Raw genomic sequence first — 288,358 nt, forward strand, 5'->3', positions numbered from 1 at the left:
GATCATATTCATAGCTATGTATTCAGTCTCGGTGGTGCTTATAGCAACCAACTTCTGCTTCCTACTCATCCATGATATCGAAGCAGAATCCAAAGAGAACTAGCACTGAGAAGTGCTCTACTGATCCTCCACACTTCCTGCCTAGTCAGCATTCGAATAATCATGCAGTTTCATATTTCTGGCAATGTATCTCAATCTATGAGAGATTGTGCCCTGAAGATATCTCAGAGGATTCTTGGCACCAATCCAGTGAGGCTCAACCAAATATGAGCTCACCCTGCTAACTGAAAAACATATATCTGGATGGAAGTTTACCATGAACATCAATGCGAATGAGTTTATGAAACTTAGAGGCATTTCCCAAATCTAGTCTAACATCACTACGATATAACTTCTGAAAGTTAAGATCGTCGAGGTAGTCACATGCTTGCAGTTTATCATTCCACATCCGGAATCCAACTCCCTCATACTTCTACAAATGAGAGGGTCTGCACTTGTCAGAAATAGGTCGTCCTCATAAGGTGATGGTATGAGAGGTCTATCATCCACGACCTTTAAACAATGGTTTGGATCGACTTCACTCTTAGTGAATCTTAGCTTCATATGACAACTATCAATCCTCTCATACTACGCCTAGGGAGTTTTGCTTCAATCCATAGGGGGCTTTCTTCCACCTACATACGTGAGATTCCTGATCATCAATCTCAAACCCCTCGGGTTGTTCCAAAGATGTGGACCTGCTACATAGGGGAATGGTCCCCTTGTAAGATTTTCCTTCAATACATCTCAGACATGTACTTTCATGCTCTCTTTTAATTCAGGCATCCCTGTCACCATCTGACTCATAGACCTCTGGTGCTATGTGTCAATGGACATGGTCCCCAGTGGACTTCCTGCAACTTGAAACAACCCTGAACTAAAAAACATCTTTGAAAATTCTACTTTCAAACATGTACCTTTCCATCGATGAGTGCCACCTTGTAACGTTTGACTTCCATTACTGAAATGGACACCAGGTTCTTCTTGTGATCAGGTACATAAAAGAGATTCTGTAAATGGATCGAGTTACCCTCATTCAATTAAGGGGTAACATTCCCTACACCCTTTCCAGATAGGTGGCATCGGCTCCAAGTATAATCCCATGATTGTTTCCATCTCTACCAAATTAGAGAGTGCACCCTTATATCCGATGAAGTGCCTTGAAGCACTACAATCAATAAGCCAGATTCCCAAAGAATCTGAAGGAGAGGGCCAATACAAGATAACGCTTCTTTATCTTATCACAAACAACATTTGATTCTTCATACCCGGGGTTCCTTGCTTTCTCTGAAGAGTCAGTCGTTTCCTTGATGACCTGCATTACCTGTCATTCCTCTGATCATTGAAGATGTCCCTAGAATGATTATTATCATCATCAAGTGACGTGTCCCTGCCATTTGAACACTCCTTCGCATAATGGCCAAACTTATTACAACCAAGGCATTTGCCTTTCTTTCCACCCTTAGATCCGGACTTCCCAATGAAGTGATCTTTAGGTAGGCCATCAAAAACTTTTGTTGTGCTATTATGATAATATTCTCTGCTTCTACTTCACCCTCAGTGAATTTGAAGAGGGATGAAGAATCCATTGATCCTTTTGTCCTTTCCCAACTATCTTTGGTGATTGCTCTTTCACTCTTTCTTGGGCATTGTCTTCACCTCAACTCTGATACCATGTTAATTTTAGGTATGTTCTATGCTTAGAGCAATTTATTTCAATTTTCACAGTTAGCTCAATACCTTTTCCAAATTAGCAATCACATCAACATTAAAGTAAACTGCAGATAGAACATAAACATAAATCGTAGAAGACAAGCTAAGACAAGAGGACAGAAGATGCTACGCTAGCCAGGGACAAACCCCAATGTGGGGAAACCCTTGATCAATTCTTCTTATATGTTCTTCAATAGTTCATCAGAGAGAGAGAGAGAGAGTACGTTTACAACAGAAGTCAACACTTTGACTTATCTAGATAAGAGCATAGATCATCTCTAAGAAGATGATACATGAGATTAGTTGAAGACATGCTACTTTAACTGATTCTCCAAGGTGACTCCTTCACCTATCATCGTGTTGCATTTCGTCATCATGTTGCACCTCACCATGCTGCACCATGTTGCACCCATCATCACTATGATGCATCTCATCATGCTTCATTAATAATGATTGTACCCATCATTGTACTGCATTATGTGCCATTGTTTCACCATGTTGCCATACTGACCTATGTGCTGGCTGCATCTTGCTTGCTTGTTGTCCCTAGCTTGCTTGTTGTCCCTAGCATGCTTGTTGTCCTTTGCATGCTTGCTGTTGTATGCTAGTTGTCCCTTGCATGCTAGCTGTAACATTGCATGCTTGGTGTATTTGATACTAAGTACCATACAACTATCCCAATGTTAGTTAGTTGTCCCTTGCATGTTGCTCTCCTTAGGAGACAGAATCTTAGGTTGTTCCGGCAGTTTTGGCAATTTCAGTTGTTCCCGGCAGTTCCAGCTATTCCCAGCAGTTACGGCTTCTGCCCTTTGTGTTAGCTTTCCTGAGTGTTCCGGTAGTTCCGACTGTTCCCAGCAGTTCTAGCTATTCCCGGCAATTCTGAAAGTTCTACCAATTCCAGCTATTCCCGGCAGTTCCCAGCAATTCCGGCAGTTCCGACAATTCTAGCTATTCCCGGCAGTTCCCGACAATTCTGGCTATTCCTAGCAGTTCCAACAGTTCCGACAGTTTCGATAATTCCAGCTATTCCCAGCAGTTCCGGTAGTTCTGACAATTCCGACTATTCCCGGCAGTTCCGACAGTTTCGACAGTTCTGGTTGTTCTCGACAGTTCCGGCAGTTCGGCTATTTCTGGCAGTTCCGGCTTCTACCCTCTGGATTAGGGCAGTGTTATCCCTTAGGATATCTCCTCCTAATAAAAACCAAAGACAAGTAGAGGAAGAGATCCCAAGTGTGTTGAAATGACTTGAAGGCCACCTCTATTTATACTAAAACGTTGAGCACAAGTGGGGTTTATTTGGTTGCTGGCCGACCTTGACGAATTGTCCCATAACACAAATAAATTCATATCTCCATGAATACTTATCAAAATTGGATGATCTTTAGATCAATCCTACACCTCTCGATGAGAGGGATCCAAGACAAATATAAGCTTCCAATAATAAGATGACCCACATGGAGTTTGGCCCTAGTTTCCAATTTTAACACAAGTTCCATGTCACCTAAGTTAACTACCTCCAAGATTTTTGCTGAAATAGAAATTTGAATTTTCTCTAATTTGATCAAGGTAAAGTCAAACTAAGATTTTCTTGTTTCATTTTCAACAACCTTGGCATGTTTTGGGCCAGTGTTAGAAGAGCAAAAACTAGTACAAGGAATACTTTCGGGTTATTTTATTAGTTCATCAATTGGTATGGAAATGGGAGGCCGATTCTGTAAGATATGGTCAATAAGGACATCTTCATCAAGTTTCCCTCCCCCTATGACAGTGTCCAGTGTGTAGACTGGGTAGGGGGATGTCTGATAAAAAATTTCTTCTTCCTCATCCTCTAACCACAAGGGAAAATCATGCTCAATAGAAGGTTGAGTAGGAGGATACAAAAAAAGTTGTTTTGATAGGTGATCATTCTTAATGGTCATGTTTCCAGCCCTGCAACTAATGTAGGCATCAACAATGGCCAACCAATGTCTTCCTAAGATGAGAGGATAGTTATTAAACTTGGTTTTGGGCTGGAGGACAAGGAAATCAGTGAGGTACTCCTAGGAGTCAATGGAAACCATTACATCCTCATTAACTCCCTTAGGAGATACTGTGGATCTATCTACAAGTTGCAATACTATAGTGGTCTTCCTCAAGGCCCCTTGGAGGTTGAGCTTGAGCATGGTTTCCCTGGTCATCACATTGATTGTAGCCCCAAGGTTAATCAAGGTATTAGGGACCATAATGCCATCAATGTGCACATCCACTATTGGGCTACCAGGATCCAAGTACTTTGGGGAGATTACCCTCCCAAGCATTAGGTCAAACAATTGTCCAACAAAATTGATAGTGGGGGTATCTCTTCTTCTTCTCCCAGGTATTTTGAAACACTCTTCCTTGATAAGCTTGTTGTAAATGGGGACATCTTTGATGGCCTGGAGAAGGGGTATTTTGACACACAAGTTCTTCAATTCTCCCAGAAGTTCAGCCTCTTCTAGGGTGTGTTGTTTAGGGTGGACCAACCTTTCAGGATAAGGAGGTGCATTGACTTGAGGGGCACTCTCTTCCTTCTCCTATTCAAGCTCTCCAGGTGGAGAAGGTGGGTGATTATCTAGGAGCACCTTCCCAGACCGAAGGTTGATCTCTTGGATTTCCACAACATAAGTAGGATAAGATGTCTCCCCACTATAAACCTATTGTGCTTGCTTATTGTTCGGGTTCAGATTTGTTTGAGCAAGAATTTGAGGCTGCGTAGGTGGAGTATGGTGATGAATTTTTGGTTGAGGTTGAGGTGGAGGCAGTAAAGTAGAAAGTTGGGTTGTTTGAGGCCTCCACCTTGGGGAGAGGTTGCCCAATTAGGAAGATTGGGGTAGATATGGTTGCAAAGGAGGGTTAATAGGTTGAGGAGTATATTGAGGAGCATAAGGCCAAGGAGGAGGTGTGTGGGCCATGATGGATGAGTGGAAGGGTACCAAGTTTGGAAATGTGCATTCTGATTTGGATTGTAACGAGGATAGTGCGCACCTTGAATGCCCTATTGATATGGACGAGGGCCTTAAGGCATCCTTTGGTTAATGAAGCAAAGTTGCTCTGAACCACCTTCTGCCCCTTGATATACATCCTTTAGACTTGGTAGAGAAGGACATTTTTCTGTTGCATGATTTTCTTCACAAACAAAGTAGGCTTTTATGAAATTCAATGGGCACTCATTCCTAGGGTGTCTCTTAGTGCATCTAGTGCAAAAGATAGCTAGTTCCCTTTCTACTTCCTCTTGCTTCCTTTTAATTTGCATAGTATCCATTTGCAAGGCAAAGCTATGCAATATTTCACTCTTAAAATCCTCCAACATACTTCCTATCTTATGTTTGATGGTTGTTGTAGAGGGAGATGCATTGGCCAAGCCTTGGCTAGACATACCATTTTTCCTAGCAACCCTAGAGTGATTTATGAATACAGTTTTGATGTCATCATAAGGAAATTAGTAGATATCTCCTCTAGACAAAATTTTGAGGGTTTCCATTACATCCTCCCTGATCCCTCAGAGAATAACTAGCTTGAGTGATTTAGGGTCAAGGGTACAGTTAGCCCTCCTATAATTGAGTTGGAACCTTTCCTCATAGTCCTCTAAGGATTCATCTAGTCCTATGGTCACCTTAAATATTTCCTCCTTTATTTCGTTGGACCTACAGTAATCCCTGTACTTTTCATTAAAGGCTTGTTGCATTTGGGCCATGTAGTGATGTTGCCTCCAAGTAAACTCATAAACTAGCACAAACTCATAAACCAACGCAAGGTTGCATCTTTGAGGGTACATGGAAACAATTTCATCTTTTGTTCATTTGAGGCATAGTCGTAGGTCCTGCAGACAACAACAAATTCAAAAATGAAGGTGTCAATATCCTTAAGGTTAGGCCATGGAAATGTGGAAGAGAAACAAGGCGTATATTCTTCATTCTAGCCTCCCCATTAGTTTCTCTGATAGGGAAAATCTCATTTTGACTGTTTTCATCCATGGTTTGAGTAGGTGGTATAGGTTCTTCTTCCCCTATAGGTTCCTCAAAATTTTCAGGTTGCTTTCCTAGAGGGTCTTCTAACTCCCCTGTAGTCAGAGAGGGAAGTTCACAGTCACCAAAAAATAATTAAGGTTGACTGCTTGAAGGGGTGGGGGTTTTTGGTAAGAATTTCCCTTAACTATCCCTACTCTTACAAGGCATGAAAGAACTAGCTTTGTTTTTTTTTAAGATTTCAAATCAATAAGATTGATGCAAAGTAGAAAACAAGTAAATCCTAAGTAGAAACGACACCTACTTGAACACCTCCCCGACAACAACGCCAAAAAGTGACGAGCCCTGGTATTTCACCAAGGATGTTGTAACTCCCAAGGCTCCTCAACTTAAATTATCAACCCGAGGTTTGTACAAACTTAAAGGTGACAATGTTATATGCACAACATGTTAGGTTCTACTCATGCCACCCTTAGTCATTAGATCAGATCAAGGTATTCAGAGAACACTCCTTCAACTAACTACAAAGAGAATTTCTTATGAAAGCATCTCATGATTGCAAGGAGATGAACATGCTTCTAACTACAGAAATAAAAGTTTCATTCATTAAATGTAAATGTTAATTGAAATTGCATGAAAGGGAGAGGCTAGTCTAGTTGCAGAAGTAAACTATGCTACTCTAGTTTCACACTTAATCAAATCATTAGCCTACTTGCATGAATCATTTATCTATTTGCAACTTGCTTACAAATGAGGAATTTAATTTTCAACACAACTATGAAAAAATGCTAAGCCTAATTGTACTTGTTGTATTATGTTTGCAGTGAGGAAAGGATGGGGTTGGAGTGGTCTTAAAATCTTCCTTAATCATGAAATCAAATCTTGGGGGCCATTAATCAACTTCAAAGTGCAAGAGTCAAAGTCTAGAGCAACTTTGGTTGAAGTAAGCAATGCTACAAGAGGCCCTGTTTTGCTACAAGAAGGGGTCTGAGAAATTTTTGAGGAAAAGAATGGTAGCTTGAAGGTGAAGGGAGGTGGATGAAGGTGAATGAAGGGTGTGGGAGCCCCTTAGCCAAGCTTAGTACCCCTTAGAGGCCTATCTTTCACCAAAATTTATGCCTACGGTGTCCTTCATTTGCCCTGGAAGAGTGATTTTGGTGGCAGATTTTAGAAGCAATGTGAATTGTCTAAGAGAGATATGCAATGGTATAGGTGGATGTGGAAGAGTGTGCCCACCCCTAGAAGTCAACAACAATCCCTGCAGACTAATCAAGCACATGCATCAAATGATCAATATCACAACAAAATAAATTAACATGGAAAGGATGAGTTGAATTTTATTAAAATATACTCTACCCTACAACACAACTCTAATTGCCAATTCAATGCTACTAACTTCTAAGTTGCAGAAACCAAGCATGAAGAAGGATTACAATCCAACACTTAAAAATTTCCAAGAAATCATAAACACATATTTTTGGGTTGTTGTTGTAGATCTTCCAACCACTCTTCCCACAAGAGAGGTGATAGGAAAACCTACAACTACAAGTTTTGTGATAAAATTCCTACTTAAACAAGAAAATAATTGCAATGAATTGAACAAAAACAAGGAAAGAATACAAGAGAGAGACTAAAGCCTTTGGGTTGGGGGCCCAAACCCAAGGGTTTCAGCCCTCCAAAACTGACAGCAATGCAAGATGACAATGAACTTCTGGTTGACATAAAATAAGAGTCACATGCATCATATGAAAGATGAAAATAATAGTATCAAGCACGAGGCTCTAGGTAGATATGTCTATCTTCAACAAAAATTTAAATCCTAATGATCCTTTAGGCTTGTTTATTTATACAAAAAGTAGCTTATGACATCTCCCTTGAAAAGAGGATTGATTCCCTTCAAAATCTCAAGATTGGTGGATCTGGTTCCCTTGGATCTTCACATGCACTTGAGATCCTTGGTTGCTAGTGAATTCGAGTTGTTGGTGAGGAATATTTGATCTCAAGCCAAGTTGGGGAGTTAATGCAGTGGAAAAAACCCCTTATATTCTCTCTAGTTGTCTCCAATAAACATTTTCATAGTAAGTATCTCCAAAAATGATTCTTTTTCTTGCATATTAATCACATTAGGTCATGAAATATGACAAGCAACCTTTAGTATTCCTACTAAGCATATTATGGTTTAAAAAATGCAAATTAATGTGAGAATATGAGAGTTTTAAGGGTTGGAGGATAACACAATGGGTCTCAAAATATACCTATTGATGGGACACATCATTCATATTGTATCTCATAAAGGTATCAAAGTGGACTGTGAAAAAATTAAAGTTGCAATGGAATGGCTAATCGTCGAAACCTTGTAGAAAGTTGAGGATTTTGATGATTGATGATCTATTACTTTAAGTTTGTTAAGAATTATGTTCAAATAGTAGCACCTCTAATAGCATAAAGCATGAAGCATTTTCTTGGACTCAAGGAGCAACCGAAACCTTTGGAAAAACTAAGGAGACTACATGTCAATTCCTGTTCTAGCCACAATTGACTTCAAAAAAACCTTTATTATGGAGTGTGGTTCCTCAAACCATGGCAATTGTGCAATTTTGATGCAAGAAAGAAGGCCCTTGTCTTTGAAAATAGCAAACTTAAAGGGAAAAACTTACTCATACCCATTTATGAAAAATAACCATACCATATGTAGTTAAAAATTATCATCCTTACTAGATAGGAATACAATCAAAGTAAAAATAGACGATGATTGTTTGAAGTACTTATTAAAGCGATAATTATTTTTAGGAGAGTAACAAAAATGGTTTACAAAGATGTTAGGTTATGACTTCGAAATTATCTTAAAAAATAGAAAACATAATATGTTGACAGATGCAATTTAAATAAAAGAAGAAGAAATAGAGTGTTTACTATGTGTTATTTTTGTTTCATAATCTAATTGAGTGGAAAAAGTAAGGAAAAAATGAAAGAAAGATCATAATCTATTCAAGATCTTTCAAAAAATATGAGAGAACCTGAGTGCATTAGATTTATTTAAGTGGAAGAATTATTTGTTGTGGTATCAAGAGCATCTATATTTATGTAAGAATTGTTAACTCAAATAAAAGGTCCTTTTGGAATTACACACTTCTCCTATAGGAGGATATTCAGGGTTCTTGAAAGGTTACCGTAAGATCACGAAGGATTTTTTGTGCGAAGGTCTTAAAATTGATGCTCAAAAGTTTGTGGTTGAATATGTTCTTTGCTAATAGAATAAGGAAAATACAATCAAGAACCTAGGTCTCCTACAACCATTAGTTATACCAAGTCAATGTTGGGAAGAAGTTCCAATGGATTTTATTATAGGTTTACCCAAATCTAAAGGAAAGAATGTCATCGTGGTAGTATTGGATCAAAATGATAAAGTATGCCCATTTTTTCTCTCTTTCTCATCCTTTTAAATCTAGTACAATAACAATAGCATTCATGCAAAAGTTCAAAAGCTACAAGGAATCCCAAAGATTATTATAAGTGACAAAGATCCAATTTTCAGTTTTTGGACTGAATTATTTTCTTGTCTGAGAACTCCAGTTGGCTCACAACTCATCTCACCATGCTCAATTTGATGGGTAAACTGAGTTTGTGAATAAATGTTTAGAATAATATATTCATCTTTAAATATGATAAACAAATACAATGGATAAAGTGGTTTCTCCTGGTGAAATGATTGTACAAAATATCCTTCCATACTTCATCAAATATGTCCCCATCTATGGCACTTTATGAATATCATCCTCCATTAATCACATCACCCTTGAAAGGGACTGTAAAGGTTCAATAATGGAGAACCCCATAGGGCATCAACAAGAGGTTCCCAACTATTGAAGGTAAATTGGTTATAACATAAAATAGGATGAAACAACAAATGGATCAACTTTGCAATGAAAGGGAGTTTGAAGTGGGGAATTGAGTATTTTTTAGGCTGTAACCATATAAATAGATGTACCTCAAGCATAAAAAGAAGGAAAATAAATTAGCACTCAAGTATTATGGCCCTTATAAGGTATTACAAAGGATTGAAAATGTGGCTCACAAATTGGAGTTGCCTCCATCTTCACGTGTACATCCAATCTTCGACATTTATTACCTAAATAAGGTAACCAATGACAAGATCCCAAACCAAACTAATTTACCAAAGATTAATGAAGAAGGGAAAACCATACTATAACCATAAATAATCCTTGAAGCGAGGTTTAAGCAGCTACGAAATCAAAAAATTACCAAGTATCACATTAAATGGAAGAACCTATGAGTGGAATAGGTGACATGAAAAGATGAATTGTTCATGAAGAAACACCCATAATCACTCAAGTGATGAGGATATCACTTGTTTGAAGGGTAGGGACATGTTAAGCCTTATACAAAGCCCCACATAAATCTCTCAATAGTGAGTTATATTTGTGTGGTCGGCTAGACCCTTTAATTGTAATTGTACCCTTTGTTTCCATAAATATACTACAAAGGCCTAGTTTTAGAATGATCTCATCTTATCTTGTACATATATTCATTTAGAAGGAGGCTTTCCCCTTGAACTGGATTGTTATTCATTGACTTTTTATCGTTTTTAAGGCATTTGCTTCATTAAAATATGAGATTCCCATGAGAGGCAGTTTGAATTGGTAAGTAGGACCTCATTTGGACTAGCCATATTATATTAGAAATACAAAATAACTCAAAAAGTAGAAATTCATTTTTGAAATAGAGAGAGTGACCCATGTTGTAATGAATGGACAATGGGGTTGTTGAGTTGTAAAGAGTTAAAAGAGTGTCCTCATTCTATCTCTTTGCTTTATAAATTCACATTTATAAATAATTTTCCTTTTATAACTTCCATGAGTGAAAATCATTTTAGAATAAAATTACTTTATAACCCATGTTATATGGAAAAATGATAATATAATAAACTTGAGATGTTAAGTGATTCATGTTATAGTTTAAGTTCGATGCACTTCTATTATTTATACTTTTACAAAAAAAAAAAATTTAAAATAAGACTTGAGCATAAGACTTCTATTGTAATGAAATTATTTCTAACTAAGTGAATATGATTAACAGAACTTCAAATATTGGACAATAGGAAGTTTAAATGAATGTTGTTTTTAAAGTTAAATTTTCATTAATTTAGAAAGATATAACAATCACACAATCCTGCTTGCTAGTGGCCTGGCATCTAGGAAACCAAACCACTAGCAAAATAGAAAGTTATTAGTCCAAAAATATACTTTAAGATGTATCCAACAAACCAAAAACTTAAAGAGTTCAAAGTGTTTCAAGAAGCACCATGAAAGGTACATATACAAAGCAATAGAGTGCTTGTAAACAGAACTAAAAAGACTAGTCAAATGTAGCCTAACAAGACCATCTAACCAGAGAAACAATAAAACTATATGCATTAGAAAACTAAGTAGATGTGGAGACATCCACCTCAATGGGATTTGTGTGCCCCTGATTGCAACCACCTTGGCCTGGATCAGGATCATGCATAAGATAACCTTCAATGTGCTTGAGATATGCATGCATGCCTTGTTGGTGGAGCACCACCTTTTCTAGCATAAATAATATCTACTCTTTAGCCTTATTTCTCTCCATTAACCCTTCCAAGCAACATCTTTGTAACACACCTAAGACTATCCCTAGCCCCAACTAAGGTTAGAAGGAGGCAATTACTATGCTAATTCAACCTCCAAAGTTCTATTATGGAAATGGGGTCTAAATTTTTTGATCTCTTACAACTTATTCAAAACGTAAAATATATGGCATTGTTGTGCTCATCTCATTGAGACCTTTCTAATGATATACAATTTGCTTCGATTTAACATCTAGATCAAATGATATGGCCAATTAAAATTTTGGCCAATCAAATCATGCCATGTCGTCTTAACCTATCACGTGGTACCCATGTGGCTACCCTAGTCATGCACCACATCATGGCCAAATTACAACTTTCAACCCACTCATACCCAGTCACAAATTAATCCCAACTCACATAGGGCAACTATGGAGAGAGAGAGAGAGAGAGAGAGAGAGAGAGAGAGAGAGAGAGAGAATGTAGAAATTAGGTTGAAGATTTACAATTTCTCATGAAGTTTTAATCAAAATCATAAGACACGAACCTACTTTACTGCCTTGCGGACATTAATTCACAATTTAGAACAAAAATCCCATACATGCAAGAAGAAATAACACATATGCAACAAGTATTTTTATCTAGGGAAAGCAATCTGCTAAAAACCCCAATGCTTGCTTACATTAATCAAATGAATAGATATGTATTATAATTGCTTTGCTCAATTAAGCACACCCTGCAAGTGCATAACCTATCTCTTTGCTCACTGAAGGTCTTTGACCCAGACTTAGTCAAATTTTGCCTTGGCTTGAGCTCCTATTTCCTTGCATTGTTCCTTGAGGAATTAGGTCCCTATTATTTAGGAAATTCCTCTAATTGAACTGTGCAATTCCGTAGGCTAATCATCTAACTGCATGCAACACCTATACACTCAAGACTAATCTACAACTGATGTTACATTACCTGGAATCTCCACCTCAAATGGGTAACTCGAATTCTCTGCATGAGCTATTTTGGGTTGATTGATCAGTTAACTGGATGATCACTGAGTTTGACTAGAGTCCCACTTCTTAACTGACCTTACACTAGTTCCTCCAAAATTTGGAACTAGTTTAACTAAAAACAACTTGAGATAACTGACCTTGATTTCTACAAATTAGCAACCACATGTGCATAACTGAACTCTATCTCCTCCAACTCGAATTTGCTGAGTAAACTAGGTGACACAATCCATGTCACACAAGTTAACATCATCCAAGTTGTTTGCTGATGTGGAAATTCGAATTTTATCAATTTAATCAAGGAAAAATCAAATTGAGAATTTCTTGTTGCATTTTACAACAAAGAATATGATTGAAGTATGTTGGTGCAAGCCCTTTATGGCCACATCAACTTCGGAAATAAATCTCGACGGGGATCAACCATGTTCCTCATTGAAACTACCTGGGAACCAACCTTTCGAGCTATGTGGCATATGTACCAACAATAAAGTTTCAATACCTTCCCCTTGACTTATACATGAAATAGTGACAGCATGTATCACATGTTCCCACTGGAAAGGTCCCACACACTAATTTGTCTCGAGAAAGATTTGAATGGGTTCCAATATGCTCTTCGTCTAAATTCTACAGGGTCTAGGGCCCAACATGACATCACTAGTCCTAAGTGTCGAGGTGACGTCATCCTTTGTCACTCCCTCCATATCATGTACCACATGGCTATGGATTCCACTATATCCAACGTCGTGTAATTCACATAAAATCACTTTGAAAAAGGAAACACTAGGATTTGTGTGTTTTTTGTCATTTACAACATGCCCATGTGACATGCTTGATTAGCAGCCCCACGAAGCTACATCCTCTCGGGAATTATATCCCAGGATCTCCCCCTTACACTCTATTCAAAACTTCTGGGGAGAAACCTCTAGGGAAACACCTCTAGGGTCCATCCGATGATGATAACTAACTCCAGTACCAATGGTCTAGAATGACGGGAGCTCACCCTTCATATGGGTCCACCTTGCCACGTTGTCCCAACGTCTGAATCTCGATGGGATTGGGTGTGCCTCCATTTAGAAATGCTAGGGTAAATCTATCAAGGTCCATTCAACGACCCAGGTTACCCCTCTATTTCGCCCTTGGGCATAACGCTCGTTTGCTTGGTCCATGCGACTCGACCCTCCTAGCTCCTCTGGGCCCTGACTCCCAACCCATGACATATGCAATGTATGAAAGGTCTGGGGCTATTCCCCACCCTCAAACTCAGTCACGTTGGTTCTATCCACATGGGCCATTTGTAGCTAAGTGCCCGGGTCCTACGAGTATTATGATTCAACCCCCCCTATGCATAATAGTTGAATCCAATGGTTTTTACAAAGGACTTAGTCCAAGTCTTGGCTACAGTGGTTCTAATAAGAATCTGAGGCCTAAATCTAGATTCAGCCTTATATATATATAGATATATGCTACCCTTCCTGAGTTGCATCAGCCATATAAATGCCAATCATGTAAATTATTAAAAACACAAAGATCATTTCAACATAAGGATTCTTCCCATCTTTCATAGTCATGTAAATAGGTTGATTCTAGGCTCACGCTGACACAGGGTCCACATAACTGCTATATTCAGGCAATTTGAGCTAATTTTAGGTTATTAAAGACAAAGAGAGCACATTTGTTGCATTCAAGCAAGCATACCAACTTCATGCATGTCTATAGGTACAATAATTTAATCACTAAATCCGACATAAACACTCAACCACCCATAAGTGCGATGCAATGAATATAAGGCATATTCCTCATAGTAAGCACACGACATAGGACCATTGATATTATACAATTTAAGCACACATGATTAACTCAAGTGCAAACGTCTACCCACCTCATGCGCCCAACAAATATACTATTGTAAGCTTAGAACACATATCGAGATCAAGAATATAACTATTTCTTTTTAGTCACACAAAACCACCATGTTTTTCCAAATCATGTAGGAACCATTCCACACACTCATAATGTCATATAAACAATTTAGTAAGCAAGGTTATGAGATCTATATGCATACAAAGTCATATGAACACTTGTCTTATAATGGAGAAACCTAGCAATAAAGATTTGGACTGTAACTCTCCACCCAATCTTTCTTGCCACTGTCACCCCCAAGCCAAATTTTAGAGCTTGAGGAAGGGTACTCAAAGGTGATTCTCACGCCTTCATCACCACTGGGAGTACAGGGGTTCTCCTATTCCCATCGAACAATCCAGTAAATAAGAACCCCCAATGCCTCCAAAGTTGTATGTGCTCCTCAAAGCTCTGCATTATCTCCAAGAAGGCTTTTACTTTCCCTTTATTTTGTGTATACTGTCAAGGGGATTTTTTCATCCTCCCTTCTATGCCAAGAGAGATGCTTCTGTCCTCCCCTCTTAGGGAGTTCTCTCTCTTTATTTTCTCGATCCCCTCCTTGTCTGCATGCGCCCCCCCACCCTTTTTTTCTTTGTGCTGGTCTCCCTTCTCCATCATTATGTTTGGTTGTTGGAGATCGTGGGCACATAATCCTACCAACGCAACCCACTCTTTCCTATTGCTTTTCTGTCCTCTTCTTGCTTGTGGACTTTTCCCAACAAGGTATGGGTTTTTCTTGATTTCTGAGCTAATTAATATATGATCAATCCCATTAAAAGCACACCAATTAACCCATGACTGATATTTAATAACCACATCCTGCCCCTTCCCAAGCAACCTCCTCCCAAAGCTCTGAAATCTGTGTCCCAAGCTCAACCTTTTATAGTTTATTACAACAATATTACAATTGTTTGTAAGAGGGGAATTTGCCCAAAGGGATGTCACAATATTCATCCTCCAATAGAGGTCAATTGTGACCAAATATTGTTTTTTCTTGCCCTTGGTGTGCTTAGGGACAGACATCCACTTTGCGATGTCCATTAAAATCTATGAGTCTAAAAGATGGCCCTATTCCACAACTACATTGCCCTAAACTCCCTTAACTCTTATTAAATTATTGTAGGGACCCGTTCTCAAAATAAAGAGCCGATGTCTCTGTCTTAGCACAAACTCGAGCACCTTCCATCCCACTTTGATTGTCACTTCAATGTTGACGATGCGTGCACCACCTAACCATCTTTCCAACCATGATCAAATAGACCAACAAACTAGAATGTGCTATGTGCCATGAGCGTTTTTTTATTATGAATCTTTTAGGCTCCTCAAAATGCAACCCTTGTTTTTTATGTAAACAAATTTTATACACAATTACACCCAAAAATAGGTAAATATTTCCAAAAAGTATTTTCCAATGTTAAATTTTGATTAGTTTATCGAGAAAATACAACATCTTTTTCATTGTTTTTAGTTGTGAAGATTAAGAAAGCGCATTAGTAGATTTGAATGAAAAAATGTTCATTTCTCTCTATTTTTAATTTACCAAAGGTTATATGAGAAGTAGACAAAAGAAAACATATAACCGAAATGATATGTTAAACAATATAAAAGATGTTAAAAAAAACTAAAAACATAATGATATGTTTTTGAATTTGAGATAAATGATATGTAAATCTTTTTTTTGGTTGAAATGAAAATGGTTTCCAATTGGAAACAACCTTGGCATATTGGAGTGATTCATTGCATCTCATATGTCATAGTACAAAATCACAAAACCTTTTATTATCTAAAATATCATAGGTTAGAAATTTTAATAAGATATATTTATACAAGTTTGAACATCTTAATGCAATGGAAAATCTAAAAAAAAGGAAATAATGCATTGCTCCAATCAACATGATCACTTAAGCCAATATATCAATACAATAAATAAATAAGCCAATATATCAATACAATAAATAAATAAATTATATGAACATTTATGACAATAGATTATCAACAAATAAATCTCCATGCTTTTTAAATAGATAGCATGGACCAATTAAGTGTGAAGCAATATATCAAAAAGTGTTCAGTGTAAAACAAAAAATAATTAGTCGAATCAATATATATTTAAAACATAATCATGATGATCAAATTTGTTAATTACAAGAACATATTAAAGAAACCCACAAACACATTTTGCTTTTTAAAAAGATATCATAGACCAATTAAGTGTGAAGAAACATATTAAAAAATGTTCAGTCTAAAGCAAAAAACAATTAGTGAAATCAATATATATTTAAAACATAACCATGACCATCAAATTTGTTAATTACAAGAACATATTAAAGAAACACACAAACACGTTTTTATTTAAAACTTATTATATGAAAAAACAATCTACCTACGATATTCTCACCAAAATTATACCAAACTATAGGTTATCACCAAAATCATACGAAACTATATGGAATTTGATTAACCCTTTAACTAAATTTTTTAATAATTAAATTATATTAGGATTGTAATTATGATATTTCTTTTAAATTTATAAATAATTATTATTAACTTAAATTATGTTTTTAACCTTGTTATCACTAAAATTGTACCAAACTATATAGAATTTGATTAACCCTTTAAAGAGCTTTTTTTAATAAGTAGATTATATTATGATTCTAATTAGAGTGTTTCTTTTAAATTTATAAATGATTATTATTCGCTTAAAATATGTTTTTAACCTAATATAACATTAAGAATTGATGTCAGCTTATATTTTCTTCATTATTAAATTATAAAATATTCTTTCAAATTTAAATAAGTATATATATTTTTTCCAAAACTTCAAACGGATAGATGCGCTGCAACTCACTAATCCAGTGGTTCTTTAAACGTAATAAATATCTGCACAATGATTTAATATATATAAAAGAGAGAAAGTGGATGAACAAAGTGAGGAGTATATTATAAACAATCTCATCATCAAATAGTGGAGATAGAAAGAGGACCAGAAGCACGATGCAGTGCATAGCAATGGTTGCATTGCCTGCTGCTGGAGGTAGTCCTTCAAAATGTCTATGCAGGCCAGTCCTGCAGCAAAAACCAAAAACACCTCTTAAATGGAGGATACTTTCCCCAAACTCTTACAATTTAAATACATATTTGCGTAAAAGAGGAAGGAAAAGAGCAATTTATATACCTGTCAAAGCTGCTGGTTCTGCTGTTTCCCTTGAAAAGCGCGAGGTTGCAGGCAACGACCCAGAACGACGGCTTATAGAAGGCCTGCTCGGCATTCAGGGCAGGGGACGCTCTGCTTCTCCCCAGCAATTGAAGGTTAAATTGAATTGATTTTTCTCTCCGCTACAATTCCTTTTTAGCTGTGGTTTTGGTGTCAGCCGTGTGGGTATCTTTATCTGGGCGAATTTGCAAGCTAACATGTTACAGTGGCGGTTTCTTCCACATTAATAATCCCCTTAACCCGAATAAAATGCTGTGCAGAAATCATTCATTCACAGCCAGCCATGGGTTAAATGAGAATAATTAACGCTTTCTGCTGAAAGTGGCACTTGTTTTTCTGGTTTTTCAAGTCCAAAGATACGCTAATTTTCAAAACAATTATTTTAATTTGTCACTTTGAAAGTGGCATCTGTTTTTGTGGGTATATAAGTCCAAAGAAAAGCTAATTTAAAATTCTTTTTATGATAATTTGTCTTTCGAGTTTATCTTGTTTTATTCTGATTGAGATAATGTGTAATCAAGTGCTGATTTGGCAAACAATTGCTTCCATAAACAGGAGGTTGAGCAAGCAATAACAGAACTTGAATCAGCGGGTGGTGTCTCGGACCCTGTAAGTATCTGTATAAGGATATTCGCTTATTGTTCTTTTCTTGCTCCCATTCCCGTCTTGACATGGCATTTGTCCATTACTGTCACGTTTCTTATCCTCTGATACTCTTTAGCCCCATTTGTCATCCGGTTCTTGTTTTCATACCGTTTACCATTTCCCATTCGTGGTAATGTTAACGGTTTATAGTAATTATCCAGTTAGATTAAGATTTATCTAGACCTATTTATCAGTTTATTAATTTAAGTGTCCTACAATGACTATAATCTAGGATTTTTGAAATTATCTTCCCAGTACACGGATATTTTCAGTTGTTAGTAACTGTCGAAGCGCAGCTGGATTGGTTGGCTTGAATTTGATTCTTTGTTTTAGTCAAGGTATATCTGAAACGTTGATCATGTTCAGATTCATTCCGTTATTTTGTGGCCTGCCATGTTCTCAGTGGTCCATTGTCAGAAGACATCCTCAGGTTCTGCTCTGGTACCTTCACAGTGCTCGATGATGGTTCTGGCTTCTCCTCTCACTCTATTGCGGATTAATGTTTAGCTTCTTTCTCAGGATCAACTTCCACTTTATTGTCTAAGATTTAACTCGTGCGTTTACTCCTTTGTACCTCTTTTTTTTTTAAACTTTATCTTCTGCATCTAGGAGCCTTTGAAACTCGCTCGTTACTACTATCGGTGGTTGTGCTTTCAAGCTCCATTGACCTGTTTTGGTCATTTGTGGACATTAGTATAATTTCTTTCCTTCTTTTGTTGGTTTTGCCAAAACTTGTACACATTGTGTATACTGCTTATCTTCCCCTTTGCTTTTTGACTATGACCATCCCCTTCTCACATGACCATGTTTCAAGTTACCAATGTTTCAATTTTTTTGACTGCGTCCATCATGTGCCATTAATTGTACAACAGGGTTGTCTCGGCAATTTCGGATCACATGCTATGGTTGCATATTAGTAATTACATCACCTGCTTAAGCTTTTGTAGTCAACCATGATTCAATTAATTGAGATAATAAGTTGTTCAGTTCCTTAAACAGATACATTAATCTTTCTAACAGACATGATGTTGTACCCACATGTAGACCAGTTCCTCTCTAATCGAAGGTCGTTGGCAGCTTCTTTTCACTACAAGGCCAGGCACTGCATCTCCCATCCAAGTAAGCTTAACTTTATGGTAAATTGACCTGCCAGAGAAGGCTACATTCACTGCTTAATTCAGCATTTTGTTTAAAATATGACTTTCACAATAGTTATCATGTGCATCAGCCTTTTGCATATTTGACTCCCTTCACTGACACAACTGCTTATTTAGTTTTTGACATAACTATTACTGCGGTTCTGCTTAAGATTCATGTGTTAGACTGCACTGCTTATAATCTACTGATCTCTGTTTCCACTGTTTTTGTTTACTCTTCCCTTTGTCATATTCACTAGCATAGATCCACCTTAACCCTGGCTTATTAATTACCGGGAAGAAGCAAATGAATTGCAGGTGCAAACCTTATGACGCTTAATAGATCTGGGGTTAAGATGGATTTATGCTTGTTTATGTGTGTGTTTATATATTTACATTGTCAACATTTTCTTATGCTGGCCTTTTCTTAGCATTACACATATGAAGACTGAAACCCTCACCAAATAATGAAGGTGCATCCAACCCAGGCTATGAGCAGCTCTCATTTCTTGGTGCAAATATCACTGAATATTTTTATACTAAGCCATTTCTTAAACGATATATATCCAAGCTCTTTGAATTTGTCAACATGATCTGCTCATTGGCATGCTATTGAGTTTTTGCATTAATAACATTGTAACAAGCCAACTAGTATGTACCTAACTTTTTTAAGGACTGTTGCAGCGAACATTTGTTGGAGTAGATGCATTTTCTGTCTTTCAGGAGATCCTTCTGAGGGATACAGATGAGCCTAGAGTATCCAATATTGTTAGATTTTCAGATGCAGTTGGTGAGCTTAAAGTAGAGGTAGGTAAATTTTTTCTATTGCTTTTATTACTCATGTCTCAATTACATTGTTAAAATTGCCCCTGTTGAACTTCACAGTCTTTCCCCAACCTTTAGAAAGAGCTTTCAAAAGAAATATATCTCTAAACTAGAGTTTGATGCTTTGATCATGGCAGAAAAAATAAAATAGAATTCTGTTGCCTTTTGCTGGCATTTTGATTTGTGTTGTTTCAAGTTTTAAATAAAAATTTTGCCATCCACGGTGTAAGACATTAGTTCTGATGTGGAAGGATACCAAGACAAAAAATAGATTCACAAGAGGAAATAGATTACAACCAAATTGTATTATTTCTCTACTTCGAGGGGGCAGCCTCCTAATACAACAATACTTAACATGCTTCCAGTTACATACAATGATATTTATATAAATGGAGTTAGGTAGTGGTAGGCACCATATGCATCCCCCGCCAATGACATGTGGAGAGGGAAAGGCTTATTACTTATGAAAGTGTCAAGGAGAAGAATGCAAGGTGCTAATAAGGGAGTAATCCAAATAGAAGAAAGTAGAGGAAGGTTACACAATATGTCCCACATGTGTACATTTTTAGAAGAAGATAATAAGGAAGGAAGGTGGGGAATTTATCTAATGGTTGGGGACAGAACAAGCTTCCCCCATTCAATCAAAGCTTCAACTTGCGGTTTTGTTGTTTGAGGTGCTCATCTTCCTAGGTCACGTCCATTGTGGGCAAGTTCCTCCACTTGAATGAGGTTCTTATGATTAGATTTCTGGTGCAGGTGGGGGGCTTTGTGATCGATGACTGCTTTTGGTTTGAGAATCAACTTACCTTTCTCATTTAACAGTGGAAGCTTTCTTTTTTGGAAGGCTATTGATTATCTTGTTTCATGCAACGGTCTCTTACATACGTGTCACACCAGCACTACTTCTTCTTTCTTTCTTTCTTTATGTTATTTTCAACATTTTCTAGGAGCTGCGCTTTCACTCCCACATTGTATTCAACTGATTGTACTCTTCTTCAGTCGCATTGACCTACTTTTGTGGTCATTTGTTGAATATTAATAAAATTGTCTTATCTTATCTGCATATGTGGTGGTGTGTTTCCTCAAACATAATATTTAAGATCCAACTTCTGTTTACCTTTTTACTTGAGTGTTGACTATTTGTAAGGTTAAAGACATAAATAAATCCACTCACCTGCTGCATATTACCTTTGATTCCATTGTTGTTCAACATCTTGCTTCATCTTATTTTGTGCTACTTGGGACTCGTCCTTGAGTAAATTGAGTGTTAAGTGTGTTGAAAGTGGTCCTCCATTGCGTGTATCTCTCTTGCGACTTGCAGATTACTCCCAATATCAGGTGGTGGATATCCATAGAGGGCCTCAAAATTGTCATTTTTGTTGATGTGGGATATGTGGTATCATACTATTATCTGGCCAATGAGATCCACTACAACTGTTTATTTGATGCAAATCAACAAAGATATCATTCAAGGCATTTGTTGACAATTTTTGTTTGAGGGTGATATGGAAAGCTTATAGCCAGTGTGGTTCCTTGGAGTCTGAAGAGTTCTTGCTAGGGGTTGCCTATGAAATTGGGATCTCGGTTTTGCTCATGATCACTTTCAAGAGTCAATTGAATCAATGTACTTAACAAATCCTTTGCTACTTGCCAGGCTCGAAAGTTGAACTGGCTGCTGCAGAATTATTTGGTGAGTCTGTCAACTACTAGTAGTATTGCATACTTACCTTTGTGTTTAGGAAGGCTTGCAATGAAACTCATGGAGATCCATTTGGAACCTGTGACCTCCTGGACTATGGAGGAGAAATAAGAGGTCTCACATCTACCTATAACTACTTATTATAACCTTTGAGGTTGCTTCTCTTAGTTTCTTTAACACACTGTATTACAATATTTTCATTGATAACTATGTGACTTTCATGTCGTAATCTTCTCTAATTTGTGAGTTCTTTCTATCTATGGAAGAATTTTGCCAGCTGCATCATTGAACAATTGTATTTTGAATGCTTGAGTTAGGATACTCCTCCTTTGACTAACCTTTTTTGTATCTTAAAGTCTATTTCTCTCAGTTAAAGCATACTAGAAAAATAAGCATACTTGCAAATGTTGAAACTCAAGAAGGATTGAACTAGAATACTACAATCATTAACACAAGAGCTTTAATTTAGAACGCTACAATCATTTTGCTAACAGTTGGGTGGATGCTTGACCTTGATTAGATTGCTAGCATGGTATCCTTATCAAGGGGGTTGCTACCCTAATTGACGTGATGACTAACCTATTGGGTGCACACAATGGGGGAGTCAATTGCTCTATTAGGAGAGGTCCCTACCAAGGAAGAGGAGCACTAGGCACTTGGAGGAGGCCACTTGTCCCTAAGAGCATGGGATCATGTGGAGAGGTCCCTACCAAGGAAGAGGAGCACTAGGCACTTGGAGGAGGCCACTTGTCCCTAAGAGCATGGGATCATGTGGCGTAGACCTTGGAGGTTAGACACTTGAGGATGCTTGGGTTGAGTAGCATACTTCTTGGAGGTTGGTTATGGAGCAGTACACATATGTTGAGGAGGAGGTTTGGAGCATGGTAATAACATTGGCACATGTGGAGAAGCATTGGGTACTATTGTTGACCCAGGTGGGTAACCCCTAGGAGAAAACTTTGCTTCTACTTATACGGCTTGTTGTCGCGCGGATCGGCACGACAACGCTCAGACCGGGGGCTGTCACTTTGATCCCCGGTCCCTCCGTTTAAGCTAGTCTCCCACGGCTAAGGGGGGTAGACCCTGTGAAATGATGAAGGCCAACTGCCAAACAGTTGGGCTGGGAGACGAGATGCACTAGGATGATTCTATTGACTTGATAGACCAGTGCCTTATGATATTGGGCTTAAATGATTACTTGCAAAGTTGCAGGACGATAAAGGAAAATGGACCATAAACAACAATCATTTATCTTTAGATAACGATGACAACGCTTTAAATATCCAGTAAAACACAAAGTTCATCAAATAACGATATCCAGCAAACTAAGAGAAATAAATTGCTTTGCATAACAGTGAAACCAGATATCTATTTTGTATTCAGATCCCAGCATGAAAGATATATAATGATAAACAACTGAAGGCGGTAGAAGTGATTCTCCACAAAAGAAATTTTTTATGCTTTTCAATTTTTTTTTTTTTTTTTTTAAACAAAATCTAAAAAATAAAAATAAAAAAGGGAAAATCTAAGAAAATAAATCTAAAACTAAACTATTTTTTATATATGTATATATATATTTTTTATTTTTAAACCATAGTAAAACAATTTAAAAAAAAAAAAAAAAAAATCTAAAACATTAAATTTAAAATAAAAATATAAACCAAAATTTGACTAGATTTAAATCTAAGAACTAAACATTAAAAAACTATTTTAAATATAGACAAAACTAAAATCTAAAATGAAAACAAAAAAAATACTAACTCTAAACTATTGCTAAACTACGCTTAACCCTTTTTTTTTTTTTGATTTATTTTATTTAAACTACAATTTTTAAAATCTAAATGAACTAAAGTCGAAACTATATTTGTAAATCAAAGCCCTAATCTAATGCAGTAAAATGTAAACGACTGTGACGCAAATTTTTCAATGTCGTGATCAGAAATGCGACAAAATCGTAACCTCCAAAGACACGATGACTAAGGGCGTAAAAAACGACTGATGCACAGACGGCGGCAATAGAAATTGACTTGAAGATTCAACGCAGACGTGTGAAGAACTTACCTGGAGTATGCAGAATAAATTCGACTTGAGATCTGACCCTCTTACTGTAACTGTCGGCGGCTGGATTGAATCGTGATAGTTGCAAGGCTCGATAACTGGTTTGACAGCGCACACAGCAACAGCTTGCGATTTGCTACGTTCTCTGGAACTCCCACGCAGGAAAATACACACTAATATTTTCACTTGAAACGCTGTTTAATTTCTTTGGCCTGGATGTGTTTTGTTTACCCACGATGTCCCCTTCGAAACTCTTCTTTCCACGCGCGGGTGCCTGTAAGCCGACGCTTGATGGAACAGCGGGAAATGGTGAGGGAGTGCAGGCTTCCTAAGAGAAAATGCGCAGATGGGTGCGCAGCTCAGAACCACAATTTTGTGATTGCGGGATTTTGGATACACGGAGGTATTACACAGTGAAGGGCGTAGTTTAACGTATTGCAGTAAACAGATTTTCTTGTGGTAAGTATGCGTGGGTGCAGGTAAAAATGCGAGTGGCTTGGCAGGACGATAAAGCTCAATGCCGTATGCAAGAATTATGAAGGTCACTGCAACCTGCAATGTGCAAGAAAAACCCAGATAAAAAAAACTGCATATAAGGCAAAACTTGAAACCCTAATAAGAACCTTGATGAATCCTTGGAATTTCTCAGAAAAACCTGCAAATCGAAATAGAAAATCGATACAAGAAGAATGTGTGCAGAACCAAAGATTGAAACTTCCGAGATCAGTTAAACAAAATTGCAGATTTTGGCCCCCTTTTAGCCAAATTTAACAATAACAGCAGTAATATTTTCAATATATCAGAAATTTGAACTTTACTGTGAACATAAAGAAAATCTCTCAATGTAAAACACGCAATAAAGTTTAAAAGATTAACCCAGGGCACAAACAGCTGGGCTCTGCACAGAAAAGCCTGTGGGAGTCGGCTGGTTCAGCCCAGAACTTCCCCAAACGCCCACAAATACCTTTCACCTAAATATTTCCTGCACACCTTCAACAAACATCAGTAAAGAGGGCAAGAAATGCTGCTAGATTTCAAGAAATAATGGAGATACCTGCCATTATTCCAGAAACCCTACAACATTCAAACCCTAGCACGTGAGCAAGCTACCTGTACTCACAATACTCTGAAAACCAGCTATTTTTAACTGCTGAAAACTGAAATATGCAGAAAAAAAACGAAAACCTCACAGCGATTCCAGAGAGTAACACTAGCCAGTTTTGAACCCCAAAGTCTTTTTATTAACCAGAAAATCAGATTACAAGAGAGCTTTTTCAGTACAAACTCACAGATCAGATCAACCTGTAAAATGACCCCCTAAGACCCTATATAAAGGAAATGATCCCAACGGCTAGTTTTGAGTGATCCATGTTGAAGCGATCTCGACCGTCGATGAGGGTTAAGACATCTCTTAATCTCATCCGTCGATTTTATTATTAAAAAAAATATTTGCATGCATTCACAAAAATATTATTATTTTATTGCTTAGGGTTTTTGCTTTATGTTTTTTAATTTTTAATTTTTTTAATTTTTAATTCATTTTAAGATGGATCATCAAACTAAGCCGTTGGAAACATCACCTAGGACCTAGGACCTAGGACTCATGAGGGGATTTACAACATTTTCAACTCTCAAGACACATTTCATCATGATTTTTACAATTTACATCTCAAAGGGATGAACCCACTTAATACAGACCCTCATAGAACACCCAGTTCTGCGACACAACTATAATCTAGCAGATTAACATATAAGATTCTCCTAAAGTTTTGATGACGAAATCCATCCCGGCTTTGGGGTCAGGTTTGAAGGAAAACTCTGTCGATCGTAGATCGGTGAGACGAAAAACCTCCCGGGACGCAGATCATCATTAGAAAGTTAGGTCCACCTAGGCAACTTTACACACATGACTCTGATCTGCTTAGATTATTTACAACTTATACATGCAGACTGGGTTTACAACAAAAATGATCAAGCTGTCGATGACTGTAGGCTGGCACGGACATGTCGCTCAGGAGCTACCCCTCTCTGCCAACAGAAAGGAGGTGTACTGCATGGGCAGTTGACCAATAGTGGTCAACACGGCTTGCTAACCAACAACCCTATCATGATCCACAAATAGCTTTATCTCAGAGCTCTCCAGACTTGCTTTGATCAATGCCTTTGAAATCTAGCTTACTTCTTGAAGGAAGGTGTGTCATCTATCATAAGGTACTTTAACCATTTCTATTATCACATGCTTTCATTTAATGCTAAGGAAATTCTAGTATGGATCATCATTTGAGTTGGATGATTGATTGCTCTTGCTTGTATTTTGGTTCCCACACTTCACCTTGGTGGTTATTCGTTGCTCCTAGTCTAGCGTGACCTTCCTTGAGGCCCTTCTTTTCGCTTTCTAGGAGGGGCATGAATAGGAGGCACTCATTGAAATAATGTGTCCATAATAGTCCATACTACCACTTTTCGCTTGTCTCTTAATATCCACCTCCATTCTTTGGGTTGATTGTAATTTGTCATTGGTTTTATTTCCCATTTATCGTCATCTTTAAGCACAAGTCCAAAAACTTTTCCCTTAAGAGGTTGATGCAACTAAAAGAAAGTTAAAAGCCTATATTATCCATAATGTACGAAAATGATAAAAGGAAAAAGATTGTTGGAAATACTGAGAGGGGGGGTGAATTAGTATTTCTTTTTCCCACTATTGTTTTACCAGTTAAAACATATATATTCAGAACACAAGATGAACAGCAAGAATAAATGCTTTTATTAATATAAAGTGTGCAGTAAAATAGATACAATATATAGATGGTTGCAATCAGTTGCCAAGCTCCAACTTGGACTTTGGTGAGGCTCCAACCTCCAGAGCACCAACTCTATTTTGCCAAGACACCAATCTTGGACTTAGGAGCACAAACTCTCAAGGACTTCAATCCTTCCTACTTCTGAGGCTTCAACCCCAAGGACTCCAATCCTACTTACTTCTAAGGCACCAACCCAAGGACTCCAATCCTTCTTGCTCTTGAGGCACCGGCCCCAAGGACTCCAATCCTATCTTGTCAAGGGACTGTTTGATGGTAATCATTTGCTCTCAGAACTCTTCTCTGCTGAGTTCTGTTTATTTACAGCTTCACTGTAGTCTCCAGGCTACAGTATCAATGACAACCAGTCTTCTTAAGAATGAGTCTTTACAACTCTGCACACTGCCCACACATAGTCTCCAATAGCCATTTTTCTCTCTGATAATGTCTTCACACAGCTTTAGTCAATCTTCTGTTAGCTGCACTAAACTCTGTATAAAGAATAATTTTCTATTCAAGCTTATGTTCTCATTGTCACAGTGAATGCTTCAGCATGACTGTTTTTCTACTGGCTGTTTCTCCCCTTCGACTGCCTACTATTCTATTGGTCCTTCATCCCTCTTTATGTTCTGCTGCACCCTGTTTCTGTTCTGTTGGATCCTCACATGGCCTCTATTTCCTCCAGCATATTTCAGCAGCTGTAACGGCCTTCACAACGTATTTCAACAACTTTCAGCGGCTGCAGTAACAGCAACAATCACAACAACTACAGCAACAGCAGCAACAACAGTAATAGCAACAGCAGCTACAACAACAACAGCAACAACAGCAACAGCAACAACAGCTACAACAATAGCAACAACAGCTACAGCAACAGCAACAGCAGCTACAACAACAACAGCAGCAACAACAGCAGCAACAACAGCAACAACAACAGCAGCTACAACAACAGCAACAGCAGCTACAGCAATAGCAACAACAGCTACAACAACAACAACAACAGCTATAGCAACACCAACAGCAGCTACAACAACAACAACACCAACAGCAGCTACAGCAGCAGCAACAACAGCTATAGCAACACCAACAGCAGCTACAGCAACAGCAGCTACAACAACACCAACAGCAGCTACAGCAACAGCAGCAGCAGCAGCAACAGCAGCAACAGCAGCAACAGCAACAGCAACAACAGTTACAGCAACAGCAGCAGCAGCAGCAACAGTAATAGCAACAGCAGCTACAGCAACAGCAGCAGTAGCAACAGCAACAACAGCAGCAACAACAACACCAATAGCAGCTACAGCAACAGCAACAGCAGCTACAGCAACAGCAACAGCAGCTACAACAACACCAACAGCAGTTACAGCAACAGCAACAGCAGCTACAGCAACAACAACAGCAGCTACAGCAACAGCAACAACAGCTACAACAACACCAACAGCAGCTACAGCAATACCAACAACAGCTATAGCAACAGCAGCAGCAGCAGCAACAACAATAGCAGCTACAGCAACAGCAACAGCAGCAACAACAGCAGCAGCAGCAACAGCAATAGCAGCTACAACAACACCAACAACAGCTACAACAACTTCATACAAAGCTTAACCACCTCTGCTGCGTCTGCTAGCATACATTCTGGTTCTTTGCCACAACCACAATAGCTCCAACAACCACAGCTCTCTGTTTTTACTGTTTTATAAATTCTCATACCTTTGTCCATTCGTTTCCGCTTACTCAATGGCTCTTTGGCTTCCTCTTCGCTCGCTTGAGCTTCGGCTTCCTCAACACTCGCTTGACCTTCCGGCTTCCCTCCTCCATTCGCTTTATCTTCCTCATGATTACCTTCGATTGATGTGTTGTCACAAAAATAGAATGTCGTCATGAAGGTGTTTCAGCAATGCCGAAATATAATTTCGTCACGGAGGTGTTTCAGCAACGTCGAAATATAATTTCGTCACGGAGGTGTTTCAGCAACGCCGAAACTGGTGTTTCAACAACAGAGAAATTGATGTTTCAGCAACTTTTCTCCAACTTTTTCAACAGTGTTCAACATCTGTTAAAGCATGCATACATGGGTTTTACAAGCCTGATAATGTAGTCTAAGTCTTCCGCCTCCGATAGCTCTGTTTGTGTTACATGCATTTACAAGTCTTTGCCGCCATATGCATGTTTATGCCGTGGATAGTGTTACAGCATTCTGTGTTCTCCACTTGGCTCCTCTTGTCTCCTCTTGTGTGCTCCTCTTGTCTCCATTGCTCCTCTGATGGCTCCTGATGACTCTGATATGCCTCCTTGCTTTATGGTTCCTCCTGCAGCTCCTCTTAGTCCAATGTGGCTTCTCTGGCTTGGCAGTGTCTTTCAAAGACCTCCTTGCATATATGAATGCCTCTCTTGCTCTGATATCCTGTAATATGCTTTGATATGCCTCCTTAGGTAACTCCTCTTTGCTTATGGCTTGGCTATCCTAATGGGCTTGCTCCTGTCTCTTCATGAATCTGCTCTGCATCCCCTTGGCTTCATGTCATCCTCTAGTATCCAGAATATTGCCATATTGACATCAATGACAACCTAGGTCAACAATCTCCCCCTTTGTTATTGATGGCAATATTCTTCTTCTCTCCCCCTTTGACATCAATGGCAAAGGAGTGCTCTGGGACTCCCCCTATAAAACTGCTTCTGTTCTTCCTGAATGGTAGATCTTCATGGGTCTGTGACTCCCCCTGTCATAGTGCTCTTCTTCGTTTTACTCAAGATAGAGGGATTGATATTTTATCATCAATTTGCACATTATTCCCTCTTCATGTCTCAGAATTGCTTTATCATGGCTTCAACAATACTTAAGGATGCTCTACTTTAATGCTTTCATTTAGATTGCAAACGGTCATACACCAAGTGTCCAAGTCCAGGCTTTTTATACTTCAATCCATATTGCTGTCTCCACAGGTAACATTGAGAAATCTTCATAGTCCAAATCAAGAGAAACTGCCATTGAGATTGTCTTTCTTGCTGTCTTTCTTCAGATTTGAGTTCATTTGTGTCTCTGTGCTTCTTCTTAACTCACTGCCATCCTTTCCTTGTGTTCTTGTACATATCTCTGTAGATTCAGATATCCAATCTGTGATTGTCCTTTAAATTTGTTCTGCTGATTTGCATCTTCATGCAATGCTTCAGTTTTGTTATATGCTCCCGGCTGCTCTTACCTCAAACTCTATTCCAGATGTATCTGTTTGTTTGAAGACTGCCTCTATTAGTGTCTAGAGTTTCTCTGTTCTCATATTAAAATTCCCGAGTCAATACATTCAGCGTTTGTAATATCAACACCATAATTATTTGCCCTATTACAGAATCATGTTCTTCAATGGAGTATTCCTGAGAAATGATCTTTATCAAGGAATGACTGTTAATATAGTTCAGCAAGGATTTCATAGGGACCCTTCCACTAATAGCTTTAGCAATAATGATCAAGAATCACAGGCTCCCCCTAACTGTATGCATCATCTCCTTTTGGCAGAGTCTTCTTATAAGATGCTTAGATTGTCAAAATTTAGGCCAATGACATATGCTGTTGGCTGGAGAGCTCAAGGGACTTTCAGATAGTATTTCCTTCCTTCTCCATACTTGTGTAACTTTCTTCTTTTGCATGGTTCTAGCTTGTGTAAGAGCCCATGGTAAGTTACAATCATGTGCCATATGACCAATGTTATGACACTTGAAGCATTCTACATTGTTCATGAATAAGAATTCATGATTTCTTCCTGCAAAATTCTTTCTTGTAGATTGTTGGGGACTATAATATCTATCTCTATAGAGTGGTTGGGCACCATAACATTTATCTTTATGATATGCTTTACAGTCTTTTGCCATGTGACCAAAGTTTGTACAAGAATAACAATAACCAAAAAATGAACTTTGGTACCTGGGAGATGGGGATTTCCTTGATGTACTTCTGAAGCCTTTCTGCCTTGATATCCTTTGATGATAACCATTTCTTCTTGCATCTTTGTCATCATCTACATTTCTTCTTGGAGCTGGTTTTCTCCTTAGAAGAGGATTTGTTCTATTGCAGCTTTGATTTTTCTCCTTGCCTTTGCTGGAGCTGGGAGCATCATCATTTCTTTCTAGCTTCTTCACATCTCTTTTGTTTGAAGCATTTTCATTCTTGTTTGAGGATTCACCTACATATCCAAGACCTGATTTATCAGATGGACATCTGTGATAGCTGAGCATGTCATCCAAGGCTTGAGAGCTCTTCAAGGTTTTGTTCATCCTTTCAACTTTTGTTCTGAGGAAGATAATCTCTTCTTCCAATATTTCACACTCATTATTCTTCTTAGCAAGTTTTTCCTCAGTTTCTTCCTTGATACGAGTAGCTTCATCTGCTTCTATTTTAAGGGAGATGATATCTGACTTTACTTTGAAGATTTCTTCATTCTTTGCTTGACTGCTCTCCATTTTCTTCTCAGCTCCTTGTGCCTGTTTCCTGGCTTCTTGTAGTTGAGACTTAAGGGAGGAGACCTCTACCTTGTACTGACCAATTTCTTCTTCAAGTTTGTTCAAGCTCTTGTGCCTTTGTTCAAGTTGGCTTGACAAGATATCTTCCTGCTTCTTTGCTTTGTCCAATTGATTTGTCATGGATATGACTTCTTCATGATGCTTTCTTTTGCTTTGATGATATTCCTTCTTAAGCTTGGCAAGCTCTTCATCCCTTTCTTGTACTTGAAGCTTGATGAGGTCAACTTTCTTTCTTGTTTGATCTTGGTTACCAACTAGTGCTCTCTTCTTAAGTTCCTCATTTTCCTCTTTCAAATTGTTAATTTCTTCCATGGCAATCATAAGTTTAGCGAGGAGTTCTTCTACAAAATCTTTTTCATTCTCTTCATCTTCTAAGTCTGTTTTAGCCTTGATGTCATCATTCTCATTTTCAGCTTCTATGACAGGTTCAGGATCTCCTTCTTGATTGATGGTCATGGTCAGTGCTCCTTTTGAGTGAAGGTCATGAAGTTTGTCCCATATATCCTTTGCTGATGAATATTTTCCTAGATTGTTTGTTACAGAATCAGGTAGCCCATTCAAGATTGCCTTTGCTGCTTTTGCATTGTACTCCTTGGATTCTCTATCCATCCTGCTATCTTCAATCACTGATTTCCAGATTTCAATCCCTTGAGTCTGTAAGAAATTCCTCATTCTTGCTTCCCATATATTAAAGTTCCCATTGAGCCTTGGAGCTTCATCAAATTGATTGTCTTCTATTTTAGTAGTAGAGGGAGACACATCCTTAGGAGGATTGGAGACTTTCTTCCTTGACTTCGCCATTTGTGTTCCTAATGTCAACCTTCAAGCTATTAAGCTTTGAATGAAGGTACCTTCTCTGATACCAATTGTTGGAAATACTGAGAGGGGGGGTGAATCCGTATTTCTTTTTCCCACTATTGTTTTACCAGTTAAAACATATATATTCAGAACACAAGATGAACAACAAGAATAAATGCTTTTATTAATATAAATTGTGTAGTAAAATAGATACAATATATAGATGGTTGCAATCAGTTGCCAAGCTCCAACTTGGACTTTGGTGAGGCTCCAACCTCCAGAGCACCAACTCTATTTTGCCAAGACACCAATCTTGGACTTAGGAGCACAAACTCTCAAGGACTTCAATCCTTCCTACTTCTGAGGCTTCAACCCCAAGGACTCCAATCCTACTTACTTCTGAGGCACCAACCCAAGGACTCCAATCCTTCTTGCTCTTGAGGCACCAGCCCCAAGGACTCCAATCCTATCTTGTCAAGGGACTGTTTGATGGTAATCTTTTGCTCTCAGAACTCTTCTCTGCTGAGTTCTGTCTATTTACAGCTTCACTGTAGTCTCCAGGCTACAGTATCAATGACAATCAGTCTTCTTAAGAATGAGTCTTTACAACTCTGCACACTGCCCACACATAGTCTCCAATAGCCATTTTTCTCTCTGATAATGTCTTCACACAACTTTAGTCAATCATCTGTTAGCTGCACTAAACTCTGTATAAAGAACAATTTTCTATTCAAGCTTATGTTCTCATTGTCACAGTGAATGCTTCAGCATGACTGTTTTTCTACTGGCTGTTTCTCCCCTTCGACTGCCTACTATTCTGTTGGTCCTTCATCCCTCTTTATGTTCTGTTGCACCCTGTTTCTGTTCTGTTGGACCCTCACATAGCCTCTATTTCCTCCAACGTATTTCAGCAGCTTTCAGCAGCTGTAACGGCCTTCACAGCGTATTTCAGCAACTTTCAGCAGCTGCAGTAACAGTAGCAATCGCAACAACAACTACAGCAACAACTACAGCAACAACAGTAATAGCAACAGCAGCTACAGCAACAGCAGCAGCAGCAACAACAGCAGCAACAACAACAGCAGCTACAGCAGCAACAACAACAGCTACAGCAACAGCAACAGCAGCTACAACAACAGCAGCAACAACAACAGCAGCAGCAGCAACAACAGCAACAACAGCTACAGCAACAGCAACAGCAGCTACAGCAACAGCAACAACAGCTACAGCAACAACAGCAGCTACAACAACACCAACAACAACTACAACAACAACTACAACAACAACTACAACAACAGCAACAGCAGCTACAGAAACACCAACAGCAGCTACAGAAACACCAACAGCAGCTACAACAACAGCAACAGCAGCTACAGCAACAACAACAACAGCTACAGCAACAGCAACAGCAGCTACAACAACACCAACAACAGCTACAACAACAGCAGCAGCAACAACAGCAGCAGCAGCAGTAACAGCAACAACAGCTACAGCAACAACAGCAGCAACAACAGTAATAGCAACAGCAGCTACAGCAACAGCAGCAGCAGCAACAGCAACAACAACAACACCAACAACAACTATAGCAACACCAACAACAGCTATAGCAACAACAACAGCAGCTACAGCAACAGCAACAGCAGCTACAGCAATAGCAACAGCAGCTACAGCAACACCAACAGCAGCTACAGCAACAGCAGCAGCAGCAACAGCAGCAGCTACAGCAACAGCAACAGCAGCTACAGCAACAGCAGCAGCAGCAACAACAGCTACAGCAACAGCAGCAGCAGCAACAGCAGCAGCAACAGCAGCTACAACAACACCAACAACAGCTACAACAACTTCATACAAAGCTTAACCACCTCTGCTGCGTCTGCTAGCATACATTCTGGTTCTTTGCCACAACCACAATAGCTCCAACAACCAGCTCTCTCTTTTTACTGTTTTATAATTCTCATACCTTTGTCCATTCGTTTCCGCTTACTCAATGGATCTTTGGCTTCCTCTTCGCTCGCTTGAGCTTCGGCTTCCTCAACACTCGCTTGACCTTCCGGCTTCCCTCCTCCATTCGCTTTATCTTCCTCATGATTACCTTCGATTGATGTGTTGTCACAAAAATATAATGTCGTCACGAAGGTGTTTCAGCAACGCCGAAATATAATTTCGTCACGGAGGTGTTTCAGCAACGTCGAAATATAATTTCGTCACGGAGGTGTTTCAGCAACGCCGAAACTGGTGTTTCAGCAACGCCGAAACTGGTGTTTCAGCAACAGAGAAATTGATGTTTCAGCAACTTTTCTCCAACTTTTTCAACAGTGTTCAACAGCTGTTAAAGCATGCATACATGGGTTTTACAAGCCTGATAATGTAGTCTAAGTCTTCCGCCTCCGATAGCTCTGTTTGTGTTACATGCATTTACAAGTCTTTGCCGCCATATGCATGTTTATGCCGTGGATAGTGTTACAACATTCTGTGTTCTCCACTTGGCTCCTCTTGTCTCCTCTTGTGTGCTCCTCTTGTCTCCATTGCTCCTCTGATGGCTCCTGATGACTCTGATATGCCTCCTTGCTTTATGGTTCCTCCTGCAGCTCCTCTTAGTCCAATGTGGCTTCTCTGGCTTGGCAGTATCTTTCAAAGACCTCCTTGCATATATGAATGCCTTTCTTGCTCTGATATCCTATAATATGCTTTGATATGCCTCCTTAGGTAACTCCTCTTTGCTTATGGCTTGGCTATCCTAATGGGCTTGCTCCTGTCTCTTCATGAATCTGCTCTGCATCCCCTTGGCTTCATGTCATCCTCTAGTATCCAGAATATTGCCATTTTGACATCAATGACAACCTAGGTCAACAAAAGATATGTATGAGACAATATTGTTGTAAAAGTAACTTGTTTCGGTCTTCATAATTGTCATTGTACTCATTTCAATATGTATATCTTACGTAACAAACAAAAGAAGAAAGAAAAATTTATTATTTCAAAGCATGGGTTTCATGCTTCTTATTGATGGTCCTCTAGGTAAAAGCATGTTTTTCATGCTTCTAGGGTTTGTTAGGACATAAGATTTATTTTCTTGAGTCAAGAGATTCAACATCATGTTTATAAGACCCTTCTGGGCAAAATGTAACTTGAAAATGAATTTATTTTGAGTCTAGAAGGTCCTAGAAACCTCCAAAGTACAAGTCGGCCCTAGTAGCTTCAAGTTGGCCTAAAGGAGGGAATTCAACCCTTTGAAAAGGCTATATATAGAAGCAGATTCGACCTCATTTGGCACCCACTCACTCACAAGTTTGATCTCTGAAGAAAAGGTTCGATCTAAGGCTAGAAGAGGCAAGGAAGGAAAAGCGAAGGTCTAAAAGGCAAGAGGAATCGAAGAAGTCAAAGAAAAACTTGCTTTTTGGCTCTATCTCTCTCACTAGGGTTTCTACAACTACAAAAGAAGACTGAAATTGCAGGTCCGAATTATAGGAAGATTAAGTTATAGTAAGAAGTTGTTGGAAGGAAGAATACTCTGTCTTGACTTCGTTGACCTCAGGAAGATCTGTCTTTCTCATAGGAGGATCCCTTGAAAAATTGTCTTGTGCCAAAATTAGGGTTTCTGCGGCAGCTACAGGGCCGAAGTTACAGCTAGAAGATGGTTGATGTAGGATTGAGCCTTGTTGATTTGATCCTATTGGAAGGTTTTCTTGAAGGGTTGAGTTGGTACTTGGAGGAGGACTTGGTCTAGGGTTTGGGTCTTGGTTGTCTCATTTGAAGCAACAAAACTTATGGCTTGTTGACTTTTAATGTAAAAATACACAAAGGTATTTGTAATAATAATTTATTATATATAAAATGTACAAGGATGATGAATGTTACAATGAGGCCCTGCTTATATACCTGGGCAGGTGTCTTTTCATGATTGGGCATATCTTTTAGACATGCTTTTTCACTTAACTAATGATTACGTAACATAATCATTACTTGATTATTTAGTATTTATATTTATTTAATTTTATATAATTTATATTCGTAACATTTCCCCTTCCTTCAAAAACTTTGTCCTCAAAGCTTAACGTTGACAATTTTCTTCACCTTAATCTCGAATAATTGTCTTCACTTTTCTCACGTCATTTTTGATAATGTGACTGGTCACATGGTACCTCAACACGTATAATTCGCTGGTGATATTATTTTGGAACTATGGTTTCTTTTTTTTTGGTAATTATTTTTATTTTTCTTCCCTTATCTAATTAAATAATAATATATATATTTTAATTGAATTAATTAATTTATGTAATCAAATTAAATAACTTATATAAATTAATTAATTAATTTGTAACTATATAAAAATTGTATGGTGTATTGTAATTGAACTAATATCTATATCTTAGTGTTAATATCGTGATCCCTTATGATGTTATGTTCACCTATTGGTCAACCATATACATATACCACCACGATGTTATGTTCACCTATTGGTTAACCGTATACATATACCACCACGGATTGTGATTTAAAAAAATTTGACCGTCATAAAAAAAACGTGACGTATGGGAAACCCGGCCGACTGGGTATTTACACAGAATGATGGTGTCCGATGGCAACGTGGTCGATGGATTGATTGTTGTGAACGCATCATTGAACAACAAACCGCTGTAATCGTGTAGTTGAGCGGAAGTGTTTGTGGATTGTGTGTAGTCCGTTCGATGGTCGTGTCGGGTTTGCGGATAGTGGTTATATAGCAGGGTATGTATTTACGCAGAATGATGGTGTCAGATGGCAATGTAGTCGATGGATTGATTGTTGTGAATGCAGCGTTGAACAACAAATCGGGGTTGGGACAACGGACCACTGTAATCGTGTAGTTGAGCGGAAGTGTTTGCAGATTGTGTAGGCACGATAGCGTGCGGATAGGGTGCTGTCAGCCGCAAATTTGGGGGTGCCAAGGAGTGATAAAAACGAAGCAAGTTGATTACTGGTTGAACTTAAGGGATTTCTACTGTGCTTCATATGGCATGTCAGACAAAGAAATGTTTCAAGCAGGTCGCATTGATAAACATAAAAAACATGTCTTTCGAGACTCTGCTCGTTACTGTTATTAACTGTTACCGAATGTTGAAATAATGAAATGCTGCAATTTTCAAAACAGATCGAGTGTAGATCACGCCAAACCAGTGTTGCACGAAGCGCCCCCCCCACGGTTCCAAGCCCCGAAGCGCGTCCCGTACGGAAGCGCCTAGGAAGCTTGGCCAGAAGCGGCGCTTTCGAATTCAGAAGCGCCGCTTCGGCTTTTTTAGCCGCTTCTTGGAAATTTGGAAGCGTTCTACGGAAGCGCCGCTTCCGAAGCGCGCTTTGTACGACGCTTCGGGTGTCAGAAGCGTGGCGCTTCGGAGGAGGAAGCGTGGAGCTTCGGAGGAGGAAGCGTACGCTTCCAGAAAAGCTTCCAGAAAAGCGTTTAGAAAATCGTTTTTTTTCAATTTTTTTTTTTAAATTTTAGGTGAGTTTGGTTGTTGGGGGTGGGTCCACCTTGGGTTAGGGTGACGAATGAAGGCAAAAAAAAATATAAATATAGCAGATGCTCCCTCATGGTAATGTTAAATTCTTAAAGTAAAAGTGACATTCTCCTTTATTTTTCATTTTCATCCTTTTACTTAAATTTTTAACATTACCATGAAATGACTCAGGATGTTTGAGAGTGGTTCCAGCCTCATTGGACTTCATATGGAGAAAATAGAATTTCATATCCTATTCAAAATTCAGCAGACTTAACAGTTTTCAGGAATTCAAGATCAATGGGATTGTGGCATTTCATTAGATTATATCAAGTATGAAGGTATGCGATTAGCATTTAATCAAGAGCACCTAGCCCTATATGTACCGTAGTGTTGGTGGTGTTAATTGTTGAACTCCTTTGTCACGCGGCACGCCCTTAGCAAAAAATTACCTTTCAATCAAGTCAAAATCATCGATCAAACATGTTAAGCTTTTTCTACCATATTTTAAGTTTTGAATTAGGTAGTTTGATCAAAATTGGGCAATGTTGACTAATATCCCTAGACAATCGAGGTAGAGGCAAAGGCTAGACAAGAGGAGAAGAATCTAGATTCTAGATCATTAATGTACAATGGATGTTATATCTATCTTGATTTATGCAAAAATATGCATGTTTTCATGTCTTCTACAATTAATTTGGTATTTGGGATGTTTGTTTTGAGTATAAATGCAAAAAAATATAAAAAATATATATATATAGTAGACGCTTCCGCGGACGCTTTGCTTCCTAGATTTTTGGAAAATGACGCTTCGGCGTCCCCGCTTCCAAAAAACGCTTCTGCTTCGCTTCCGCTTCGTGCAACATTGCGCCAAACTTCTTTTTCATTCAACATCAATATGCGAACATAGTCACGTCCCTTGTGCTCCACTAGCACCACTTGCCCATTGTAATCAACTAAATTTTCACTAGAAGATCTACATCCCTGTGGCAACTGGATTTCTGTCCAAACTCTGTCGGCAATATTGAAGGTTATCATGAAATTTTTGGGATTGGGAGAGACACACACCCTGTGAAATTTTCCCTTAAACTAAATCCCCTTTCCAATAGGCCGAATGTTATGAAACCAGCTCACAAAAAGATAGAAAAGGGAGATCCACGCCTTATAATTCAGCCTCTTCGAGGGGGCAACCTCCTTTACATTACATAAATGAACAATTCTTGGATGATACAAATGAAATACCTCCTTTCTATATATAGGAGTCTAAGTGGTCCCAATACAATCAAAGCCTACATAACAATAATATTGTAGGGCACAACAATAACAATAGTGGGCTTCTATGTGGCACAATAGTAACAATATGGGCACTACATGGGTACATCAATATAAATAAGGGGTATAACTACAATAGTAATGGGGTAATCACTAGTATTATAGGGACCCAACATGCCCCTCTCCTTCAAAAAAAGTGTTGTCCTCAACGCTTGAGTAGTTCAGGATACTTCTGCATAAAATTCTCATCCTCCCATGTGGAATCTTCAGCGGATAAGTTCTTCCACTTGATAAGGTACTCTGAAATCGATCGATTTCGTAGCTGTCGAGTTCTTGTTTCTATAACTGCTTCCGGTTCCAATATAATTTTTCCTTCTTCGTCAAGTTCTGGCAATATTGTTTGAACTGGGAGCTTGTCGCCTATAACCTTCTTTAAGCATGAAACATGGAAAACTGGGTGCAATCGAGAAGCTGCAGGAAGCTCCAATTTGTATGCCATAGTACCAATCTTTTGCAACACCTTGTACGGACCATAATACTTTGGTGATAATTTATTATCCTTCTTAGCTTGCTTGAGGGACATTTGCTTATATGGTTGTAGCCGTAGGAATACCCAATCACCTACATCAAAACTTCTTTCACTGCGATGCTGATCTGCCTGTTGTTTCATTCTATTCTGTGCCAACACAAGGTTATCCTTTAAGAGTTGGAGGACTTGTTGTTGATGTTCGATGTGATGTTCCACTGCCTGAACCTTAGAATTTTCTCTTAAACATGATGTGATGGATGGTGGTTGATACCCATAAAGTGCCATAAATGGGGTCATTTTTGTTGATGTATGGAAGGAAGTGTTATACCACCATTCAGCTAGAGGCAACCATTTGACCCATTGTGTCTGTTTATCAGATACAAAGCAACGAAGATATCCTTCCAAACATTTGTTTACTATCTCAGTTTGCCCATCAGATTGAGGATGATAAGATGAGCTATGAGCTAACTGAGTACCAAGACAAGAAAATAATTCTGTCCAAAAATTTCCAGTGAAAATGGGATCTCTGTCACTTACAATAATCTTTGGGTTTCCATGTAGCTTTTGAACTGTTTCCATAAATGCAGTAGAAACTGTACTGGCTTTAAATGGATGTGATAATGCACAAAAGTGTGCATACTTGGTAAGTCTGTCAACTACCACCATGATGACACTCTTTCCTTCAGACTTGGGTAAACCTGTGATAAAATCCATTGAAACCTCCTCCCAACGTTGGCTTGGAATGGATAAAGGTTGTAATAGACCTGGTGTCTTAATTGTTTCAACTTTATTTTGCTGGCAAACCAAACATTCCGCCACAAACTTTTGAATATCTGATTTAAGGCCATCCCAAAAAAATTCCTTCTTAACCCTGTGGTAAGTTTTTAAAAATCCTGAGTGCCCTCCTAAGGGAGAAGTGTGCAATTCCATAAGAATCTTTTGTTTTAGCTGGGAATTCTTACAGAGGTATAAGCGATCTTTGTACCATAACGAATCATTTTTCCAGCTAAATGTATCAGAAGTACTGGAATCTTGTTGTAGCTTTTGAATAAGTGCCCACACTTCTTCGTCGTTCTTCCATTCCTCCCTTGCTTCGTTTATCCAATCTGGTTGGATAATAGAAATGGCACACAACAATGCTTCCACATCCTCATCCTTTCTTGAGAGTGCATCTGCCACCACATTTTGCTTCCCTTTTTTGTAGATGATTTCAAAGTCATAACCCAACATCTTTGTGACCCACTTTTGTTGCTCTTCAGAGGATAATCTTTGTTCTAAAAAGTATTTAAGGCTATCATGATCCGTTTTTACCTTGAAGTGTCTTCCCATTAGGTAGGGTCGCCATTTCTTAAGTGCATGGAGTATTGCCAACATTTCCTTCTCATAAATAGCTTTGTTTAAAAACTTTCCCTTGATTGGACGACTTTCAAAAGCAATGGGTCTTTCATCTTGCATTAGAACAGCACCAATTCCATTTCCTGAAGCATCACATTCCACAATAAAGGTTTTTGTGAAGTCCGGCGTAGCTAAGACCGGTGCTTGGCACATTGCCTCTTTAAGATGTTCAAAGGCTTTTGTTGCTTGCGAAGTCCATGAAATTGAATCTTTCTTCAATAGTGTTGTTAGAGGTGCTGCTATTCTCCCATAATTCTTAACAAACTTGCGATAATACCCTGTCAACCCAAGAAATCCTCGCAGATGCTTTATGGATGTGGGGATTTTCCATTCCTTAATGGCTTTAATTTTGCTAGGGTCTACCTTAACTCCTTCATGAGATACAATATGACCCAAATATTCCACCTCCTGGACTCCAAAGAAACATTTGGATCTTTTTGCATATAATTGTTTCTCCTCCAATAGTTGTAACACCCTGTCAACATGTTCAACATGATCCTTCCAAGACTTGCTGTAGATTAGTATATCATCAAAAAATACTAACACAAATTTTCTAAGAAATGGTTTGAAAATTGAATTCATCAAACCTTGAAATGTTGAAGGTGCATTGGTAAGGCCAAAAGGCATGACCAAAAATTCATAATGACCCTCATGAGTTCTAAATGCTGTTTTCGGAATGTCTTCAATCTTCATTCTAATTTGATGATATCCCGAACGAAGATCCAACTTGGTGAAGTAAATTGATCCATGCAATTCATCCAGTAATTCATCAATAACAGGAATGGGGAACTTATCTTTAATAGTGAGCTTGTTGAGCTCCCTATAATCTGGACACATGCGCCATGATCCATCCTTCTTGTGCACCAATACTACTGGAGCTGAGAAAGAACTTTGACTCGGTTGAATTATACCAGCCTCTAGCATTTCTGCAACCATACGTTCAATTTCACTTTTTTGGACATATGGATATCTGTACGGCCTGATGTTTGGAGGAACACTTCCTGGAATCAGATGAATAGCATGATCATGATCACGTATAGGTGGGAGACCTTTGGGAGTCTCAAATACCTTGGAATGATTGTCCAGGACTTTTTGGAGATCTGGAGAAATAGATGATTCCAATGTGGAAACATCTAGCGAACATAATTGTGCAATTACACCTCTTTGCTCCTTTTTTAGAAGCTTTGTCATGCCATTAGAGCTGATTATCTTTCCTGGTTTCCCTGCAATACCCCTTAATTCAACTTCCTTTCCTTCCACAGAAAATTTCATGAAAAGTTCTTGAAAATTAAAAGCTATTGTACCCAAGGATTGTAGCCATTGGACTCCTAGTACAACATCAGCACCTCCCATTGGAATGGAAAGCATTGGGCTAGTCAATACATATTCTCCCATGGATAGCTTGATATTATGGCACTTTCCAGAACAATTTATTGTTCCTCCATTTGCAATCATCACTTGACACTCTGGTGCTGGATATAGGAAGCAATTCAATTCTTTTGCTACCCTACAATGAATAAAATTGTGGGTGCTTCCTGAATCAATCAACACTATTACCTTTTTCTTCTTGATTTGTCCTTCTATCTTGATGGTTTGAGGAGTGGTAATTCCCGCCAATGCATTACAAGATATGGTCGGATTTATTTGTTCTTCATCTAGGCTTTGTTCCTGGAATATATCCTCTTCTTTTGACCTTTCTTGCTCATTTTCTTCTTCCTCTTCACAATCTATGTAGAATAATTTCTTCTCAGCACACTTATGACCTTTAGTGTATTTGCTATCACAATTGTAACAAAGCCCTTTTGCTCTTTTTTCTTCCAATTGTTGTGGTGTCAACCTTGTAGGTTGTGGAAGACTATGGGCAACAACACTTCCGTCTTTATAGTTGTGAACGATATGCTTCCTAGTTGCCATAATTTTGCTTTCCATTTTTCTTGCTAACCTGAATGCCTTCTCTAATGAATCAGGTTCCCAAAGGCGCACATCATGTTGGATATTATCCTTTAAAGACCCTATGAACACATCAATCCTATGATCCTCTGGAATATCTTTTACCCTTATGTTCAATTTTTGGAACTCCTCAATGTGCTCCCTTATTGAACCCTTTTGTTTGAGACTTATCAATTGGCTAAAAAAAGTGTTGCTTTTTGTATCCTCATAATGTGCTATCAATTCTTCCGTAAAAATTGCCCAAGTGATAAATTGTTTACGAGAACAAAGCCATTGATACCATACAAACTGATTTGGTTCCAAATATAAAGTTGCCATACGTACCTTTTGTGTGTTTTGCACATTATTGAGATCGAAGAATTGCTCCATCTGTAATATCCATGTGGCGGGATCCTTGCCATCAAACTTCCTCATATCGATTTTTGGAACATGGTGAGTCTTCGATCCAACATTAGAGTCTATGGAATCATGATTAACATTTCTTTTGTTCTCATCATGAGTTTCCTTTACTACCTTTTCACCATTAGTGACCCTTTCTTGTAGCAACTTCTTCAATTCATCCATCTTATCATCCATGCCATCAATTTTAGCGTCCATGCCATTCACCTTAGCTTCCATGCCATCCACCTTAGCTTCCATGCCATCCATCTTAGCTTCCACGCCATTTACCTTAGATTCCATGCCATTTATCTTAGCTTCTGTTAGCTTTTGTGAGCGTGACATTTGTTGCACTTGCTCTTGTAATTTTGATATATCATGTAGCATTTCTTCCTCTTCTTCATGAGTCATGCTAGAGCTTTCAGGTTCCTTACTAGGTGTTTGCATTTTCTTTCCTCGGGGCATTAGTTACCGATAATAATGTTTTACTATGCCCTTTGAATTCCGTTAAACCAAGCTTACACAAAAATTAAAAAAAAAAAACTACACACCTTTTTTCACTTTATAGAAGCCTGATATTGAATCTGATGTATCTCTGTAATTTCGGATCCTCCAATTCTGAAATTGCTACCTGTAGTAGCCTTCTGTGTCCTCTTTCCAATGCCACAAGTCTGAGCCAAATTGGATTCTCCAAGGAAGAGTTATGTGAAATCTCCCACAGTGACTAGCGTTTAGACTGGTTCAGTACAACGAACTTGTACGACTTGCCACGAGTCCCTGTTTCAACCTTTGAATTTGAAACATACATAAAAAAAAACTACAGTCCGTCCTCTTTCTGTACCTTCTTACGAAATTTCAATCCGATCCCCAGAGAGAAAGTTATGACGATTTTCCCCAGGTCACCTGTTTTGAATGTAATTCAGGAGTCTGCAAAAAGACCAACTTCCTCAGATCATATCTCCGCAAATATCGCGCAACAAGATCTGAAATTCGGACCCAAGGTTCAAAGCGATTTCTTCTCAAATGGGTTTTTTTTGCGACTTCTGAAACGTCACAGAAAAAAAGTTATAGCGAAAATTCAACGATGACCTGTTTGGAGCAGCGAAACCCTAGAATCCAAAGCTCTGATACCAAATGTTATGAAACCAGCTCACAAAAAGATAGAAAAGGGAGATCCACGCCTTATAATTCAGCCTCTTCGAGGGGGCAACCTCCTTTACATTACATAAATGAACAATTCTTGGATGATACAAATGAAAATACCTCCTTTCTATATATAGGAGTCTAAGTGGTCCCAATACAATCAAAGCCTACATAACAATAATATTGTAGGGCACAACAATAACAATAGTGGGCTTCTATGTGGCACAATAGTAACAATATGGGCACTACATGGGTACATCAATATAAATAAGGGGTATAACTACAATAGTAATGGGGTAATCACTAGTATTATAGGGACCCAACACCGAATATGGTCGGGGACCCTGGTTGAAACTTGAGTCCAAGCGTTGGATTCTGAATCATAAATACACATCACAATTCTCCTGCGGCTGGAACAATAATTGCTGAGCAGAAGAGTGCAATGCCTTGTGGAAGAATCGAAAGCCAATCCATTGAAAAAGAAAGCAAATATAGGAGGACGAGGAAAATGTCTCCAATTCTTGGTATTGGGAATGCCTATGGAAAGATCCACCTTATCGCCCTTGCGATGACAACAAAAGATACTCTTGCAAGTATCCACAACGAGGTGATTGAGAAAAGGAACTTTGTACATGTCTGAATCTTTTAGTTTAGTACTTTGTTCCATTTGATACCTTACAACATTCTCATCATTTTGATCATGGTTTTCTTCCTTCTCTTTCCCATAATCCACTTTTTCTTTTTCAAATATTTCATCTTCATAATTATCTTCAAAATTGTCTTTTTCTTTTTCTTTTTCCACATTTTTCTCTTCATCATCATCAATGTCATTTTCAACATCTTCCTCATTGTTATGATATTGTTCATCTTCTTGTTTCTCAAAATAGTCCTCATCCACATCATCTTTATCTGGATCTTCATCATGATCTATATCAGCCTTAGCAGAATCATCATCTTGATCATTTTCTTTTTCTCTTGCTTCACCTTGTTTCATTTCACCATTGCTATCATTTTACTTATTATCGATTTCCTTTAGACGTGCTTTAACTTCTGCATACGATTTTTCCCATTGCTGAAGCTTTTCTTGAATTTTACTAGACTACTCAATGCATTCAAGGCGAAAACTTAACGGCATATTGTGCGGCTAACAATGTTCAAGGACTCGCATGGTTATATTGTGTGACGAATAAATTTCAAAGTCTTGCATGACTCTGATACCACTGAAGCAACAAAACTTATGGCTTGTTGAATTTTAATGTAAAAATACACAAAGGTATTTGTAATAATAATTTATTGTATATGAAATGTATAGGGATGATGAATGTTACAATGAGGCCTTGCTTATATACCTAGGCAAGTGTCCTTTCATGATTGGGCATGTATTTTAGACATGCCTTTTCACTTAACTAATGACTACTTAACATAATCATCAATTGATTATTTAGTATTTACATTTATTTAGTTTTACATAATTTATATTCGTAACATCTATAAGAAGAAAAGTTTTTTCTAGGTTTTCCCCTAGCTTGGAGCCTAATATCTGTGTCCATTGTCTTTATTGTTTTGCTCTTGATAATTGTTTGATGAAGAGAACTAATAAAGAAAACATAAGAAGATAAATAAAGTTCACAAGCAATTATTAAGGTTAAGGAAAATCAGGATTAACAACTGCCATACTGTATTTTCCAACATGGTATCAAAGCTAAGGTGAACAAGAAGCCAATTGGAAGGATCATCTTGTGGAAACAAGAAGGGTTCTTTAAGGGGAATGACGTGCAGAAGACTACATCAAGTCCTCATCAAAGGAAAGCCTGAAAAGGAAGGATTACAAGAAAGTTGTTTGGAAGGAAAGCTATCTAGAAAGCGTCTTTGAAGGAAGCATCAAAGGATCTTAGTATCATCATTCTTTGAAGTTGTTGAAGTCTCCTTGAAGATCTTGAAAGCATCAAGATAGTTGGAGACATCATCAAGGAAGAGTCTTGACAAGCAAGTATCATATTGTTACTATATGTCTGAAGCTATAGGTCATATGGGTTCTTTTTGCAAGGAAAGCAATAAGCTCATTGGCTCAGCAAATTTCGTTGCATGGAAAAAAAGGATTGACCTGGAATATGTTCTTGGTGAAGTTACTGAACCAAGCAAAGACAAAACTGAAGAAATAACAAAGTACCAGAAAGGAGAAGTAAGGGCACAAAGTGATCATTGTTGAATCCATTAAGGATACTCTTGTTCCATTTGTTGCAAATTTGAAGGCTTCTAAGGCTATGTATGACAAGCTAGTAAATTTGTACTCTATAAGGACATCAAGTCAAAAGATGTCTTTGAGAAATAAACTATATAAAATAAAGAAGTCGAAGGATGAGGATATGGCATCCTTTCTAATGAATATTTCTAAATAAGATATCAGGTGCAGGGGATTGGGGAAACAATTTCTGATTCGAAAATGACTATATGTGTACTAAATGCATTGCCACTAGAATGGAGAAGTTTTGCAACAAGCATCTACTCTTAGAAAGACTCAACTCCTTATGATGAGCTGTGGGCTCAATACATCTTGGAAGAAACTAGGATCAAGGAAAAATATGATATCGAATCAGATGAATAGTCTCAAGCCTTTATTGCAAGAACCAAGAAGCTGAAGAAGGTAAAGTTTGGGAAGTCCAAGAAGAAGCCAGATATTTCCAAGGTTCAATGCTTTAAATTCAATGAGGCTCACATAGCTAAAGAAATGGGAGAACATAAGAAGAAGCCGAAGAAAAAAGATGTCGAAGATCTTTACTATTAAGGAAGGTGTCCTCTCTGTCAGGTTCTTGGTCTTTCCTTTAGAATAGCATGCATTGTTGCTTACTCTAGAAGAGTCTTGATTTTGTAGGGCATCATCGATAGAAGCATGTGATAGTAGAATATTTAGAGTCTACTTGATCATCTAGCCGTTAAAACTGGACCATTTTGCATATTATTGTTCATCCATGCATTCTATAATATTATGTTAGAGGTAGTCATTTTGCTAAGGTGGATCATCATGATCTTGTAAGAACCATAATTTTGGAAGGTTCTTGGAAGAAGCATTATGACAAAGTTAGTATACATTCCATATAGTATGGAAACAATACTCTTAAGGGATGGAGGAATGCAATTGGTCAAGTTGTAGGCTCATTATAGGGCATATAGCTAGATGATTGAATGAAAGCATAGAAATGCATATTTGAAGTAACTTTTGGGTAGGATTCATGCGTACAAAATCCTGTAAAAGAAGTTGGTCATAAAATATGCTTAGTAAATATTCCATATGGTTATATGATGCATGAAAGAAGAATTTGACTTACTCTAGAATGAATAAAGGATCAAGACTTTCTCACTAGATTATATAGAATAGTGATCAACATCCAGTTTAGTCTCCGGAAGAAAATTATAACTTGGTAATCAAGTTCAATCCTTGGGCACTCTGATGCATGAAGGAAGATTTGTGTGGAGATGGACCATGAGGATGTTGATGCTTGGATGAGAAGGTCATCATGATGAGGTAAGTCTAATATTAATAATTGTTGTTGGTTATCTGGTTAACATATTGTTTTGCTACCTGGAAAGATATTGCAGGAATATATGAAGAATGTTGAGGGCAAGCTCAACATATGATATTTGGCAATTATGAAGTCAAGATGTTTAGAACTTGGGATTGAAAGGTAGCAGTGCAAGAAGATAACTTGAAGGTCTAGGGATCACTTTCATGAGGAAGCTATGATTAGCTTGAAGTTTGGTAAGTATATAATGCCTTAACTATTGATGACAAGATGAAAGTGATGGCTTGGAAAGAGGGAGCCATGCAGCTATATAGAACAGGTAGCTAATACTCTTATGGAGACAAGCTATAAGGCTTGAAGTGTGGACTTTCCAAATTGAAAAGAAGTAAGGAATCTCCTCTAGTTTTGAGAGGGAGTAAAGGAGTCTCCTTGAATAGGAGCAAGGATCTATTCTCCAATCAAAAGGGAATAGGGATATTCTCTTTGGTTGAGAGGGAGTGATTTTGGACATCACATGTGCATTCTCTTCTTCATGTATCATGCACTTGACTAGGTCTAACAATCGTAAGTCTAAGTGAAGGCCATGAAGAAAGAATGGTGGAGGATTGGATAAGCATTTGTGGTCTCCTTGAGGATGAACAATCCAAGAAAGGAAAGGCTCTGACACTCTTTGAGGATTGGATAGGTATCCAAGATGAGGGTGGTCGAAGAGGACTGATATTCTTTGAGGATTGGGAATCCGAGATAAGAATAGTCCTAAAAGGACATACCTTGTGAACATTCAGATGGGGCATGTGCCTTATAGAGGTAGTGCAATATCACACGTAAAGCCTCCCATCATAATGCTCTTGAATAAAGATGAGCTTGTTTAGTTAGGCCTCAAAGACTCTGCTGGTCATAATGTTGATGCTTACAGTTGGCTTATCAATCCGAGTCTTCTTATGAGAATTCTTTAGTTTGAGAAAGATGTTGTACTAGTTGTACAATTATGAATACATCCCTAGTTAAGAGGGAGTGTTGGAAAAGTAACTAGTTTTGGTCTTCATAATTGTTGTACTCATTTTAATAGGTATATCTTATGTAACAAACAAAAGAAAAATAAGACTTATTATTTAAAAGCATGGGTATCATGCTTCTTTTTTTTTTTTCCGGGGAAAAAAGCAACTTTTTATTAAGATAATAAAAGTTTAGATCCAATGGTTCTTAAGCCATGCTGGGCTCATTGATACATTCACAGCTCAACCCGCAGGGAGCTTTTTTTTGTTGATTGAAGCCTGAGGGAGTCTTCCTCCCGAGAGGAGGATGTAGTCCATTAAAACGATAAAACTAGAATTAACCGGAGTCTCCATAATGGAAAACAACTCCAAAACAGTCAAAAAAGTGGCCGCCGGCAGTGTGTATGTTTCAAAAAAATATTAAGAGAGGTCTGAAAGCTGTGATCGGTCAGCCGAAAGGAAGAAACTTCTAAGGAGAAATATATACAATATAAAAACAGTGTATAGAGAAAAACTATATAGGTGCCGACAAAAATGGGGCAGATCAAAATCTGAAATTAATGCTGATGATCATAAGGACGCTGGTCTGATCTGTAAGACTGCCCCTGATGTATCTCTTCTATCGCCCAGCTGTCCGGATCCTGTTGTAGACCAGCCTTAGATAACTGATCTGCTTCTTCATTCCTTTCCCTGTAGATATGGCATAATGTAAACCTGTTAAAGAGAGTCTTCAGATATAAAATCTCTTCAACAATTGTCATCAAAATTTGATTTTGGCAAACAGCTAAACCATTGATGGTATCATGCTTCTTATTGATGGTCTTCTAGGTAAATACATGTTCTTCATACTTCCAGGGTTTGTTAGGTCATAAGATTTATTGTCTTGAGTCAAGAGAGTCAACGTCATGCTTATAAGACCCTTCTGGGCAAAATGTAACTTGAGAATGAATTTATTTTGACTCTAGAAGGTCCTAGAAACCTCCAAAGTACAAGTTGGCCCTGGCAGCTTCAAATTGGCCTAAAGGGGGAATTCGACTCCTTGGAAAGGCTATATATAGAAGCAGATTCGACCTCATTTGGCACTCACTCACTTACAAGTTCGATCTCTCAAGAAAAGGTTTGATCTAAGGCTAGAAGAAGTAAGGAAGGAAGAGTGAAGGTCTAAAAGGTAAAAGGAATCCAAGAAGTCAAAGAAAAACTTGTTTTTGGGCTATATCTCTCTCACACGTGCAAAAACTAGGGTTTCTGCGGTGACAAAAGAAGGTTGAAACTGCAGGTCTGAATTGTAGGAAGATCAAGTTGTAGTAGCAAGTTGCTGGAAGGAAGAATACTCTGTCTTGACTTCGTTGACCTAGGGAAGATCTGTCTTGCTCAAAGGAGGAGGATCCCTTGAAGAATTGTCTTGTGCTAGAGTTAGGTTTTCTGTAGGAGCTAAAGGTTCGTTGTTGCAGGACGAAGTTGCAGGGTTGAAGCTGTGGTCGAAGTTGCAACTAGAAGCTGACTGATGCAGGATTGAGCCTTGATATAATCCTTTTGGAAGGTTTTCTTGAAGGGATGAGTTGGTACTTGGAGGACTTGATCTAGGGTTTGTGTCTTGGTTGTCTCATTTGAAGCAGATTCTATAAGAAGAGAAGAGTTTTCTGGGTTTTCCCCTTGGAGGGGTTTTTCCCTGTCTTGGAGCCTAATATCTATGTCCATTGTCTTTATTGTTTTGCTCTTGATAATTGTTTGATGAAGAAGAACTAATAAAGAAAACACAAGAAGATAAATAAAGTTCACAAGCAATTATTAAGGTTAAGAAAAATCAGAATTAATAGCTCCCATACTGTATTTTCCAACAAATCTTGTAGTACGTGGACAAAAGCCTAGCCTAAGCTCTAACACCGTCATTAGCCCTAACCTAGTTCCTTGGTCATCATGATCTATTGAAATAAAAAGAACTTTGAATGTCCCAAGTCCAATGCGTAATGAATCACTACATCTTTAAAGGGTAATTGATGCATCTATTGAAGCTTGTACCTTAAGCTATGCTATGCAAAGAAAAGAAAATCATTAAAGGAAAAAGGCGCACTAGAGGGGTGGTAAAAAATACTCCAAGAAAAGGGGTAACTTGGGTCGCATGATTCCTCCCTCTCCACATTATTCACTCAAGATGTTGAAACTCCATGAGATGGTACCAAGATTGTGGCATTCTTCCATGAAGTTGTCCCATTCCATGACCACTTTTCACATGCACATATTGATTGATGGGTCAGCCTAGGAACTATTCCTCCCCTTAGGGATGGAAGCACCTAATAGGGCCTTTTGACAACCGTCCCATATCTAAGTGTGGTGACTTGTTTATCATCAACTTGAAAGACATTTGAAGACAATGCTTGTGTGAAGTACTTCTATGCCTTTTGCATTAAATATGGTCCATTATGAAACTTTTATGGTTATTGTATCCATGACAATGAGCTCACTTGATCTTGATTCTTGAGGGTATGTTTTAGATGTTGCTTCTTGGGTACGCTCGATGGTCCCTTTAGGGATGGTTGAAACTAATCTAGCACCTTGATGATGATGTTTGTTGAAGCTTATAAGAGCTTCAAAAGGTCTTCTGCACAGACTTAGTGTCTTGGCATGTAGGAGATGATTTATTGCCTCTTTAGGTGCTTGATTAGTGGAGTAAGTGATTTATGTCTTCTTTCCTAAGTTTGACTTAGAAAAGTACAGTAATTAAACTTAATTAATTATTGTGCACTATTACGTCATTTCCTAAGGATAAGTAAAAAAAAAATTAGGTGGCTTAGAAATGATCTCAACCATTGATCTCCTAGATCTTCTAGAAGGGAGATTAGTGTTAGGGATTGTTACCCATCATTTTGTGGGTGATATCCCCAGGAGATTTTTTTTCTCCAAGATGGTCCTCAACCGACCGCCAACAACCCTTTGCAACCACCAACTAGCTCATTATGCCATTTCTCTGCCACCTGGGCTAGCCATGTGGTCCCTCACCCATCTGCCATGATCGTATGTTTGAAGGTGGGCCTCTCGAACCTAAAGGTATGCCTTGTCATTTGGAAATTAAGTATTGTAGTGTGCTTATCATGGACACTTTTGGGCATGGATTAATGGGGGGATTCAACAGAAAGGATGGGCTAGGTCTGTGTTTTTGTCCCCTAACCCCCTTTTAGGTATTAAATTTGGATTCTAGTCTCGTGGGATCTCTTTTACTGACCATTTGGCTCTAGGGATGGTATTTCATGGGAAACTCCGATTTTGGTTGCGTGGTCTCGCTCCCTTATCCGCTTATATTACCCTCTTTCCATTCATTATTACCCTATTCATCATTTCTCCCACCTGGGTCCACATTCCTCCACTGGGTCCACATAGGGTTAGCATGCCCCTTCCCCTTGCCCACACCTTGGGTCATGGCCTGGAATGAAGCTCAGAGGTTGATGCAGCTAAAAAGAAAGGTAAAACCATATATGGGGACATTCAATAGGAAAATGTAACGCAAAATGCAAAAGATGGCTGGGACAAACACATTTAGCACGTGTGAAAACACCAATACATGAGCTCTACCCCATCATCATGGCCATCACCCTAGTTCCTATAGGTTCTATGAGCCTTCTTCATCATATAGGAACCCATGATTGTCCCAACCCTTGGTGGGCAATGAACCGCCCTGTTAGTTTTTGGTAGCATCGAATGTGCTCTAGCCATGAATATTGGCATGTAGGAGATGATTTATTGCCTCTTTAGGTGCTTGATTAGTGGAGTAAGTGATTTATGTCTTCTTTCCTAAGTTTGACTTAGAAAAGTACAGTAATTAAACTTAATTAATTATTGTGCACTATTATGTCATTTCCTAAGGATAAAGAAAAAAAAATTAAGTGGCTTAGAAATGATCTCAACCATTGATCTCCTAGATCTTCTAGAAGGGAGATTAGTGTTAGGGATTGTTACCCATCATTTTGTGGGTGATATCCCCAGGAGATATTTTTTCTCCAAGATGATCCTCAACTGACCGCCAACAACCCCTTGCAACCACCAACTAGCTCATTATGCCATTTCTCTGCCACCTGGGTAGCCATGTGGTCCCTCACCCATCTGCCATGATCGTATGTTTGAAGGTGGGCCTCTCGAACCTAAATGTATGCCTTGTCATTTGGAAATTAAGTATTGTAGTGTGCTTATCATGGACACTTCTAAGCATGGATTAATGGGGGGATTCAGTAGAAAGGATGGGCTAGGTCTATGTTTTTGTCCCCTAACCCCCTTTTAGGTATTAAATTTGGATTCTAGTCTCATGGGATCTCTTTTACTGACCATTTGGCTCTAGGGATGGTATTTCATGGGAAACCCCGATTTTGGTTGCGTGGTCTCGCTCCCTTATCCGCTTATATTACCTTCTTTCCATTCATTATTACCATATTCATCATTTCCCCCACCTGGGTCCACATTCCTCCACTGGGCCCACATATGGTTAGCATGCCCCTTCCCTTGCCCACACATTGGGTCATGGCCTGGAATGAAGCTTAGAGGTTGATGCAGCTAAAAAGAAAGGTAAAACCATATATGGGGACATTCAACAGGAAAATGTACCGCAAAATGCAAAAGATGGTTGGGACAAACACATTTAACACGTGGGAAAACACCAATACATGAGCTCTACCCTATCATCATGGCCATCACCCTAGTTCCTACCGGTTCTATGAGCCTCCTTCATCATATAGGAACCCATGATTGTCCCAACCCCTAGTGGGCAATGAACTGTCCTGTTAGTTTTTGGTAGGATCGAATGTGCTCTAGCCATGAATATTGGTGGAGAGGCTAAGGGACATGAGTTCTAAAGAACCCAGGAATCGTTTGTTGAAATTCCACACGGATTGTATTTTATGAAAATAATTAATATTTTTAATGGGGTTCCCAAGTCTAAACTTAGGAAAATTAAAATATTAATGGGTATTAATCAAAATATGGGAGAGAATGATCTAGAAGGCAGATCAAGTTATGTTTTAATCCTAGCCGTTGATTAGAGACTTAATCTCGGCCATTGAAGTCTCAATGAGAAAAGTATAAGGAGGCGTGGGGTTCATTTAGAGACACACAGAGAGATTGAGGAAATCGATTTTTTGAGGTGAGAAGTTCCCAGGAGGAAAATCGATTGGGGAAATCTTGCAGCAGAGGGGCAGTGAGAATTCGGGAGAAGAAATTTCCTGAGAGTACAAGGCAGAGAGAGGACAGAAAGACGTCCAAAGGAGGACTGACACTGGCCTACACAGCGCTGATGCAGAGGCAGTGCAGTAAGTGAGGAGAAGTCGAGTTTCTGCTGAAGGAATTCGAAGTTCAGTTGTTGGAAGCCAGGGTGTGAGATTGGGAGGCAGGAAAGTCGATATCTCAGCGAGCAGAGGATCCAGAGCAGAGACGTAGTGTAATACCCAGGAGGGATGATGCAGAAGCTGCCTAGGGTGACATAGTTTGACGCAGAGGGCATGCAGAGCCTCCAAAGCTCTCAGTGACAGGGTAAGATCATTTCACCAATCTTTTGTCCAGTATTTTCTCTGTAAAGGATTGCTAGTTGAGCATCCTAGATTTGTATTCAGATACTGCATAATAGAAAACCCTAAGAGATGCTGCATCGGTTTTCACGCATTAGGTTTTTCTGGGGACTATTTTGTCCAAAAATTATTGTGTCCTATGTATCTTGTTCTTTGCTCAATTTTCTATTTCATGTAATCAAATTTAAAGTAGTGTAGGTTGCAGAAGTAATTTGCTTCAGTGTTATTCAGAAAACAACTTGATAATGTATATTAAATTCAAATAGGTGAAGTAAATTCAGATTTGCTCAAGTAGGGATTCCTTGAGAATTAAGAATTTTCACATGGTATCAGAGCGTTGATTTTGAAACAGGAAAATCAGATCCAACGCTGAGCAGAGAGGCTAATGGCTGCATTTGGCAGCAATTTGAATCCCCTTGAAGGGATTACATAGTCCTTGTCGAGAAGCAGATATTCCGAGGAAATCTCTCTCTGAGAGAGTCGACAGAGGTACAATTTCCAGCTCATGAGTTTGTAAAGGCAAAGGGAGTGACGCAGAGCCTCAACACAGTGCTTGAAGGGTGCAGTTTCTGCTGGGGCAAAAATCCGCGGAAAAGAGCGAAGACTCATAGAAGGGGAATTTTCTCCTCAGAGAACTTTTTGCCAAAAAGTTCAAATTTCTCACTTGCTGAGCAGCTTTGAGCAGTGACTAGAGGAGTCAGTTCCACAGTTGGGTGAGATGGCATCGCATGGGCTCTAAGATCAGGACAGGTTGGAAGGAGCTTCCAACTATGTCATATGGAAGTCCAGAATCTTAGTTGTTCTGAAGGAGTAAGATCTTGAAGCCTATGTCAAGAGTGTTGTGGTTGTTCCTGCTGAAAATGATCAAAGGAAGAAGTACAAGGCTGAGCAAGAGAAGGCGAAGAGGTTCATTCTCGATGGGGTTCGAGATTGTGTGGTCCCACACTTGCAGGGCAAGGATACAACCCGAGAGATGTGGGAAGTTTTGTCTTCACCGTATGAAGGCTCTTTCGAACAACGGAAGATGTACCTAGAACAAAAGTTGCAGGGAACATTGATGCATAAGGGAGAAGGAGTTAACTCCTATCTTAAACGTCTTCAGGACACCAAAGACCAACTTGCTGTAGTGGGGTCCACTCCTCAGTCTACCACGGTGGTAAGGACGACCCTGAATGGAGTCTTGAATGAATGGAAAGTCTTTGTCCAAAGTATATTGGGTAGGGAAAGACTACCTTCTTGGGAGGAGATGTGGGAATCTCTTCAACATGAAGAATTAAGGAGGGACCTAGTTAAGGTCAGTCTCAATGGCAGCAGTGGGAGTGGCACGAAGACCAAGGAGGAGGAGGAGAACGCAGTGTGAAAATTTCTGAATCCATACATCAGAAATCCTACTGCAATTACTAGTTATTCATCTCCTACTTGTTCTTTACCATTAACAAGTTATTTAGTTATCTAAACATCGATGAAAACACTATTGCAGCCTACACATACATATAGATCATGAGCTAAAATACAATGAGACAATCACACAAGGGACACTGTTATTTTTGGACAATCGTCCCTGAAAAAACCCAATTTGGGAAAACCGGTGCAACATATAGAGGGTTTGTATTATTAAGCAGATTTCTGAATACAACTAGGGTGCCAAATTTGTCTCACCCAACAGAGAATAAACCTAGTAGAAGTACCTCTCTCCGGAGATGGATATTTTGGCGAATCCAGCAACTGGATGATCAAACCCCACAAATGACCTTGCTATCCCCAATGCTGGGCAACGATGGTTGCTCCAAGCTATGTGCTGGAACTGCATCACCTCCTTTAGGAGTTGCGTCACCCTCATAGTGAACCTCCCTTGCTCAGAAAGTCGATATGTTGAACTGCTCTATCTCTGCCCCACAAAAAAACTTCGACGCTGCCTCTAAGGACCTACGTCAGGCCCCTTTGGCTTCTACGTCACCCTCTCTGGAGCTGCACTGTCTCTCTTGGTGCTACTCTGCCTCTTTGCTATGTATTCTCGGCCTTGGACTAAAGTCCCTTTGTCGAACTGCCCCTCTCTTTGCAACTCAGATCACTAGCTTGATTTTCTCAGCAAACCTCGCCCCAGAAAAAATCGAACTCTTTGATCTCCTCAGTGTGTCTCCAATTGACCCTCAAGCCTCCTCTTATACTTTTCCTGTTGATGAATCAATGGTTGATATTAAGTCCCTAATCAACAACTAAGATTAAAACAGACTTGATCCTCGTCACTTAGAAGTTTCTCACCCATATTCTTATTAATACACATTAATATTTTTATTTTCCTAAGTTTAGACTTAGGAACCCATTAAAAATATTAATTATTTTAATAACTCCTCATCTGGGTGTCATTTCTCCAAACGATTTCTGGGTCTCGGAGGTCTCATGTTTTCTAGCCCCTCCACAAAACTTCGAAGCTAGAGCACATCCGATGCTACCCAAAATCAACACGCAGATCTAGCATCGAAGGGACAACAGAAGCAGAAGTAGAAGAAGGACATTTCAAAGGTGAAATGTTTCAGATGTGGCGAGGTGGGCCACTTTGCATCCCAGTGTCCTTTGAAGCAAAAGGATAAGGATGAGAAACATGATCCTAAGGCTGCTCAAGGAAAAATTGACGAAGATGAGTTTGCCATGAGTGACCACACATCTCTAGGAGGGAAATGGGGCGATATAGAATTGTAGTCGAGAGGACTACATGTGGGCAGGATCCTTGAGGAGTCCACCTCTTGGATCAAATCCTTGCTACAGGAGCCTGAAATTCAGTAGTAGCGAGATGGACTTAGTGTCAGATGATGCAGTGGATTGTTTGGAGGACAGATTCAGTAGCCGGAGACCAGAGACTGATCAACGCAGAGCAAGGTTGGCAGTAGTGAAGTTGGCACACTGCAAAAATCAGTAGCAGCGCAGAGGATTCAGAGGGTCAGAGACTAGTAGCGGTTAGATTCCAACATTCATGGTATTACGCTGAACACAGTTAAGTTTAGTTAATTTTTGATGTTTTTTCAGTTGCTTCTCTCAGCAACTGAGTTGCAGTACGAATGTAGTGTTAGCAGTGGCAGTGCTAGCAGCATAGCAAATGCAACATTTGAGAGGAAGTTGTAGTACAGTTGCAACAGTGGCAGTGGCAGTGTCATGGGTAGCAGTATAGTTGCAGCAGTAGCATAGTGTTGGTGGCAGCAACAGTGTGAAAAGGAGATGCTTCTGAGGCAGAGCAACATGCAGTTGGACATTGTTGCTAGAGCACTTTCCTCGTTAAGAGGGAGTGTTAGTTTTTGGTAGTATCGGATGTGCTCTAGCCATGAAAATTGCTGGAGAGACCAAGGCACTTGAGTTCTAAAGAACCTAGAAATCGTTTGGTGAAATTCCACCCAGATTGTATTTTATTAATGGGTATTCCACTCGGATTGTAAAATATTAATGCGTATTAATCAAAATATGGGAGAGAATGATCTAGAAGGCGAATCAAGTCATGTTTTAATCTTAGCTGTTGATTAGAGACTTGCTCTCGACCGTTGAAGTCTCAACGAGAAAAGTATAAGAAGGAGGCCTGGGGTTCATTTAGAGACACACATAGAGATTGAGGAAATCGATTTTTTGAGGTAAGAAGTTCTCAGGAGGAAAATCAATTGGGGAGAGCTTGCAGCAGAGGGGTAGTGAGAATCCGGGAGAAGGAATTTCCGGAGAGTACAAGACAGAGAGAGGACAATAACACGTCCAAAGGAGGACTGATGTTGGCCTACACAGAGTTGACGCAGATGCAGTGTAGTCAGTGAGGAGAAGTTGAGTTTCTGCTGAAGGAATTCAAAGTTCAGTTGCCGGAAGCTAGGGTGTGAGACTGGGAGACAGGAAAGTCGATTTTTCAGCCAACAATGGATCCAGAGCAGAGAGTGTTGATTTTTGGGTAGCATCAGATGTGCTCTAGCCATGAATTTTGGTGTAGAGGCTAAGGCACATGAGATCTCCAAGACCCAGAAATCGTTTGGAGAAATTCCACCCGGATGAAGAGATATTAAAATAATTAATATTTTTAATGAGTTCCTAAGTCCAAACTTAGGAAAATTAAAATATTAATGTGTATTAATATAATATGGGTGAGAAAGTTCTAAGTGACGAGGATTTAGCCAGTTCTAATCTTAGCCATTGATTAGGGACTTAATCTCGGCCGTTGAATCGTCAACAAAAAAAGTATAAGAGGAGGCTTGAGGGTCAGTTGGAGATACACCAAGAGAGTTTAGTTAGTTCAATTTTCTGGTGTGAGGTTTACTAAGGAAATCGAGCAAGTGATCAGTTGTAGTGAGGGGCAGTTCGGTAGCTATAGGAGGCCAAAGAATACATAGCAGAGAGGCAACGCAGTGTCGGGAGAGACAGTGCATGCCCTAGAAGGGCTAGCGCAGAGGTCGTAGGAGCCTGCGCAGAGGATGCAGAGGCCTGCAGAGGCTGACGCAGATGTTGGAAATACTAAGAGGGGGGCTGAATCAGTATTCCTTTTCAATTGTTATTTTTACTAGTTAAATAATTTATATTTAGAACACAAAATGAACAATAGGAATAAATGCTTTTATTGATATAATCTTTACAATAAATCAGGTACCATATATATATATATATATATATATAAGGCTCCAACCAATTGCCAAGCACCAACTTGGACTTTTTGTGAGGCTCCAACCTCCAGGGCACCAACCTTGTCTTGTCAAGGCACCAACCTTAGATTTAGGAGCACCAACTCCAAGGACACCAATCCTTCCAATTCTGAGGCACCACCCCAAGTGCTCCAACCCTATCTTGTCAAGGCACCAACCTTGTTTGTTCGAGGCTCCAACCTTCAGGGCACCAACCCTCTGGGCTCCAACCCACTGCTATATTTTGTTTGGATATGTTTGGTAGTAATTCTCTGCTCCCAAAATCTTCTTCACTGAATTCTGTCAATCTACAGCTTCACTGTAGTCTCCATGCTACATCATCAATGACAACATGTCTTCATATGAAGGAGTCTTCACAACTCTTCATATTGTCCACACAGAGTCTGCAAAGTTACCTCATGATGATTTCAAATAGCCATCATGATCTCCAATAATGTCTCCACACAACTTCAATGTGTCTACAATGAACTGCACTAAGCTCTGCACAAAAACCAACTCTCTGTTTCAAGCCTCTGTTCTCACTATCATGGCAAATGCTTCAGGAGTAACTACTTCAAGAATGACTTCTTCAGAGGAGTGACTGTCATAGTTTCATATTGTGCGTTCAAAAACAACCTTGCCCTGTTCTTACTCAGATAATCTTCTTAGATCCGCAGAGCGTTCTTCTGAACTGTTATATGAAAATCACCACTAAAACACAGGTCCGAGCTTTTTAATAAATAACCCAGTCAACAAAGTGTTTGATGTTTTGGTTTCCTTCTTATTCCAATGGACCCTTCGGCTTCCTTCTTCGATCGCTTGATCTTCGGCTTCCTTTGCGCTCACTCGACCTTCTTTGCTCGCTTGATCTTCGGCGTCCTCTGCGCTCACTCGACCTTCTTTGCTCGGTTGATCTTTGGCTTCCTCTGCGCTCACTCGACCTTTTGGCTTCCTTCTTCGCTCGCTTGATCTTTGGCTTCCTTTTTCGCTCGCTTGACCTTCGGCTTCCTTTGTCTCTTCAAGTTCACTAATACTCAAAAGACACGTTCATTTGGAAGAGAGGCCAAATTACAATAGATGTTGCATATTAAAATTATATCAGAGAGGCCCTTTTTTAATATTCATACAATAGACTCATTATTTACGGAGGATTTCATAGGAGAGACCGTACCCAATGAGGTCCCACATCCACGTCATCAATCGCAATCACAACTCTTAACATCACCGATGTAACATGGCCGATATTCATACTGCCGATGAAATGGATGCGATATAATATTAAACAATCGTCAATAGATCCGTCGGGTCCATAGTTCCATCGCAATCGGCGGTCTGTCGGGTCCACAAGTCTTATCACAATCGCAATTTGCAGGACTTCGACTGGCACATGGATTAGAAACGACCTTAACCCCTGCAGTTGACCGTGATCTAAGGGTTGACTTATGAGATCGACGACTAGGATTTAACACGGGCCTTCAGCCACGATCAAAACATCCGTACACTCCTAACCTCCACTCTTCCGACAACTGTTGCTCCTTTGGCTTATCTTCCTATGACCTCTTATAACCTGTTTATTCTCCTCCACCGTTTTCTTGTTTATTCCTCTGTTATCGTTGTTGCTCTTTGTTCTTTCGATAACACTTACCCTTGGGCATATGCGATAACCTGCTTCTCTTGCTCCGATGACTTGCTTCTTTGATGGCTTTCGATAAATGCTTCATCTTACTCTTTGGCTTCACGATGGCTTCTTCTCTTTGGCTTCTTGCTCCTGTTGCTTCACGGATCTACTATGTCATTTGCTGTTCAATTGACCTCCTGCGTCATTTGCTGTTCAATTGACCTCCTGCGTCATTTTCTATTCAATTGCTGTTCAATTGACCTCCTGATGTTCTATCCACCTGGGTCCTCCATCTTATCATATCATCATATATCAAACTTTCATCACTATGAGCATTATGATCAAATGGGCATCTATGGGCAATCATGTATCAAAGAATTTGCCATCACAAACACTGCTATATTGACATCAATGACAACCTAGATTAACAACAGAAGCCGCAGAGGCTGACACAGAAGTCGTAGAGGGATTCAGAGGCAGTACCGGGAGATTCTGTGGGGCAGAATAGGAGCAGATCAGCTGACGCAGAGCTGGGAGAGGGTGACTCAGTTCCTGAAGGGTGACACAGTTCAAGAGCAGTGCTTGGAGCAGCTTTTGGCTGTCTAGCACAAGGAACAACCAGAGTCACTGTGGGATTGATCATATGGTTGTTGATTTACCGGAATATCTGTCTCCAAATAGAGGTACTACTGCCAAGGGTATTCTCTGTTGGGTGAGCCATTTCTGGCACCCTAGTTGTATTCAAAAATTTGCTTAATAATAAAACCCTCTATATGCTGCACTAGTTTTCCCGAATTGGGTTTTTCCGGGGACGATTGCCCAAAATTAACAGTGTCCCTTGTGTTATTGTCTCAGTTTGTTTCAGTGCATGATCTGTATATTTGTGAAGGCTGCAATTGTGTTTACTTCGATATTTATGCAGTTAAATAACTTGTTAATGTAAAGAACAAGTAGGAGATAGTAAATTGGTAATTGCAGTAGGGGTTTCTGATGTGTTAGATTCAGGAATTTTCGCATGGTATCAGAGCAATTGCAGATCATAGACGACAGAAGACACCAACCGAGAAATCTGAGAATTTGTAGTAGAGAAGCAACTGTCCTGAGAGACAGTGTTGTTCCAGAGCTGAAGAGGCAAGAGGAGTGACGCAGTGCAGAGAGTGTGACGCAGAGGCTCACATAGTGCCAACATCAGCATTCTGAGCCGGGAGAGGAAGATGCAGTAGCTGGGAGGAGCCCACACAGTAGCTGCGTCAGACATCAGGGCCAACACAGAGGCAAAGGGAGGTATATCAGGCTCACGCAGAGCCACGTCATCTTTTTGAGCCAGGAAGGATTGACAAAGTTGGCCAGGAGAGCTGATCCAGTCCACGTAGTGATTGCGTAGAGCCTAAAATGCTCAGATTCTTCAGTTGCCGAGGCTAAGGGAGCTGTGCAGAGTTTGATTCGAGGAGCTGGTGGGATGCTGTTACTGTCGGTGCAGAACAGTGTCTAAGGAGACTGAACCAAGGTAGAGGGAATCACTACCTTGACAGATTTCTAGCCAAGAAACCCAGATTTGAGTTGCAGCGGCAAAGGAGAATTGGAGAGGAGTGGTTCGACAGTTGGCCAGAAGATTTCCGAGAGGGAGATCAGGACTCAGAGGGAGTCCAGAGAAGAGGAGCAAGGATGGCAGTGAACGGATTGAGGGATTAGGACAGATTGGATGGGGCTTCCAATTTTGTCATCTGGAAGGCTAGGATCCTAGCAATCTTGGATAAACATCCTATCATGGACTATGCCTTGAGAGTAGTAGCTGTCCTAGTTGACCTTGATGCAAATGAGAAGTATGAGGAAGCTCAAGTGAAGGCGAAATGCATGATCCTAGATAGGGTCAAGGATCATGTCATACCACATATTTCTGAGAAGAACACATCACGAGAGATGTGGGAGACCCTAACCACCTTATACCAGGGCTCTTTCGTGCAGCGGAAGATGTTATTGGAAAATCAACTGAGGTCATATCAGATGCAAAAAGTAGAGGAGATAGATCCATTCCTTCTCAGGTTGCAAGGGATTTGTGACCAACTTACTTCTGTGGGGTCTACGCCGAATCCAAAGTTCATGGTCAGCACCGCCCTAAATGTAGTCTCGAAGGCGTGGGAGACGTTTGTCCAAGGCATTTTGGGCAGAGCAACTCTCCCCAACTTGGAGGAGATGTGGGCAGCTCTTCGGCAGGAAGAGCTCTAGAGATTGACCAAGGCAGGGAGTAGCAGTAAGGGAGTTCGAATCAAGAAGGAGGAGGTGGATGTAGCTTTCGCATCTGCGAGACATCAAGGGCTACAGAAGAGGAAGAAGAAAGACATCTCCAAGGTCAAGTGCTTCAACTGTGGGGAGCTGGGACATTATGCCTCTCAGTGCCCCAGGAAGAAAGGCAAGGGAGAAGCTTCCGACTCAAAGGCAGCTCCAACAATGGCGAAGAAGGATGTCGAGACTGATGACGATTGTGCCATGAGTGTTCATGCACCTCTAGAGAAGAGGTGGGGAGACATAGAGTTTTAGTCGAGAGGACTACAGAAAGGGGGCAGGATCCTTGAGGTACCCAAACTCTTGGATCACATCCGGCTATGGGAGTCCTTAAGGACAGTAGCATGATGACAGGTGTCGGGTGGAGCAAGGTGTGATGGAGCGACAAGGTAGTGCTAAAGTGCAGAAGTTTGTAGCAGTGCAGTGGAGGTTGCAGTAGTGCGAGAGGCACAATAGAGTTTACAGCAACGCAGTGGCAGTAGAGGGAGCATAGGATAGCAGTAGAGGCAGCTTCAGCGTCACGAGGCTTCCAAATTGACAAGGATGTTAGTGTTTGGGACTTACTTCTTGGTAACTAAGTTGCAGTGCAATAGTTAACAGTGGCAGTGCTATGGGTAGCATGAGGCAACATTTTGAGAGAAAGTTGCAGTAGAGATGTAGCAGAGGCAGTGGCAATGTCATGGGCAGCAGTACAGGAAGTAGCAGTCCAGTGGATGTGAGGGAGCAGGCCAAGGATCAACACAGAGGACCGATGCGGAAGATCAGTGGGATGCTTCTATGGTGAAGCATTACTAGAGCACATTCCTCGGTAAGAGGGAGTGTTGATTTTTGGGTAGCATCGGATGTGCTCTAGCCATGAAATTTGGTGGAGAGGCTAAGGCACATGAGATCTCCAAAACCGAAAAATCGTTTGGAGAAATTCCACCTAGATGAAGAGATATTAAAATAATTAATATTTTTAATGAGTTCCTAAGTCCAAACTTAAGAAAATTAAAATATTAGTGTGTATTAATATAATATGGGTGAGAAAGTTCTAAGTGACGAGGATCAAGCTAGTTCTAATCTTAGCTGTTGATTAGGGACTTAATTTTGACCGTTGAATCATCAACAGGAAAAGTATAAGAGGAGGCTTGAGGGTCGGTTGGAGATACACCAAGAGAGATTAGTCAGTTCGATTTTCTAGGGTGAGGTTTGCTGAGGAAATCAAGCAAGTGATCAGTTGCAGTGAAGGGCCCTTTGGCAGGAGTCCGAAGAATACATAGCAGAGAGGCAACGTAGTGCCGTGACAGACATCGTAGACCCTAGAAGGGTTGATGCAGAGGCCGTAGGAGCCAGCGAAAAGGACGCAGAGGGCTGCAGAGGCTGACGCAAAAGCCGCAAAGGCTTACACAAAAGTCGTAGAGGGCTTCAGAGGTAGCGCTGGGAGATTCTGTGGGGCAGCATGGGAGCAGATCAACTGATGCAGAGCCAGGAGAGGATGACACAGTTCCTGAAGGGTGACACGGTTCTAGAGCAGTGCTTGGAGCAGCTTTTGTTGTCCAGCACAAGGAACACCCGAAGTCACTATGGGATTGATCATCCGGTTGTTGATTTGTTGGAATATTTGTCTTCGGATAGAGGTACCACTGCCGAGGGATTCTCTATTCGGTGAGCCATTTTTGACACACCCTAGTTGTATTTAGAAATCTGGTTAATAATAAAACCCTCTATACGCTGCATCGGTTTTCGGGTACGATTGCCCAAAAATAACAGTGTCCCTTGTGTTATTGTCTTAGTTTATTTCAGCGCACGATCTGTATATTTGTGAAGTCTGCAATTGTCTTTACTTCGATATTTATGCATTTAAATAACTTTTAAATGTAAAGAACAAGTAGGAGATAGTAAACCGGTAATTGCAGTAGGGGTTTTTGATGTGTCAGATTCCAAAATTTTCACAGAGAGGTAGTGTAATACCCAGGAGGGGTGACGCAGAAGCTGCCCAGGGTGACGCAGTTTGACGCAGAGGGTGACACAGAGCCTCCAGAGCTGAAGGATCAATTACTTATTCTCCAGTGACAGGGTGAGATCATTTCACCTATCTTTTGTCTAGTATTTTCTCTGTAAAGGATCGCTAGTTGAGCATCCTAGATTTGTATTCAGAATTTTCTCCTACATAATAGAAAACTCTCAGAGCTGCTGCACCAGTTTTTCTGCATTGGGTTTTTCCGGGGATTGTTTTGTCCAAAATAACTATGTCCTATGTATCTTGTTCTTTGCTCAATTTTCTGTTTCATGTAATCAAATTTTAAGTAGTGTAGGCTGTAGAAGTAATTTTCTTCAGTGATTCAAAAAACAACTTGATAATGTATATTAAAATCAAGTAGGTGAAGTAAATTCAAACTTACTGCAGTAGGGGTTCCTTGAGGATTAGGAATTTTCACACGCCCCACCCTAAAAAGGGGGATATTCACTGCTATATCTTATACATCATGCTCTTACCCCTTTGAGCCTCGAGCAACTAATCAAAGAACAAAAGACATATAATGAAGGGTGCTAAAATCAAGGTCGGGGCACCTCATGTACCACGATTTCTCCCTCCTACTCATTATAAACCCAAGTGTGGGCTTCCCTCTTATTAGCTACCCTTGTGCCCCAACATGTGACCCAGGGTTGCCCCTTCTCATGCCCTATTTCATTCACCTATTTGTCACATGCCACCACCTTTTGAAGGATATACCTTGACTATATCATCCCCTTAAGAAGTAGAAACCACCTAAGAGGATTATTGGTTAACCCCTTTTAGAGTTTAGGAGACATTGGCACATCCCGAAGCCTATTATGGAAGGGCAGGCCATTATGAATTCCCCACCTGTGGTCCATGATTGGTAAGCTCATTTACTCGATTTCTCTAATAACTTCTTGTGCTGAAAGGCTAGGGGACGCTTTGGATCTTATGCAAAATTGCAGATGGTCTTCATTTTAGGTTTGGTCTTCCTATACGTGGTCCTAATTTTAGAAGGCTACATTGGTACATGTAGGGTGTGCGTTAAGAGCTATGGGCCTCCATAGCAGTAGACAACACTACATGGATCCCCACAGCAATTCAGAGATCGCTCGCAGTTCACTTATTGGACGAGGAAGATGCACTTGATCCATCATACCTAGTTGGCCCCAGATTTGCACGATACACTTGGCAGATGATCCAAGACTTGCACGATGATGAGGCATCACCTACACCATCATCCTAGCCCTTGTGGGCGATCTATAGGCTTCTTCGATTTGTTTGGAGACCCATGAGGACACTTGTGTGCCCCTAAATGTCATTTGGAGCACCATAGATTATTACAAGAGGCCAACCCCTTGTCCACTTCTTTTGAGGGTCATATTCTTCATTCTGGGACCCATGGACTTCATTAGGCCTCTTAGAGGGCCCTACGACATGCATAGATTATTATTTGACCTCTTGAGAGGCTTATTCTTTCACTTCTGAGCTAGTTTGGTGGGCTTGTCACCAAAAGTTGAATTTTTAGAACATTATTTTATTTTTGGGGCTTATGTAGGCCAAGGAGGCTAATTCGAACTCCCAAGTTGTGTATAAATACAAGTGAGATGAGTTCATTTGCTCATCATCACTTTGGATTAGATCTTTTCTCTCTCTTGAGATTTTCGCACTTTTTCTAGAGGATGAATGGGAGCTTTATGGATGAATTTTGATGTGTGGATATTGGTCTATCTTCTCTTGGAGCTTCTCTGTTGTCAATTGTGAATTGTTGGATATATTTTGTTACATGTAAGTACATGCTTTTAATGTTATTATTGTTTTACTTTGTCATATACATTGGATTGGATTTTCGCTGTTCTAGGGCTAATTGCTGCATGCATTTACTGCTTAAAATTGTGGAATTTTGTCTTTATTATAACATCTAGCAATGTATGGGACATGTAATATGAACGAAATCTCCTACTGGTAATTCTATCAAATAATTTGATCTTGATAAGCCATTCCCTTTGTGTATCGAAGTATAAAAGTTGCAAGATTGCTTCTCCTTGACCTAGAAGGTTATCGAAGTGGTCTTGAGGCCTCCTTGACTAGGACTCAATAAATCCTACTCATATTTATCATAGAATTCATTCTCCCAAAGACTAAGGCACTAATCTACCAAAGGTGGTCACCAAAATTCACATTATTTCACCTCCTTCCACGTCTAGCCAAGTTGGGGTACTTAGGGCATCAATTTCATGACAAGCTAGCCCTCCAAAAAGTCCGATCTCTTAGGGTCTCCTGCGTTGGTCTTTCCTCAAGCTCTCCAATTTTGAAGCCATTCCTATGATGGAGTTGGGAGAAAAGCCAAGCCCTAGCTCCGGGATCAAACCTTGCCTTAGCATCCCCAATGCTAGTACCTCATAGGATCAAATCAACACCTTCAAGAGAAAATTATTTCTTTGATCCTTTCCCCCACCTTGTCTAGGGTAAAAACATCATTGGTTTCCATACTCATTCCCCCTATCCTAAACCAGGTCCAGTTGGTCCCGTGTGGTCCCATTCCTTTGAAAAGATAGTTCTTCAAGAACTGTCCAAGATACCAATTATAATAAGGATTTTAGGGATTGGGAAGTTCCTTCATAAGTCATATCCCAGAAATACATTCACATATGCTTCAATACTGGTGCTGGCTACTGTTCCCTTCAAGTGATATCAAATGAAACTTTATTTATCTTTTCACAAAATTATTCTTCAGGTTGTGTTATGTACCTGATTAATTCATCGCTGGTCTGAGCCTTTCACAGGTTAGCCCGATTAACAGAGTTGCTCGTCCATCGACTTCCTCCTGTCTTGTTGGACCTTCGGCTTCCTCTTGTCCTGCTGGACCTTCGGCCCTTTTCTGTCCTGCTAGACCTACGGCTTCCTCCTTTCTTCCAGTTCGCCAACTTATTCTCTGTTATAGAAGCCTGATACACTTGACTTTTGGCTTCCTCCTTGCTCGCTTGAGCTTCGGCTTCCTCAACGCGTGCTCGACCTTCTGGCTTCCCTCCTCCGGTCACTTTAGTTTCCTTTGTGCTCGTTCGACCATCTACGCTCGCTTAATACTTCAGCTTCCCGATCCATGGCTTCCTCTGTGTATTTGAGTGTTCCAATACTCACAAGACACGTTTATTCGAAAGAGAGGCCGAATTATAATAATGTTACATATTACAAAATATTAGAGAGGCTCTTTTTTTCTTGAATAATATTCATACAATAGACTTCATTATTTACGGAGGATTTCATAGGAGAGGTTGTACCAATAGGGAGGTCCCACATGCCACGTCACTATCTCAATTGCAATCGCAACTTTCTGGAGGTCTTTTATAAGTCGTGCCTTTACCATCGTCGATGGCCGATTGCTCCTATTGGATGGAATATTATATACAACTCTATTGCAATCGAAGGTTTGCATAGAACATGACCAATTCCCCTTTTGCCGATGGGATGGATGCGACATGATATTAAACAGTAGTTAATATAACCGTTGGGTCTGTATGTATATATCACAATTGCAGTTTATAGTGTGCCATCCTTTTAAATCTTGCGATACATACCTTCCGACACAGCGAGCGCGATATAACATTAGGGCGTGTTATAATAGTGGCCCTCGTTTCGCACTGTCAATTTCTTTTGTATTAGATCCGATGATCAACACTCGGTCCGATCAACACAATCCATCGGAAGCTTGCTGCACCGTAAATCTCCTCTCCAAATCTAACAGTAGCGAATTAACCCGATCAACCCAAAACCGTTCGTTGATCTTTCGCCGTCAATCAACCCGCGCTAGATCCAACGGCCTACATGCATTTCGGGTGAGCCACTTGCAAGGGAAATAACCACCCGAAAAAGGTGGTTTTCTCTCTCCACCCGAGTGCTACGTGTCGCTCGGTTAATGGAATCGGGGGAGCTCCTCTAAATACCACTTACTGCCTAGCATCCACCCGATAACCATTGCCACTATTACAAACCCGCTTTTTGGAATATAACCACATGCATTAATCAATCACTTAAATAAAGTGCTTAATCGTTTAACCACGAGATTAACACTTAACACAAGATAATCATGATTTGTGAATAAAAGCGTTAAGCACTGAGATTTATGTTTTTTAGTGGGAATACAAAGAAATACCCGGTTAACTGTTGAACGCGGATACACAGAGTAACGAGAGTCCACACCAGGCACGATAATGATACACACTTGAATCAAATTCATTAATTTAACATCTATTACAGAGTCTTGCCCTCTTGGCTCAATTATAGCAATAAATTGACCTCTGTCTCAAACCCCCTCTAACACTCAACCTCTCGCTTCTCACTGAAAACCTAATCATCTCAGCTCCCTTGACTTTCTGCTCTTCTCTGGTCTGATATGGCTCCTCTGTTAGCTCCTCTAATACTCTGCAATACTCATGGCTTGGCTGGCTTGGCTTTCCTCTGGCTTCTCCTCATGGCTTTGCTCCTTGGCATCTTGCTCCTGTTTATTCACAGATCTGCTCTGCTTCTCCTTGGCTTCATATCATCATTTAGTATCCTAGAATATTGCCATATTGACATACTCCTGTTGCTTCATGGATCTGCTCTACTTGGCTTCACATCATTGTTTACTGTCCAGAAAATTGCCATATTGACATCAATGACAACCTATATTAACAATCTCCCCTTTGTTATTGATGGCAATATTCTTCTTCTCTCCCCCTTTGACATCAATGGCAAAGGAGTGCACAGGGACCCCCCTGTCGAACTGCTACTCTTCTTCATGAATAGTAGATCTTCATGAGTCTGTTACTCCACCTGTCATAGTGCTCTTCTTTTTACTCAAGATAGAAGGATTGTTGCAACTAGCACATTATCCCCTCTTCATGTCTCAGAACTACTTTATCATGGCTTCAACAATGCTTAGAGATTCTTCACTTCAATGCTTCTAAACAGATTGCAAATAGCCACACACCAAATGTTCAAGTCCAAGTTTTTATGCTTCAATCCATATTTTGTTGTCTCCACAGTTAGAATTAAGGGGCCTTCATAGTTCGTTCAAGAGAAAAATTGCCGCTGAAATTGCTATCTTTCTTCAGATCCAAGTTCCTTTGTATCTCTGTGCTTCTCATAACATTCTCCTTTCTATAGTCTTTTAATGAACCATCTTTTCCTTGAGTTCTTGTAAAAGTCTTTGCAAGTTATCTCCACTAGCAGATTTTGATATCCAAACTGTGACTGACTTTCAAATTCTTTTTGCTGATTTGCATCTTTTTGCAATGCTTCAATTTTGTTTTATGTTGCCAGCTGCTCTTACTTCAAGCTTCATTCCCAAATGTATCTGTTTGTTTGAAGGTTGCCTCTATTTGTGTCCATAATTTACCTGTTCTCACATTGAAACCTTGAGTCGAGACATAAACTTCTGTAGTAACAACAACATAGTTATATGCCCTATTTCTCTAGTATTAGATGACCTTCTCTGTTGCTCCAATTTCTACTTAGTGATCAAGTTGAAAACATCTTCAACAACAATCCAAAGAATGGTTACAAGATCATGTTCTTCAGTGGAGTACTCCTGAGAAATGATCATTATCAAAGAATGATTGTTGATATAGATCAACAAGGATTTTATAAGGACCATTTCACGAATAGCTTCTGCAATAATGATCAAGAATCATAGGCTCCCCCTGACTGTATGCATCATCTCTTTTGGCAGAGTCTTCCCATCAAATGCTAAGATTGTTGAACGTCAAGTCAACAACATATGTTGTTGGCTGGAGAGTTCAAGGGACTTTCGGATTGTATTTGCTTCCTTCTCCATACTTGTGTAACTTTCTTCTTTTGCATGGTTCTAGCTTGTGTAAGAGCCCAAGTTAAGTTACAATCATGTGCCATATGACAACATTCTACATTGTTCATGAATAAGAATTCATGATTTCTTCCTGCAAAATTGTTCCTTGGAGATTGTTGGGGACCATAACATCTATCTTTATGATATGCTTTACAATCTTTTGCCATGTGACCAAAGTTTGTACAAGAATAACAATAACCAAGAAATAAACTTTGGTACCTGGGAGATGGAGATTTCCTTGATGTACTTCTGAAGTCTTTCTGTCTTGAGATCCTTTGATGATAACCATTGCTTCTAGAATCCTTGACATTATCTACATTTCTTCTTGGAGCAGGATTTCTTCCATTGTTGCCTTGATTTTTCTCCTTGCCTTTGCTGGAACTGGGAGCATCACCATTTCTTTCTGGCTTCTTCACATCCCTTTTGTTTGAAGCATTATCATTCTTGTTTGAGGATTCACTTGCATACCTAAGACTTGATTTATCAAATGGACATCTTTGATGGCTGAGCATGTCATCCAAGGCTTGAGAGCTCTTCAAGGTTTTGTCCATCCCTTGAAGCTTTTTCCTGAGGAAGACAATATCTTCTTCCAATCTTTCACAATCATTATTCTTCTTAGCAAGTTGTTTTTCAGTTTCTTCCTTGATATGAGTAGCTTCATTTGCTTCTATTTTAACGGAGATGATATCTGACTTCATTTTGAAGATTTCTTCATTTTCCTTTGCTAGACTATGCTCCATTTCTTCCTTGATCCTTGTAGCTTTACATGTTTCGGCCTTGAGAAGTTTGATGTTAGATTTTAATTTGAATATTTCTTCATCCGTTGCTTTTAGTTGACAAGTTGACATATAATGGTGTTTCTCTCCTTTTCTGCTTCATCGACCTGTTCTTCTATGATTGCCAATGTTTCCATTGTCTTCTCAGCTCCTTGTGCTTTCTTCTTAAGTTCCTTGTTTTCCTTTTTCAAATTGATAATCTCTTCCATGGCAGCCGTAAGTTGAGTGAGGAGATCTTCTACAAAATCTTTTTCATTCTCTTCATCTTCTAGGTCTTCTTTAGCCTTGATGTCATCATTCTCATTTTTAGCTTCTATGATGGGTTTTGGATTTTCTTCTTGGTTTCCATCATCTTCTTGACTGATGGTCATGGTCAATGCTCCTTTTGAGTGAAGGTCATGAAGTTTGTCCCATATACCCTTTGCTGACAAACATTTTCTTAAGTTGTTCTTTATAGAATCAGGTAGCCCATTCAAGATTGTCTTCATTGCTTTTGCATTGTACTCCTTGGATTCTCCGTCCATCATGCTATCAACAATCACTGATTTCCAGATTTCAATGCCTTGAGTCTTTAAGAAATTCGTCATTCTTGCTTCCCATATATTAAGGTTCCCATTGAACCATGGAGCCTCCTCAAATTGATTGTCTTCTATTTTAGTGGTAAAGGGAGACACATCCTTAGGAGGATTGGAGACTTTCTTCCTGGACTTCGCCATTTGTGTTCTAAAGATCAACCTTCAAGCTGTTAGGCTTTGAATGAAGGTACTGGCTCTGATACCAATTGTTGGAAATATTGGGGGGGTGAATCAGTGTTTCTTTTCAATTGTTATTTTACCAGTTAAAACATTTATATTCAAAACACAAGATGAACAATGAAAATAAATGCTTTTATTAATATAATCTTTGCAATAAAATAGATACAATATATATATGGTTCCAATCTGTTGCCAAGCACCAACTTGGACTTTTGTGAGGCTCCAACCTATAGAGCACCAACTCTGTTTTGTCAAGGTACCAACCTTGGACTTAGGAGCACCAACTCCCAGGACACCAATCCTTCCAGTTCCGAGGCACCAACCTCAAGGGTTCCAACCCTCTGCTATCAAGGAATGTTTGATAGTGATTCTCTGCTCCCAAAACTCTTATTTACTGAATTTTGTCTGTTTACAGCTTCACTGTAGTCTCCATGCTACAACATCAATAGCAACCAGTCTTCATATGAATAAGTCTTTACAACTCTTCATACTGTCCACACAGAGTCTGCAAAAGTTATCTCATGATGATATCGAACAACCATCATGATCTCTGATAATGTCTCCACACAACGTTAGTGGGTCTACAATTAGCTACACTAAGCTTTGCACAAGAATCAACTCTCTATTTCAAGCCTCTGTTATCACTATCACGGTGAATGCTTCCAGCGTGACTACTATGCACTGTTCTTGCTATTGCAATCTCTTACTTCCCAGAAATACATTCACATATGCTTCAATACTGGTGCTGGCTACTGTTCCCTTCAAGCGATATCAAATGAAACTTTATTTATCTTTTCACAAAATTGTTCTTCAGGTTGTGTTATGTACCTGATTAATTCATCGCTGGTCCGAGCCTTTCATAGGTTAGCTCGATCAACAGAGTTGCTCATCTGTCGGCTTCCTCCTGTCCTGCTGGATCTTCGGCTTCCTCCTATCCTGCTGGACCTTTGGCCCTTTTCTATCCTGCTAGACCTACGACTTGCTCCTTTCTTCCAGTTCGCCAACTTATTTTTTTAACCTTCCTTGTTCTCTGTTATAGAATCCTGATACACCTGACCTTTGGCTTCCTCCTTGCTCTCTTGAGCTTCAACTTCCTCAATGCTTGCTCGACCTTCTGGCTTCCCTCCTCCGGTCGCTTTAGCTTCCTCTGCGCTCGTTTGACCATCTACGCTTACTTGATACTTTAGCTTCCCGATCCATGGCTTCCTCTGTCTATTTGAGTGTTCCAATACTCACAGGACACGTTAATTTGGAAGAGAGGCCGAATTACAATAGTGTTGCATATTAAAAAATATCAGAGAGGCTCTTTTTCTTTAATAATATTCATACAATAGACTTCATTATTTACGGAGGATTTCATAGGAGAGGTTGTACCAACCGGGAGGTCCCACATGCCACGTCACTATCTCAATCGCAATCGCAAATTTTTGGAGGTCTTTTATAAGTCGTGCCTATACCATTGCCGATGGCTGATTGTTCCCACTGGATGCAATATTATATACGACTCTATCGCAATCGGAGGTTTGCACATAACATGGCCAATTCCCCTTCTGCCGACGGGATGGATGCGACATGATATTAAACAGTAGTTAATATACTTGTCGGGTCTGTATGTATATATCGCAATTGCAGTTTATAGTGTGCCATCCTTTTAAATCTTGCGATAGATACCTTCTGACACAGTGGACGCGATATAACATTAGGGCATGTTATAATAGTGGTCCTCATTCCGCATTGTCGATTTCTTCTGTATTAGATCCGACGATCAACACTCGGTCCGATCAACACAATCCATCGGAAGCTTGCTGCGTCGTAGATCTCTTCTCTCCAGATCTAACGGTCTCGACTTAACCCGATCAACCCAAAACCGTCCGTTGATCCTTCGCCGTCGATCAACCCGCGCTAGATCCAACAACCTACATGCATTTTGGGTGAGCCACTTGCAAGGGAAATAACCACTTGAAAAGGTGGTTTTCTCTCTCCACCCGAGTGCTACGTGTCGCTCGGTTAATGGAATCGGGGGAGCTCCTCTAAATACCACTTACTGCCTAGCGTCCACCCGATAACCACTGCCACTATTACAAACCCGCTTTTTGGAATATAACCACATGCATTAATCAATCACTTAAATAAAGCGCTTAATTGTTTAACCATGAGATTAACACTTAACACAAGATAATCATGATTTGTGAATAAAAGCATTAAGCACTGAGATTTATGTTTTTCAGTGGAAATACAAAGAAATACCCGGTTAACTGTTGAATGCGGATACACAGAGTAATGAGAGTCCACACCAGGCACGATAATGATACACACTTGAATCAAATTCGTTAATTTAACATCTGTTACAGAGTCTTGCCCTCTCAGCTCAATTATAACAATAAATTGACCTTTGTCTCAAACCCCCTCTAACACTTAGCCTCTCGCTTCTCACTCAAAACCTAATCATCTCAGCTCCCTTGACTTTCCACTCTTCTATGCTCTGATATGGCTCCTCTGTTAACTTCTTTGATACTCTGCAATACTCATGGCTTGGTTGGCTTGGCTTTCCTCTAGCTTCTCCTCATGGCTTTTCTCCTTGGCTTCTTGCTCCTTATTCTTCACAGATCTGCTCTGCTTCTCCTTGGCTTCATATCATCATTTAGTATCCTAGAATATTGCCATATTGACATACTCCTGTTGCTTCATGGATTTTCTCTACTTGGCTTCACATCATTGTTTACTATCCAGAATATTGCCATATTGACATCAATGACAACCTAGATTAACAGGTTGTTGACATCTCTATATTTTGGCTGCAAGAAAAGATCTCATGGACTAGATTACAGCTTTTTCTTACCTCTTCTCACATAATCATCCATATGTGGGCATCATATTTTCCCACCTCCCGCCCACAACATCCTCCATGTGTTTGGGTTTACATTCGCTTTGGGACATGCCGCATGAGTAATCATATAGGCAGGGATAATTATATTGACTTGATGATATGTTGGTTGCAATGGATTTATGATTACACTTAATAATAGCTTCGTCACATGCATGTTAGGGTAGGATGCATTGCATGCTCATTTCCGCATTAGAATTAACGTCATACGATATTTCTCATGGTAGATAGATGCATATTTGCGTATTTTATTTTCTGTTGATTTTATGGCCTAACATATAGCATGTGCGATCATGAGACGCCGCGAAAGTATGCTGCCCTATGTTTTTCCATCTATTATATGTGTAGGTGACAGGTCTACGATAACCAAGAGATTGCTGAAGTTCTCGTGACCTCCCATTTGAGTAGCTTTGCCCACTTCTTTGAGAGATTACGTCCCAGTTGGAACCAGATGTTACCCACCATTTTGTGGGTGATATCCCTAGGAGGAATTTTTTTCTCCAAGATGGTCCTCAGCCGGTGGTCAACAACCCTTTGTTGCCACTAGCTAGTTCATTATGCCATTTCTCTGCCACCTGAGCTAGCCATGTGGTCCCTCGCCCATTTGCCATGATCGTATGTTTGAAGGTGGGGCTCCCGAACCTAAAGGTATGCCTTGTCATTTGGAAATTAAGTATTGTAGTTTGCTTATCATGGACACTTTTGGGCATGGATTAATGGGGGGATTCGGTGGAAAGAATGGGCTAGGTCCGTGTTTTTGTCCCCTAACCCCCTTTTAGGTATTAACCTTGGATTCTAGTCCCGTGGGATGTCTTTTTACTGACCATTTGACTCTAGGGATGGTATTTCATGGGAAACACCGATTTTGGTTGCGTGGTCCTGCTCCCTTATCCGCTTATATTGCCCTATTCATCATTTCTCCCACCTGGGTCCACATTCCTCCATTGGGTCAGAATAGGGTTAGCATGCCCCTTCCCCTTGCCCACACCTTGGGTCATGGCTTGGAATGAAGCCCGGAGCTTGATGCAGCTAAAAGGAAAGAAAAAAGCATATATGGCCACATTCAACAGGAAAATGTACCACACAATGCAAAAGATGGCTGGGACAAACACATTTAGCACGTCTGGAAAAAGCCAATAAATGAGCTCTACCCCATCATCATGGCCATCACCCTGGTTCCTATAGGTTCTATGAGCCTCCTTCATGATATAGGAACCCATGATTGTCCCAACCCCTGGTGGGCAATGAACCACCCCACCATAAAAAGGGGGATATTCACTGCTATATCTTATACATGATGCTCTTACCCCTTTGAGCCCTGAGCAGTTAATCAAAGAAAATCATAAAAAGGCAAAAGGCATATTAAGAAGGGTGGCAAAATCAAGGTAGTGGCACCTCATGTACCACGATTGCTCCCTCCTACACATTATAAATCCAAGTTTGGGCTTTCCTCTTATTAGCTACCCTTGTGCCATAGCATCTGACCTAGGGCTGCCCCTTCTCATCCCATATTTGTCACATGCCACCACCTTTTGAAGGATGTACCTTGACTATATCATTCCCTTTAGAGGTAGAAACCACCTAATAGGATTATTGGCTAACCCCATTTGGAGTTTAGTAGACATTGGCACATCCCAAAGCCCATTATGGAAGGACAGGCCATTATGAAGTCCCCACCCGTGATCTATTATTGGTAATAACTTGTTGTGCTAGAAGGCTAGGGGACGCATTGGATCTTATGCATGATTGTAAATGGTTTCCATTTTGGGTTTGGTCTCCCTATACGGGGTCTTAATCCTCCAAAGGGCTACATTGGCACAGGTAGGGTGTGCGTTGAGAGCCATGGGTCTCCATATCAGTAGACAACACTCCATGGATTCCTACAGCCATTCAGAGATTGCTCGTGGTGCACTTATTGGATAAGGAAGATGCACCTGATCCATCATGCCAAGCTGGCCTCAGATTTGCACCATACACTTGACAGTGACAGATTACTTGCATGATGATGTGGCATCACCTACACCATCATCCTATCCCTTGTGGGCAATCTACAAAGATCTTCGATTTGTTTGAAGACCCATGAAGACACTTGTGTGCCTCCACATGTCATTTGGAGCACCACAGGTTATTGCAAGGGGCCAACCCTTTGTCCACTGCTTTTGAGGGTCATATTCTTCATTCTGGGATCCATGGACCTCATTGGCCTTTTAGAGGGCCCTACGACATGCATAGATTATTATTTGACTTCTTGAGAGTCTTTTTCTTTCACTTATGAGCTAGTTTGGTGGGCTTGTCACCAAAAGTTGAATTATTAGAACATTATTTTATTTTTGGGGCTTATGTAGGCCAAGGAGGTTAATTCGAACTCCTAAGTTGTGTATAAATACAAATGAGATGAGCTCATTTTCTCATCATTACTTTGGATTGGATCTTTTCTCTCTCTTGAGATTTTCACACTTTTTCTAGAGGATGAATTTGAGCTTTATGGATGAATTTTGATGTGTGGATATTGGTCTATCTTCTCTTGGAGCTTCTATCTTGTCAATTGTGAATGGTTGGATATATTTTGTTACTGTGAGTACATGATTTTAATGTTACTCTTGTTTTAATTTTTCATATACATTGGACTGGGATTTTTGTTGTTCTAGGGCTAATTGCTGCATTCATTTACTACTTAAAATTGTGGAATTTTGTCTCTATTATAACATCTCTTAATGTATGGGCCATGTAATATGATCGAAATCTCCTCGGGGTAATTCTATAAAATAATTGGACCTTGATAAGCCATTCCCTTTGTGCATCGAAGTATAAAGCTGCAAGATTGCTTCTCCTTGACCTAGAAGGCTAGCGAAGCGGTCTTGAGGCCTCCTTGACTAGGAACCAAGAAATCCTACTCATATTCATCATAGAATCCATTCCCCCAAAGGCTAAGGCATTGATCTACCAATGATCGTCACCAAAAACCACATTATTTCACCTCCTTCTAGGTCTAGCCAAGTTTGGATACCTAGGACATCAATTTCCTGACAAGCTAGCCCTCCAAAAAGTTTGATCTCCTAGGGTCTCCTGCACTGGTCTTTTCTCAAGCTCTCCTCCAATTTTGAAGCCATTCCAACAGTGGAGTTGGGAGAAAAGCCAAGCCCTAGCTCCGGGATCAAACATTGCCTTAGCATCCCCATGACTTGTACCTAATAGGATCAAATCAATACCTTCAACTGAAAATTCTTTATTGGATCCTTTCCCCCACCTTGTCTAGGGTAAGAACATCATTGGGTTGCCATACTCATTCCCACTATCCTAGACTCGGTCCACTTGGTCCCGTGTGGTCCCATTCCTTTGAAAAGATAATTCTTCAAGAATCGTTTGGGATATCAATTATAATACGGACTTTTGGGATTGGGAAGTTCCTTCATAAGTCATATCCCATAAACCTAACCCTTGGATCCTCACTTCCTTTCCCTAGAAGACACTGTACCTTGCTTAGAAAGAAAACAAGCCTTATCTTTGTAACTCTTCTAGGAAAGGGATTATTAGGGTCACTCCACATCATTTCATTGACTTATCCTTCATTGGTGACTCCATAATATACCGGGTCTCCACCCATCGGTGAAAGTCTGTAAAAAGAAGGGAGCCTTAGCTGAGGTGATAGTGGGCTAAGTCTCAATTTGTTGCCCTTTAGGTCCCCTGCTAGTTTGAGTGGTAACATGGATCTAGGCTTAATGAAAATTATAAAAAGAAGCCTAAGGAAGAGGTGAAGACATAAGAGAGGAGACACAACACGAGAAAGCAATTTTCTCTAGTGTGAGTAGCTTGGTAGGCAGAAGCACAAAGGAAGAAGAGTACAGGAGGATTCATAGCATATCTAGGAGGCCGAATGTTAAATTGGCAACTAGGGCCAAACTCCATGTGGGTCGGCTTATTTATGGCAGTTGATATTTTTATTGGATCCCTCTCGTCGAGAGGTGTAGGATTGATCCAAAGATCATTCGATTCCGATAAGTATTTATGGAGATATGAATTTATTTTGTTTATGTAATTATTATCAAGCCGGCCAGCCCTTATGTAGGCTCTAGAAGCCCAACCGACGTGTCTATTCATCATCCTCATTTTGGTATAAATAGAAGAGGATTTGAAGTCATTTAGACACTCTTCACGTGATCTCTTCTCCACGTCTGGGTTTTTGGAGAAGGAGAAAACGCCAAGAGGATTTGCTATGATGCCCTAGCCGCAGTAGCATAATGATCTAGAACTAAACACTGCTATGGAAGAAACCCTAGAAGCTGTCACTAAATACGCAGCAACAGGAAGGCTCAAGATCTCATAACGCAGTCCAAGAAGAAACAACATAGAACAACAGGCAGCGTGTAATTTGGGCAGCTGTGGCATTATGGTGAGTGATGAAAATACCGTAGATAGCATGGTAAGACCTATACACTGTATCATATGTATGCAAACACTGTTCTTGTTATATATCAAATGCTGTTCGTATAAGCTGTTCACGTTAATTTATACACAGTCATATGATAATGGAATCATGCTATATGAAACCACGGAACCATGCTATACCCAATCCATACAGCACACAACCTACCACGCAGTGTCAACGTTCACGCTAGATAGATGTACGCAGTCATCACGCTGTCCGCAGTTAATACTATACGCAGCCCTAGCTCATACACTGTAGTGGATCTGGCAGCACAACACTTATACGCAATACGTGAGGTCATATACGCAATGTATGTTATATGTTGTTCATGTTTGTGGATGATTATACACTGTTTTCGTGCAGTCATGAGATCACGCTGTACATGATACGCAACCCTAGCAACATACGCAACAATTCATGCGATGGAACGCAGTCAATAGGAATAGCCCTTAACTCAGTCATAAATGGAGGCATAGTACACTATCCAAGCAGCCCTTAACTCTGTTAATGAAGGCACTATATATGCACAGTCATGGAAACTCATACACTGTTATGCAGAGGCTGATATATAATGCTGTCATGGCAGCAACATTCACTCTGGTCAATACGCAGCAAATATAGATATATGCTGGCAAATATATACGCTGTAAACATCTAGAATGTATTAGGTGTAGTCATAAGGACACAGCTGTGAGCTATGTATGTATTGGGTCAATACTCTCATAGTCCAGGTCATGGATGATATATATGGGCAGTAAGAGCAGTATGATGTAGATGGGCAGTGTGAGCAGCATGATGCATGATGTATGAGATCATGAGCATCATGATGAATGAGATCATGGACATAAAGGGCAACATGAGATCATGGACATATAGGACAGCATAATGATGATGCATAGGCAACATTATAAGATCATAAACATGAAGAGCAGCAACATGACAAGATCATGTGCATGGGCAGTACAATAATACATTAGCAGGGGCAGCAACATGATGATGATGCACATTAGTTTGAGCAGCATTATGATGGATAAAATCATGGACATGGACAGCCGCATGGTGCAGTATGCAGTGGTGCAACTAGAGAACTAGATGCAGCACGATGATAGGTATCAGTTGAAGCAGAATGTCTTCAACTGATCTCATCGTTATAGGAGATGATCTATGCTTAGATCTAGATAAGTCAAAGTGTTGACTTCTGTTGTAAATGTATTCTCTCTCTCTCTCTCTCTGCTGAACTTTGAAGATAAAAGAAGATTTGATCAAAGGGTTTCCCCACACATTGTGGGGTTTGTCCCTGGCTCGCGCCATATCTTGTGTCCTCTTGTCTTGGCTTGTCTTCTGTGTTCTATATTTATGTTCTATCTGCAGTTTATCTTTATGCTGATGTGATTGCTAATATGGAAAAGAAATTAAATAAATTGCTCCAGCATAGAACATACCTAAAATTAACACCGAATTGTTGGAGATTACAAGGCTGTGTTGCTGAAGATATTAGAGAGGATGATTTATTAGGGCTGAATTTCTTGAGGCGCAGAGTTAGCTCGAAGGGATGGCATACGGTCCATTTGCTGGTAAATTGTTGGCCCAAAATTCTCTACGCCGAGTTCCTTCAAAGGTTGATTTCCAATAGGTTGAATTCCTTGGGCTAAATTCATCCAATGGGGGCCAAGCTACAAGCTCTAGTAATTCTATTTTTTCTTGTAATTCTTTGTGGGTCGAAAACCCTGATTTTCCAGATTAATGAATGATGGAGAATTGTTGTGGGTATTTATCTGTTGCAATGTGTGATTGATCTCTCCTAATTTTTATTTTTTGCTGTATATATCTCTAGAGGTTAAAATACTAGTGATTTTATTTTGCAACAATTCAAAATTTATTTTGGTTATTTAAATAAATTGTTGGGAATAAATAATTGTTGTGAGAAAATAAATCTAGGTTAGTATTAGGAGATTTAACATGGTATCATTTCTGTCTAGATAACTCTGAGAGAGAGATCTGTGATCACTAGTGTTTGTAGTGGCAGATTTCTTCTTTTTACGGTAGTAGAATTATTTTTTGCAATTGTGGTTTTGTGGCCAAGGTCTATTTGTGAAGATGGCATCATTGAGTAGTTTCTGATATGAAGACAAGTTTGGATGGGGCCGCTAACTTCAGTCCCTGGAAAGATCGAATTATTGTGATTCTAAAAATGAATGGTCTGTGGGATCTTGTGAACTCAGACATTCAAGCTTCTTCAGATCCAAACGTTGTAGTCAAGCATAATCTCAAGGATATGAAAGCGAGGTGTATAATTTTGGATTGTGTGAGGGATCATATAAATTCTCACATATTAGGGAAGGACATGGGACGTCAGATGTGGGTAGCCCTAACCGGTCTTTATCAGAGCACAAACGAAAATAGGAAAATGGTGTTGCAGAAAAATTAAAGAACATCAGGATGAATAGATCAAAGATTGTAACATCTTATGTCACAAGGATCTAGTAGGGTCTTGATGAGCTTTTAACTATTGGGAAACTGTGATTGATGTGGGGCTGGTGAGGATAGCTTTGAAGGGTTGCGTTAAGCATTGGACTGTTGGAAAAATGCTAAGTGTAGGATATTAATTCAATTTTCCTTAACCTTAATACTTTCTTGTGAGGTTAGTTTGTTTTCTTTTGTTCTTTACTTAGATCTTTTCATCAAACAAATATCGAGAACAAAAATAGCAACAATAGAGGACACACATTTTAGGCTCTTAGCCAGGGAAAAACCCTTCCAAGGGGAAAACCTGGAAAATTCTTCTGTTATAAAATCTGCTTCAAATGAGATACAAAGACCCAATCCCTAGACCAAGTCCTTCTCCAACAACAAGTCAGCCTTTGAACAAGTCCTCTTGATTCTGCACCAACCAACTTCAAATTGCAACTTCGACTAGCCAACTTCAATATTGCAAGTTGTCTTGTAACTTCAAACTTGTACTTTTGGCCTTGCAGCTACTACAAAAACCCTGTTCCAACTTCCTCCTGAGACCCTCCTAGGGCAAGACAACTCTTCTTAAGGTCAACGAGGTCATAATAGAGTATTCTTCCTTCCAACTACAAGATACAAGACTTCATCCTACTGTAACTTGGATCTGTAATTTCGGCCTTCTATTGCAGCACCAGAAACCCTAGAACTTCACAGCACCAGAAACCCTAGAAGTTCGCATGTATGAGAGAAATAGAGCCCAAAAACAAAGATTTTACTTCCTTCATGATTATTCTTGCCTCCTAGATCTTCGCTCTCCTTTTCTACTTCTAGCTATCGATCGAGCTTCTTCTTGTGAGATCGAACTTGTTGAGTGAGTGAATCACAAATGAGGTCGAATTTCTCCTTTGTATAACCTTCTCAAGGGGCCGAATTCCCTCCTTAAGGTCGACTTGTAGCTGCGAGAGCCGACTTGTACTTTTGGAATTTCTAGGACTTTCTAGACTAAAAAATAATTCTTTTTCCAATTACATTTTGCCTGGAAGGGTCTTATAAACATGATGTTGACTTCTTTGACTCATGACAATAAATCCTATGGCCTAACAAACCCTAGAAGCATGAAGAACATGCTTTTACGTAAAAGACCATCAATAATGAGCATGGAACCCATTCTTTTAAAATAATAACTTTTCCTTTTCTTCTCTTGTTTGTTACGTAGGATACATATTGAAATGAGTACAATAACAATTATGAAGACCGAAACTAGTTACATTCTTCAACATGGACCACCTTTGTGGATGGGATCCTTGCTAAGCAATAACTTCTTGATTGGGGCCAATTGTGGCATGAATTCATCCAGAAGGAGATATGGGAGAATTGGCTGGAGGACAACGAAGGAGTAGTTAGGAGAACAATGAGCTTTCTCTTGCTACATAAGCAAAAAAGGACAAATAGAAGGCCAAGCAGAACTAGAGTGGAGGTGGACCTTCACAAAATAAAAAGGAGGACATGAGCAAATTCAAGTGCTTTGCATGTCACGAGTTCGAGTGAAAAATTTGAGAAGAACTTGACCTTGGTTTCATGCCTTTCTAGAACTATAATGAGAGATGTCTGGTATGTGGATGGGATCTCGAGACATTTTCACTAGCATGACTAGGGAGCCTAGGGATAATGCCAAGTATGCAATAGAAGGCTTTGATAGCTTTTACTTTCAAATGGAACTAGGTGGTATCATGGAGGTGAATGAAGTGTTGTTTGTACCAGGTTGGAGAAGAATCTCCTTTTAGTTTCGGCCATAGAAGATAGAGGACTAGAAGTCAGTGAGGTTAAGTGGTTTTTGGATCGAAAAGAACTAATCCCAATAAGAAGTGAGTAATTGGGAGAAAGGATAAAAATATCTATTTGTTGAGAGGACAACTGGTGAAGGCTCTCATATATGAGAGTGATAGTCGGAGTGAAATTTGGCACAGGAGGATGGGACACCTATGTGAAAATTCCTTGAAATGCAGCAATTCTAATTAATTCCCCTTGATTATTCAGTTTATTAATTTTCTGATAAATATCGAATTAATCACATTGCAGTTTCTTCACAAAATAAAATAAACGTTGAGGAAATAAAAATGTTGGAAACTGAGAAATGTTAGCACACATACACAAATTATGACACCGTTATTTTTGGACAAATGTCCTAGGAAAAACCCAATGTGGGAAAACTGGTGTAATAGATGAGGGTTTTATTATTATGCAACTGTGAAAATCTGAGTACAATCTCTGGATGCCCAATTGGCTATCCAATCAACAAAATAATTTGGCCAAAATATCTGTGAGGCAAACGCCTCAACACCACGCCTAACCCAACGTCGAAAATTGGCAAAACTAGCCGCTCATACAGCCTCTGTGTGAGCCTCTATGCAGTGCTTGCACAAGCTCTACTTGCTATGCCTCAGAATCGCTGGAAATATGACTTTTTGGCTGACTCTGCCTCTGGAACTGACTCGCTTGGCCTCCTAGAGTTGTTTCAGGCCAACTACCACTGAATCACCCTTCCTATTAGCAAAATAGATCTCCCTTTGAAGCTATCTGTGTAGGCTCTACGCAGCCTCTCTGGGAAATATGGCCCTTCTGATGCTGACTCTTCGGAACTGGAAAGCTTCCTTTGGACTCATTGTCTCTGTCCCTCTCACATCCGCGTCCCTTTTGGTTCGAAATCTTCTTCCCTTCTCTGCTGCTGCACCTGGATAACTCTTGATATGCTAAGGAACTCGCTGCTTTGGTGTGTTCTTCCATCTACCAATCGACTTCTTCTTATAACATCTAGTTGGGACTCCAACGACTAAGATTAAAACTCAATCAATGGTTGAGATTATTACCTAGTCGATCCGTGTAAGTTTCTAGAGAAATCTCACCTTCCACAATTAATTGCTATTAAATAATCATTTTCCCTAAGTTAGACTTAGGTAAATTTTAATTACTGATCCATTAACTTAATTAAGGCATTTCTAGGTGCATTTCCCTAAAAAAAATTTTGGGTTCTAGAGTCCTAGTGTTTCTTAGCCTCTTTGACAACTGTTGAGACTAGAACACTATCTGATGCTACAAAAACTAACACTCCCTCTTAGTGAGGAAGGTGTTCTCTCCAACTCTATTGTTGCACTGCTGTTACAACACCTCATCTCTACAACATCCTCCATACACACTGTTGATGTCTGACAAGAAACTCTGTTGGAAATGATTGCGTTATTCCCTCAGTCATTATGTTGCTCCCTCAATCACTGCGTTGTTCCCTTAGTCACTATGTTGTTCCCTAAGTCACTGCCCATCAACCACTGCGCTAACTTTGATTCATCTGCCATTGACTGCATCTGTGCTGCTGTTAACACTGCATTGTACATCCTGTACTGCCGCCAACTCTGTATTGCATTGCAACTCTACTCCCTCTCAACTGTTGTTGCTGCTACTCAACTATTGCAATTGAGAAGCATCCAAAATACTGAATCAACTGTCTTTGTGCTGCAACTGTCTCTTAAGCATCTGAATACTACTAGCCTCTGCACTATCCACTGAGAGATTCGCTCTACCGTTGATTCTGCACTGTGCCTCTTGCACTGCTATCAACACTGCTCTGCGCTCCTTAGCATCTGACTACAACTAGTCTGCAACTGTCACGTTGGAATCTGACTGCATCAACTGAAACTAATCCTCCTGCTACTGAATACTGTGGGACCCTGTAGCAAGGTAATGATCCATGAGGAAACACCAACTGATGCTCACCTCAATGAACCCTGCCCAAACCTTTGCACAACTCTAGGACTATAGCTCGATATCACCCCACCTCACTCCTAGAGGTATAACTGCAAACATGGCGAAGATTGATCTACTCATACTGCTGCTACTGCTGCTCTTTTGATGCTTTTCATTGTTGCTGCAACTACTACAATGATGAGTTTGATCTCCCCAGATGTTGAAGTACTAGCTTCCATAAGGATGCCTCCCTCTAAAACTAGACTCTCCCTCTGAGTCTCGATCTCCCTATGGGAAATCTCTTTGCTCCCTCTTGGCAACTTGCACTACCCTCCTAATTTGGAAACTGGACTACATAGTTTTGCACTAGGAATCTTTTGTCTAGAATTGCAACTACATCCTGCAACTGTGCAATTCGCACTGCCCATGTCACTGCATCTAGCTCTGCCATTTTCTCACGTGTACTGACTGCAACTAGATTTGCAACTATCATTTGAATGGCTGACTGCAACTAGATTTGCAACTATCATCTGAATGGCTGACTACGCCTGCTGACATTGAACCTGTTGCTATGATACTGTGGGCCCCTGTAGTAAAGGTGATGATCGTGCTACAACAACTGAAATTGATCTAATTGATCTCCTTGCTTCTTCTATACTGGATCCTGCCTACCTGGCACACTCGAGTCTCGTAATTCTCTTGGATTTGGTGCCCCATTATCTCCTATCAAGTCTTGTCCCTTATTGGGAAACTGCTTTGATTTGCAACTCGCACTTGATAGCTTGCACTTCCTCTGGCATCTGTTCCCGACTACTAGAAGTCGATCAACTGCCCAGATTCGCATTCTGGATAGTTCGCATGACCTCCTTTGGCAATCTAGTATGGCCATCTCTAGAAAGCTGCAAAATTTGCGAAACTCAAAACTGGAAATTAGACAAGAATGTCCTCCTTTCTTGCTCGACTGCCTGCTCTGCAATTCACACTCCTTTCTGGAATGTGCAGTCCTCTCTGCTGGTTCTGCCTCTACAACACGAAATTTCAGATTTCCTAAAAACTAGAATCCTTCTAAGAAAACTCCCTTTGTTTGTGCACTTTCTCTTCCGCCGGATTTTGCTTCTGCTTCTAACAAACTATTGCAAAATCCTTTTGCGCCCAAATAAGAAATCTGCTCAGCGAAAATACTGAGCTGCTGCTCCCTCTACCTGCTGGAATCACTTTTCTAGACAACAAATTTTCCTGCCATTGCAACTGGAAAATCGAACCCTTGACCAACAATTCGCACTGTCTGGTTAGGCACTGCGCAACCCCAAAAAATTTCGGCCTGCTGCTCCCTCTGAACCACAATTTTTTTCTTCTGCCTCTGAGCTTCCTATCTGTTAAATATGCTCTGATACCATGTGAAAATTCCTTGAAATGCAACAACTGAAATTAATTCTCCTAACTAATTATTCAATTTATTAATTTTCTGATTAATATTGAATTAATCACACTGCAATTTCTTCACAAAATAAAATAAACACTGCAAAAATAAAAATGTTGGAAACTGAGAAATGCTAACACACACACAAATTATGACACCATTATTTTTGGACAAATGTCCTTAGAAAAACCCAATGTGGGAAAACTGGTGCAACAACTGAGGGTTTTATTATTATGCAATAGTGAAAATTTGAGTACAATCTCTGGATGCCCATTTGGCTATCCAATCAACAAAATAATCTGGGCAAAATATCTGGGAGGCAAATACGTCAACATTGTTGATTTGTGGTAGCATCGGATGTGCTCTAAACTTGAAAATTGGTGGAGAGGCTAAAGCACTTGATATCTCCAAAACTCAGAAATCGTTTGGAGAAATTCTACCCGGATGAGTAGATATTAATAATTAATATTTTTAATGGGGTCTTAAGTCTAACTTAGGAAAATTAAAATATTAATATGTATTAATGTAATTTTGGGTTAGAAAGTTCCAAGAGATGAGGATCAAGCCAAATCTAATCTTAGCCGTTGATTAGGGACTTAATCTCGGTTGTTGAAGACTCAACATGAAAAGTATAAGAGGAGGCTTGAGGGTCAGTTGGAGAAACCAATTTGATCAGTTAGTTCGATTTTCTGGAGTGGGGTTTGCTGAGAGAATCGAACCAGTAATTTGTTGCAGCGAGGGGTAGTTCGGCAGAAGGCCGAGAATACATAGCAGAGGGGCATAGATAGTGTCAGAGAGAGAGCGCAGAGCCTGGGAAGGCTGACGCAGAGACAGTTGGGACCAGTGTTGCAGGGAACTCCCCCCCGGATCTAAACCTCGAAACGCGATCCGTATGGATGCGTGGGGGAAGTGCTGTTCGAAACGTGCTTTGGAAAAACCGAAATGCTTTTCGGACTGATAAACACGCTTCCTGGAAATTCCAGAAGCATGTGTCAGAAGTGCGTTTTCGTATGATGCTTTGGCTGTACGAAGCACCGCGCTTCAGAGGGCGAATCGTCCGGATCGCGTACGATTCCGTACGCGCTTCCTTTTTTTCCGTCGCTCGACCAAAAAAAAACTGTTTTTTATTTTTATTTCTATTTTTATTTTTGTGTGTGTTGGCTTGTTGGGGGTGGGTCCACCTTGGATTAGGGTGAGGAATGAAGGGATTAAAGCTCCCATTCATCCCTCATTTACTCACTTTGAGTTTATGAGAGTTGGAGAAGAGAAGAGAGGAGAAGAGAAGAGAGCTTGGAGGAGTGAAGAGGAGCTAGGAGAAGGAGGAGGAGCTTAAAGGACTTCATCTACAAGAGCTAAAGAGGTAAGTGCAAACCCCAAACTCCCTTATTTTTTTGACATTTTTTTTGTATTTTTCTCCTCCCTCTCCTGGTCTTTCCCATTGTTTCTACTTGCTCCTTTACTTGTAGGTTGTCGACCATTTACTTGCAGGTTGTCCACCACCTATATCCATATTCCAAGATGGTGTTCTTTTGGCTTCTATGTATCATTCCACTTTTGGTCTTAATGATGGCAAGGGGGAGTAGGAATAGAAGGGAAGAAGCACAAGAGGACAGTGGTCCCAATATGAGTGACCCAATGTATGATGAGGAGGAAGGGTTTGAACAGGAAGGGGATGAAGTTGAACCTGAAGGGGAAACTGAAACGCTAGAGGGGAAAGCCGCATTAACACCCTTGTGGAACTATGTGACCAAACTTGAAGGGGGAAAGGGTGGTGGAAGCTACAAATTTTTGTGCCCTCATGGTTTTCATGGAGGAAAACGATTTAGTGGTTCATATACCCCTGTGAGGAGGCATCTTTGTGGGGTGATGGACAATGATGATAAAAAGGGTGCTGTGGGGATACAAATTTGCCCAAACATTTCATCTAAACAAAGAAGAAAATACATCCAAATAGAGGACGCTGCACAACAAAAAAGCAAGAAACAAAAAACTCATTCTGAATCAAGTGCAACCTCTAGATTTGGTAGCTCATCTCCTCATGGTATTTCTGGAAGCTCTGGAGGTAAAAGAACAATAGGGGATTTCCTTAATGTTGCTGGGAGGGATGATGTGGATGGAAAGAGAGTTCGATTTCTTTGTGCTTGCGGTGTACCATTCAATGTGCTTCGCTCTCCCTATTGGCATGAAATGGTAAAGGCCATCAATGAAGCCCCAAAAGGATACAAGTCCCCCAACTATGAGAAAGCTAGAACAATGTTATTAGAAAGGGAAAAAGCAAAGGTTCAAAGAGCTTTGACACGTTTTACAAATGAGTGGGTAGATTGTGGGGTATCCATTGTATCAGATGCATGGACAAATATTAGAAACCAACATTTGATAAATGTTCTTGGTGTTTCTGCTAGTGGCGCAGTATTTATTACATGTCATGACTCCTCCTCCTTCAGTGCATCTTCACAAAACATTGCAGATCTCCTATTGCAATCAATCAAAGATGTTGGTTCGAATAATGTGGTTCAAGTGATCATAGATAATGTAGCAAATTGTAAGGCAACAGGAAAAATTATTGAGCGTACTCATCCACACATCTTTTGGTCTGGGTGCCTGGTTCACACATTGAAGCTTTTGATGCATGATATTGTGAAGCATAAAGAATGTGGGTGGATTAATGAGCTTTATAGGAGAGGGAAGCAACTCATTAAATTCATCACAGGGCATATACGGGTAAACTACTTCTATGCACTTACTCCAAGTTGCAGTTGCTTAAACTTGCAAAGACAAGATTTCCCAGTTATTACCTCACCTTTAGGCGGCTAGTGAAGGTGAGACAAGCTTTAACTAATATGGTGTGTGCTGAAACATGGGATGAAATTAACACTAATAAAGATGGTGCTAATGCAGCCAAGGACACTATTCTTGACATGTACTTTTGGTCACAGGTTAAATATGTTTTGCAATTCATCAAACCAATTTATTACATGATCAAGTTTGGAGATTCAGATCGACCAATAATTGGGGAGGTGTATGAGCAAATGGATAGCATGTTGGGGCAGATTAAAGACATTGTTGAGCCTAGAGATATCACCTTGTACAATTATATTCGTGCAGAGGTGGAAAACCGATGGGAAATGCTAAATGTTCCATTGCATGCATTAGCATATGTTTTGACACCTAAATACTATCATCCATCATGGCTTTCAACACCAACACCTGAGGGGGGGGGGGAAGCAAGAGAAAACCACACCAAGATCAAGAGGTTCACAAAAAATATATGATTGCATTGAGTAAATTAATCCCTGATGAGGAGGAGACTACCATGGTACGGAGACAGTTGAGCAACTATATGCTTAACATTGGTCCATTTGGGAACATGCATGCAATTAGAGATCGAGAGACTTTTTCTTCTCTTGAGTGGTGGAACATGCATGGAGGGGCTAATCCACTTCTATAGACTTTGGCATTGTGGGTGCTGTCACAGATGGTAAACACTTCTTCTGCAGAGAGGTGTTGGAGCTCTTATTCTTTCATCCACAGTGTTAAAAGGAACAGGTTGAGTTTAGACCGGGCAGAGAGCTTGGTTTATGTTCATTACAACTTGCGATTGTTGTCCCATTACTGTGATGATGCAAAGACTAATAAAGACCTTAAGATTTGGGACAAGAATCCAGAGGAGCCCAATTTGGAGGATGGAGTGTTGCGATTAGAGCAATTAGAGGATGCTCTTATCCAGGCATGTCCATTGTGGTATGAATTTTCCTTATAAAGCATTTCTCTAATTCATGTTTTTTATTTTTTTTGTTAACTAGTGTTTTTTTTTGGTATGAATTTTTTGAGTGATTCTAGGATGATGATGATCGTGTTGAGATGCCAACCCCATCTGGTCCCTTGGTTCCTAGGTTCCATGGTTCAACACCAACAACAAGGGGTTCGTCTTCATCAGTTTCAGTGCCACTGCCACAACTTCCACAGGTGCCATCTTCTTCATTGCCACCACGTGGAGGCCTGCCGCCATGTTCTCTTCGTGGTGGAAGGAGGAGAGATTAGTAGATATATTCACAATTTACTACTTTTGTCATAGATTAATCATTAGACTTGTAGGCTTGTGAATTTGCACCTTTTTTGTCTTGGTGTGACCAAGTGACATATTTTTTAAACATTATTATTTGAATTTTGGACATGAAAAATGTTGACAGTTGCTCACTTGCTAGATAAATCATAATATGCTCTATGTTTTATGTTTTATAATATGCTTAAATGTTCTATGTTCTATAATATGCTTAAAAATTTGATGTATGTTTGTAATTGCTAGAATATAGATAGTTGATGTACATACTAGTAACACAATGGAATCATGGATGCCATATATATCTTGATTTATGCAAAATATGCATGTTTTCATGTCTTCTACAACTAATTTGGTACTTGGGATGTTTGTTTTGAGTATAAATGCAAAAAATATAAATATATATATATATATATATGTATATAGCAGACACTTTGCTTCCTAGATTTTTGGAAAATGATGCTTCCGCATCCCCGCTTCCAAAAAACGTCTCCGTTTCGTCCCTGCTTCGTGCAACATTGGCTGGGACTGATGTAGAGGTTGACAAGGCTAGCGTGGGTGACACAGAGGGCCAGAGGGCTGACACAGAGAGCCAAGTGGTTGACGCAGAGGCAACAGTAGCCACGTAGAGGCTAGTAGAGTTAACGCAGGGCCAAGAGGCAGCGCTGGAGATTTTCATGGGGTAGACTAGAGCTAAGAGGGTGACACAGTCCCTGGAGTGACACAGAGCAATGGAGAAGCTTGGAGCATCTTTCGCTGTCCAGCTAATTAAGTGCCATAGTTGCTGTGGGATCGATCATCCCGTGGGTGATCAACTAGAATATCTCTCTCTGAGGAGAGGTGCTTCTGCCAAGGAAATTCTCCAAAGGGTGATCCCTATTTGGCACCCTAGTTGTATTCAGAAACTGCATAACAATAAAACCGTCATATTTGTTGCACCGGTTTTCCCGCATTGGGTTTTTCCAGGGACGATTGTCCAAAAATAACGATGTCCCTTGTGTGATTGTCTCAGTTATTTTAGTTGCTGATCTGTATATGTGTTGAGGCCGCATTTGTGTTTATTTCGGTATTTATATTTATAAATAACTTGTTAATGGAAAGAACAAGTAGGAGATAATAAACCAGATAATGCAGTAGGAATTGCTGACAAGTTAGACTTAGAAATTCCAACAAACACCACGCCCGACCTAGCTCTGAAAACTGGCAAAACTAGCTGCTTGTACAACCTCTGCATAGTGCTTGCGCAAGCTCTACTCGCTATGCCTTGGAATTGTTGGAAATATGACATTCTGGCTGATTCTACCTTTGGAATTGACTCGCTTGGCCTCCTGGAGATTTTCTAGGCCAATTGCAACTGAATCACCCTTCCTCTCAACAAAATGGATCTCCCTCTAAGGCTATCTGCGCAACCTCCCTGGGAAATGTGGCACTTCTGATGCTGACTCTCCAGAACTAGAAAGCTTCCTCTGGACTTGTTGTCGCGCAAATTGACACGACAACGCTCAGACTGGGGGCTGTCACTCTGATCCCCGATCTCTCCGTTTAAGCTTGTCTCCCACGGCTAAGGGGGGTAGACCCTATGAGATGAAAGAGACCAACTGTTGGTCAGTTGGTTTGGGAGACACGAAGCACTAAAATGATTTTATTAATTTAGCGGACCAGTGCCTTACAAGATTTATGTTTAAATGATTACTCGCTAGATGATGTAGAAATACAAACAATGAAAAGCAATCATTTATCATTAAACGACTAGAACGACGTAAGATATCAGTTCAAAAAAAGCACAAAGTTCTTGTAATGACCGATATCCAGTAACTGAGAATTTTGAAAAGATGAGCTTTTAACAACCATGCAAATCATGAATCATTAACTAGATATTACATTCGTATTCGAAAAATTAAATCTCAGCATAAAAATTCAACATGATAATTTCCTGAGAATAATAACTCTGAAACTGGCAAAAAAAATTTAAGCTAAAAGCCCAATTTTATTTTTATTTTTATTTTTTTAATAATAAAATTTAAAATTAAAATCTACTCTAAATATAAACTAAAACTACCAAAAGTCTAAATTAAAACTAAAATCGAAACTTAAAAAAAAATATCTAATCTAAAATAAAAGGAAATTTTTTTATATTTTTATAAAGATTCATAAAAAAAAGAAATAAAACTAAAACTAAATCTAACTAATAACCAAAACTTTATTAAATCGTTATATATATATATATATTTTTATTTTTTATTTTTTATTTTTTTTTATAATAAATCTAACTATAAAATAAAACAAAGGCTAAATTTCTAAACCCTAACAATACATTTTTTTTTTAAAATCCTAAAATAAAAGCCCAAAAAACTAACACATACATTTATATATATAACCTAAATAATAAAAAAAAAGAAAATTTAAAAAATCTAAGCAAACATATCGAGAGTTATGAAATTAAATCTAAAAATAAAAAAGATCTAAAGTCTAATGTTTGCAAGGAAATGAAAATATACACAAAACCTAAATCTAAAATAAACTAACACATACAACCATGGACCGTAAGCCAAAATTAAAGAAACTAATACAAGTGACATTGAAAATACGCTATTGCTCAGGCGGCTACGGGAAACGAAAAGTCGACAATGGATTTACGATGAAAACCTGAGGAAAACAGAACCACAGTTGAAACTACCGGAGGTTTGCTGGCTGGAAAGATTCGATCGAAAAACCGAATGGTACACACCGGAATGCATTTCTTACCTGGGATCACACGCAGTCATGAAGATCGATGCCTCGCGTCAACTGTTTTTCACGTAAACCTGAAGCGTGCAGCCTCCAGGAACAAGACGACGGTGAGAAAAACGCGTGGGTTTTCAATAGCCAGAAGGGGCACGCACGAGCTCTCGGATGAGTTTAGTGTCTCTGGTGCCTCCTCCGTGTCTGAGAGCGGGAGCTTTGCTGCGTTCTCCAATTTGCAGCTTCGAGCAGCTGGCCAGCGCATGCGTTCAGGCTCTTGGCAATCGAACAGGAGGGAAAACACTTGGAGATGGGTGTGAGTGTGTTTCGTTTGTATGGCCCAAAAAACGCAATTTTTTTTAACAGTTTGCTTGTGTATATTCTCTAACGGCGGACAGAGAACGGCTCAGCCGTAATACTACCCAGCTGTTGGGCCCGTATGTATCACCTTGTATGCTTTCAGGCATATACAGTAAGAATCTAGACCTGATTCCTCCTCACGTCAAACATGTAGAATTACTGCCTGTGTAGAATGATGCATGAAGCTTGATGCCATAAAACCTTATTACAGTGCCTCAGGACAGAGATTTATATGAGGTTTCAGACAGTCAACAATGCTACACTGCAAGCCGGCTCAGAACTGTATCAAGTACTTAGGGTTTGTCTTTGCCATTTCAGAATGTCTTCATGATTGAATTTTTCAAGCCATAGGTACTGAGCACGCTGGAGCAATTTCGATTTAGACCTTTTGCACTTGTTGGTTGGGAAGCTGCAATAAAAAAGGAAAAATAAAACCCTAATTTTAAATCTGTGTATAGAGCAAAAATTGAAACCCTAGATCAGCTTGATTAATTTACAGATTTTGGCCCCTTAACAGCCAGATTCAACAATAAGAATAGGAGTATTTTAAAGAACAAAAATTTCAGATTTTCACTATGAAGAAATTCAGAAAATCTCTCATGCAAATTAGGAAAAATAAACTGAATGATAGACCCAGGATCAAATCCAACTGGGCTCAGCAAAAAATGCTTGCGGGAGTTGGCTGGTTCAGCCGAGAACTTCCCCAAACGCCCACCAATCTTCTTCGATAAGGGTTTTTTGCACAGCTTAGAACAACCATCAGTAAAGAGGGCAAAAATGCTGCTAGATCTCAAAAAGTAATGGAGATACCTGCCATTACTTCAGAAACCCTAACACCATTCAAACCCTAGCAAGTGAACAAGATACCTGTGCTCACAATACTCTACAATAAGCTATTATTAATGGCTGAAAAATAAAATATGCAGAAACTAAATTAACTCACAGCACTTCCAGAGAGTAACACCAGCTAGATTTGGACCCCAAAGTCTTCTTTTATTAACCAGAAACAGATTACAAGAGAGCTTCTTCAGTACACGACTCACAGATCCAATGATCTGAAATGACCCCTAGCACCCTACTTAAAGGAAATGATCCCAACGGCTAGTTCGAGTGATCCATGTCGAAATGATCTCGACCGTCGATGAGGATCAAGACATCTCTTAATCTCATCCGTCGAAATTGTTTTTTTTCCGAAGAAAAAATCTGTAACCTTTTATTTAAAAAATGAAAAGTTACAATTGCAGATGCATGGTGCATTTCCATAGCTGCCCGATGGGCTCGGGTGCCATGGCACCCTCCGCAAAGTTATAGGACTAACGTGCAAAAATGATGAGAAAGGGAGAGAGAGAGAAAGAGAGAAAAGAGGGAGAGAGAGAGGAAAAGAAGAGAGAGCAAGAAAAACAGAGATGCATTTGTGAGTAAGACTCACGATTCAGGTTTTTCTTCCTTTTTTCTTTTCGACCTTGTGCCATACTCCTTGAGTGGGCTCGATCGAGGCAATAACTAACTGTGTTTCTGCTTCCTGCGAGCCTAATTCCTTGTCTGAGTCTGATGTGTCTGATTTGTGGTGCCGCTTTATCCCTCCCATGTTCTGTTCATCATTTGTCTTCTCTGCCTGATTTGGGTGAAACTGTGCAACCTTGGTATCTGTTGTGGTTTCCTTCTGGTTCCCCGTTTCCTGGGGAGCCTTGGCTTTCTCTGTGGAAGTGTCTTCCTCTTCAGCTTCTGATTCTTCATCATCTGAGACTGGAGGGGAAAAGAGCCAACCTTTCTTCTGCTTCCCTTTCTGCTTTCTTTTGCTGTTCACTTTTTTGGCTTCTGGACATGTGCTTTGCAGGTGTCCTGTTTGTCTGCAGAGCCTACATCTAAAGGCAGTATTTTCATAATCTAGTGATTGCAACCAAATTTGCTGTTTGTATATCAGCCTTATATTGTCAGGCAGCCCTTTACTTAAGTCCACTTCCACACAGATTCGTGCGAAAGTGAAGATCCTTTCATCAATCCTTTCCATATCTGTTTTGATGTATTTCCCGATGTTGTTCCCAATTCCTTCCAAGACTCGTTCGCTCCAGAAATGCAGGGGGAGGTTGTGAAGACGAACCCATACCGGCACTTTGGTGACTGTCATTTTGTTTGGATCGAAGTCTGTAAACCATGGGGTTATAAACAGCCCCGCCGTTCCCCAGAACCAAGGCCCGGCATTGATGATTGTATCTCTGACTTCCATGGATGCAAATCTGACTATGAAGAAACCTTTGGAGCACAGGTGTATATCGCATTCCATGGTCCAGTTTTTGAAGATCCAGTGGAATAGATTCGTTGGTGTTGGCCAGAAACTGTTGAATCGGCATATTAGGGCCTGCGATTCATATGACTTAACATAGTCATCCATCCCTGTGGAATCAAGATTAAGGGCTGGAGTTTGCCCTAGCTGTTCTACTATGTATGGCCGAGGTGTATATCCACCTTGATCTGGGGGGGGTCCTGACTCTCTGTTGCCTTGAAGAATGTTTTTATATGATGGAGCTCCCTTAGGTTTATGCTGGGGTACTGTTTTCCCCTTTTCCCCTCCTGAACTGCTTGGCTGTCCCTGAAATGGTGCCCCTCCTCTCAGCCTGAGATTCACGGCAATGGTTTCTCCTGGGCTGATCTCGTAGCTCCCCAGGGTTCTGTGGTCCTGGAGAGACCATCTTCCGCTGACTAGGTGCTGGATCTGGCCAGGATAGCCAGTCAAAGCACAAATTTGCTGCTTTAACAACGAAACAGAGCTATTTCCACTTACCCATACTAAGAGAGATTTCTTCTCAGGGGTTTTAATAAAAATCTGGAAACTATTTTTGGTTACCTGTTTTCTGCGGTCTGGCTGAGCTCTGCCTGAACCAGTGTCTATGCTGGTTGCCAGATGGTCAAGCTGTGTGCCTTCTTCCAGATCTTGCCTCTTATTGGGTCGATCTACCTTCTGTGTGACGAGAAAAGCGTGCCCTCTGATCATTCGATACTTATTCCCTCCGATCTGTTGGCTGGATTCCGTATTGTCTTGAATCTTGCTCCAATCTATTAGATCCGGCCTGGATCTGTGGAATTTGTGCCATGCATTTTTGAACTGGGTTGGATCTGCAACATGCAGTCCCCCCTCTTTGCATGCAAAAGACAGCAATGGATCGATTGGCCTGGTGAACAGCCAACGGTCTATACCTGCATAAATCGGCCCTAACCCCTGTGATTTTCCGTCCCTGAAATGGAATCGGAGCCAAATGACATCGCCCACAAGAATCTTGACTGAAACGGGACGCGGAAGGGGCTGGCAGAACACAATTTGATGTTCCTGGAGACTGTTAGCTTTGACGTATTCCCAGATCTTTTTCACTGCTTCTACGCGGGGAACCTCAAAAACGCCGAGGAACTGCTTCATTTCTGGAGAAACCGGCACAGGAATATAAAGCCCTGACACCTTCGTGACCTTCGCAGTACTTTCTCCGGCCGTTGCTGCTGTCTTTTTCGTTGTGGCCATGGCAGTGCCGCTCGGCTGCTGAGCTTTGGAAGCCACCATTGCCAGCCTGCTTCTTCAGAACACCCATCCGTCGAAATTGTTAACTTATTATTAAAAATAATATTTTGCATGCATCCACTCAAAATATTATTATTTTATTGTTTAGGGTTTTTGCTTTATTTTATAATTTTTTTATTTTTTAATTTTTATTTATTTTATTATTTTATTTATTTTCTTAAATGGATCATCGAACTAAGCCTTTGGAAACATCACCTAGGACCTAGGACTTAGGACTCATGAGGGGATTTAAAACATTTTCCAACCCTCAAGACACATTACATCATGACTTTTACAATTTACATCTTAAGGGGGAAAACCCCTTTATCATAGACCCTCATAAATCACCCAGTTTCTGCGACACAACTATAATCTAGCAGATTAACACACTAGGATTCTCCTAAAGTTCTAATAACAAAATGCATCCCGACTTTGGGGTCAGGCTGAAGGAAAACTCTGCCGATCATATATCGGTGAGACGAAAAACCTTCCGGGACGTAGATTATAATTAGAAAGTTAGGTCCACCTAGGCAATTTACATACATGACTCAGATCTGCTAAGATTATTTACAATTCATACATGCAGACTGGGTTTACAATTAAAAAGATCAAGCTGCTGATGACTGCAGGATGGCACGGACACGTCGATCAGGTGCTACCCCTTTTTGCGAAGAAAAGGGGGGGGGGTACTGCATGGGTAGTTGACCGGTAGTGGACAACATCTGGCTCTACTTGGGGACACGTTGCTGCTCTGTAGGAATGTGAGAATCCAGAATCTGCATCCATGCAACACACAACAAAATATAAGTAGCGTCCGTCCAAAAATCATCATATAACATTAAGCACAGGAAAGATATAAGCTCTTCATTTATTAACTAATCTAGAAAAGCAAATCTAATCCTAAAACCAAAATGAAAATGCTGAAATGACAAGTAGGGTTAGAAATACAATACAAAGGATGCCCCATGGCATCAAATGTGTTCAATATAGTGTATACTGAGCATTTGCCTGCTTTCAGGCAAATCTGTCGGCTGCTTGTCGGATGTGCCATGTCCAATTCTGCATATGGTAGGACTTTTTCCTATCCGAAAATCAAGCTGCTCACGGCCGTCTGATGCATCAAATCTTCTTCTCATTTTATTTCTCTTGCGTTATTTCTTTGTGGCAGGCTGTATCACTGATGACATGTAACTTTCTGTTTCAAAGCTATCAGATGAAGTATGTAAGATTTGCGTGACATGCCTTTCTTTATCTTGCATCTGATCTTTATCATTTTTAAGTCTATCTGGATCACCTTCAATTAACCATCTTTCAATCGAACCAATGACCTCCTCATAATAAGATGGAACTTGTTGCGACAAATGAGAAGGCTCCTGATCTGTTGATGTCCCCTGGTTTCTCTTATCCTCTGACCATTGTTGAAACTTTTGAACCTGTATTTTAATGGCATCCATCTGACTAGAGTGTTCAACCTTTATATCACTGATTTGCCTGGCCTGGTGTTCTTCCATATCTTTTATTACTTTATCGTTCTTTTCCTTTATGTCCATCAAGCAGTGTTGCATGGAGTTTATTTCTTCTTTGTGATTTGCTTGCATGGTGGCCAACTGATTATTATGATCAAACGTCATGATAGTCATTTCTTCATCCATAATTAATAACTCGTTTTGCATAGAATTAATTTCCCTATCATGATCCGCTTTCATGGTCGCCATATTTTCCTCTAAGTTTGACATTTTGCTTTGCATGAATCTAAATTCTGTTTCATGATTAGTCTTCATGGCCTCAATTTCTTTAGCATGCTGATTTTGCATAATCTCTATCTCCCTATTACGTTTTTCAAGGTGTGTGCATAAAGTTTTCACATCATTGACATAATTATTTTGATTGCTCTCCATATTTTTCACCAGCAGCATTAGTTCTTGTATAATTTGCTTTTGCTCTTCCTTTTCATTGTCATTTGTCCCTGATTTTCCACTATCATGGACTTGATCTGCAATAGTACTGGTGGATGACACATTCTGATCTTGAAATCTTTCTTCAACAGCTGGACCTTTAATAGGATTACTTTCTTTCTTTTGCACAATTTTAGAGGCAGAAGGCAAGCTGTTTGGATAACCATATCTATCTTTAAAAGCATTGACAATGTCTTGTAAAGAAGTGAAAGAATCCTTAGGAAAATTGTTAAACCAATTCAAAGCATCACCCTCTAAAGAAAAGACAAAAAGACGCATCTTGATATCTTCATGATTAAACTGAGGGGGTCTACAATATATGATCATTATGCGAGTAAACAAGCCTAGATGCCTTCTAACAGCGATTGAATCACCACCCGAGAAAATAGGTAATTTAGAAATGGCCTCCTCCGGAAAATCATGGTGACGGTCAATAAAATGACATGGTTTAAATGAATAATCCATGATGAATAATAAGGGATTAAATGGATGATAGAACGAGACCTCTGCTCAAGAAAGTCAACAGATGAAAGCAGTGGAGTCGCCACTTGAACAACGAATCTGAATCTAAGATCCAAAAAGGAACCACAAACAGATATGAAGAAGGCTTCTTGTTTGGGAAAATAAATGAAATGGAGTCGCCACCCAAACAAGAAACGAACAGAAGAGAAGCTATTGATATGGCGAAAAATAAGGCAATAAAAGATCCAAATGATAACCCCAAAGGTTGAATCTGCCAGCTCAAATGAGAGATGAGAAAAACGAGAAGATGAATGTTGATGAAGCTCCAGGAACAGAAGAACTCTGTCCCCGGCAACGGCGCCAAAAAATGTTGGCGTTGCCGGCTCAAACGAATGATAGAAAGATGAACGATGAATGATGAAAGTCGTTGAAACACCGAGAATAAAGTATCCCCGACAACGACGCCAAAAAATGTTGTCGCGCAAATTGACACGACAACGCTCAGATCGGGGGCTGTCACTCTGATCCCCGATCTCTCCGTTTAAGCCTGTCTCCCGCGGCTAAGGGGGGTAGACCCTATGAGATGAAAGAGACCAACTGTTGGTCAGTTGGTTTGGGAGACACGAAGCACGAAAATGATTTTATTAATTTAGCGGACCAGTGCCTTACAAGATTTATGTTTAAATGATTACTCGCTAGATGATGTAGAAATACAAACAATGAAAAGCAATCATTTATCATTAAACGACTAGAACTGAAAAAAGCACAAAGTTCTTGTAATGATCGATATCCAGTAACTGAAAATTTTGAAAAGATGAATGCTTTTAACAACCACGCAAATCATGAATCAAAAATTAAATCTCAGCATAAAAATTCAACATGATACTTTCCTGAGAATAATAACTCTGAAACTGGCAAAAAAAATTTAAGCTAAAAGCCCAATTTTTTTTTTTTTAATAATAAAATTTAAAATTAAAATCTACTCTAAATATAAACTAAAACTACCAAAAGTCTAAATTAAAACTAAAATCGAAACTTAAAAAAAAAATCTAATCTAAAATAAAAGGAATTTTTTTTATATTTTTATAAAGATTCATAAAAAAAAGAAATAAAACTAAAACTAAATCTAACTAATAACCAAAACTTTATTAAATCGTTATATATATATATATATATATTTATTTTTTATTTTTTATTTTTTTTTATAATAAATCTAACTATAAAATAAAACAAAGGCTAAATTTCTAAACCCTAACAATACATATTTTTTTTTAAATCCTAAAATAAAAGCCCAAAAAACTAACACATACATTTATATATATAACCTAAATAATAAAAAAAAAGAAAATTTAAAAAATCTAAGCAAACATATCGAGAGTTATGAAATTAAATCTAAAAATAAAAAATATCTAAAGTCTAATGTTTGCAAGGAAATGAAAATATACACAAAACCTAAATCTAAAATAAACTAACACATACAACCATGGACCGTAAGCCAAAATTAAAGAAACTAATACAAGTGACACTGAAAATACGCTATTGCTCAGGCGGCTACGGGAAACGAAAAGTCGACAATGGATTTACGATGAAAACCTGAGGAAAACAGAACCACAGTTGAAACTACCGGAGGTTTGCTGGCTGGAAAGATTCGATCGAAAAACCGAATGGTACACACCGGAATGCATTTCTTACCTGGGATCACACGCAGTCATGAAGATCGATGCCTCGCGTCAACTGTTTTTCACGTAAACCTGAAGCGTGCAGCCTCCAGGAACAAGACGGCGGTGAGAAAAACGCGTGGGTTTTCAATAGCCAGAAGGGGCACGCACGAGCTCTCGGATGAGTTTAGTGTCTGTAGTGACCTAGCTAATTAAAGAGCCATTATTGATTTGTAGAAATACTTACCTGGCCTGCTATTGCTGTTGCGGTGAGGGTGCTTCAAAACTGCTCCCGCTTTCTCATTACCGAATAACCAAAACCACCCAGCCAAATCGAGTATACCTAGATACTCGACCCAGTATGCTTCTCAACTGATGCATACCGTTCCCCCGTGCCCAGAAACTTCAAAACAAGTAAGGCTCACATACCAGTATGTGTAATTTTCCTCTCCTTCCTCCTCCAACAGCACCTTCCTCCTCCTATGGCATCCGCATCATTTTCCTTTCTACTCCCAGCAAATACCCTCACAGTGAATACACTCACAGGGCAAGAACCCCCCCCTTCTCTGCCCTCGACCTCTCCTTATATACCCTTTAATGACGGTGGTTGCTCCCTCCACCTATGAGCCCACCGCTTCTTTCTCAATGACACCTCTTAACATGCAAAATCAAATTTCATCCTCAAGATATTTTAACATGTGCCATTTCACTTTGACTATACTTTTTATATGTTTAATTAAAGTCTTAAGTCATATGCTTAATTATTTGTCCTATGCTTTATTTTGACTTAGATTATCCCTTTTATAATTCATTCATATACTTTATTTTAAATTTCTTAAATAGATAATTATATAACCTGATTTTAAGGCTTTACATAATTCCTTACATTTATTTTCTTTATAACCCTTTTCTTTTACTTTATACTTTTAAACTTAATATCATTGGTGAGCACTCATTAATCATGAGGCATTAAGAAATATGTGCTGATGGTTAAATGCGACTTTTCTATATGAAGGGGTGAGTTAGGATATTTAATATTTTAGGTAACTTAGAATATAGTTAATAGTGCAGTGCATGCGATACATGCATATGTAGCTATCATATGCATGCATCGTATGCATGCTAATATTCTCGTGCTCTCTATTTTAACGATGGGTCATTACATACACCCCTCCTTCAGAAAACTTCGTCCCGAAGTTAGAGTTCAATACTTATAATAGTGATTAGTACATTCTTGCTCGGATTGAGTATTGAGGTTAATTTTTTTTTTTTTTTTTTTTTTTTTTTTTTTTTAGTGAGAGAACACTATAAAATTGGTGTTTTGAATACTTTTAGGTTTATAACTTAATGATCATGCTCTACTTCCTCAGGCCCCCCCCCAGGCTATCACTACATCATCCTATCCTTCCTAATCTCTTCCGCTCCCATCCTATCCGTCCTCTACTGGAGTATGCCATGGCGTCAGTTGTACTGACCCTACCATTCATAAACTCCAAGGGTGACAGCGTTGGCTATACCGACCTGATCCCTAGTAGGCATCTGGCAGTCATCATCACACGTCTAGGGGAGCGTGACTCGCACAGTCCTCCCATGACTCCAGGGTTCGGAGTATAAACGGTGGGCAACACCTCCACCCCTCCCGGTAGAATCAGGGTTAATACCCTATCATGGAATCTCTTGAGCCTTAATTGTTCTGAAGTTTCTGTCATCACGTGGTCATTTCGGTAATGAGATTTTATCTGCAATCATAAACACTTGTCCATGCATTTATAACATGTGCATTAATATTTTCAAAAACACATAGCTCATGTATATTTCATACATGTTATCTAAAGTATACATACCTTGCCATAATCTATTCATGTCATTAGCTTTCATATTCACAATATAATCATTCTTTCGTGTATTGTTTGTGCATAAAACTCATGACTTTAAATTGCTAACTGACACTTGATATTTGATCTTACGAGCACATATCGCTATGTTCCAAACTTTCATAGATCTGAATGTGTTTGCTTCAGTAACAACTAACTGGGTTATTTGTCTTACTTGGTAACAAAATGCATCATATGGATAGTCATTAGCAAAGACAAATCTCAATTCCTTCTTTTAACAATACTGTTACTTGTTGTGTTCTTTTATATATAAATTGATTGAAATAACTAGCTCAAGTATGGTATGCAACACGTTTGGGGAACATATTTTGAACTGAACATTTCCTTTAACAATAATACACCGAACATTGCTCTATGTTTAAATAGTAGTACTCTTTCAATACCATGGCCCTATGGGTTGAATTTATGCTCTTGGAACCTTTTAACAGGTACACAGTCACTAGGGGTAATTTTGAGTAAGGAAGATATTATATGTGACTCTTTAGAGGTCTCTTTTGAATGTTATCTGTCCACTGTATATATTTTCTGAAAAAAAACTATCAAGAGAACACCTACAGGAGTTTTCATACAACTTGAAGAAAGGTCTCATAGGATAATTTATACAAACTCAAATACATCTCCTATGTCGAGAAGTCAAAGAGAAATATCTACGCTGTTGACAGGTACAGAGGAGTGAGTCCCCTGGTAATTATAAAGGAGGATGACTAAACATTAAAATGAATATCTAGAAGATTGTAAGAATATAAACATCATTACCCATTGTTTGTCATAGGAGCATAAATAATAATAAAAACGAATCCATCCAAGCAAAGTATACCAATACAAGCGAATAACATCAAAATATTCAAGAAGGTACTTATCTCTAGAGAATATGTCAACTCCTTTTGTTCAACTCTTCAAGGAGTTAATCTCGTCCATATTATCATCGTCAGGAAGTCCATATCCTCAAGGAATTCACAGCATCAAGGAGTCCATATCATATCATCAAGGAATTCACAGCTTTAAGTAGCCTCTGCTTTAAATCTATGTCTTTTGAATAATTTCAAGTATATCATACAATGTTGCAAATATCATGTAGGTGCTTACATCACCCAGGGATTGTAAGGACTTAGGAAACTCGTAAAATATCAGGGAAATGAAAATGTTGACAAACTTAAATCAAATTAAAATATTCCCCTAATGAAGTTACATTCACCTTAAATGTTTTCAACATGATCCAAAATAAGATAGGTAAAGAACATGTCTAATTTTCAAGGACATTTCCGCTTGATAGAAGATGAATCTAATTTCCAACAGATTTTTAGATAAAAGCTAAGTGGCATAACCATATATTAAAAGAAAAAGGTTTCCAGGTATAAGCAATTCACAGAGGTAACTGCAGAATTCGGGTAGAAATCAAAACTACAATTATCACCTTGACTTACTATAGCACATAGACTTAATCCAATCTCAATATTTGTGTGCCTTGTGCTCATCAGAGATGAGTGTAAATTTTTTTTTTTTTTTTATAAACTGAGAAATAGACCAATGCAGAATATACTAAAAGCTGAGTGACCACAGATTTATTCTTGTCAAGCAAAAATGATATAAAATGATCTCTAGCAATTCCAGCAAGGTTTAGATTACATCAAGCTTACTGCACAAGAAAAAGAGCCTTGAAAGTTGAAACATTACTGACACAATTGCAGAATCAACTAAAAGATCTCAGGTGTTATTCTCCTCAAGCAAAGATGGTTGAAAATAACATTCAAAAAGTCCAACAAATTCATATGACATGTCAATTACTGCACTCGAAAAAGAGAAGCTTCAATCGAAACATTACTGAATAGAAAACTAAACGGATTGCTCTGAACAATTCAAAAAGAGATTCAGGATTCCTTCTTAAAACAGAGTTCATCCACTACAAAACTAGAGAATGCAACCATAAAAGATGAAGTTATTTTTATTATGTTAAAAAAAAATGCCCAGGATAAAGGTCAATGGGATTAGAAAGTGTAATCAGTGATACTAGTCTGTAGGGATGCCCAACGCTAATCAGAAGATATTAAGCAAAATACAACACGATCCACCAGAAACGTGAACCAAATATCACATCACAGAAGAGGAAAGAAAGAAGAATACAAGAGAACAACTACAATCCCATGAGACAATTAACATAAAATATGAGATCGAATTGCTAGCCAGCTAATAATTCTCGATAAAATTAATTTTGGCATACAAGATTAGTTAGGTTATCCTGCGGCCTGCCTTGTGCAGATATGAAGTAAACCAAAGCAAAACTTGGACTTGAGTTCATTTAAATTTACCTTGACTTGTAGAAAATACATTTGATAACTAGCATTTTATTTTACTTTTATCACTACTTATGAAAACTTTGGTGGCGTGACACAGAGCAATATCAAAAGTTAAGAAGAGCATAACATTAACGCAAAGTAGCATTTACAGTAGAAATGCTTGTTAAATTTGTTGCAGAGGAACCTAAGTTTATGCAAAATTGTAAATATTAAAATAACATTTATGTTATATAGAGAAAACGTTTTCCAGTTCCACTTTCACAGAGTCCACTCAGTAATTTAGGGAGTTGTGCCAATAGTAGAGGCCTCTGGTTCAATTCCCATTGCAGCACCAACTAATGCAATAGTGCATGCTTTACTCACAAAACTTATATGGCAAAGAATATTAACTGTACAGTCCACATGGATTTGATTTTCCTTCAATGAATTGGAAAGTTGTCAGACTCAAATTTAACTACTTTATAGGTAATATTTAACAGACTGATCATACCTTTCACTACCAAGATTGAAACACTATAACGATTTATCTTGACAAGGTCATTCAATACAACCACTCATCATTCCTGATTGTCAATGCTTGCTATATTTTTAAGGGATCGCATTCATTTTCTTGCAAGTAGAGAAACTAAAGACAGTATAGTACTTCACATAAGATATATGAAAATCTGCCCAACTTAAGAGACTAGAGTATGAACTCATGCACATTATCTTCAAGTCAGTATTTAACCTTTCCACATAATAGCAAAACACAGCTTGAAAGGGGGTACCTTAAAAAAAAAACACTTCAAATTTTAACACCTTCTAATCGGTTTCCAGACACAACAGTCAGGGATGTAAATCCCTGTTACCCAGATCATTAAGGATAGCTGCAATGCTGACACTACAGAATAATTTGTTACCCTTTGCAATTAAAATATCATAGAAACAGTTTTGCACAACATTCCAATGTCTTCAGAGGAGTGAGACTATCAACAGCATCTAAATGGGATCTTTGCATCAAGAATACTAGGAGACAGAATGTTACTATTTTGTTCAATGAAATCAAGCCATTCCACTCCAAGTTGTGTTGCATAAGGGATTTCAAGTACTTGTATTTTTATGATCCAAATGATAAAAGGAAATAGTATGGTATTATTAAAATTTATAAAATATGATAACTGTATACTAGAGATGAAATGAAGGTCATCCAGATTCTAGATTACAGGATGAATTTCTGCACAAGATATGGTCAAACTGGAAAATGTCATATGATCCACTCAACTGCAACTGATAAATGTATAAAGGGGTTGTTCATTGATCTGCAACTGCAACTCAAAAGGCTTACATGTCACTTATAACTAAAACTTGGTTATGGCTACATTAAGTTTAAGAGACTTATAACCTCTCCTCAAATCTAAAGCAATTCACTCATTTACAAAGTTGAAAAGATAGTGATGAAAACCAGTAAGGAACTAAGGAAACAAAATTTCGACTTTGTAAAATTCATGAACAAATTTGAAAGATTCAAAGTTAAAAGTGCAACTATGACAATGACTGGCATTCTATTCTTAATGATGATGAAGAAAACAAGTTTGTTAAATTCAGGTCCAAAGACCAACAAAACATCTCTCAATAAACCACCAAAAGTAAACCATAATAATTAAGAGATACAGAGATTGTTCTACAAGTTCCTGTTGAACAAGGAAATAGATATTGTCCACAAGTTTAATGATAAATAGAGCACTTATCTACAACAAGACAATGCCAATTACTTGTTTAGATTTAGCAAGTTTCCTGGCTATTAAATTCTTTGTTCAACAAGTCGATTATCACAATCCCAATGTTGTAATTAAATCACAGCTATTGCCAATCAGATTTCTCGATAAACCAAGGCTCTATGATATTTACAGATCACCAATTATTTAAGAGATTTTTAACAATATTATTTAATTTTGCCAATCCGATCTCCCAAAGACAAGTGAATGTAACTTAAAGCACTCAACAAGATTATGAGATTAGAGTTTGGTGTTTCAAATGCTTTGTGAGCAAGTTTGTTCGAGTGCAAGATTACGAGTTTTGAAACTCAGGATTAGTACTCTTATCATACGAAGGACTTCTCCAATGTTAAACAATGTAAACATTATGAATCAATGGAAGTATCTATGATACTTAAGTTCCTAAGTTATCAATGAGTAGTGATCCAACTGTGATGACAGCAGAAAATCAATTATGACAACAGTAAGTTTACAAATGACGAATGTGCCCAGAACTGTCCTAAATGCACAAATGACGAATGTGCCAATCTCTATCAATCTGCCCTTTCAAATGCTAAATAATCAATTGTAAGAGGTATATATGTCGAATAAGGAAATGCAACCCAAATAACGAAAAAGAGAACATTGAGCAATTCTTTCTAGTTCTATCATGTAAATTAACATGCTGCACAAACTAAATCACTAACTCCATTTAATTTATCAAAATGCTCGGAAGGAAAGCAATTTTCTGATAAAAAAAAAATAACACAAGTTTGAATACTGTACTAACCTTTGCCAAACTTTAGTTGATAAAATGAATCCAGGAGCAAACAGAGGATCTTCAACTCGGTGCCATTTACCCTGCTAAGTCTCTCTATTGTTTCATCTTTCAAGCCATCCTCAGTGACAGAATCATTCTGCTCTGCTGTTTCTTTAAATTCTTCATATTTTGAAATTGCTGAAATCCAGTCAAAGTCTTGCACTGCATTCCAGATGCAAGAAGAACCAACCGACTCTCATGTGTGTACACATACCAGCTGACATTGAATCGTCTTGTCTCCACAAACTTAAGACTATTTAACTGAACTTGCAATGAATATAGATCAAGTCCATTCGTCTTTACAAGTACTATATCACATGTTGGGCAGTCCGTCCAAAAGAAGCCCAGTATACACTCAGTTTCAACCTTGCACCGTAGATTGAATACTTTGGATGTTTCTCGATTGATAAATTCAACTTCTTGTTGAGATCGCTGTACACCTATAATTTTTCCATCCAAAGAATATCTAATAGATAAAACAGGTCCTTCATTTATTGTAACAACATTTGGAATACCCTCAGATGTAAACTGATTTGCTTGCCATGGAAATATCTGATTTGATGTTGAAGCAAGCAGTAACTTATTACCATCATCGTAGTGCAAACCCAAAACACCAGGAACGTTACATCTCAATGGTGGATTTTGAACATAAACATGAGATAAAGCACCAGACCCAGCTAAAGCGGGTCTGGACCGAGAGCTTGACCCACTATGTGGTCGAAACATGTCTTGAGCTGGTTTCTTCGAAATAACAGTAAAACCGACTCCTATAGCTCTTGAGTTAATAATGAAGTTTAGTCTTGGATAGCATACTCTAGATTAGAATTGAGAGCCACTTAATCATGATAAAAAGAGAGATTGCCTCCACATTCTTGAATTCTAGATCTTTGGAATCAAAATGCTAATTAACGCTTGCTCTTTAACACATTCTGCATACAAGTCTTCAATGCCAGGAACTCCTCTAGACACATATCACGCTCAACTTGTGGAACTCTTTTGCCACACAGCATCCATATTCCTTAACCTGAGGAGAACATTGTACCAGAATACGCTTGAGTGGAGATGCCCGAGGAGCTGCTCGGTCTGTCATTTATGCTCTGTAGGCATATCCATTGAATGCAAAGAATCATAATTCAATAACCTCAAATTGGATCAAACTCAGACATCCAAGTCGAACGCCCATCAAAATTCAGAAGACTTAATTCTCAGCTGACGGTCGAGTAATTACAATATAGTAGATCAATTGGTCAGCGATTGGATTTTCTCCGTGTCTCAGCAGACGCCAAAATCGAAATTTAAAGCGTAATTAATATTGTAAAATCCTCCCCGCACTTGAGTTGAAAAACGTATCTTATTCAGCTGCCGTTCAAGTACAGCGAGAAAAAAGGCATGTGTGTGTTTCGCCAATACAAAAGAGGAAGTGTGGCAAGACACCCTGTAGCATAACCCACGACCCAAACAAATAATGGGGCCCGAGGATTCTCATTTCTTGAGAGTGATAAAACAATAATGGAAGCCACTATCTGACTAACTGTTATGGTAAGTTCAATTGAAATCCAAAGTCCTGAATTCAATGGGCTCGCTCGTTGCTGGCGGCCATAGTTTCGTAAGTCAGCAGGTCTGGAAAAGGAGCTGCTTCTCAATGACGCAGATGAAGGAGGCAGTCGAGATGTTGCTTGTCTGCTTGTCGATGGTACCCCTTCCTGTGCATCCACGGCAGTTGCCACTTCACCTTGCGGAGTCACTGAAACCGCGGAGCTACCTGAATTTACATCTATAACAACATGCTCTTGACCTGATAACTAGACATATGCTCCATGAGTAAAGGACGCCTGTCACTAAAGCTTTCAGAATCTCCGTCTGTGGGACCAGCAGCCATTGAAGTTGTTCGATGCCTTTAAAGACATACAGAAGCCAGAAATAGCGGATGTGCTCCGCTTCTCAAAGCTTCTATCCTTTATTTGAAGTATTTTTCAAATGTGTTGACTTCTAAGCAAGCAACAAATTCAATTACTGTGTCTTGTCGTCGCAAGCATCCCCTAGACCGAGGCAACAACATCCGCGAATGGTGAACTTTCCTATGCAGGAAATTTTTTTCACGGATTCCTCACAAAGAAAACCTTTATGAAAATAACAAAATCTCGGCCCAAAATCACCACGTGTTCATCTTGCATACAAGTCAAACCCTCCTATTGGCATCCCTTGCGAATTTCCGAATCAATTTTCGCAGCGTCAACTCTGAAATTTCAATAGAATTCCCGTTCGAGAATAATTCCGAATAGAGTCTTTTTTTTTTTTAAACTCTGAACGCGTGGAACTTAAAATCCAGAGATTATTCACCACACAGCACCTCCGAATATAGAAGAATACGGCGCACAAAGGCTGCTGCGGCCTGCTAAACGTTTTTTTTTTAACTCTGAACGCGTGGAACTTAAAATCCAGAGATTATTCACCACACAGCACCTCCGAATATAGAAGAATACGGCGCACAAACGCTGCTGCGGCCTGCTAAACGTTGTCGCATCCTTGAAAGGCAAAACGAGACAATTTTCACTGGGTTTTTACCCTAATTCCCGTCAAATGCACCGCTTGTGGCCGCAGAAAAGCGAAAAAATAATACTTGAACTACACTAATTCTGGCCATATTTCAAAGCAACCGTACCAAGTCCGAATCTGCTTCGCCCCTCCGACCAAATATAGCTCAAATTCCAAATACCTTGTTATTGAGGAATTGGCTCCGAAAGTCGCGTATACTGCCTCCGAATGAAGACGGTCACGAACAAGATTTTCCAGGGTTTCAAGCATTCCACGACAGCCACTTCAGCTTTCCGTTTTTGCCGTTCATCGTCCTCGCAGGGAATACTGAGACATGTTGGGCAGTGAATCGAAGCAACCACAAAATTGCGTAGGGCCTCTTAGGTCGCAGGGTTTGAACGAACGCTCTGATACCATATGTAGTGACCTAGCTAATTAAAGAGCCATTATTGATTTGTAGAAATACTTACCTGGCCTGCTATTGCTGTTGCGGTGAGGGTGCTTCAAAACTGCTCCCGCTTTCTCATTACCGAATAACCAAAACCACCCAGCCAAATCGAGTATACCTAGATACTCGACCCAGTATGCTTCTCAACTGATGCATACCGTTCCCCCGTGCCCAGAAACTTCAAAACAAGTAAGGCTCACATACCAGTATGTGTAATTTTCCTCTCCTTCCTCCTCCAACAGCACCTTCCTCCTCCTATGGCATCCGCATCATTTTCCTTTCTACTCCCAGCAAATACCCTCACAGCGAATACACTCACAGGGCAAGAACCCCCCCCTTCTCTGCCCTCGACCTCTCCTTATATACCCTTTAATGACGGTGGTTGCTCCCTCCACCTATGAGCCCACCGCTTCTTTCTCAATGACACCTCTTAACATGCAAAATCGAATTTCATCCTCAAGATATTTTAACATGTGCCATTTCACTTTGACTATACTTTTTATATGTTTAATTAAAGTCTTAAGTCATATGCTTAATTATTTGTCCTATGCTTTATTTTGACTTAGATTATCCCTTTTATAATTCATTCATATACTTTATTTTAAATTTCTTAAATAGATAATTATATAACCTGATTTTAAGGCTTTACATAATTCCTTACATTTATTTTCTTTATAACCCTTTTCTTTTACTTTATACTTTTAAACTTAATATCATTGGTGAGCACTCATTAATCATGAGGCATTAAGAAATATGTGCTGATGGTTAAATGCGACTTTTCTATATGAAGGGGTGAGTTAGGATATTTAATATTTTAGGTAACTTAGAATATAGTTAATAGTGCAGTGCATGCGATACATGCATATGTAGCTATCATATGCATGCATCGTATGCATGCTAATATTCTCGTGCTCTCTATTTTAACGATGGGTCATTACAGTGTCTCTGGTGCCTCCTTCGTGTCTGAGAGCGAGAGCTTTGCTGCGTTCTCCAATTTGCAGCTTCGAGCAGCTGGCCAGCGTATGCGTTCAGGCTCTTGGCAATCGAACAGGAGGGAAAACACTTGGAGATGGGTGTGAGTGTGTTTTGTTTGTATGGCCCAAAAAACGCAATTTTTTTTAACAGTTTGCTTGTGTATATTCTCTGACGGCGGACAGAGAACGGCTCAGCCGTAATACTACCCAGCTGTTGGGCCCGTATGTATCACCTTGTATGCTTTCAGGCATATACAGTAAGAATCTGGACCTGATTCCTCCTCACGTCAAACATGTAGAATTACTGCCTGTGTAGAATGATGCATGAAGCTTGATGCCATAAAACCTTATTATAGTGCCTCAGGACAGAGATTTATATGAGGTTTCAGACAGTCAACAATGCTACACTGCAAGCCGGCTCAGAACTGTATCAAGTACTTAGGGTTTGTCTTTGCCATTTTAGAATGTCTTCATGATTGAATATTTCAAGCCATAGGTACTGAGCACGCTGGAGCAATTTCGATTTAGACCTTTTGCACTTGTTGGCTGGGCAGCTGCAATAAAAGAGGAAAAATAAAACCCTAATTTTAAATCTGTGTATAGAGCAAAAATTGAAACCCTAGATCAGCTTGATTAATTTACAGATTTTGGCCCCTTAACAGCCAGATTCAGCAATAAGAACAAGAGTATTTTAAAGAACAAAAATTTCAGATTTTCACTATGAAGAACTTCAGAAAATCGCTCATGCAAATTAGGAAAAAATAAACTGAATGATAGACCCAGGATCAAATCCAACTGGGCTCAGCAAAAAATGCTTGTGGGAGTTGGCTGGTTCAGCCGAGAACTTCCCCAAACGCCCACCAATCTTCTTCGGTAAGGGTTTTCTGCACAGCTCAGAACAACCATCAGTAAAGAGGGCAAAAATGCTGCTAGATCTCAAAAAGTAATGGAGATACCTGCCATTACTTCAGAAACCCTAACACCATTCAAACCCTAGCAAGTGAACAAGATACCTGTGCTCACAATACTCTACAATAAGCTATTATTAATGGCTGAAAAATAAAATATGCAGAAACTAAATTAGCTCACAGCACTTCCAGAGGTAACACCAACTAGATTTGGACCCCAAAGTCTTCTTTTATTAACCAGAAACAGATTACAAGGGAGCTTCTTCAGTACACGACTCACAGATCCAATGATCTGAAATGACCCCTAGCACCCTACTTAAAGGAAATGATCCCAACGGCTAGTTCGAGTGATCTATGTCGAAATGATCTCGACCGTCGATGAGGATCAAGACATCTCTTAATCTCATCCGTCGAAATTGTTAACTTATTATTAAAAATAATATTTTGCATGCATTCACTCAAAATATTATTATTTTATTATTTAGGGTTTTTGCTTTATTTTATAATTTTTTATTATTTTTTTATTTATTTCATTTTTTAATTTTTTAATTTTTATTTATTTTATTATTTTATTTATTTTCTTAAATGGATCATCGAACTAAGCCTTTGGAAACATCACCTAGGACTCATGAGGGGATTTAAAACATTTTCCAACCCTCAAGACACATTACATCATGACTTTTACAATTTACATCTTAAGGGGGAAAACCCCTTTATCATAGACCCTCATTAATCACCCAGTTTCTGCGACACAACTATAATCTAGCAGATTAACACACTAGGATTCTCCTAAAGTTCTAATAACAAAATGCATCCCGGCTTTGGGGTCAGGCTGAAGGAAAACTCTGACGATCATAGATCGGTGAGACGAAAAACCTTCCGGGACGTAGATTATCATTAGAAAGTTAGGTCCACCTAGGCAATTTATATACATGACTCAGATCTGCTAAGATTATTTACAATTCATACATGCAGACTGGGTTTACAATTAAAAAGATCAAGCTGCTGATGACTGCAGGATGGCACGGACACGTCGATCAGGTGCTACCCCTTTTTGCAAAGAAAAAGGGGGGGGGGTACTGCATGGGTAGTTGACCGGTAGTGGTCAACAGGATTCACTGTCTTTGCCCCTCTCACATCTGCGTCCCTTCTGGCTCAAACTCTTCTTTCTTTCTCTGTCGTTGCAGCTGGATAACTCTCGATCTGCCAAGGAACTCACTGCTCTGGTGTGTTCCTCCATCTACCCATCGACTTCTTCTTATAACCTCCAGTTGGGACTCCAATGGCCAAGATTAAAACTTAGTCAATAGATGAGATTATTTCCTAGTTGATCCGTGTGAGTTTCTAGAGAAATCTCACCTTCCTCAATTAATTGTTGTTAATTAATCATTTTCGCTAAGTTAAACTTAGGAAAAATTACTGATTAATTAACTTAATTAAGGCATTTGTAGGTGGATTTTCTTGAAACCTTTTTGGGGTTCTAGAGTCCTAGTGTTTCTTAGCCTCTCTGACAACTGTCGAGACTAAAACACCATCTGATGCTACAAAAACTAACAACCTACACTACAGGGCTCTTCTTATGTTATGGAAAATAGTTACAGGTTTTCCAGAGATTAGGGTGGCGCAGGAAGGATTGTGTAAAGTGTGTGCACTTGGAAAGCAAGCCAAGGCTTCATTTCTTCACAATGAGACTAGGTCTAAGGGAGTGCTAGACTTGGTGCACTTAGACATTTGTGGTCCTATGTCTATGGATTCGATCATAGGGTCTTTGTACTTTGTGGCATTCATAGATAATTTTTTTAGGAAGACTTGGATCTACTTCCTGAAGACCAAGGGAGAGGTCTTCGGTAGGTTGCAATAGTTCAACGCTCTTGTGGAGAACCAAACCAAGAAGAAGATTAAGATGCTGAGACCAGATAATGGGGGCGAGTATACCTCTAATGAGTTCCGGGATTTTTGTAGGGTAGCAAGGATTAAGAAGGAGCTCACAGTACCTTACAATCCTCAGCACAGTAGGGTTGCAAGAGGAAGAATAGGACCTTAATGGAGGTAACAAGAGCATTGATCTATGACCAGGAATTGGCTATGTTTTTGTGGGCCTGCGATATAACTATTTATGTGCAGAACATGAGTCCTCACAAGACATTGGAGGATGTGACTCCTGAGGAGATGTTTACAAGAGTGAAACTGAATGTTGTTGGAATTTCTAAGTCTACCTGTTAGAAATCTTTCGTGTAGTTTCTGATTTATTTCTTCCTACTTGTTTTGTTAATTAACAAGTTATTTACCATGTAAATACTGAAAAATAAATATGAGTATAGTCTCAACACATATAGATCATCAACTAAAGGAAAAAAAATCACACAAGTGACAGTTATTTTTGGACTAATGTCCCTGGAAAAACCCAATGCGGGAAAACCAGTGCAGCTATGTGAGGGTTTTATTATTAAGTAGTTTTAGAATACAATCTGGGTGCCAGAAATGGCTCACCCAACAGAGAATGCCCTCGGCAGTAGTACCTCTCAGTCGGAGACAAATATCAACCTGAATCTGCCCCACGAAATATCCCAGCGTTAACCTCTAGGGTCTGCGTCAACCTCTCTGGACCAGCGTCTGCCCAGTGTCAGCCTCTCTGTCCTAGCGTTAGACTCTCTGGGCTCTGCGTCAGCTTCTGTAGCCTCTGCGTCTCCCATGCTGGCCCTCCTCAGGCTCTGCGCAGCTCCTGGCTACCTCTGCGTGGCCTCTAGCTACTTCTGCATGGCCTCTAGTTGGCTCTGCGTCAACCCTCTCCCGGCTTCTACGCTGATGCTCCCGGTACTATCTCTGCCTCTCTGCTACTGCATTCACTGCCCCTCAATTGCAACTCTGATCACTCCTTTGATTTCCTCAGCAAGCCCTGCCCCAAAAAATCGAATTCTTGATCAACTCGATGTGTTCTCTAAGTGACCCTCAAGCCTCCTCTTATACTTTTTTCGTTGACCATTCAACAACTGAGATTAAGTCCCTAATCAATAGCTAAGATTAGATCTGACTTGATCCATGACTTTTGGACCATTCTAACTCAATTTTATATTAATTCACATTAATATTTTATTTTTCCCTAAGTTTAGACTTAGGGACTCCATTAAAAGTATTAATTATTTTAATATCTCCCAAACTAGTTAGATTCTGCCCAAACCATTTCTGGTTATTGGAGATCTCACGTGCTTTAGCCTCTCCACCAATTTTCAAGGCTAGAGCACATCCGATGCTACCCCAAATCAAAACTCCCTCTTAGCGAGGACTGTGCTCTAGTAATACTCCTCATTGAGCATCACCCTGATCATCCGGCATCAGTCCTTGTGCTGATGCTAAGCTTGCTTCCCAACATCCTTTGCGTTGCTGCATTATGTACTGCTACCCATGGCCCTGCCACAGCCACTGCTGCATCTGTACAACAACTCCCTCTGCATTCGTGTTGCTGCCCATGGCCCTGCCACTGCCACTGCTGCATCTGCACTGCAACCCCTCTCATCATGCTTCATCGTGCTGCCCATAGCACTGCCATTGCTAACTGCTGCACTGCAACTCAGTTACTAAGAAGTAAGTAACTGATCTCCCAACTCTGACATCTCTGTCAGGCTAGAAACACTCCCGATGTTGAAGCTCCCTCTATCACTGACAAGTGCTCCCTCTCTGACCTCTGTGTTGCTGCAACAACTCTGTGCATCTCGCACTGTTGCCTCACGCTGTCCCAGACCTCCTGCACCGTGGCTCCCTCTGTCGCTCCATACGCATCCATTTCTACCGACATCCGCTAGTCCTGCTACTCCTTTTCGGGGCTCCCATAGCAAGGTATAATCCAAGAGGTTGGGTACCTGGAGGATCCTTCCTCTCATCGCCTGTAGTTCGTCTAACTACAACTCGATGTCTCCCCACTTCCTCTCAAGTGGCGTATGAGCACTCATGGTAGAGTCATCATTTGTCTCCACTTCTTTCTCCGCCCTTGTTGGCACAACCTTGGTCTCAGATGCCTCTCCCTTGCTCTTCTTCGTCGGACGCTGGCTCACATAGTGACCTAGTTCTCCATAGTGGAAGCATTTGACCTTGGAGAGGTCCTTCTTCTGTTTCTCCTGCTTTCCCTCAGATGCTAGGGCAGGTTCCTCCTCTTCCTCCTTCTTGATTCTAACCCCCTTGTCGCTGCGTCCCACCTTGGTTAGCCTTTTGATCTCTTCTTGACGAAGAGCCGCCCACAGTTCCTCCCAATCTGGAAGGGTCGACCTGCCCAATATGCTCTGGACAAATACCTCCCAATCCTCTGACATTGCGTTCAATGCGGTCCTCACCATCATCTCCTTATCCAACATGGCCCCTATGGAAGTCAGCTGATCTCGATCTCCTTCAATTGATCGAGGAAGGTGTCTATCTGTTCTCCCTTCTGCATCTGGTATGGCCGCAGTTGATTTTCTAGTAGCATCTTCCTCTCCACGGAAGTATGCTGATACATCGCATTTGCCGTGTCCTTTTCAGCAATATGTGTTACTACATGGTCCTTGACCCCGTCAAGGATGATGCTCTTGGCCCTCGCCATTTCCTCCTCGTACTTTTCGTTCTCAGCCGGGTCAACTGGGATAACTATCGTGTTCAAGGCAAAGTGCTTGAGACGATTCCTGTCTAGAATGGACAAGATTGTGGCCTTCCAGACTACGAAGTTTGAGGCTCTGTCCAGTCTGTCCTGATCTCTTACCCCATTCATTGCCATTTCGCTGCTCCTCTTTCGACTCTTTCGAGTCTCTCTAATTCCCTCTTGGAAGTTCTCGGTGTGACTCCCTCTGAACCTCGATTTCCCTCCTAGAAACCCCTCTGCCAATGTTGACATGCCCTTACTCCAATCGTTAGTGCAGTTGCACCACTGATCCAGATTTCTTGGCTTGAAATCCTTGGTAGCAACACCCTCCTGCTTGGTCTTGCCCTGTTAGGTACTGTTCTGACCACAGTACCCCACTAGCTTCACTCCGCAACTTACCCACAGCCTCCTATGCCCTAGCAAATTGAAGGTTAGAGCCTCTAGGCTCTGCGCAATCCTGGCACCAGCGAAACCCTCACCTCCTGGCCACGGGTGTCAATCCTTCCTCACTGAGAAAGATGACCGGGCACTTCATAGGTCAGGTCTGCTCCTTTCTGTCACTGCGTTGATCCTCTTCCCGGCTCGAACTGATGATGCAGGCACTGCGTCATCCCTTCCTTGCTGCTTTTTCGCTAGGAACTACTTCTGTCACTCGGAACAACTGTTTTTGCTGCTTCTGCTCTGCTCAGCTGATGCCCTCGGTTATCCTGTGATCTACAACCACCCTCTGATACCATGTTGGAATTTCTAAGTCTAACTGTTAGAAATCCTTCTTGTACTTTCTAATTTATTTCTTCCTATTCGTTCTGTTAATTAACAAGTTATTTACCATGTAAATACTGAAAAATAAATACAAATATAGTCTCAACACATACAAATCATCAACTGAAGGAAAAACAAGCACACAAGTGACATTGTTATTTTTGGACTAATGTCCCCAGAAAAACCCAATGCGGGAAAACCAATGCAGCAATCAGAGGGTTTTATTATTAAGTAGTTTTGGAATACAATCTGGGTGCCAGAAATGGCTCACCCAACAGAGAATGCCCTCGGCAGTAGTACCTCTCAGTGGGAGACAGATATCAGCCCCAATCTGCCCCACGAAATCTCCCAATGTCAACCTCTAGGGTCTGCGTCAACCTCTTTGGACCAGCATCAGCCTCTCTGGCCTAGCGTCAGCCTTTCTGGGCTTTGCGTTAGCTTTTGGAGCTTTTGCTTCTCCCATGCTGGCCCTCCTCAGGCTCTGCGCAACTCCTGGCTGCCTCTAGCTACTTCTGCATGGCCTCTAGCTAGCTTTGCGTCAACCCTCTCCCAGCTTCTACGCTGATGCTCCCGGTACTATCTCTGCCTCTTTGATACTGCATTCACTGCCCCTCAGCTGCAACTCTGGTTACTCCTTCGATTTCCTCAGCAAGCCTTGCCCCAGAAAATCGAATTCTTGATCAACTCGATGTGTTCTCCAAGTGACCCTCAAGCCTCCTCTTGTACTTTTTTTGTTGACAATTCAACGATCGAGATTAAGTCCCTAATCAACGACTAAGATTAGATCTGGCTTGATCCATGACTTTTGGACCATTCTAACTCAGTTTTATATTAATTCACATTCACATTTTATTTTTCCCTAAATTTAAACTTAGGGACTCCATTAAAAATATTAATTATTTTAATATCTCCCAAATTGGTTAGAAGCCTCTCCACCAATTTTCAAGGCTAGAGCACATCCGATGCTAGCCCAAATCAACAAATGTGAGTCATTTGCACATCTTCGGTAGTCCAGTGTATGTCCATGTTCCCATGGAGAAGAGGACTAGGCTGAAGCCCTTGTCAGAAAGGGGTGTATTTGTGGGCTATTGTGAGGTCTCAAAATCCTACTAAGTCTACGTTCCAGGATAGAGGAAAGTAATGATCAGTTGGGATGTCAGAGTTGATGAGGGAAAAACCTTTAGGAGGTCTCACTAGAGAGAGCTAGCAATGGTAGAGGATCGGGAATGAGAGCTTCCTAAGGTCAGGTAGGGACCAACAACACCAACTGCAGGGACACAACCTGTAGATCTGGAGGAGGAGCAAGATGTTCCTTCAAGCTCTACCAAGAGGAGGCCTCAATGGACTGAATAGACCTTGAGAGATGCTGAGGAGCAACATGTGGAGGCTCTTAGCGACACTTGTAGGCATGGTAGATCACCAACGATATTTTCCAGATATTTGGCCTTGTCGAGTAGCATTAGAGAGTCCGAGCCTTCCACTTTTAAGGAGGTTGTAGATGAGCAGGTCTGGAGGGGTGCCATGGTGGAGTATAGCTCCATCATGAGGAACTTAGGTGAAATTTTCTAGCTTTTAGGTGAATGGCCCATGAGAGGTCATACAATGATGTACAAAATTGGTCGATTTCCTATAGAATTGGTCATTTATGGTTTGATTAGTTGGCTTCAATCAAAATCCCCTTAAAACCAATTGGATAGGTTAGTTAAACAAATTTTGGTTTGATTCTAATAATATTGGGTTGGATAAATCCTAGTATGACACATTAGGGAAATTTTGACGTAAAAAATGGGCCTCAATAAAAAATGTACTAACAAACTCAACTTTAAAAGAACCCATAAGATTCAAGATGATGATGTCATCTCTAGGGGTAAATACTTTTGGAGTTAAAAGAAGAAAATTGCTTTCTTTAATTGTATTTTTGGCTTATCTCTTTATAGTTTTACTCAAATGTAAAGTGTAGGGCACCCATTGGATGCATAATTAATTTTACATCGAACAAGTACCACTCTACATACTTTTGAGTAGACCCACGACAAAAAAAAAATGAAAATGTGTTTCTAGAAAGAAATTTTTATGTATTTTCAATTTTTTTCAGTGTGGGTCTACTCAAAACTATCCAAATTGGGTACTAGTTGTATGCGAAATTTAATTGTGCATCCAGTTGGTGCCCTACACTTGATGTTTCCGTAAACCTATAAGGAAATGAGCTAAAAAATACAATAAAAAGGCAGTTTTTTATTTCCTTCAAAAATTCATAACTTTTATTTTATTTTATTTTTTGTATCTAGAGGAATTTACAACTGGGTTGGTCTTGTACTCGCGTGATTCATTGCACTCTATTCTATCTTTGTAATTGGATTGGAGAAGTCTTCTAGGGAGAAAGATGGCATGGTTTGTGATGTAAACCCTAATACAAGACATGAAGAAGAGAGTTATCTTGGATGTTCTTGAAGAGTTTGCTCTTGTGAGATGCTAGGGTTAACTCTTGTGAACACACTAGGGTTTGTGCTTTGCAAGTAAATCCTAGAGAAGAACATAACACTAGAGGAAGTGTTGATGTGTCTTGTACAACTAATGCCCTGGATGATATTGCAACCTTGTTCTTATGTGATGCATGGAGGCTGGGAAAGATCATGGAAAGCCTAGCTTGATGTGTCTTGAGCTTGGTGTGATACCTTTCTTGAATCTTGATGTTCCATGGAGGTCTTGATGCTTGTGTTGATGCAAGAGATGAAGATGCCCTCAAGCTCTAGGATGGACATGTAGACGTGGAAGTTGGTGCCACAATTGTCTTTCAATGTATTTGTGTGATGCAATATGTCTACAGCTTGTAAACCTAAGGAAGTTGAGTGGTAGTGTGGAGAGCTTGTGTGTCACAAGCTTGGTGAAAAGCCAAGGAGGGCTTGTCAGTGTGTGTGCTAGGCCCCACTGCTTGTTGAGGATATTTGGTGGTGTGATCAGCTTTGGTTGGGAGTGATTTCTTACTAGGAGTTGGTGGCTAAGGTTTTCCAATGCCAACATTGTGATAAAGCTGTGGGATATATATATATATATATACACATATGATATGAAGTTTTCCAGCTGTCTAAAGTTTGTGTACTTGCAGATTTGATTTTCAACATATGCTGTCTTCATGATTGAGTAGATTTTAACTTTGAATAAACATGCTGATTTTGGCATAACATGCAGCTGTATTGGTGGATATTAATTGTGATAAAGCTGTGGTATGTGCCTGTGTGTGTGTGTGTCTATATATATGATATGAAGTTTTCCAGCTGTCTAAAGTTTGCGTACTTGCAGATTTGATTTTCAACATATGCTGTCTTCATGATTGAGTAGATTTTAACTTTGAATAAACATGTTGATTTTGACATAACATGGAGCTGTATTGGTCAAGTGATTACCACATATTTGGGAATATAGGTAGACAGATTTACTTCTGTTGTAATCTACTGGTATAGGACATTTCAGATCTGCTATATACTTGGAAAGTGTACCCCAAGGGCTGTAGCTTTGTGGTATTGAAGTACACTTGAATGATATTTATTTTCTTTGTCTGCCTTGTGAAATTGGGCTGAAGAGGTGAAATATTGCTGCTGTAAATTCATATATCAGATTCAGTTCTGAAGCTGAAAGTTAACAGCAAATAGATCTGGTGAACTTCGACATTGAGGTGAAATTTGGGAATTTGCATTAATTTCCTGATTCTAATATTTTGTTACTCACATTGTTGAACACTTGTATTTTGAATGCTTGAGCTAGGATCCTCCTCCTTTGCCTAACCTTTTCTGTACCTTAAAATCAAATACAGTTAAAAGATACTAGAAAAATAATTGTACATGCAACTAATATATTTCTGAAACTCAAGAAGGATTAAATTAGAATACTACAGTCATCTTTCTACCGGAAGAGCTTTTTGTTTCTATCTTCTTGGTGCCTTGGAAAATTTTGCAGCTGTTATGTTTTCTATGCTGAATTTTCATTTGGAATTTCTTCTAATGTTTTTCAACCAGGCAGCTGCTCTCATTAAAGATGGGAATCGCATTCTGTTCCAATTTGATAGGGCAGCATTCTCTTTCAAGTTTTTGCCTTTTAAGGTTCCATACCCAGTTCCTTTTCGATTGCTTGGAGATGAAGCAAAGGGGTGGCTGGATACCACATACCTGTCGCACACTGGGAACATTCGTATTTCCAGAGGGAACAAGGTATGCATATTTTTAAATTCTATACTTCTGGTGATTTTGGTGTGTTGCAACAAATCCTTATTGTGGAGCACCTTAGTTCTATTGTTTTTAGTATTTACTTTTTCTTTATCTTTGACAAATGTCAAATGCTCTGCTCTTTTTCTTTATGCTTACTTCGGAGATAAGATGATGAAAGAATTGTAAGCAAGATCTGACATTTTTCATGTAATTTTTCTATGGTGTCTTTTATCTGTTGATTAATAGTGCAGGGAACTACATTTGTGCTCCAAAAAAAGATTGAACCCAGGCAGAAACTATTCTTGGCTATCTCAACAGGAATGGGAGTACAAGAGGTTTGAAAATTCTCATGGCTTTGAAGTTTATGTTTCATAATTCCAAATTTGGATTTACATACTAAATTATACTTGAAATTTCATCTTCATAGCCATGAAAAGGCTTCTATATTTATTTGATTTTCGCCTGGTGAGACTCAGGGTTAAATCAAACCTGCAAATTTATATAAATGCTTTAACTATGGTCATGCAGTGAATTCCCATCATTTTGGTTTTCAAAATTATGTTATTTGAGATTTTACATTTCAACAGGCTATTGAAGAAATTGTTCTAAGTCATAACAGCACTTCAGTGGATCTGGATGTTTTAGCTGGTAAATGGAGACTAATGTGGAGTTACCAGGTTGTTCCTCTACACTTCCAACCATAGCACAATATTTTCGCACTTTTAATCTTTCAGTGACAAGCAATTTTATATAGACATAATGCAAGCATTCTTTATATATCATAGACAACAAAGAGCACCCATCTCTGACTGAGGAAAACTGCAACTATTCATCTTCTACATGTAGAATGCTTGAAAAAAGATGTTAATACATTTTAGATGCCTCCAGGCTATAGGTATGAAATTGAAGAAAAGACAGGGTTATATGAATGACATTGAAATGGTTTGGGTAAAATTATGGATAGCTTGGACATTGCCCACCATCATAGATGAAATTAAAATATATACAATAGCTTTAAAGTTGACATTCTTGTTTCTATTATATACTGTTTACTAAGATTACCTTTGCATGCTCTTGTTTATAGCAGAAATGTGCTTTCCTGAATGTTTGAAAGAAATTTAGATCAAAATCGGATAGATATCTCCCTTTTCTAAGCTTTAGGTCAGTACAATGTGCATCTTTCCTACTTCTGCAACATCTTCATTCCCGATGGTGTAAATGGAGCTTGGAACCCTTTCAAAATGGCCTTCTCAAAATATTGAAACCAGATTGGTGAAAACTTCAGCGAGCAATATTGCCTTGAAAGTGCAGAATGTTTTGTTTTGATCATAAAAGTGACATGTATGAGTTATTTTTTTCAGTATGACAAAGCATCAAATATGACAAGTTCTTAGGCATCAGTGAAATCTTTAATGAAGTCGTTTTATAGAAATACTTGTTATTGATGAAGTAGTTATGTTCATTGTTACCAGCCAAAGGATGAAAGCTGGTTGGAGCGAGCAACTAATGGCCTTCAGAATTTGCAGGTAGAAGTGCCACACTGAATTTTTTATTATTTGTGGTCTGCTTTATCATAAAGGAACCAGTCTTATAATGGTTACATCTGAGCAGAATAGTCTTTTCATGGTTACGTCCAACTACAACAAATGTCAAAGGTCAAGTTGATTAAATGATGAATATTATTTTTATATTTGTTGGTCATTAAAAAAAAAACATTTTAATATGCAGATAGTCAAGGATACTGGAAATCTTGAGAATCTTGCTGAATTTGCTCCTGGATTTCGGCTGCGATCAAGAGGCAATGTCGTGTAAGAATCATTGTTTTTAATCATATAGACGGGTGCAGAATGCATGCTGACTGAATTGAGAGTTGTTTGGATGGAATATGATAAAACCTGTAGATTATCTGTGCCCTCACAGGCTGAGAGACCAAATTATAATCATATATCTGAAACCTGGATTTTATTTAGTTATGGTCGATTGTTCCATTTGTGGGGTTGTTTTCTGTAATTCTTTCCTGCAGCATCATTGTAGTGATTATGCATTTCTGAATCTGTATATAATATTTTATGGTTACAAAGTTTCATGTAGCTTAACTGCAGTGCACAACAGGTTCAGGACCACAATTACCAGGTCAAATAATTGAAATTTGATATGATACAATACTTAACCTATGCAAGTCATTTTTATATTTAAGGTTTTTTTGTCCATCCCTGGGCTGATCTTCATGTCTTGCCAGTCTAGAGGGTTCACATTATGTATGTGCTGTGCATGAGGGTCATGCCAAGCATGTCCTACATGCTCACAAGGGCCTTTGAATGGACCGATGTATGGATGGATGGATATATATGGTTACCTCTATGAAAGATAGCACCAGACCAACCCTTCTGAAGAAAGGTTGAAAATACGATATATTCTGCTCAGTGCTGAGTTCTATTCTCACTTAGTGCTGCTGCATTTGTTACATCTTCATCTGCTGGAAAAATAGGAATAAGTACCAATGATGTGGGTAGCCTACCAGACAGTCTGGATCAGTGTTTTTGTTATGGACTGGTATTTTCGTTAAGGATCCATATCCACAAGTAAAAGGTCATGAGTTCTGTTCTCATTGAATGCTGATGCATTGCTACATCTCCATATACAATAAAAATAGAAATAAGTACCTGTTGAGCACACTTTGTTAACAGTGCAAGGAAGTAGGATACAAAGACATGATTTTTTTTTTTTTTTCAAAATTCAGATTCATCAGCCAGCACAGTGTTATCATTGTAAACCCAATTTTTGCAAGTTATATTGTAAATGATGCTAGTATGACCATTTAATTATCTAACAACACCTAGGTAAACTTCTAATTTTTGTTGATTTGAGGTAGCATCGGATGTGCTTTAGCCATGAAAATTGGTGGAGAGACTAAAGCACATGAGATCCCCAAGACCCAGAAATGGTTTGGGCAGATTCTAATTGGTTTGGGAGATATCAAAATAATTAATATTTTTAATGGAGTTCCAAAGTCTAAACTTAGGAAAAATAAAATATTAATGGGTATTAATATAAAACTGGGTTAGAAAGTTCCAAAAGTCATGGATCAAGCCAAATCTAATCTTAGCTGTTGTTTAGAGATTTAATCTCGGCCGTTGAAGGATCAACATGAAAAGTATAAAAAGAGGCTTGAGGGTCAGTTGGAGAACACATTGAGGGAGACTAGTCAGTTTGATTTCTGGAGCGGGGTTAGCTGAGAAATTCGAACTAGTGGTCTGGAGAGCAGCAGGAGGCAACAAGTACGGAACAGAGAGTTAGGATCAACCCCAGAAGACCAGCGCAGAGGTAGAAGAGGCAGACACAGAGGCAGCAACAGACTGCGCAGTCACTAGAGGGCCTGCGTGGATGATGCAAAGAGACCCAAGGCTGACGTAGAGTGTTGGGGAGCTACGCAAAGGTCTGCCAGGCTGATGCTGGGACTGGGAGAAGTGCTGGCGGTTTTTTCTCTCTGTTGGGTAAGCCAGTTTGGCACCTTGTTGTACGAAAGAATTGTTGAATAATAAAATCCTCCCTTGTTGCACCGGTTTTCCCAAATTGGGTTTTTCCGGGGATTGTTGTCCAAAATAACTGTGTCAATGTGCTGATTCTTGTGCATGTGTTTGTTTCTGAATTATGGTGTGATATTTGCAGCAAAATTTATTTTAATATTTATTGAAGGAATTTCATAAATAACTTATTGGAAATAACTAGGCAAAGTAAATCAGATGTTTCAGTGATAGAATTTTCACATGGTATTAGAGGAAGTAATCAAAGACAAGAAGGGAAAATTAGTTATGGGTCAAGACCATGATATAGAGGCATCCACGTCAGGAGACTCACAGAGATTTTTAGAAGTCTACACAAGAGAAAGTGATTTCAATTTCTCTATTTGGCTTCTCGCTTGGAAGAAGAAGTGGCTTGTATGACTAGTTCTGTATCATCAAAAGTATGGTATATAGACAGTGGAGCCTCTTGGAATATCACGGGAATTAGGGAATGTTTCTCAGATTATGGAGAAGATAAGATGAACTTTCAAATCACCATGGGAACAAGGCAAAGTGTACTCCAGTAGGGAGGGGTACCATAGTTTTTCAAACAGAATGGGGAGAATGGTTCTGTGCTACCACTGTGCTACATGTACTAGGATTGGGGATGAACTTACTTTCCGTGTCGCAATGTCAAGGCAAGGGCTATGACGTCTTCTTCATTAAGGAGAAAGTATACGTCAAACACCCGAGCTAGAAAAATAAAGTGCAGACCGGGATCAAAAGTAACAGGTTGTACAGAGTACAACTAGAATCACCAATGGCACTAATAGGCAGTCATGGAGACAAGGACTTGAATGAACTATGGCACAAAAGAATGGGACATTTGCACCATGGGGCTTTGAGAATTCTCAGGAGCACTGTAACAGGAGTTCCGATCTTAGTACGGAACGAGATGATGTATGCAAAGGATGTGCTCTAGGAAAGTATGCCAATGCAGCATTTCCTAGAAGTAAACACAGGGCCAAGAGTGTACTAGGATTGATACACTCAGATATCTGCGAACCTATGTACACTAAAGCTTTGAGTGGTGCCGAGTATTCCTTACCTTCATTGATGATCACTCAAGGAAAACTTGGATTTATTTTCTGAAAACCGAGGACAAGGTTTTTTGTCGATTCAAAGAGTTCAAGGCTCTGGTGGAGAATTTGACTGGGAAGAAAATAAAAGTTTTGTGCTCAGATAATGGTGGAGAGTATGTCAATAAGTACTTCACTGATTTTTGCGCTAAGGAGGGCATCAGAAGAGAGTGGACAACTCCTTACAATCCAGAGCATAATGGAGTAGCAGAAAGGAAGAACAAGACTATTGTAGAAGCAACTAGGGCCATGATGTATGATAAGGATATGCCAAAATTCCTATGGGCAGAAGCATCCAACACAACAGTTTATGTTCAGAACTGGACTCCTCATCGGGTGTTGGGCAAGATTACTCCAGAGAAAGTTTTCACAGGGAAGACACCTGAAGTCAGTCATTTCAGGATATTTGAGAGCTTAGCATATTGCCGTGTACCTGAGGAAAAGAGGAAAAAGCTAGATCAAACTGCGGAGAAATGATATCTAGTGGGATATAATGAGAACACTAAGGCATACAGAATCTACCTTCCAGGGAGCAGGAAGGTAGTGGTTCGACGAGATGTGAAGTTCATGGAGGACAGGGCTTTCAGAAAATCTCGTGAGATGCCTTTCAAGGAGCAGTCAAAAGAGGAGCCATTGGTTAAACCTCTTCAACCAACGGAAGTAAAGAATTCTTCCTCGGATCAAGAAGATTCATAGGATGAGGGGGAGCTAATGGAAGCACCTGCTAGCAGAGGAAGAACTAGTAGGGAACTTCGTCAGATTCTGCGAGATGCAGAGGACTTCATCAGTGCGCGAAGAAACAATAAGAGGGAGTGAAAACAGCTAGATAGATATCAGGCATTAGTAGCTCAGGATGAGGAGCCTGCCAGTTTCCAAGAGGCAGCGCAACATCAGGTTTGGCTAGATGTGATGGTAGAGGAGTACAACTCCATAATGGTGAACGATGTCTGGGAGGTAGTGCCAAGGCCTTAAGATAGATCAGTGGTAGGTTCGAGATGGATCTACAAGATCAAATACGCTACAGACGACAGTGTTGAGAAATACAAGGTCCGGTTTGTGGCTAAGGGGTATGCTCAAAAGGAAGGAATTGACTATGAGGAAACCTTCACCTCGGTAGCCAGGTGTACATCTATTAGGACCGTGATATTTCTTGCAACACAGATGGGGTGGAGATTCATCAGATGGACGTCAAAATGACTTTCTGAACGGGGTAATAGAAGAAGAGGTATACATTGAACAACCAGAGGGCTTTGAGACTCATGAAAAGACGTCTCATGTATGCAGGTTGAAGAAAACCCCTTATGGGCTGAAACAGGCACCTAGAGCATGGTATGGTCGAATCGATGGCTACTTGCAGAAGATGGGATTTGTCAAGAGTGACGCAGATCCAAATCTCTACTATCTGGTTGTAGAGAATGAGCCACTAATCTTAGTATTGTATGTGGATGATCTCTTTCTGACAGGATCATCCAGGCTCATTGGGGACTGCAAGAAGAATCTAGCCACAAAATTCGATATGAAGGATTTGGGACGAATGCATTATTTCCTAGGGTTGGAAGTTTGGCAGCAGAAGGGAGAGATCTTCCTTGGGCAAGGGAGGTATGCTACAGAAATCCTGAAAAGATTCAGGATGGAGGACTGTAGACCCATGGCTACTCCAATGATCACCAACTGGAAGAAGATTGATGCATCAGAAGACAAGGATGTTGATCCCACCTTATACAGGCAACTCATAGGGTCCCTGATGTATCTGGTCAATACCAGGCCAAACATTTGCTATGCTGTCAACACCCTCAGTCAGTTCATGGTGGAACCAAAGAGGGCACACTAGGCAGCAACCAAACATGTTCTCAGGTATTTACAAGGAACAGTCGATTATGGACTCTTGTACACTAGGGGTAAGGATATTAGATTCAATGGATTTACTGATGCAGATTGCACAGGAAGTTCAATGGATCGGAAAAGTACCTTTGGGCACTGTTTCAACATTGGATAGGAATGACTTCCTGTTGCAGTAGGAAATAGAAATCCATGGCTCTGAGCTCATCTGAGGCAGAATATATGGCGGCAAGCACAGCTTCGTGTGAGGCCATATGGCTTAGAAAACTGCTTGTGAACCTATTCAGAAGAAAAATGGAGGTGACCAGGATCATGTGCGATAATCAGAGTTACATCAAGCTCTCTGAGAATCCAGTGTTTCACGATCGGTCAAAGCATATTGATATCCGGTGTCACATTGTTAGAGACTGTGTCGAACGAGGAGCTGTACAGTTGAGCTACACTCCTACAGGAGAACAGGTGGCAGAGATCCTTACCAAGGCCCTTGGAAGAACCAAGTTTGATTATTTGAGGGAGAAGATGAGGATGATAAAGAATCCATTTCAGTAGAAAAAATGGGTATGATGTTGCAGTGTAGTAGCAGTCAGAAGTAGCACGATGCAACATGATGAGTAGGAGTTTGCAGTGCAGTAGCAGTCAAAAGTAGCATGATGCAACATGATGAGTAGGCGTTTGCAGTACAGAGGCAGTATTTTGAAAAAAGGACCAGCAACAACACAGATGCAGAGGGAGTTGCAGTGTTGGGAAGATGGACTAGCAGCAGCACAGATGCAGAGGGAGTTGCAGTGCAGATGCAGTGTTGGGAAGATGGACCAGCAGCAGCACAGATGCAAAGGGAGCTGTAGTACAGATGTAGTAGTGGTAGTGATAGAGCCATGGGCAGCAGTACAAGATGTAGCAGTGCAGAGGATGTTGGGCAGGGAGGCTTAGCATCAACACAGGTACCGATGCCGTATGATCAGAGTAATGCTCAGTGTGGAGTATTACTAGAGCATAGTCCTCGCTAAGAGGGAGTGTTGATTTTGGGTAGCATCGAATGTGCTCTAGCCATGAAAATTGGTGGAGGCTAAAGCGCATGAGATCTCCAAGGCCTCGAAATAGTTTGGGCAGATTCTAACCGATTTGGGAGATATTAAAATAACTAATATTTTTAATGGAATTCCTAAGTCTAAACTTACGAAAAATAAAATATTAATGGGTATTAATATAAAACTAGGTTAGAAGGTTCCAAAAGTCATGGATCAAGCCAAATCTAATCCTGGCCATTGGTTATAGATTTAATCTCGGCGATTGAAGGACCAACAGGAAAACTATAAGGAGAGACTTGAGGTTCAGTTGGAGAACACACTGTGGGAGACCAGTCAGTTCAATTTCTGGAGCGGGGTTAGTTGAGAAATTCGAACTAGTGGTCTGGAGAGCAGCAGGAGGCAGCAAGTACGGAATAGAGAGTCAGGATCAGCCCCAGAAGACTAGCGCAGAGGCAGAAGAGGTAACAACAGACTGCGTAGTCACTAGAGGGCCTGCGTGGGAGACGCAGAGAGACCCAGGGTGACGCAAACAAGCAGGGGCTGATGCAGAGTGTCGGGGAGCTACGCAGAGGTTAGCGAGGTTGACGCTGGGACTGGGAGAAGTGCTGCAGAATTTTTCTCTCTGTTGGGTAAGCCAGTTTGGCACCCTGTTGTACGAAAGAATTGCTGAATAATAAAATCCTCCCTTGCTGCAGCGGTTTTCCCACATTGGGTTTTTTCGGGGACTGTTGTCCAAAATAACTCTATCAATGTGTTGATTCCTGTGCATGTGTTTGTTTTTGAATTATTGTGTGATATCTGCAGCAAATATTATTTTAATATTTATTGAAGGAATTTCATAAATAACTTATTGGAAATAAGTAGGCAAAGTAAATTAGATGTTGCAGTGATAGAATTTTTACAATTTTGGCAATGGATTTCATCCTAGGAAATGCTTTAACCTCCTCGAATTATGTGTGTTTCTAAACACGGATAATCGACAGAGTTTTTCTTCCAGCTTAAACCCCAAAGTTAGGGTGGAATCTATTAACAAGGTCTTAGGTGAGCCCTAGTGTTATATCGAGTCTTTGTAAAAGTGTGTTTGAGAATAATTTAAGCACATCTGGCTAAATTATTTTATTACAAACCACTTGGTATATACTAAATCATATTGTGTCGCAGAATTGGGTAATTTCATGAGGGTCTATATGTAAATGTGTATTCCTCCTTTGAGGGTTGAATTAATTGTGATATCTGATGTAAAATATATTTTAGTGCATGGTTTCTCATACTTAGACACCATGGCTAAAATTTTTGAGGGTAGAAAAAAATATTAAATCCCCTCTAGTGTCAATTAATTAATTTTTTTGGCTAAATTAAATAAAAATCCTAAGCTAGAAATTAACTAATTTTGAGTCAAAAAATAATTATAGAGAAATTAATATTTCTCAAAGTGGAAAGAATAAAAAATTTCATGGGTCAAAGGAAAGTCAATTTTTGGAGGTCCTCCACCAAGGCAAAAATTGATATTTTAAGAAAAATTGAGCCCTTCGACTTTGGTGGTTAAGTCAAGGTCAATTTTTTGAGGAAATTAATCCAAAATACTAACTTTTGGAATAACTAAAAATGAGTTTTAAGAAAATTTCGAATTTTTCCTCAAAATTAAAAATTCGACAGTGGAGATTAAAAGATCATCAAGCTATTTTCAACAATCGAGATTATTTTGACGGAGATCTAGCCAACAAGCCGTTATTTTCCATTCAAAGGGATTTCTTTATAAATAAAAGTCATTTTTACTTCTATTGAATTTCATTGGATGATGTAAATTTTTGTAAAGCTGCTATTGAGCTATTGCTCTGCTGGAAACATTTCTATATCATAATAGAAAGACTTTGGGGTTCAATTAATGGTGTTTTCTTCCATTGATCTGTGTACATGCTAGTCATGTGCTTTCCTATATTGTGCCAAATTTTTTATGAACTTGTTATTTCATTTGTCAGTGATAAGAGCATTCTATTGGTGAATTTTTTTATCTTAGGTGATCTGATTCACCATATGATCTAACAGTTCTACTTGAGAAAAATTATAGAGATTTGCAGGTACACTGGCCCTTGGGCTCCAAGTTCACAAACTGTGGAGAAGAGTCGACTATGTTTGGGCTCTAAGATTTCTATATGGTATTTTAATTTTGCAGAAGGGTTTTGGTCAATATTGCCAATATTCAATTTACATTCATCCATTGCTATTACTCAAAAAATATTTCTCCAAAATTTAATTTGCGAACATTGTATATTTGTAAATAATTTGCAATTATTTCCAACTCATTTGCTTTACGACACTTGGGGTTTTATATTTTATATATATTTGGGGTTTTGGGCATTCTTTGATTTATTTTTTGCAAGTGAATTTCAAGTTGATCAAGAGATTTTGTTGGGGTTTTGAGGTAGATCTAGGCCTAGGAAGGCAAGATCTACGAAAATTTCAAGTCTAAAATCCCATTACAACAATTGGAATTGATTCTTCTAATTGTTAGTTAACTAACAATTTATTTGCTACGATAAATTTTGAATAACTCACACTGCAACCTTCACAAATAAACTGCGGAAAAATAATAGTGCTGGAAACTGAGAAATATTCTAGCACAAGCATAAAAATTAACATACTTATTTTTGGACAAATGTCCCTAGAAAAACCCAAATTGGGAAAAATGGTGCAACAGTTGAGGGTTTTATATTATTATGCAACAGTGAAATTATTTGAGTACAATTTCGATGTCGAATACTAGCTATCTTGCAAGGAAAATACGGACAAAAATAATCCGAGGGAAATTACCCTCACTCCGAGCAATCCCAACACTTGACTGCCTTGGAAAAGCAAGCCGTCCACCTAGTTTTGCGTTGGCCCTATGTTAGCTATGTGCAGTCCCTCAAACACTTTAGCTTGGAGCTTCTACAAATCAAGTCGTCCTTCCGCTGTTAACTGGGAAACTATCTCTTTGACACTCTGGAAATGTTTTCTAGCCTCTGGAACTGATAACTAGCTTCACCCCCAGCAAAATCGAACTGACCTCTGAAGCTTCTGCGCTACCTCTGTGTAACCTTCTAGAGATATTTCGACCTTTTTGTAAGGTACTCACTATATTTGGAAAAATCTTCCTTCGGCTTCACTCCTTGCCCTTCTTTGTCTCTGCTTCCATTCTGAAGCTCAAACTCTTTTGGCTACTGCCTCTGGAAAATCAAAATCTCTAAGGAAATCAATCTCTAATGTGTGTGTTCTCCATCTACCCATCGACTTCTTATAATATTCGGTTGAGATTTCAACGACCAAGATTAAAACTTAATCAAGGGCTAAGATCATATCAGAGTCGATCCGTGTGAGTTTCTAGATGATTCACACCTTATCTCAATTAATTATGATTAATTGACCCCTTTTTCTAAGTTTAGACTTATGAAATATTTAAAAATAGGCTAATAATCTAATTGAGACACTTCTAGGTGGAATTTCCAAAAACAGTTTCTTGGTTATGGAGAACTCCTGTGTTTTAGCCTCTCCACAAAGCTTTGAGACTAGAACACTTCCGATGCTACAAAAACTAACACTCCCTCTTAGCGAGGAAGGTGTTCTAGTGTTGCACCACTGCTGCAACACCCTGTCTCCACATTATCTCCCATATGCTACTGATGTTTGGGCACTGTGACTGACTGCCACTGTCCACCAACCACTGCGAAACTCTGATGCTACATCCGTGCTGCTACTAACACTGCCAACTATGAATTTGTACTGCAACTCTCTCTCATCTATTGCTGCTGCAATTGCAACAAATGCAACTGAGAAGCATCCTAAATACTAAATCATTTGTGTCTGCTGCTTCTGTTTCCTGAGTCCTAACCGCTACTAGCTACTGCACTGTCTACTGAAAAATCTGTGCCGCTGTTGCCTGTTGATTTTTGGGTAACATAAGATGTGCTCTAGCTTCGAAATTTTGTGGAAGGGTTAGAACACATGAGATCTCCAAGACCCAGAAATTGTTTGGAGAAATTCCACCTGGAGTACGTGTTATTCAAATATTAATTATTTATAATAGTGCCTGAGTTAAAACTTAGGAAATTAAAATAATTAAAGTCAATTAATATAAATATGGGTGAGAAGCTTCTAAGAGACGAGGATCAAGTCTAATTTAATATTAGTTGTTGATTAGAGATTAGATCGCGACCCTTGATATCTCAACAGGAAAAATATAAATGAAGACTCGAGAGTCATTTGGAGATACACCGGGCAAATACTCAGTAACTCGAGGGAAGGCAATTCTCCAGAAGTAAGAGTTCGATTTCAGAGGGAGAGTTGCAGGGTGAAGGAAGATGAGGGTATCGGCATCACTCAGAGACTGAGGAGGAGGGACAAAGTGCATCAGAGGGACAAAGCAGAGGGACAACTCAGCGAGGCAGTGTAGCAAAGGACACAGTCCTCACGCAGAATATGACGCAGAGGTGACACAGTGGAGGCTGGAGGGTCTCTTGAGTGTCAGAATTTCTCCAGTGATTGGAGGAAAATTATCTCAGGTGTTTTCACAAAGGTTTCTATATGTTCTGCAAATCATTCCTTGAAAAGAGACTGTTGCTAAAGAATAATAAATAAACCCTCATTTGCTAGACTAGTTTTCTCGCATTGGGTTTTCTGGGGACTATTTTCCAAAAACAACTGTGTTGATGTGATTGATTCTTGTGCTTGTATTTCGCTATTCTTTTCTCTATGCTATTATGTGACAACTGCAGTAGAATTTACTTTGATGTTTACTGAAGGGTTTGTAACTTATTGTGGAAAATAAGTAGGAGAAATAAATCAGTTGTTGCAGTAGAATTTCATGTTATAAGTTTTCACATGGTATCAGAGCTGAGATCGGGCAACATGATGAGAGAATATGCAATGAGTCGTAAACATGATGCTTCTAAAGAAACAACTCAAAGGGACTCACGTAGTTTTCCTGGGAAAGAGGAAAGCACGAAGAATATAATGGATCACGACAATTCTGTCTTGGCTTCCAGACAGGAAGAAGTCGCTTGCTTGTCTAGTTCTGCTTCCTATGAGGTTTGGTATATTGATGGTGGGGCTTCTACGCACATGACGGGAATATGATAATGTTTCTCAAGCTATCAAGAAAAACAGATGAACTTCCAAATCACCATGGGAAATAAAGCAAAATTTACTCTCGTAGGAAGTGGTACTGTATTTTTTCGAACAGAAGCAGGGGATCGACTTTGAGCTACCAATGTGCTGCATGTACCTGGATTGGGAATGAACTTATTCTTTGTATCTCAGTTACAAAACAAGTGCTATGATGTATATTTCATTGGGCAGAAAGTATATGTCAAACATCCGAGTTGGAAGAAGAAGGCCCAAATTGGAGTCGGAAGCAACAGACTGTATAAGTTACAGCTAGAATCTCCAATGGCACTGATAGGAAACAGTGGTGAAAAATATTTGAATGAACTATGGCACAGAGGGGTGGGGCACTTACATCACGGGGCCCTAAGAATTCTCAGGGGAACCATCACAGGGGTTCTAGAATTAAGTACCCAACGAGACAATGTATGCAGAGGTTGCTTACTGGGCAAGTACGCTAAAATGGCTTATTCCAAAAGTAACAATAGGGCAAAGAGTGTTCTGGGGTTAATGCACTCAGATATCTGCGGACCCATGTCCACAAAAGCTCTTAGTGGTGCTGAATACTTCGTCACCTTCAGTGATGACCATTCTAGGAAGACTTGGATCTTCTTTCTAAAAACCAAGGATGAGGTTTTTGATCGATTCAAAGAGTTTAAAGCTCTAGTTGAGAATTTGACAGGGAAGAGGATAAAAGTGTTGCACCCAGACAATGGTGGAGATTATATTGATAAAGACTTCACTGAGTTCTGTGCAAGGGAAGGCATCAAAAGAGAATGGACAACTCCATATAATCTGGAGTAGAATGGAGTAGCAGAGAAGAAGAACATAACTATTATTGAAGCAGCGAGGGCAATGTTGTATGATCAGGATATGTCTAAATTCCTATGGGTAGAAGCATGCAACACAACATAATATGTTCAGAACAGGACTTCTCACAGGGCATTAGGTAAGATTACTCTGGAGAGTGTCTTCATTGGCAAGAAGCCTGAAGTGAGTTATTTTAGGATATTTGTGAGCTTGGCATACTACCATATACCCGGAGAAAAGAGGAGGTAGTTGGATCAAACTGCAGAAAAATGATATCTTGTGGGATATAACGAGAATGCTAAGCCATATAGAATTTACCTTCCGAGAAATAGAAAGATCGTAGTAGGATGGGATGTAAAGTTCATGGAGGATAGGGCTTTTAGGAAATCCCGAGAAATGCCTTCCAAAGAGCAGTCAAAAGATGATCCATTGGTCCAGCTACTTAGACCAGCAAAAACCAGCACCAGTATTTTTCCAAGGCATAAGAATCTAGAAGCATCACAACAGGTGGAATCTTAGGAGGAGAAAATAGATGCACCCACTATCAGTGGAAGAACGAGCCAGGAACTTCTACAGATATTACAGGACGCAGAGGATTTCATTGGAGCTCCTAGGATCAATAAAAGGGAGTGTAGACAACCAGATAGATACCAAGCTTTGGTGGCTCAGGTTGGAGAACCCTCTAGTTTTCAGGAGGCTGTTCAACATCAAGTATGGGTAGATGCTATGGTGGAGGAATACAGTTCCATAATGACCAAGGATGTCTGGGAAGTGTTACCTAGACCTCAGGACAGATCAGCTGTAGGTTCGAGATGGATCTACAAGGTCAAGTATGTTGCAGATGGCAGCACGGAAAAATACAAAGCCAAGTTCATGACTAAAGGGTATGCTCCGAAGGAAGGGATAGACTACGAAGAAACCTTCGCCCTAGTAGCCAGGTATACTTCTATTAGATCAGAGATATCCCTTGTAGCACATATGGGGTGGGAGATTCACTAGATGGACGTCAAGACTGCATTCTTGAATGGGGTGATAGAAAAAGTATACATTGAACAACCAGAGGGCTTTGAGACACATGAGAAGAAAACTCATGTATGTAGGCTAAAGAAGGCCTTGTATGGGATTAAACAAATGCTTAGAGCATGGTACGGTCGAATTGATGGTTACTTGCAGATGGAATACGTCAAGAGTGACGCAAATCCCAAACTCTACTATCTGACTGTAGAGAATGAGCCTCTAATTCTGGTGTTATATGTGGATGATCTTTTTCTAACAGGTTCATCTAGGCTCATCAAAGATTGCAAGGAAAACCTAGCTACAAAATTTTACATGAAGGATTTGGGACGGATGCATTATTTTTTGGGGTTGGAAGTTTGGCAACAGAAGGGTGAAATTTTCCTTGGATAAGGGAGATACGCTACAATTTTTTTAAAGAGGTTCAGAATGCAGGATTGTAGACCCATGGCTACTCCAATGATTACCAATTGGAAGAAGATTGATGTGTCTGAAGATAAAGAAGTAGATCCCACCTTGTACAGGTAGCTCATAGGGTCCCTGATGTATCTGGTCAACACTAGGCCAGACATTTGTTATGCTGTCAACACCCTCAGTCAATTCATGGTGGAACCAAAGAGGGCACACTGGGCAGCAGCCAAGCATGTTCTCAGATATATACGAAGAACAATCGGGCATGGATTAATGTACACCCGAGGCAATGATATCAAACTAAGTGGGTTCATTGACGCAGATTGGGATGGAAGTTCAGTAAATCAAAAAAGTACCACTGGGTACTATTTCAACATTGGATCAGGAATGACCTCCTAGTGTAGTAGGAAACAGAAGTCAGTGGCTCTGAGCTCAGCTGAGGCTGAATATATGGCAGCTAGCACAACATCGTGTGAAGCCATATGGCTTAGAAAGTTGCTTGTGAATCTATTCAGGAGAAGGATGGAAGCGACCAACATTTTGTGTGATAATCAGAGTTGCATCAAGCTCTCCGAGAATCTAGTTTTTCATGATCAGTCAAAGCACATTGACATCAGGTGTCACTTTATCAAAGACTGTGTCCAGCGGGGTTCGGTACAATTACAGTACACTCTGACAGGAGAACAGGTGTAAGACATTCTCACCAAGGCTCTAGGAAGCACAAAGTTTGTTTATTTCAAGGAGAAGATGGGGATGATTGAGAATCTGCTTCAGTAGCAGAAACAAATAGTGCAGTACTTAAGAGGGAGTTGCAGTACAAATGCAACAGTGTAAGTGGCAGTGTCATGGGCAGCAGTATAGATTGCAGCAGCACAGTGGATGAAGGGCAGCAGGCCGAGCATCAGTAGTGCAGAGGACTGATGTCGTGGATCAGTGTGATATTTCTACTGGGAAGTTTGCTAGAGCACATTCCTCGCTAAGAGGGAGTGTTGATTTTTGGGTGGCATCAGATGTGCTCTAGCTCTGAAATTTTGTGGAAGGGCTAGAACACATGAGATCTCCAAGACCCAAAAATCGTTTAAAAATTCCACCTGAAGTGCATGTTATTCAAATAATTAATTACTTTTAATGGTGCCTAAGTTAAAACTTAGGAAATTAATGTAAATATGGGTGAGAAGCTTCTAAGAGACGAGGATCAAGTCTAATTTAATCTTAGCTGTTGATTAGAGATTAGATCACGATCGTTGATATCTCAACAGGAAAGGTATAAATGAAGACTTGAGAGTCATTTGGGGATACATCGGGCAAATACTTAGAAACCCGAGGGAAGTCGATTCTCCATAACTAAGAGTTTGATTTCAGAGGGAGAGTTGCAGGGTGAAGGAAGAGGAGGGTATGAACATCAGTCAGACACTGAGGAGGAGGGGACGCAGTGCATCAGAGGGACAACTTAGAGAGGCAGCGCAACAAAGGACACATTCCTCACGCAAAAGATGATGCAGTGGAGGCTGGAGGGTCTCTTGAGTGTTAGAATTTTTCCAGTGATTGGAGGAAAATTATCTCAGGTATTTTCATAAAGGTTTCTATATGTTCTGCAAATCATTCCTTGTAAAGAGATTGTTGCTGAAGAATAATAAATAAACCCTCATATGTTCCACCGGTTTTCCTGCACTGGGTTTTTCAGAGGACTATTGTCAAAAAACAACTGTGTTGATGTGATTGATTCTTGTGCTTGTATTTCATTGTTCTTTTCTCTACACTATTATGTGACAACTGCAGTAGAATTTACTTTGATGTTTACTGAAGGGTTTTGTAAATAACTTATTGTGGAAAATAAGTAGGAGAAATAAATCAGTTGCTGCAGTAGAATTTCAAGTTAGAAATTTTCACACTGCCTCTGCACTATGCCACTCTGCATTGCACCGCGCTTCTCAGCTTCTGATTGCTACTAGGCTACAACTGTCACTTGGGAATCTAATTGCATCACTGTCACTGATCCATCCTTCTATTGAATAATGTGGGCCCCCGTAGCAAGGTAATGATCCATGAGAAGGACACCTCAATGGACCCTGCGCAAATTCTGCAACTCCGGGAGTTGTTACCCACCATTTTGTGGGTGATATCCCTAGGAGATTTTGTTTTCTCCAAGATGGTCCTTAGTTGGTAGCCAACAACCCCTTGCAACCACCATCTAGCTCATTGTGCCATTTCTCTGCCACCTGAGCCAATCATGTTTTCCCTCACTCATCTACCATGATCACATGTCTGAAGGTGGGCCTCCCGAACCTAATGATATGCCTTGTCATTTGATAATTGAGTATTATAGTTTGCTTATCATGGATACTTCTGGGCATGGATTAATGTGGGGATTCAGCGGAAAGAATGAGCTAGGTCTGTGCTCTTGTCTCCTAGACCCCTTTTGGATGTTAACCTTGGATTCTAGTCTCGTGGGATCTCTTTTACTGATCATTTGGCTTTGGGGATGGTACTTCATGGGAAACCCTGACTTTTGATTGCTTGGTCTAGGTCTCTCATCCACATATATTGCCCCGCTTTCCACTCATTATAATCCCATTCATCATTTCTCCCACTTGGGTCCACATTCCTCCACTGGGTCCACATAGGGTTAGCCTCCCCCTACACTTGCCCACACCTTGGGTCAGGCTCGGAATGATGCCCCTGAGGTTGATGTAGCTAAAAAGAAAAGTAAAAGCATAATTGACCACATTCAACAGGAAATGTACCACAAAATGCAAAAGATGGTTGGGACAAACACATTTAGCACATGGGCAAAAGCCAATACATGATCTCTACCCCATCATCATGGCCATCACCTTGGTTCCTATAGGCTCTATGAGCCTCCTTCATCATTGAGGAACCCATGATTGTCCCAACACTTGGTGGGCAATGAACTGCCCTACCTTAAAAGGGGGTATCCACTATTGTATCTCACACATCATGCTCTTACCCCTTGAGCCCCGAGTAGTTAATTAAAGAAAAATCATAAAAGGCAAACAACATAAAAATAAGGGTGGAAAAATCAAGGGCGGGGCACCTCACATACCATGATTGCTCCCTCCTATACATTATATACCCATGTGTGGGCCTCTCCTTTACTAGCTACCCTTGTACCCCAGCGTGTGGCCTAGGGCTGCCCCTTTTCATTCCCTATTCCATTCATCCCTCTACCACATGCCACCACCTTTTGAAGGATGTACCTTGGACATATTATCCCCTTTAGAAGTAGAAACCACTTAATAGGATACTTGGTTAACCCCATTTGGAGCTTGGAAACATTAGCACATGCCAAAGCCCATTATAGAAGGGCATGCCATTATGAAGTCCCCACATGTTGTCCATGATTTGTAAGCTCTTTTACTCGATTTCCTTGATGAATTGTTGTATTGGAAGGCTAGGCGACGCATTGGATCTTATGTAGGATTGCAGGTAGTCTCCATCTTGGGTTTGGTCTCCCTATACGGGGTCCTAACCCTCAAAAGGGCTATATTGGCACATGTAGGGTGTGTGTTGAGAGCCATGAGCCTCCACAACAGTAGAAAACACTCCATTGATCCCCAGAGATGTTCAGAGATTGCTCGATATTCTACTATTGGATGAGGAAGATGCACATGGTTCAACTTTGCCCAGCCAACACCACAGTTACCATGCACTTGGCAGATGACCCAGGACTTGTATGTTGATGTGGCATCACTTACACCATCATCTAAGCCCTTACAAATGGTCTATAGGCATCTTCAACTTACTTGGATACCCATGAGGTCAGTTGTGTGCCCTCATAGCCATTGGGAGCACCACAAGTTTAGTATGTGGAGAACACGGGGCCAACCCCTTGCCCCTTACTTTTGGAAGTCCAATTCATCATTTTGGCACTTATGGACTTCATCAGGTCCCTCAGAGAGCCCAACAACATACATTATTAATTATTCAACCTCTTGGGAGGCTTATTATTTTGTTTATGAGCTAATTTGGTGGGCTTGTCACCAGTAGATAGTTATTTCCTCATTATTTTAGTTGATGGGCTAATGTAGGCTCAAATTAGGTAATTCAAATTTCGAACTCCTAATGAGTATAAATATGAGAGACATTAATTCATTTTGTATCATCACTTTGGATTGGATCACTCTTCTCTCTTGAGATTTTCGCACTTCTTTCTTGGAGGATGAATTGGAGCATGGATGAATTTTGATGTTTGGATTGGGTTATCTTATCTTGGAGCTTATTTATTGTCAAATTGTTGATGGTTGGATATGTTCTTTTACATGTAAGTACACACATTTAATGCTATTCTTGTTTTAATTTGTCATATGCATTGGAATGAGATTTTCGCTATACTAAAGCTAATTGTTGCATTGCATAATTACGAAATTGTGGAATTATTGTTTCTATATAGCATCTCTTAATGGATGGGCCATATATGTTGAATGAAATCTCCTAGGGATAATTCTACCATTGAATTTATCTTGATAAACCATCTCTTTTTGAAAACCAAAGTATAAAGCTTTGAGGTTACTTCTTCTTGCCCTAAAGGCTAAGCAAAGTAGTCCTTGAGGCCTCCTTGACCGAGAAAGAAAGTCCTTTCTCATCTTTCTCCTAGACTCCATTCTCCCCAAGGGATTAGGCACTGATTCTTCGTTACTTGATAACAATTTGTGGAGTCTTTTTACTTTTTCTTGTTAGCTTAATCTTCTTCTTCCTTTTATTAATGCATTTGTGTGTATTTCATCAAATTGCTACCAAAACATAAGAACAAGAATACAAGATGTTGGCTCTCAGCCAGGGCCAAAACCTCTCTTCTCTTGAGAGGAAAACCCTTTGGTAAGTTTTCTCTTTTTAAAGTTTCTTTCTTGATCAATGCCAAACCCTAGACCCTTGACTAGAAGAATCTCCAAGCACAAGTCAAGTCCTTTCTTTTCTCTATACTATGTTTCCCCGACACTTTGTCTACCTCCTTCCGGCACTTCATTCCCCGGAACTTCATTCCCCGACAATTCGTCCTTCTTCCAGCACTTCGTTCTTCCTTCCACTGTAAGTAGATATTCTAGAATAGATACTTTTCTTGAGTAATATCCTTCACCTAAGGATGATCATTCCTTCTCTTGATCATCTGTGTTCCTTCTTGGTGTATGGTGGAAAGCTTAGTGTGACAACACTGTAGCCCTAATTCTGGCATGTGTGGGAGGCACCCTAGAGAATTAGGGTCCTTTTTCCTTTGCTAGAGAGAGAGGCTTCTTCGCTTGACTTGGGAGGACTTATAGGCGTAATTTCAAACCCAACCAACACTAATTCATGAACTGTTTGATCACACTGTTATACCTGCAGACTTACCCACCTCTTCTTCACACATGTGACTGTTTCTAGCCCTGGAAACAATCCTCTTCACTTCGGCCTTCTTCCTCCTTCCTTCGCTTGCCTTGGAGACCCTTTAGGTTCTTATCCCAAATAATGAAGTTTGTGTGACTGTAATAGAGGGCTGCTATGATAATAGAGAGACCCTCTCTTTCTTCTTACATGTGACTGTCTTTTAGCCCTAGAACAAACTTCCAAGGCTTTGGTATTTCTTCCTCCTTTTTCGCTATACTTGTAGATCCTTTTTCATCTCTTCTTCAGACTTCACCCATAGTGGAGTGCGTTGGAAATACTGGGGGGGGTGGGGGTGAATCAGTATTACTTTTTAATTGTTCTTTTTATCACCAAAACATGTATATATGGAACGCAGAAATAGGTAGCTGGAATAAATGCTTTTATTAACATAAACAGTGTAATGAAATAGATACAATATGTAAATAGTTGCAATCAGTTGCTAAGCACCAACTTGGACTTTAGTGAGGCTCCAACCTCCAGAGCACCAACTTTGTTTTGCCAAGGCAATAGTTCTGCACTTAGGAGCACCAACTCCCAAGGATTCCAATCCTTTCAGTGTTGAGGCTCCAACCCCGCGGGCTCCAACCCTAACCTGGTATAAACTGTTTTTGTTGTAGTTCTCTGCTCCCAAGCTTGCTGAGCTTCTGCATCACTCCTATTCTCCTGCTTCTCTTGCCTCTGCCTGAACTTCGGCTTCCTCTCGCTCTAATTATACGCACATGCAACAAAACCTTTCCTTGTTTTTCCTGTTTTATATGTTCCTGATGCCTTTGACTGTTGGTTTCCGCGTTCCACTGGCTCTTCGGCTTCCTCAATGCTTGCTTCAGCTTCCTCTGTGCTGGCTTGTCCTTTGGCTTCCTCTGTGTTGGCTGGTCCTTCGGCTTCCCGACTTTTCGGCTTCCTCAGTCTCTTCGTGCTCACCAACACTCCTGGGACACATTCATTTAACGACGAGAACTGAAATACACAGAGAAAGCTGCCATGTCACCACCGCCATCGCAATCGGCATCATTCAGGCCTTCTGAACTATCAGGAGCGTTTCTTATGCATTTTGGCCTTCAAAACCCCGCGCAATACAGATATTCTTATACCACAAGTGGTATTTCGGAAGGGGCATAAGCGGGAACTGGTATTCAGAGGATGGCTTCTGATTCCACTCAGCAAGCGACACGTAGCAGCGGGAAGGAAGAGGATACCGCTTTTTGGGCGGGTATTCCTTGAGCTACATGTCCACCCGAAATATATGTAGACCATTGAATCCACAAAGGGATGTTCAACGGTGGAGGGTCGGATGCACTGGGAATGCAGACCCGCCTTTTTATGGTCGCGAATGTAATACACAAGAATATATGAAAAAACGATCGAAACGCTAAAGGGCGCACTTCAAATTTATTACGCCTACATTTATAACTTTATTGGGTCCGCTACATATATCGCAATCGGCAGTTGCAGCTTTCTGATGGCTGATGGCCAATTCACCTACGGATGCGATAGATATTAAGCCAAATTGTAATGTTGCATCGGGTCCGCAACATATATTGCAATCAGTGCTTTCAGGGGTGACACTCCTTTGTATTATTGCGATGGGCGGATGCGATATAACATTAAACCATTGCATAATGTTGTCATCGGGTCTGCACATATATGTTGCTATCGGGGATTTCGGGTAGTGGCTCGATGTAGAACCCATCAATTATAATATCGCCGATATATATATATATATATATATATATTTTCTGCCTCTGTACTCCGATATATATATCTTTTCCGCCTCCGATAGTGTATATCAATATACCTATGTTTTCCACCTCCGATAGTGTAAATTGCCTTTATGTATAGGTTTTCGATATAACTATGTCTTCCACCTCCGATAGTGTAAATTGCCTTTATGTATGTTATATGCTGCTCCGCCTGTATTTGCATGCATATATGGCCTCCGATAGTGTATTTGCATGCATATAACTCTTTTGTGGCATATATTGCTCCCGATAGTGTATTCTTTGACATACTTTGCTCCGATAGCTCCCGATAGTGTATTCTTTGGCATCCATTGCTCCGATAGTGTATTCTTTGACATACTTTGCTCCGATAGTTGTCGATAACTTTGTTTTTCTCCTCCGATGGCTCTGTTTGCTCCTCTCTGTTTTGCTTCTCCAATAGCTTTGTTTGCTCCTCTGATGGCTCTATTTGCTCCTCCTGGCTCCTCGAATATTGCCATATTGACATCAATGACAATCTCTGTCAACAATCTCCCCCTTTGTTATTGATGGCAATATTCTTCTTCTCTCCCCCTTTGACATCAATGGCAAAGGGATGCATACGCACTCCCCCTGTCGAACTGCTCCCCCTGTAGAACTGCTTCCCCTGTCCAGCACCATCTTTATGAATGAACTTGAGTGATGCCAAAGAGATAACCACCATCTTCTGACGAAGATGTTCAAATGCTTCTTTGGGAAGAGGTTTTATGAAAGTATCAGCTATCTGCTCCTTAGTATTGATATATTCCAAGATGATGTTTTGTTCAGCTACTTGTTCACAAAGGAAATGATACTTGATTGGTATATGTTTGGTCTTTGAGTGCATCGCTGGATTTTTGTTGAGACTGATAGCACTTGTGTTATCACAATAGATGGTAATTGGTTGATCTGTACCTATGTTGACATCTTTTAGAGCTTCCTTCATCCATAGTATTTGAGTACAACAGTTTGCTGCAGCTATGTACTCAGCGTCAGCTGTGGATAATGATATAGATGTCTGTTTTTTGCTGAGCCAAGATACTAAACAATCTCCTAGGAAGAATGCATTTCCACTAGTACTTTTTCGATCATCTACACTTCTGGCCCAATCAGCATCGGTGTATGCAGTTACAGTCAGGGTTGAGCTCTTAGGATACCAAAGACTGCAATCAGGAGTTCCTTTCAAATATCTGAGAAATCTTCTTACATCTAACAAATGGGATTGTTTAGGATCAGATTGAAATCTCCCCACCATTCCTACTGCCTGCATAATGTCGGGTCTCGTAGCAGTTAAGTACAAAAGGGCTCCCATTATTGACCTGTAATGAGTTGCATCTACTGGAGGGGAGTCATCTTTTTTGCTCAATTTGCAATTTGTGGTCATAGGTGTGCTCATGGGTGCACAATCTTCCATTCCATATCTTTTAAGCATGTCTTTAAGATATTTGGCTTGAGATATAAACAATCCTGCTCTGATTTGAGATACTTGTAGTCCAAGGAAGTGAGATAACTCTCCTATCATTGACATCTCGAACTCTTTTGACATGTTTTGAGAAAATTCATGGCTCATCTCATCATTATTGCTAGCAAAAATCAGATCATCAACATAAACAAGTGTGACTAGTAACTTATCTTCATCTGTCTTTATGTAGAGATTACTTCCTACCACTCCATTCTTGAAGCCTTGTTGTTGTAGATAGTGATCCAATTTTGCATACCAAGCTCTGGGAGCTTGTTTCAACCCATATAATGCCTTTTTCAACTCACAGACAAAGTCTTTTTCTTATGTTAGATCAAACCCTTCTGGTTGCTTCATGCAGACTTCTTCCTTGAGTTCCCCATTCAGAAATGATGATTTTACATCCATTTGATAGATTTTGAATCCTTTTGAGCAAGCAAATGCCAAGAACATCCTAATAGCTTCCATACAAGCTACTGGTGCAAATGTTTCTTCAAAATCAATTCCTTCAATTTGTGAATAGCCTTTGCAAACAAGCCTTGCCTTGTTTCTGATGATCTGTCCTTCTTCATTCAATTGTTTTTGAATACCCATTTGGTTCCTATAATGTTTTTGTCCTTTGGACGAGGTACTAGCTCCCATGTCTCATTCTTCTCAATTTGGGACATTTCTTCTTCCATGGCTTTTACCCAATGAGAATCCTTACTTGCTTGAGCATACATTTCTGGTTCTATCATGGATAGAAGAGCAATATCCTTTTTCTTTGGTGTATTTATCATCCTTCTTCGGGTTTGCATCCCTTCATTTCTATTGCCAATAATTTGCTCTTCTAGATGATATTTCTGGAGAAAATTCATCTATGAAGGGGTATGAGGTGGTTCTTTTTCCTCTTCTTCTTCTTCCTGATCTATTTCTTCTTTTTCTAGTTCTTCTTCTTCAATGAAAGGATCAACTTCGTGTTCTTCAATTTCTTCTTCTGGAAGGTCTTCATCAATCTTTACATCAATGCTTTCCACTATTTTCCTTAGTCGATTATTGTAGCACTTGTAGGCTTTGCTTCGTGTAGAGTATCCAAGGAAGATCCCTTCATCAACCTGAGAATCAAACTTTCCTGGTGAGCCATCATTGATTTTTATGAAGCACTTGCTTCCAAAGATCTTGAAGTACTTTACTGAAGCAGGTCTTCCTTTCCATAGTTCATAAGGAGTTTTTTCACTATTTGGTCTTAATTGAGTTCGATTCAAGGTATAGATAGCTGTCCCGACTGCTTCTCTCCAAAATTTTGGCTGCAAATTTGCTGCTAATAGCATTGTTCTTGCCATTTCTTGAACTGTTCTGTTTCTTCTTTCAACTACCCCATTTTGCTGAGGTGTTCTGGTAGCAGAGAATTCTCTTTTAATTCCATGTGTTTTGCAGAATTCATTAAATTCTTTTGATGTGAATTCTCCCCCTCTATCTGTTCTGAGGCACTTAATCTTTGTGTCCTTTTCATTTTCTACAAGAGCTTTAAGATTCTTAAAACACTCAAATGCTTCAGATTTATATTTTATAAAATATATCCACATCATTCTAGTATAGTCATCAACAAATAAAACAAAGTACCTTTCTCCTTGGAGTGCCTGATTTCTAGTTGGTCCACATAAATCAACATGGATGATCTCCAAAGGCTTTGATGTAGAGAACTCCTTAGTCTTGTGGCTTGTTCTGGTTTGCTTTCCATCTTGACATGGACCACATACTCCTTGTTTTGGTTTGAATAGCTTTGGGATGTCTCGTACAACTTTAATCTTGTTGATATTGATCAAGTTCTCGAAGCCTATATGTCGAAGTCGCTTGTGCCACAGCCAACTTTCATCTGTTTGACTTAAGTATCATTTATCTTCTTGAATCTTATTCAGAATTTAAAAGTTCTCTGGTGTTCTAATCCCTTTTGCCACAAGTTCCCCTGAGGAAGAGTTCCTTATTTCACAGTCTTTGGTGCTAAAGACAACATTATGTCGTTGATCACAGATCTGGATAACACTCAGGAGGTTGTGTTTGAGCCCGTTTACTAGCAGAACATTTTGGGCTTTTCCTTTTCCATTGATAAGAGTAACAATTCCCCTTCTAGCAATTCTCGCAGATCCACTTCCAAAGGATACATTTCCTTCCTTTTTGCTCAATGAGACAAACTTCCTTTTGTCCCCTGTCATGTATCTGGAGCACCCACTATCCACAAACCAACGATTTTCATTATTTTGAGCATATAGCCAGGCCACATTTATTCATGTTGGGATTCTCACTACTTGCTTTTCCTCTTTTGAGTGGGCAATTTCGTTCATAGTGTCCATTATTGTAGCATAATGAGAAAATCAGATCAAATTTGGTCAAGGGATCAAACGAATTGAAGGTTTTGATTTGTCCCTGCCTTTTGGGGCCATATGGTTTGATTATTCGACCCTTTAGATTTGGTGTTTCACTCTTGCGAGCCATGCAATGTCTAGCTTGAGATTTTACAATGAAAACAATGTCCAAGAAATATAGTTTTGTACCTATTGTAGTAGCCACGATTTGAGTCAACTTCCTTCCTTGGAATTACTCCTGCTTCATTCTTTGGATTTGAGATGGGCCTTTGATGGAACACTGGTTTGTATCTGTTGTAATATCCATGATCCGAATCCACATTCTTCTTTGGAGTTATTCTCTCTTCATTCTTTGGATCTGGGATGCACCTTTGATGACATACTTTTTCTTCTTTTGGGTTGCTAGAAAGTGCATCAGCATAGCTTTTCGCACTATTCTTTGTGCTTGATGATTCTCCTTTAAAACCTATTCCAGACTTGTCATGTTGAGGTTTTTGACTTTTCAGGATAGTCTCAAGTATTTGAGATCTTTTCCAACCCTTTTTAACTTGCTCCAATTCCTTCCTTAGAGATACTATTTCCTCTTCACGTTCTTCACAAGTCTCTTCTTTTTGTTTTAGCTTTGTTTCTAGGAGATCTTCTCTTCTTCTTGTTTCCTCATTTTCTACCCTGAGAGAAATGATTTTATTTTGTAATTTCTCATTTTCTTCAATGGCACTTGTTGTCGCGCAGATTGACACGACAACGCTCAGACCGGGGGCTGTCACTCTGATCCCTGATCCCTCCGTTTAAGCCTGTCTCCCGCGGCTAAGGGGGTAGTCCCTGTGAGATGATGAGACCAACTGTCAATCAGTTGGTTGGGAGACACGAGACACGATCAAGATAAGCACTAAAATGATTTGATCAATTGAGCAGACCAGTGCCTTAAAAGATTTGTTATTAAAATGATTACTTGTTAAATGAGAGAAAAACATAAACCGTGAACAGCAATCATTTGTCACCAGCTAAATCATATGACCAAAACAACATCCGACAACTGAAAGCTTTAAAGAGATGAATGCTTTAAACCACCACGAGTCATAAACCATTAACCAGATATCATATTCGCACCTCGTCTTGAAAAAATTCAGATCTCAGCATGAAAGATATAACATAAAAAACCACTGAAACTGGCAAACCTAATTTTCCACAAAATTTTAATATTTTTTCAAATATTGTAAATCTTTTTTTTTTTTAATTTTTTATTTTTCAATATTATAAAAATGAAAATTTAAAATCCAAAAATTAAAAAATTTAAAATCTAATTTAAAACTAAATTATATTAAAACTAAACTATATAAAACAAATCCTAAATAAATCTTTTTATATTTTTATATTTTGAAACCAAAAATAAAACAAAAATTAAAATCTAATTAAGTTAAATCTAAAGCATTAAAATCTAAAAAATTAAATTAACTTAACAAAGCCTAAGTCCATTTATTTTATATTTTTATTTTTCATATAAACAAAAACTAAATTAAAACCCAAATAAGATAAAACCTAAACTAAACTAAAAATTGAATTTAAAATCTAAATTGCATTTTACGCTAACCCTTTTCTATATATATATATACATCAAAGACTAAAAAAAAAATGGAAATACGATTTAACAAAAACGAAACTACCGCCCTGAAGACTTTGACTTAATACTTACTCTCTGCGTTAAAATGAAGATCCCGACCCAGTCGCAGAATAAGAAATCGAGAGCACAGCTAGACGGAGGAGGGCAGAAGAAAAATGCATCGGTTTTACCTGTCGGCGGCCACAAAGAATTCAAAATCGATTTTGTAGGGTTTGCAGGTGTGGCAAGACGCGGTCTCGTAGCAGACAAAGCTGGGCCAACGATGAATATGGCAGAGAACCGCAACAAAGGAAAATACGCCTCACGCCGCTTCAGGCTGCCTCACGATTTTCATAGCCCCGACCCGGCTTAAGCATAGTTGATCACGATGAGAAAATACGATTTGAGATCATTTCGATGTGGAACAGGTTTATGGTTTGATTGGATCGCGTCTTAGGCAGCTCAAAAACGTGCTATATGACCACGAAATGAAGTCGATTTACCTGTCCCGTTTGGCGTGAAAACCTTAGCCGCTGAAATGCAGAATGCCACTTGCGTCAGGAGCTGAGGAAACCCGCGTTGAATGATACCAGAAATCTGACGGCAGACAAATCTCAACCAGGTAAATGAAATTTCAAGAACACGTTTTCTGATGGCGAGATTCTCTGCGATGAAAGCCTGAGATTGTTTGGAAATAGCAGACAGCTTTCCGAGAACTTCTACGTGAGAACGCACAGGGGCAGATAGGTTTGAACGCTTCTCTTTTTATCAGCAAATGCACGTCCACAATACCAGATAACCCTGAGCCGTTGGTATTTAGTAGAAATCAAAACTTGGCGTGATGGCAGCGTGTGAAAAGCTCTCAGAACTCGTCCAAAGCTTGGCAGTTTTGATGAGGAGCCTGCAATTTTAAGGAAACAAAACCCGACACCTGCAAACACAAAGAAAACAAAACCCTAATCTTAAAACTGCATAAAACAAAAATTTGAAAAAACCCTAATGAAAATTTTGTGTAATGCAGAAATTTAAAACCCTAGACAGCTGATTAATGTACAAATTTTTGGCCCCTTAGCAGCCAGATTTAGCAATGAGCACAGGAAATATTTTAAAGAAACAGAAAATTTTAGGTTTTCACTGTGAAGAACTTCAGAAAATCTCTTGTGCAACTCAGAAAAATAAAACTGAATGATAGACCCAGGATCAAATCCAACTGGGCTCAGCAGAAAATGCTTGCGGGAGTTGGCTGGTTCAGCCGAGAACTTCCCCGAACGCCCACAAAATTCCTTCAGAAAATGCTTTCTGCACAGCTCAAAACAACCATCAGTAAAGAGGGCTAGATCTCAGAGAGTAATGGAGATACCTGCCATTACTTCAGAAACCCTAACAACACCCAAACCCTAGCAAGTGAACAAGATACCTGTGCTCACAATACTCTTAAAAAAGCTATTATCAATGACTGAAAATAAAATATGCAGAAACTAAAACAATCTCACAGCATTTTAAGAGAGTAACACCAGCAAGATATGGACCCCAAAGTCTTCTTTTATTAACCAGAAATAGATTTACAAGAGAGCTTCTTCAGTCTTAGACTCACAGATTGAAATTGATCTGAAAATGACCCCTAACACCCTATTTAAAGGAAATGATCTCAACGGCTAGTTCGAGTGATCCATGTAGAAATGATCTCGACCGTTGATGAGGATCAAGACATCTCTTGATCTCATCCGTCGATTTATTCACTTAAAATATTATTATTTTATTAGTTAGGGTTTTTGCTTTATTTTTTTAATTTTTTTATTATTTATTATTTATTTCATTTTTTAATTTTTATTTATTTTATTATTTTTATTCATTTTTTAATTTCTTAATTCATTTTAAAATGGATCATCGAACTAAGCCTTCGGAAACATCACCTAGGACCTAGGACTTAGGACTCATGAGGGGATTTAAAACATTTTTCGACCCTCAGGACACATTACATCATGACTTTTACAATTTACATCTTAAGAGAGAAAACCCCTTTAATACAGACCCTCATAAATCACCCAGTTCTGCGACACAACTATAATCTAGCAGATCAACACACTAGGATTCTCCTAAAATTCCAATGACAAAATCCATCCCGGCTTTGGGGTCAGGTTTGAAGGAAAACTCTGCCGATCCATGGATCGGTGAGACGAAAAACCTTCCGGGACGTAGATTACCACTAGAAAGTTAGGTCCACCTAGGCAATTCACATACACGACTCATGTCTGCTAAGATTATTTACAATTAATACATGCAGACTGGGTTTACAATTAGATTGATCAAGCTGCTGATGACTGCTAGATGGCACGGACACGCTGATCAGGTGCTGCCCCTTTCTTGCAAAGAAAAAGGGGGTGTACTGCATGGGTAGTTGACCGGTAGAGGTCAACAACACTTATTAACAGTTCATCTACATTTCCTTCTAGCCCTAAGTCATCATCATTGGTGAATGCCATGAATAATGTTTCTTGGCTTTCATCATGATCACTTTCCTCATTTGATTTCTTTTTGATGACTACAAATTCATCCTCATCAGACTCATCTTGCTTAGAGAAGAAGTTCTTTTTATTGATCCCTTTCTTTTTGTATACCATTCTTTTATAATTTCCTTCATCATCACTATCATGTTTATGAGGACATTTTGCAGCATAATCACCTATTTTTCCACATTTGAAGCAGATAAGAGGGTACTTACCTTTTAGCTTAGATGCTTTCTTCAACTTTCATACAAATTGTGCCAATTCAGATTCCACATCGGAGTCATCACTACAGTCATTCCTTTCTTTCCCCTTCTTTGATTTTGAAGCCTTGAATGTTGCATCTTTGGAGTCATCACTACAGTCATTCCTTTCTTTCCCCTTCTTTGATTTTGAAGCCTTGAATGCTGCATCTTTGGAGCTTGGGCCACCTTTTCTCATTTCATAGGCAGTGAGGATTCCATGGAGTTCATCCATCTTGAGAGTATCTAGATCCTTTGCTTCTTCGATGGTGCTTATTTTGGAGTCAAATCTGTCTGGAAGAGATCTTAAGACCTTTTGAACAATGGTACTTTCTTCAATCTTTTCGTCCAATCCTTTAAGAGAGTTGACCACTTCAGCTACTTGGAGAAAGCATGATGCAATATCTTCTTCATCTTCCATTTTCAGACTTTCAAATTGCCTTCTATGAGTTTGAAGCTTTGCTTTCTTGACTTTTGAGTCTCCATCGTATAAGCCAACTAGCTTATCCCACATTTCTTTGGCAGAGTTACAATCATGACTTTTGTAAACTTGGAATCAGTGATTCCACTAGTGATGGAGTTCAAGGATTTTGCATTTGCAACGTAGGCTTTCCTCTCGTCTTGATCTATTGGAAGAGTGGGAGGAATTGGGTACTCATTTAGAACAAAATGCTAGACTTCTGGTCCAAGGGACATTAAGTAGTAGGTCGTTCTTTTTTTCCAAAAACCAAAATTGGTGCCATCGGATAGAGGAGGTTTTCCTGATGCTTCGTGATTTCTCATCATGACTACGAATCCTTCTTCTCGTTGTTAGGCTAATATGAAGAAGCCCACTTTGATACCAATTGTTGGAAATACGGGGGGAGGGGGGGTGAATCAGTATTACTTTTTAATTGTTCTTTTTATCACCAAAACATGTATATATGGAACACAAAAATAGATAGCTAGAATAAATGCTTTTATTAACACAAACAGTGCAATGAAATAGATACAATATGTAAATAGTTGCAATCAGTTGCTAATAACCAACTTGGACTTTAGTGAGGCTCCAACCTCCAGAGCACCAACTCTGTTTTGCCAAGGCAATAGTTCTGCACTTAGGAGCACCAACTCCCAAGCATTCCAATCCTTTCAGTTCTGAGGCTCCAACCCCGCGGGCTCCAACCCTAACCTGGTATAAACTGTTTTTGTTGTAGTTCTCTGCTTCCAAGCCTGCTGAGCTTCTGCTTCACAACTATTCTCCTGCTTCCCTTGCCTCTCCTGCCTCTGCTTGAACTTCGGCTTCCTCTTGCTTTGATTCTACGCACATGCAACAAAACCTTTCCTTGTTTTTCATGTTTTATATGTTCATGATGCCTTTGACTGTTGGTTTCCACGTTCCACTGGCTCTTCGGCTTCCTCAATGCTCGCTTTAGCTTCCTCTGTGCTGGCTTGTCCTTTGGCTTCCCTCTTCTTCATCACTTTGGCTTCCTCTGCATTGGCTGGTCGTTCGGCTTCCCAGCGTTTCGGCTTCCTCAGTCTTCGTGCTCACCGACACTCCTGGGACACGTTGATTTAATGACGAGGACTGAAATACACAGAGAAAGCTGCCATGTCACCACCGCCATCGCAATCGGCATCATTTAGGCCTTCTGAACTATCGAGAGCGTTTCTTATGCATTTTGGCCTTCAAAACCCTGCGCAATACAGATATTCTTATACCACAGTGGTATTTCAGAAGGGGCATAAGCGGGAACTTGTATTCAGAGGATGGTTTCCGATTCCACTTAGCAAGTGACATGTAGCAACGGGAAGGAAGAGGAGACTGCTTTTCAGGCGGGTATTCCTCGAGCTACATGTCCACTGGAAATATATGTAGACCGTTGGATCCACGAAGGGATGATCAACAGTGGAGGGTCGGATGCACCTGGAATGCGAACCTTCCTTTTTATGGTCGCGAATGTAATACACACAAATATATGAAAAAAACAACCGAAACGCTAAAGAGCGGACTTAAAATTTATTAAGCCCGCATTTATAACTTTATCGGGTCCGCTACATATATCGCAATCGGTAGTCGCAGCTTCCCGATGGCCAATGGTCGATTCACCTATGGATGTGATATGATATTAAGCCAAATTGTAATGTTGCATCGGTTCCGCAACATATATCGCAATCAGCGCTTTCAGGGGTGACACCCCTTTGTATTATTGCGATGGGCGGATGCGATATAACATTAAACCATTGCATAATGTTGTCGTTGGGTCTGCACATATATGTCGCTGTCGGGGATTTCGGGTAGTGGCTCGATGTAGAACTCATCGATTACAATATCGCCGATATATGTATATATATATATATATATATATATATATATATTTGCCGCCTCTGTACTCTGATATATATAACTTTTCCGCCTCCGATAGTGTATATGGATATACCTATGTTTTCCGCCTCCGATAGTGTAAATTGCCTTTATGTATGTTATATGATGCTCTGCTTGTATTTGCATGCATATATGGCCTTCGATAGTGTATTTGCATGCATATAACTCTTTTGTGGCATATATTGCTCCCGATAGTGTATTCTTTGACGTACTTTGCTTCGATAGCTCCTGATAGTGTATTCTTTGGCATCCATTGCTCTGATAGTGTATTCTTTGACATACTTTGCTTTGATAGCTCGCGATAGCTCTGTTTTGCTCCTTCGATGGCTTTGTTTGCTCCTCTATGTTTTGCTTCTCCAATAGTTTTGTTTGCTCCTCTGATGGCTCTGTTTGCTCCTCCTGGCTCCTCGAATATTGCCATATTGACATCAATGACAGTCTATGTCAACAGAGTGGATAGCCTCTATATATAGAGGATTGTCCCTCCCTTTAGGCCGACTAGAAGACAGTTTGTAGGATGACTTGTTGCCTTACTTCAGATGGCTTCTTTGATGGTGTAACATGATTGAATGAGCTTCTTTGGTGGTGCCTTTTCATAGGAGGAGACTTGACTTTGCTTGAAGGTATCCTCTTGACTTTAATACATATTCATACATGGTGTAACGTGCCCTTAAGGCCTTCAACATTTCCTTTTGACTATTTGACTCACCTATAGCACTTAACATGTGCTAGACCTACTTCAATGAGCAAGAAACTCATTGACATATATTGTAAAAATAATATTTCTTTTCTTGAATAAGTACAAATATCAAAAGTATATTTATGAAGACCGAACCTAGTTACATTTCCTTCAACACTCTCTCTTAACTAGGGAGGTATTCATACAACATTACAAGGTGTTTGGCTATTGTTTCAATCTTGAAGAATTCACATAAGAGAAACCGGATTTGCAATCCATCTGTTATAGCATCACATCCATCAATGTTGTCACAGTGTAAGGCCTTGACTAACAACTCCATCTCTTCATGAGATCATGAGCTACAATGCTAGCGAGACCAATGATTTATAGACACCTTGTTAATTTTAGGTATGTTCTATGCTTAGAGCAATTTATTTCAATTTTACAGTTAGCTTCATATCATTTCCTGATTAACAATAACTTTAGCATTAAAGTAAATTGCAGATAGAACATAAACATAGATCGCAGAAGACAAGCCAAGACAAGAGGACACAAGATGTGGTGCTAGCCAGGGACAAACCCAAATTTGGGGAAACCCTTGATCAATTCTTCTTATATGTTCTTCAATAGTTCAACACAGAGAGAGATAAAGAGAGATAGTACATTTACAACAAAAGTCAACACTTTGACTTATCTAAATAAGAGCATAGATCATCTCTAAGTAGATGATGCATGAGGTAGGTGAACTCAGTTGAAGACATGCTGCTTCAACTAATTCTCCCAGGTTACTCCATAACCATGCTGCACTTATCATTGTGTTTCTCCTCATCATCATGCTGCACCCATCATCACTATGCTTCATCTCATCATGCTTCATCAATAACTGTGCCTATCGCTGTATTGCATCATGTACCATCATGTGCCATTGCTGCACCATGGTTGCCATACTGTCCCATGTGCTTTTTGCACCATGCTTGCCACCATGTGCTTACTGCACCTTGCTTACCATATTGTTGTTTCATTGTTAGCATGCCTTTGCTGCTGACCCATTGTTACATTGTTGTAGAATGCCATCATTGCAACATTGCTGCTATCATGCTGTCATTGTAACATTGCTGCTATCATGCTATCATTGTAACATTGTTGTACCATGCCATCATTGCTATCATGCTGCCCATGCACCTTGTTGCACTATCATGCATTCAAACTTCATGGGTTAGCTTGCTGTCACATTCCTAGCACTGTTGTCCCACTATTAGTGACTGCTGCTCCTATGATTGCTTGTTGTCCCATTTGTGTTTGCAGCACCATGTGACCTTGTTGTCCCATCTTCCTTTGCTGAACCATGTGACCTTGTTGTCCCATCTTCCTTTGCTGCCAACACACCATACAAATGCTGTTGTTTGTCACTTCATTACTGTTGTAATTTCTGGGACTAGTTAGGGCACACAACAATCCCTAATTGTCCTCAAATCTAGCCCAGAATTTCCCCTATGAATGCCGCCTACCCTAGTGTGAACAAACCTCATTTAGATGACTGTGTCTAGGGTATTCTAGGATTTCGGCTAGGGCTTCCTTAGGACAACGTCTAGGGCTTCTTTAGGACAGCATCTAGGGCTGCATCTGGGGCTTCTTAGAGGTTCCTTCCATGGCTGAGATCTGATCTCCATTAGGGCTTCCTCTCCTAGATTTCTTTTCCACTAAAACCCAAAGCGAGTGGAGAGAAATCAAGAGTGAGGTGTGTATTGAAATGACTAACAAGTCACCTCCTTTTATACTAAAATGTTGAGCACATGTGTGGGTTATTTGGTTGCTGGCCGACCTTGATGAATTTTCTTATAACACAAATAAATTCATAACTCCATGAATACTTATCGGAATCGGATGATGTTTAGATCAATCATACACCTCTTGATGAGAGGGATCCAAGAAAAATATTAGCTGCCATAAATAAGATGACCCACATGGAGTTTGGCCCTAGTTGCCAATTTTAACACTCCCCCTCAACTAGGGAGTACTCCATCCGCTGATCCATCGACCAGATTGTACTATCTTTGCCAACTGTGCCTTGCAGTGCTCGGCTCTGCTCTGCTTTGCTCTACTCTGCTCTGCTGAACCATGAAGAAGAAGAATTGATCGAGAATGTCTCACACCATTCTCTACTGACCCGAAGTCAGTTCCATATGAAGAGAGTGTGTCATACCACTCTTACTGATCCCAGATCAGTTCCAAAAGAGAGTGAGTTATATGACTTTTACGGACCCGAAGTCAGTGGCAAATGATCCCAGATCAATATCAAAAGAGAGTGTCTCAAACCACTCATACTGATCTCTGATCATTACATTGATCCTAGATCAATGGAGGTCATCCTAGCATAGGGAGTACGATAGATACAACGATGTGTCCATTGATAGTACTACTATGGTCCCTAACCCCATTTCCCTACTCATTGGCTAGACGAGAGGTACTTCCCATGAGTCCCAGACTGCATGGGTAGGATGCCTCGACAGGAGAACCACTCATCCTGTCCATAAGTCGCCACGGGGTATCACAGGGGAAGGCTGAACCATTCACCCTGTACACAACGCACCATTAGGGGAGGGTGAGTCGCCCTATGGTCGCTTGTTGCTCCAAGAAGTACCCCAAGCCCCCTGGAGCTCCCAGAGCTCAATGCATGCATCATGCAGGACCCTCATAAGAGGGTCTCTCAAAGACTCCAAGTCATTCTCGAAAAGTCACAAATTTGACCTTTCCTCGGGGCTTTGACATAATTTCTGCGACTTGCACATCAGTCCCAATGCAATGGAGCCTTCTCGCTCATCAATGTACCATATCCCAAATAAGGTAGTATCTGATGTCTATATGCTAGAGTAATCATAGAATACGGGATTCCTCAACAATCGAATCCCCCCCTGGTTGACACAGAAGATTAGGGTGGTATCCATCATGTGTACAAATAGCTCACTGAAGAGCTTCCACAACGAGGCAGCTTCACACGAGATCATACTCGTAGCTGTGTATTTGGTCTCAGCGGTGCTCAAAGAAACCGTATTCTACTTCTTTCTCATCCAGGATATCGAAGCAGAATCCAAAGAGAACCAACACTTAGAAGTGCTCTTGCAATCCTCCACACTTCCTGCTCAGTCAACATTTGACTAATCATGCAGCTTCACATTTCCGGCAGTGTATCTCAATCCATGAGAGATTGTGCCCTTAAGATATCTTAGAAGATTCTTGGCACCAATCTAGTGAGGCTCAACCATATATGAGTTCATCATGCTAACTGCAAAACATATGTCCAGACAGAAGTTCACCAAGAACATCAACGCTAATGAGTTTATGAAACTTAGAGGCATTTCCCAAATCTGGTCCGGCATAACTACCATGTTAAAATTGGAAACTAGGGCCAAACTTCATGTGGGTCATCTTATTCATGGCTGATAATATGTTCATTAGATTCCTCTCGCCGAGAGGTGTAGGATTGATCTAAAGATCATCTGATTCCGATAAGTATTCATGGAGATATGAATTTATTTTGATTATGGAATTATTATCAAGCCGACCTACAACTCATGTAGGCTCAGAAGCCCAACAGTCACATCTATTCTAACATCAACAGTTGTGTATAAATACAGGAGGACTTTTCCTCATTTGCACTCACTCATCTCATCACATCTCTCTCTCTCTACTACGTAGAAAAGAGTCTCTTCTCTACTGCGCAGAAAAGGGTCTCTCTCTCACGTGAAGCTGGAAGCTGCAATTGCAGATCCAAAGTTTGACCAGCGTGGACCATCAAACCTCCTCTTCTGAACTGTGTTTTAGGTTCATTTGAACCTCCTCTGAAGGCTGCAACTTTTGGTGGTGGAATCAAGTCGATGCGACAGTCGGTTTGCGAGATATTGACTGCCCTAGTTTGAAGGAAGCTACTGAGACTGAAGCTGCAACTGCAGATCCAAAGTTTGACCAGCGTGGACCATCAAACCTCCTCTTATGAACTGTGTTGTAGGTTCATCTGAACCTCCTCTGAAGGCTGCAACTTTTGGTGGTGGAATCAAATCGATTCGACAGTCGGTTTGCAAGATATCGACTGCCCTAGTTTGAAGGAAGTTGCTGAGACTGAAGTTGCAACTGCAGATCAAAAGTTTGACCAGCGTGGACCATCAAACCTCCTCTTTTGAACTGTGCTATAGGTTCATCTGAACCTCCTCTAAAGGCTGCAACTTTTGGTGGTGGAATCAAGTCGATTCGACGGTCGGTTTGTGAGATATCGGCTGCCCTAGTTTTGATGATGAAGCCGCTAATGCTGATGTTGCCGATCTAGGGTTTGCTACTGTTGATATAAATCATATTTATTGTACTATTTCTCTTTGCTGAATTATTGAAGATAAAAGAATATTTGATCAAAGGGTTTCCCCACACATTGTGGGGTTTGTCCCTGGCTAGCCGCCACATCTTGTGTCTCTTGTCTTGGCTTGTTTTCTGTCGATCGTTTAATGTTCTATTTGCACTTTACTTTATGTACATGTGATTGCTAATCCGTGGAATATAATAAGAAAAAAAGGTAAAGTGTTATAAGCATAGAACATACCATAACTTAACATACCAAATAACTTCTGAAAGTTAAGCTCCATCGAGGTAGTCACAGGCTTGTAGTTTATCATTCCAAATCCGAAATCCAACTCCCTCTTACTTTTGCAAATGAGAGGGTGTGCTCCTGTCAGCAAGAGGTTGTCCTCAGAAGGTGCCAGTATGAGAGGTCTATCATCCACAAGCTTCAAGCAATGATTTGGATCGGCTTCACTCCTAGTGAATCTCAACTTCATCAGACAGCTATCAATCCTCTCATGCTATGCCCGGGGTGTTTTGCTTCAAGGCATAGAGGGCTTTCTTCCACCTGCATACATGACATTCCTGATCATGAATCTCAAACCCCTCAGGTTGTTCCTAACTTGTGGACCTGCTACATGAGGGGAATGGTCCCCTTGTAAGATTTTCCTTCGGTACATCTTAGACATGTACCTTCATGCTCTTTTTGAATTCAGGCATCCCTGTCATCATCTGACTCACATCAGGTAGGGCCCCATAATAAGTAGACCTCTGGTGCTATAGAAGAGATATGACAACTAACATGGTCCCCAGTGGACTTCCTACACTTGATACAAATTGCCAACCTTGAACCCATGAGTAAAAGCATCTTTGAAAATTTCATTTTCAAACACGTACCTTTCCTTCGATGAATTCCACCTTGAAACCTTTGACTTCCATTGCCGAAATGGACACCAGGTTCTTCTTGCGATCAGGTACATAAAGAGATTCTCATAAATGAATCGAGTTACCCTCATTCAATTGAGGGGTAGCATTCCCTACACCCTTTTCGGGATAGGTGGCATCCACTCCAAGTATAATCTCACGATTGTTTCCATATCTACCCAGTTAGAGAGAGCACCCTTCTATCCGATGAAGTGCCTTGAAGCACTACAATCAATAAGCCAGATTCCCAAAGATTCTAAAGGAGACGGCCAACATAAGATAACGCTTCTTTATCTTATCAAAAACAACATTTGGTTCTTCATACCCGGGGTTTCTTGCTTTCTTGAAGAGTCGGCTATTTCCTTAATGACTTGCATTACCTGTCATTCCTTTGATCATTGAAGATGTCCTTGGAATGATTGTTATCATCATCAAGTGACGTGTCCCTACCATTCGAACACTCCTTTGCATAATGGACGAACAAGGCATTTGCCTTTCCTTCCACCCTTAGATCGGAGTTCCCATTGAAGTGATCTTAAGATAGGCCATCAGAAGCTTCCGCTGCGCCATTCTGATAATATTCTCTGCTTCGATTTCACCCTTAGTGAATTTGAAGAGGGATGAGGAATCCATTGATCCTTTTGTCCTTTCCCAACTGTCTTCGGTGATTGCTCTTTCACTCTTGCTTGGGCTTTGTTTTCACCTCACCTCCGATACCATGTTAATTTTAGGTATGTTCTATGCTTAGAGCAATTTATTTCAATTTTATAGTTAGCTCCATATCTTTTCCAGATTAGCAATCACATCAGCATTAAAGTAAATTGTAGATAGAACATAAACATAGATCGCAAAAGACAAGCCAAGACAAGAGGACACAAGATGTGGCGCTACTCAGGGACAAACCCCAATGTGGGGAAACCCTTGATTAATTCTTCTTATATGTTCTTCAATAGTTCAACAGAAAGAGAGGGAGAGAGATAGTACATTTACAACAGAAGTCAACACTTCGACTTATCTAAATAAGAGCATAGATCATCTCTAAGTAGATGATACATGAGGTAGCTGAACTCAGTTGAAGACATGTTGCTTCAACTGATTCTCCCAGGTTACTCCATCACCATGCTACACCTATTATTGTGCTACTCCTCATCATCATGCTGCACCCATCATCACTATGTTGCATCTCATCATGCTTCATCGATCATGACTATACCTATCGCTATACTGCATCATGTACCATGATGTGCCATTGCTACACCATGCTTGCCATACTGTCCCATGTGCTTGCTGCACCATGCTTGCCACCATGTGCTTACTGCACCTTGCTTAGCATACTGCTGTTTCATTGTTAGCATGCCTTTGTTGCTGACCCATTGTTACATTGCTGTAGCATGCCATCATTGCAACATTGTTGCTATCATACTGTCATTGTAACATTGTTGCTATCATGCTGTCATTGTAAAATTGTTGTACCATGCCATCATTGCTATCATGCCGCCGATGCACCTTGCTGCACTATCATGCATTCAAACTTCATGGATCAACTCGCTATCACATTCCTAGCATTGCTATCCCACTGTTAGTGACTGCTGCTCCTATGATTGCTCGCTGTCCGATTTGTGTTTGCAGCACCATGTGACCTTGCTGTCCCATTTGTGTTTGCAGCACCATGTGACCTTGCTGTCCCATCTCCTTTGCTGAACCATGCGACCTTGCTGTCCCATCTCCTTTGCTGAACCATGCGACCTTGCTGTCCCATCTTCCTTTGTTGCCAACACACCATACAAATGTTGTTGTTTGTCACTTCATTACTGCTGTAATTTTTGGGACTGGTTAGGGCACACAACAATCCCTAACCATCCTCAAATTTGGCCCAGAATTTCCCTTATGAAATGCAGCCTACCCTAGTGTGAACAAACCTCATTTAGATGACTGTGTCTAGGGTATTCTAGGACTGCGACTAGGGCTTCCTTAGGACAACGTCTAGGGTTTCCTTAGGACTGCGTGTTAAAATTGGAAACTAGGGCCAAACTCCATGTGGGTCATCTTATTCATGGCTAATAATATTTTTATTAGATTCCTCTTGTCGAAAGGTGTAGGATTGATCTAAAGATCATCTAATTCTGATAAGTATTTATGAAGATATGAATTTATTTTGATTATGGAATAATTATCAAGCCGACCAACAACTCATGTAGGCTTAGAAACCCAACAGTCGCATCTATTTAATCATCAATAGTTGTGTATAAATACAGGAGGTCTTTTCCTCATTTGGACACACTCATCTCATCACATCTCTTTCTCTCTCCTACACAGAAAAGAGGCTCTTCTCCTACTGCGCAGAAAGAGACTCTTTTCTCACATGTGTGGAAGGAAGGTGCAGAATGTAGGGTTGCAACTGCAGATCAGAAGTTTGACCAGCGTTGACCAGAAGACTCGCTCCTTAGAACTGCACTGTAGGTGAATCTGGATCTCCTCTGAAGGCCCCATTTTTTGGTGGTGGAATCAAGCCGATCCGATGGTCGGTTTGCAAGATATTGTTTGCCCTGGTTTGGTTGATCTATGGTTTGCTGCTGCTGATGTAAATCAGATTTATGTACTATTTGTCTCTGTTGAATTATTGAAGATAAAAGAAGATTTGATCAAAGGGTTTCCCCATATTGGGGTTTGTCCCTGGCTAGCCGCCACATCTTGTGTCTCTGTCTTGGCTTATTTTTTATCGATCATTTAATGTTCTATCTGCACTTTACTTTATGTACATGTGACTGCTAATCTGTGGATAATAATAAGGAAGATAAGAAAACTGCTATAAGCATAGAACATACCATAACTTAACATGGTATCAGAGCTGAGGTGAAGACAAAGCCCGAGCAAGAGCAAGAGCAATCACCGAAGAGAAGATTGGCAAGGCTATCCTAAAAGAACTATGGGGTCCTCAACACTCTTCTCTACCAAAGACAAGCTCTGTGAGAAAGCTGACTATCACGGATGGAAGATGTCTATCGATCTAACCTTAGAAGATCAAGGAGTGTTTGACCATGTGAAAGGCAATATTGTTGAGCCTCCATCAAATGCACCCGCTGCTACCACGAACAAATAGAAAACCGGCAAAGTCAAAACAAAGAAGATCATCCGGGACTCTATCGACAAGCGCTTGGTGGCCTACATCTCCGACCTGAACACCTCCAAGGAAATCTACGATAGACTGGTGAGTTTATTTAAAGTTAATGATGCAAATCATGTTATATTTCTTAGAAATAAGCTGAAGGAAATTAAGAAGGGAAAAGATGAGAGTATGCAAGCATACTTCTTAAGAATCACCGAGATCAGGAACGATCTCCTATCCATTGGGGAGACTATTACTGATAGGGAAACGACACTCACAACTCTTGGAGGATTACCATCCTAATGGTACGTGTTCAGGACTACTCTTCTGAACAATAACGTAATCCCTGGTTTCGAGGAATTAATGGCTGATGCATTCAAGAAGAAACAAGGGTAGAAGAGCAAGAAATGCCCATGCCTAAAGGTCCTCCTGCTGCCTTTTCTTCTCATGCTAAGAAAAGAAATAACTCTGGGACTAAATCAAAAAGAAAGGCTAGACCTAAGGGTGGAAGAAAAGGACGATGTTACATTTGCGATAAAGCAAGTCACTATGCAAGGGAGTGCCCTGATAGAAGGGACTCACACTGGGACAATGATCAAAATCCTTCTGATGGCTATCAAAGGAATGGCAAATCTAATAGCAGAGGTAAAAGGAGTGCTGGAAGTCAAGGAAGAGGACAATCATTCAAGAAGGCTAGAAACTCCAGGTATGAATCTAACACTGTTGACAATAAGCATGATGAATATTATCTACCAGCTGCTCTATCTACCTCTGCTCCTTCGGATGCAATGGTAATTTGGCTCATTGATAGTGGTGCCTCAAGGCACTTCACTAGTTACAAAGAAATTCTCCATAATCTGATAAACAAAGAAACTATCATGGAAATTGTCCTTGGAGATAATATGAAATATCCCGTGAAAGGTGTAGGCAATGTCTCTCTTAAATTGAATCAAGGTAATACGATCCACTTACAAGATCTATTATATGTACTTGACCTAAAAAAGAACCTGGTGTCCATCTCGGCAATGGAAGACAAAGGCTACAAGGTGGCTTTCATTAATGACAAGGTACGTGCATGGAAAAACAATATTAAAGATGCCTTCACTCTTGGGTTTTGAGTTGATTCATTATATCAGGTCAGAGGAAGTCCGCTAGGTGTCATGTCTTGTGACACATCTCCAGCCTTGATCGAGAATCAAACCGAAAAGAAGATCAAGATCTTAAGGATTGATAATGAAATTGAATATGAATCTAACGAGTTTCATGACTTTTGTAAAGAGGCTGGCATTAAGAGGGAGACTACTACACCATATACTCCTGAACAGAATGGTGTGGCAGAAAGGAAGAACCGTACGATTGTGGAAGCTGTTCGTGCCATGCTCCATAATCAAAGACTTCCGAAGTTTCTATGGGCCGAAGCTGCAAACACTACTGTATATGTACAAAACCGATGCCTTCATCAAGCATTGGGTTCTAAGACTCCTGAAGAAATGTTCACTGGTAAGAAACCTGACATATCTCATTTTAGAATTTTTGGAAGCCCTGTATATTTTTATGTGCCAAAAGAGAAAAGGAATAAATTGGGTGCATTTGGAAAGAAAGGAATCTTTGTGGGCTATGGTGAAAATACTAAGGGCTATAGAATCTATGTAGCCGATCAAAGGGAAGTTGTGATTAGTCATGATGTCACCTTTGACGAAGATATGGCTCTCAGCAAGATGAATAATCTTCCTACAGTGAGGAGCTCTCAAGAAGCTGACACCAGGGAATTGAAAGTGTAATATTCCTAATTAGCCATGGCTAATTGGAATATTCGATTTTGTTCAGTTTTTGCCTTCTATAGTTATTTGTAAATAAAAAGTGAGGACGGGGGACATAACTCACTTTTAGAATAAAAAGTCACTTCCTAGTAGCACAATGTTGTGACTTAAAGGTGAGCCAAGGGGGCCAAAGGGGGACGCAGAAATGGAGCCCACGCAGACACATGGAGAGATTGCGCAGGAGGGAAGGAACACGTGGCAAGAGGGGAAACACGCAGGAAGAGGTGAGCCTTGGGATTGAGAGAGGCAAAGGTTTTAAAAGAGAGAGGAGCCCCCTCATTTGGATCATTTAGTTATGTGCATTTTGAGCTAGTCGTTTCGACTTCTTAGCACGCTGGCTGTTTAGCTAGTCTACAGCACTGTTTAGTGCATTGAGTGTCTTCGTTCGGAGATCTCACCCTTAGCCCCGAGGGACTTCGAGTGCCTGCTCGGGCAAGGCATTTCCTTTGGCATTTCAGCAGTAGTTTTGTCAACATTCCAACAGCAGTTTCAACAATGTTTTGGAGGACTGCGCAACACTGGGAGAGGGACGCAGTTCTTTCTGGCAGTAGTGTTGGATTGGGGTTTTTGCAGTAGGATTTATGTTGGGTGATTGAGCAGGGGACCAGCCCTTGTCTATTGGAGGACTTTTGGCAGACTTTCAGGTAGAGTTTAGAGGGGTTTCCTTCAGTGGCAACGAGAGCTTTGAGGAACTGCGCAGAACCCCAAGGGGTTGGTTTTCAGGGGTCGGCTATTCCAGGAGAGCTTTCTGGGTTTTTCTGGGTTTTTGGAGTAGATCCTGATTCCAAAGTTTCAGTATTTTCCGAGGAGGGGAGCAGCTCCAAATCATTATTTGTTTTCCAGCAGCAGTAGCAGCATAACAATTCTCTAGCAGCATCCACGCAGAGAGGTCATTCCTTGTTTTGAGAGTATTTCTTCACTTGCCTTGAGCAAGTCGAGGTGCCATCTGTCTGATCACCTCTTGTACTCATTTTATTGCTCAGTATAATAAAATGGCTTAGTATTCTCGCTGCATTTCTTGAGTATCTGCTTATATTTCCCGTTTAGATTATTATATGCTGTATCACTGTTATTTTGTCCTTTTTGGGTTATTATATCTTTTGCACATATTTGGTTGGAGATTTTGCTGGGGTTTGAGGAATATTCCGGGCTGGGGATATTACAGTGGTATCAGAGCATAGATTTGGCTTAGCCTGTGGAGCTAGCAATCTATGACACCGAGAGAAAAACACTACATTTGTTACAGAGGTAGGAGATATAGAGACACTGGACGTAGGTTGGAGAATACCTACGGAGAGGGAGACTGTGTTCCGGTGGTGGACGCAGAACAGGAGGAGCCAGTGGTTGATGCAGAACAGAAGGAGTTGGTGGTGGACGCAGAGCAGATGACAAACAAGGACGGGAAGAGATTTGCGGATATGCTCCTCAAATCAGTGCAGGATCTGTCGAGGCAGATTGAGGTGATGGGGCAGAGATTCACGACAGTAGAGGCCATATAGCGTGAGAGTCCATGAGTTTTTCAGATTGGCGAGGGGTCAGGTGCATCCCATCATTTGCCAAAGCAGCGTGACACTGCGCAGTAGGTGGCCTCGCATGCCCCTACATGCTCTACCATGCCCATGTTCTTAGGAGTAGACACGAGGGTGAGAGTCCAGCAGGAAGCAGAGCCCAGTCATATGGGCGATTATTTTGCAGAGTACCAGGCATATGGGCAGGAGTTCAAGGATGCTCTTTCATTCAGAGACTTTGTTCAGCTCTAGCGGGATAGTATGCCCCACAATCATCACAAGGGAAACCGGCATTACCATGATGGTGACACCCATCGTGTAGCGAGTAGATTCCATTTGCCTACGTTTGATGGTTCATCAAACAGTTCAGCAAAGTCATGGGTAGAAAAGCTGGACATTTATTTCTAGCTCAACTAGATGTCGGAGGCAGAAGCCATCAAGGTGGCAACATTGCATTTGGATGGCGAGGCCCAGGATTGGTGGTTTCAAGGGATGGTTACACTCGGGCACTCTACAATGACGACATATGCGGAGTTTACCAGGAGATTGATGGAGCGATTTGATCGAAGGGATCCAGAGCAGCATTTTGTTGAGCTAACGAGGCTCAAACAGATAGGGAGCCCAGAGACCTACATTGCAGATTTCTTGAGGGTCTCCGTGATGGTGCCAGACCTCTCCATGGCACGGAGGGTCTATATGTATGTTGAGGGGTTAGCAGAACCACTTCGGGGTCTAGTCTGATCCACTAGACCAGCTATGCTTCAGGACGCTATCAGCATGACCCGGGACTTATAGGATGTCTTACCTAGGACCTGGACACCTTACCCCCAAAGACAACCTTTTCAGTCTAAGGGGAAGGATGTGAGGATTCCACCTTCGAAGGGGAATCCAAGACGAGTACAGATTGTGGACGATGTCAAGAGGGAGCTGAACAAGAAGCGGTTGTGCTTCACATGCCAGGAGCCATGGGCACTAGGACATAGATGTGCTGCTGGCAAAGCACATTTTATTGAGGTCTTCTCTGAGAGCAGTGGAGAAGAGGATGATGAGGATGATGTGGAGGTAGGAGATAGTGATGCCGTGCAGGGACCTTTGTCACCTCCACCACCAGTAGCAGGTGGTGCATCTTTTGCACCTACCAGAGGGGCCCTTGCAGCATTGCGAGGAGTTCCCAAGTATCTGACACTACGCGTATGAGGGACAGTACGTGGCCAGCGAGTATTAGTTTTGGTTGACAGTGGGGCAATCCACAACTTCATCGATGCACAGATGGTTGAGCGGAGAGGTATTCAGACAGAGAGCATCGATGGGATTTCAGTCTTGGTCCCAGGAGATCAGACCATGACATGTGCTCGTTATGTTCCAGAGCTGTCAGTGATGATGGGCACTTTCACATTGACTGACCACTTTTTCGTAGTCGATATTTCGGACACCAACATGATACTATGTGTTTAGTGGCTTATCACTCTAGGGAAGGTCACGATGGATTGGAAGACCCTAGAGATGGAGTGGGATGATGAGAAGACAGGGAGGCATGAGAAGATACGGTGATAGCACACATATCCGCCTCAGACTGTGTCGGCTCATCGGATGGAGGCAATCTTCCGGAAGGGAGACAGAGTGGGCAGTGGAACTGTGTGTGTCAAAAGCTGGGGCTACAGGGCCGACGGTACATCCAGAGATACAGTCCATCCTTGATTGGTATGCCATAGTGTTTGGGGAGATTCCACTAGGGCAGCCATCGGATCGGGGGTTTGAGCACACCATCGAGCTTGAGCAGGGCATATAGGCAGTGATCAACACCCCCTATAGGCACCCCAAGGCCTATCGGGATGAGATTGAGTGGGTTATCCAGGAGTTGCTGGCTCTTGGGCACATTCGACCGAGCCTGAGTCCTTTTGCTTCTTCTGTAGTGTTGGTGAAAAAGAAGGACGGTACATTAAGGATGTGCATTGATTACAGGGCCCTGAACAAGAAGACCCTGAAGAACAGGTACCCCATACCCAGGATTGATGAGTTGATGGACGAGTTGAGGGGAGCACGATTCTTCTCAAAGATTAATTTGAGATCTGGGTACCATCAGATTCACGTGAGGGAGCAGGACATTCCCAAGACCGCCTTCAGGTGTCACTATGGGCACTTTGAGTTCTTGGTGATGCCTTTTGGGCTAACCAACGCCCCCGCTACATTTCAGTCTTGCATGAATCACATCTTCTGTAGTCACTTGAGGAAGTTTGTGTTGGTATTCTTCGATGACATTCTCATTTACAGCAAGACTTGGGAGGAGCATCTCCAGCACATTTAGACGGTATTGTGTATCTTACAGGAGCAACAGTTCTATGCCAAAGTCTCCAAGTGTGAGTTTGGGTTGACGAGATGTTGTATCTGGGACACATCATAGGAGTGGACGGAGTGAGAGTCCACGAGGAGAAGATCAGGGCCATCAGAGAATGGCTGGAGTCGAGAAATGTGACGGAACTTTGAGGATTCATTGGTATCTGTACTTACTACTGGAAGTTTGTCAAAGGTTTCTCGCAGCTTGTTGCACCCCTGACAGATTTGACGAGGAAGGGGGCATTCAGTTGGTCGGATACAGTGCAGTGAGCCTTTGACATGCTCAAGGAGGTTATGAGTAGCTGCCTAGTGCTTGCGTTGCCAGATTTTACGCAGCCATTTGTTTTGGAGTGTGATGCATCGGGAGAGGAGATCGGCGCAGTGTTGATGCAGGGAGGTCACCCTATAGCCTTTGAGAGCCAGAAGCTCCTTCCGCACGAGAGGTTGTATTCTATATACGACAAGGAGATGCTGGCCATCATGCATGCATTGGCTAAGTATCGACAGTATTTGGTGGGTAACAGGTTCAGGGTGAGGATTGATCACAACAGACTCAAGTTCTTTTTGGAGCAAAAGTAGCGACAGGAGAGGTAGCAAAAGTGGATCAGCAAGATCCAAGCATATGACTTTGACATTGAGTATGTCAAGGGTAAAAACAACGTGGTAGCAGATGCCCTTTCACGTAGACCAGCCACGTTGTCTCTTATGAGCTTGGACACAGATTGGAGGGCTCGAATCTTAGTAGAGTACTCCAAGGACAGGTTTGCATGTGAGGTTCTGGATGGGCAGGTGGTAGATGACAGGTACAGGGTGGTCGATGAGATCATCTATTATAGGGACCGTATCTTCTTAACTGAGGGGTCTCAGCTCAAGAAGAAGATACTCCAGGCATCACATGATTCACCATTGGCAGGACATCAGGGGTTTACCAAAACCTACAGGGACATTAGGGAGAGGTTCTCATGGAAGGGCCTCAAGGAGGACTAACTCCAGCACATCCGGGAGTGCGATGTTTGCCAGAGGAACAAGGGAGAGATGAGCCATCCCGCGGGATTATTGCAGCCTCTTCCCATTCCGGAGGGGAAATGGGAGAGTATTTCGATGGACTTCATCACAGGGTTGCTCATGGTACAGGGCAAGGATTGTATCTTTGTCGTCGTTGATCGACTGACGAAGTATGCACACTTTTTTGCGATATCCGCGCACAATACAGCAGCACAGGTGGTCGAGCTGTTCTTCAGAGAGGTCTTCAGGCTACATGGTCTACCTAAGACCATCCTCAGTGATAGGGACAGTCGTTTCATGGGCGGGTTTTGGCAGGAGCTTTTCCGGTTGGTGGGGATGGAGTTGACACTGAGTATCAGTTATCACCCTCAGACGGATGGGAAAACAAAGATAGTTAACAAGTGGCTAGAGGGCTACTTGCGTAACTCTGTCAGTGGGCAGCAGCGAGCATGGTTGAGGTGGTTGCATCTAGGGGAGTACTGCTATAATATCTCACATCACATGTCCATCAGTATGTCACCATTCTATGCCTTATATGGGTATCATCCTTTATCTTTTGTTGACGTGATGTTTGGTGATAGCAAGGCTCCTAGAGCCAAGATTTGGATCCAAGAGAGTCAAGATATTCTCCGAGCTCTCAAGGATAACATGGCTATAGCGCAGAACCAGCAGAAGCTGTATGCCGACAGGGGTCGGGTGGAGAGACAGTTCGAGGTGGGGGACATGGTCTACCTACGATTACAGCCATACCGACAGTCATCACTAAAGCAGAAGGGGGCTGAGAAGCTCAAGCCTAGCTTTTATGGGCCATATAGGTTGATACCAGTGTTTTTAAAACCGGAACCGGTGACCGAACCGGTCCACCTAGCTAACCGGTTTACCGACCGGAACCGGTCTAACCGGGACTGGTTTGGTCTAAACGAACCGGTTTTTAAAAAATACATTAAATAATTAATTTTTAATGAAACAAAACTATTTTTAAGATGTAAAACCATGATTCCAAGCCAATAGAGACAAAATATGCAAAGTTTGCTCATTTATATACCATGCAAAGGTGAATATATCAAAATGGCACCGAGTGCAATACATATCATCGACAAAATAGCAAAATACATAAGAAATGAGGCTCTAAATGGCCTATAAAGTCCAAAAACAATGCTGCAAGCTATGAGGCCATTGGCCTACTACAAGTCTACAGTGTACACATGATCAATCATCAAGTCCATCACCACTACTAGACACAGGATCATCATCAGGAGCTACATAGACATCATCTGGTTCAGAGTCTGAGGATGCCTCAGCACAAGTCAGAGTAAGGTTTGAGTTACCTATGTGTTTGAGACTGAGTCGTGAAAGAAGTTCAAAGCCAGATCTCTGTAATATTGTTGTGTAATCTGAACTCTCCTAAAAGGGCCTAATCTAGGCCTTGTTGCAGATATTTTCTAGCAGAAATTGATCAAGATATTTAAAACATATTGATGACACCTTGTTGATGGACTGACGCCAGCAACCTGTGGAATAAAAGGTTCAATCACAAAGCGAAGATGCATGACAAGAATTTATTATACAGGAAAGAAGTAATGAATTAGTCATGAGAATGCAGACCTACAAAAAGATCATTGAAACAAAGCCAGAAATCAAAGTCCAAAACATATTAAAGAAGGCCCGTCGTGAAGTTTACAAACAGATTTTGAATTGCACTGTCAAGTACCTCATTTCTCTTTGAGATTTATTTTGTGCTTTTTTGAAATACAAATCATTTCATAGTTTGAAGGACTCTAAGATCTCCATGCAAAAGACATTACAATGATGGGTAGCTCAGCATCTCATAACTCACAGCCATAAATGAGTCTAACAAAATTATAAGTCTGCAAATGAAAGGTATGCATCATGGCTTGATTTACCCACAGTGACCTTAATCAATATTAAAGATTTTGCTTTGGCATCATTCTTAAAAAATTTCAAGGCTTGGAATAAAAGACATGTATCAAGAGGTTGATTTCACAAGAATATGATCAGTCAGATCATAGAACTGTCAATCTTGTTGAAGATTGGCAGCTTCGGTCAGAATTTCGTTAGCAAATTAATGGAGAAACTTAATATTTATGACTTTGGCCAAGTCAGCCTCGTAGAAGACAAGTTGGCCCCACATTTCTGACCAGCATTGACTATCTTGATTGACTTGTCCATAAACCGGCTGGTTTAGGACAGAACCGGCCGGTTAGCAATAAACCGGCCGGTTAGCAATAAACCGGCCGGTTTTGACCTAAACCGGCCGGTTTTTACCGGTTAGGTCTATTTTCTGGGCAAATGAGGCTTCTAACCGGGTTTTTTCACCGGTTCTGACCGGTGAGCCTCCCAACCGGCCGGTTAGGCCGGTAACCGGTCAGACCGGAACGGTTTTTAAAACTATGGTTGATACGCAGGATTGGACAGGTTGCATATGAGTGGGAGCTGCCCCAAGGCCGTAAGATTCATAATGTTTTTCATGTATCATGCCTGAAAAAGGCATTGGGGCAGTAGGTGACAGTGACAAATGAGATACCACCCATGGATGACGAGGGGCATTTGGTATTGCAGCCGGAGGCTATCATTGATACCAGGGAGAGGCAGCTGCGAAGCAGGACGGTCCGGGAATTCTTGGTGAGATGGAAGAATTTGCCGGATGAGGATGCCACTTGGGAGAATGAGAAGATCTTGCAGCATTCATCACTTCAATTGCTTGAGGACAAGCAACATTTTGCCAGGGGAGTCTGTAATATTCCTAATTAGCCATGGCTAATTGGAATATTCATTTTTGTTCAGTTTTTTCCTTCTATAGTTATTTGTAAATAAAAAGTGAGGACGGAGGACATAACTCACTTTTAGAATAAAAAGTCACTTCCTAGTAGCACAACATTGTGACTTAAAGGTGAGCCAAGGGGGCCAAAGGGGGACGCAGAAATGGAGCCCACACAGACTCATGGAGAGACTGCACAGGAGGGAAGGAACACGTGGCAAGAGGGGAAACACGCAGGAAGAGGTGAGCCTTGGGATTGAGAGAGGCGAAGGTTATAAAAGAGAGAGGAGCCCCCTCATTTGGATCATTCAGTTATGTGCATTTTGAGCTAGTCATTTCGACTTCTTAGCACGCTGGCTGTTTAGCTAGTCTGCAGCACTGTTTAGTGCATTGAGTGTCTTCGTTCGGAGATCTCACCCTTAGCCTCAGGGGTCTTAGAGTGCCTGCTCAGGCAAGGTATTTCCTTTGGCATTTCAGCAGTAGTTTTATCAACATTCCAATAGCAGTTTCAGCAACGTTTTGGAGAACTGCGCAGCACTGGGAGAGGGATGCAGTTCTTTCTGGCAATAGTGTTGGATTGGGGTTTTTGTAGGAGGATTTATGCTGGGTAATTTAGCAGGGGACCAGCCCTTGTCTATTGGAGGATTTTTGGCCGAGTTTCAGGCAGAGTTTAAAGGGGTTTCCTTCAGTGGCAGCGCAGAGCTTTGAGGAACTGTGCAGAACCCCAAGGGGGTGATTTTCGGGGGTCAGCTATTCCAGGAGAGCTTTCTGGGTTTTTCTGGGTTTTTGGAGTAGAGCCCGATTCTAGAGTTTCAGCATTTTCTGAGGAAGGGAGCAGCCCCAAATCATTATTTGTTTTCTAGCAACAGCAGCATCATAGTAGTTCTCCGACAGCATCCACACAGAGAGGCCATTCCTTGTTGTTCTGAGTGTATTTCTTCACTTGCCTTGAGCAAGTCGAGGTGCCATCTGTCTGATCACCTCTTGTACTCATTTTATTGCTCAATATAATAAAATGGCTTAGCATTCTTGCTGCATTTCTTGAGTATTTGCGTATATTTCCTGTTTACATTATTATATGCTGTATCACTGTTATTTTGTCATTTCTGGGTTATTATATTATTTTCACATATTTGGTTGGAGATTTTGCTGGGGTTTGAGGAATATTTCGGGTTGGGGATATTACAGAAAGAAAAAGAGTATGATGAGATATTTGCACCTATTGCCAGATATACCACCATCCGCTCGATCATAGCCCTTACGGCTTCACTTGGATGGAAACTACATCAGATGGATGTTAAGACTGCACTCTTGCATGGTTCGATCAAAGAAGAGGTCTACGTGGAGCAACCCGAAGGATTTGAGATTTATGATCGAAAATCTCATGTGTGCCGGTTGAAGAAGGCCCTCTATGGGTTGAAGCAAGCACCCCGAGCATGGTATGAGAGGATCAATAGCTACTTGATGAAGCGAGATTCACTAGGAGTGAAGTCGATCCCAACCTCTACTTTAAGGTTGAAGATGACAAACCTCTCATACTGGTGCTGTATGTGGACGACCTCTTTCTAATAGGTGCAGACCCTCTCATTCACAAATGTAAGAGGGATTTGGCTTCTGAATTTGGAATGAAGGACTTAGGACTGATCCACTATTTCCTAGGACTTGAAGTCTGGCAGAAGCCAGGGGAAATTTTCCTATCTCAAGGAAAATATGTGGTGAAGATACTAGAAAGATTCGGCATGGTGGACTGCAAACCCGTAACTACCCCGATGGAGCTTAACTTTAAGAAGTTAAGCGGTAGTGCTGCTGGACCCGTTTTACAAAATGCTACCGAGTATCGACAGCTCGTTGGAGCATTGATGTTCTTGGTGAACTCCCGTCTAGATATATGCTTTGCAGTCAACACTTTGAGCCAACATATGGTTGAGCCTCGTCACTCACATTGGATTGGTGCCAAGAATCTGCTGAGAGATCTTCGTGGCACAATCACTCATGGATTAAGATACATTGCCGGAAATGTGAGACTACTTGGATATACTGATGCTGATTGGGCAGGCAGTGTGGTGGATTGTAAGAGCACTTCTGGGTGTTGTTTCTCCTTGGGATTTGCTTCGATATCTTAGATGAGTAGGAAGCAGAAATCGGTGGCTTTGAGCACCACCGAGGCAGAGTATATTGCTGCTAACATAACCACCTGTGAGGCAGTCTGGTTACAAAAGCTCTTCAGTGAGCTGTTTGGATTTACATTGGATACCACTATGATCTTGTGTGATAACCAATGTGGGATTCGTTTATCAGAGAATCTCGTATTTCATGATTGCTCCAACCATATCGATATCAGGTACACCTATATTCGAGATATGGTGCAGCAGGGAGCTATAAGGCTCCAACATATCGGTACAGGTGAACAGGTTGCCGACATTCTGACAAAGCCCTAGGAAAAGTCAAATTCCTGACTTTTCGAGAACGACTTGGTGTCGTTCAAAGACCCTCTGATGAGGGTCTTGTATAATGTATTGTGCTCTGGGAGCTCCAGGGGGGGCGCGGGGTACTTCTTGGAGCGACATGTGACCACAGGGTGAGTCACCATCCCCTGGTGGTGTACGTGTATAGGGAAAAAGAATCAAACTTTTCTTGTGATACCCCGTGGCGATTATGTAGCAGGATGATTAGTTCTCCTATGAGGTCTGGATGATGTGTTCTCCATGACGATTATGTAGCAGGATGATTAGTTCTCTTGTGAGGTATTGATGATGTGTTCTCCATGACGATTATGTAGCAGGATGATTAGTTCTCTTGTGAGGTATTGATGATGTGTTCTCCATGACGATTGTGTAGCAGGATGATTAGTTCTCCTATGAGGCCTGGATGATGTGTTCTCCATGGCGATTGTGGATAGGATGATTCGCTCTGCTGTGGACAGGATGTTTCGCTCTCCTCTGGACAAGATGATTCACTCTCTTGTGGGACAGGATGATTCGCTCTCCTGTGGATAGGATTGATTGGTTCTCCTTTCGAAGCATCCTACCCATGCAGTCTGGGACTCATGGGAAGTACCTCTCATTTGATCAATGAGTAGGGAAATGAGGATAGGGACCATAGTAGTACCGATGGACGCATCGCTGTACCTATTATACTCCCTATGCTAGGATGACCTTCATTGATTTGGGATCAATGATACTGGTCTGGGACCAGTGGTAGGAGTTGTACCCACTATGACGCTGACTTCGGGTCGGTTGAGACTGGTCTGGGACCAGTGCTACACACTCTAAGACTGACTTTGAGTCAGTGGCGGATGATACTGGTCTGGGATTAGTGGTAGGAGTTGTACCCACTATGACATTGACTTCGGGTTTGTTGAGACTGGTTTGGGACCAGTGGTACACACTCTGACACTGACTTTGAGTCAGTATGATACATCCTCGATCATTTCTTTTTCTTCATAATTCGGACAAAGCAGAGCAGAATAGAACAGAGCAGATCAGAACAGGGTAGAACAAAACAAAGCAGAGAAGAGCAGATCAGAACAGTGCAGAACAGAACAGAGCAGAGCAGAGCAAGGGTCAAGCTGTATAGGGCAGTGCATTCGATGGATGAATAGTAGCGACCGACAGACAGATTGTAGATGGAGTTCTCCCTAGTTGAGAGGGAGTGTCAAAATTGGAAACTAGGGCCAAACTCCATGTGGGTCATCTTATTCATGGCTGATAATATTTTTATTAGATTCCTCTCGTCGAGAGGTGTAGGATTGATCTAAAGATCATCTGATTCCGATAAGTATTTATGGAGATATGAATTTATTTTGATTATGGAATAATTATCAAGTCGACAGCAACTCATGTAGGCTCAGAAGCCCAACAGTCGCATCTATTCAATCATCAACAGTTGTGTATAAATACAAGAGGCCTTTTCCTCATTTGGACACACTCATCTCATCACATCTCTCTCTCTCTCCTACGCGGAAAAGGGGCTCTTCTCCTACTGCGCAGAAAGAGACTCTTTTCTCACATGTGTGGAAGGAAGGTGCAGAATTTAGGGCTGCAACTGCAGATCAGAAGTTTGACCAGTGTTGACCAGAAGACTCCCTCCTCAGAATTGCGTTGTAGGTGAATCTGGATCTCCTCTGAAGGCCACATTTTTTGGTGGTGGAATCAAGCCGATCCGACGGTCGGTTTGCAAGATATTGTCTGCCCTAGTTTGGCTGATCTAGGGTTTGCTGCTGCTGATGTAAATCAGATTTTCTCTCTGCTGAATTATTGAAGATAAAAGAAGATTTGATCAAAGGTTTCCCCATATTGGGGTTTGTCCCTGGCTAGCCGCCACATCTTGTGTCTCTTGTCTTGGCTTGTTTTCTGTCGATCGTTTAATGTTCTATCCGCACTTTACTTTATGTACATGTGATTGCTAATCTGTGGATAATAATAAGAAAGATAAGTAAACTGCTATAAGCATAGAACATACCATAACTTAACACTGCGTCTAGGGCTTCTTTAGCACAACGTCTAGGGTTTCCTTAGGATTGCGTCTAAGGCTTCTTAGAGGTTCCTTCCATGGCTGAAATCTGATCTCCATTAGGGCTTCCTCTCCTAGATTTCTCTTCCACTAAAACCCAAAGCGAGTGGAGAGAAATCAAGAGTGAAGTGTGTGTTGAAATGACTATCAAGTCACCTCCTTTTATACTAAAACGTTGAGCACATCTGTAGGTTATTTGGTTGCTGGCTGAACTTGACGAATTGTCTTATAACACAAATAAACTCATAACTCCATGAATACTTATTGGAATCGGATGATCTTTAGATCAATCGTACACCTCTTGATGAGAGGGATCCAAGAAAAATATCAGCTGCCATAAATAAGACGCCCCACATGGAGTTTGGCCCTAGTTGTCTCTCAAGGTACATACCCACCCGAGTGTTCTCTGAGTATGAACTTTTAGGACTATTCTTATCTTGGGTTCCCAGCTCTCAAAGAATATCGGTCCTCTTGCCTACTCTTGTCTTGGATGCCCTACACATCCTCAAAGAGTATCAGATGCCAGATGATTACCCAATCCTCCCATTCTTTCTTCCCAAGTGAAGACAAGAATGTATTGTCTATCTTGTGTCTACATTTCCATGCATGGCCTTCATATAGACTTACGGCTGTTAGTCCTAGGCTAGTGCATGACCCATGAGATGGTAAAACAAAAATGTCACTCCTTTGTAATCAGGGGTGATCCAAAACTCCCTCTTGATTAGGGACTTGTTAGAGCTCCCTCTTAACTAGGGACTCTTTCATTCATAAACAACTTCTTCGTGGGTCCTTCAGTTGCTTGATCTCCTTTCTTGCTTGATGTCATGAAGTCTTTGTTCGAACTTCTTCTAGGTAGGGCACCATCCATTGATCACTTTCCTTCCTGGTTTGTCATGTCATTGCTTCCTTCGTGGAAAGTGTCTTTCTTGCCATACATCAGGTTTTCTTGTCATCTGGCTACTCCTTTTTCATCTGTCCATGCTTCGGAATACTCTTCTCATGGATGCTTCGTTGTACTTGCTTGTTTACATGCTTCGACCTAGTAGCCCATCATGACTTCATCCTGATATTGCTTCAACATTGCTTTTTCTTTTGTTGGATGGCTTCATCATCATGACATCTTTGTAGAGTAGGATCAGTTATTTGCATCTTTCATATCTCCAAGGCCTTCATAGGTGCAAGGGTCTTTCCTTCCTTTGTCAGAGTTGTCCTGCATGCTTTCGGGAGATATCTTCAAAGTATCTTCTCAGATAGTGATTCTTGGTGATCAGGGTGTTCTTCACATGCTTGATCTCTTTCTTCATTTGCTTCTTCTTAAATAGATAGGTCAACCATCTTATGCTTCTTGTGAGAGAATTTCTTTATTGCTTGCTTCCTGGACTGGTCAACATTTCTTCTTGCTTCGTAGTCAGCAATCTTATACTCCTTATGGGAGCATATTCTTTTGTTGACCTTCATTGCGTTGTAGTACATGCCTTCGAGCATGTCCTTGGTGAAAGAGATTCTTTCATACTTGATCACGTTAATAGAACTATTCCCATGACTCAATAATATACAACTGATAACATGACTAAAATTTGATGCATACATACCTCATCTTTATTCTCCTTTGATCTTCTTAGCTTCATTTGGTTGTCCTTGGTGTGGCCCTTCTTGCTTCATCTTAGCTTGCCTTCATATCATCCTTTTTTTGTATCCCATGAAGGGGATTCCCAATGAGACATCTGCTTTGGTTTATGAACCTTCTTTTGAAGACTCCATCATAGGATCTTAAAGACCTTTGGCTTGCAAATGTTTCTTTTCTTTTGATGATGGAGGTCTTCTAAGATTCTTTTTCATGATCAATTTTCTTTCATAGTGGATGAGGTCCTATTCTAGGTATGCTCCTTCTTCATGAATATCTTGAGCTATGTTCATCATGCTCCTATATTCTAGAAGATATTTCTAACCATGCATTTTTGTTCTCATTTATAAATTCTCTTTCTACATGAGTATCTAGAACTCTATGTACTTCATGTTTTTAGATTCTAGAAGATGTTTCTAGCTATGCAATTTTATTTTATTCCTACTCGCTCCTATCCTACTCAAAACCTTAAAAGAATACTTGAACTGAAGAGTTTGACCTAGTCATAGTAGAGATCTGGAGGATCTTCCTTCTTTTGCTTCTTTTTTTCTTCTTTCACCTCTTGAGTCATGTGAACTTCTTCCCTCTTTCTTTTGTTGGTGTTGTCCTTCTTAAGCTTAGGACAATTCCTTTTGTAGTGTCCATATTCTTGGCATCCAAAACATTGGATTTTGGACATGTCTTTGTTGTTTGGTCTTTGTGGACCAAAACTGCCAAATTTTCCCTCTCTTGGCCATGGTATCTTTGATCCCACATCTTCCTTTGCTTTAAGTCTAGTTTCCTCTGTCCTACATAGAGACCACATTTCACTGAGTGTGGTTGCTTCCTTCTTATCTCGCGAAACTTTTTCTAGGTTCCAGAGATCTTGTGTTCCTTAGCCTCTTATACACACTCTGAGACTAGAACACTGTCCACTACTACCATATCCAAAAACTAACAAAATGCACAAATAATATTCATGATTATAGCTTGGATAGGTGCTTCTGAATAGTTTAGGTGTCAAGCATGCAAAGGTTATCCAAAGTCTCTCTAGGTACTTGCTTGATTTATTAAGTGACTTTTATGATTATCTCCTAAATCTAACTTAGGAAAAGCACATTGATTAATTTATTAATGAATGTTGGCTAGTGGGCTAAGGTTTTCTAAAGAAAAGTGAATTATTCACTTTAGTGAATTAAATCTAATCTCTACTATTGATCTCAAGTAAGACAGGATTTGATCCTAGGCATTCATCACTTAGGAGATTAGGGTTCAGGATCTAACTCAATGAGTAATTATAAAAGAAAATTTAAGGAGAGGAGGAAGACACATTGAGCATTGACAACATGATTACCTCAAGTGGAGAGAGAGGCTCAAGGCTAAGTAGAAGGAAACATTGCAGCAGGAAATTTTGGAGGAAACTTGAGGAGGTTGAGATCCTGAAGGGTTGAATTTGCAAGGGGGTCGAAATTCATCTTAGAGGCTTGTGTAGGGGATGTACATTTCTAGGTGGGGTTGAGATATTCTTTCAGCGTTGGTTGTATAGGGCTAGGAGAGAGGAGGTTGAATTGCAGATTAGATAACTTGGTTTTTCTAGGGGACAAAGTTTTGGGTTGAAGGGGACAAGATATCTAGGTTCCATTTTTGTTGTATAATTTATGTATTTCTCCGTGGGCCATTTTACTTGAGCCTTTATTTGTTTTGGTTAATAAAAGTGAAGTGTAAATTGGAGGGTTTGAATTTTTTGCTGCGTGATTGATTTTTTACTTGTGCTTTTGTTGCAATTTTTATTGTTAAAATACTAATGTATTTTTTCTTCAACAATTTAGAAAATTAATTTACTGGGTTAAATTATTTCTAGGTATAAAATATCGTTGAGAATATTAAATTAGATCTTGTATTAGGGAAATTAACATGGTAGTAGAGAAATAAACTTTGAAGGAGTGGAAGATCGATTTGTCACAGGATTACAACAAAATAATTTCCAGCAGTTTTATTTTTTTGGGTTGAGTATTTGATTTAGAGGTTGGAAGGATAATTGCAACTAGACTGAGATTTGAAGACCGGTTGGAGGGTGCATCCAACTACAATCCCTAGAAGGAGAGGATAGCTTTATTGATTATGGAGTTCTTGACAAAGTTCTAGAATTTCTCGTTGGTGTCTTGTCTTTCTGGCGCCATAACTAAGGGTGTATGGTTCATGGAAAATGGTGTTTCTCATCATATGACAAGATTAGGAGAGTTGTACAACAATATTTCAAAGGGTGACTTAGAGCCATTTGTGAAACTTGGGAACAATGGCGGGTTTGCTGTAGAGTGGGTTGGGACTATTCAGTTTCAACTAGAGTCAGGAGATCATTTGGAGGTGACATATGTGTTATATATTCTAGGGTTGACCAAAAACCTACTTGTAGTCTTAGCCATGGGGGAGAAGGTGTATGAGGATTATTTTCAGGATGGAAAACTACTTGTCAGGATGAGAGCTTCTAGTCCAAACTTAGGGTGAGTAATTGGGAGTAAAGAGGGGAACTTGTACATGTTGAAGGCTCATCCTGTATGCCCTAGTTCATGACAGTGACAATTTGTGTGAGTTATGGCACAAGAGGATGGGTCACTTGCACCACAAAGCTTTACCGATATTGAAGGATATTTTCACTAGTCTTTCGTAGTTCAGCTTAGATCAACAGGGTGTGTGCAAGGGATGTGCACTTGGAAAGTATGTCAAGTTTACCTTTCCTAGCAGTGATAGGAGGTCTAAGGGGATATAGGATTTAGTGCATTTAGATGTGTGTGGTCCTATGTCAGTGGCATTGTTGAGTGGTTAAAGTTACTATGTGACATTAATTGATGATTTCTCAAGGAGGATGTGGATCTACTTCATGAAGGCCAAGGATGAGGTCTTCAGTTGGTTTTGGGAGTTTAAAGCTCTCGTGGAGAACTAGACAGGGAGGAAGCTCAGAGTTCTGAGGTCAGATAATGAGGGGTTGAGTGTGCCTCCAATGACTTGAAGAATTTTTCCAAGGTGGCAAGAGTTAAGGATTTGACGATACCTTACAACCCACATTAGAATGGGGTTGCAGAGAGAAAAAATAGGGCCATCATTGGAGTTTCCAAGGCAATGATCCATGATCAGGATCTTCCCATGTTCCCATAGGAAAAGGCATGCAACACCATAGTACATATTTAGAACATTAGTCCTGATAAGGCCTTGGAGGATAGGACTCCTGAGGAGGCCTTGACAGGAGTGAGGTTAGCCATTTTCATATCTTCGAGTGTCCGCTATGTATTCATGTACCTTTAGAGAAGAGGACGAAGCTAGAGCCCTTAGCAGAGAAGGGCATATTTTTGGGGTATAGTGAGACCTAAAAGGTGTACAAGATGTACATTCCATCATAGCGGAAGACTCTGGTGAGTAGGGATGTTAGATTAGAGGAAAGTCAAGCCTTTAGGAAGTGACATTAACCCCTTCAGTTGTGGCAGAGAATAAGGAGTAAGAGGCTCTGAAGATTGAGGAGAGGCTAATGCCACCAACTTGAGGGACTAAGACTTCAAATCTTAAGGAGTTGGAGGTTTCTTCCATTTTTGTCAGGTGTAGATCGAGAATCCCATTGATTTTTTTAGATTGACAAGCAAGCCACTGCTCTCTCTCTCTCTGATGCTTTTTACCTAGCAAGCCTCATGACAGAGGATTCCTTAGCTGGTGCTTTTTTCTAGAGTTCGATTCAATGACAGAGATTACTTTTTCTTCCCTTCAGCTCTGCACCCTCCCTTCTCTTTTCCATACCTGAGCATATTTCAAAGAATGAATGTGTGTTCCCTTTTCCCCTTGAGAAAGAGCCCGCGCATGAGAGAAGAATGAATCCCCCCCCCAACTGACCAACTGTCCATCCTTTTCCAGGTTTACACGCAGTCCATTCCTTGGACAACGCAACCCATTCCTAGCTTGAATGCTTTGTCCTTTTCTTGCTTATTGTTGGAGGTAAAGGACACTTGGGCATGTCCTTTTCTTTCAATTTAATTTATGGCATAGTCAGTGTTGTAGCATCCATTGTCCTTTTAATTTTATTTTCAGTTTTATTACAAAAAGTGAAAAAATCAAATATTATGTTGTAGCGGAAATAAAGGGAAAAACATAAATTTAAAAGAAATAACTTATTTTATTTGATTGACGACTTTTGAATGTGAGAAACCCATGAGAAGATTTGGGTTGTTCGATCAACAGGCTACAGATCCGACAGTAATAGCGCGGTCAACTAGAACAGAGTTTATTTCGGAAATCAGACGCAATGATGTATGAAATACAGTTTAATCCGCTGAAGTCTAGGCCAATCGTAGCTGTCCATCCAAAAAGGACAAGATCCGATGGATATCATGTCGAAAAGTAATCGGGTTTCATTTTTAAAATCAGACCCGATAAATCATTAACTGGTAGTTTTATTTCTTATCGGGTCCGTATAGGAGTCAAAGGGGCGTTGAAAAAACGGATGCGATAAGGTTTTGTTCAACAGGTTTAAAGTTTCGTGAACTCCGAGGGATTGAACTGTCCATTGAAGGGATGATCGGACGGTGATCGCGTATAGCTCAGGCAGACGTGACAGGTTTATGAACCAAAGATTTTAATTCTTTTGAGTTCCGTGGTAACCGAAGGTTTGTCATATTTCGTGTAAATTAATCAATTTCGTTGTTTTAGCAAAATAACCAAAGTTAGAGGTGGATGACTAAATCTCCAAAGGAAAGGTGATTGGTCAGGTTTCTTAGTGTTTCCACCAATCAAAACACTCCTAATACATACGTGGGCCCAAGTCCATGCATGGGATTTTGTCAAATACAGTTTGTTGTGTTAAAACAGTTCAACCATTATCAAAGCATCTACAGAGAAACATTATTAGCAGCCAAGCCATAGATCTGAAAAGTGAACAATCATCATCAATTTTCTAAATTCTGTTACTTCTTGTCATTTTATTTTTTTGAGAATGAAGTGTCTTTTACCCTCTATGTAATATTCTGTAATAACTTTTACTTTAGACAGTTAGGAGAATAGTTAAGTAGTTGGATAGTTTTGGTGATTACCAACTGTCTCATAAAGTATAAAAAAAGGAAAATTTAGAGAGAAAGGGTTCGAACTTTGGAGAACCTGGAGACTAGGCCACTGTATTCTTGATAGAATTGTTGATTAATGAAATAATCAGAAGTTTTCCACGCATTGTTGGGTATGATTTTGTGACTTATTTGTTACGTGTCATCATATGTTTTCTTCTTTTAAGTATGGTAATGAAGTTGTAGTACTTTACTTGCTTGTGTAAATAAAGTTAAAATCCCTTAAAAGAGCGGTCCTATACTTGAAGTTCCTACCTCTGCAATTCTTCTAAGTTACAAATAGTAGATTCTATGCAAGACAACGTATTATCTTTAACTTCTCCAAGTGTCACAGATAGTAGATTCTGTGTGAAACAACATATTGTCTATGACTTCTTCGAGCTTTCTTCATTCATCATTTGTATTCAGCGATCAAATGGCATTCTGAGATTTTCATGTCACCTAGGCATTGACGGTTTAAAACCAAGTCTTTCAGGTCCTTCATTTGAGAATACAAAATACCATTAAGTGACAATAATTATAAACATTAATGTCTTAAGCACAATTTCTACACAGCTAGGAAATTGGTTTCTTAAGGGACAACATTAATTGGCACCACTGCCAGGGAGAGAAGACAAAAACACTTTTCCCTGGGTTTTCAATATTTTCTTCTGGTTGTTCAGTGAGGAGGAAATATTTGGTTGTTTTGAACAAAAGCAATAACTCAGCTCCAAAGAAACCCCATACAAGGTCAGATACCTCACAGCAGAAAGTTCAAGCCCTTTCAGATCCTGAGAGGTTAGTTTCCAAGAGGGTTGGAAGGCCTAAAACTCCACTTACACCAAGTCCTACACTGCCTACACTAGGCAGTAGTTCATCACATCTTTCACATTCATCTTTTATTGACCAAGGGTCATCTTCTACTTCCAATTCATTTCAAGAACCCAACTGTCAGGAACAATCTTTAGAGTCTGTTTCTTTTTCAGTATTTGCTATAGTTATTCAACCTGAACCTATAACTACATTACCACCTCTGCACATTCCATTTACTCCTCAGTTAGGTTCCACATCTGCTGGTAATCAAGGTTCAGTAAATTCAAGAGCAACTATGGCAGCACTAGCATTTTTGATGAATAGGTATGCATCTATTCAATTGCCACAACAGTTGAATCAAATGCCACAAGAATACTTAAAGATTCTTCCTCATTTCACAGGGGAGGATGAACAAACAACAGAGAATCATATATCAGTATTTTGTAATTTCATAGAAATCCTAAATGTTGAACACCTAGATGTTGTTCTAAGACTTTTTGTTCGATCCTTGGATGGAGAAGCAAGAAAATGGTTTAAAGGGATTCTTAATAGCTCTATTACAACATGGGAAGAGATGGAGCGCCTGTTCACCAAGAGATGGGGAGAAAAAAGAGACCATGGGTATTCACTCACAGAGTTTAATGCTATCAAGAAGAAATCTGATGAAGGTGTTGCTGAATTCATCAGAAGGTTCAATAAATTGTACAATAGTCTTCCAATGGAGATTAAGCCCCCTCATGCTGGTGCAAAAATAACTTTTGCAGGGGCTTTTGAGTCAAATTTTGGATTCACCTTGAGGGAGAGGAGGTCCCCAATTCTTGATCAGATCCAAACAGATGCATTAGAGATAGAAGCAAATCTGGTGGCTGCAGGTAATTTAAACACCAGATTAGATGCACAACCTATCCAAGATAAGGGAAAGGCTAAAGTTGAATCCTCTCAAAGTCAAACATTGGAGGATATGAGTAATGTAATTAAAACTTTGTCAAACAAATTGATTAAATTAGAGTTGGAAAGTAAGAATTCTCAGAGGAAAGTACAACAGAACTGAAATTTTAATCCTCAATATAGAAGACAACCTCTACGAATTTTGCAGAAGGAGAGAAAAGATCAAGATCAGATTCAAGCACCACCGTATATAGAAGCAATTCCTGATGAAATACCAGAGCATTCCAAGGACCATGATGACCAGATTTCCACATTGTATGCAGTAGATGAAAATGAACTAGGTGTTGAGGGAGAAGAATATGAATATGCTGAAATAGATGCCATTTATGATGAGTATTGGAAGCAATTTTATGATTTTATGTAGGAAGAACTACATAAAAAATATGACTTGAGATCAAGGAAAAGGTCTAGAAGTCAAGAAGATGAAGGTGAGCAACAAGTTCCAGCTCCCTCACAGAAGGCGACTCCAAAAGAATCACATCTTGTAAAACAATTGAATAAAGGAAAGCAGCAGCAGAATACAAGTAGCAAGACTCACATGCTTCAAGGTGAGTCTTCTCAAGACAAAAGTGAAAAAATTCCTTTAGAAAAACTTGTTTCTATTCCACAAGAGATTTCAGTCATGAAGAGAGGTGAAGATGAAAATGAAAAGGAAACTAAATAGGGTCATGTGTTTAGTTTAACTAAAGAATTAAAGAAAATCAGAATTCAAGTGCCCCTCACAAAGTTAGTCAAAACAACAGTTTATCAGATAGAAATTGCTGAGTTTATCAATCTAAGAGAGAATGTAAATATAAATGACACTATGAACCTATAGGAAGATAAACCAGTAGTGGTTTTTGGTCCACATGTGGAGGAGGTGGATTCTTCAACCCCTCCTTTCTACATTTCTCTATTGATTCATGATTTCCTCTTGCACAATTGTATGTTTGATTCAAGAGCTTCACATAATCTTATGCCATTATCAGTGATGAAATAGCTAAACCTACAAGTCACTAAACCTTATAGGGACTTGTATTGTTTTGATTCAAATAAAGTCAAGTGTCTGGGGGTCATAAAAGATATGGTGGTGTCACCAGTCCAGATCCCAGCTAGAATCTTGGTAATGAATGTAGTGGTAGCAGATATCACTGCTAGGTTTGGAATGTTGCTATCTAGGTCATGGGGAGCCAAATTGAGTGGTGTTTTGAAGCTAGATTTTACATATGTTGTTATACCAATTTTTGGTGGGGAAGAAAGGAGGTTGTACAAAGAAACTAGATTTGTAAAAACAATTACAAAAAACGGAGCAAGTAATTCACCTGTATATAGTCAAGAGAAAGATGATTTTTCTTGCTTCGTGCTACATGACAATGCAGAGCTGGTTGAATATAACCAGAGACAGCTTACTTCAGCCAGTGTAAATACAGAGCTGCAAATGGAAGGGGTGTGGAAGTGCTTCTTTGATGGAGCTTATTCTAAGGAAGGAACAGGTGCTGGTTTCCTTCTAATTGCACCTAGAGGTAATATGCTCCCTTTTTCTTTTAAATTGGAGTTCGAAGCAACAAACAATGTTGCAGAATATGAATCCTTGATCATTGCTCTGCAAATAGCAAAACATATGGGAGTCAAGTCAATTTCTGTCTTTGGAGATTCAAAGCTAATTATAAAGCAAATAAAGAACCACTGTAAGAGAACTTTTTTGAAGCTTTCAATATTCCGTTCATTCCAAAGGATGGAAACAGATTGGTAGACTCTTTGTCTATGGTTGCTAGTACTTTTAGGCCTCCTATTAATCCAAAGCTGAGATATGAGGTTGAAATGAGGCACAGGCCTTCTGTTTCTAATAATATAAAGCATTGGCAGATTTTTGAAGATGATCAGCAGATTAAAGAATTTTTTACTATGGTTGAAGATTTTCAGGGCACAGAGATTGATTAGGATGAAGACGAAGCAACATGTGCGAAGGTAAGTGGTTTGAAAATTTCTATAGTTGATCAAAAGATTATTCAATTGAAAGATAATACTCTGCCAAGGGGACTTGTCCCTCTTGAAATGCTTTTTAACTCCAATGATGTAGTTGTTAGTTCAGAGAAAATTCCATAGGATGAGCAGATTCAAGATCACAATATTGGAACTTGGGAGGAGCCCAGGTTAGTCAAATTATTCAATGGAGTTCCACCTAATTATAAGGAAGATATATTAAACTTTTCAAGGACTATGTTGATGTTTTTGCATGGTCCTATGAGGATCTTAAAACATATGATGTAAGTATTATTCAGCACAAGATTCCCTTGAAAGAGGGGATTAAACCATTTAAGCAGAAGCTCAGACAGATAAACCCTCTGTTTTTACCATTGATTGAGAAAGAAGTCAAAAAGTTGCTTGATGCCAAGATTATAGTTCCACTCATGTACTTTGACTGGGTGGCCAATTTAGTGCTTGTAAGGAAGAAGAATGGAGATATAAGGCTATGTGTAGACTTTAGAAATCTCAACAAGGCTTCCTTGAAAGATAACTATCCATTACCTAAAATGGATCATGTGTTGCAGAAGGTAACAGGATCATTCAAGATGTCAATGCTGGATGGGTTTTCTGGGTATAACCAGGTGGCTATGGATAAAGAAGATCAGAAGAAGACTGCATTCACAACTCCTTAGGGAACCTTTATGTATGCTAGAATGCCTTTTGGGTTGATGAATGCAGGTGCTACATTTCAGAGGGCTATGGACATTGCTTTTGTGGGAGATAAGTTTGTAGTGATATACTTAGATGACATCATTGTTTTCTCTAAGTCTGATGAGGAGCATCTGGACCATCTTAAAAAGACTTTTGAGAAATGTAGAAGATTTGGGCTTTCCTTGAATCCTAAAAAGTCTATTTTTGCTCTGGAAGAGGGCAAACTACTGGGGCACATTGTTTCTAGAGATGGAGTGAAGATAGATCCAACAAGGGTGTAAGTTGTACAGAAAATACCTTTGCCCAGGAGTAAGAAGGACATTCAGAAATTTCTAGGTAAAATAAATTTTCTAAGGAGGTTTGTGTCCAATTATGCAGAAATTGTAAAAGAAATTACTAATATGTTGAAGAGAATGAAGTGCATTGGACCAAGGAAGCTAGAGAGTCATTCTCCAGGATTCAAGAAGCATTGCAAGCTGCTCCAGTCCTAATAAGCCCTGATTATCAAAAACCTTTCCAAGTTTTTTCATTTGCATCACCTAATTCAATAGTTGTTGTCTTGTTGCAGAAAAATAATGAAGAAAAGGAGCAACCCATTGCTTTTTCTTTATCAAGATTCTCAGAGATGCTGAACTAAAGTATAAAATTCTTGAAAAACAGGAATATGCTTTGGTAAAAGCTCTGAAGGCCTTCAGGACTTACGTACTGCAATCACAGATCATTTCTTATGTGCCAAATGCTGTAGTAAAGGATGTCTTAGTTCAGAGCGATGTAGAAGGCAAAAGGGGAAAATGGATAGCCAAGATCCAAGAGTATGACTTGGACATAAAGCCCACAAAGTTGGTGAAAGGGCAAGGATTGGTGAAGATGTTGACAGAGTCAAACTTTCAGGCATTGGGAATCAACTCGCTGACACTTGTGAATGAGGAGGCAGTTGGAGAAGGTGAAGAAAAATCAGACCCAGGTATGAAGATCGGGTGTAAGTTTTTATGTTCAAAATGGTACAAGCACATAGTCCATTATTTGTGTTTTCTCTCTTGTCCTCAATCTTTGGATAGAACAAAGTATAGAGCATTAAAGATCAAAGCCTAGCCATATGTGATTGTTGAGGGCATATTGTATTGGAAGGATCCTATAGGAATTTTGTTGTTATGTTTAACAGAGGATGAATTTACAAAGACCATTAAAGATTATCATGAGAAGTTATGTGGAGGACATTATAGTTGGAAGGCTACTGCACACAAAATCCTCCAGGTAGGGTTTTATTGGCCTACTTTATTTGGTGATACATATAAGTTTGTCAGAAGTTGTCAGAAGTGACAACTTTTTGCTGAGAAGAAGAGGTTAGCTCCCTTGCCTTTGATCCCAGTCTTCATAGAGGAACCATTCAGACAATGGGGACTGGACGTTGTTGGAGAGATTAACCCACCTTCAAGTGGATAGCACAAGTGGGTTCTCACAGCTACCGATTACTTCACCAAGTGGGTATAAGCTATACCCAATAAAAGGGCAAATGACCACGTGGTGATGAAGTTCTTAGAAGAGAATATCTTCAGCAGATTTGGATACCCTTTCAAAATCATAACAGACAATGCTCAAGTCTTCAATTCAAGTAAGTTTATTTCTTTTTGTCAAAAGTATAATGTTATTTTGTCCCATTCAATAGCTTATCATCCACAAGGAAATGGATTAGCTGAATCCACTAGCAAAATGTTGATGAAGATCCTTAAGAAAACTATTGCAGAGAACCAGAAAGATTGGGATTCTAAGTTAAAGTTTGCTCTATGGGCTGCTAAAGTGACTACAAGAAGGTCCACAAAAAAATCACCTTTTGAGTTAGTGTATGGAACTCAAGTTCTGTTCCCAAGCTAGCTTGTGAAGCCTGTGATTGCACTGATTCAGGAGGCAAAAGAAGAGCCCAATACTCTAATAGAAGAATGAATAAGATAGTGGAGTTGAGTGAAAATAGGGATAAGGTAAGAGACAACTTGATCATGTATCAATCAAAGATAAAGAGTATTTTTGACAGAAAGGCCAAAGAGATTGATTTTAAAGTTGGAGACCTAGTATTAAGGTGGGATACTATAAGAGAAGATAAGGGCAAAGATGGAAAGTTTGATCCTCTCTGGTATGGCCCATTCAAAATTATAGAAGCAAGGACAAATAATACATTCTTCCTAGAGAATCTTGATGGCGAATCTTTGCAGCTGCTTGTCAATGGGCAGTACCTCAAGCATTACTTCCAGTTCTGAAGCATAAGTATCCTGCCATTGTAGATACCAGAGTGAACTCATTGTACAAATTCCATAGAAGTTTAATTGGATAAGCAATATGTGACTCCATGCCCGAGGTGAAGGCATTGATCTGCGGTTTTTAGTGCTTCTGTGGCAAAAGCACTATCCCCAGGTGGAGCCAGATGTTGTAGCATCCATTGTCCTTTTAATTTTATTTTCAGTTTTATTACAAAAAATGAAAAAATAAAATATTATGTTGTAGTGGAAATAAAGGGAAACACAGAAATTTAAAAGAAATAACTTATTTTATTTGATTGACGGCTTTTGAATGTGAGAAACCGATGAGAAGATCTAGGCTGTCCGATCAACAAGCCACAGATCCGATGGTAATCACGCGGTCAACTAGAATAGGGTTTATTTCGGAAATCAGACACGATGATGTATGAAATACAGTTTAATCCGCTGAAGTCCAGGGCAATCGTAGCCGTCCATCGAAAAGGACGAGATTTGACACAGATCACATCGAAAAGTAATCAGGTTTTATTTTTAAAATCGGACCCGATAAATCATTAACTGACACTTTTATTTCTTATCGGGTCCATATGGGAGTCAAAGGGGCGTTGAAAAAACAGATGTGATAAGGTTTTGTTCAACAGGTTTAAAGTTTCGTGAATTCCGAGGGATCAGACCGTCCATTGAAGGGATGATCGGACGGTGATTGCGTATAGCTCAGGCGGATGCGACAAGTTTATGAACCAGAGTTTTTAATTCTTTTGAGTTCCATGGTAACCGAAGGTTTGTCATATTCTGTATAAATTAATCAATTTCGTTGTTTTAACAAAATAACCTAAGTTAGAGGCGGATGACTAAATCTCCAAAGGAAAGGTGATTGGTCGGGTTTCTTAGTGTTTCCGCCAATCAAAACACTCACGATACATACCTGGGCCCAAGTCCACGCACGGGGTTTTGTCAAATACAATTTGTTGTATTAAAACAATTCAACCGTTATCAAAGCATCTACAGAGAAACTTTATCAGCAACCAAGCCATAGATCTAGAAAGCAAACAATCATCATCAATTTTCTAAATTCTGTTACTTCTTGTTATTTTATTTTCTTGAGAATGAGGTGTCTTTTACCCTCTATGTAATATTCTGTAACAACTTTTACTTTAAACAGTTAGGAGAATAGTTAAGTAGTTGGATAGTTTTGGTGATTATCAACTGTCTCATAATGTATAAAAAGAGGAAAATTTACAGAGAAAGGGTTCGAACTTTGGAGAACTTGGGGACTAGGCCACTGTATTCTTGATAGAACTGTTGATTAATGAAAGAATTAGAAGTTTTCCACGCATTGTTGGGTATGATTTTGTGACTTCTCTGTTATGTGTCATCATATGTTTCTTCGTTTAAGTATGGTAATGAAGCTGTAGGTCTTTATTTGCTTATGTAAATAAAATTTAAATCCCTTAAAAGAGCACTCCTATACTTGAATTTCCTACCTCTCCAATTCTTCTAAGTTACAGATAGTAGATTCTGTGCGAGACAACATATTATTTTTAACTTCTCCAAGTGTCACAGATAGTAGATTCTGTGTGAAACAACATATTGTCTATGACTTCTTCAAGCTTTCTTCATTCATCATTTGTATTCAACAATCAAATGGCATTTTGAGATTTTCATGTCACCTAAGTATTGACAGTTTAAAACCAACTCTTTCAAGTCCTTCATTTGAGAATACAACATACCATTAAGTGACAATAATTAAAAACATTAATGTCTTAAGCACAACTTCTACACAGCCAAGAAATTGGGTTCTTAAGGGACAATAGTCAGCCCCATTTAAAACCACTAAGCCAACCAAGGATTGATATTTAAAACAACCTTTGTTATGAATTAATATATAGGAAATAATGTAAAATAATGTAAATGATAATAATCATAAGTAATGATTAGTTAATTAGTAATTAGGTTGAAGAGTCATGTCTAAATGAGACATGACTCTCCATGAAGAGACACCTGCTTGGTATATAAGCAAGCTTCTCACTCTCATTGTATTATCATTCATTCACACATTTAATATATAATATTTGTATCCTCATGTATATCTTTATATTCCAAGTCTTCTAGAGTAATTAATCTGTAGAAGGAACTTTGTTCGCTTTATTTGGTATCAGAACCACGTCTGATCCCAGCTGTTAGCCATCAACCGTTCGTCAACCTTGTTGTCGTCAAAGAATTCAAGCATAATTGGAGATTCTCCATTCTATGGGATTCACCGTCAGGCCTTTGGCCATTGAAGAAAAAAGTCAAAAACAATTTATATATATATATATATATATATATATATATAAAAGGGTATTATAAAAAAATGGATTATATATATATATATATATATATATATATACACACACACACCAAAATACAAAGGATTTATTAAAAATATATATATATATATATATATATATATATCAAAACAAAATTACATTAAAAAAAAATTACTAAAAAAGCAAAAGTTTATATATAAAAAAAATTTGAATTAAAAAAATATTACCTATTGTTACTTGGCCACGACAACCATATATCTCCCAACACTTAGCTAACTGGCCACTGTGATTAGCAGCCGCAGCTGCTCCCCGACACCCCGACTATTGCCTCCTGCATCTTTTGTCATACGCTGTGACCTTCATTGCTCGAGTCTATCCGTTGGCGCACCATCGATATTAGTTCGCTCGCTCTGTTGCATCGACAACGGCCACAACAACCACTGTGACCCAAGCTTCTCGACAGACCCTGCTCTTCCATCGACTCTTGCTACCTCGTTACTTCCCTGTTTGCCGTCACTGTCAACGCGGACCTCCCCTCAAGCTTCGTCCCTTCCCTCGACCTGCATTCAAATTCAGCCGCTGCACGTAACTGCTAGGAGCCAAAAAGCTTCAGCTACCCGACTGCACAACCAACATCTTCATCGCTGACTCTGATTCATTGTTCATTTCGTTGTTGCAAGCATTCCAATCGTTGCCTAGGCTACAGTCCATCACCGTAACCTGCAACTTTAGTGGTCCACTGTGACGATCTACCAGAATATTTATTCGTCTGCCACTGTCACTTGAATTGACAACCACCATTCAACCTCCATTTCCAGAAGTCCCTATTGCCTTAAATCGTGTTGGTTGAAAGAATAATCACTAAAGAAATTAATAAATTTAATTCTATTTGACCGTAGGGATTATATCACCATAAAAATTAATAATAATAATCAATTTCCATTGAACCTATAGGTGGTACATCATAGCCCATTGAATCGATGAAGTGATACGACACAACTCTTGAAGGATTAAAGGAAATCATTGTTTGAGGGAATATACAATTCGCTAGAACTTAGTTACTTATCACATAAAAAGTAATTAAGTGGATAAAACATTTCAACGCTTAAAAGAGTATTAAAACAAACAGAGGAAAAGTGAAGTTAATATATATATATATATATATATATATATATATATATATATATCTATTTATATATATATTTTATTGTTGGCAAAAAAAAAGTATTATTACAAGATTTAAAAGGTCATTTTAAACCCTTTGATCAAAGTATCATTTGACGAAAAATAAAGTCAAAAGAGAGAAAAGGAAAAAAAAAAGAAAAAAAGAGAGAAAAGTAAAAAGATGATTTCCACAAAGAATAACGGTTCCTTTGCAATATGTCCTTTTTGTTCAGAAGGATACCCTAGTTGCCAAGAATCATTCAAAAATCAAAATGTTGTTTGTACAAAATGTTACAAAATTTTTACCTTAGTCAAAAATGTTACAAATTTTTTACCTTAGTCGAACTTCTAAGTGATACAAAAAAACAATCATTAGCAAGAAATATGAAACAATTAACGACAAGATATAAGGAAATGAAGAAAACAGAATCCGTGTTGCAAGTTGAAAGCCCATCATCACTCTTACCAAATGATGTAATCCAGTGTACCAAGAAATTGAAGCTAGAAGATCAAGAGAATGTCAAAATAGCCAAACTTTAGCGAAACAAGAAAGTGTTACAACACTAACATAAAAATCTTATGGAGATGCATTACAAAGAAATAATGGAAAAGGATGTAGAAATCTCTCACCTCAAGGACCACGTCGAAAAATTACCTACACAAGTGAACAAGACTAAGGTTACAAAGAAAGAACTCAAGAAGCACTTATTAGAACAAGAAGATGAAACTTTATGTTTAAAGAACCTTAATAAAAATTTACTAGAACAAATCAGAGATCTAAAAGATGAAAAACTTAAAAGTCAAAACAGTGAAAATAAAGTTGATGAATCAGAAACCAAAGAGGTTTTATGTCTAAGGAATCATAACCAAAACCTCCTTACACAAATAAAGAAGCTTAAATGTGATAAGATGTCACTTAAAGACAAGTTAGAGCAACTTACTCAAGAAGTATCGAAGTCTCTAGACGTAACAATCTAGGTTGAAGATAAGGAAGTTAATACCGAACCAGTCAATAGCAGAACTCAAGAAGAGGATCAATTAGTGGAAGAAAAAACACATTCACATGTTACAATCTAGATGATGAAAATCAAAACGAAGATCATGTACCTAACTCAAGAATCGTAGTACTAGAAGGAAATAAAGAAATTTCCACACACCTAATAAGGGAAAGTCAAACCAAAAAGGTTCCCTATCGACATCTGAATCATGAGAGTAGACAACTCAACCAAGTTACGTATCAGGACCATTCAGACCAGAAACAACACACTGATGTTCCAGAGAGTAGTGATGTAATCTCAATCCAGTCCTATGATGACAAGTTGTTACAAAATTCCAGTGTTCAGAATATTTCACAAAAGATTATTCTAGGATGGTCTGATCCCTTCTTAGTGCGACAGTTTTGTTTTTCTCTTAAAAGATCATATCAACTTGTATCGACGAAGATGACTGTTCTAAGACGAAAATACATTCAAAACCGAAAAAGAGATCAAGCGTTTTTCATCGACAAGCTTTGAGGACAAAGCTTTTTGAGGAGGAAGGCAATGTTATGAATAAATATATAGGAAATAATGTAAAATAATGTAAATGATAATAATCATAAATAATGATTAGTCAATTAGTGATTAGGTTGAAGAGTCATGTCTAAATAAGACATGACTCTCCATGAAGAGGCACTTGCTTGGTATATAAGAAATCCTCTCACTCTCATTGTATCATCATTCATTCACACATCTAATATATAATATTTGTATTCTCATGGATATCTTTATATTCCAAGTCTTCTGGAGTAATTAATCTGTAGAAGGAATTTTGTTCGCTTCAACCTTTCCCTCAAGCAATCTCTTTTCTCAAGCAATGGAATTCGTGTCCTTCTCTTGACCATTTAATAATTATAATTATTTATAATGAGAGAAATATTAAGCAGGGGACATTACATTCCCCTCTTGTTAATTTTAGATATGTTCTATGCTTAGAGCAATGTATTTCAATTTTCACCGTTAGCTCAATATCTTTTTTAGATTAGCAATCACATCAACATAATAGTAAATTGCAAATAGAACATAAACATAAATCGCAGAAGACAAGCCAAGACAAGAGGACACAAGATGTGGCACTAGCCAGGGACAAACCCCTATGTGGGGAAACCCTTGATCAATTCTTCTTATATGCTCTTCAATAGTTCAAGAAAGAGAGAAAGATAGTACATATACATAAGGAGTCAACACTTTGAATTATCTAAATAAGAGCATAGATCATCTCTAAGAAGATGATACATGAGGTAGCTGAACTCAGTTGAAGACATGCTGCTTCCACTGATTCTCCAAGGTGACTCCATCACCTATCATTGTGTTGCACCTCATCATCACGTTGCACCTCACTATGCTGCACCATGCTACACCGTCATCACTATGCTGCATCTCATCATGCTTCATTAATCATGATTGTACCCATCACTGTACTGCTGCACTATGCTAAGCTCTTCATTGCACTATTCTGACCCAAATGCATGCTGCAATACCTCATCATCATGTTGCTGCAATGCCTCATCATCCTGGTGCTGCAATACATTTTTGCTACTGCTATATGTCTTGTTAGCTTTGCTTTACAACGAGGATTTTTATGGTCAGAGACAGGCTTTGTCTGCTCGGTTGTGCTCAAAAGGATCCAACTATGCCCCAAAAGTCTTCAAAATCCTCTTAACGATCATTCAAAGTCAAAATCGTCGCAAAAGGAGAGCCCTTGGAAGAGCGTAAATACACTATCGGGAGGCAAAAACACTCTACAACCATGAAAAAACCCACAGGCGCAGGCTTAAACAATGGTTGCAAAGCAGCCGTTAGATCTGGCCGATCAACGACCCAGATCTAATCGGCAAATTGCAATTGGCGGAGGCGCAGGCTTAAACAATGGTTGATCGCGTGCACGGATCGACGGCATCGGCACGGACAGAAGGGGCATTGCGATTACGATCAGCGATGCAATGTGGACTGTTGATCGCGCGCGCGGATCGACGGCCCACATCGCATCGCTATATCGCTATCGGCAAAAACCAAAGGAGGACTTACGGAGGGGCATAGGGCACTGTCGATCAACGATCGCCGATGATCGGATCCGCGGATCGCATCGGCAGAGGTAAATTGGCGAAGACCATGGGGCATAGCCTTTACATGTATATGTGCGCGATGCGACAAAACCTGGACCCGATGGGTTTCTGGAATGAAATTGTTTAAATATTTGAAGTCCGGAGGGAGGCCTTTTTCATGTATTTCCAGTGTTTTTTCAAGTATTTCAGGGAACAAAGGGACTAGGCCGAGTGCGACATGCGACAACAACCTGAAGGGCGGACCCGATAAAGGAATTAATCATGTTTATGGACTTTTTTGAAGTCCGAAAAGGATAGAGGGGAGCAGGAATTCTCAGAATTGCTATGCTTTCTGTTCATAACAGAAAGCAATCACTACACACGTTTTAAAGGGATTTCATAGGCCCGAAGAGCCATTCCACCACAGAGTAGAGGTCGAATTAATGACTAAGCAGTCTTGGAGCCATAACACGCGCAACTAGCTTGCAACAGAAGTGATCCAGGTGCATTTCCTCCTCAACAACTGCATTTAACTGACAGTATGGCCGAGAAGGAAAAGGACATGCCTCGAGCAGATCACAAGAATTTATCAGTTATAGAGCTCGATTCATATTACACTCCACATGTTCAGGAAGGACAACAGAGCATCCGAGAAGATCAAATTCATCCACTACAACAAGCAATCGCATTCAGACTCCATCAGAGAGTTAAAGCGGTTGGTGGTCCTTTATGACCCCTCCACGTTGAGAACAGCAGAACATTTTTGTAATCAAACTCTATACATACCCAAAAAGACAATGTAATCAGAATTGATGAATGTTATTATGATGTAAGTTTCAACTTCTGGAGACTGTAACTACTGTGATACCCGCAGCGTCTGGTCTTCATTTTCAGCTAATACAAGCTTCTTTTGTTGTTAATTGCTCACTTTCCACTTCTTATTTGTTCCAGGCTGTGCCTGTTTGCATTTGTTCATGTGCCCTTGATATTTAGCATTAGAGGGGCTGTCATCCCACCTCTGTGTTAGAATCTAGTTAGTATTATTGAATGTTTATGCGGGTTTATGTTATTTTAATGCCAGAGAGCTGTCATCTTATCTGTGCATTAGGAAATAGATTTGCAGACCTCTTACTGGTTGTAGCTGGCCATCACAGGGTCCTATGCATCTGCTAGTGTGATTAGTATTCTCCATTTCATTAAATCCTCAAACTGTGAGTAATTGGTGGTCTAAAACCTTGTAGTTTGGGGGTGTTCACCCATGTCTGGGGTTAAGCATAGTAGAAGTGGTTATCTGGCTTGAATATGCATCATTTCCTTTCATTCATCCACCATTTTCCAACATTTTTGTTGAGTTTGTATGTTCTCGAGCATTTTTGATATACAACCTAGGAGAGTTTCTTGGGGTGATAACATTAATTGGCGTCGTTGCCGGGGAAAGGAGAATTGAAGCTCAGCTTCCTTGGGAGAACGACACAGTTCCAGATTTTGATGATAGACAAGGTCTGGGCACAGTTTCTGGTTGTAATCATCTATCTAGCGACTCCACTGGAGGAAGACAATCCTTTGGTGACTCCACATTGAAGTTCTAGCTTATTTTGTGAGACACACTTGAAGAAATCCTCAGAAATCACCAGCTGAACCAGTGCCTGACCCTGAGAGGACTGTCAAATCGAAGAAAGCATCACAGAAAGGGGCATCAGGATCAGGTAAGCCTAAGAAATCTCATTCATCTCTGAAAAATAAAGTTGTAGCTGAAGGTATTCAGTTTGAAGATTTAGAGCCCAACACTGTTAATAAGGAAATTCCTTCAGAGGTTAATTCAGCCCCTTGTGCAATTAGTTCCCCTTTGAATCTCAGTCCAAAGAAAGCTTCCAATTCAGCCCAAAACATCCCTTTGTCTCTGCCATCCATCACATTACTTCCTATCGTTCAATCTGCCAGTATTCTTCCATATATCCCAATCATGGCAGGACAGCAAGCACCCATGAAGATATAAAGAATTGTTGCTACTAGATATGGACCTTTAGTCTTGCCGGTTCCTTTAAATCCTATGCCTGTGGGAGAATATCAGAAATATATGCCTAAGTTCATCGGCACAGAGGGAGTAACAACAGAAGAACACTTAGAAGCTTTTTACAGTTATGCTGATAATTTAGATATAAGTGAAAATGATGTGTGGATGAGAGTTTTTGTTCAGAGCCTTGATGGAGAGGCCAGGAAATAGTTCAGAGAATTACCCAAGAGATCTATAAAAGATATTGAAGCCCTAGATGATGCATTTTTGAAGCACTGGGGAGGTAAAAAGGACTTGCTATATTATCACACAGAGTTGGGTAACCTGAAGAGGGAAAATGGGGAATCATTGCCAGATTTTAATAAAAGGTTCAATCGTATGTATAGTAAGATACCAGCTGAGGTAAAGCCTACCCTTACCTTTGCCAAATTCACTTATGCCAGTGCTTTTGAATTTGATTTCTGCCTGTTTTTGAGAGAAAGGAGATGTGCTATGCTGGCAGACATGCAGGATGCAGCCCTAGAAGTAGAGTCTAATATCATCGCTGCAGAGAAGCTAAAAAGTCAAGCTGACAGAAGGAGGCAGAGAGGTCAGGCTTCTACTTCTTCTGCTTCATCTTCAGAGCCTAAATTAGATAAAATGACTAAGATGATAGAGTCATTGGCTGCTGAAATTTCTAAGCTGAAGGTTGAGAAAAATTCAGGAAAAACAAGGCAGTAGAACACATTTGCTCCAAGAAATCAGAATCCATTCAGAAGAGCAAATGAGCAGTTACAAATAATGCATAGGGGTGAAGAATCAAAAGAAGAACAGAAAGTTAAAGCTCCCTTCCAAAATGTAGTCATGGAGGAGGAACAATTTGAAGAAGATGAGGATGAAATTCATTGCATGGAAGATAAAGGCAGTGCTGCATTTTTGACATTGGCTGCTTATGAAGAATCATTGCTGCAAGAACAAAACAGTAAAGAATGGGATAGAGAAGCTATCCTACAAACTGAACAGTAGCAGAGATCTAACCTGAGGTCGAATGCAAAAAATGTCAAAGAGAATCCTGTCCAAAGAGTTGTTGTCCAAACAGAGTCACAGAATATCTGATAGAGAAGACCAGCAGCTGATCCAATCATCCTCAAAGCTCCAGATCAAGAGGTAAAAGGTTCTAATAAATTATCTTCTTCTTTTAGCTTTGGATCAGAAGTTCAGAATTTGAAAATATCTGTGCCTCTGGTAGAGTTGGTGAAGAGTGAAGTATTTAGAAAGCCTATCCTTGAAGCTCTTGAGCTAGAAACCACACAAACCTCCACTGACTCTGTCAATTTGCAAGATGACAAGCCTGCCATTGTGCTTAGCCCCATGATTGAACCTGCTGATAATAATTCTCCATTTTTTTATGTCTCTTTGACCATTCATGACAAAATCCTCCACAACTGTCTGCTAGACACAGGGGCCAGCCACAATTTGATGCCTAAAGGTGTCATGGAAGAGTTAGGCCTTGACATCACCAAAACTTATCATGATTTATTCTCTTTTGATTCAAGGAAAGTGAAATGCCTAGGATTGATTAAGGATCTGGCCATTACCTTAACTCAGCTGCCCATGAATAGTATGATGATGGATATTGTGGTAGCAGAGGTCCCTCCTAAGTTTGGCATGCTACTGTTTAGAGGATGGATTAAGAGACTAGGTGGGACATTACAGAATGATTTATCTTATGCTACTGTCCCAGTTTTTGGAGGAGAAAGCAGGAGATTGTACAGAGAAGCACAACTGGCATACATCATCAGTGATGAGAAGAATCCTACCAATCATCCCATATATGCAGTGGACACTGATTTTGGAGCATGTATTCTCCAAATAGAAGAATCTCAGAAGGCCTCAATGCAGCTCAGGAAACCAACAATTCAGGCCAAAGAAGAGCAAGGAGGTTGGGTCTGGGAGATTTTCTTTGATGGAGCATGTTCCAGAGAGACTGCAGGAGCAGGGGTGGTGCTAGTGTCTCCATTAAAAAAAAGCATTCAGCTTTCTTTTAAGCTGGTTTTTCAAGTCACAAACAATATAGTAGAGTATGAGGCTCTGCTGTTGGGCCTTAATGCAGCAAAAGACAAAGGAGTCAAGAATCTGAAGGTATTTAGAGATGCTGATTTGATCATTCAACAAGTAAATAAAACATTTCAAGCAAAGCACCCAAGGGTGAAAGCATACAGAGATGAGGTATGGAGAATCAGAGATTCTTTTGATTATTTCTGTATTTCATACATTCCTAGAGCCCAAAATCAGCTTGCTGATTCTCTTGCTGTTTCTGCTAGTCTATTTATCCCTCTAATGCCTCTCAAACTAGTTTATGAAGTCCAAATGAAGTATAGACCATCCTTGCCTAATAATGTCCACCATTGGAAAGTTTTTGATGATGATGATGAATTAAATAAGTTCCTTCAAGTCATTGATGAATTTTCAGAAGTGCAAATTGACCAAGAGAATGATGCCTTAGAAGAAAACCCCCAGTCCCAGCTTAGAAATAAAATTGGTAAAAATAGCATTGTCCAGCTTCCTAGCAATCATATTTCAAAGGGTTTAATTCCTCTAGAAAGACTGTTTGACCAAAATGATGTGCCTTGCAAGGCTGCCCAAAAAGAAGACCAATCTGCAGTTTGTAAGCATGACATAGGAAGTCCAAGTCAGCCTAGATATGTAAATTTGTCCACTCATCTGTCAGCTGATCAAAGTGTTGAATACTGCAATTTAATAAGGCAATTTGTTGATGTGTTTGCCTGGGAGTATAGTGATCTGAAAACGTATGATAAAAACATAATTCAGCATAAAATCCCTTTGGAGAAAGACACCATTCCTTTCAAACAGAAGCTGAGACCAATAAATTCTATGCTTCTTCCTCTGATTGAAAAAGAAATTAAAAAGTTGTTGGCTGCCAAGATCATAGTTCCTCATAGATACTCTAAAGGGGTAGCCAATCTAGTGGTGGTGAGGAAGAAGAGTGGAGAAATCAGACTATGTGTTGATTTCAGAAATTTGAATAAATGCTCCAAGGAAGAAAACTATCCTCTACGAAAGATGGAGCATTTGCTGCAAAAAGTCTGAGGAGCTAAATTCATGTCTTTCTTGGATGGATTTTCAGGCTTTAATCAGATTGCTGTGCACCCAGATGATCAAGAAAACACTGCATTCACCACTCCTTGGGGCACTTTTATGTATGCTAAGATGCCTTTTGGATTGATGAATGCTGGAGCAACCTTTTAGAGAGCTATGGATATAGCATTTGTGGGGGAGAAGGATGAATTTGTCCTCATCTACCTTGATGACATAACAGTATACTCCAGCAGCCATTAAATCATTTGCAACATTTAAAAAAGGTGTTCTTGAAGTACAGGAGGTTTGGAATTTCAGTCAATCCTAAAAAGTCACAATTTGCTTTAGATGAAGGCAAGCTGTTAGGACATGTTGTTTCTGCTACAGGTGTTTGAATTGATCTAGAAAGAGTAAAAGCAGTGCAGGCCTTGTCTATCCCGAGGTCAAAGAAGGATATTTAGTCATTTTTGGGCAAAATTAATTTTGTAAAGAGGTTTATTCCAAACTTTGCAGAATTGGTGAAGCATATTACCTCTATGTTAAAGAAAGGGGCAGAAATCAAATGGACTGATATAGCAAGAAAATCATTTGAGTCTATTAAAAAGGCTATTATGGAGGCTCCCACTTTAATAAGTCCAGATTACAGCAAAGAGTTCCATATAGTTTCTTTTGCCTCTGAAGATACCATTACAGCAGTTCTATTGCAAGCAGATGAAGAAGGTTCAGAACATCTAGTAGCATTTTTCAGCAAAAATTTGAGGGATGCTGAACTAAGGTATGATATTATTGAAAAACAAGCATATGCCCTTATCAAATCATTGAAGGCTTTCAGAGTTTATATTTTGCATTCCAAGATAATTGCATATGTACCCTCTGCTGCAATAAAAGATGTCTTAACGCAACCTGATGCTGATAGAAGAAGGGCTAACTGGATTGCAAAGCTTATTGAATTTGATATAGAATTAGAGCCCACCAAATTGGTCAGAGGTCAGGGTCTTGCCAAGTTATTGGCTGAAGAAAATTGCATATCTTTAGATATTGATTTCCTGTGCACAATTGCAGAAAATGGTCAGGTAGAAGAAGAGGAAGCAGCTGAACCAGGTAGAAAGCAGTCAGTGGCCGAGAATCTAGCTTCTTGTGATTGGTATTCGGCAATAGTGAATTTCTTGCTAAAGCTAGAGTTTTCTTCAGGGTTTACTCAAAGTCAAGCTAGGACTATAAAGCTTAGGGCAACAAAATATTGCATTAATGAAAATCTGCTCTACTGGAGGGATCCATCTGGAGTGCTTTTGAGGTGTCTAGACAAAGAACAGTCAATAGAGGTCGTGCAGCAGTTTCATTCCAGCATGTGTGGAGGGCACCATTATTGGAAGACTACATCCCATAAAAATCTCAGAGCTGGATATTTCTGACCCTTTTTATTTTTTGATGTATTTTTATTTGTTAAATCTTGTGACAGGTGCCAAAGATTTGAAGGAAAACAATAGTTGAAGTCCCTGCCCCTAAAACCAATTCATGCAAAAGGTCCTTTTTAGCAGTGGAGCTTGGATTTTATTGGAGAAATAAATCCACATTCTAGTGGCCAGCATAGATGGATATTAGTAGCCATTGATTATTTCACTAAGTGGATTGAAGCAATTCCTACCAGAAAGGCTAATCATAATGTGGTCATGAAGTTTTTGACAGAGAATATCTTCAGCAGATTTGGTTGTCCACATAAATTAGTCACAGACAATGCAGCAGCCTTCAGGGCAAAGGAATTGGTGGAAATGTGTGATTCAATGGGTATTAAACTTGTTCATTCCACCTCATACTATCCTCGAGTTAATGGTCTAGCAGAATCCTATAATAAAAGCCTGATAAGGATAATTAAGAAGCTGTTAGAGGACAACAAAAAAAATTGGGATTCAAAGCTCAAGTATGCACTGTGGGCTGACAGAGTGACCATTAAGAAATCCACAGGCATTCTCCTTTCAAGCTAATGTATGGTGTTGAAGTTGTATTCCCTATTCAGCTAACTCTCCCTGTGGCAAAATTCCTTCAAGAAGAGCAAAATGAGGGAGAAGAAATGGCAAAGAGGATCACTGATTTAGCAGAGGTACATCAGATTAGAGAACAGCTGGTTGAAAAGGCTGCGGCACATCAGAGAAAGACCAAGGAAGCCTTTGACAAGAAGGCAAAAATAGATAATTTTTAGGTTGGAGACTTGGTTTTGAAGTGGGATGCATTGAAGGAAAAGAAAGGCAATCATGGGAAGTTTGATGCTTTCTGGATGAGCCCTTTCATTATTTCACAGATTCAAGGGAAAATCACCTTCATACTGAAAAGTATGAGAGGAGAAGCAGTTTTTGATGGTCCAGTTAATGGGCGATTTCTAAAAAATTATGTTGTTTAAGGTCTTTTGGCTTTAAGGGCTATAAATAATTTGTTTTTATCAGTTTTGTGCAGGCAAAGTAGACTCCATGCCCAATGGAACACTAGGAATTTTGGCTAATTTGTTTTCAGCCGGAAAGGCATTAATCTGCAGGTTCTTGAGACCTCACAGGGAGGATCTCATCCCCAGAAGGAGCCAGTGTTAGCTCTGCTATACAATGAGGATTTTTATGGTCAGAGACAGGCTTGGTCTGCTTGGTTGTACTCAAAAGGATCCAAGTATGCCCCAAAAGTCTTCAAAATCCTCTTAAGGATCATTCAAAGTCAAAATCGTCGCAAGAGGAGAGCCCTTGGAAGAGCGTAAATACACTATCAAGAGGCAAAAACACTCTAAAACCATGAAAAAACCCACAGGCGCAGGCTTAAACAATGGTTGCACAGCAGCCGTTAGATCTGGCCGATCAATGGCCTAGATGTAATCGACAAATTGCAATTGGCGGTATTGGCACAGACAGAAGGAGCATTGCGATTGCGATCAACGATGCAATGTGGACCGTTGATCGCATGCGCGGATCGACTACCCACATCGCATCACTATATCGCTATCGGCAAAATCCAAAGGAGGACTTATGGAGGGGCACAGGGCACTGCCGATCAGCGATCGCCGATGATCAGATCGGCGGATCGCATCGGCGGAGACCATGGGGCCCAACCTTTACATGTATATGTGCACGATGCGACGAAACCCGGACCCGATGGGTTTCTGGAATGAAATTGTTTAAATATTTGAAGTCCGGAGGGAGGCCTTTTTCATGTATTTCCCGTGTTTTTTCAAGTATTTCAGGGAACAAAGGGACCAGGCCGAGTGCGACATGCGACAATGACCTGAAGGGCAGACCCGATAAAGGAATTAATCATGTTTATGGACTTTTTGAAGTCCAAAAAGGACAGAGAGGAGTGGGAATTCTCAGAATTGTTGTGCTTTCTGTTCATAACAGAGAGAAATCACTACCCACATTTTAAAGGGATTTCATAGGCCCGAAGAGCCATTCCACCACAGAGCAGAGGTCGAATTAATGATTAAGCAGTCTTGGAGCCATAACACGTGCAGCTAGCCCGCAACAGAAGTGGTCCAAGTGCATTTCCTCCTCAACAATCGCATTTAACCGACAATATGGCCGAGAAGGAAAAGGACATGCCTCGAGCAGATCACAAGCATTTATCAGTTATGGAGCTCGTTTCATATTATACTCCACTTGTTCAAGAAGGACAATAGAACATCCGAGAAGATCAAATTCATCCACTACAACAAGCAATCGCACTCAGACTCCATTAGAGAGTTAAAGCGGTTGGTGGTCCATTATGACCCCTCCACGCTGAGAACATCAGAACGTTTTTGTAATCAAACTCTATACATACCCAAAAAGACAATGTAATCAAGATTGATGAATGTTATTCTGATGTAAGGTTAAACTTCTGGAGACTGTAACTACCGTGATACCTGTAGTGTCTGGTCTTCATTTTCAGCTAATGCAAGTTTCTTTTGCTGTTAATTGCTCACTTTCCACTTCTTCTTTGTTCCAGGCTGTGCCCGTTATGCATTTGTTTATGTGCTCTTGATATTTAGCATTAGAGGGGCTGTCATCTCACCTCTGTGTTAGAATCTAGTTAGTATTATTGAATGTGTATGCAGGTTTCTGTTGTTTTAATGCCAGAGAGCTGTCATCCTATTTGTGCATTAGGAAATAGATTTGCAGACCTCTTACTGGTTGCAGCTGGCCATCACAGGGTCCTGTGCATCTGCTGGTGTGATTAGTATTCTCCATTTCACCAAATCCTCACATTGTGAGTAATTGGTGGTCTAAAGCCTTGTAGTCTGGGGGTGTTCACCCATGTCTGCGGTTAAGCATAGTATAAGTGGTTATCTGGCTTGAATATGCATCATTTCCTTTCATTCATCCACCATTTTCCAACATTTTTGTTGAGTTTGTAATGTTCCCGAGCATCTTTGATATACAACCTAGGAGAGTTTCTTGGGGTGATAACATGTCCATCATTACCATGCTGTCCCATTGCTGCACCAATGTCCAACAACATTTATCTACAACATGCTATGCATTGCTGCTCCTATTTGCACTATGTTGCATTGTACAACATGTACTCACACTGTACATCATGTACCCATTGCTGCTCAACAAACTGATCCAAAACAGGTCAAATATTTGACCCAACACATGACACAACTACTGCTCCAAGTCTGTTGTACTGCTGTCCCTGGTTAGGGCATGTGCATGCTGCAACAACCCTTAAATACCTACACAAACAATCTCCCTTTTGCTGCTGCCTAGTCTTGAAGAGGTGTTGGCACCCTTGGTTGCTGTCCTGGGCATAGATAGCCCCTAAATAGCTCCACGTTGCCCTCCAAAGAGAGTTAGGATCTGCAGCCCACCTACAGCACCATACGCTGCCCTTCCTTCAAGAATTCTGCACCCAAGATACCTCCATGTAGGTTGAACCAACCTCTCGTTGCCTCGACCCTCTAGGGAGCTGTCTCAACCTCCCCTCACAGCAATTCGACCCGCAAACATACCCTAGAAATAGCCCTAAAACACCATGTTGTTCTGTCCCTATTCGCTGGTTAGGGCATCCTTTAGACAACGAGTTAGGGAGCCTCTTTACTGCGGTTAGGATCACCCTTTGGACAACATATGAGATGAGGGTTGTCTTCCTTGATTGCATAGAGGATTAGGGCATCTCTTCTTCCCAACATGACTGTGTCCTAGATCTAGATCATGCGTAGAGCTGTCATGAACTAGGGCTCAGTTAGGCCTGCGTTTAGAGTCTAGACTTCATGCTTAAGCTCCTTTCCTCCTGCGTCTAGGGCTTCCTCCTCTTAGACTTCTCTTCCACTAAAACCCAAAATAAGTGGACAGAAATCAAGAGTGAAGTGTGTGTACAAATGACTATCAAGTCACCTCATTTTATACTAAAATGTTGAGCACACGTGGGGGTTATTTGGTTGTTGGCTGACCTTGACGAATTGTCCCATAACACAATTAAATTCATATCTCCATGAATACTTATCAGAATCGGATGATCTTTAGATCAATCCTACACCTCTCGACAAGAGGGATCCAAGAAAAATATCAGCTGCCATAAATAAGATGACCCACATGGAGTTTTGCCCTAGTTTCCAATTTTAACACTCCCTCTAAACTAGGGAGAACTCCATCTGCTGATCCATCTGCCAGACTATACTATCTCTGCCATCAGTGCCCTGCACTGCTCTACTCTGCTCTGCTGAACCATGAAGAAGAAGATTCAATTGAGAATGTCTCATACCATTCTCTACTGACCCGAAGTCAATCCCATATGAGGAGAGTGTGTCATACCACTCTTATTGATCCCAGATTAGTGCCAAGAGAGAGTGAGTTATATCACTCTTACTGACTCGAAGTCAGTTTCATTGATTTCAGATTGATATCACAAGAGAGTGTCTCAAACCACTCATACTTACCCGAAGTCAGTTTCATTGATCCCATATCAATATCAAAAGAGAGTGTCTCATACCACTCATACTGATCCTAGATCAGTTCGAAGAGAGAGTGAGCTATATCACTCTTACTGACCTGAAGTCAGTTCCAAATGATCCCAGATCAATGTCGGTCATCCTAGCATAGGGACTACCATAGATACACGATTCTTCCATCAGTACTACTATGGTCCCTAACCCCATTTCCCTACTCATTGGCCAAATGAGAGGTACTTCCCATGAGTCCCAGACTGCATGAGTAGGATGCCTCGACAGGGGAACCAATCATCCTGTCCAGAAGTCGCCACGGGGTATCATAGGGGAAGGCTGAACCATTCACCCTGAACACAGCGCACCATTAGGGGAGGGTGAGTTGCCCTATGGTCGCTTGTTGCTCCAAGAAGTACCCCAAGCCCCTCGAAGCTCCCAGAGCTCAATGCATGCATCATACATGATCCTCATAAGAGGGTCTCTCAACGAGTCCAAGTTGTTCTAGAAAGTCACAAATTTGACCTTTCCTCTGGGCTTCGACAAAATGTCTGGGACCTGCACATCAATCCCAATGCGATGGAGCCTTCTTGCTCATCGATGTACCATATCCCAGATAAAGTGGTAATGTCTATATGCTTGGAGCGATCATAATACACAAGATTCCTCAACAATCGAATCCCCCTCTCGTTGTCACAGAAGATCACGGTGGTATTCATCATGTGACAAACAACTCAGTGAAGAGCTTCCTCAACCAGGCAGCTTCACATGAGGTCATACTTGTAGCTATGTATTCGGTCTCAGCGGTGCTCAAAGCAACCATCTTCTGCTTCCTGCTCATCTAGGATATTGAAGCAGAACCAAAGAGAACCAGCGCTCAGAAGTGCTCTTGCAATCCTCCACACTACTTGCCCAGTCAACATTCGAATAATCACACAACTTTACACTTCCAGCAGTGTATCTCAATCCATGAGAGATTGTGCCTTGAAGATATCTCAGAAGATTCTTGGCACCAATACAATGAGGCTCAACCATATATGAGATCAACATGCTAACTGCAGAACATATATCCGGACAGGAGTTCACCAAGAACATCAATGCTAGTATGAGTTTATGAAACTCAGAGGCATTTCCAAAATCAGGTCCGACATCACTACCACATAACTTCTGAAAGTTAAGCTCCATCGAGGTGGTCACGGGCTTGCAGTTCATCATTTCATATCTCGAATCCAACTCCCTCTTACTTTTGCAAATGAGAGGGTATGCACCTGTAAGAAAGAGGTCATCCTCATAAGGTGCCAGTATGAGAGGTCTATCATCCACAACCTTCAAGCGATGGTTTGGATCACTTCACTCCTAGTGAATCTTAGCTTCTTTCAACAGCTATCAATCCTCTCATATTAAGCCCGGGGTGTTTTGCTTCAAGCCATAGAGGGCTTTCTTCCACCTGCATACATGAGATTCCCGATCATGAATCTCAAACCCCTTGGGTTGTTCCAAACCTATGGACCTGCTACATGAGGGGAATGGCCCCCTTGTAAGATTTTCCTTTGGTACATCTCGGACATGTACCTTCATGCTCTTCTTGAATTCAGGTATCCTTGTCACCGTCTGACTCACATCGGGTAGGGCCCCATAATGAGCATACCTTCGGTGCTATAGATGAGATGTGTCAACTGACATGGTCCCCAATGGACTTCCTGCAACTTGATACAAATTGCCAACCCTGAATAAAAGCATCTTTGATAATTCTATTTTCAAACACGTACCTTTCCATCGATGAATGCCACCTTGAAACCTTTGACTTCCATTACCGAAATGGACACTAGGTTCTTCTTGCGATTAGGTACATAAAGAGCTTCTTTTAAATGAATAGAGTTACCCTCATTCAATTGAGAGGTAACATTCCCTACACCCTTTCCGAGATAGGTGGCATTGACTTTAAGTATAATACCATGATTGTTTCCATTTCTACCAAATTAGAGAGAGCACCTTTCTATCTGATGAAGTGCCTTGAAGCACCACAATCAATAAGCCAGATTCCCAAAGAGTCTAGAGGAGAGGGCCAATATAAGATAATGCTTCTTTATCTTATTAGAAACAACATTTGATTTTTCATACCTGGGGTTCCTTGCTTCTTTTGAAGAGTCGGCCATTTCCTTGATGACCTGCATTACCCGACATTCCTCCGATCATAGAAGATGTTCCTGGAATGATTGTTATCTTCATCAAGTGATGTGTCCCTACCATTTAGACACTCCTTAGAATAATGGCTGAACTTATTGCAAACAAGGCATCTGCCTTTCCTTCCACCCTTAGATCCAGACTTCACATTGAAGTGATCTTTAGGTAGGCCATCAGATGTGTTCGCTGTGCCGCTCGGATAATATTCTGTGCTTCGACTTCACCCTTGGTGAATTTGAAGAGGGATGAGGAATCCATTGAGCCTTTTGTCCTTTCCCAACTGTCTTCGGTGGTTGCTCTTTCACTCTTGCTTGGGCTTTGTGTTCACCTCAGCTCTGATACCATGTTAATTTTAGGTATGTTCTATGCTTAGAGAAATTTATTTCAATTTTCAGAGTTAGCTCAATATCTTTTTCAGATTGGCAATCACATCAGCATAATAGTAAATTACAGATAGAAAATAAACATAAATCGTAGAAGACAAGCCAAGACAAGAGGGCACAAGATGTGGCGCTAGCCAGGGACAAACCCCAATGTGGGGAGACCCTTGATCAATTCTTCTTATATGTTCTTCAATAGTTCAGCACATAGAAAGAGAGAGATAGTACATATACAATAGAAGTCAACACTTTGACTTATCTAAATAAGAGCATAGATCATCTCTAAGAAGATGATACATGAAGTAGCTGAACTCAGTTGAAGACATGCTGCTTCAACTGATTCTCCAAGGTGACTCCAACACTTATCATTGTGTTGCACCACATCATCATGCTGCACCTCACTGTGCTGCACCATGTTGCAGCCGTCATCACTATGTTGCATCTCATCATGCTTCGTTAATCATGACTATACCCATCACTGTACTGCTGCACTATGTTGAGCTCTTCATTGCACTATGCTACACCCAAATGCATGCTGCAATACCTCATCATCTTGCTGCTGCAATACCTCATCATCTTGGTGTTGCAATACATTCTTGCTGCTGTTATATGTCCATCATTACCATGCTGTCCCATTGCTGCACCAATGTCCAGCAACATTGCTCTACACCATGCTTATGCATTGCTGCTCCTATGTGCACTATGCTGCACTGTACAACATGCTATGCATTGCTTCTCCTATGTGCACTATGCTGCATTGTACAACATGTACTCACACTGTACATCATGTACCCATTGCTTCTCAACAAACTGATCCAAAACAGGTCAAATCTTTGACCCAACACACGACACAACTGCTGCTCCAAGTCTGTTGTTTTGTTGTCCCTAGTTAGGGCAAGTGCATGCTGCAACAACCCTTAAATACCTACACAAAGAGTCTCCCTTTTGCTGCGGCCTAGTCTTGAAGAAGTGTTGGCACCCTTGGCTGCGCTCCTTGCCTCGGCCCTCTAGGGAGTTGTCTTGGCCTCCCCTCACAGCAATTCGACCCTCAAACATACCCTAGAAATAGCCCTAAAACACCACGTTGTTCTGTCCCTCTTTGCTAGTTAGGGCATCCTTTAGAAAACAAGTTAGGGAGCCTCTTTACTGCGGTTAGGATCACCCTTGGGACAACGTATTAGATGAGGGTTGTCTTCCTTGATAGCGTAGGGGATTAGGGCATCTCTTCTTCCCAACATGACTGCGTCCTAGATTTAGGTCATGCGTAGAGCTGTCATGAACTAGTGCTCAACTAGGCCTATGTTTAGACTTCATGCTTAATCTCCTTTCCTCTTGCGTCTAGGGCTTCCTCCTCTTAGACTTCTCTTCCACTGAAACCCAAAACAAGTGGAGAGAAATCAAGAGTGAAGTGTGTGTACAAATGACTATCAAGTCACCTCCTTTTATACTAAAATGTTGAGCACATGTGGGGGTTATTTGGTTGCTGGCTGACCTTGACGAATTGTCCCATAACACAAATAAATTCATATCTCCATGAATACTTATCGGAATCGGATGATCTTTAGATCAATCCCACACCTCTCGGCGAGAGGGATCCAAGAAAAATATCAACTGCCATAAATAAGATGACCTACATGGAGTTTGGCCTTAGTTTCCAATTTTAACACCTCCCCAATGAAATAATTATTAACCAAGGGATGTCACAGGGACAATCTCAAGCACAAATGTAGCATCTTCCATGTATGAGAGAGAAATCTCAACCAAAAATGTAGCATCTTCCATGTATGAGAGAGAAATCTCAACCACAAATGTAGCATCTTCCATGTAATGAGGGAAATACTGCACTGAATTATGTGGCCAACTAAAATCCAGTGTTGTAGTGCACTGAATTATGGTGTTGTTATATGTTAGATTGCTTTATTCCTTCATACTACTGGACTGTACTTTAAGCTTATTGATGAGATCGTCATGCAGACTTATTCACATATATGATGATTTTTAGAAGTTTAAAAAATAATCAGATTCATTTTTTTGTTTAACTTGAAAAATGTAAAAAGAAAACCATATATGTATGTATTCAATCTTCGACATTTAAATCAGAATACTTTTGGGTCAAACATGAAGTTGGAAAAAATCTGTATTGGTTTTTATGTTTGAATATACGAAGTTAGAGTGGATTTTGTTTATTTGTTTTTATTCAACTCAATGGTGAGTTTTATCATATTTTTTGAATTGACGAATTTTTTTTCCGAATCTTATCTTCCTTGTATTCAAACATGAATCTTTATAGTGGATTTTGTTTATTTGTCTTTACTGAACTCAATGGTGAGTTTTATAATATTTTTTGTATTGACAATTTTTTTGCGAATCTTATTTTCCCTGAATTTAAACTTGAATACAAACTAGGTGACTTAACACACAGATAATTTGTTTTCCTATTTAATGATATAGATCAGATAGTAAAGATCCTTATTTAACGCTGTATGTGGCACTTTATTGGATACTTTAGAAATGTTCTATTTTATTTCTTTTTGGGATGTGTGCTAACAAGGAGATGTTAGAAGTAATATTTGTATTCCATTTATCACTTTTAATGTTTATATTCAATGCAGAGTATCCTCCAATCAGCAATGTGAGGTCAACATTAAAGATGCTGCAGTTGAATTAGGCCCATTCAGGCTTCCCTTCAAAAGCACTTCCAAGTTAACCTTGGACTTCTTGTATGTACCATCAGTCTGTATTCTTCATTTACGTTGTTCATGTTCGCAAACAGTTGTATCCATTACAATTTTTTGAATAAGGTAGCCATGCTGCATGCAGGTATGTAGATGACAAAGTCTGTATTATGCGGGGAGACAATGGGTGGCTATTTGTCCATGCTCGTGATGATGTTTCTAACTAGTATCATGCCATCAATGATTGTTTTTGTGATTGTCACCTATTTTCTATATATTAAGTGAAAATATCTTCTTTGTATGTGTATTTAGAACAATATTTTCTGGTGACTGGTATCTGAAATTGAAGGATTGCAGTCACTTTCAATAAAATATACATGAAAATGTCTATTTTTATTTTGTTACAAAGCAGGAAGCTGAAATGCATATGGAAACTTCAGCAATGACACTTTCTGTACCTGAGTTTGTGGAAGTTAGCATGGATACGAGGGTGTGTGCATTACTATCTAGAAAAAGAGTGAATGGACGCTATTAATGATAATTCAATGCAAAGTATTGTCAATGAAAGTTAGATGATGAAACAAAATCACTTCTCACACTAGAGGGCATGCATTTTGGATCTAAGTTGCATTGAAACTGATACGGATACGGGGTTTAAAACGGATATGGCAAAATTTAAAAAATTCCGGATACAGTATGGCAAGGAAATGGCATATATATATATATATATACAAGAATTTCATATTGCCATTCATCTTTTAGAATCTAGATTCTATATCAAAAAATACATAAACATCATCATGAATTCAATATAAACAAATCATCGTCATCAATTCAGCATAAACATTGTTATCATCATTAGTGATTATTATAACATTCAACATATTATCATCATCATTAGTAATGGAATCAGAAATGCTACAGCGTTTGTGCTTTCGGATCCAACTCCTTCAAAGAACGTGTCATGCATGGCAGATGGTATCTATCTTCCTTGCATGGCATTTAAAAGGCCCATGGGATCATTGGGATATTCCGTCAATACCTGTTTGAACATTTCAATCTTCTCAACATCAGCTTGGTCCCTTGACTATATGTAGGCAAAACATTGGGTAGAGAAAATTTATTATATTGGAGGGATTAATGAAAATCAAGAGCAAAATCAATGACAATTAACAAAACCTCAACCAAACTGAAAATTAATTGCTCAAATAAATCTCTTTACGAAGACATTCATCAAACCCTTCTATTTGCATTTTTGAACATCTATATTTTTCTTAATAAGAATCCTTGATGAATATATGGAGTGTTGTTGTTTCTAAAGACTTAGAAGAGACGTTATGAGATTGTTTATAGTGAGTTTATTTGTTGATTTTGGGTAGTGTTGATCACTACGTGTCAACTACCCATAGCAGTACACCCCCTTTTTTGCAAAAGGGATAGCGCTTAATCGATGTGTCCATGCCATTCGACTTCCATCATCAACCTGATCGTGTTATGTTGTAAACCCAGTCTGCATGTGTAAATTGTAAATAATCTTAGCAGATATGAGTCATGTATGTAAATTACCTAGGTGAACCTAATTTTCTAGTGATAATCTACGTTCTGGAAGGTTTTTTTGTCTCACCGATCCATAATCAGCAGAGTTTTCCTTCAGCCTAACCCCAAAGCCGGAATGAATTTTGTCATTAGAATCTTAGGGGAATCCTAGTGCGTTGATCTGCTAGATTATATTTGGTTGTAGAACTAGGTGGTCTATGAGGGTCTATGTCAAATGGGTTTTCCCCCTTGAGATGTAAAATTGTAAAAGTCATGATGTAAAGTGTCTTGAGGGTTAGAAAATGTTTTAATCCCCTCATAAGTCCTAAGTCTTAGGTCCTAGGTGATTTTTCCAAAGGCTAGATTCGAGGATCCAAAAATAAAAATAAAAAAATAGATAAAAATAATAATAAGATATAAATAATAAACAAAAATAAAATAAAAATTAATTAAAAAAATTAAAAAATAAATAAAAATTAAATTAAATTAAATTAATTAAATTAAAAAAATAAATAAATAAAAATTTTAAAAAATAAAAAATAATAATAAGTCAAATTTTTGAGTAAATAAATGCATAATTTTCATTTTTTAATATATTAAAATACATTTAAAAATTCAATGGATGAGATTAAAAGAAATCTTGATCCTCATCGACGGTCGAGATTAGTTTGACATGGATCACTCGAACTAGCCATTGGGAATTTTTTATTTAAATAGGGTGCTAGGGGTCATTTGAGATGAGATTGGATCTGAGAGTTTGGTGCTAAAGAAAGCTCTCTTGTAGTTATTTTTTGTGCAATAAAGAAAGACTTTGGGGTTGAAAATCTTGCTGGTGTTACTCTTCTGGAAATGTTGTAAGATGATTTATTTTTTTGCATAATTTTATTTTCAGCCATTGATAATAGCTTGATGAAGATTGATTTAGGCATAATGGCAAATCCAACTATTTAGAACCTTTAATTTGTAATTACTGTAATTATTTAGTTGGTTCTTAGGGTTTCATTTTTTTTTTTGCATTTTCAGGTTCTAGCTGTTTGTTTTCATTGTTTTCAGGTTGCAGGTACAAGTTTTGAGAATTTTTCATGGTTTCTATCAAGCAATCTGGAGTAGAAAGGATTTAAAATTTCAATCAATTTTCTGGACTAGGGGTCTACTACCCGTGTTTTCAATTTTCACTGTTGCCTGGGGTTTTACTGCTGTAGAAAAATTTTGAATTTTTTTTAAGAACAAGTTGTGGATTTGATGCTTCAACATTTTTTTCTCTGCGTTTTTTCTCTCAGCTATCCTCACGCAGCTCTTCCATTCCCTCATCCACGCAGTTCTATCTGCGTCTTCTCCTCCCTTCACCTTATCCGTGGAAAGCATCTGTGTTTTCTTTTCTACCTCTCCACGCAAGTCCACAACCTGTAGACTCTCAGCCTACGTCAAAATTACCCTTATTGCTCCAATTGTTGTGGCTCATACCTGCTCCGTCCATTTCCATTCTGCCGAACCTGCAATAACAAAACAACAAATCCATCCAAATATGCATCCCTTCACCTGCATATCCACGCTTTTCACCAGTGAACTGTCAAATGTGGCTTTGATTTCAGCGCATTCCTCTAGCCGCATTCTCCTCGACAGTTGCAATTTTTCACGTGGATTTGTTTCAGCATTCCTCTGTTTGCCTTCATCCCTCTTTCCCACGCTCTTACCTACCACATATTACCTCTCTGCCTACGTCTTTGTTCTGGTTCCTCCTTATTGCGTCCATTTCCATGCATGCTCATTCCCTCCACACTCCTTTTTCTTCACATCTAGCTCCATCGCAGCTCCAACTCCAACTCTCCCCACGCGAATCCTCTTGCTAAACGTTGCCCACGCATCCATAAGCCTGCTCACCGCGCGCAGTCCGCCCATACGCAGCTTCCCTAACCTGCAAAAGCATAATAAAAACAAGTGTACGACTTTTTTTTAATTTCATTGTATATACATGCTGTACGATTAGGGTTAGTTTGATTTCATTGTTAGATTAGATCAGATTTCTTAGGTTTTATTTTATGATAGGAGTATCGTTTTAAATTTTTGATTTAATTTAATTTTATGGTATCAATTTTGTATTTAGAAAATATAAAAAATCAAAAATAAAAAACTATAAAAATCATAAAAAATTATATATATATATATATATATATATATATATATATATATATTCAATTTTCTTTACATCGTAGGTTAGCATTGGTGTTTCTTTTTTTTTAACTATGAGTTTCATTTAGTTTAGATTTTAGAGTTAGATTTAATCTTAGTTTAAAGATTTTCGATTTTTATTTTTATTTTTAAGTTACAACGTAGTGTTAGAATTAGATTTTAGTTAGGTTTCCATTTTAAATTTGTTTCATTTTAGTTTTGGAAAAAGAAATTTAATTTTTGGTTTAGATTTCCATTCGATTTTCATTTAGCCGTTGATCCATTTTATTCTTTTTAGCTTAGGTTTTGTTTAAGTTTCATTTTTTTAGAAATAAAAAATGATAAAAATAAAAAAAGAGTAAAAGAAAATAAAAATAAAAAAGTTTTGTTTTATTTTCTGAGTTAGCGCTAATTCATTTTTTTTTATTATGATGTATATACTTTATTTCTTTTAGTTAGATTTTCATTTAGATTTTTGGATTTTGCTAATTAAATTTAATTTTGATTTTATTAAGTTAGATCTTAGTTTTAAACTTAATTTTTATTTTATTTTATTTTTATTTTTATTTTTTTTATTTTTCTATAGTTTAGAATAAAAATAAAAATAAAAATAAAACAGTTGATAACGTGTTAGCTTTAGATTTAGATTAGTTTAAATATTTGATTTTTAGAGTTAAGTTTTATTTTTGGTTTAGCTTTTAGTTTAGTTTAGTTTAATCTTTATTTTAATTTAGTTTAGTTTAGTTTTATTCTTGGTTTTAAAATAAATAAATTAAAATTAAAAATTAAAATTAAAATTTTTCGATTTGATTTTTTATTTTTAAATCATAAAAGTAAAAAAAAAAAACTTTTAGGATTTAGTTTAGTTTAGTTTTATTTTAGAATAAATCAAAAATCAATAAAAATAAATTAAAAATAAAAATAAAAAAAATTCATAAAAGGTTAAAAAGTTTCTTTTTATTTTTTAGACTTTAGTTTAGATTAGATTTTATCTAGGATTTTAGTTTTGTTTAATTTTTAGACTTAAAATTTTATTTAAAAAAAATATAAATTTTTTTTTTTTTTTGAAAAAAGGCTAATTAAAAATTGGAAATTCTTTTTAAGTCTTTTTTCTGTTGTGGTGAAGTTAAATGTGCTTAAAATGTTTATATCTGGAGATTAACTATTTGAAATCTGATCAGCATTTAAAATTTCGCGGTTGTTTAAAGCATTTATTCTTTAGAAATTTAATTGTTGGATCATTATTAAGGCGTTGTGCGTTTGTTGAATATCTTACATCGCTTGGGTTATTTAATGATAAATGATTATTTTACATGGTCTATACTTCTGCATCATTTAATAAATAATCATTTAATCATTAAATTCCATAAGGCACTGGTCTAATAACTTAATAAAATCAATTAAGTGATTGTTTCCCCTCGTGTCTCCCATCCCAACTGGTCTACAGTTGGTCATCCATTTTCCCATAGGGTCTACCCCCCTTAGCCGCGGGAGACAGGCTTAAACGGAGAGATCGAGGATCAAGGTGACAGCCCCCAGTCTGAGCGTTGTCATGACAATCTGTGCGACAACAGGTAGCATCAAATGTGTGCTAGCTTCAAAATTCTGTGGAGGGGCTTGAACACATGAGATCTCCAGAACCCATAAATCGTTTGGAGAAATTCCACCTGGATGAGGAGTTATTAAAATAATTAATATTTTTAATGGGTTCATAAGTCTAAACTTAGGAAAATAAAAATATTAATGTGTATTAATAAGAATATGGGTGAGAAACTTATAAGTGACAAGGATCAAGCCTGTTTTATTCTTAGCCATTGATTAGGGACTTAATCTCGGCCGTTGATTCGTCAACAGGAAAAGTATAAGAGAGGGCTTAAGGGTCAGTTGGAGAGACATTGAGGAGAGATCAAAGAGTTCAATTTTTCTGGGGTGAGGTTTGTTGAGAAAATCGAGCTAGTGATTTGAGTTGCAGTGGGAGGGGAAATTTGGCAGAGGGACTTCAGTCCAAGGCTGAGAATACATAACAGAGAGGCAAAGCAGCACCAAGAGAGACAGCGCAACTCTAGAGAGGCTGACACAAAAGCTAGAGGGGCTGACGCAGGTCCTTAGAGGCAATGTTGGGGTTTCTCTGTGGGGTAGAGAGAGCAACAGTTCAACATATCACCTTTTGAGCAAGGAGGCTCACTGGGAGGGTGACACAACTCCTAGAGGAGGTGACGCAGTTCCAACGTAGAGCTAGGAGCGACCATCACTACCTAGCACTGGGGACAACAATGTCATCTATGGGGTTTGATCATCCAGTTGCTGGATTCGTCAAAATATCTGTCTCCGAAGAGAGGTACTTCTGCCAAGTTTATTCTCTGTTGGGTGAGCTAGATTTGGCACCCTATTTGTATTAATAAATCTGCTTAATAATACAAACCCTCTATATGCTACATTGGTTTTCCTGAATTGGATTTTTCCGGGAACGATTGTCCAAAAATAACAGTGTCCCTTTTGTGATTGTCTCAGTTTATTTCAGTTCATGATCTGTATGGATGTGTAGTTTGCAATAGTATTTTTCATCTATGTTTAAATAATTAATTAACTTTTTGAATGTAAAGAACAAGTAGGAGATGATAAACCGGTGATTGCAATAGGATTTTTGATGTGTAGATTCAGAAATTCTCACATGGTATCAGAGCATTGCAGATCGTAGGAGACTGAAGACACCAGCCGAGAGATCCAAAAGAATTTGCTACAGAGAGGCAGTTGTCTCGAGTGATAGTGTTGTTCTAGAGCCAAAGACGTAGAGGGAGAGTGACGCAGTGAAGAAGACGTGACGCAGAGGCTGACGCAGTGCCTGCGTTAGCATTCTGAGCCAGGTGAGGTTGATGCAGTAGCTGGGAGGAGCCCACACAGTGACTGCATCAATTGTCCAGGCCAGCGCAAAAGTAGAGAGGGACAGATTAGGCTCACGTAGAGCCACGTCATCTTTCAGGACCAGGAAGGAGTGACGCAGTGGCCAGGAGCAGCTGATCTAGCTCATGCAGTGATTGCGCAAAGCCAGAGGAGCTCAGATTCTTCGGTTGTCGGGGCTAGGGGAGCAAAGAAGATTCGATTTGAGGAGTTAGTGGGACGTTGTTGCTATTGATGCAAAATAATGTCTGTGGAGACAGAGCCAAGGTAGAGGGAGTCACTGCCTTGACAGATTTCTTGCCAAATAAATCTAGATCCTGGTTGCAGCAGCAAAGGAGGATTGGAGAGGAGTGATTAGACATTTGGCCGGTGGATTTCCGAGAAGAAAATCGAGACTCAGAGGGAGTCTAGATGAGCTTGTTCCTTAGAGGATTTCTTGCGCCGAAGAAATCCAGATCCAAGTCTTGTAGGATTAGTAGCAGGAAAGGGAGAAGAGAACCAGTCCTACATTTTTGAGCAGAGATGGCAGTGAATGGGTTGAGGGATCAAGATAGGTTGGATGGAGCATCCAATTTTTTCATCTAGAAGGCTAGGATCCTGGCAATCCTAGACAAACATCGCATCAAGGACTATGCCTTGAGAGTAGTTGCAGTTCCGGTTGATGTTGATCCGTTGAAGAAGTACGAGGAGGCCTAGGCGAAGGCCAAGTGCATGATCCTATACGGGGTCAAGGATCATGTAGTACCACATATTGCTAAGAAGGAAACAAGGGAGATGTGGGAGGCTCTGACCACCTTGTACCAGGGCTCTTCCGTCCAACGGAAGATGCTATTAGAAAATCAGCTGAGACAGTACCAGATGCAGAAAGGGGAGGAGATAGATCCCTTCCTTCTCAGGTTGCAAGGGATTCACAATCAGTTGAATTTCTTGGGATCTACACCAGATCCTGAGTTCATGGTCAGGACTGTCCTGAATGCAGTTACCGAGGACTGGGAGACATTTGTCCAAAGTATTTTGGGTGGAGCGACTCTCCCCAGTTGGGAGGAGATGTGGGCAACTCTTCAACAAGAAGAGCTCAGGAGGATGACCAAGGCTGGAAGTAGGGGCAAGGGAGCCCAGGTCAAAAAGGAGGAGGAGGAGGAAGATGCAGCTTTTGCATCATTGGGACAACAAGGGCAGTGGAAGAGGAAGAAGAAGAACATAACCAAGATCAGATGCTTCAATTGCGGGGAACTTGGACATTATGCCACTCAGTGCCCCAGGAAGAAGGGCAACGGAGAGGCTTCTGACTCGAAGGTTGCTCCAGTGAAAGATGACAAGGAAAGCGAGGATGACAATTGTGCCATGAGTGCTCATGCGCCTCTAGAGAAGAGGTGAGGCAACATAGAGTTGTAGTCGAGAGGACTCCATGACAGGTAAGATCTTGGAGGTGCCCAAAATCTTGGAGCACACACGGCTATGGAAGCCCTTAATGACAATAGCAGAATGACGGGTGTTGGTTGGAGCGAGGTGTGATGGAGTGACAGTGGCAGAGCTAGAGTGCCAAAATTTGAGGCAGTGCAGTGGATGTTGTAGTAGTGCAAGAGGCACAAAGCAGTTTGCAGCAGTGCAGCGGTAGTAGAGAGGGAGCACAAATTAGCAACAAATGTAGCTTCAACATCACGAGGCATCCATACTGACTAGCATGTTAGTTTTGGGTGAAGTTTTAGTTACTTACTTCTCAGTAACTGAGTTGCAGTGCAACAGTTAGCAGTGGCAGTGCTATGGGCAGCATGAGGCAGCATTTTGAGAGTGACTTGTAGTACAGATGTAGCAGTGATAGTGGCAGAGTCATGGGCAACAGTACAAGAAGCAGCAATGCAGTGGATGGAGGGAAACAGGTCGATCATCAACAACACAGAGGAACAATGCAGTAGATCAGTGTAATGCTTCTATGGTGAAGTATTGCTAGAGCACATTCCTCGCTAAGAGGGAATGTTGATTTTGAGTAGCATCGAATGTGCTCTAACTTCGAAATTTTGTGGAGGGGCTTGAACACATGAGATCTACAAAACCCAGAAATCGTTTGGAGAAATTCCACCTGGATGAAGAGTTATTAAAATAATTAATATTTTTAATGGGTTCCTAAGTCTAAACTTAGGAAAATAAAAATATTAATGTGTATTAATAAGAATATGGGTGAGAAACTTCTAAGTGACGAGGATCAAGCCTGTTTTAATCTTAGCCGTTGATTAGGGACTTAATCTCGGTGGTTGATTCGTCAACAGGAAAAGTATAAGACGAGGCTTGAGGGTCTATTGGAGAGACACTGAGGAGAGATCAAAGAGTTCGATTTCTCTGGGGCGAGGTTCGCTAAGAAAATCGAGCTTGTGATCTCAGTGTTGAAATTTCTAAGTATTACCCATTAGAAATTTTTCTGTATTCTCTGGTTTATTTCACCTACGCGTTTTAATTACTAACAAGTCATTTAACCATATAAACACTGAAATAAACACAATACAGTCTCAACCATCTACAGATCAACAACTAAAAGAAGTAGACAAACACATAAGGGACACTGTTATTTTTGGACAGTCATCCCCGGAAAAACACAACTTGGGAAAACCGGTGCAACAGTTTTGAGGGTTTTATTATTAAGCAGCTTTTCTTGAGTACACTAGGTGCCAAACTGGCTCACCCGACAGAGAAAATAATCTGGCAGTAATACCTCTCTTCAAAAGTAGATATTTTGAAAGTCTCCTCCACGAAACCCTCTCCAGCACCTCTCTGAGGCTCAGCGTCAGCCCTCCTGGCCTCTGCGTCAGCCCTCTGAGGCTCTGCGTAGCCTCTCTGGTCCTCTGCCTCACTTCTCCAGCCTCTGCGTGGCTCACGCTGGCCCTTTGGCCCTGTGTGCAGTCCCTTGCTGATCTCTGTGTGGCTCCCTCTGGCTCTGCGTCGGCCTCTCTGCCTCTGCGCTAGTCTTCCAGCACTATCTTTGCCTCTCTGCCTCTACGCTAGTCTTCCAACACTATCTCTGCCTCTCTGCCTTATACTCACTGCCCCCACTCTAATACTGATCACTGGTTCGATTTCTCTTAGCAAACCCCGCTCTAGAAAATCTAACTCACTAATCACTCTGGTGTATCGCCAACTGACCCTTAAGCCTCCTCTTATACTTTTCCTATTGAGTCTTCAACGACCGAGATTACATCTCTAATCAACGGCTAAGATTAGATTTGGTTTGATCCATGTCATGTAGAACCTTCTAACCCAGTTTTATATTAATACCCATTAATATTTTTATTTTCCTAAGTTTAGACTTGGGAACCCATTAAAAATATTAATTATTTTAATATCTCCTTCATCGAGTATAATTTCCCCAAACCATTTCTGGGTCTTGGAGATCTCATGTGCTTTAGCTTGTCCACCAATTTTCATGGCTAGAACACATCTAATACTACCCCAAATCAACGCTCCCTTTTAGTGAGGAATGCGCTCTAGTAATACTCCACAATTGAGCATCACCCTGATTATACGGCATCGGTACTTGTGTTGATGCTAGGCCTTCCTGCCCAACATCTTCTGCATTGTTGCATCCTGTATTGTTGCCCATGGTTCTACCACTACCACTGTTACATCTGTACGGCAGCTCCCTCTGCATCCATGTTGTTGTTGGTCCTTCCTCCCAACGCTGCATGTGGACTGTAGTTCTCTCTCATCATGCTGCATTATGCTGCCCATCGCACTACCACTGCTACTGCTGCACTGCAACTCAGTTACTGAGAAGTAAGTCACTGATCTACCCAACTACTGACATCCTTGTCAAGCTAGAAACCCTCCTGATGTTGAAGCTCTCTCTACCGCTATCTTGTGCTCCCTCTGCTGCTTCTGGGCTGCTGCAACAACTATGTGCCTCTCGCATTGCCGCAAGCACCTTTGTGCGTTCCTGCACTGCTGCAACCTCCTTTGTGCCTCTCGCACTGCTGCAACCCTCTCTGCACTGCCAGGGACTACTGCACTGTAGCAGTCTCTGCCACTCCATTCGCATTCGCTTCTATCGACATCCGCCATCTTGCTACTGTCACTTCGGGGCTCCCGTAGCCAAACATGATCCAAGAGTTTGGGTACCTCAAGGATCCTGCCCCTCATCTCCTGTAGTCCTCCTAACTACAGCTTGATGTCACCCCACCTCTTCTCTAGAGGTACATGAGCACTCATGGCACAATCATCATCATCCTCTACCTCCTTCTCTACCTTCGCTGGCACTGCCTTGGAGTTAGATGCCTCTCCCTTATTCTTCTTCCTCGGACACTGGTTTGCATAATGGCTCAGTTCCCCATAGTTGAAGCACTTCATCTTGAAGAGGTCCTTTTTCTTCCTCTTCCCTTGCTGCCCCGCAGATGCTAGAGCCGCATCATCTTCCTCCTCTTTCTTGACCCGGGCTCCTTTGCTACTACTTCCCACCTTGGTCAGCCGTCTGATCTCTTCTTGACGAAGAGCTACCCACAGTTCTTCCCAATCTGGAAGATGCTCTCTGCCCAAAATGCTTTGGACAAATGTCTCCCACTTCTCGGAGACTGCGTTCAGGGCAGTCCTCTCCATTAACTCTTGATCTGGCATGGCCCCTATGGAAGTCAGTTGGCCTTGAATCTCCTTCAACCTGTTGAGGAAGTGATTTAGCTGCTCCCCCTTCTGCATTTGATATGACCGTAGTTGATTCTCCAGTAGCATCTTCCTCTGCACGAAAGTGCCCTGATACAATGTCGTCAAGGTGTCCCACATCTCCTTTGTCGTATTCTTCTTGGCAATATGTTGAACTACATGATCCTTGACCCCATCAAGGATTATGCATTTCGCCTTGGCCATCGCATCCTCATACCTTTCGTTATCAACTGGGTCGACTGGGATAACCACGGTTCTCAAGGTGAAGGCCTTGATGCGATGTCTATCTAGAATAGACAGGATCCTGGCCTTCTAGATGACAAAGTTGGATGCCCCGTCCATCTTGTCCTGATCCCTCAGTCCGTTCATGGCCATCTCTGCTATTCTTTTCAACTCCTCTAAGTCTATAATTCCCTCTCGGAAGTTCTCTGCTAGACTCCCTCTGAGTCTCAATTTCCCTCCTAGAAATCCTTTTGCCAACAATCGAATCGCGCCTCTGATCTCTTTTGCTCCTGCAATACTGATCTGGATTTCTTGGCTAGAAATCCTCCTAGGTAGCGACTCCCTACTACCTTGGTTCTGTCCCGTTAGGTATTGTTCTGTCTCAACAGCAACAACACCCCACCAACTTCATGCTTCATAATCTACCCACAACTTCCTATGCCCCAACAACTGAAGAACTGAGCCTCTAAACTTTGCGCAATCTCGGTAGTGGCTGAATCGCTCCACTAGCCAACTGCGTCACTCCTACTTGGCTATGCAGGATGGCGTGGCTCTTTGTGAGCCTCTTCTGCCTCTCACTACTTCTGCGCTGGCCCCTTCTCTGGCTCGAACTGATGACGCAGGCCCTCTGCGTCAACCCTTCTCTGCTGCTTTCTGCTTAGGAACAACTTTTGTCACTCGAGATAGCTGTTTCTACTGCAAATTCTTTGATTCAGCTTGTGCCTTCAGCTCTCCTATGATGTGCAATGCTCTGATACCATGTTGAAATTTCTAAGTATTACCCGTTAGAAATTTTTTTGTATTCTTTGGTTTATTTCACCTACTTGTTTTAATTACTAACAAGTTATTTAACCATATAAATACTGAAATAAATACAATACAGTCTCAACCATTTACAGATCAACAACTAAAAGAAATAGACAAACACACAAGGGACACCGTTATTTTTGGACAATCGTCCCCGGAAAACCCAACTTGGGAAAACCGGTTGCTAATTTTAGGTATGTTCTATGCTAGAGCAATTTATTTTAATTTTCCAAATTAGCAATCACATTAGCATTAAAGTAAACTGCAGATAGAACATAAATATAAATCGTAGAAGACATGCCAAGACAAGAGGACACAAGATGTGGCGCTAGCCAGGGACAAACCCCACAATGTGTGGGGAAACCCTTGATCAATTCTTCTTTTATGTTCTTCAAAGTTCAGCAAAGAAAGTGAGAGAGATAGTACATTTACATTAGAAGTCAATACTTTGACTTATCTAGATCTGAGCATAGATCACCTCCTAGGCTTCAACTGATTCTCCTAGGTGACAGCTTCACCTATCCATTTCGTTCATCTGTTGCACCTTATTGTGTAGCACCATCATGCTGCATCATGCATCATCATGCTGCTCATGATCATTGTGCTGCCCATACATCAAGTTGTCCATGACCTCATACTTCATGTTGCCCATGTGTCGTGCTGCTTCATGATTTCATCATACTGCCCATACTTATGATTACATTTATCATGGTACTGTCCATGCTCCATGTATCATACATCATGCTGCTCATAAGGCTACCCATCATGCTGCTCATAATGATGCGCATGTTATCCTTCTGTTCCTTCATTATGGAGTTCATACACATATCAGCCTTAGCTTCTTACTATGGCTTGCAGCCTAGAAAAGCAGCTAGGCTATCCTCCACGTAGTCCCATTATTTGCTTATTACTGTCAATATGACCAACGTTCTTCATAACCATGCTGGACTGCAGTTATGACTAAAGCAGATTATATATGCCTGACACAATGAAGCATATATATGACTGCTCCCATAATATATATGACCGTTCCATGATGCTGTGTTCTTGCGTATGATGACTGTGTTCTTGCGTCCCATGATGTTGTGTTCCATATATCATGAAGCGTATATATATATGACTGAGTCTAGATGACTGTGTTTCATACAGCGTAGCGTCCCATGATTGCTGTGTTCCATATATCAGATTGTCTAGCGTATCATGACTGTCCAACGTTTCAACTGTGTGGCATATCATATGACCTGCGTGTATCACCATGACTTCCTAGCGTTGCGTGGTATATCTGACTGCCCAATGTAGCGTGATCTACACTATTTCCTTACCATTGTATATATGATAGGGTTGTATCACTGCATTGAATACCATCTATGATCTGCGTAGAGGTATTATCAGTGTCCAGCGTATCATCTTCATTGCCCCAACGTATGTGTCTCTGCTTGCGTGTTATACTGTGCGTATATATTTTCATCTATGCATATATTATATGGCCAACATAATGCTATGCGTATGGCCAGCGTATAGAGATTCATTGTCAGTAGTGTATAGGTTTGCACTGACTGTAATTGAGGGCATTATCTGCGTGAGAGCTAGGGCATCATCTAGGCCAAGGTATTCTCATGTTCTCTCCTTCTCCAAAACCTAAGACGTGGAGAGGAGATCACCTCAAGAATACATATTTGAAATGACTTCAAGTCGTTTCCAATTTATATTAAAATGTAAGTGATGAAAAGGCGTGTCTTTTGGGCTTCTGAGCCTACTCAAGTTGCTGGTCAGCTAGATGATAAATCCATAATCAAAATAAATTCATATCTCCATAAATACTTATCGTAACCCGATGATCTTTAGATCAATCCTACACCTCTCGACGAGAGGGATCCAATAAAAATATCAACTGCCATAAATAAGCTGACCCACATCTAGTTTGGCCCTAGTTACCAATTTTAACACTCCCTCTCAACTAGGGAGAACTCCATCCTCTGATCCATAAGTCCGACTGTACTATCTCTGCCATCAGTGCCCTGCACTGCTCTGCCCAGCTCTACTCAGCTCTGCTAGCTCTGCTCAACTTTGCTGGCTTTGCTCATCTCTGCTGGCTCTACTCTGCGCTGCTCAGCTCTACTGGATCTACTCTGCACTACTCAGCTCTGCTAGGTATGCTCTATTCTGCTCAGCGCTGTTGGCTCTGCTCTGCTCTGCTGGCTCTGGCTTTGGCTCTGCTCAACTTAGCTCTACTGAACTATGAAGAAGAAGAATTCATCGAGAATGTCTCATACCATTCTCCACTGAGTCCGACTGTACTATCTCTGCCATCAGTGCCCTGCACTGCTCTGCCCAGCTTTACTCAGCTCTGCTAGCTCTGCTCAACTCTGCTGGCTTTGCTCATCTCTGCTAGCTCTACTCTGCGCTACTCAGCTCTACTGGATCTACTCTGCACTACTCAGCTCTGCTGGCTCTACTAGGTCTGTTCTATTCTGCTCAGCGTTGTTGGCTCTGCTGGCTCTAGCTTTGGCTCTGCTCAACTTAGCTCTGCTGAACTATGAAGAAGAAGAATTCATTGAGAATGTCTCATACCATTCTCCACTGAGTCGAAGTCAGTCTCAGAGTGCATACCACTGGTCCCAGGCCAGTCTCAACTGACCCAAAGTCAGCATCATAGTGGGTACCACTCCTACCACTGGTCCCAGACCAGTATCACAGGCTCAGAGAGTGTACCACTGGTCCCAGACCCGAAGTCAACGTCATAGTATGTACCACTCTCACTGGTCCCAGACCAATCCTACACTGACACAAAGTCAGTTTCAGAGTATGTACCACTCGTCCCAGACCAGTCTCAACCGACTCGAAGTTAGCGTCATAGTAGGTACAACTCCTACCACTGGTCCCAGACCAGTCCATTAATCCCAGATCAATGAAGGTCATCCTAGCATAGGGAGTACAGTAGATACAACGATGCGTCCATCGGTACTACTGTGGTCCCTATCTTCATTTCCTTGCTCATTGATCAGATAAGAGGTACTTCCCATGAATCCCAGACTGCATGGGTAGGTTGCCTCGACAGGAAAAATTAATCAATCCCGTCCTCACAGGAGAACTAATCATCTTGCTACATTTGTCATGGAGAACACATCATCCAGACCTCACAGGAGAACTAATCATCCTGTTCCACAAGAGAGCGAATCATCTTGTCCCACAAGAGAGTGAATCATCTTGTTCGAGTGGGCATCACCAGGGGAGGGTGAGTCACCCTGTGGTCCTATGTTGCTCCAGTAAGAACCGCAAGCCCCCAGAGCTTCCAGAGCTCAATGTATGCAACATGCAGGACTCTTGTACAAGGGTCTCTTGACGACTCCAAGTCCTTCGGGAAAATCACAGATTTGATCTTTCCCCCGAGCTTTAGCAACCTGTACATCATCTCAGTGCGATGGAGCCTCCTTGCTCATCGACTTACCATATCCTGGATAAGGTAGTATCTGATGTCTATCCATTGGAGCAATCATTGAATATTGGATTCCTCAATAATCGAATCCCACCTCTAGTTGTTACAGAGAATCACCGTGGTATTCATCATGTGCACAAACAACTCACTGAAGAGCTTCCCCAACCAGGCAGCTTCATACGAGATCATACTCGTAGATATGTATCTGGTCTCGGTGGTGCTTATAACTACCGACTTCTGCTTCCTGCTCATCCATGATATCAAAGCAAAATCCAAAGAGAAACAGCACTAAGAAGTGCTCCAGTGATCCTTTACACTGTTTGCCCTATCAACATTCGAATAATCATTCAATTTCATATTTCCGGCAGTGTATCTCAATCCATGAGAGATTGTGCCCTAAAGACATCTTAGAAGATTCTTGGCACCAATCCAGTGAGGCTCAACCAATTATGAGCTCCCTGTGCTAACTGCAAAACATATGTCCGGAATCCAACTCCCTCTTACTTCTGCAAATGAGAGGGTCTGCAATTGTCAGAAATAGTTCGTCTACATAAGGTGCCGGTATGTGAGGTCTATCATCCACAACCTTCAGATAATGGTTTGGATCAGTTTCACTCCTTAGTGAATCTTAGCTTCATCAAACAGCTATCAGTCCTCTCATACTATGCCCGGGGTGAGTTGCTTCAAGCCATAGAAGGCTTTCTTCCTCTTGTATTCATGAGATTCCTATTCATGAATCTCAAACTCCACAGGTCGTTTCAAACTTGTGGACCTGCTACATGAGGGGAATGGTCCCCTTGTAAGATTTTCGTTCGGTACATCTCAAACATGTACTTTCATGCTCTTTCTGAATTCAGGCTTCCCTGTCACCATCTGACTCACAGACCTCCGGTGCTACGTGTCAATGAACATGGTCCCCAGTGGACTTCCTGTAACTTAATACAACCTTGAACTCAAAAGCATCTTAGAAAATTCTATTTTCAAACACGTACCTTTCCATCGATGAGTGTCACCCTGAAACCTTTGACTTCCATTTCCGAGATGGACACCAGGTTCCTTTTGCGATCAGGTACATAAAAGAGATCCTCGGGTTCCTTGCTTTCTTTGAAGAGTCGACCATTTCCTTGATAACTTGCATTACTTGTCATTCCTCTGATCATTGAAGATGTCCCTAGAATGATTATTGTCTTCATCAAGAGATGTGTCCCTGTCCTTTGGACACTCCTTCGCATAATGGTTGAACTTATTTCAAGGCATTCGCCTTTCCTTCCACCCTTTGATCCAAACTTCCCAATGAAGTGATCTTTAGGTAGGCCATTAGAAACTTCTGCTACGCCATTCTAATAATATCTCTGCTTTGATTTCACCTTGGGTGAATTATGAGGAACCCATTGATCCTTTTGTTTTGTCCCAACTGTCTTTCGTGATTGCTCTTTCACTCTTGCTTGGGCATTGTCTTTACCTCAGCTCTGATACCATGTTAATTTTAGGTATGTTCTATGCTAGAGCAATTTATTTTAATTTTCCGGATTAGCAATCACATCAAAATTAAAGTAAACTGCAGATAGAACATAAATATAAATCGTAGAAGACATGCCAAGACAAGAGGACACAAGATGTGGCACTAGCCAGGGACAAACCCCACAATGTGTGGGGAAACCCTTGATCAATTCTTCTTTTATGTTCTTCAAAGTTCAACAGAGAAAGGGAGAGAGATAGTACATTTACATCAGAAGTCAATACTTTGACTTATCTAGATCTGAGCATAGATCATCTCCTATAACAATGATACATGAGATCAGTTGAAGTCATTTTGCTTCAACTAATTCTCCTAGGTGACGGCTTCACTTATCCATTTCATTCATCTGCTGCACCTTACCGTGTAGCACCATCATGCTGCATCATGCATCATCATGCTGCTCATGATCATTGTGCTGCCCATACATCAAGTTGTCCATGACCTCATACTTCATGCTGCCCATGTGTCGTGCTGCTTCATGATTTCATCATACTGCCCATACTTATGATTACATTTATCATGATACTATCCATGCTCCATGTATCATACATCATGCTGCTCATAAGGCTACCCATCATGCTGCTCATAATGCTGTCCATGCCATCCTTTTGTTCCTTCATTATGGAGTTCATACACATATCAGCCTTAGCTGCTTGCTATGGCTTGCAGCCTAGCAAAGCAGCTAGGCTATCCTCCACGTAGTCCCATTATTTGCTTATTACTGTCAATATGACCAGCGTTCTTCATAACCATGCTGGACTACAGTTATGACTGAAATAGATTATATATTCCTGACACAATGAAGCATAACCATGCTCCCATAATATATATGACCGTTCCATGATGCTGCATTCTTGCATATGATGACTGTGTTCTTGCGTCCCATGATGCTGCGTTCCATATATCATGAAGTGTATATATATGACTAAGTCTAGATCACTGTGTTCCATACAACGTAGCGTCCCATGATTGTTGCGTTCCATATATCAGATTGTCCAACGTATCATGACTGTCCAACATTTCAACTGTGTGGTATATCATATGACCTGCGTGTATCACCATGACTTCCCAGCGTTGCGTGGTATATCATATGAGCTACATGGTATATCTGACTGCCCAGCATAGCGTGATTTGCATTGTCTCCTTACCAGCGTATATATGATAGGGTTGTATGACTGTGTTGAATATCATCTATGATCTGCGTAGAGGTATTATCAGTGTCCAGTGTATCATCTTCATTGCCCCAACGTATGTGTCTCTGCCTGCGTGTTATACTGTGCGTATATATTTCCATCTATGCATATATTATATGGCCAGCATAATGCTATGCGTATGGCCAGCGTATAGAGATTCATTGTGAGCAGCGTATAGGTTTGCACTGACTGTAATTGAGGGCATTATTTGCGTGAGAGCTAGGGCATCATCTAGGCCAGCGTATTCTCATGTTCTCTCCTTCTCCAAAAACCCAAGATGTGGAGAGGAGATCACCTCAAGAATACATATCTGAAATGACTTCAAGTCCTTGCCAATTTATACTAAAATGTAAGTGATGAATAGGCATGTCTTTTGGGCTTCTAAGCCTACTCAAGTTGTTGGTCGGCTAGATGATAAATCCATAATGAAAATAAATTCATATCTCCATAAATACTTATCGGAATGGGATGATCTTTAGATCAATCCTACACCTCTTGACGAGAGGGATCCAATAAAAATATCAGCTGCCATAAATACGCTGACGCACATGGAGTTTGGCCCTAGTTGCCAATTTTAACACCGGTGCAGCAGTTCTGAGGGTTTTATTATTAAGCAGCTTTTCTTGAGTACATTGGGTGCTAAACTGGCTCACCCGATAGAGAAAATAATCTAGTAGTAATACCTCTCTTTAGAAGCAGATACTCTGAAAGTCTGCTCCATGAAACCCTCTCCAACACCTCTCTGAGGCTCAGCGTCAGCCCTCCTGGCCTCTGTGTCAGCCCTCTGAGGCTCTGCGCAGCCTCTTTGGCCCTCTGCGTCACTTCTGCAGCCTTTGTGTGGCTCACGCTGGCCCTTTGGCCCTCTGTGCAATCCCTGTTGATCTCTGCGTAGTTTCCTTTGGCTTTGTGTCTGCCTCTCTGCCTCTGCGCTCGTCTTTCGGCACTATCTCTGCCTCTCTGCCTTGTACTCACTGCCCCTCGCTGCAATACTGATCACTGGTTCGATTTCTCTTAGCAAACCCCGCTCTAGAAAATCGAACTCATTGATCACTCTGGTGTATCTCCAACTGACCCTCAAGCCTCCTCTTATACTTTTCTTGTTGAGTCTTCTACGATCGAGATTACATCTCTAATCAATGGCTAAGATTAGATTTGGCTTGATCCATGTCATTTAGAACCTTCTAACCCAGTTTTATATTAATACCCACTAATATTTTTATTTCCTTAAGTTTAGACTTAGGAACCCATTAAAAATATTAATTATTTTAATATCTCCTTCACCGGGTAGAATTTCCCCAAACCATTTCTGGGTCTTGGAGATCTCCTGTGCTTTAGCCTCTCCACCAATTTTCATGGCTAGGGCACATCCGATGTTATCCCAAATCAACACTGAGTTGCAGTGAGATGGGCAGTTCGGTAGAGGGACTTCAATCCAACGCCGAGAAGACATAGTAGAGAGGCAGAGGAGCACTAGGAGAGACAACACAGCGCCAGAGAGGGTGATGCAGGTCCTTAGAGGCAGCATTGGGGTTTTTCTGTGGGGCAGAGAGCAATAGTTCAACATATCGACTTCTGAGCAGGGGAGGCTCCTAGAGGAGGTGACGCAGTCCTAGCGCAAAGCTAGGAGCAGCCATCGCTGACCAGCACTGGGGACAGCAAGGTCATCTGTGGGGTTGGATCATCCAGTTGTTGGATTCGTCAAAACATTTGTCTCCAGAGAGAGGTACTTCTGCCAGGTTTATTCTCCGTTGGGTGAGACAGATTTGGCACCCTAGTTGTATTCAAAAATCTTCTTAATAATACAAACCCTCTATATGTTGCACTGGTTTTCCCGAATTGGGTTTTTCCAGGGGGACGATTGTCCAAAAATAACGGTGTCCCTTGTGTGATTGTATCAGTTTATTTCAGTGCATGCTCTGTATGTATGTGTAGTCTGCAATAGTGTTTTTCATTGATATTTAAATAATTAAATAACTTGTTGAATGTAAAGAACAATTAGGAGATGATAAATTAGTGATTGCAGTAGGATTTTTGATGTGTAGATTCAGAAATTCTCACATTATTTGCAAATCTGATTTCTTCATTTTTATTATTTATTTGTGGCTTTAGAATTTTTCATGCTTTTTATCATTTAAAGGGTGGATTCCGATCACAATTTTCATGGATTTGTTTCTGGAAATCTGGAAACGGATCCAAGAAGATTTAAAACCCTTAGAAACATATCCAATTCCAAATCTGAAGTTGCTGATTTTTTGAAACGACACAAAAACTTTTTTACCGTGTTTCGGAAAAGGATCATATCCGTTCCCATTTCGGAAACGGGGATCGACGTTTCCGACAAATTCTTCAGGCGTTTCCAGTAACTTAGTTTTGGATCTGAAATTTGAAACAAACCAGAAATCTAGTGTGTAAGAACCTGCAGAATTCACAGCAATAATGGAGGAGTTTGTGTGTGCAGCATATCTAGAGAAATGTATTAAAACATCCAAATTATTCACATTCTACAACTAGGACCCAAAACCAGTGAAAATTGCACAGAACAAACATAAATATCACACTTGCATCAAATGTGCTCAACATGTAGGATGCATAATTGTTCAAAGTTCAAACAAGTCTGAAATCAACAAAAAATACAGGAAGTCCACACATAGATGTCCAACAGTTGCATAGCAGAAACTTAATGGTGATGTCTAAAAAAACCATAGTCTCTAAGGATTTAAAAAAAAAAACCATAAACAAGTTTTCATCTCATAATAATAATCTAAACTAACCTCATTTCATCCAACAACTACCTCCCTATTAAAAACTAGGCATCCAGCCTAATTCTTTAAAGGATCTTCAGGATAAAGTAGTTGTATCCTTCAACGGCTGCTCTGTCTTAACAGTTTCTCTTGAGAAAACTTAATGGTGATGTATATTCAAAACCATAGTCTCTAAGTACTTTAAAAAAAAGCATAAACAAGTTTTCATCTCATAATAATAATCTAAACTAACCTCGTTTCATCCAACAATTACCTCCCTATTAAAAACTAGGCATCCAGCCTAATTATTTAAAGGATCTTCAGGATAAAGTAGTCGTATCCTTCAACGGCTGCTCTGTCTCAACAGTTTCTCTTGAAGTATTGCCAATGATCAGTAAATCTAAAATAATTTGAATATCGGATAGAGTCTAAAAAGTATCATCCTGATCAACTAAAGATCATTCTTTATTTGAACCGGTATCTTCTAGGGGCAGAGTGGAAGCAAAGTTACAAGTTTGTCCCTGTACTTCCCCAACCTTAATCCACTCTAGATTCTTCATGATTTGAATGGATTGAAACTGCATATTTTCTTTTCATTTTTTTTTTGTCTAAACTTTTCCATATTTTCTTATCAGATTTTCAGTATTGTAATCCAATATTATATTGTCTGTTCGTGTTGACTATTATACCTCAGTCTTCCAATTATTGTTTCTCCAATTCCACATGCTGTTGCTGGATTGCGAAATTACTCGTTACTAAAATTTCACTTATAATAATAGGTGTGCGCTTCACCATTAACACTTGTTTCGTCAATTGAATCGGCCTTTGCTGAATCTTCTTGAGCTTGTTGCAGCAATGCTATTCGTGCAGTAGTATTGGATCTTCCTGTAAGTTATCATCATCAAGTCAGCCTTACCGCGAGCTTATTAAACTTGTTGCAGTAATTCTATTCGCGCAGAAGGATTGAATGGAATTCTGGAGAATTCTTCTTGACGTGCATTTCTGTGGCAGAAATAAGTATTATTTTCATCATTTTAAAATTTACGTCTTTCCACTTGAGTTGACCAAACAACTGGTACCAAGCTCAAGGATTCCTCTAATAAAGTTTGTAAAATTTCCACACAATTATGCTATTCCTTCATGAAAGTTTTAATTTTTCTCAAGGGCTTTTACTCGGCTTGTGGCTGGCAGTTGGTCTGTTATGTATAGATTTATCGATAGGCAGAGCATCAAACTGTATGCCAATATCTTCTCCAACTTCTTCAGTTGGTTTTTTGAACTACGTTTCTAATCAATAATGCAGCCATTTGAAGTGTTTGAATGTTTGTATTCACCGAAGGTTCAAATAAATTTACCCATGGAACTTCATCATTTAAAATGAAGAGTGCGTTGAAAATGAATGAGATTGACTAAAACTGGTTCTCATACTCATTGAAGTAATCATATTGGAAGCCCTCTGTAAAGTGGATCTAGACTTAATTGGAAAATTTTAAAATTCTTCATTTCCTTGTTCAATTAAATTGAGGGTTTCAAAAACAGTAAGATGTACAAACTTAAGTAAATTCTTTGATGAGTCAATAGGATTTTGGGGATAATGAAGCTGAGGCTTCTGTATTTGATGTTGCTTGCAGAGTATCCTATAACTCTTCTTCTTTTTTTCAGAGGAAAAAAACCAGCATAGATTTATATTAAGAAAATGTAAAGATCTGCAATACATAACAAGTTTTTGAGGGCAAAAGAGATGCCCAGAAACAGATACTAAATATAGGGACAGATTTTCCCAGTTCATCAAAATCTAAAACAGAAACATAACCATATCTACTTATCCGATCTGATACAAAATCATTTTGCCGCAGAAGTAACAAAAACAACTAAGGATTGCATGATAATACACATTCATATAGAGACAAAGGCACAGTGAGCTCGCGGCCTTGCCATGGATGAGAGTCACATTCCATTGATACTGAAATCCTGTATGAGGAAGGAGATACCATCATGCAAGACTGTTAATGAGCACAGACCAGGCTGCATGCGAAGACCATCCTTTGAGAGGTTATCAGCCTGGGCATTCCAGGAACGGGGAATATGCTGAAACGAAATCTGGTTAATTAAGTTCCGAAAGAACTTGATACGGCTTAACCATCCAAGGAGATGTGGACAGTTTATGAGGTCCAGGCCGTTTACATGATCAATGAGCGATTTCGAGTCTCCGAAGATTGAAATAGACTGGATGCCTATCCTATAACTCTTCGTTAACTTTATCCTTTGTATCGCCCTCTACTCCAGAATACAATTTTGAACACTTGTTCTCTTTTAGTTTCCCGTGTCTTAAATTTCTCTTGCAATACCTGAGGTGTTTGTCCCATGTTTCAAAATTCGAATACACAAGGAATATTCATATTTGTAGGAATTTTTTCCTATTCAATTACTGCCAATTCAGAAATTTAACCTCAACCTTGAGGTTTCCTGGACCTATTTCCCGTGAACTTTCAGCAATGGGGTTTTATTCGATTTATAAATTACAAGTATATACTTCATTCATTTTCAAATCAATTCATAAGGTAGCTCAAGAAAATTAATACTCAACAAGTGTACTTGAATGGCATGTTTCAGCCCTTTGGGTTTCTCAAGCATATAACTATGAAAATTTTGAAAACCAATTGTAAATTCAAAAATTTTACCTCAACTTTGAGTTTTCCCAATCTATTTTCTATGAACTTTCAGATTTAGGGCTGACTTTGAAATATTAAATTATGATAGCAAATACTTGTCTTCTACTCAACTCAAATCACAAGACAAGCCAAAAAAATAGATACCAATCGAGTTTACTTCAATGCAACAATTTACATCCCTTGGTGTACACTTCCCAAGCAAATTACAGATTTAAAATAACTTACAACATATTATTACAACAATAAATATGCCCCGTTAGCTTCTAGATTGTTAAACCAATTAACAAATTTTGCAATGTTATGTTAAATCAACATTCATAACTAGCATTAGAAACTACTCAATTATCAAGATACCATAAGTTGAAATTCAAATCTGCAAGTACACAGTTTAGACCACTAGAACTGTTCATAGATATATTGTCAAGATGAAATACATGTTTATGCCACAATTGAAACAAGTTGGTACAAGTCAAGCTCTCCAGGCCTTAGTTAGGGCATCCACCAAAGTGTTAAACACTAAACACCAACTCCTAGCTAGGATTCTTACCCAACTAAAGCTGGTCGTTCCACCAAGGATCTATAACAAACAAGTATATCACTTTGATGACTCCTTAGCACCTTTATTTGTCTCCCCCTATCTTCTGCACATCAAGCACTCCAAGTAGTAGTAGGGTGTTTCCAAATGCCACAAAGTTCTAGTCTTCTTCTTTCATAGGGACTACTAGATCAAGTGCTCTCTTTGCTCCTTTAGAGTTTGTCCCTAATCCTAGCTTACATTGTCTTCGTAGGGAACTACAATTAATATGATGGTGAACTATGATGAATATGATTAGAAGACTTTTGTCTTCCTTTATTTATATGAAAGGTGAGGGAAGCCAACAATGACAAGTGGACCTAGTCCATCACAAGCAACCTAGTTAAAGAATAGATAGTTCCAAATATGAAGCATTCCAAAATACTTAGAATATTATATTCATAAGATCTCTCTCTCTCTCTCTCTCTCTCTCTCTCTCTCTATATATATATATATAATAAAATTATACGATGATTATAAATGAGGGCCTCATTATAAATACTAGACGAGAGTGCGCTTTCATAAGAAATCACATCTTTTTATTGAGACATGCCATTGCATGTGCCTTTTCATTAATTATGAATTATAATCTTTATATATATTTATGTTTATAACAAAATATTAGAGAAATGTTCCAACTGGAGGTGTTTAGAGTATGTGTTCAATCCTAGGAAGAGCCACCACCCATTGATGAGGAAGGACTGCAAACTTCCAAGCCTATACCAACAGTAAGTGCATCTCTTCTACCATCCAAGGTTCTAGTGGAGAAACACCTTAGAAGCATTGTCTTGATGAATTGGACTATCTAGATATAAAGCATTGCTTGGAGAAGGTTGCTCTCTATTAAGATCTAGAGGAATGGTATGAAGGTTGTTTGTTGTGAATGAAAGAACTATATGTGGCCTAGACTTGACAATGTCACAGAGGTCTCATGAAGGAGGTGATCATCTTGGTAATTTCCAGTGATGTGCATGGTCTGAGTACATGATCAAAACTTTGATGTTTGAACAAAGTATTGTTGATTTGGACATCCATTATGTTAAACACACATGGGAAACCAGAAAATATGAAAGATAAAACATGCAATACAATTTTTATTAACAAGAGATATACATTTATAGTACATGTGGTGACCGTTGGGTTTCACATCCCAAGGTCTCTTGGACTCCTTTTGTCCATTCGGCTTCCACACTAACCCATTGAGGATTAGGTGTCCAACATTCCCCCCCTTAATCCGAAGGGTTATGTATGAGTCCAAGAAGAGAGCTGTAATACAAAATGTGCAAATATGCATGGCAACACTAGGTTGAATGTGCTCTCTGAAATGTTGGTATAAAGGGCGGTGGTTTAAGAATGACCACCAACACTGGAACGCTTAGTGCAGTTCCCGGAACTCTTCCAAAACTAGCAAGAAATTGAAGTTTTTTGCTAGAGGAAGTGATCCTATTGTTTTAAAGAGGAAAACCTTCAACCATAAAAGGGAGGTCTCACCCCGCATAAAAGGTAAAACTTCAACCTGAAAAGGGAAGTCTCAACCTGTGATGGTTTAAGGATGACCAACAACTCTGGAATGCTTAATGCAATTCCTGGAACTCTTCCAAAACTGGCAAGAAGCTGGAGTCTTCTGCTAGAGGAAGTGTTCTCAATTTTGTTCCTGGAATTCTTCCGAAACTGGCAAGAAGCTGAAGTCTTCTGCTAGAGGAAGTGTCCCAGATTGCCAACTGAAGGCATGTTCAGGCATCTTTGTCTCTGGCTACAACTCTGAAACTGGAGTGGCAGGTTGTGGCTCAGGCTCGCTTGATGTGGCTTTGAAGCTTGTAGATGACCATCATTTCCCCCCCTGTCAGATACAAGGTGAGATGATGGAGAAAACTCAACTGCAAGATTGTTCAATACTCTGGAACAAGTTCTGACATGTGTTTGGAATATCTTCTTGGTTGTTGATGCCCATTGCCAAGAAGCGATCCATCCAAGATGAATCTTTGTTCTTGCAGGACGTTTGTTTTTGAAGCATCTGTTTGAAGAATGACTGGTTTTATGACAGTGCTTACATGGATGAAGATCAAAACAATGATCTTTCAAGATGGCCAACTCGGTCACAGTGTTGGCATTTTACGGTCTGTTGTTGTTGTTGCGGTGGAAGAGGAGTGGAATCTGGAACAGCTGGAGGTGAACTATCATGAATAAATCTAGCACTCTGAAACTGAATGGGCTTTGAGTAGTCTGGAATATGAAAGGACAAGTCCTTGTCATATCCAAGACCAGTTTTGTGCTTGTTGTGGAAAAGCTGTTCCCAAGGTCTGATGATGGGCTTGGGAAGTGCAGACTGAGTTTCTGCATCTGCATGTACAACTACTGCTTTATTTGAATGAACTGTAACATTATTGACTTGCTGCTGATGGGTGGTTGTCTCAATGTTCTGAACAAAAACAGGTTCAGAATGATGTCTATTTTGATGTAGCTCTTCTTGCTGTAGCTGTGATTCAAGCTGCAAAAAATCGATCTTTTCCTGTGCATTCTGTAGACATGTCTAAATTTCTGAGAGAAAATCCTTGCTGATTTTTATTGTATTATCCATAGTAGAGAGTATTAGATTTTCCACTAACTCTAATATTGCACCAATTGGAGCTATTTTTAACCTCAAAAAATATTAAAACAATGAGGAAAAGGAGGACACCAATTACTTCTTTTATATAAACTTATGGCAACAACTTCAAATCAATCAGCTTGCAATAGATTCAACACACAAAGAATGGTGATATCCAGAAAACAGACTCCTTATTCAAAAATGAATTTTCTTCAATTCACCTGAGAATTTAACTTCCAACAAAGCTACAAGCAATTTAGGCCTCAAAAAGATATTTTCCTGTACCAGCCTTGAATGCAAGGGAACTTGTCCTGGCAACAACTTCAATCTAGTTCAATAACAATCTCTGATATGAACAACCTTTGAGAAAATACACCAATTCGATCTACAAAGGATAGTCTTGGCTTGAAACAATTTCCACTGAACTCCTAAATGATGCCAAGTTGCTGCAACTTTAAAGAATATAAACAGTCCCCAATTCTTATGAACATTGAACTATCAACACTTCTTCAGATATATCCAAGTCAGGAGACAAACGAACTGCTGAAGATTCACACACCTTCTTGCTCAACTGGTTGGAAGGATTCCCTCAATATAAAATTTACGATGAGCAGATGCGAAGTTTATTTGGGATTGGTTCTGGTTCTGCTTTTTACGTTGCAATGCACAGCGACATGGAAAAATTCATAATTGATTACGTAACAATTTTAGACATGCAAAATTTCAAACAAATTAACTAAACTAAGGATCATTACACCACAAGAATAGATCCTCAACCCCCCTTAACTATTTATCTACTTCAAGTTACTAGGAGAAGCATGAAACACGTCCACTACACTGCAGAAAGTATCCTAATCCAACCAATATTCAAAAGGCATGGAAACCAGCCCATTCTCAAAGGCTTCATAGTGTTATTACGATGCTTCAACATTATGCCTTGTTTGCGATGTTGTTAGAAAGCCAATCCAAACCTTCATACAGTCCTTCACCAGAAGTAGCACAGGTACTCTAGATATACCAATGACGCTGACGCAAAGAATGTAGGCCAAGCTTATCAGTTATCTCAGCAGCATTCATTGCATTGGGAAGATCCTGCTTGTTTGCAAATACGAGGAGAACAACATCTCGCAACTCATCCTTATTCAGCATATAACTGGACCATTCTATATACCATATCGCTTCTTCTTTTTTTCCTTTTAAACAAGAGCTCAACGCACATATAAAGTCAACAAAATTCCGCTGTGCTAAAGATCTTCACCAACTCATTGAAGATGAGGGTAGCCTAACAACGTGGTATATATATATCCCAGTAACAAAATTCCGTTGCGCTTTGATACTCATTACATACAAAATGCACTAAGAACTGTGAATAGAACTTTGCTGCGCAGATCTTTTACTAAACATTATATACAAATAACTGTTATCAAAATTATATGCATGTCGAAATTTAAATTACAATACTAGTCAATAGGCCAGACCATCGTATGTCGGCCAGACCATCGTATTTCAGGCCAGACGATCAAACTTGCGGCGTAGCTGAGGCTGTCACCAATACTAACCACCGGGCTAGCAAAATATAGACCCATAGACTGCAAGAGTTATCCCTGCCTCCTAAAAACGGCGACAAGAGCCTCTCGTGCTCTGTTTTCAAAGCGCAAAAATGAGTGCATTCAGTATGTGAATCAAATGATAGAGATGGAAAAATCTGTTGACTTCACATTGAATCCATTTTTCCGGGAAACTTCGACCCAACTATTGCAGCAAAAGGACGAATTCATTCAAGGGGTGTGTGGAATTGTTGAAGAACAAGTTTGTGCACTTTCATCTAGAATTAGTATGCCACCACAGCCTGATCGTTTCGTCTTCGGTAACACAAAACAAACCACTTCTAATTTCAGTATGCCAACACAACCAGCTACTGCTAAATCTCCGAATGATACAAAGACAATTACCATCAAAGGGATTGGGAAAGTTGAAGTAGGAGAGGTGCTGAAAACCCCTTTTGACCGACTGGAAGTTGCCTTCAACATGAAGGTGAGGTTGATTGCTTATTGGAAAATAGTCATTCAAAGGGTAGGTAATGGAATCCCTTTGTACCTACAATTTTCTTATAAAAATCTGATTAAAAATGATTTGGATGGAGAAATCATGAAAGAATTATCAGGGGTCGAGTTCAGTAACGCAACATTCAACGATGTAAATAATTTGAACACGCGGGGAAGCTCCCAACTAGTGCATACAACTCCTTTTTTTTCTTCAATGCATTTCTTAACAATCTTCTAGTGCTTTGATACCTTCTGATAAGCCAATTTAGTGCAGGTTTCACAACTCAAAATGTACCCATGGAGACCGCGCACAAGGAATTCAACCAAGGCTTGGCTAGCAATCCTTCAACGGTAATACGCACCCTTTCAGTTTCCCTGAACAGCTAGAAGAAGGCGGAATGGTCGCTGGGAATGGGTAAGCCTTGGCAGATTGGAGCCAGCAATTTGTAATATGGACAGACTAGTGTTAGACCAGCGTTATGAATAGATACGTTATGGCTAGAGGCAGCGCTGGTGCGCTAGAGAGCATTATGTCAAGACAGATGCGTTATGGCAGAGGCAGCACATTATGTCAGGGAAACCGTTACTATCAGCAGAACTTTTATTCCACGCTCTGATTTTTATTTGCTGCCACAACGTTTTCAACATAAACTCCTCGAATAGGAGTTAGGAATGACTGGCCACCGTAAGCTTGCTCAGCACATATTGAAAGGAAACAAAATCATTCAACTGTTATGGGACAACGTTAATATGATATGGACAGATGTGCAACGCTGGCAGAGGCAGGTTATTTCAGGTCGGAGGGGAATAAGGCAGAGTCAGAGGTCAGGTAACGCAGAACTGACATATATATAGAGACCACAAAACAAGTGGCTCAAATTGGAGTAGGACCAGCAATCGCCCGCTCTGATACCATGTTAAACACACATGGGCAACCAGAAAATATGAAAGATAAAACATGCAGTACATTTGTTATTAACAAGAGATATACACTTATAGTACATGTGGTGACTGTTGGGTTTCACATCCCGAGGTCTCTTGGACTCCTTTTGTCCATTCGGCTTCCACACTAACCCATTGAGGATTAGGTGTCCAACACATTACACCCATCCATCAAAGCATCACCCCTCACATCCTCAACCATTGGAAGGCTCACAAATGGAAGTAGTCAGTGCAATATGTTTATAATCTCTGTTGGGGGGTATACCCAGCCTCATTGAAGATCTAGGCGATCCTTCATGCTCATGTGCATCTTGCAGTGTTTTAATAAGCCATCTCAACTTCCTGTGGGTTAGAGTAGCATTTGAGGACATATATTTCCTTGAGCTCTCTTCAAACATGCCTTGATCAAACTCTCTTCTCACCTCTAAATCAGTTTATGGAACAACCAGCCCACTCCCTTCAATCAGTGAAGGAGATACATCTGATCTAGTGGACCATACATTCTCATCAACTTCACAACTAAGCTCACCAAAATGTTTCGTTGTGCTAGAATGTAGATCCTCTATTATTTAACCATTATTGTATCCAACAAAAATAACCTTCATACATGAAGTTTCCAACTCAATTATTTTCTCCTCAAGGACATGAAATAAACTAGACAACCAAATACACAAAATATGATATCTCTAGTTTTAGACTAGTGAATGCCTCGTTTGTGTCTTGTCCTTCAAGATCTTGTGAGGCACCCATTCAAAAGATACACACTTGTATTGGAAGCTTTCATGAGAAAATCAATGGCATGAATAAAAATTTGGTGCTCTCAACAAGGTTTGTTCTTCCTCTTTGTAACTCTATTTTTCCATTGGTCATATGGTGTTGTTGGGTTTCTCTTGATCCATACTTCTGTGGAAAAAGAATCAAACCTTAACGAGGTATATTTGCCTCCATTATCTAAACAATGCATCTTGATCTTCTTCCTTCGATTTTTTACCAAGGCCTTGAACTCTGAATTTATTGAATACTTTGTCCATAGTCTTCAAGAATAAATCTAGTTACCACGAGAGAAATCATTCATGATTGCAACATAATATATACTATTTGTTGAAGAGGAGAAAAACATGGGTCCATACACATTTGAATGGATCAAATCAATGTTCTCTCTCAATTTACTTTCTCTGGGACAAAAGCCTTGACTTGCTTGTGAAGAACACATCCCTTGCATACTCATTCCTTCTCTAACTTGAAGCCCAACAATCCATTCACAAAGTTATTTAAGAGTAGAAGAAATCCATAATGTAATTGACCAAAACCCATGCGCCATAAGTCATAAGAGTTGGTACTACCATGCACTAGAGTGCCATGCTTTACAACATTTAATTTTAACCTATAAAGACCTCCAACTCAAACCCCTTTGTCACAACATAGGTTTGGTCTCCAATGATGACCTTTTGAGTATTAAACTCAACCACATAATGTAGATATGCAATACAAGAAATTGAAAGAAAATTTGTCTTCAAGACAAGAATAAACAAAACATAATTCAACTAAAGGAGAACATTTCTTGATGGCATTCAAAAGGAAAGGGTGCCTAATCCTTTTAACATGATAAGTAACATCATCACACAACTGCACTCTTATACCTTCCTCTTTATTCTTAACCTAACTGAAGAGTTTCATGTCATAATTCATGTGTCTTGATGCCCCAATGTCCACATACCATTTGATATTTGACATAATGTCAGAGGTTAAATAAGAGACCATGGAGAAGACAATCTCAAGTTGGGACGATAATTCATTTATTCTATAGTATTGTAATATCTACAGCTTGTTTTTGCTGCTTTTCCTCACCCTTCTTCTCAAGGCATCGGTTGGCATAATGTTCCAATCGGTGTCACATAAAACATTTCACCTTTCTCGAATCCTTCTTACCTTGGCTTGATCCTCCTTCCTACGTTTCTTGCCTTCCTTTCTTGTCCTCCCAATGAAGATTGTAACTTCTACTTCCTTTTTCCTTGTTAAACATGGCTCCAACTTTACCTCTTCATGCAAAAGGATATCTCAAGGCTTCTCATCGTGAGCATAAACAATTTGGACAAAAGCTTTTCAAGATCGAGCAATTCCATTCAAGGCAATGAACACTAATTACTTATCCTTCGCTTTTGTCCTTGTGGTAGTGCACTAATCTCTCAATTTTGCGACCTTGGGATAAATAGCTCACCATACGATATTTGTGTTTTTCATGTAAGCAATTGAAAGTATGTTTCTCAAGAGAATTTGTCTACAAACACAAGAACTTCCAAAGGATCACACGTCAGCTTATCGGTCGTCTTCTTTGTTGCACGAGTGATCAAGTGATTCTTCCTTGAATGAAGAATGATTCTCTTTTCCTTTGCTTTCTTCTTAACAATAATGATCAACAAATGTTTCTTAACAAAAATAATCAACAATGCTGAATTGGTAGGTGCAATGATCTCTTTATCAACATGCTCCCAAATTTATACCTCCTTCAAAAGCATTTGTAGATTGCACTTCCAAGGTATGGAATTAGAAGAACCCTCCAGTTTGTCATTCTCCAAGACCAAAGTGTTGTCATCTTGCAAATCTATAAGACACATTAAAGAAAATTCAACAAAGAAAAGTAGAACAAACCTTCTAGGGTTCAAGCACTTTACAACTACACTAGGATTTCACGTCCAGGAACATGTATTAAGTCAAGAACCTTTCCTAGATATAGAGTAATTGGAATAACCCACTTCCTCTTCTCTGAGAGCATGATTTCAGTCAAATCAATTTTGATACAATGTGGAAATTTCAAGAATTGGTTGCTCAATTCAACATCAAGATTTCCAGTGGTCATCTCATGGGGACTTTTAGTCTTAGCGTTGAATTCAAAATATTTGATTACAATACCAAATATTTGTATTATCTTCAAACCAAATTACAAAGCATTAAAGAAAACAAATACCAACAATGTGTACTTCAATGGAACAATGTTTTAGCATTCATAGCACACTTCCCAAGCAAATGTGTAATATCCCCAGTCGATTCACCTGATTGAACAAAAAATAATAACAAGAATAATAGTAATAAATAAATAAGCGGCATTAGCCCATGGTTTTTGTTTTTGGCCCCAGGTAATGCCCACAGTTTCTTCCAAGCAACCCAACTATAAAAGGAGGAGGATCAAGAGCAAGTCATAGAATTTGGGATTTTCTTGGCGTTTTAATTGAAGGCTCAAGCAAGTTTTCAAGTGAGAATCTCAGGTGAGATCCTCAGCTAGCCTAGCTTCAGTGGGATTGATCTCACCCTAGTTAGACAACCTCCATCTTCGGTGGGCATTACTATCACCTTAGTGGAGTTCATTCTTGTGCATTTCAAGATCTAATCATAGATTGCAAATGGATTATCTGCTCCGTAATTGATTGTGGGATCTATGTTCTCCATTATTAGGATCGAATCCTTGTTGTTTCAGGAGGAGTGAGTGCTAAATATTGTTATTGTTGTTGAAAAGTGTAACTAGGTTCCGTCTTCGTAATGACATGTAATTGTGATTATTGTAATGCTTGCATCATGGGTTTCAAGAGCAAGATAATCTATTTTTAGTATAGGCTCCCATTGAGAGCCCTTAGGGATATTGTCATATAGTCATAAAAGTCTAAAGATTCATTATCATGTAATGAAGGCATGTTACACATTGTAAAGAGTTATATTTGTCTTGGTAAGGAACCCCCCAAGACCTTGTCACTAGCCCTCTCACAAGTTAACCTACAACGACGGGAATATTCTAAAATATGAAGTCAGCGTACTCTAGGGATCATGTTGGTCTAATGGACATGGACCAACGATTATATATACTAGTGCTCGTCCTCATTTGGAAACAAGAAATTTCGGTGAAGCAAGTCTAAGAAGAAGTGTGAAAAACATACGAAGAAATAGCCTCTAGATCAACGAAGGAGGAAGAGAAGGTAGCGAAGGAAAGAGTCATCATTGGAAGATTATTTTTGGGTCAGACTGCCATAAAAAATGCGAGAGATTGTAGATCCAAAGTTGGCAAGAATAGACCGAAGTTTGCAGTCATAAAAGAGTAATCAAGTTCGGGAAAGGACTTTGCTCAAGGAAGTCGATTAAGGAAGTGAAAAGAGTCTCCCTCTTGAGGAGACTATTCAAGGAGCGAAAATCATCTAGGGTTTCTGTGGTAGGGTTGTAGACTTACAAGAAAAGGCCAAGAATATGAAGGAATTCGAGAAGAGAAAGAGGAAGAGCAGCGTTGAAGAGGAGGCTAGTGACTTGGTCTTGGGAGGACTCTAGTGTCAAGGGTCTTTGTCATGGTCTTGGTATTCATCAATTGAAAGTTCTATAAGAATAATTTCGTTCGGGTTTTCGTCTCAAAGAGTGAGAGGTTTTGGCCCTGGCTGACAAGCCTATATACTGTCTCTCTTGTCTCTTTATTGTTCATGATTTGGTAATTGCCTTGATGGAAAAGAACATCATAATAACTCAAGAAGAGAAGATCATAATCAAGAATTAAAAAGTCTATCACAAGAAATTATCATAAGTAGAGAAATCACCTAACTATTAATGCCCTAGATTTCTCAACAATTGGCCCTAGGAGCAACGAATTTCACAATCGTGGCAGAGAACATCTTCAGCGTGGGACTTAAATTTTGTGTAGAACACCACCAGGCCGAGAACCCTCCCCTTCCAGCCACCAAGCCAAAATAATGGAGCTCGTATAGAGTTTGATCATGAGCTAGAGCTTGCTATCGGGGAGAGCGATGGATTGAGAGCTTCATATGGAAAGTCGAGTTGTACAAGAGATTAACTTGACAACAAAATATTGAATCTTTCATCACGTTGGAGGCTTGAATCACTGAGGAAAGCGCCTAGTCATTGTAGGATTCTGTTGTGAACCATCACTAATTGGGGGTCGAGTTCATATATGCAACAGTGGGCTGAGGGTCATGGGGGCTTCCATTGTACAGAGGCGACATTGCACACACAAGGGAGGGTCGAGCAATGGCGAGGTGAATTGACAGTCATGGGCAATGACCTCATTGCTGAATGCATAATTCACAAGACCCTGGGCATATAAGAGGTCAAGCATTGCTTGGAACCGTCGGCTATAGTGAATGGTCGACGCCTTCATCAATCACCTGCGATTAGTAAGGAGCCACCACTGCGGGTTGCTAAAATCACCTGTGCCACCAAGTTCGAGTTTCTCCATGATCGATTGGATAACATTCATTGATATGGAAGAAAACACATTGGTGGTAGGAGCCGTCAGTGAAATAAAATTACTATAACGTCCCTCATTTGATGTATTGGGCCTGATGTGTTAAATAATGATATGAATTGATTTTTTTGGTTGGGATTCATTTTTATGACTCGATATGGAAATTTTCATAAATATTTTAAATATCTTCAATGGTGTTAAGGGTAATAATTCAAAAGCATGAATGGTATTCATAGTGCTTGAAGAATTTTAATATAAAGCCCATTATAGTGGTATCAGAGCCATAATCTTGGCCAGTTGTGGGATGCCAAGAAAGGGGAAACAAAAGGGGATTACCATCAATTGGAAAGGGAAAAGGGCTAGAAGTCAAGGGAAAAATGAAGAGATCAAGGACCAAGGAGAGTTAGAAGAAGATTGGCCAATGGGTGATCACGAAAGTACTAAACTTGAAGATGCATTACAAAAGATCGCAACCACTCAAGACACAATTGTGGAACTTCTTAAATTATAGGTCGGGCAACCTAATTTGCAAAGCAATAATGGGGAAGGCAGCTCCCATTCAAGAGGGGACGATCCATCACATGAACATGTCAACATTCAGAGCAGTGGTCTGTCACATGAACATGCCAACACTTGGAGCAGCGGTCTGTCACATGAACATGCCAACACTCGGAGCAGCGGTCTCAACCGACCAACCATGCCGCCATTCTTGGATGATTCCTCCAGAGAGAAAGAGTATCTTTCACCAGTTGCAGAGACAATTACAACTTGGATGAAGGAATATGATATGTTGTCTCCCAATGTGAAAGTAACCTTGACCATAAATGAATATTACTTCATGAGGAGTAAACAACATAGGAAGACAACCACATATGGGGGCCCTTAGTCAAACATGGATCTGCAAAACGCCGTGGGAAAGGTAACTCTTCCTTACTTTGATGGATCAACAAAATGTTCGGTACAATCATGGGTGCAGAAAATGGACACATATTTCCAACTCAATCCCATGCGTGAGAGGGATGCCATTAAATACGCCACACTTCATCTTGATGGAGAAGCACATGAATGGTGGCAACACGACATGGTCACTCTAGGGCATGCAAACATCATCTCTTATACATAATTCACACAGAGATTGATAGAAATATTTGACAAGGACCCTGATCTATACTTTCGGAAGCTAACCCAATCTCTGACAGACAGGAAGCATTGAATCATATATCGCGGAATTCCAGACATTGGCAGTAATGGTCACCGACCTCTCAATGGCCTGGTTGGGTCATGTTGTTCATAGAGGGGTTGTCAGAACCCCTGCGTGGTTGGGTCAAAGCCTACCAACCTGTCACCTTGCAAGACGCAATTAATTGAGCAAGGGATATGCAAGATGCAGTACCCAAGAGTAGATTCCTACCCAAATTAACTATTCCTCAAAAGGGGTAGGAAGTCAAGCAGCAACAAAGGGGGCCATTTGGGAAGGATAGGTTGGATGATGAAACTAGGAAAGATCTCAGGAGGAGAAGGCTATGCTTCTCTTGTCAGGAACCTTGGGTGCCAAGACACCGGTGCATTAAAGGAAAGGTCCACTATATTGAAGTATTTTCCTAGAGCGAAGATGAGGAAGAGCAGCCAGAGTCGGATTAGGGAGAATCACAAGATATGGGGACAATACAGGAGGACTGAGGACAGAAAGTGATTGTGTTGATTAATAGCGGGGCCTCCCACAACTTCATTTATGCAGAATTTGTAGCTAGAGGAGGACTGGACTGAAGGATTTAGAGTATTTACAGTTCTGATTCCTGTGAAGAAAGAGCACAACTGCATGCCATGCACTAAAATAGTCCCTAACATGAGTCTAACAATGAGGAACTACAAAGTTACAGACAATTTTTTTGTTGTGGATTGTCCAGACTCTCATGTAGTATTAGGGGTCCAATGGCTATATTCGATCAGGACTCACATAGTAAACTATCAAGACTTGGAATTTGCATTTATAGGACCAGATGGTAAGAAGGTGATGTGGAGAGGAATGCATGCATATCCGCCCAAGATTGTGACATCCAATAGGATGGAGGCAGATCTTCGACATGGGGATATTGTATGGGCGGCGGGGTGTCGAATCATGGAGAAGAAACTAGCAGAACAACATAAGGAGTATGCCCCTGACATCATGGCATTGTTTCAAAAATTCCAGAAGGTTTCTGGATATATACCCCCAGGGCGATCACCAGATAGGGGATTTGAGCACATCATTGAATTAGAGGAAGGGGTCCAAGTTGTCATCACTACCCCTTACCGACATCCCAAATCATATAAGGATGAGATAGAGAAAGAAATCTAGGAGCGGTTGGCATTAAGGCACATTCGACCAAGCTTGAGCCCTTTTGCTTCATCAGTAGTATTGGTCAAGAAGAAGGATGGATCCCTAAGGATGTGCATAGATTATCGGGCACTAAACAAGAAGACCATAAAAAATTGATACCTTATCCCCAAGACCGATGAACTGATGGATGAACTAAAAGGGGTCAAGTACTTCTCAAAGATTGAGCTTCGCTTAGGTTATCACCATATCAAAGTTCGAGATCAGGACATTCCAAAGACAACTTTTAGATGCCACTATGGACACTATGAATTCCTAGTGATGCCTTTTGGATTGACCAACGTCTCTACAACATTTCATTCATGTATGAACCATGTGTTTAACAAGAAGCTACGCAAATTTGTGTTGGTCTTCTTCGACGACATCCTGATTTATAGTCGAACATGGGAGGAGCATCTACAACATTTGGACGAGGTTTTGGGAATACTAGAGGCACAACAATTCTATGCCAAAATATCCAAATGTGAGTTTGGCATGAAAAAATTATTATATCTTAGCCACATCATCGGAGGCCAAGGCGTCAAAGTGCACTAGGAGAAGATTGAAGCCATTCTTAATTGGCCCACTCCAAAAAATGTAACAGAATTAAGAAGCTTCTTGGGTATTTGTACTTATTATAGAAGATTTGTTTAGCAACACCTCTTATTGACCTGACTAAAAGGGGAGCCTTTGTATGGACAAAGACAACATAGGAAACATTTGAGCGAATGAAGTAATGAGTTCATGCCCAGTTCTAGCTTTACTGGACTTCTCCCAACCATTCGTATTGGAGTGTGATGCTTCTGGGGAAGGAATTGGGGTTTTTTCAACACATAATCATCATTTGATTACTTTTGAGAGTAGGAAGCTTTATGATTATGAGTTCTCTTACTCCATTTATGACAAAGAAACGCTGGCAATTATGCATGCGGTGTCCAAGTTTCGGCCATATCTAGTGGGCAACAGATTCAAAGTCAAAACTGATCATAATAGTTTCAAATACCTCCTATAGCAAAAGGGATTAAATGGAAAGCAACAAAAGTGGGTTAGCAAGATCCAAGCCTATGACTTTGAGATCGAATATGTCAAAGGCAAAAACAATGCAGTTGCAGATGCCTTATCAAGGAGACCAACTACCTTCTCACTCATAAACATTATGGAGGACTGGAAGCCCCATCTTTTGGTGGAATACTCGAAGAACTGATTAGCCTGTGAGATCCTTGAAGGATAGTCGTCAAACATCCGATATAGAGTTTTCAATGAAATTATCTATTATAAGGACCGAATCTATTTAGTACCAGAGTCACAGCGAAAAATGAAGATCCTACAAGTAGCCCACGACTCCCCTCTACCAGGACATCCGAGATTTCTGAAGACTTCCAGGACCATCAGGGAAAGGTTCACATGGAAGGGACCTCAAGAAGGACATGATCAAATATGTAAAGGAATGTGGGACCTATAAGAGCAATAAGGTGGAACATACACATCCGATAGGTTTGTTACAACCACTGCCTATTCCAGAACAAAAATGGGAAAGTTTCTTCATGGATTTCATTACAGGGCTACCCTCATCCCAAAGCAAAGTTATATCTTCGTGGTGGTAGACCGTATGAACAAATATTCCCACTTCTTTGTGATTTCCTCCAGAAGTTTTGCATCTTAGATAGCATAAATATTTTTCCAAGGAGTATTCCCTCTACATGGTTTGCCCAAAACCATTATCAGTGACCGTGACAACAAGTTCATGGGAGTATTCTGGCAGGAGTTATTCAGGTTAGAAGGAATAGAGCTCACTCCTAGTACAAGTTACCACCCACATACAGATGGACAAACAAAAGCAATGAATAAATGGGTGGAAGGATATTTACGAAATTATGTCACTGGGCAACAAATAGCATGGACCAAGTGGCTATATTTAGGAGAATATTGCTATAACACCACTTATCACATGTCCATAGGAATGTCACCTTTTCGAGCCTTATATGGATATGAGGCACTATCTTTCACAGACACAACATTTGGAGATAGCAGGGAACCATTAGCAAAGGATTGGATCTAGGGATGTCAGGATATTCTTTGGGCACTCAAGGACAACCTACAGACATCTCATAATTGACAGAAGTTATATGCAGATCAACAAAGGCTAGAATGGAGTTTCGAAGTGGGAGATGTAGTTTACCTCTGGCTACAATTGTACATACAGTCTACCTTGAAGCAGAAAGAAGTAGAAAAGTTAAAGCCACGGTTTTACAGGCCCTATTGAGTTATCTAAAAAATAAGAGAATTGGCATATGATATGGAGCTTCCAGCGGAAATCATAATTCATAATATATTTCATGTTTCTTGTTTGAAGAAAGTGGTAGGGGAGAACATTAAATCATCACCTGATTTACCCCCATTAGACGAGGAGGGACATCTTCAACTAGTTCAAGAGGAGGTGTTGGAGGTTTAAGAAAAGAGGTTTCAAAGCAGGGCCATTTGTGAATATCTAGTATGATGGAAAGATTTCCTTGTCGAAGATGTCACTGTAGTGCCCACTCTAGTTTCCTGACCTTAATACGACATTATCCTAGACACTTTATTCTTCGAGGACCTCAGATTGAGGATCTGGACCCATGACATTATTATTAGCGATTGAGATATTCATGGTTGTGATGTTTATGAATGCTTTCCATTGATATTATGATAGCATGAATGGTTATGTAGCTTATCTATCAGTATTCTGATGATTGCAATATTAAATAGTTAAGTTGGTCTCTATTTGAATTTATGATGAGGGTAGTAAAGAATATGTATGCGCTCTACTAAAAGCATAATGAGGATAAATTTGATGGACAGTTATATTTCTACGATGTTACGATGTTGATAGCTTAATGAATATGTATGTTTCCATTGATGATTATTGATGATAGCCATGAGGGATGTTTCCCCTATGTTACCTACTTCCTTTTCAGACTTACAATGGACAATGATGTGAATGACAAGGAATTGTTAATGATGCTATTATGATAATTGACTAACATTGAGAAACCTTGTTACTGATGATTATTGAGTATGGCAGGAAACCATCAGAGGCACTCGCATATGACATGTCGATGACACCTGGTTTGATGAAAATTCATATTATTTTATCTTTTAAAGTCTAAGTCGATCTTGAAATCTGCCATATATGTTTAACTATATTCTGATGATATGTTAATGGTTGCAGACACAGATTAGTTGCTTGACCGAATGACCCACATATGGGTGATGAGGTTGTACAAGTGGATGGAACTACATGGGAGGGGTGGGACAGAGTCCCTGATCTCACCCACTAGCACTCTCGCCGTGACTTGGGCTGGAAGGGTTGAAACATCTTCGCCTTGAAGATCACGATGCCATGAGGGCAGGTCCCAAAGTTGGGTCGCTCATGAGGACTTTACCGGGGGGCGCGCATCAAGGCGGATTCCTTGATCCCTGACACCATTAGTCTCACTATAGCAGGCAACATAAGAGATGATAGTGGTCTATGACGTTGCACTATACTTTCCCCTCGTAATCACTAGATGCTTGAAGGGCAAGTGGTGTGGCACCCTTGGAACTTCAGGGGAATTTCTTGAAGGGCACGACCAACTTGGCACCCTTGGCATCACAAATAAACTATTAGGTGTGGCACCCTTGGAACTTCTAGGGAAGTTCATGAAGGGCACAACCAAACTGGCACCCTTGACATCACAAATAAGCTATTAGGTGTGGCACCCTTGGAACTTCTAGGGAAGTTCTTGAAGGGCACAACCAAACTTGGCACCCTTGGAATCTTTAAAAATAAATAATAATAAATGAATATAAGCAAGGAATGAAAACTAGGTAAATTTACATCAAGGGTAAATAACGATTAGAAACCAATGTAATTAAATCAAAAATAAAACTTGGAATAAGGAGGATCATAGGAAGAATTAAAATAGAGTACCTTAAAAACTCTACCCTTCCCATGTTGGAAAGTACTAGGAAGATTATGTGGTTTAATTAGGAAAAAGGGGAAAGACAAACATAATTGTAAGGATAAAGATTAATCCTAAACTAAATTAAACCTAATTAAGAAAAGAGGAAGGTGAATTAAAATGAGAATAATAAATTAAATTTAGAGAAATGTAGAGAAGCTCCATGTGTCAACAACCAACATAAGAATACCCATCTAAGAGATAACCTGAGTTAAATTAGGGAGTAGATTGGGGATAAAATCTTGACTCATTAATTGACTTCAAGTAATGAACACAAATTAAGGAATAAAAGGGGGGAATAAAGAGACAACTAGGAATCTTGTTGAGGTGAGGAAAATATTAGTTTTAAATAAAAATTTAAGTAAATAATTTTGGGAGACCCTTGATGTGAGAATGACACATGGGTGGGTGAATAATCAAGCTATTGAATTATAAAAAAATAATCAATTATGCATGACATGACAAGTGTCACCTATGAGGACTCCTATAAAAGAAGGGGCAAGCCATGGGAGAAGGGACTTTTTTTGGGAACCCTATTGTTGGATGGATGAGATGATGTCAGAGCAGTGATTACGAAGCTATAGTGAGTTTGGTGAGGTAGAGGATTTTAGAGAGGGGACTCTGGAGCCAAGGTGTGCTCTCCTCTACCAGCTAGTGCTTTCCTCCATTGTACAACCCCATTGCAGCTCGGGGGTCCGCGGGGAAGAAGAGTACCCAAGGAGTAGGCTGGGAGGTTAACCGGTGGGTCTTCGCATTCGGATCAAGTGCGTCATCATTCACTCGCGGAGGTGACCAGCTACAAGGGAATACCAGCAACAGCAGAGCAAGTGGAGTCTCACTTTCTGGTGAATGGTACATATGTATTTCATTACTATTGATCTTAGTTAAAAGTATGAAAATGTTATGATATGTTTCCTGAAATGAGTGTCGGGAATGTGTGTGCTAAATAAATTTGAATTTCAATGCGTTTCTTTTCTGGTTGTATTTGTTGTTAACAAAAAAAAATGTATTATAGTCTGGATATGGTCCTCACAGTCACCTTGGAAGGAGAGCACATATTGAAACATCCAACATTGAAATCGCTGGAGGGCAAGCGATTTCGGGCATGGGGAATTGACCCGGTTGGACCAAATAATAATAATAATAATAGTAATAAATAAATAAATAAGCAGCATTAGCCCATGGTTTTTGTTTTTGGCCCCAGGTAATTACCCATAGTTTCTTCCGAGCAGCCCAGCTATAAAAGGAGGAGGAGGATCAAGAGCAAGTCTTAGAATTTGGGATTTCCTTCTTGGCATTTTAATTGAAGGCTCAAGCAACTGAGAATCTCAAGTGAGATCCTCAGTTAGCCTAGCTTCGGTGGGATTTGATATCACCCTAGTTAGACACCCTCCATCTTTGGTGGGCATCACTACAACCCTAGTTGAGTTCCTTCTTGTGCATTTCAATATCTAATCATAGATTGCAAAGGGATTATCTGCTCCGTAACTGATTGCAGGATCTGTCTTCCCCATTCTCAGGATTGAACGCTTGTTGTTTCAGGAGGAGTGAGTGCTAAAGATTGTTGTTGCCCCTAGGAGCAACGAATTTCAGAATCGTGGCAGAGAACATCTTCAGCGTGGGACTTGAATTTCGAGCAGAACACCACCGGGTCGAGAACCCTCCCCTTCCGGCCACCAAGATAGAATAATGGAGCTCGTACAGAAACTGATCATGAGTTGGAGCCTGCTATCGTGGAGAGCGATGGATTGAGAGCTGCATATGGAAAGTCGAGTTGTACAGGAGATCGACTTGACAACAACATATTGAATCTTTCATCACGCTGGAGGCTCAAATCGTTGATGAAAGCGCCCAGTCATCGTAGGAGTCTGTTGTGAACCATCACTAATCGGAGGTTGAGTTCATATATGCAACAATAGGCTGAGGATCGTGGGGGCTTCCATTTTATAAAGGCGGCATTACACATGCAAGGGAGGGTCGAGCAACGACGAGGTGAACTGACAGTCCTGGCGACGGCCTCATTCATTGCTGAACACAGACTTCACAGCACCCTCGGCGTATAAGAGGCCGAGCATTGTTTGGAACCGTCGGCTGCAGCGAATGGTCGACGCCTTCATCGGTCACCTGCGATTGTGAAGGAGCCACGACTGCGGGTTGGTAAACTCTCATGCGCCACCCAGTCTGAGGTTCTCCATGATCGATTGGATAACATGCATTGATATGGCCGACAACAAACTGGTGGTAGGGGGCGTGAGTAAAATAAGATCACTGTAACGTCTCTCATTTGATTTATTGGGTTTGATGTGTTAACATAATGATATGAATTGATTTTTTTTTTTTGGATTCATTTTTATGATTGGATATGGATATTGCCATAAATATTTTAAATGTATTCAATGGTGTTATAAGGGCAATAAACAAAATGACGGTTTTGAAAATGGCCTTTTACCCCAAAAAAAAAAAAAAAATTACCTTCTTTTCCCTCTAGATGATTACTAAGTCATGTAAACAAAATCTATTCAATGTTATTTCAAATAAACTTGCATAACGAATGCTATGAACTACCTCATCATCAAGATCACATAAGTTGAAATTAAAATATGCAAATACGTAAAGCTTGAATAGTTGAAATACTTCTCTTTCACACACAGTAATTAAGAAGATGGAGTGCAAGTAATATAGCACACTTAGTACACATTAATATAAACTAAGCTCTCCAAACCTTAGATGGGCCATGAACTAAACTAACCCTCGTTGCCAACTCCTAGCTAGAAATCTCTTCCACTTGCATTGGTCACTTCCAGGAGGTCCACAACACGCAAGTATAACACATTGTCAAAGTCCTTATTGTATCCTTCACTTGCAACACACAAGTGCACACCACCATTCCCCCTATCTTCTCTGCATCAAACACTCCAAGTAGTACTATTATTCTTTTCAAATGCCACAAAATTATAGTATTATTTCTCACAAGAATTACAATATCCTATGTCACTTGGTTTGTGTTTGTGTTCAAATTTGACAAAATGAAATTCAGAAAATAAATAAATAAATAATAATCAAGCCAAAATTTTGATAAAGAAATTGGCATCAAGTTTGAATGTGTGTCTGTGTGTGTTTCAATTGGGTTTATCTCGGGTGTTTTGACAGAAAGGTCGTTATTTCCTCCACCAAGTTCAATTCCATGTAAGTGATATGATGATGAGATGCATTGTTATAATTGATACATGCCTATGAATATTGTTGTATTAACCCTCTTGCCCTCTTTATGAAGAAATATCTTTATATTCCATATGAAGGATATGCATGTTTCAATCCTTAAGGGACACTCAAGCAACAAGGCTCAAAACCATTACAAGATATAATAATCATTATCAATTTAACATCACATGCAAGAATTGAACCCAACCACCTAAGTTACATCCAATTGTCATATATATATAAACCTTTTATCTATATAATACTACTTTAACATAATCATCATATAAAAATATTAAATTTAAACTTTATATTATATAATTTTATAATATATAAATCAAATAAAATGTACAAAATTGTTTTATGTGTGCGTTAGCTTAATATGAAATTACATAAAATTAATAGTGGAGACATATTTCTCTTCCATCTACTAAATAATATGAGATTTGACAACCCTTTTGGGAAGTCTTGATCACTTCAGAACTCATTTTAGAGAATCTTCCTTAGTAATTGTAGAACACTTTCATGGAAGGGCATATGTAAATGTAGAGCAAAGTTGACATTGAACACTTTTTCTAATAAAAGCATAGTTGAGGCTTAGAAGGGAATTCATCCAGGGATAAATTACAGTGGAGCCTTGATGAGATTTCATGAAGTAAACACTATATTTTTTCATTCTAAGAGATAAATGGATATCCAATAATTTTTTCTTTAAAATAAGTAATTTAAAGTAAGTTTAATATTATTATATCTAAAATGAGATTCATTAGATTGAGTCGAATCTAATTTGGTAATTTGAATTCAAAGATCGAAAACAATTGAACTCGATGATGTAGACTACATCAACTGCTCACTTTGTCCTATAGGTTTTATTCTAAATCCTATCTTCCCTTGTGTTATTAGGGAAAAAGACTAACCCTAGTCTTCCCTTGAATTCTTTCAAGAACCTTTGCACTTAAGACAAAGAAAGAAAATAGAAATGAAGATAAATACAAAGAGACTAGTTCACTCTAACATTCACATCTCTAACATGAACATGTGATTATATGAGTGAACTAAATGAATATGATGGAAAGTTTTGTTTCTTCCCTTCATTTATATGCAAGATGAGAGAGACGAGCAATAACAAGTGGACCTAGTCCACAACAAACAACCTAACTAAATAATAGATAGACCTGCATATGAAGTGCTCCAACTCTAAGGAACACATGCCAAGCTCTATATTGTGAGTACATATAACAAACAATGGTCCAAGATAGAGCACTTCATGAGATGTGTCCAACTCTCCTCTTGCAATCATTTTCAATGCTCTAATGCTCCCTCTTCAACCATGTGTATCTTTGAGTTTACCACACTTACATGGTCACTCCTTAACCAAAGCATCCTCAAATCAGGTATGAGCCTCGATGCAAGCAACCATGTGTACCCATACCTTTTAGAACTTAACACCTTCCTCTAAAACGCCCAAAGCTCCTCCTTCAAGGTGAGTCATGGAATTTACACGTTGTTACTCATCCTTATATATAATTTAGGTTCTTTAACTAAGCTCAAGTAAATTATTAATGAGACACCCCAACATCTTCCAGAGGTCAACACTAATTAGTTATAAGATAGAAGATGATTTTTTACTTTGGAACATTACACATCTGGCGTTTGATTCATCATGGGTTGGCACTTATAGGATTTACAAAGTTCTAGGTACAAATGTAGTCTGAACCTTTCCAAGTTCAAATGAATGCTTAACACTTCAAAATATTTTATGCCCGAGAAGCTTCACCATGAATTGTTGATGGGACCAGCCCAACACTGTTCAGACTATCGACAATTAAATGATTGTATAAATGTTTGTATGATTGTAAAGGTGTTACAACTGTGGTTCGATGTGTGATTACCAGCCCTCAGATATTTCTGGAAAAGTGTTAGGTGGCAATTATTCCCGCAATCAATGTTGTGTACTCACCTCGGGTCGCGTTTCTCGCTCCTTGCTTTGCCAAAACTTCTCCTTTGTCGCTCGTTCAGTCATTTTCCTTATGCTTGCTAAGGGTTCGTTTAGTTATGGCTCTACTAGTTGGGTATGCAGCGGCGCTGCAATTTCTGGGTGCGCCTCTTGGTATGCTTGCTGATCCGACAGTGTAACTTCCGTGCTTGTTTCTTTATGCTTGTGTGGGTAGTCTCTGGCCCTGGTTTGTTGGGCAGTTGAGAATGTTCCTACCGTCGCCAGGGTAAGTGGTTCTCTGTGCCTTTTCTGTTGTTATTTCAACAAGTCTTCGTTTCTTGAGTTCGTGGTCTGGTATGTTATGGTCTGGTTTGCAAACTCAGTGGTTGGCATGCATTCAGGGCTCGAAACACCGACGTTCTCGGTTCTCGGCTTCAATGCAGGTAGCCTCCTCTCTCCATGATTCAATTTGCCGTTTTCATTCCTCAGTCTCTAACCTGTTTGCTCCTTCGTCTCAGCAGTTGATTGGAACTTGTGGGTGGGAGGCTCGTCCTCTGTTCTCACTGCAAATACCTCAGGTAAGATGAATGTGACTTCTATTTATTTGCTTTTCATGCACTGTAGTTTCGTTTTCTCTAACAATGTTGCGCTAACACCTGTGTGTTGGCTTCTCTACAGTTGTTGGGGTTTGCGGTTGGATGTATTGGAAATGAGCACTTCGGTCTTTGTCCGGTAGGCTCTGCCAACATGAATTATCTTCTATCTTTGTTTTTTTTTTAGATTAGGCCTCTAGGTATGAGGGTTTGTCACCCCTCGATGCTTGTCAAATGTGGCTCTCGACCGTAGGTAGCGTTCTGGTCATCTTGTTGTCTTAGGCTTCCACTGTCTGGTGATTATTGGCTGTAACTTGCTATGTATAGAGACAATTTTCAAAATCCTCACCTAGGGTTTGTCATCCATTGGCTTATATGTCTGTCCGAGTTTTGTCTTGCAAGACTATTGTATATTTACATACATTTGCTTTTGCAATTTGAAGAAAAACTATAGGAAAGAACGTTGGGTTCGATTTACCTGAATGTTAATCGTATGCTTAGGCCGTCGTTCTTCGTAATCTGGATTCTACTCCTTCAAAATTCAATTGTTGCTTTATGGCTATGCTTGTAATGTTTTTTTTCACGAACAGAACAAATGCTGTGGTTGCTCTGGTAATTTGTTTGATAGTCAATTCAAAAAAATAGAAATTATTGTATGGCCTTTGGATGCCTTACCAGTCCTAGAACTTATTTGTATTCGCTCTTATTTAGTCAACGCTGTTTTCTTCAATAGAAATGTAAACCCTCGTTCTAGCATTTGCATCTCTGTCCCGTTGTTAGGACTGTCTTCTCAGGAAAACAAAAAGAATTAAATGAAATGGTCTGTGAACAATATGTTGCCTATTCAGATGTTCGTTAATTAGGAAGCACAACGAAAGTAAAGTAGAACACGCAGATGGATCGCATCATCTGCTTTGTTTTATTATTACTAGAATGCAAGGAATGTTGAACTCCGTACATGACTTTCATTGTTACATTTATATGTTTTTGTTTATAGTTAATGAAATTGTACAGTTACCTTCAGTTGTAGACCTGATAGTTACATAACTATTAAGTATTCGGTTCTGTCTTTATGACAAGATTTTCCTCTTAGACACATTTGTCTTTTCCTCTTAAAATAACAAGACAATTATTAATCCACTGTTTATTAAAGATAGACAGGTAAATAACCCTAACCGAACAAACTACCTTTAACTAATACAGACATTAAGATAAAAACAAAATCCTACCTCCTACTCTGACAAACTAAACATATAAGACAAACAAGATGTTAACTCAACTTTCCAACCTGGCAGAGACCAACACCCGGTCATGGTGCCTTAGCTGGATGCTCCTACATCAGTTGTACATAAGTCACCTCAATTTTTTATTTCTCCCCTATAGATATCTCTCATTATGTGAGTTTTTGATTTTAGATTCCTTTTACTCCAGTGTTGGGTGTGGTCTTCATTGATTTCATTCTCATTTGATTGACTTTTTTCGCTTTGGTGATATAGGTTGTGTTCCTTCTTCCTCACTAGCTTGGCTGGTTTTTCATCGAATTTAACATCAAACAATAACTTTCATGTTATGGAATTGTTGATTGAAGGTACGACCTCCTAGAAACCTTTTTAATTGCTTCCTCTTTTCAAACTAAACCATTTGGTAATATCACCATGAATATGATTGGATTTGATTGTCAATAGGAAGCAATTTGTAGTATTAATTTTACCTACTTAATATTGATCTCAATTCCATGGCTAATATGGCATCTTGATTGTGACTATCATTCACCGAAACCCCTGATTTGACTATTACAAATGGCTTCGCCCTTACCACAAAAATCAATCACTTGAGAGTTTTGAGATGGTTTATTACATGTTGCAAAAAGAAAAACCATGTTTTTTTCTTTTCCATTGATTAATTAGTTTGGTTGTTAATTTTATTCTCTTGTGCAAGTAGTTTGGTTGTTAATTTCTGTGTTATTGCTTACAAACGATTTAATAAACATTTTTCAATTTAGAATAAAGTTATTAACTTAACACAAATTTGATTGAGTTCTCGTTTGTTTAGAAATCACATTTAGTCTTGATTTTTATATTAGTTTTGAAAAGTGATACAACATTTTTCTTTTCATTTCAAGTTAAAGTTCACACATTTTGCAACTACGCCTTTAAAAACCAAATATTATGACTATGAAAGAAATGAGAAAACACTTTGAAATGCAGCAATGGTGATGCACATAACCTTTTTTAAGGATTAAAGTTCTAACATTTTTTTACCATTGCATAAAGACAAAATATTGCGACTACAAAAAACTTTTAAAATCAGCACCTAAAGTTTGTCTATCTTTTTCCTTTTTCTTTTTCTTTTTCAAATATTTGTTTTTAGGGTGTTTTTCAAGTTTGTTCAATTTTTATTTTATTTTCTTTTCTTTTTAGGGTTAAAATTAACAGTTAATTGACATTATGAAGTTGATGAATGATACCTTTGAAAATATAAAACATAAAATCAATTTTAAATCTAAAAGTGGTATTAGATGATCATTTTAATTATTACTTGAATTTTTTAAATAATTTAAATTGAGAAAAAATGTAAAAAAAATTAATTTATAAATAAAAAATCACCCTTTTGTTATTGAAAAAAAAACATATTTTTGTTAAAAATGAAGCGAAAAAAATAATAAAAACAAAACAAAACAAAAACAGCACGATCATTATAAATTGAGGGTGATGTTGGGCATCGTCCCTTGACCTCCCTCTCGTGGTGGAGCGTCCTTAAGTAGTTTGCATGGTAACCAAAGCATCACCCTCAATTTGTAATGGCTTAGCTTTTTTATTTTATTATTATTTTTTAATTTTTTATTATTAAGATTATGTTTTTTTTTTAATGTATTTTTTTCAAAGTTATTTATTTATTTATTTTTAAAAATTAGTTTTTGAATTTTCCTTATATAATTTTGATTGTTTGTATGTTTTTTTAGTTTTTTTTGGACATATTTTAATTTAATTTATTTCATTTTTTTGTTGGAGTGATTGTTTCCCTTGATATAATTTTTTTTAATTATAATTATTAATTAATGTTGTTTTTATTGTTTTAAAATTTTGTTTTTATTTTTTTGGTTTGATGAAAACAATTCATTTGAATTTTCTTTAAAAAAACACATATTTTAATCAAAACATATATGTATATATTTCCGAGGGAAAAATCATAATTTTCCATTAATTTGAAAAATTACATATAGTAGATGCCCGTGGCATATGCACAATTGTTTGGCCCAAGGCCAGTCAAAATAGTTGTAAAAAAATATAAGTTATGGCCGAAACCATTCCCAAAAAAACTATACATATTCACCTCGTAGGGTGTTCATCATGTCTGGTATGCAGGTAAAAATAACATAAATATATACATATATTGATACTATGTATCAACTGTGAAGATTAACCAAAAAATTTAGGGTTTGTCTGCCCTAGGATATGCTCTGTCTATGTAGGGTCGATGGTAGTACTGGTACTGTTCTGCTCCATGTTGCTCCTGGATCATCCACAAACCTCTGGGTTGTGTCGTGGCCTCCTTGGATAGCTTGTCAACACCCTCGTTATGTTCCCTATAGATGTGTAGGCAAGAGATAGAGTTAAATTGTGCTTTGAAGATCATAATTTCATCCAGAATATTTCTAAGAGAATGTGCATGACAGATATTGATGTTATTGAACCAATTTATGATGATTTTGGAATCCCCGAAGATCTGTAGATTTTTGCATGAGTGTGCTAATGCAAAATGCAGGAGGTGCCTGAGAGTAATCAGTTCAACAAAGTTATTAGTTCCTTCTCCCAATCCCAACTGTAATTTGTAATAATGTTGGTATGATAGGAAAAGTATGATCCCCCCCCCACATCCCTGTGCTTGGGCAGCCCCATCGAAATATGCCCACAGTATAGAGCGATCAATCGTCTCAGGGGAGTGTGAGCGAGTAGAAGTAGGATGGGGTTCCTCCGGGATTTCGTGGTACGCTGCTATAATCTTTGTTGTGATAAGCGGCCATCGTGCCTCTGATCCTTTGAAAATGATGCCATTCCGTGTCAGCCAGATTGACCAACAGAGGAGGAGAGGAAGACATAGGGATTTTGTGTCTTGAAACTCAACAGACCAGTTGTTCCATGCATCAGGAATCGAAGGTCCGTGCCATCTGCCATATTTGGAAAGGAGCTGTAATACATGATGCCACAATTGTACAGACTTTGGGCAGTGAAGAAACAGGTGCTCATTTGTCTCCTCTGCCTGTTTGCAAAGAACACACCAGTGTGGCCCATAATGTGATCTGCGCATGAGGTTTGCTCCGGTTGGTGTCTTGTTGTTAAGCACATTCCACATAAATAGTCTAGTTCGCGGAGGCACTTTGAGCTTCTAGATATTTCGCCACCAGTCCCGGAGAGCAGGTGGTTTGCGATCAGTGAGAAGTGTAGGGTAGCCAACTTTTGGGGTATACTTACCCTGATCAGCTGGGGTCCATATGAGTTCATCGGGGCCCTCCTTTATGTGAATATATATATATATATATATACCCCATATGAGTTCATCGGGGCCCTCCTTTATGTGAATATATATATATATATATATATATATATATATATATATATATATATAAGCCTTTCATATATTATGGGAAAACTTATATACAAAAAATTACAGTTTTGATTTGCCACTAGAGAAATTAGACTACAAATATAAAAGCATGTCAAATGTTTTGAAAGGAGGTCCTAAAACAAAATAAAAAATAACTAAATAGTTGAATCTGTAACTAAAGTAATTGGTCCATAAGGTCTTGGATAGACGGTGATCGAGTGCGTTGTTAAGGCACTCCTAGATGTTAAGTCATGGTTCAATTCGCCACCCTATTCGGTTTTTATTCTTGGACATGACCATGATATAGCATCACCATTGCCGAACTTACAAAAAAAAAAACTAAAAATAATTGTAATGATAGGAAAACTATAAAAACTATGTGCAGAGCTCATAAACTTGTGTTGAGTACCTAAAAAGAAAAAAATAAAGATAAACTTCATCTTTGATTGTTGGGAGAGTCCATGTAGATAGGACTTGGGGCAGGTCCTCCTCCTCACTACTTTGAAGATCTAGGTTGATTAATTTCTTGGCAAAATTGTTGAGCTTGTGATCTATCTTGTTAACTTGTTGTTGCATGACACCAGTACATAGGGGAATATTTTATTGAGCCTCACTTTTATTGACGAGAATTGTGCCCATAATGGTCTTTATATATCAATATAAATCCACGATTTCCATATATTGATTGTTCATGGTGCAAGTATTTCCAGTGTCAATAAACTACTAGCCAACATCTTCCTCCACCTAAATGTATGAGAAAAATAATCTGTTAATTTGAGCTCCTTGCTCAACTTCCCCCATCTTTTCTCCAATCAACGAGGAGTGAGGTCTTTGTATCTTTGTGTAGCAACTTCTTTGCTCACTTGAGCACATGTCTAAGGGTGAGTTTGTAACAACCTCAAATTAAAACATGCATCAATTCTATCAATTTATATGATTAATAATCAACACCCAATAATCAACTAATTAACATATAATCTTGGAAATATGAGCAGAGACAACTTACCTGTGGCGATGATATTCATTACTAGTGCTTTTGGAGTTGCATGTTCTTTGAATTATGCTAACATCAACAAAGTTTTGGGGATGACTCTCCATTGAACCATAGACTCAGTGGCACATAATCTTTCTACAATTGATCATCCCCGAGCCCTCAATCAATGTACTACTGCTAGGGAATCCTTTGTTTCACAACACTTTTCTCCCAAGAGAATGGACGAGGGAAGAATGAATCTCATCTTCATCATCGTATATTAAATAGACCCAACCATAGAAAGAGGTATGCATGCACACATTCCATTTGTAAACATGCAACTTTTATTTTTTTATTTTAAGTTTTATTTAATTTAATATTTCTCTTAATTTAATTCTTTCTTATTTATTCCTTTTTACCTTTTGATAATTTTACTTATTTTTACTATTTTTATAGTTTTCTTAGTTTAACTCTTTCTTATTTTATTTTATTTTTGTTAACTTTACTTATTTTTACTATTTTTATGGTTTATTTTTATATATTTATTTATTTAGAACTCCAATATTGTTATATACTATTTTATTTATTTATTATTATTATATTCTCATCATTATTTATTATTATTATCATCTTTTCTTTAATTTTATATTATTTATTTACCATTATTATATTTTCTTATTGTTTATCATTTATTTGCTTATATTTTAACATGATATTATTTATTTATTATTTTTGTTTTTATTATTATTAGGGAACATTACATACTCCTCTTTAAGGAACTTCATCCCGAAATTAAGTTGAATCATTTAACATTTTATTTATTTAGTTATTTATTACTTCACATTTTCCCTACACCCTATGTTGAAATAGTATAACCAATAGGCATCAAAATTTTCCACAACACACTAGAAATCTAAAGGAATCTCTGTCATTTTTCTCACTTTCAGAACCAGGCATAAGCCTCATCGGTTTGTACCATAACCCAAGTGTAGGAATTTACAGGGTAAGTTCCACAGAAAGAATACCAAAAGGACACCGCTCACAACCAGATCTCAAATCAATACACCAGTATTTTTGACGTGGTTAAAACCCTCAGAGTGCAAGGAGGGAAACAGTCCACGGCCTGTCCCAACGTGGGTACTACAGGCAATTTATTAATCAAAGAATGAAAATTTACATAAGCTTCTCTCATGCACGGATTACACGAACAATGACCCTCCATGCGCTTTAAATAGAACTCATGGACCAATCGGGTGTCAAGCCACGGATCAAGTGTCGGTAATACCGAGGTGAGAGTGAACCGTCGGATCACTACATATCGTGACCGTCAGATTGTAAGTTACAAAAAGTACAACGGTAAAGAAACACACTTTACCTAACTCTAACCTAACTCTATACTAGACCAAGTTGAACTTAACTATATCCTATGTGTCGGAATATCCTAACATCCCCCCTTAAGAACAACTTGGGATAGGATTGAAGGATTTACAAATATGACACAATAGGAGAAGGAAGGAGGCACTAGAGCCTATCCCCCCTTAGTGACAACTTCCTGAACTCCAAGCATATATCGAAGTTTAGTGAACTTCGCCTCTGTGAGAGCCTTTGTGAAGATGTCTGCAACCTGATCATCTGTTGGACAATATTGCACTTCAAGAACATGGTCATGAATGAGCTTTCTGATGAAGTGCATGTGTAGTTCAATGTGTTTGCTGCGCTGATGCTGGACTGGATCTTTGCATAGCTGAATGGAACTTTGATTATCACACCAAAGTGTGGTTGGATGCTGCTGCTCAAAGCCAAACTCTGATAGGATCTGACGAAGCCACAAGGCTTCCTTACTAGCTTCCACGGCACCACGATACTCTGCTTCTGCTGACGAAAGAGAAATGGCAGCCTGTTTCTTACAAGCCCATGTAATAGGTCCTGAACCAAGAGTGAAGACATAACCGGCAGTAGACTTCCGATCATCAAGGTCACCAGCCCAATCAGAATCAGTGAAACCAACTAACAGAGGAGCTGCTTTGGCACTGTAATGAATCCCAAACTGTATTGTACCTCGAACATAACGAAGTATTCTTTTAGCTGCTTTCCAATGACTTTCACGGGGGTTTTGCATAAAACGAGCAACAAGGCCAACAGCAAAGGAAAGATCAGGACGAGTATGGGTTAAATACAAGAGTTTTCCGACAAGTTGACGGTATAAGGTAGCATCAACTTCAGGAGAAGTACAAGAGACTGAAAGTTTGACTCCAGACTGAAAGGGAGAAGGGGCTGGCTTACAGTCTTCCATGTGAAAATGACGAAGAATATCACAAGCATACTTGGACTGGGAAAGGAAAATACCCTCTTGGGATTGCAAGACTTGAAGACCGAGAAAATAGTGTAAGTGTCCTAAGTCTGTCATTTCAAATTTCTTTTTAAGGCTGGACTTCACATGGTTTATAAGGTTGGGATCACTACCAGTAAGAATAAGATCATCAACATAAAGAACAAGGATGATAAGAGAGTTGCCCACTTTCTTGGTGTAGACAGTATTGTCTGAATGACACCTAGAAAAGCCAGATTCTAAAAGAAAGCTATCCATTTTGGCATACCAAGCCCGAGGAGCTTGCTTGAGGCCATAAAGGGATTTCTTAAGTCGACAAACGAGGCTGGAGTCTGTTTGTATGAAGCCAATGGGTTGTTCCATATAGATTTCTTCCTGCAAGTCCCCATGCAAGAAGGCAGATTTAACATCCATTTGATGGACTTCCCATTTTAAAGAGGCAGCAAGGGAAAGAACAAGGCGGATAGAGTTCATTTTGGCAACTGGAGAGAAGGTTTCAGTGTAGTCAATGCCTTCAACCTGTGAAAAGCCCTTAGCAACTAGACGAGCTTTATGTTTATCAACTGTCCCATCTGGTCCATACTTGGTTCTGTAAACCCATTTGCATCTAACAAGTTTGCGTCCCTTTGGTAGAGGAACAAGATCCCATGTATCATTTGTCATCAATGAATGATATTCTTCATTCATAGCTGCTTCCCAATGTGGATGGCCTGAAGCTTCTGCAAAAGTGTCAGGATCATGATTTACTGGAACTTGAGCCAGTAAAGAAGAGGCTCTTTCAAACTGAGAACGTGTACGTCGCTGATCTGTAGGATCACCGGCAAGATCACCTGCTGCATCCCGAGTAGCACGGACCCATCTTGGAAGTTGAGGATCCTGAGAAGGTGGGGGAGGATTATCATCCTCGCTTTCATCATCAGAAGAAGAAATGTTTTCAAAGATAGAAGAGATAGGAAGAGGGGCACATCCGCCGGACTAGGCTCGCAGGCCGATTTATTTTCATCAAATTTTACATCTCTTCTAATGATAACATTTTTGGACTTAAATGGAATAAGTCTATAACCTTTTACATCTTCAGAATATCCAACAAAAGTACATTTCTCACTCTTAGGTTCTAAAGCTTTATGCTTTTCATCTGGAATATGGGCCCATGCTTCACTTCCAAACACACGAAAGTGACTTACATCTGGTTTAATGGAACTCCAAGCTTCTTCTGGAGTGATATTCTCTAGAACCTTAGTAGGAGTGCGATTGATTATATAATTTGCACAATTAATTGCTTCGGCCCAAAAACTAAGACTGAGTCCTTTAGATTGCAGCATACAATTAGCCATTTCCTTTAAGGTGCGATTTTTCCTTTCAGCTACACCATTTTGTTGTGGAGTGTATGGAACAGTATGTTGCATTTGAATTCCATTTTCGGTGCAAAAGTTGATGAATGCGTTTTTAACATATTCTCCACCATTATCAGTTCTTAGCTTAAGAATTTGATGTCCAGATTGTTTTTCAACAAATGCTTTGAAGGCCAAAAAAGTTGTAAATACTTCGCTCTTGAGTTTTAAGAAGTATACCCAAGTGCGTCTGGAGAAATCATCAATGAAAGTTAAGAAGTACTTGCAGCCAGAGAATGAAGCAACAGGAAGAGGACCACATAAATCACTGTGCACAAGCTGTAAAGGGGCTGAGGCGTGCCAAGAGGCACGTTTGTCAAAACTGTCCCGATGATGTTTTCCGAGTACACATCCGGAACAAACACCATCTTTGCAAGATACCATAGGAAGACCTGTCACCATATTTTCTTTACATAGATGCTGAAGGGAGCGATAGTTTAATTGACCAAACCGCTCATGCCAAAGTTTGCTCACTTCATCATTATGAGCAACAAATACTGAGGGAAGATGGGATGACCCAAAGTTGTGAAACTTATACAACCTTTTGGAATCATCAGCAAGACCAGTAGCTAGAATCTGTTTAGGATCTTTTAGATCCTTGATTACAACATCATGAGGTGAAAATTCAACAATTTTACCTTCACCTGAATGAGTTATCTGATAGACAGATAGAAGGTTGCAGGATAAGTTTGGAACACATAATACATCATTGAACTGACCATTGTCTAGATGAACAGTTCCAGTCCCTACAACATTAAGAGATCTATCATCACCAATATATATATTTTTGGTGTTACAATCATTTAAAGAAGAAAACATGGCTTGGTTTTTGGCCATGTGACAAGAGGCTCCAGAATCAATGAGCCACTCATGAGAATGAGAAGAAGAAGAAGATACATTTAATGCATAACCAGACTGAGATGATTGACGATGACATGCAGAAAGTGCCGTTCCGGAAGTTGAAGTTGAAGTAGGCTCCAATGGATGTTATGTTTCTTCATTGCGGCTTCCAAGGCTTCCATCTTCTTAAAGCATTTAGATTCTAAGTGGCCATCTCGATTACAAAAGTTACAATGTCTATCAGTCTTCTTCCATTTTTTTTATTGGTCTTATCATTTTGCTGAAATGATCTTTCATTTTGAGGCTGAGATGGTTTAGGACCATTCTTTTGAGGATATGACTTCTTAGGATTCTTTGAATTTGGGTGCTGCTGGGCGGCTAACGCTTTCGTGGAAGAGTTTCCAAGATTAAGAAGACCAAGGTGTAAGATTTTTTCTTGTTCTCTTATTAAGGAATCACAAAAGGAGTCAAAGGAAGGGGCCTTGTATTCTTGTCCTTGACAAATGAAAGCTTCCCTTGTAGAATGGAAAGTGGAAACAAATACAGAGTAGGCTGGTCCTAACTTAGTAAGGATGGAATAAATAAGGTTACCATCATCTTTCTTAACTTTAACACCTTCCAAGAGATATCTAAGGGTCTTGAATTTGGACAAGAAATCTTCAATGCAAGAAAAATTATTAGGATCCAAAGTAAGCAGCTCATTTTCAAGTTGATGGGATCTAATTTCATTTTTAATCCCAAAAACTTTAGCAAGTTTTTCTAATGCTTCATGAGGAGTCTCAAGTCCTGCAATGTGGAATCTAAGATCAGGAGAAATAGACATCCCTATCAAACCACGTGCTTGATCTTGTCTATTTTCCCATTTTGCCGCCTTGTCTTCATCTGTTGGTTTCTTCTCTTGGTTTGTGGCTATTCTGAAGAGACCTTTACTTCTAAGTAAATCTTCCATGTATTCTACCCATTGGAAGTAGTTAGTGCTGTCAAGAATGACTTGGCATGGACTTTCCATTTTTTTAAAAAACTGAAGCTGAAGATGCTGAAAGTAAGTGTACCAATGGATAGATCTCGAAAAAATAGGCGGTTTTAAAAAAAACGGCTCTGAAAAAGGCTTCCGGATGAAGAAGTTATGGCTTTTTGAAAAAAACTTGTTGACGTTGCCGGCAAAGTGCGCGAATGTGCGGGAATGAAAAAATCCGCCCCCACAAAATGGAGACTTGAACCCAAGACCTCTACTCTCTAAAAATAGCTTTGAACCAATTGATCTATACAAAAAATTTGAGAGAGAGAGAGAGAGAGAGAGGGGGGGACCTCGGTTTGCGTGCTTGCCTTGAGAAAGCTCTTTTTCCCTACAAAACACAAAACACAAAACCCAACACGAATATGCAAAGAAAAACGAACCTTGCGGCTCAAAGTTAGCTTTAGCCAAAAAACTAGAAATTTTTAAAAAAATCTCAAGGTTAGCTTTAGCCGAAAAACTAAATATTTTTCTCAATGTCTCTGATTTTCCGAGATCACACTAAGGTGCAGGGAAAAGAGCATACGCATGAGAAAAATCCTTCCTTTCTGTTTCTGATTTGCCCAGATCGCACAGAGTCGCAGGGCAAAGAGCATACGCAGAAATGAAAGGTATAGATCCGGTTAAAAAAAAGGCTAAATAAACTGAGACCGAAATAAGCAGAGAGAAATTAACAGTAAACTGCAAAAAAAAACACTGTATACCTCCCGATCTGAAAAATGACGCAGCCAGGGCTACCGGAAACCTTTTCGCGTGAAACGAAAGGGGTTCCTCACTGGAACAGATGCTCCGAACGCAACAGAGCAGTCCTCTCGGCCCGAAAGCAGTCAGAAACAACAGATCTAGGAAACGACAGCCGCATGCAGTTCTACCGGCTTCAGATTTGGATCACCAACGGACGCGGCCCTCAAATAGCTCTGATACCATGTAGGAATTTACAGGGTAAGTTCCACAGAAAGAATACCAAAAGGACACCGCTCACAACCAGATCTCAAATCAATACACCAGTATTTTTGACGTGGTTAAAACCCTCAGAGTGCAAGGAGGGAAACAGTCCACGGCCTGTCCCAACGTGGGTACTACAGGCAATTTATTAATCAAAGAATGAAAATTTACATAAGCTTCTCTCATGCACGGATTACACGAACAATGACCCTCCATGCGCTTTAAATAGAACTCATGGACCAATCGGGTGTCAAGCCACGGATCAAGTGTCGGTAATACCGAGGTGAGAGTGAACCGTCGGATCACTACATATCGTGACCGTCGGATTGTAAGTTACAAAAAGTACAACGGTAAAGAAACACACTTTACCTAACTCTAACCTAACTCTATACTAGACCAAGTTGAACTTAACTATATCCTATGTGTCGGAATATCCTAACACCAAGGTTGGCCCCAAGGCTTGTGCCCAGCTCATACCTCATTTTCCCCAAGACATGCATCTGATCCCCGTACTCAATGAATCTAGGCATCTCTCAAGGCTGGCCCACTCCCTCCACACTCACTACGATGCACAGCCCCAGGCATTGAAGTCCTTACACCCCCACCAGACTTCATCATCCCAATCCAATATCAGGCACTTGGCCTATAATATAAGGAACTAGGCCTCCTCAAGATGGTTCCACAGCCTCTCAAGAGTTATCCATCAAGAGTTATACAAGACAAAGGAACCATTGGCATATGTAGTGTTGATTGAGTTTGTCCCCAACCCATATGGTGTTACATATTCTCCCTTGCAGGTATGGGCTCCCATGAGATCATCAAATAAACCGGCCCTCTCGGCCCATTTGTGGATTTCTTGTCAATCACCACATCTCAACATACATCCAATGCATTAGCTATAACATCATAGTATCATAGAAAATAATCCACATGCCAAGTCTTGCATGTCATCATGAGAACATAGCATCATTGTTATCACAAAATTCGACATGTCATAAATCTATATACAATTATCACACGCTTCACATCATAATATCCCCCTAAGTTATAACATCAACATTCAACATCAAAGACGTATCATCACATAATAAATGAACCACATGTCAATATACCTCAACATAACATCATAACCCCTATGGATATCATAATCATCATAAGCATACATCACCATTATTGTAACAACTATATAAATAAGAACCACATGTGCATCATTATCCTCATACCATATTATCATGAAACCTCATCCAACATTATACTCAATAATCATAACAGCTAATTGAAACCGTAACTGAAATTAGTGTGTGATTTAGGTGTATCAATAGAATTTAATCAACAAGACATCATTTAGATTCTCCACAAAATTATCTATCTAAGGTAAGTTATGCAATCCTATCTAGTTAGTACACAATTTAATCAAATAAATTAGGAAAGTCGTGAAAAATACATTTGCATCCTTATAAGTAGTTGACCCATGACTATGTTGGTCTCACTAAGCTTTGTCTTATCAATTGCATTTCATAAATTTTCTATTATATAATTATATCTAGTGTTGTCCACTTTACACGTATTTATAAAATTACAAAATATCATTAATATTATATATTTATATACAATTATACAATATCATTAATATTATATATATCCCTCTTAAACATTCGGAACCACATGAATTGTGAAATTTGAACTTAATAATTTCTATATTCTTCTATGCTTCATTTAGTATTTTTTTAATTATTATTTCTTTAAAATATTTACCTTACTTTTCTGTTTATATATATATATATATATATATATATATATATATATATATATATATATATATATATATATGCGTAGTCTAAAAATTATGTTTTTTTTGCCCTAAAAGTTATGGAAATTTCGGCTATATTTTGAAAAACTCCGCTAGGAATTTTTGTAAATCCAAGTAAACGCAGACAAAATTCATAATTTTAGGTGCCTTAGACTTTTTTGATGGTGCTAAATCCATTTCCACTATCAAAAACATGATTCAAACACTGCATCTACAAGATTTTTTGAAATTTTGTTTACCCTGATTCCAACCACTTTTGGTCCTTCGAGCAATTCCACCACCTCTATAAACAACTTATATATCTATATATAAATATAAATTTTAAAACACATTTTCAAAAATAAGAATCATTATTAATATCATAATTAGTATTATAATAATCATAACTTTGTATTTTAAATTCCATACCTATTAAATTTTATAATTTCTAAATTTAAAATAAAAATTAACAAACTACACATTTTAAACTAATAAAATTAAAATTCCACATTTCCATTTACCCAATAAAATATACATTTTAAAATTATAAATAAAATCTTATACTACTTCAATTTTAATTATGGAAATAAACATATAATAAAGAAATGAGCATGCAATAGCCAATTAAAAAACCATTAACTTATCCAAATATATAATAAAGAAATGAACATGCACTAGCCAATTAAAAAAGCCATTATCTTATCCATATTTATATTCAAATCAACAGATTAACATTAATAAGGAATTTAGACTTTTGTAATCCATAACATTGTTAAGATAGTCTTCGGCAAAATCACATAACCAATCTTTTGTCGACGCGTTTCGAACCAACTAGTGTGGTTCATCGTCAGGACAAGTTGAAGAACCAATCCGGCATAGCTAGATTAAATAGAGTGTGCAGAGACTCCAACAGCTATAATGCTAACGACTAATTTGACCTAATGAACCTGGTCAAACTACTAAAATAGTTAATTACTATTTCTAGAAATAGTTAAAATAGGTAAATAAAGGAATTCATTTGTTAATTTAAAAATAAAAAGATTTAATATTATTTCAATTAATAGAATCTATAGTATAATACTAATATTTTAATTAGAATGGTCATTATATAATATATATTAAATGATTTATTATTATTTATTATTTAAATAATTGAATAATAATAAATTAGTTTAAAAATAGATATATTATTAATATTATTTCAAATATTAAGAGAATCTATAGTATAATATTAATATTTTAATTATAATGATCATTATATAATATATATTAAATGATTTATTCAATTATATTATTAAATAATTATTATTTAATAATATATCTATAAATAGATATATTATTAAATAATTGAATTAATTTGTTAGTTTAAAGATAAATAGATATATTATTAATATTATTTCAAATATTAAGCGAATCTATAGTATGATATTAATATTTTAATTATAATGGTCATTATATAATATATATTAAATGATTTATTAATATTCAATTATTATTTAAATACAAGTGAATGGTAATAAATCACTACTATTTTTATAATATAGTTACATTAGGTAATTATGTAATAATTCCTTAATGGTCCATTGGTAAGTTAGATTTTCATTATTCAGTTCTTTAAAATATATCATATTCATTATTTAAATATAATGGTCATTAAAGTAATAAGTTATATAAAATAATATATGTTTATTGAATGCTCTATAACTACTAAATAATTTTTAATCCCAAACAAATTGTTAAAACATTATTCTTCCTAGAGTTTTGATATCCTAGATAAATGCCAACCTTAAGGGTAAAGTCTACGTTAATTCATAATAGTATAATCCATAATATTGGTAAATCAAAATTTATCCTTTAAACTTAATGGACAAATAATCAATATTAGTTCAATATTTTTTATTCAAAAATAATAGAGGTAACTAAGGCCTTAGGTAAATAAATTATTACCTATAGGGTTGAAACTAAAATTATTGGTCTATCATAATTTATCCTTTAAACCTAAGGTCAAGTTTCCATTAATAATCGATATTTATTCAATATTTATTTATTCAAAAATATTAAAGTCAACTAAGTCATAAGGTAACTATTATTATTATTTATAGGGATTAAATAAGGGGGTCTTTATAGACATTAGTAAAAGGAAAATTCAATTTTTAATAGAAATAATTATCAAAGTATAATTAATAAATTTATGGAAAAAATGATAATAAATGCCCAATAGTATTATAAACAGGTTAAGGTTAATACACTAATAAGCCCGAGACTGAATCCTAACTTATTAAAGACTCAAACACTCCAAAATAATCAGACAAATCTGCCAAAAGAAAATTAAAGGAAGGGGAAGATAGAAACCCTAAGACCAAACAAAAAAGGGGGGGAATGAGGAGGCTAGGAAGATAAGGCTGGGACCCAACAACTGCTGATCTTCCAGCCATCATCCCTATTAAGATTGTTTGGCCTTTTCTCAATCTCCAGGGCCTCTCTAAATTTTCGATGGTGAAACTGCGCAACTTTGGCAATGACTTGAGCCTCCTCTATACATACATGATGCATAGTCTTCCCCGCATGCTCAGCCAGGGCCGAGGACTTGGTCCTACCATGTCTTAAATCCGCCGAATGCTCGCTAATCTGTTGATTGATAGAGCGACCAGTCTCACCAATATAAGGGGTCCCACAGGAACATGGAATGACATAGACGCCCTTCATGTCCTTAGGGTCAATCGGGTCTTTCACAGACCTGAGGGAGCCACGGATAGTATTGAGAGGTCTGAAAGTTGCGGGAACATTATACTTCTTCAGAATCCTCGCAATCCTGTCCGTGGTTCCTTGGATGTAAGGAAGATTCACACCCATGATATAATCACTAGGAACCCTTCGGATTGAAGGCTCCTTCTTGGCCCTGAGGAAGGCTTTTTGACCGAGGTGCCTCTTGTAACCATTCTTCTCAAAGACTTCTAGGAGGTGAGCCTTCTCCGACTCCAGGCTCTCCTCATCCGAAATTCTAACAGCACGGGTGGCAAGCGTGCTAAGAACCCCTATCTTCTGAGCGGGGAAATGATGCGAAGAAGCTTTCGAAGAATCCCCTCAAAAAGGTTTCCAGAGCGGTCGCTCTTGCGATCAAGTCGTGCAATTCCACGATTCCTCTAGCTCATAAACTTATTGAGGGTAACCCCATCACTCCTAGGATTTATGGTCTTCCTAAAATCCATAAGGATGGGGTCCCCCTGAGAGCAATTGTCAATACCATCGGTGGTCCGACTTACCTCCTGGCCAAGTTCCTCGCTACAAAGTTGAGACCCTTGTTTGTGAAGACTGAGTCCTTTGTCAAAGACTCAGCTTCGTTCATTGAGGATCTTAAGAAAATTAATCTTGAGCCCGATGACATTTTGGTAAGTTTCGACGTGGTCTCTCTTTATACTTGCATTCCTATCAATGAGGCCATGAAGGTTATTAATAAGCTAACTGACCCTGATACGGCTAAGTTAGTTGAACTTTGCCTTACCTCTACCTTTTTCAGCTTCGAGGGAGAATTCTATGAGCAGACTTGCGGAGTTGCCATGGGTTCCCCTTTGTCCCCTGTCGTGGCTAATCTCTTCATGGAGGAGTTTGAGTCTAAGGCTTTGGCCTCCTCTCGCCTCTTACCAAAGCTTTGGAAAAGATTCGTTGATGACATTGGTGTTGTCTGGTCTCATGGACCTGAAGAGCTGGATCGTTTCTTCAGTCACCTCAATAGCCAATCCGCCGCCATTAAATTCACGATGGAAAAAGAAGATAATGGTTGTCTCTCGTTCTTGGATGTTCTCATCTCTAAGAAGGTGGATGGTTCCTTTTCTCATCAGGTGTATAGAAAGAAGACGCACACTGAGCAATACTTGCATGCTTCTTCGCATCATTTCCCCGCTCAGAAGATAGGGGTTCTTAGCACGCTTGCCACCCGTGCTGTTAGAATTTCGGATGAGGAGAGCCTGGAGTCGGAGAAGGCTCACCTCCTAGAAGTCTTTGAGAAGAATGGTTACAAGAGGCACCTCGGTCAAAAAGCCTTCCTCAGGGCCAAGAAGGAGCCTTCAATCCGAAGGGTTCCTAGTGATCATATCATGGGTGTGAATCTTCCTTACATCCAAGGAACCACGGACAGGATTGCGAGGATTCTGAAGAAGTATAATGTTCCCGCAACTTTCAGACCTCTCAATACTATCCGTGGCTCCCTCAGGTCTGTGAAAGACCCGATTGACCCTAAGGACATGAAGGGCGTCTATGTCATTCCATGTTCCTGTGGGACCCCTTATATTGGTGAGATTGGTCGCTCTATCAATCAGCGGATTAGCGAGCATTCGGCAGATTTAAGACATGGTAGGACCAAGTCCTCGGCCCTGGCTGAGCATGCGGGGAAGACTATGCATCATGTATGTATAGAGGAGGCTCAAGTCATTGCCAAAGTTGCGCAATTTCACCATCGAAAATTTAGAGAGGCCCTGGAGATTGAGAAAAGGCCAAACAATCTTAATAGGGATGATGGCTGGAAGATCAGCAGTTGCTGGGTCCCAGCCTTATCTTCCTAGCCTCCTCATTCCCCCCCTTTTTTGTTTGGTCTTAGGGTTTCTATCTTCCCCTTCCTTTAATTTTCTTTTGGCAGATTTGTCTGATTATTTTGGAGTGTTTGAGTCTTTAATAAGTTAGGATTCAGTCTCGGGCTTATTAGTGTATTAACCTTAACCTGTTTATAATACTATTGGGCATTTATTATTATTTTTTCCATAAATTTATTAATTATACTTTGATAATTATTTCTATTAAAAATTGAATTTTCCTTTTACTAATGTCTATAAAGACCCCCTTTTTTAATCCCTATAAATAATAATAATAGTTACCTTATGACTTAGTTGACTTTAATATTTTTGAATAAATAAATATTGAATAAATATCGATTATTAATGGAAACTTGACCTTAGGTTTAAAGGATAAATTATGATAGACCAATAATTTTAGTTTCAACCCTATAGGTAATAATTTATTTACCTAAGGCCTTAGTTACCTCTATTATTTTTGAATAAAAAATATTGAACTAATAATGATTATTTGTCCATTAAGTTTAAAGGATAAATTTTGATTTACCAATATTATGGATTATACTATTATGAATTAACGTAGACTTTACCCTTAAGGTTGGCATTTACCTAGGATATCAAAACTCTAGGAAGAATAATGTTTTAACAATTTGTTTGGGATTAAAAATTATTTAGTAGTTATAGAGCATTCAATAAACATATATTATTTTATATAACTTATTATTTTAATGACCATTATATTTAAATAATGAATATGATATATTTTAAAGAACTGAATAATGAAAATCTAACTTACCAATGGACCATTAAGGAATTATTACATAATTACCTAATGTAACTATATTATAAAAATAGTAGTGATTTATTACCATTCACTTGTATTTAAATAATAATTGAATATTAATAAATCATTTAATATATATTATATAATGACCATTATAATTAAAATATTAATATCATATTATAGATTCGCTTAATATTTGAAATAATATTAATAATATATCTATTTATCTTTAAACTAACAAATGAATTCAATTATTTAATAATAAAATTGAATAAATCATTTAATATATATTATATAATGACCATTATAATTAAAATATTAATATTATACTATAGATTCTCTTAATATTTGAAAGAATATTAATAATATATCTATTTTTAAACTAATTTATTATTATTCAATTATTTAAATAATAAATAATAATAAATCATTTAATATATATTATATAATGACCATTCTAATTAAAATATTAGTATTATACTATAGATTCTATTAATTGAAATAATATTAAATCTATTTATTTTTAAATTAACAAATGAATTCCTTTATTTACCTATTTTAACTATTTCTAGAAATAGTAATTAACTATTTTAGTAGTTTGACCAGGTTCATTAGGTCAAATTAGCCGTTAGCATTATAGCTGTTGGAGTCTCTGCACACTCTATTTAATCTAGCTATGCCGGATTGGTTCTTCAACTTGTCCTGACGATGAACCACACTGGTTGGTTCGAAACGCGTCGACAAAAGATTGGTTATGTGATTTTGCCGAAGACTATCTTAACAAGATTAACATTAATTTAAGAATAATAATAACTTCCGCCCAAGATATCATAAATTTATTCTATCGTTTCATGTTATCCCCAATTTAATTTTTATTTTTGAAAAATGGAATATTGATAACAAAAGGAACCAAGAACCATACTCCCTATGTAATAAACGTTTTCCCACGCAATGCGTTATAGGTTAGGTTTTATATAAAACATGTTTTAATAAATGGTCCTTGTATTTCTCTCCAATATCCGCCAGTAAATTTACATACCGGAAAAGAAAATGGAAGCCATAAAATCCAAGGTGAGCTGTTCTTAGTTGGACGTCAGCCAAACAACATAAGCAAGAGACATTCAATCCTTCTCTGTACAAGTATTTACGTGTACAAAAAACAGAGCAACTCAGAGTATATTCCTAATTAGGATTGGGTTTGGTTTCTTAGTTGATGTTAACAAGAAAGGATATAATTTGTATTAAAAAATGGCTGTGGCCAAGCCATACAGTAAGATAACAAAACAAAAATAATGGTATGACAATTGTCTTTCAAAAAGACTCAAAATTTAAAAATCGCTGTCTATTCTTACCTTTCTGGAGGTATAGATGTAAAGCCAACAGGTACAATGTCTAGCATATTGAACTGGTACTAAGTCAATTTATTTCTCTCTGCTTGGGAATTTTCAACCCTTGAAACAATGGCACGCCTTTGCTTGATGTTTGGTGGATTCTCCTAAACCCCTTTCTTAAACTTAGTTTTTGATTTCCTCTGGGATCAAGGAGGATCCCTACTACACCTGCCACCTCAGAGTTTGGTTTCTTAGTTTTAGTTTATATTTTTACTTAATTTGTTTTTTAAGTTTAGCCTTTAGTCCTTTAGCTTCTATATTTGTTTTCTATGGAAAACTTCTCATGATTCACCCCTCTTCCCTAGAATATCAAAATAGAGGGCAGCTCAACTGCCAGCCACCACAGCTGGTTACTCTACTGTATTTGATCATATGACTTATGGCTTATCTTATCTGCAACAATACTTGGGCAGGGGTTCAAATGATTGAGCTGACCCTTGGGGCTCTTTTTAGGTGTTCAGATTTTTGGTTCAACTGATTGAGCAATCCCCTATAGCTGCTCTAACTTTTAATTGTTTCTTGTTGTTTAGGTGTTAAATTTTTTTAGCTTCTTGTTTTTCATTTTCTTCCTTCCTTTAAGCTTGTTTAGCTTGACTTTTTTATCTTTGGTGTTGGTTTGGGTTTTCTTTCATTTTAGTCAACATAGTTTTCTCCACTGTATTTGTAAATGGGCCCTTGATTGGTGGTGTGAAACGTCAACTCAGTTGGTAAAAATGCAAATATTCCAGAATTCTCTTCTACTAATGACTTGCACTATAAAATCTTTAAATAGAAAACACACTAATCCTAATTTTACTGGCACTTGCAAATTCTAATAAATAGGAGAGTGTCTCCTATATATACTAATCTCACAATCAACCCACGTACCATTTACTTCCACAAATGATCCTTTACATTGGCTAAAGGGTTGTAACAGTTGATTTTAACAGGAAAGGATATCATTTGTATTAAAAAATGGCTGTGGCCAAGCCATACAGTAAGATAACAAAACAAAAATGACGGTATGACAATTGTCTTTCAAAAAGACTCAAAATTTAAAATTCGCTGTCTATTCTTACCTTTCTGGAGGTATAGATGTAAAGCCAACAAGTACAATGTCTAGCATACTGAACTGGTAAAAAAACTACTTTGCAATAAATAATAAAAACCTGAACTTAAATGAAATCATGTCTGCCAAGGGTTTCTTGCTTGATGGCTGCCGGAAGATTGAATTCCAGAGCTGTATTTCTGATCTCCATGTCACGAGAAGTTTGCTGAACAGTTCCCTCATCTTTCACTACAATACAAACCAAGCCAATGGATGCCTTTTGAGGGATGACCCTAGAATGTGAAGCGTCTTCATTTAAGTGTGAGCTTCTGGCTAGGCCTAGAGCCAGCTCATAGAGTATCATACAGTTTGCTTCCACCTTCTGTATTTGCTTACTTTGATATGTCAATTTCCCAGAAATCTCTGCGTCACTTTTCTATCTGCAAATAGAAGAATAGCCAGTCTGCTGTTGAAGTATGAAAGGGCTACTTGCGTATCTCAACTTGATGATTATTTATTATCTGGGCTCTTCAAAGGTCTGAGGACTCACAAATAATACACCGACCCAAATGATCGTGTCCCACCTTTCTTTTCTAGGTCTCCGCAACAGATATTGTGCCACCTGCTGAGAAGAGAACCTTCACTTAAATCAATTCAATTTGCCACAGGACAACTTACCTGTTGAATTTTGGTAGTTCTCTTAACTCGATAATTGTTTGTTATGATTTTACACTCAAGTTGATATTTTTTCTTATTTATTATACAACATAAAACAATTATACAGAGAAGTACAACATAAAAACATGAAGAGACAGCCACACAAGAAGTTACACGGGAAAACCCCACTCCAAGGGGAGAAACCCAGCAATCCTTTCATTATGGAATCAAGTCAACAAGACATCAAGTCATATACAAACCAACTAGTAATGTAGCTAAGATAACCAACCTCCAAGTGCCAAGTCAACCCTCGAGCATACCAAGAGAAAATGCTTCCAAATCTGTCCATAAAGGAGGTCTTCTTCAGTTCTCCAAAAGCCGAATTTTTCCTTCTGCCTCAGCCTCAGATTATGCCACAGAGTTTAGCACTACATTTCAAAATAAAAGCCTCAAACTTCACATGGTTCCACTTCTCATTATTTCACAGAGTAATATGCCTCAGACTTCACACTTACTTCCATAGGAACGAGCCACAAAACCCCAGAGAATTATGCCTCAGGCTTTGTCTTCTACTTGACCTTCCAAGTCTCCTTGAGCAAGGGCAGATTAGAGATATGTTTTACTTCTGATTTCGGCCTCTGAGATCAGAAATATATGTGTGTGAGATGTATCAAATGAGGAATGCGAGAGGGCTATATGTATAGTCTCCAAGCCATGCGAAAGGGTGCCACTTAAGCTGAGCCGACATGAGGGTTAGGAGGGCCTACTTGGCAACTTGGCAGGGTAAATGACACTTAACAAAATTCAATTTTATTCCTTTGAAAGGGTCATGATGAACATGCCTTTCTCTATTTTTCTTTTGACCAATACACAACATGAAGAACATGCTTGTCAATAATAATTTTAATTATTCAAAAGTAACATCAATAAAATAATATTATGAACACTGAACATAGCTACATTCTCCAACATCACTCAATCCAACTGTGGACTGCAAAATTTGAAAACACAGAGCCAAATGATACTTAAGAGCAACCATGTCCCGCCACAGACGGAGGAACCAAATACCAGAGAAACCCAAAACCATGCCACAAAGAACACATGGATACAAGGTCAGTTGATCATTGACTAGTGATCGACTTCTCCAGAGATTGAGAATCCCACCCTCAGCCTTCCAATCCATCACTTGGAATTGATAAAGTTCACCATGCGTTAGAGTGAATGACAGGTTACCAGATACTGGGAGGGCTTTAGTGCCCATTCTTTCACCATAATGATTCTGCTCCACTTCTCTTGAATATGTGTGTTTCCTTCATTCTTATGATATATTGTGTATTTTGAATGTTAAAGGAAGATGTGAAATAGTTGGAGCCCGCCCATTTATGCATAACTTTCCATTGTCCATCAAAGTTACTTCATTTACCTAAAGGTCTAAACTTGGTAGAATTCTATTTTTTTGAAGCTCCTTGCTGGCACTTGAGCACTACGAATGAGTCTACCCAGACACATATCTCGAGGGCTTGATTGGTTTTGCATATGCTAAACTATAACCGTAGAGTCCCCAAGTACTGTAAGTCAATTTATTTCTCTTGGCTTGGGAATTTTCAACCCTTGAAACATTGGCATGGGAATTTTCAACCCTTGAAACAATGGCACGCCTCTGCTTGATGTTTGGTGGATTCTCCTAAACCCATTTTTTAAGCTTAGTTCTTGATTTCCTCTGGGACCAAGGACGATCCCTACTACACCTGCCACCTTAGAGTTTGGTTTCTTAGTTTTAGTTTATATTTTTATTTAATTTGCTTTTTAAGTTTAGCCTTTATTCCTTTAGCTTCTATATTTGTTTTCTATGGAAAACTTCTCATGATTCCCCCCTCTTCCCTAGAATATCAAAATAGAGGGAAGCTCAACTGCCAGCCACCATAGCTGGTAACCCTGAGGGACTCTAATGTATTTGATCATGTGACTTATGGCTTATCCTATCTGCAACAATACTTGGGCAGGTGGTTCAAATGATTGAGCTGACCCTTAGGGCTCCTTTTAGGTGTTCAGATTTTTGGTTCAACTGATTGAGCAATCTCCTAGCGCTACTCTAACTTTTAATTGTTTCTTGTTGCTTAGGTGTTAAATTTTTTTAGCTTCTTGTTTCTCATTTTCTTCCTTCCTTTAAGCTTGTTTAGCTTGAATTTTTATCTTTGGTGTTGGTTTGGGTTTTCTTTCATTTTAGCCAACACAGTTTTCTCCACTGTATTTGTAAGTGGGCCCTTGATTGGTGGTGTGAAACATCAACTCAGTTGGTAAAAACACAAATATTCCAGAATTCGCTTCTACTAATGACTTACACTGTAAAATCTGTAAAGAGCAAACACACTAATCCTAATTTTACTGGCGCCTGCAAATTCTAATATACAGAAGAGTGTCTCCTATATATATATTAATCTCACAATCAACCCACGTACCATTTACTTCCACAAATAATCCTTTACATTGGCTAAAGGGTCATAACAGCTGATCAATGTTTACTCATTCAAGACTTTAACAAATGATAGCATTGAACTACCATTATACATTGTGCATTCTAATTAGTGTATACATTTCAAGGTGTTGCTTTAGACTCCCTTGACCTGCTATATAGAAAAACACCTATGCTACAAAGTGCGTTTAACTGCCATGGAACTGCTATATAGATGATATTTGGATTCAATATGTTTGGATTATGTTGAATTTCTAGGTTATGTTAGGCTTAAATTGTAATTTAGTGGCTCAAATTTTCTCAAGAGTCACATGTGAACCATATGGATTGTTATTATTACAAAATTTTGAATGATTGGTTGGATCTTATTATATAAATAATAGAGAGAAACGAAGAATAATAATTTGTATAATTTTGATTAAGGATTTATTTTATTTTGGGCAATTTATTGACTAGGTTTAGTTTGAATGATTAAATTATTATAATATTTATTATTTTGAACCAAAATACAATTATTTCAATGTAACATTTCTATTGGCCTTTCTTTGCATCTTTTGGGGCAATTGCTAGTTTATCTCCAGATGTAGGAATCACGTGCACAGGCACTTTCGCAGTTTTCACCACAAATTTGTTCTGTGTGGGTGTATTCAAAACTTGATAGGAGAACTAATTTATGATGCAGTGGTTGATTTTAAGGTTGCTTGGCTGCCTTGCGTGCTTGTTGAGTCTTGCTTTCAGTAGAACTTGAATTGGGTGAAACGGTAATAGGTTTTTTAATTTTATTACAGTCTGGCCGTTTCAATTACAAGTTTGATAAGAGGAAGGTTGGATCTGCACACGTGGACTGAATCTCACTGCAATATCTTTCTTTAAAATCTGCAGCAGCCACTGCAGAGATATGTGAGTGCAGTGTGAGATATTGTCTATTCTAGATTATGCTACTGATTGGATCTTTCAGGTCTAGAGATAACGGGTCTACAGCACTAGTGTGGTCTTATATGCCCTGGAAGATCACATGCCCAGAGCGGATGATTCAGAGAAGGATCTGAAGTGGCAGGGTTCGTAGAAGTCTTACTCGACTATGTGGCTGGTTCAGAGTGGATAGTTTCTCTAGCACTTTGGTCGCTAGAATGGCAATAAGAATTATATGTGGACAATAATGTAACTCAGTTTTCTTCCAATAAGTTTCAAACCCGAAGAGAAATGATAAGAAAATGAGTTTTAGCTTATTGTACAAAGCAGCTAGAGTTTGAATGAAATTTACAGTTTATTTATATAAATTCTGTGCATCATCATCCAATTCATATATATTATGTATTATGAGTTATGTACCATTTTCTTTTGACGCTGAGATAAATGAATCAAAAGCATTAACAAACATCTGACATACACTGAGATAATGTGAATATACTCTAATGCCTCTAAGGCATATCTATCTGCAACAAAACATGAAAACAAGACAAAAGAAAAGAGTCCAAAAATCCTGGGCATTACCTAACACTAATCTAACCCTAACATACTTCTATAGGTTTACAATAATCTGGAGTTTTCCAATACTTGGTGGGCTTTTCAATAATTTTTATTTAAATTGCTCTATATTAGTCAAAAACATTTTTATTTCCTCATTATAGAGGAGCTTTCTATCATAACTTTTTGATTGGTATGAACCATATTTTATCTGGATGCTCTGTTATCTACAGTTATTACAACTTAGCAGCAAGCTATTATATTAGGACTTTATTATGTTTGTGCTTATGATGGTCTAACTGTTTCC

The 288,358-nt window shown here is 39.5% G+C and overlaps 2 protein-coding genes across 4 annotated transcripts; one reads left to right on the forward strand and one right to left on the reverse strand.

Moving 5' to 3' along the window:
• Nucleotides 1-17,144: 17,144 nt before the first annotated feature.
• On the forward strand, nucleotides 17,145-214,966 carry LOC149234834 (Plastid-lipid associated protein PAP / fibrillin family protein). 2 transcript variants are annotated; one of them, XM_089461248.1, is made up of 11 exons: nucleotides 17,145-17,552; nucleotides 18,013-18,066; nucleotides 19,147-19,221; nucleotides 19,923-20,045; nucleotides 122,703-122,894; nucleotides 123,143-123,226; nucleotides 123,479-123,568; nucleotides 124,364-124,417; nucleotides 124,620-124,699; nucleotides 214,460-214,567; nucleotides 214,653-214,966. In XM_089461248.1, the coding sequence occupies exons 1-11, from the start codon at nucleotides 17,238-17,240 to the stop codon at nucleotides 214,747-214,749; spliced, it is 1,272 nt and encodes a 423-aa protein (XP_089317374.1). In that variant the 5' UTR covers nucleotides 17,145-17,237; the 3' UTR covers nucleotides 214,750-214,966. The 2 variants fall into 2 exon arrangements, with proteins under 2 accessions (XP_089317374.1, XP_089317375.1); XM_089461249.1 differs by having other exon boundaries at nucleotides 17,147-17,552; nucleotides 214,668-214,966.
• Nucleotides 108,503-110,218, reverse strand: LOC149234835 (uncharacterized). Of its 2 annotated transcripts, none has more exons than XM_089371958.1 (2): nucleotides 109,598-110,218; nucleotides 108,503-109,480 (listed from the first exon to the last, which is right to left on the reverse strand). In XM_089371958.1, exon 2 carries the CDS (start codon nucleotides 109,180-109,182, stop codon nucleotides 108,526-108,528), a length of 657 nt encoding a protein of 218 aa, XP_089228084.1. In that variant the 5' UTR covers nucleotides 109,183-109,480; nucleotides 109,598-110,218; the 3' UTR covers nucleotides 108,503-108,525. The 2 variants fall into 2 exon arrangements, with proteins under 2 accessions (XP_089228084.1, XP_089228083.1); XM_089371957.1 differs by having other exon boundaries at nucleotides 108,503-109,553; nucleotides 109,598-109,839.
• Nucleotides 214,967-288,358: the final 73,392 nt, after the last annotated feature.

This window comes from Pinus tabuliformis, chromosome 8 (assembly GCF_031772625.1).
Source record: "Pinus tabuliformis cultivar Carrire ecotype Pingquan chromosome 8, CPIR1, whole genome shotgun sequence".
In the NCBI taxonomy this organism is placed as follows: domain Eukaryota; kingdom Viridiplantae; phylum Streptophyta; class Pinopsida; order Pinales; family Pinaceae; genus Pinus; species Pinus tabuliformis.

Excerpts from the sequence above, each read along its gene's own strand:
- LOC149234834 (XM_089461248.1), top strand. The coding sequence starts at position 17,238 with ATGCAGTGCATAGCAATGGTTGCATTGCCTGCTGCTGGAGGTAGTCCT. Across the intron at positions 18,067-19,146 it reads CGGGTGGTGTCTCGGACCCT|ACCAGTTCCTCTCTAATCGA; the intron begins GTAAGTATCTGT and ends ACCCACATGTAG. Across the intron at positions 123,569-124,363 it reads GACTAATGTGGAGTTACCAG|CCAAAGGATGAAAGCTGGTT; the intron begins GTTGTTCCTCTA and ends CATTGTTACCAG.
- LOC149234835 (XM_089371958.1), bottom strand. The coding sequence starts at position 109,182 with ATGTTTCGACCACATAGTGGGTCAAGCTCTCGGTCCAGACCCGCTTTA.